Source organism: Amphiprion ocellaris, chromosome 5 (assembly GCF_022539595.1).
Source record: "Amphiprion ocellaris isolate individual 3 ecotype Okinawa chromosome 5, ASM2253959v1, whole genome shotgun sequence".
Classification (NCBI taxonomy): Eukaryota; Metazoa; Chordata; class Actinopteri; family Pomacentridae; genus Amphiprion; species Amphiprion ocellaris.
In genome coordinates, this window is record NC_072770.1 from 9,313,828 (window position 1) to 9,602,185 (window position 288,358).

The following is a 288,358-nucleotide window of genomic DNA, read 5'->3' on the forward strand; positions in this document are numbered from 1 at the left end:
CTCTGAACCAAAATGCTACTGTCCAGTATTTCTCCCCACACCTCTCACCGGGACCAGAGGTGTCCATGTAAACACAAGAACCCTCTTCCTCTTTACCTCTCCCTCCCACCGGAGGTCCCTCCTTAACTGACAGAGGTTTATCTAAGCAGAACCAGAGGTGTCCATGTGAACAAAATGCTGCTGTCCAGCTTTCCTCCCCACCCTCCCCTCCCTGTGTCCTCTGAACAAAAAAAAAATAAAAAATGCTACTGTCCAGTGTTTCTCCCCACACCTCTAATCACGACCAGACATGTCTGTCTCTCTCCCCTCCCTGCATCCAAAGACAGAGGTTTATCAGTCTAGATGGGAGAGGTGTCCGTCTGAATAAAAATGGTACTGTCTAGTGTGTCTCTCCCCCCATCCCCACACCTCTCACCAGACCAGATGTGCACCCGGGAAATTTGAACAAAAGGTACATTGGACAGCTTTTCTGTTGAGGGATGATATCTAACTGTGGCTGAAACTCTGAGGTGCTTTACAGGCCCTGAAGTAGGCCTCTTGTTTGTTTTTTTTTTATAGCAACTTTATAATTACTTGGGTGAGGCCCAACTTCAAGTACTCTGCTTCTCTTAAAACCCATGTGACAGAGCAGCTTCAACAAAGACATTTCACTGACTACAAACTCATGTTTTATTACCAGACGTATGTCTCAGTAACGGAAACAGACAATAATGTGATGTTTGGTCTCATCTGACAATTTTCATGAGGAAGATAAGAAGTATGCAAGAATCAGCGAAAATATCCAAGAATTAACTAATGACGAATCTGAGGACAGGACTCAAAATAAAACAAAGCAAAAAAAATTTTAAAAATAAAACAAACAGCACCGGTCTCTTGCTTTAGGTTAGCAACAGTGACTTGAATGCCTCTTGACTCATTATTCTCTAAAACTGGTCACAAATGATTCAATATGCAAGGCTTGAGCTAAACAACACATTGGAGGAACGACAGAAAATACATGTAGCATCACATCATTGCTAGAAACTGCTGCAGTGGTTTTATATTAGTACATGGCACTTGGCACTGCCACATATAGAGGGAAACAATGAAATGGGGATACTGACAGCAAAGTAGTTTTTTTAGTATACACAATAAATATTAAAATAAAGAATGCATAAAAACTTTTTGAAAAAATCTGTAATAATTAAAGGAGGAAGGAAAAGAAGGTTGTTGGATGGTACTGAATGATAAGAGTCTCCTCTTTGATGGCATAGAATGACATGAGCTTCCTCTTATAGATAGCATGGAGTGATGTTCACACTCCTGCATGTAAGGACAGAAGAGAATATACGACTGATCAGTGATTCAACTAAAAGATGTTTCACCATCATATTCAATGGAATAAGCCGGGACATTTCGAGATCCTAAGAGCGTTTCTTGTTTTTAACCTTTCTTTTAGTTTGAACTTTTTAATGAACTTGTAAATGCAAGTTGGCTGATCGACTTAAGTCTCAGGTGTTTTTTGAGGCAGATCAAAAATGTAAACTTCAACACACTTTGAGATGAGATGGTGTATTTGACGGGTTACTTATAGAATCAGTATCTTCAAACATAACTGGATTTCATGTTTTTGTACTAATATACTAAGGTTCAACTTCAGTGCATATTCCAACCATTTTCAAACTTTTATATCTGATTAAACGCTATTTAGGAGCAAATGGAATAAATATTTTTTGAGGAAAAATGCAATAAAACAGTAAAAAAAACCAACAAAAAAACAAAAAAAAAATGCACAACTACAGGATGTTCAGTGAACTCAAGTCAATGCTTATTTAAAGTGAAGCTGAGTCCACATACACTCCTAAACTGAAGGTTTGTCACTGCTTTTGCTGCACTCCTGACAACAGTAATGTTGTTTTTTTCTACATAATAAACCATCAAGACACTTCATCACATAAAAACACTTGTAAGGTCACTAAAAGAGTTGAGAGATGTAAGCATTTTTCACAATCTGGTTTGCCAGGGATCTTCATTTCCTTGAGGAATCTCTTAAAATGACAATCAGTGATGACCCTTTCTTTCTTGGACCAGAACCTTTTGGGTTTCCCTACAAGAAATGAATTAAGATTTTACTCAACTGAAAACACATTTTGTTGTGAGACCACAATCATTTCTTAAAAATAAATGTTGCAATGTTCCATGTCGGTAATATTCTTGTACTGTAAATATACGTTTTGGATTGAATGGCAATTTCTTGGTGTCTTCAATTTCAACTTCAACTCTTGAAAGAGTAGCCCTTTCTTCAGAATCCTCTGCGTACAAGTTTCTTGAAACCGCTTGTGTAGAAACAAACAAACAAAAAATCACTTATTTAAAGTAACTGAATGAATGAAAGCCACAGATTTTTTTTTTTTCTATTAAAATACTGCATGAAAAACTTACCATCCTCGTCTATGGAGGCAGCCTGGTCTCCAGACTGAATATCTTCTGTTTCTGAATCAGGGAAACCTGTGGTTCTATTTAATGAAATACAGAAAAAAGAGCAAGACAATGAGTGCTAAAAAATATCTTGCAACATTTTTATTGTAGTTTCTGCACATAGTTATAATTATTATTTACTAGTCCTGGCCAAAAAAAAAAACAACAAAAAAACAAAAAAGAATCCATAATTAGCATTTCAATGACAGATATATCATCTTCAGTGTGAGAAGATGATATATCCCAGACTCCTGGCTGATCACTGTCAGCACTGTGTTGATCTTTTTAAAAAATAGTTTTTGTGTAGAATAGTTTTTATAAAATGTTTTCTATAAAAATGTTTTTTTTTTTACAAAATATTGTTTTCTAAAAAAATGTTTTTGTGTAGAATAGGTTTTTTAAAATTTTGTTTGATTAGGTTTTACCGCTTGTTTTCAAAAATTATAAAATATTTTTGTGTAGAATAGTTTTTATAAAATGTTGTTTTCAAAAAAATTGTTTCTGTGTAGAAAAGTTTTTATAAAATGTTGTTAGTACTTGTTTTCTAAAAAGAAATTAAAAATAAAAAATGTTTTATTTTAAAACAAATAAATAAAATGTTTTTAGTACTTTTTCCCAAAAAATTTAAAAATGTTTTGCACTGAATAGTTTTTAGTACGTTTTCTTAAAAAAATAAATAAAAAATGTTTTTAGTACTTGTTTTATTTTTAAAAAGTAAATAAATAAAACGTATGGTGCAGAATAGTTTTTAGTACTTGTTTTATAAAATGTTTTACTACTTGTTTTCAAAAAATTATTAAACATTTTGTTTGAATCACAGTTTAAGGTATCGTGTTTCATGAATGGTAACTCTATGAATGTGTTGTTGCCCAATTGCAGGCTGGACTCTCAAGGCAAACTTGACATTTTCCTCCTCTATTGTTTCAGCTTAATTTATTTGATGGTAAGACACAGCAGGCAAAAGTGTAGATGTGTTGGCAAATTTACAGGCCTAATCACTGGAGGTAAAGCGAAAAAACTCTATTGCCTGTTTTTGGTCAGCACCCAAACCCTCGAGAGTTCATTTGAATCTCTGTGACAATTTGGCATACATTGTTGAACTTTTCTTTTCAGTTCTTGTTTGAAAGTGCATTTTATGTTATGGTTGATTATCTTATGATTCCTCTCCGCACTAGTTCCTCCCTACGACGTCTCCTATGCTGTCACCCTTAAAATGTTTAGATGGAAAGAGACAATCGGACCTCAAAGCTCTGCAGATACAAAAACATGACGACACCCAACCTTCCCCTATTTTTTCTTTCTTTTCTTCTTTTTTTATGTCAGTGTTCGGTGTGTGTTGTGTAGTGTGACTCCAATGAGTTGTCCTCCCTCCCCATGTGTAAACTGGCCTGTTGAATCCTGCTCTGCCCAAACAATCCCTGCTGTGAACTCAGCACAGGTTCTGTTCAGTGGTGGCTAGCCCTTCTTTCTTTGCCTTTTCTCACCAGAAGTTAGTAGCTCTTTACAAATTAGAATTTGTTTTTATTCAAGTGAAATTGTTAAAGGGCACAGTGGTGTTTACTCGGACATGATGTCACGAGTGCACATGTCCAGAGTGTGAATGTAAATTGTACATAAATTGTACAGTGAGTGTGTAATGTAGCACCGGGTGCGCTCGTCTCCTCCATGGGCTGTGTGATTGTGTAAAAATGATCAGTCGTGGCTTTTTCTGAAAGATCAGTGGGAGACATTTGATACTTTTCATCCTGCTCATCTTTATGTACATTACCTGTTTTGTTGTACACTGAATCTTGTACAATACATGCAGCTTCATGTTTAAAGAAAATCCTTAAAGGAAAATCTTTTGCATTTTTGATTCAAAAGGCATGTCATATCTACTTTTTAAATGTATTACAAATATCTGTACGTTTGGTTTACCGCCTTGTCACTGAATCGTTAAACTTAGCATGTAGAGAATACAGCTTGCTTTGTGGGAAAAGTCCTGCATTTAATTTTAATCATGACATTTTTTCTGCTGAAAAACAACAGTCGTGGTAGAAGCAGTGTTAAGCCATTTTACTTGCTATTTGTACCCAAGATATATTTAAAATGTTTAAGACATCTTTTGTTGTGTCAGGCTGTATGCTATTGTAAAGTGTACAGACAGTTACATTGAATTTTGGAAACAAAGTTTTAAAGTTAAAAACGTCTTGCATGCTCGTTTTTTTTTTATTCTTCTTTTCTGTCTGACATGATGCTGAAGATGTGAGACTAATCAGAGAACAGAGGAACGGCACAGTAAAATTACACTGAAATGTTAGGAGTGTACTAGGAATAGATTCACCTCAGTGATTGTAGTAGTATTTAAAGCAGACGTACAAACGCAGTACTTATTCTCTCTGTTAGAGTTGGAGCCGTGTAATGTTAATTCATTGTATTTTGTAATTTGTGAAAGAGTAGCTTGTTTTTTTTTTTTTGTCCTATAGCCCACAACTGATAACGGTTACGTTTTCTAAAATGAGATTTTACGTTGGATTGATTGCATTTGACGGCTCTCTGTAGGCTTTTAAAGGAAGAAAACATAAGCTTTAGAAACTTTATATTTAAATCACCCCTGAATTTATAACTTAGAGTATTTTCTCCATTTACCTTTATAAAAATGAAAGAGCAGCTAATGTATGAATATGCAGAAAACCATTAAACATGAGTTGTGTTGGCCCTTACTTTAGAGTCAATTGCTGACTGATAACTTACTGTAAGCCTCAGGTTAAACTTTTCACCTATTTTAGGTAAATCCCTTTACAAGATACAGCAATGACAAAAATTCTCTTCAGATGGTCCCATCTTTCTTTACTTCACAAATTAAGTGTGGGTGGGTTTTTTGGTTTGTTTGTTTGTTTGTTTTTTTAAGTTTTATTCCTACTTGCTGCAGAAATGCAGAGCAGCACATTTCTTTACAAAAACAAAATGGATCAATACTTGTTGGACAAGAACTTCTGTAAAAAGATTCCTTTCTATCACAGCTCTGTTTGTATGTTCTTCAGTCTTTGTAAATTTGCTAGATGAATTGAGCGTGTGAGTGTGTGTGTGTGTGTGTATGTAGATTCTTCTTCAGCCAAGTCCTTGTATTGCTAGTCCAAGTCACATCCACCGAAGTGTAACTCTTCGTGTGTCTACGTCTGGTCTGGCTGCACCGATTAGCATTTCCACGATTTTTTTCCTTCATTGGAGATTTATCTACCTGAATATTTATTTTATTTATGAATCTTTCTATCAATATGTAAAGCCATAATAGTTGTAAGTATATTGAAGAGGTACTGTGCAAGAAGAACATTTACCCTACCATCCTTCAAGTTTATTTTTTCTGCTCATGTGTTGCTGCATACCAGGCACACCCAACAGAAAATAGCTCTGCAGTTACATTATCTTTTTTCTTTTTTTTTTTGTCTGCATTTGTTCTCATTGTTTAACTCCACAAAAGAGGTGTCAACATTGTATGAGATTGATGCATATTTTAGTCTTGCAGCCAAATATTTTAATATTTAGTGCATGTGTGTGACCATCACCGGCCCTCCCTGAAAGCTAAGCAGATATTCTTTATTAGAATTCCCTATTATGAGCCAGGGAGGCCAGTGCTACACCTCAGTGATGTGTGGGGGAAACAAAGACTGGACAGGACGAACAGGACGAACAGGATGAACAGGGATAGAAAATAACAGGCGTTGCTATTGCAATTAAAGATTGTAAGGTGGTGTGTTATTCCCAACTACTAACTGTCCATCAATAAAAAAAAAAAAATATTTAAAAAAAAAATTTGAAAAAAGAAAAGAAAACCAAACCAACACAAAAGAAAAAGAGATTCAATAATAAATGAACAAACGGTACTGAGCACCATAATTGTGGATGTCTTGATAGTGTAGAATAGAATAGAATAGAATAGAATAGAATAGAATAGAACAGGCCAGAAGAGGATACTAGTGCAAGAGAGAATGAGTTTAGGGTAGAGACTCTGGAGAGATTCTCAGCACATTCTGGTGGGTCCCATCATTCGCTGAAATGAGACTCGGCAGTAGCTGGCGAGACCTGATCAAACATGCAAGTGTGAAGAACCCCGAAGCCCAGAACAGCAATCACGGCAAGGCAGGGCCAAGCCAACAGGGCACCCCTCCCCCCGGGCCGTAGGAGCCACAGGGCGGCGCCCCCAGAGAGCCATCGGGGCCACCGTGAACGACGCGAACTCGGAGAACAAGAGGGAGCAGCTACCGACACCCCCAGCGCGCCAAGACTGACCCAGGCGGCCAGGGGCACGAGGACCCACCCGCCACCCAAACCCCAACCCGGCCCACCCCAGTCCCCACCAAACCCCCCACCCCACCACCCGACCCGCCCACCCCACCACCCGACCCGCCCACCCCCACCCCCACCCCCTCCCCCTCCCCCGAGGGGGCCAACGGCCCCACACAGCCAGGAAGCCAGACACAGGGGCCGAGCGGCCCACCGAAGGGGCGGCAACCAGCCCATCACAAGGCAGGCCGCCACCGGGAGCCGGCCAGAGGAAATCAGAGCCGGGACCCGATGCGAGTCCAGAGGGTAAAAATGGACAGTGTGGTGGGGCCCGGCGACGCCGACAGGGAGGCACCCCGCATACCCCCCGCACCAGGCCCCAGGTGAGCGCAGTACACCCAGGGCCCCCACTCCCCGCAATGCGCCCTGACATTCACTCTGTTTCTTTCTGTGTCCTTTCTCCGAGTGTCCCTGGTCCCAGAGCTGGATGCTGGATGCTTCAGATGTGTGGCTGTGTTTTATGGTCCTTGTGTCCCACCCCCCCACCTCTCTATCTCTACCCCTCTATCTGTATCCCTCTATCTCTACCTCTACCCCTCTATCTCTACCTCTCTACTTCTTCTGTCCCTCTCAACCCGCCCGGCCAGCAGGCAGATGGGTCCCCCCACATTAGAGCCGGGTTCTGCTCGAGGTTTTTTTCCCTGTTAAAAGGGTGTTTTCCTTGCCACTGTCGCCTTTTGGCTTGCTCTGGGGGTCAGGCATATGGGTTCTGTAAAGCGTCTCGAGACAATTTGACTGTAATTGGCGCTATATAAATAAAATTGAATTGAATTGAACAACCCACCAGGACAGGGCCACCACATGCCACCAGCCCGCAGTACAGCCACAGCGCCCACCAGGATGGCCAATCCAGCCCCCGCAGCCCACCAAGAGCCATCGCACCAGCCCGGATCCGTCGGGCACGCAGGAGAACCCCCCCCGACCACAGCCCCCAGGTCCCGGGGACCCCCCAGCCACAGCAACACGGATGATGGTCCACCCCCGCCACCCCATAGCCATAAGGGGGCCGGGTCCCACCAGCGAGGCCATATTAGTGAGATCCCCCCATTACTCCCTGTTAATATGTCTCCCGATCCCAGACTGGAAACATTATCCCTGCACCGTGATAGTGTAACCCTGAGTGTCATGTGGTGCATTAAAAGTGGGGAGGCTGGGCGAGGTGTCCAGGGGGCAGGCCAGAGAATCACAGAGGATGGCTACTCTGCAGCCTACCCTGGCCCAAGTTCCCCGAGCCGTCCCAGACCTACCCCAAGGTGTGAGTGTGTGTGGTGCATTAAAAAGAAATTAGAGAGCAGGGGAGGCAAGCAAGAGGGTGATGGGGAAGAGACAAGGCCGTAGAGCCCTGCCATCCGCCCCACCACAGAGCCCATCACTCCTGCCCCCACCTGCTCTCAGGGCCCTAACTGTTGTGTCCCCATATGTGCCTAAGAGTAACTATATACAGTGATGTGTGAAGTATGTGAAGTGCACAGTAAGAGGCAGTCTGGTGTGGATCCGGCCCATGAGGACAGAGCAGCGGGGGAGACAGGTAGTAAGACCACCGGTACTAATGCAGAGGGCCCCCAGAGCCCAGAGGCAAGAGGCCAAGGTGGGCCCACACGAACCCGACCGGCCCGGCCAGCACCAAAACCCCCAGAAGTCGCAGCGCTAGAGTAGCGCCCCAGCAGATGCCGTAGCCCCACCACGGGCCAGCCGCACGCAGCGCCCTGCCCCGGAGGGAGGACCAGGCCGCACCATCAGGAAGCAAGGGCCATGAGCCCCCACGCCCACCCCGGAGCCAGCACGTCCAGGATGCAGGGCGCCCACCCCGCAGCACCACCAAGACCCCACCCACCCCACCACTCCCCAGGACAGCACCGGGCCCGGACAGAAGCCCCCAGCCAGCAGAAACTAATCTCCAGTGGCGGCACACAGGCAAGTACCAAGGCCTGTACGTGTGTGTGGATGAGCCAGAGCCAACCCCCAGAGAGACCACCCGGCCCCCATGCCAGACCCCCAGGCAGCGGAGGGCCCCCAGCCCCCCCAGGGGAGGGAGAGGGACGAGGACGAGCAGCCAGGCAGGAGAGGAGGGAGGAGGAGGGAAGCAGAGCAGGAAGGGACAGGGGAGCGACCGGAGGGCCGACCCACCCCAAACCCCAGGGCCAGCCAGGGCGCCCCAGAAGAGACCAGCCGCCACCACCCCCAAGGCCCCGGGAGAGCGCACAGACCCAGCAGACCCAGGACTCAAAGGGAGAGACACCGGGGACACCCACCCCCAGGCAGAGGGGCCCGAGCCACGCTGGCCCCGCAGAGCCAGAGAGCAACCCCAAGAGCAATAGGGAAGGGACACCATTAGTGCATGCACACAGCCTTGAAGTCCATGGTGCCATCCTACTTAAAAAGGTAGAGGGTTAATAAACTGAAATAAAGCAGAGAGAAGTCAGACCATACACACAGACAGAATAATAATAATTACAATTTTATGAGGGAAATGGCATACGCCCACATACAAGCGGAGGCTATAGATTAATATTTATTGATTTAATAAATGGAGACCATTTTTCTTTGAAGGAGTCCAATTGGTTTTTTCTGATAGCAGATATTCTCTCAAGTGAAATGTGTTCTGTGAGGAGGTTCAGCCAATGGATGATGTTGAGGGCTTTCTTATCTTTCCAGTTAACTAAAATAGTTTTTTTGGCAATGGCGATAGCTGCAAGTGTGAATTGGATATGAATGTCTGGAAGGGCTGTTTGCGTTAGATCACCAATTAGGCAAACGTTCGGGGAATGTGGAATCCCGCAGTCCAAAATATTGGAGAGTTTCTGCATGATTGTTACCCAGAATTGATAGACGGGTGTACAAAGCCACAGAGCGTGAAAGTAAGTGTCCGTCATGTTTTGGGTGCATTGCGTACATGTGTCTGAGCGCGAGAAGCCCATTTTATACAGTTTATATTGCGTTATATGCGTTCTGTGAAGCACCTTAAATTGGATCAATTGTAAGTTGGTGTTTTTAGTCATTTTAAATGTGTTTTCACAGATCTGGGTCCAAAAATCAGAGTCAAAAGATTTGTGTTATAACCTCAAGTAATAATGCACGCACACCGGATAACAGTTTCAGAACTTTTAGTAGCCGCTCATTCACTTACAACACATGCAGGCGGGAATCCACAGGAGCGTACCTCATCATAACAGTCCCGGGTGAGAACACCTAACCAATACCAAGGTTCCGGGGTACATTCCAAACCGTGACACAATCACTCTATCACACTTCTCCCCCCTAAAGTTGAAACATATAACATGGCTCAAATTGCACAAACGTATGGCATTTTAGTCTCTGTTTCAAAGTGCTAAATACAACTTTGTCACTTAGCTACAGTTTGACATTTCACCACAAACATGTATAGCCAGAACATATAGCACATAGCATTTAAACTGACCCTGTTGTATTCAACATTTTTTTTTTTTTTTAAAAACAGATGTCAAAGCCTTTAACAGTTCATAAACTCAGTCTATCAGGAGGCTTGTGCTGCCTCTTTGACCTTCTCAGTTCTGCAGTAGTGTTCACAGTTCCAGGAGCAGAGAGTGCTCCATTGGAAATATTTGTGGCTGGTGAAGGTGAACCAGTTTGCACTGATAGCTCATCAGTGTGCTCAGGGTCAACTGGTACCACCACAGAGTCCATAGAGCTGTCCACACTGTCCTCGTGTGAAACACTCTGAGGCCCCTTCCCCTCTTCACCAGTGCGGACACGCACGTGGTCGAGATGCCTGCGAATCAGTCTGCCATCCTGTAAGTCCACAATAACAGACACAGGACCAGAACAGCGGTGAATGACACCTGGCAGCCACGGCGAGCCACTGCCAAAGTTTTTGACATAAACACTGTCCCCTGGTTTAAACAACCGCTCTCTAGCATGCAGGTCTCGTCTAGCTTTCTGCTCATCTTGTGACCGGGCAACTCTGGCTCCCACATCTGGACGAAGCAGATCCAGATGAGATTTGGGTTTCCTCCCCATAAGCATCTCAGCCGGCGTCAATCCGGTGGTTGAGTGAGGAGTAATCTGGTACTGGAACAGGAAACGTGAAAGCTTCATTTCTAGTGAATGTCCTGACATCTTTCGCAGACCTGCTTTCAGTGTTTCAACTGCACGTTCTGCTAAGCCGTTGGAGGCGGGGTGATAAGGTGCAGTACGAATGTGACGGATCCCATTTTTCTCCATGAACACCTTGAAAACATCACTGGTGAAAGTAGGCCCATTGTCTGTGACAACAGTATCTGGCAGACCATGTGTAGCAAAGATGCTTCTGAGAGTATCAGCGGTGAGTGAAGCTGTGATGTTGGACATAATGTGTGCTTCGAGCCACTTGGAATGTGAGTCCACTAACACTAGGAACATGTGATCCATAAATGGAACTGCAAAATCCAGGTGTAGTCTGGACCATGGACGACTAGGCCACTCCCATGGGTGGAGTGGAGCTGCAGCTGGCATCTTTTGATTCGCCTGACATTGTGAACATGCTTTTACCTTTTCTTCGAAGGCAGTGTCCAACCCAGGCCACCACACAAAGGACCTGGCGAGGCTTTTCATGCGGGACACCCCTGGATGGGCTTCATGTAGTACTTCCATGATCTGAGCTCTACCTGGGGGTGGGACAATGACTCTGGATCCCCAGAGGACGCAGCCATCCTGAACACTGAGCTCTTGCTGACGTCTAGCATAAGGTTTAAGCTCTTCCTGCTCAACTGCTGCTGGCCAGCCCTGCATTAGCCAGCACTTAACCTGTGACAACACAGGGTCTCGGTCAGTCCACATTTTGATTTGCTTGGCTGTCACAAGGGAGGTAGATAGTCTCTCTAACAAAAACACAGTCTCTGGGGGTAGACTACACAGACTTGGAGTGTCAGGGAGGGGGAGACGGCTGAAAGCATCTGCATTTACATTTTCACTCCCTGCCTTGTATAATATGTGATACTGGTATGCTGATAATGTTAATGCCCAGCACTGTACACGAGCTGAAGCCATGGGTGAGATGCCTTTAGACTCACTAAACAGACCTAATAGGGGCTTATGGTCTGTAAAGATGGTAAAAGGGCGGCCATACAGGTACTGATGAAAAGGTTTTACAGCAAAAACTACAGCTAGCCCTTCCTTCTCGAGCTGTGAGTAGCCTTTTTCAGCTGCTGTAAGTGTACGTGACACATATCCAATAGGCTTTTCTGTGCCATCCTCCATGCGGTGAGAAAGGACAGCTCCTACACCATACGGTGAGGCATCACAGGATAAGATGACGTCCTTGTCTGGATCAAAGTGCACGAGCAGGGGTGCTAAGTGTAAGAGTTCTTTTACCTGTTGAAATGCTTTCTGTTGAGTTTGTCGCCATTGCCACGAACTGTCTTTGTGCAACAACTGATAGAGTGGTGCGAGAACAGTAGAGAGGTCAGGCAAAAACTTCCCATAGTAGTTCACTAAGCCCAGAAATGACCTGAGCTCTGCAACATTATTTGGACTTGGAGCTTCCTTTATCGCCCTCACTTTCTCTTCCAGTGGAGACAGGCCCTGAGCTGAAATCCGATGGCCCAGGTAGGTGACACTTGGAGCTTGAAAAACACACTTGCTGCGTTTCAGGCGCAGCCCGGCTTCTGCCATTCTGTTCAACACTCGATCGAGGTTTCGCAGATGCTCCTCTTCAGTTCTACCTGTCACCAAGATGTCGTCTAAGTAGACAGCTACATGGGGAATGTTTTGCAGGAGATTGTCCATGGTGCGTTGGAAAATAGCTGGACTGGAAGCGACGCCAAACACTAGGCGGTTGTACTTAAACAGTCCCTTATGTGTGTTGATAGTCACATATTTCTTAGACTCTTCGTCCAGCAGCAGTTGCTGGTATGCATGACTCATGTCCAGTTTTGTAAACGTTTGCCCACCTGCCAGCGTAGCAAACAGGTCCTCCACTCAGGGCAGTGGATAGGTATCAAGCTGAGAGGCTTGATTTATTGTCAGTTTGTAATCACCACATATGCGCGCCTCGCCGTCCCCTTTCAGCACTGGCACAATCGGGGCTGCCCAGTCAGAGAACTCAATAGGCTCGATGATGCCTAGCTGCTGCAGTCTCTCCAACTCTGCTTCCACTTTGGCCTTCATGGCATATAGCACTGCACGTGGTTTGAAAAAGCGTGGCTGTGCATTGGGATCCACACACAGCTTAACTGTTGTCCCCCGCAGGGTGCCTAGCTCATCCTTAAACACGTCTGCATACTTGGCAAGTATATCTCCTATCTCTGTAACGTACCTGATTTCTCTCCAGTTGAGGCAGATTTTCTGTAGGACGTCACATCCCAGCAAAGTAGGTCCCTCTCCTTCCACCACCAGTAGCCTCACTGTGGCCTCCTGGCCTTGATATGCCAGATTTACCTCTATAGCTCCCAGAAGTGGAATGCACTCACCAGTATACTGTCTCAGCCTGATATTAGTCTCTTTGAGTGCAGGCGCCCCTCCCTAGCGCCACAATCTGTGGTAGGTAGCTTGACTTGTCACTGAAGCTGAGGCTCCCGTGTCCACTTCCATTTGTAGCCCTTTGCCATTTACCTGTAGTGTTGCACAGATGGGCTCTGCCCGTGGCTCCTTGAGGTTGAACATGTTGAATGCACGCTCCTCCTCAGGTACCTCGCTCTGCAGGTGATGTGTGTCCCATTTGGGTTTCATTTTCCACTCCTTTTTCTGTTTATCTTTAGCCCTGCCTCTGCACTTTTTGGCTATGTGCCCCTTTTTCTTGCAGTTATGGCACATACTGTCTTTGAAACCACAGTCATTGGCAAAATGTGCTCCCCCACACCGGTAACATTCAACTGACTTTTGTGGCTTGTCTTTCTTTTCCTTGGACAAACGATGAACGGCGGTTGGCTGCACACTGTCATTAGCCTTTTGAATGTCTTTAGTATTATTAGCTGCTGTTTCCATGGCCTGAGCAATATCCAGCACCTTTTTGAAATTAAGCGCTGTTTCTCCTAACAAGCGGCGCTGCATGCAGTCGTCATTTATGCCACAGACCAACCTGTCGCGCAGCATGTCATCCAGCACACTTCCAAACTCACAGTGCTCGGACAATTGTCTTAGCTCAGCCACAAATGCAGCCACTGAAACTCCCAACTTACGTGAATGAGTGTGGAATTTGAAGCGTTGAACAATCACAGAGGGTTTCGGGCAGTGATGGTTCTGTACCAGCGTTACCAGTTCTTTGAAACTGAGATCTCTGGGCTTCCGAGGTGTTGCTAAATTACGTATCAACTTGTACGTCTTCGCTCCGCACACACTGAGAAGAATCGACCTCTTCTTCCCCTCGTTGTCAATGTCATTTGCCAGGAAAAAGTGCTCCAGCCTTTCGACATATTCAATCCAGTCGCCGTCTCTGTCGGCAAATTCAGTGAGTGAGCCGACTGTAGCCATGTTGCTAACTACGCGGAAACTTCTTCTTCGGCCCTAGCTACACGGTGAGACACAACTGTCGGTTTAATCCACATTGCCAAAAAGGTGTTATAACCTCAAGTAATAATGCACGCACACCGGATAACAGTTTCAGAACTTTTAGTAGCCGCTCATTCACTTACAACACATGCAGGCGGGAATCCACAGGAGCGTACCTCATCATAACAGTCCCGGGTGAGAACACCTAACCAATACCAAGGTTCCGGGGTACATTCCAAACCGTGACACAATCACTCTATCACAATTTGGATACGTCTTTTTCCCATTTTTGAGTTGGTAGGTGTATAGAGTGTGTCTTTGAAAGTGAACTATAAATTTTTGAGAGATTCTTCTTATTTCTTGGAGACAGTTTCACAATGTATTTGACAAATTCAGGTGGCTGTAAATCCGTTGGGTGTAAAGTAGTCTGAAGCAACGGAATTCTTCTTGTAATCATCTTCTTTACCTGTAGGTACCAGAGAAAATTTCCATTTCTTACTTCAAATGTTTGGAATAAGTTTATATATGTCCTAAATGTGTTATCATCAAGAAGGTGATGGAGGTGGGTGACTCCTCTCTCTGCCCATGTGCTGAAATAAAGAGCTCTTTTGTTGTTTGCAAAATTAGGGTTGTGCCAGATTGGGGAGAGTATACTGGGTTTTAATTGGGAGCCTGTGATTTCCAGTGCTTTCCACCAAGCAGACAAGGTGGAAGCGATCATAGGGTTCTTGAAGCAGGAGTGACGTTTAAGGGCAGAAGTGATAAAGGGAAGATCAGAGATTTTGATCTGGTTACAATCTAACTGTTCTAGTTCCAGCCAGGAGTTATATTCTTCATGTGGATGTATCCATTTGGTGAGTTATTGTATTTGGTTGGCTAAATAATAATACATGAAGTTGGGAGCCTCCAGTGCCCCTTCGGATTTATTCTTCTGGGGGGCATTGATTTCAATGGAGCCAAATTCAGGATCATCAATGTCTATTGTCCCTCTGAACTCCAAGATCGTTTAGTGACTTTACAGATTCTGCAACCTCGGATTTTTTGTGGACGGGAGGTCATAATTGGGGGAGATTTTAATTGTATAATTGACAAAAAGGATCGCTTGTCAACTTCTGTTACTAATGTTAGGCTGGATACTAGCTCTCATGTACTGGGTAATTTAATCAAAGACTACAACTTGACTGATACATTTATGTGCAAAAACAGCCTCACTCCAGGCTTTACGTGGACAAATGGCAGAACTTTCTCCCATATTGATTTCCTTTTTACTTCTTCAGGAGTGATTCCACTAGATTGCTTGGTAACACCAGTCCCCTTTTCAGACCATTCAAAACTCATCTGTTCTATAAACATTCCTGGGATGATTCGACCCTGTCCAGGTCCCTGGAAACTGAATACCAGCCTTTTAGAAAATGATGATGTAGTGTCAAAATTTAAAACCAAATTAGAACAGTGGAAGTCTTTGCGCTTCATGTATGAGTCTGTAGGGGACAGGTGGGAAGACATAAAACAGAGATCAAAGTCTTTCTTTATGTTGGAGGGTAAGAAGGCTGCTGCCAAGAGGTGTGTGTCCCAAGCTAGACTTCAGGGAAGGCTTCAACGCTTCTACCTTCTAGCCCTCTCTGGTTTTGATGTGGAGGAAGATATTGCTAAATTAAAAAAGGAAATGATGAAATTAGCCAACGAAAAAAGCAAGGGTCTTCTTACTCAAAGCCGGGTACAATATTTGGAGGAGAATGAAAAATGTACCCGCTATTTTTTTAAAAAACTGGTAAAGTCAAAACACTGTATGCAGTCAGTGCTAGACCAAGAAGGGAGGGAGGTCCGTGATACTCAACAGATCCCCGGCGTTGTTAGATCCTTTTTTTTCCAATCATTACCAAGAAAGACAGATTTCAGAAGACAAAGTTCATTTTTTTCTTTCCCAACAAACCAATAAACTTGATAATCCAATCAGAGACTTGTTAGAGGAGGACTTGACAACAGCTGAGCTAAGAAAAGCCATGCAGAGTATGGAGAATAACAAGACTCCAGGTGTAGATGGCCTACCTAAGGAATTCTATGCCACATTCTGGGATCAGCTGAAAGACCCCCTCTTGGAGGTGTTCAAAGAGAGCTTTTTTATAGGCACACTACCCCCATCTTTGCGAAAAGGTTCCATTTCTCTCCTGTTTGAGAAAGGGCCAAAAGAGGACCTGAGGAATTGGAGGCCATTGACGATGCTGGGGGTAGATGTCAAGATACTGTCAAAGGCTTCATTCTTTCGAATCCAGCCCATTGTAAATACCATAGTACATTTTGATCAGACATGTGGTGTACTGGGCAGGTCTATGTCTGATAGCTTAGCCCTGGTCAGAGACTCCTACCTTTACTGTCAAGAGCGTAGCCTCCCTCTATGTATTCTGGGTTTGGATTTGGAAAAAGCCTTTGACAGTATCAGCCATCACTATCTCAAGGCTATCCTCACTCATATGAATTTTGGCCAGGTTTTTAGACAATGGGTGGATTTGCTGTATACAGATTGTAACAGTGTAGTGATGGTGAATGGAGAGTGCACACACCCTTTGGACATACAATCGAACATTCGACAGGGATGTGCACTTTCTCCCATCCTGTTCATCTTAGCCATAGAGCCACTAGCCTGTGCTTTAAGGAACAACAGGAACATCAAAGGAATATCAGTTCCAGGAAGTACAGGGATACAGGCAAAATTGTCCCTTTACATGGATGACCTAACCCTGCTGTTGTCAGACAACAGGTCTGTCAGAGAAACTTTGGCCTTATGTGAGGATTTCACTCTGGCCTCAGGGACAAAAGTCAACAAGAACAAAAGTGAGACCCTTCTTCTCAATTGGCAGGAACCCATGGAAGAGCTGGGCTTGTCAGAAAGGAAGAACAGGTGCTAGGAGTCCAGTTAGGAAAAAACATGGAGACCTGTAACTGGGACTCCAGGCTGCCGAAATTGATAGGCAAACTGATGCAGTGGCAGGACAGGGAGCTCTCCTTTACAGGGAAAATTCTGGTTGTAAAAGCAGAAGTTCTGGCCTCTATAACACAGCTTGCTGCCATTTTCCCCATCCCACACAAGGACATGGTGTCCCTTAGAAATACCATTTTTCATTTCATTTGGGAAAGCCAACATGAGAAATTGAAAAGAGACATCATGTACAGGCCTGTGGAAAAAGGAGGTAAAGCAGTCCCAGAGATAGAAGTAAAGTTAAAAGCCATGTTTTTAAGCCCGATCTTGAAAGCCTGTCTGAGCACTGAAAAGGGCCCTACTTGGAATTATTTTGCAAAATTGTGGGTAGGGCGCAAAGTACTAAATGCCTGGGGTAAAAGACCATCCCTAAGTGTTCCATATGCAGACAGCTGCCCAATCTACAATACGGTAATCCAAAGTTTAAGAAATGGACTTTCAGTTATCCCACCAGGAAAAATTTCGAGAGCAAATATTGAGAAGTTATTGTCCCCTCAGTTGTCAAGACTGGCTCCTGTGGGTGCACTGACAGAGAAAAGATGCAAAAGAGTCTGGGCCAATGTTAACAACAGCAGTTTGACTAATACACACAAGGATTAAGCATGGCAAATTGCCCACCAGTGCTTACCTACAAGAGCCTTTCTTGAGCAGAGACACTGTGCTCGCAGCCCCAAATGTCCAAGACCAACTTGTGGAGATGACGAGTCTGTCCCCCACCTCTTCTGGTCTTGCCCTTTTGCAAAAGATATCTGGTTACTTGTACTCCCCTGGCTGCGGGACCTCTACAGGGCCCCGATGACCTATGACGACATTGCATATGGGTTTGTAAAAGACATACCGTCAGCAAATGAGAACAGATGGTGGGTAGTGATAAACTGTGTAAAGGAGAGTCTGTGGAAAGCCAGGAATGTATGGGTATTTAAAAAGTATGCTGTCCCAAAAGAGACTGTTATCCAAAGGATGTTGAGCATTTTCAGAGACTATATCCTGAAGGACAAATCATGCAAAGGAGAAAAACAAAAATTACAAGTGTGGAAAGTCCCTCTTGATTTTAAGTGTAAACTTATCAAAATGATCTTGCACAAAAAACTTAGGCTTGTATTGAATGATCCACCTAATATGTAACATTGCTTGGTTTTGAAATGTATGGGGGAAAAAATGAATTGACTTTTTTGTGTAGCATTGATGATGTACAGTTTTTAACTTTATTGTTATTTTGTTATTGTAAATGTTGTTGAAAGTTTTGATGCACATTAACTGGAAGAGATGTAGTAAATGCTGTTTTGTGTATTTGAAATGGACTTAATAAACATCTTAAAAAAGTAAAAAAGAAAGGCTCTCTTGGGGCGCCACCCTGTGGCTCCTACGGCCCGGGGGGAGGGGTGCCCTGTTGGCTTGGCCCTGCCTTGCCGTGATTGCTGTTCTGGGCTTCGGGGTCCTTCACACTTGCATGTTTGACCAGGTCTCACCAGCTGCTGCCGAGTCCCATTGTCAGCGAATGATGGGACCCACCAGAATGTACTGAGAATCTCTCCAGAGTCTCTACCCTAAACTCATTCTCTCTTTCACTAGTATCCTCTTTTGGCCTATTCTATTCTATTCTATTCTATTCTATTCTATTCTATTCTATTCTATTCTATTCTATTCTATTCTATTCTATTCTATACTGTCAAGACATCCACAATTATGGTGCTCAGTACCGTTTGTTTAATTATTTATTTATTGAATCTCTTTTTCTTTTGTGTTGGTTTTCTTTTTTTTCTGTTTTATTGATGTGAAGTTAGTAGTTGGGAATAACACACCACCTTACAATCTTTAATTGCAATAGCACCGCCTGTTAGTTTCTATCCCTGTTCATCCTGTTCGTCCTGTTCGTCCTGTCCAGTCTTTGTTTCCCCCACACATCACTGAGGTGTAGCACTGCCCTCCCTGTCTCATAATAGGGAATTCTAATAAAGAATATCTGCTTAGCTTTCAGGGAGGGCCGGTGATGGTCACACACATGCACTAAATATTAAAATATTTGGCTGCAAGACTAAAATATGCATCAATCTCATACAATGTTGACACCTCTTTTGTGGAGATAAACAATGAGAACAAATGCAGACAAAAATTTTTTTTTTTAAATTTAAAAAAAATAAAAATAAAATAAAATAAAAAATAAAAATAAAAAAATAAACACCTTCATGAATATCTTGTCTTCAGGTTACACCGTGTTCTTCTTTTGCTCATCAAGCCTCTCCTGTGCCTCCTCCTGTTTTTGCCTGTCAGAAACATACGTGAATATTCCCTTATGCAAAACAGCCATGTACTTGATGTAGGCTCGCATTTCATCTTCCAAAAGTGCCAAACTTGGACCCTTTCCACTTGTGCCCAAACAAGGTGTTGGCATCCGTCTTCCTGTAGCCAACTCATCAGGTGTCATACGCAAATCACAGAGCTCACTTGAACGACACACCATTAATGCTAATGGAAGCGCCGCTACCCAGTTCAAACCTGTGTGTTGACAAATTTTAACAATGCGATTTTTCAACACACCATTCATTTTTTCACAAATACCTTGGCTTTGCAGATGATAAACGGCACCCAGACACTGTTTAATTCCCAATTTTTGTAGGATTAACCTTACTGTTTTATCCACAAAGTCCTTCCTGTTGTCTGAGGATATTCGATCTGGAAGTCCCCACCTGCCTATGACCTCACGGCACAAGAACTTAGCAACAGACTGAGCATCCTTTCACTTGGTTGGACACGCCTCAGGCCAACGTGAGAATCTGTCAACCATGACTAGCATGTATCTCTTTCCTCCAACCGGTCTTATCATGTCAACAAAACCCACAACTAGCTCACACATTGGGCCTTACGGAGTTGGAATGTGCCCAGGAGGAATCATCACTCCCCTCCTAACATTATGTTTTAGGCAAATAGTACACCTGTCTATGACATAATCAATCTGCTCAAGCAAGTATGGTGCCCAAAAACCATACTCTTTTGTGATCTTTCTCCTAACTTGCAACATGGGCTGGCCCATGTGCTTCGTGAATCATCAGACCCAGCCGATCTGGGGGGTCAGATAAACTCCCACCATTGCTCTGTAACACAGCGGCAACCCCAATTCTGCTTCTGAATAGGCAGTAGAATAATAGGAAACAGGCTGAGGACTTGTCCCCGTACCCGTTGGTTGGCACAAAACTGCACATGCATATCTACCTCCAACAGAAGTAGACACATACAGCAAAAAATTCTTAGAGTAGTCTGGCAGCCCTAGCGCTGGAGCTTCCTGTAACCTCTGTTTAATCATCTCAAATGCCAAAAGACCCTCTTGTGTCCATGTGGACACCAAAGTGGATGATGTCCAATTCTTCTCGGATAGCAAGGTGGTACTCGGCTACATAGCCAATGGGTCAAGACGATTCTATGTGTATGTACATAATCGAGTCCAATGCATTAGGCAGTCCACACATGTGAGCTAATGGAATTATGTTCCTACTGACCAAAACCCAGCCGATATTGCTACGAGGGCTATTCCAGCCAATCAGCTTGCACTCTCCACTTGGTTAACTGGACCTGCTTTCCTCACTGACTCATCAGAAAGTCATCTGTCTATGGAAACCTTTGATCTCATCAATCCCGGAACAGACGTAGAGGTACGACCAGTAGTCACTACATGTGCTACTAAACTCTCAGTGGAGAAGCTTGGCACTGCATGCTTTGAGCGCTTTTCAAGTTGGACATCTCTCTTAAGAGCTGTGGTGAGGCTCTCACACATTGCACACTCTTTCACTGAAGCATCAAAGGACAGCACCTGTGTGGGGTGGCATGTGTGTGAAAAACCACTAACTAAAGAGCAGCTTGACCTCGTCAAGGTGAGAGTTATTCTCAGTGTGCAAAGACAAGTGTACAGTGAAGAGATGAACTGCATTGAGACTGGAAGGTCTGTTCCTCAGAGTTGGAGGACGTCTCTCAAAATCAGAACTGTCATCTGATGAAATCCATCCAATACTTGTTCCTGGCAAGCAACATATTGCTACATTGCTGATCAGGCACTTTCATGAGCAAGTTCACCATCAAGGTCGGCATTTCACGGAAGGCGCCATAAGAGCAGCCAGATATTGGTTAGTTGGACGAAAACGAGCTATTAGCAGTGGAATCTTCACTTGTGTGACTTGTCGCAAGCTACCTGGCAAGCAAGAAGAGCAGAAGATGGCAGACTTGCCTGCTGATCACCGGAGTATGGAGCCCCCCTTTACTTATGTAGGGCTAGATGTGTTTCGTCCTTGGCTCGTAACGTCACGACGGACCGGAGGAGGCCATGCAAACAGCAAGCGATGGGCCGTCATCTTCACATCTGTGAGCTTACGGGCAATACACATTGAAGTGGTGGAAGCAATGGATACCTCCTGCTTCATTAATGCTCTGAGGCACTTTTTTGGCTGGAGGATTAGATCAATATTGTTCCACTTACTACTGAGTTATTTCATGGCATCGCCACTAAGAGATTTCAAGTGAGGAAAGATTGTAAATTGTTAAATATTGTTAATAAATTCCATTTTGTATACTTTATTTGGAATCACGTCAGTTTCCGATGTTGCTCGTACCTGTGTGACCTTCTTTTTTGTCCGTGTTGGAGTGGTGGTCCTCTCTAAATAGATCTCCTGCACTGTAAGACCGAACAGTTAAAGCTCGCTAAAAAAATAGAGTTGTAATCACTCAAAAAAATAAAAAAGTTAATTCACCTCTATATTTCTGGGTTATATGTACTTGTTTTAAATTTTAAGTTTACAGTACTTAACCGTTTTAATTCATTTTTGTTAGTTTACTCACTTTTCACAGTAAATCCCATATCTGACACCACGGATGTAAGTACGTGCTCCTCCTTGACCGAGCGGGAGAAATCCGCCATGTTTCCTCAGCTTGCTTCCAAGGAGGAAAGATCACCACTCCTGGGCTAACTGGTGTTGTTACTACATTAAAATCAAAGAAGGACATTTATTTCAGCAAGAAAATTCATTGTGGGACTGCGTGGGACGAGTTTTTGAAGTGGAAGCATAGCGTAAAGCGGTGAATGTCGCTGTGGCATGAGACTTTCCCAATCTGCTCAGACGGCCTCCACCTTGACCGCACAGACCGCCATCATGTTGATTTTTGCTTTGGCTGTGCTAATCTGGTGAGTAAACGCTGATCATTTACTGTTATAGTTCACTGCAGTGCTACATGTATGTATACATCAAACGTATTTAATGATAAGTGGTAGTGAACTATTACCTTAAACTATGAATGTGTTTTGTATTTAAGAAGTCAGTGTGACTGTACTAAAGGTACATTTTTTTCTTTTCTTTTTTTTAAAAAAATAAGAGCGGTTAATTTTTCGACTGAGGCTGAATGTTCTTTAATACTTTGATGATTTCCGGGGCTCACTTACAGGGAATATCTCGGTAGTGCCGTCTGCATACACACACCGGAGCATCCATAGCATATTAGTGCGGGACGCACCGGACTGGAGCATATTTCCGTTAGCGCGCGCGCACACTGACACCAGCAACGTAACTTACAGAAGTACGGGAGCATGGCGGCGGCTCATAAACATTTATGCTTACGCAGTTTATTAAACTGCGGTTAAAACTGCTTTCTCGCGGCGACTGAACTACACACGTTAGCTGCGGTCTGTTGAACAGGCGCTCTCTGGCTTTCACAAACGGTCGCCTGTACTTAGAGCATTCAGGTGAGTTTTGCTCACATTCATGTAAAACTGCACACACGGCACACCTCTTCTCATTGCTCGCATTAAAGTGTATCCATGCAGCTGAGTCTTCAGCATTTTTGTCAACTGTTTACCTCGTGCTGTTGATATGCCTGCATTTGTATATGTAAAGTATGCTGCTGACAAACAATTGATTTTGTTCAGCATCTAAAATAGAACTATAAAAACTAACTTATCTTTTCAATTCTCTCCAGGCTAAAATTGAGATTGCTGGCTGCTGTACAGTCTTCTCTCTCTGGTATGTTGAAGGTCAACAGTCAACTTCAATACACACTTATTGCTCAACACATGAAAAAAATCTAATGGCTTGGAAATGCAAAATCTGTGCTGCTGTCTTTGATAAGAGGACACGTGTTTGAACACTATCGTTTGCCTCATAGTAATGTTTCCTCTGTCAGCCCATTGCCATGTCTCTATGATGACTGTGTCTGCACCTTTCAGTCAGTAAATGCTTTGAAAATTCACTTAACACGGCTACATACTCAGACTATTGTGCAAAGTGGAAATCACATGGAATGTGTATCATTTATCTGTCCAATGTGTGGATTCAAGCAGCCCTTTAATGAGAAAACTGCAATCAGTCATTTAAGAACACATTTGAAGCAGCATGAGATGGTGGATTGTCCATTCAAAAATTGTCACTACCGTACAAATGTGTATTCCTATTTTAACGGCCACAAAAGTAGGAATCATCCAGATGGCGATGTCTCAGATTTCAAGAATGAGATAGTCTCGACAGAAACTGCACACATTGACAGCTCAATGCAGAGTCAAATTGAATGGGACGATGCTGGCCCCTCTCAGAATTTCCCTGAATTGGATACTCCTGTCTGTAATCCTCATGAGTGTAGTTATGACATTGTTGAATTACAGGCTCAACTGAGAATGAACTTGGCTTCTTTGTTCTTGAAAAGGCACAGTGTTCTTCATGTATCAGAGATAGCAATACAAGACATAGTTGACAGTTTGGTACAAATATACTCATTGTCTAAACCTCTTGTAAGAGACTCAGTCATCATGGTACTGCAAGAGCATGATCAGTCTGTCAATGATGTTCTTCTTAATGAATTAGTGGAAGCCATCATGAAAAGTAATGTCTTGGTCAGTGCAACTGCAGAAGGTGCAGAGCTGTCCACCACTAAGCGGAGGAAAACATTTATTAGGAGCAACTACCCTCTGGTAATGCCAGTGCAATATATTGTAGATGTCAGTGGACACACAGCAGTCTACGTTCCAATACTACAGATGCTTCAAACAATGTTTAAAGAAACTGATCTTCTTGATAAAAATTCAAGAAGCTAAACCATCACCACCTGGAACATACATGTGCCATGAAGATGGGACATATTTCAAAGAAAATCAGTTATTGTCAGAAGAGGGAGAGCTTAAACTGTCACTGATTTTGTATGTGGATGACATTGAATTAGCAAATCCTTTAGGCACAGCTAGAAAGATCCACAAGCTTTGTGCAGTATATTGGTTGCTTGCCAATGTACCCAGTAAATATAGGTCCAGCCTGCATGTCATACAGCTAGCTCTGCTGTGCAAAGTACCTGACATACAGAAGTGTGGTTATGAAAGTGTCCTGTCACCTTTGTTGAAAGACTTACAGACTCTTGAGCAGGATGGCATTTTCATTGAAAGTCTTGGTCAGTGTATCAGGGGCAGTGTGATGTGTGTAGCAGCTGATAATTTGGCAGCTCATGGTCTTGCAGGTTTTGTGCAGTCTTTCCGGGGAAACTATGTGTGTAGATTCTGTTGCTGTACTACAGACCAAATTCAGACCAGTGAAGTATCTGAAGCAGTGTTTGCCATGAGGACCAAGGTCGACCATGATCTACATGTGCAAAATGTTGTGCAAGGAGAAAATGTAACCCATTATGGTGTTACTGTTGAGTGTGCTCTCAGCAAGGCATTGCAGCATTTTCATCCCATTACTGGTTTCCCACCCGATATACTGCATGATCTGTTTGAGGGTATTGTATCAGTTGAGCTGGCCTTGTGCATTCATCAAATGATTCGACTTAAATATTTTACTCTTGAGTATTTAAACACAAAAATTCGCACATTTCCATATCAGCACTCTGATAAGCTTGATAAACTGCAACTAATACCAAAGAATTTTGCAACAAAACGAAGCATTGGTGGGAATGGGCATGAAAATGCCACCTTGTTCAGGTTATTACCACTTATGGTAGGAAGTAAGGTTCCTGAAGGAGATGAAGCATGGGCTATATTGATGGACCTTAAAGAAATTGTGCAGCTAGTGTTGTCTCCATCTTTCACAGAGGAGAGGTAGTGTTGAACACTACCCAGACCTGACAAAGCATTTTGGTCCCTTAGTTCACCTATGGACCATGAGGTTTGAAGGAAAACATAGATTTTTCAAAAGGGTAATACATGATGCACAAAATTTCAAGAACATCTTGAAAACTCTTGCTACCAGACATCAGCACATGATGGCGTATTACCTCAATGCCCCCTCATTTTTCAAACCTCACACACAAGCCGAAAATGTCACTTCTGTCCAAGTTGCTACTCTGCCTCAAGTGGCGCAAGACTTCACAGAGACCAAGACTGATAGCCAAACCATATACAGTACATCAAAGGTCTCAATGAATGGCACGGAGTATGCAAATGGTATGTTTGTGTCTGCAGGCCAGAGAGGAGGACTTCTAAAATTCAGCAGAACTGAGCACATACTGCTTGTGAATAACTCTGTTTACTTTGTTTGCAGGAACTATGAGTGCTGGCATAGTGAGCATCTGAGATCATTTGAGCTGACATCATCAGACACTTGCTTTGTGCATCCGCTGACCGAACTAAATGACACAGTAAGTCTCGCGGCATACTCCATTGATGGACATTTACTGTTAACACAGAAAAGATTTATTATGGTCAGAGACGTGGAGGACTGAAATGCATTTAGAAATTGGGACTCTTACTACAGTAAGATCCGGCCAGAGCTTCATATGATAATCTTCTGAAGAAGAAATCACAATGTACAATCTGAATCACAGTTTTTCTCACCTCACTTTCTTGAAACACTGTTCAGAAAATTTTAATTCACACAAGTTAACAACAAATTAATGCATTCTCTCTTTTCTTTTTAAAAATAGGAGATGGCAGCACAAAATTTCCTACTACATGTCCATGTCTCCACAGACCTTGTGAGGAAGATGACGTTATCCTCACGTCCAGAATCTGTGGATGATTTAAAGATAAAAGAGAAATTTAAGCTTGACTTTGACTTCAGCCAGTCATACGAAGATCCAGACTTAGATATTGAGGAACTTCCACAGAAGGCTGTAGTAAAAGCTATAAGATTTGAGAGTGATGACAGCTCAGTAGCATCAAATGACACAATAATACTGCCCCATGCCATGACTCCAGAAAGAGCTGAGAAATGGCCTCAGGTTTTTCCAGTGCCTACTTTTTCCTATGAGGTAGAATTCATACTCAGTGAAGGGAATGCTACATATGTGAGAACAGGGAAAACTCTCAAGTTATCTAGAGGGCCAAAGCATGACATCCTTGAGACTCTCACTGCCAAAATGCATAGCTGTAAAGCATACCCCAGTGATAGGGAAGTTTCAGTGGTAGCAGAAGCTCTTGTAACTAAGCATCCTTGTCTAAAAGAACCAGGATCTCAGACAGGGTGGTACGGTTGGAAAAAATAGTCTGAAGTTTAAAATGGGGAACTACCACACTAAGTTAAGTTGGGCTGGATTTCAGGAGGTAGCTGTAAATTTGGGGAAGAGAAGTAGAAACAACCCAGAGAAACAATCTCCTCACAGTAACATCAAAAGACCCAAGAAGGCAGAAGTGAACTTCCTCCCTAATTACCCAAGGGGTGAAGATGCTGCAAGCCTTGAGCAACTGAGACTGCAAATTGTGGATGAAGTGAAGATGAGTGACAAAAATCTTGTCCATATTACAAAGTTAATGCAGACCACCTTTGCCCTGCGGCACAAAGAGGTTGTCAATGATGACCTACCTGTTGCTGAGATCCTGGAAAGGTGGCCTGCCCTCAAAATAGAGTCACAGGTGAATAGATTCTCCTTTGTACACCTGTTTTAACACATGTACTATGTCCTTTATGTATCTGTGTCAGTGATAACTGGGTCAAATTTATTCAGATTTACATGTGAAAACTGCATATTATCAATCTCAAATCATAGTTGAAAATGTTAAGCTGTTTTTCTTACAGGGCCACAGACAGCCAATAAACACATACTTAAACACAGACTTAAGCACTGATTTATATCTCTGCAGATCTGTGCTGAGTTTCACAGAATTACAAACATGAACCTGAAGAACCGCTTCTATGCTGTGTTGGATCAACATTCTCCCCATCTTCAGAACTTGTTCAGGAAGAAAGCTGCTCGCACTGGGAAAGTGGCTGAAGTTCTGGGTCAGCTCTTCGGGATGTATGACCTCCAGGTCAGTGGGTTACACTTCCTGATGCCTGAGAAAGATACTGCAGTGGATCTGAGATAGTTTATATTTGATCTGTGTTTGTAAAGATATGATATGACAATACATAGTATTGTGTGTCTGTGAATTTACAATACGTTCTCACATTTAAGGAACATGTTGACGTCCATGTAAGACGAGCTGCTGTCCTCCGTGCTCTCCCTGCCTATCTACATGAAGATGACTCTGGCTTTCTAAAGATGTGGCACATAAGTGAGCTTGTTGTTTAGAATGTATGACAGTACCGGTGTAAAAAGTAAGTTTGACTTAAAATGAGCTACTTCAGGCTACTTAATAAAGTATGTTCCCTAAACTTAAAATATGAGGTAGACTTACTTAAAAATTTCGATGTAACCAGTTTCAAAAAAATTTTTGAGTCACAATAACTCATCGGGTTTTACAGTGTGGGGGTGAAACTCCTCCAGGTGGCATTGTCGGACACGTGGTAAATAACAACAGTACATCTAACCCTCATAGCCTTGCCACATAAGCAGAGGAACTGTTGGCCTATTGGACTAGTTACAGACCCTTTTCCTAGTGATGATGGGAAAGTAAGGAAGATCGAATTGCCTCCACTTTCATATCAGACTTTCTGATAATGTCTTGAATTGGTTGATTAAAACACAGAAAAGCTGCAAATTCTCACATCAGAGACTCAGAAACCAGCAAATGTTTGGCACGTTTTTTTTTTAAGAAATCACTGACACAATCACGAACCAGCTCAGTTCTGTTGAATCTGTTATGCAACGTACACAAGCTGTCGCACATCATCGGTGTTTTTCCAGAACATCAGCTCCACCCCTGCTGGTATTTCCAACAATGGGATTGTGTAGAAATTCCATTTAATTTGCAATAACTGTACCATGAAAATTGAATAGCCATGATCAAAGTGCTCGGTTCTGATGACAAACTGGAGTTTTTAACTTTACCTCAAACCACAAAGAATCACTAAAATTCTTACCGAACAATGAACAAGACTACTGCAGGAGACTACGTCTATGTCACGGTTCAAACACAACAAATTAACATGTTTCACCGATTTTTTGTTACGACGGGGGAAGTAGGAGAACCCAAGCGCAGACACACAGAACTGGCCGACAGGAGAATAACAGAAAGAGATTTATTTAAACAACTGAACCAGTACATTAATGGGGAACTGAACTGGGGGAACAGAACTAAACCAACTACTAAAACTCTAACTCTAAGAATACAAAAAAACCCGGAAGTTTACAAAACCGAACTGAATTACAAAACTAAGCTGGGTAGGGGTACTCACGACATGGGGAAACTGAGAACCGAGGGGGAAAACAGGCTGGGGAAAATCCATGAACAGTTTGGAGCAAATGGAGTCCAAGAAGGGGAAATCCAGGAAGGGGGAGAGCAGCAGAGTCCATGGGGCTGAAGCAGTCCGGAGGTGGGGAGAAACAGAATCCAGGGGAGAAACAGAGTTGAAGAAAGAATGTGAATCTATGATCCAGCGGGGAGTGAATGAAAGGACAGAGCTTAAATAGATGGAGGTGAGGTGGAGAACAGGTGAATGGTGTGAACTGATTACTGCAGCTGAAACTCATTGTAGTAATCAGCAGGTAGCAGACTGCAGGCAGGTGAAGCAGGGAGAACAAGAGGACGAGTGAACGGAGAGAGACAGGAGGGAGAGATGACAGACAGAGGAAGCCAGAGAGAGACAGATCAAAACAAACAGATGAAGAACAATGGGAGAAAGAAGGAAAAAGAGAAAAGGAGGAAGAAGGGCAGAGGCTGGAGCAGGATCATAACATTTTTCTTGAGTCAGAAGCAGCAATTTATTTTATTTGGTGGGATGTGTAAGTTTGAATTATTCTGATCCATATTGTACCTAATAACTGCTGCCAGTGATTGTTTCCTTGATAAAAACACTTACCTCTGGTTGACCTCTAAATAATAAATAAATATAACAATGAGCCAGTCTTTTGAATGGCTCTTTGAAAGGAACAAGAAGATCCACAAGGTCAAATGATGAGATAACATTTTTGTATACATAATATCTCCAGTCCCGCCACTTTCCACACCAGCACAAATGACTGCAGGAAAACTATCAGGCCTGAGAACAGCATGACAGCTAAATTAACAAGTTATTAGTTAATTAAACTGTAATCCAAGTCAGCTATTCAACAGTTCTGGACTTACTTAAAAGAAAGTAGGATTATAACAAAACAATTTTAGATTTTATCGAGATCAAAATACAAAAACAACCTGTGAACACTTTCCTCATGCTCTGAATCAGTCGGTTTTTGTTTTGTTTTTTTCTTTGATCCTGTGACTTTTTACACCCTGGACTCATGTTTCACTGTAATTGTCATGGCCCCTCCCTCCTCTGTGTTACACCCTGGATCAGCTGACAGTCCTGGCCAATTGGACTCAGCTGTGCTCTCACCGCAGCTGAGCCCGATCAGTGATCAGCGGCAGTTAAAGCCTGACTCGCTCCACCAGTCTGTGCTGGATCATTGTCTCTGCTGGCTCCCCGCCAGCCACTTCGCCCAGGTCTGTGTTGGCTCTGGACTCTCCCCTGCCTGCTCAGTCCTGCCTGACTTGTTCCCGCAACTTCCCCCCTCTGTCCGCCTTCTGTGTGCCTGCACTCTGGGTTCAAACCCCCCCAATTTGTGACAGAATGATCCAGCCAAACTTGAGCCCAGCAGGCACACAGTCGACGCCTTCTGTTTCATCCATGGATGGTTTTTTTGATGACGAAGAATCATGTTTAACAGTTAAACAAAAGGTGGCTGCTCACTGCTATTACTCTACATTCTCCAAAATTAAACTGCTACTAGCAACGAAGTCTTCTGACGTGTGCCTTGGTTGGAAACAGGGTAGGATGTTTGCCCCGCTCTCTCACCCTCCGACCTGGAGACGACGTCACTATTCCACTTTTTTATCGCGGCCTTCCTGGTATCCTCAACCAATCCGGCCCCGACCCATCATCCTGGCGTCCAATCCTGGCGGTGATGCGGCGCAGGCCTATTTGTATATTTGAGTGGCAAATAAAAAGGACACACAAACAGAGCACAGGAAAACTACACATACGACCGCAGTCGTGACAAATACAAATGTGTCAAGTCCACATCACTAACTAAATAAAACTGGTGCCTCAAAACTCTTGTTTCTTAACAAGACAGCACACAAAGACTCAGGTCACAAGTAGATTTTCACCAAATTAACGAGCTACTAACAGGAGCTACAGTCTTCACCAAGACTGGTAGCTCCTCACCGAAATTGCAGCTGCTAACAGAAGCTATGTTCCAGGTAGCCACCCACCCCTGAGTGGCTACGGAACCTTTGGACCACACAGAACATGCACAAAACACAATATCTCAAGAGACACAGGGTGTAACTGGTCACGTTAAATCCCAGCCGCCCCAACTGAGGGTTTGGTGGCAGGATTTATCTTCTCCACGTGTAAGGATGGCTCCGACCAGTTAGCTGAAGGTGGAGGGAACTGGGTGGTCGCCCAATCGGACAAGTCTGGAGGCAGGGAGAACAAAGGCTGGAGTGCAGGTCTTCAAATCCAGACTCACTAGCTGAGATGACTGGCAGCTGCAGTTCTGGAGAGGCTCTCAAACCATCCACAGCTGTGCCTACACATGCCATCTTCCCACACAAAAGCTCAAAAGAAATCCACCCCAGAACAAGATGACACACAATCACCTGTGGCTATAAGAGTAGTTTAAAAAAAAAAAGTTTTGGAATGATCAGGTAAAACTGATCCACCTACAGTGTGTATTTGTAGCCAAAACTAATGAGGTGACTGTTGAAACATTTTCTCTGGAATTTAGAGTAACAGTGTGAAAGCCAGTCGTCCTCAGGGAAAACTGTTGGGTGGGCAAAGATTTGAGAAACGAGTTGGTGAAAGTGTGACAAATAATCTTATTTCTTCATCTTTTGGTTGACCTGATCAGGAAGGACTCAAGACTGCTTGTTCGTGTGGTAATTTTCAAAAATGTCAATATCCCTTTAGTGCATCCATGTGGACTATGCATGAAAAAGCATTTCGACATGGATTTCTACATGCACAAATACACGGTACAACTCGTGATTAAAAAGAAGCACTCATCTTTTTACTTGAACTCTGCTGCTACAAGAACCATCATCATACAGTCCTGCATACTTTGGCACGCCGTCAAGTTCATCTGACACTGACAATTACCTTTGGTTGCTTTCCAAATGTACTCCCTCATGAACAGCAACGCCATAGTGTGCCAAATGGGTTGTATGAAGCAAATATTTTGGTGGTAAGATTGAATAGAAAGGCAATCCTGGGCTTGATCCTGTTTTCTAAACTCACTCTGGTCCCACTGGTAATCCCAAAACAATAAATTCGGCACATGGGCCAAAACTTATTGATATTACTGTATGGAATATGGATTGCAGTTTTCTGGAGTTGAAGAAGAAAAAACAGTGAAAGTCCATGTCAGTTTTCTCTCAGGAGTAGAAATTTAGAAAACAGCACAAAAAGAGAGAAAACTTTGGCATTAGGTGATATTACTCCAAAAAATTATAATATTGCTGTATGTGTAAATAGGCAGCTTTTTGCTCAGTATATGAAAAATAAAGTCAGTGAACTTCATTAACCCCATTGCCCATTCGGAGATTCTCCAACCCAGGCTTGGTATGTAATTTGTGCGTCATCAGCTGATCAGGATGCTACGCCTTTCCATGTTTCTACTGCATTCTTTGCCAGTTTGCTTCATGTCTAATTGGTTCATCCACAACTTGTTTCCATTGCCCCTAAATGACCAAAAACACAAGTTGTAATAGGTTTAAACTTGCCTGGAACATGAAAAAAAAAAAGAATTTTAAAAAGTGCAAGTTAGATAAATTTCGAGACAAAGTGTGGTTAACTTGTTTGTCCAGTAGTTGGAGTTTCAGCAAATGCCTTCAAGCAGTAAGTTCCAGGTTTGATTCCTGGTTACCTCAGACCATTACTGCATGTCATTCCTGTGCTTTCTTTGACACATTCCTTATTTCTCTAAACCGTTTCTATCTAGACAAAGAAAATGCCCAAAAGCTTGTTCAAATTTCACCCACTGAGAGTTTAGTGCAGTTGTAGATGACCCAGTTCTGTTATAAAATTGTTTGTTTTGCCTCTTCCATTAGACTGTCAAACAGAGAACAATGCTTTTTATTGTGTTTGACTTTCAAAGACTTTCATAAACATCTGTGGCTGCATAAGAAGTTACTACCTGCTAACCTAATTTGAACTGAAGGAACACCTGAAATGCCATTAAGTTGTTTACATGCCAAGGCATCAGAACTTGTAGCACACAGGAGCCAGTATAGTCTTAAATGCAGTTGTGAAGGGTCCAAATAAACACCCACTATAGCTAACTCACTTCATGCAAATTCAGTGTAGCAGCAGCAAAGGGAATTTTTAGTCATAGACGTTCATAAGAGGCCTGTAGAAATAGTCACAACACTGAAACTTGCACAAAACAGTTAATCCATGTTGCAAAATGCATTCCACATTAGTATGGAAATTTATGTGGGTGTGACAGGTGTTTTAAATACTGCCGGGTTTGACTCATCTGTCAGTGTCCTGCTGAGTGCCAGAGACTGCTCGTTGCTGTACTTACACTGGAAGAGGAAAAACTTGGCAAGATGGCAGAAGAAAATAAACCCTCTAGTAAGTACCCCTGTTTTTACAAAGTTCATGATAGACCCTTATGTCATAACTTGTTCTGTGGGGATCTTTGTTCAACCGATTTAAGACACTGTTTGCCTGCTTGCATGCCTTGTATGAGTATGAATGGAGGCCTAATTGCAGTATTATTTATAGTATCAAGGTTTGACAAAAGCAGTCCGTCCTAGTCATCTGTCCAGTTTTCTAAGCTGTTGCAGAAAAATAATAAATAACTTTCTTTGTACAGCATAAATGGTAAGCCCAGTATCAGCCACTGCATAACTTTGGAGAAAGCTACAATGTGGGTAAGGGCCTGAGGAGGGGGTTGGGTTGGAAAGGGGTGTGAATATGTGAGGCAGGCGTTACTCAATGATGTCCTCAGGCCAGACACAAATGTACAGCAACACAGAATCTCAATGCAAGCGAGGCTCCTTTGAGGTGCAGGGATTTTCCTCTCCAGAATATCCAGAGCTGATATTGCTGGGACGGAGGGGTCATGGTGGTCCAAGCAGGTCCATCAGTTCAAGCTTTTGGTTCCAGCATGAAGCCGGAACTCTCAAAGACAAATTAATGTAGGTTTAAGAGAGGACGGAGGAGGCTCTGAGTGGTAATATAAAGCTAGAATGCAGGTAGATTGAGGGTCTGAAGGAAAGAACAGCAGTCCGGTTCTACCTGACCTTCTTTCCATTTTCTCTGTTTACTCGTGGGTCGGGTCTTGGTGGCAACAGACTGAGCAGGGCATCCCAGATATCTGTCTTCCCAGCTCATCCTGGATGATGTAATGCCTCTAGTAAGTTCTGGGTCTACTCTAAGCACTCCTAGATGTGCCCAAAAAAACCTTCAAAGGAAAGTGCCCTGAAGGCATCTCAAGCAGTTGCCCGAACCACCTCACCTGGGTCCCTCTGGGTACTCTTGAGCTATTTGCCTTATCTTTGAGGCCAGCCACACTACAGGGGAAACCCATTTCAACTGCTTGTATCTGCAACCAGTCTGTCACTACCCAGAGGTCATGACCATTGGTGAAGGTTATTATAACCTTAGACCAGTAGACCGTAGACCAGGTGGTAAATTCATAATTTTGCCTTTGACCACAGCTCCTCCTTTACCATGAATCGGGTACAATGAACAGATTACTGCTGCACTAATCCATCTCTCCATGTCATGCTCCATTTCTAAATAAGCTCTTAAGATACTTAAAACCCCTTCACTTGGTGCAGCAAGTCACACCCAACCTAGAGGAAGAAATCCACATCCTGTGAATGATAAGTCTTGATCAGCATGTAATTTGTTTACAGCCTCCAACTCAGAGGCGGATGCTGGGGCAGTTGTGTTGGTCCAAATCAATTTTATTGCAAAGTAGGTTTCCACAAACCATACATGAAGTAGTTGAGTCTATCATAGTCAACACAGTGTCAACACTGGACTTGCAAGGCTCAAGATGGTGAATGGGGTATTTTTCACCCATGAATTACTGTTTTTATAAATTCTGCAAGAAATGTTAACATTAACACCACAATTGATACGTCTAATCACAATATAGTGGTAGGGTTTTCTCAGAGGCTCAGATGCAGGAATGAAAACAAGATGAGCAGATGCAGCAATGAGTTTATTTACAACAAGATAATTTACAGAACTAAGTCTCAGCGCCACAAATTCCTAAAAAGGAAACACACAACAAAGGGAGGAAGGGGCCCTACCCAGAACCTGCAGGCCTGACATATAGTTAAATGTGTAAAAATTGTCATATTATGCTGAATTTCAGTCAAAAACAAAAAAAGATTTGCTGTCAATCTAGATCACGTGTGAGAAAAAATGGCCACCATTTTATGAAAATGTGCAGTATACCATCCTATAAGCGCAGTGACAACACTAATAAAATTATTTCTATAGCACAGTTCATGCCAAAAAATATGTAATAAAACACGCTTCACTAGAGATGTAAGACACGCCTCAGAAGACACATGTTAAAAAATAGGAACACTAAAAATAAAAGTAGAAAGGAAACAGAAGAGACAACAAAAGAAAGAACAAAGACAAGCAAACTATCTATTCGGATCTTCACCACCTCCTGTCAGAAGTATTTGGCTTCTCTCTGTTCACCTGTGAGATGATAAGACACAAGTGAAAGTTCTGAGATAACTAAAACCTTCAAGTCAGGGCGAAAGTTGCCCCACAGTTCCACAAAATGTTTTGTCTCTGCATCAAATTTCTGTGTTAAAACTCTCCAATTATGAAACAAAATACCTCATTTGTTTACTAAGAATAACAGTGTTTTCAACTCATTCAACTGAATCATAGAAGTCATTAATGGACGTCAAGTGGCTTGTTCCAACCTGCCCCACTACAAGGCTGAGTTGTAGCAGAGCGAAGTGGAGCTTAAAACAATTGGCGGAACTCCATAACATATGCACCTAATAATCTTTAACATGTTCCTGTGCTTCATGCAAAACAAGAAGAACTCGAAACTGACTTGTAATCTGACTTTAATCCATGAGTTGTTTTTCAAACATTTAAGAAACTTTCCTCTAAACATCCAATATGCAGATGAATAACGGTGTCACTGTGTTTGTCTTTGCCCTTGGAATGGTGCTAATCCTTTAAACTTCTCAAGAGCTTTCTTTGGGATCACTGGCAGAGAACAAAAATGTGTGTTTATTTAGTCAGAGTTGCAGTGCTGACAGATGTTTATAGGCCTGCCAGGGTTGCAGTCTCTGTTGGTGCAATTTGCCCATCTGATGCACTTTATTTGGAGTTTAGAATTTACAAAGGGCTCTGTGCACACAATATTCTTCATCAGACAGTTTTGAATCCTCATCCTTGTTCTTCTTGAATCTCCATTTTGGTGGAGTTTCTTTCCATAAAATGGCCTTTCCGTCATTGTTTTTACTGTTCTTCTCCTGCTTTTGTTACTACTTCAAGGTTTGCTTAACTGGTACATCTGTATAGACTCTGTTCTGGCTCTCTGTTACCCTTTCCTTGTGGTAGTTTGTGGTTTTTTTTATGGTGCTGCTTTGAGAAATGGTCTTACAGTCGACTGACTCAGTGCTTAAGGCATTTAAATCATTGCACCATCATATTGTGTCCTCACTGCAAACATTGTTGCTATTTATTCTGTGTAATTTGATCCAGTAAAAGGCCTTCCAATTGGTTAAAATCTGCCATAATAGGCAGATATAACCTGAAAATGGAACCAGGAGGAGGTGCAGGAGTCTAATTTTCCTTTAAATTACAGTTTGCTGAAAGGCTGGTATGGATTTTTTTTTTTTAGCCAGTGATGCCAAAAAAATAATATCCTGCCTACCTCAGCTCCTCAGGATGAGGACTCAGTAGATGTCTAGCAGGGTGGAGACTTCAAGGTCTGCAGAGGATGATTTAATTAGGGTAGAGGCTGTAGTGACTGCAGAGGATCTCTGAATCAGGAGGTGGTTGTGGTGGCTGTACAAGAGTCTCACTGGAAACCTGCAGAAGCCACTGAAGCTGGGTGTGACCAGTTAGTGATGCTCAAAAGTGCAGGGTACCCGTATAGCTCAACGCGTTGAGTGGGTGACCCATGTACAGGGGCTGGTCCCTGACGCAGCTGGCCCGGGTTCGATTCCCGCTCGCGGCCCTTTGCTGCATGTCTTCCCCCGACTCTTCTCCCCTGTTTCCTGTCTCTCTCTCTCTCACTGTGCCTATCTAATAAAAAAAAGGCCAAAAAAAAATAACTTAAAAAAAAAAAAAAAGTGCAAAGACATGCCCTAGATACCATCTTGGTGAAATGGTCAAACACCAGTGGATCTGCATCTGGCTGTTTATGCTTATAAATGGTCATTTTCTTTGCGGCATTCATCTCTAACTAGGCATCCAGTTCACCATCTCCTTCAGTTGTCCGTATACTGGCAATTGAAGTTTGTTTGCACTGGCCTCAGTTTGTTTGGCCAAAATAGACAAATAGGATGCCTTTTCATGAAGACCAAATCAGGGTCTCGTCCCATGACTTTAGCTTCAGGATTTTGCACTCCATTAAAAGTTCATACAAAATTCCAGACCTTGAAGAAAATGAAGATATTGCCTTAAGCATACCACGCCAATCAGTAGATCTGCCTCACATTAAGATGGTCCAAAGTCTGCAGCCTGAGTCGAGTAACCAGTGAACACATTCTCTTGATCGCCCACGGCTGTCCTGATCCTTGTTCTCTGAAGTTTCAGAATTTCTTGCAGTGCCTGTTCAGTGTGTTCTTTGGCAACAGACCATAGTGTCCTTACCTCACCTAATCTGACACCGATAGCACATTCCAGTCAGGCTTCCTCACTATGTTGACAAGAAAAGGTAGTAGAATAAAGTAGGACACAGATAATGAATTTCCCTGTTATTATGGGATTAGCTGTAACACATTTTTTTTTATAGTGCTGGAATCTTTCCCACCTGTCAGACAGGGTTCAGCATATAGCAGCATGACAGTTTGAAATTAGCAGAGATCAGATGCTTCAGATTTTACATAACACACAACTTTCTAATGTTGCACAAGTTACAGCGGGCCTATTCAATTGGCGGCCCGCGGGCCACATCCGGCCCGCGGGCCCCTCACAACTGGCCCACCCCCCAATGACCCCTTTCCAATCATCTAAAGCAGCCCTATTCAACTAGCGGCCCGCGGGCCACATGCGGCCCGAAAGCAACCCTCGAGATGGCCGAAAGCAACTGCCGAGTGACTGGGACTTGGGTCCGAGAAAAACAGAAAAACATCTTTTGGTAACACTGACAAGTTCTTGCAAAAATTCCAACATTATTGCCAACATTGAATGCAACACTTGCCGTAACCTAGCAACTAACCCACAATGCCTTGCGTTGAGGAGACGCGTTTGAAAAGTTAACATTAGCAGTTCTATACAGGCGAAAATAGTAGCATGTCTTTTTCTATCCTGAAACGACAAATCGGCGAGGAAAACCGTCGGTTTAATCCTGCGTGGACTGACAAGTATTTATTTATTTACCACCAAGTCCGAACGCCAAACCAATGCGTTTACTCTGCAACGAGTGCGTTGCAGCGCTGAAAGATTATAATGTCCGAAGACACCACATTGGAAAAACATGCCGCGTTTCGGACAAACTTTCCCGAGGGATGTCATAAGAGAGCGACTGTAATTCAAAGTTTGACTGCATCCTACAACCGGAGCTGTACTACAATGAACGGACCTGCACAGCTCAGGAAAGGGCCACAGCAGCTTCATGGCAAAGAAAAAGAGGCCGTTCACAGACTCAGAAACTGAAGGACTGCATGTTGGCTGTCGTGGATGAAGTTTTAACGGACGATAAAGTTAAGACGAGTGTGACATCTGCTATCAAACAGGTCTGACACGTCAAACATTCTCGCCACAGATGTCTTCGAGACATGGTAAGTGCAACAAAGCAGCGTGCTGTAGCAGACACTAAAGGTAGTTTTATGTATTTATGTGACTATTTTCTGGTCACTTATTAGAAGTTTAATATTTAAGAAAGACATTTTGTTTTGACAGTTATTTCACTTAGTTGCACTTTATTATGCACTTTGATGTCAGCTTTATTTCGTTTCAAAGGGATAGTAACTATCACTGTGCCTACTGTTTATTTTTTTGATTATATGCACTGAAGATGCGACTGTCTCAGATGAGACCAAATATGTACAGGGACAAACTCTGTTTTTTGTTATTTCAAAAGAAGAAAAATGTCTCAAGTTCTGAAAAGTTACTGTTAAGCAAGTTACTTTTTAATGCACTTTCAGATGTAACCAAAACAAAAGATGGTGTTTCTAATCTGCACTTAGTTTTTATGTTCATATGCACCTTAACATGTGCTTATATTTACCTATCAAAATGTGTTGAAGTTGTGTGTTTGAAATGTAAAATTTAAAGAAGCAGTATTTCAACACAGGTTTAGTTTAAGTACTGCTCTTCTATTGTGTTTATGTCCTGTTGGATGTGGCAATATGTTAATAAACATCCAGTGTCTTTGTTATCTTATCTGTTTATGTTTATTTTAAATGGTTAACTTTGCTCAGTGTCTGCTAAAAACGTCCGGCCCAGCTCGTGCTCTTAGTCTGAAAATCTGGCCCCAGTGAATTTTCAATTGAATAGCCCTGAGTTACAGTATCATTACTCATCAAAATATATGACTGGTCCAAAAATTTCCTCTGAAATTTCTTGTTTTGGCTGTAAAATCTGCATACTTTGTCATGCAGCTATGAAATTTCACATGCAGAGTGTGTAAGAAAGTGGTCATGCATGAAACTTACAGCTGATACTGTTACAATCAACTTGTTGTTACATCCACCTTCAGTCTTCAGGCAATAAGAGGAAAAGTTTAAAGCTAAATGCAGACAAATGCCGTAGATTTAAAATAAAATGTACACTTTATTATTTATTATTACTTTTGGCGTCTTGTTTGGTATCTATTGATTTTTAAATCAAGAGATATACAATATATAATATATATAATAATAACTACAACATAAACATGTTTTGGCGTATCACTGGAAAATGCAAATATGTGCCCCTCCCGCACACAAAAAACAAAAAAACTGAACACCCCAGCAATGAAGACAAGATCCAAGTGATTTCCCCTGTCATAGCTAAAGGTCACTGAGTTTGATTTCTATTTTGATGCTGCAGGATTACACTGGGATTGTCTGACTGACAATGTCTTGCCAGTATTACGTTTTGGCTTAATCTTTCTATGAAGGTCATTATTTTGGCAAAAACTACTCAAATTTACACACATTGTGTAGCTGCCTTCTACATTTAGTCGTTGTTGTTGACGGTCTAATGTTTGTTGCTGTCTAATTTGTGTAATCTGGGCTTTTAGAGCTTTCAGAGCACTGAACTAAGCCTGATGATAACTGTGCGACTGAAGGAAATCAACAAATATGCAGTGCAGAAACCCAAAATTAGCTGAAACACGGTAAAATGCTCTGAAATGGAACTGAGAGGTCATATGATAATTCTTTTTCAGTTCATCACAACGAGCAAAATTCTTTCACTTTCCACACCCTTATGATTTAATCTAGGTGGCTTTAAAGGCAACAATGGAGATACATGTGCAACTTAAGGCTTAAACCTGTAACTTTTCCTTGGAACAAAAATTTTTGTACAAGTTTCTAACTGAGTGATGTCCTTTTGTCATGGTAACGTCGCCCTCCCCTGTTGCACAAACACGGGTGGATCATCAGATAAGCTGGCTTCTTGCCACTTGAACCAGTTTTGCCAGTTTGTGTGTCACTGCGACGTTAACGCACACAGTCGAGGATTGGCAGAATTTTCCATGCAGCCGTTTGGAGATTTTAGACCATCATGTTTCCTTTTTCTCCCATTCTATCGTGGCATGTAACATTCACAAACACATTTCTTCACCATTTGACTCCACAACAGTGACATATTATACCCTGCTGTGAAGTTTTATATATTTTTTCCCCCACCCTGCCCTGCCCTGCCCTAGTTTCTGCCACCGTGCTACACAACATCACAGTGACATATCTGAGGCAGTTTGTTTGGTAATTTCATCATGCTCCACCTTCTTCTGTATGTCTATATAACATCACTCCATTATCAAGCCGTGGGGTTTAGACACGTTTATTCGTCATAAATCTATACAACAGCGTTTTTTAATCTCCACTTGGCCCTGCCCAGCCCTGCTTTCCGCTGCTATACATTAGACATCACAGTGGCTTTTAGCATATCTGAGTCAACTGCTGAGGTAAATCCAGGATGCTTAACTCTTTTTTCAGACTGTTTAGTCATTAAGTCATAGGGTTCTTGTAAAGGTAAGCAAGCTTATATGTATTTATCACTTTTCAAGCTCAACTGAAAGTGTCTCACATAAAACATCTACATGCAAAAGATACAACATATGAAAGATACAAAAGATGAAGTATTTATCCAACAGTTTTAAACAGGATTTATAGACAAATTAATTAAAGGCAATGGGACATAGAACACTCTTTAGTTTAATTTTAAAAACAGCTGAGGTATATCTAAGTTCCAGGGGAAATGACTGCATTGAAATTCCATCATATATGAGTTGAAATTTGGCCACCTTTAGCTGACCAGCAAGCAGATCTCTGATATATTTATGGTCCAAATAATTTAAAGACTTACAGTGGATAAGTAGGGCCGTAAGTTTCATTCTGTTATTGACTGGAAGCCAATGAACGGATGTCAGAATTGGAGTGACATGTTCTCTCTGCAAATGTCTACTGGTCTTATTTGGGAAACCAATTCGAAGTGCATTATGGGAGTCTAACTGTCAAAAATATAAGCATGAAACTGCAGTTTTTCATTTTTACTTGGCCATGACAGCAGCTGGCAGAATCACACAACTGCAAGGTGGTACTTCTTCACGTATTTAATTTTTTGAAGAAGGTTAAATGAAGATTTAGTTAGACTTTTAATGTGAAAATGGGCAACCTTACAAATAAATACGCCAAGATTCTTGATGAGAATGTAGTTTTGTTCATTGTTAAAAAAAAAATTCAGTTTTATCTTCCACAATTTACAGTATCATGACTGCAATTATTTAGTGATAATGCAAGACAGAACTCAGTGTCATCTGCATAACTATAATAAGCAACCCAATAGTTCTGGTGACTTTAAAAAATGGAAATGTGTCCAGGTCGAAGAAAAGGGATCCAAGAATCGATTCTTGTGGGACTCCATGCATCATTTGTCACAGTGCTGATAAGAGAATGAGCTGCAGCTGCAGGACTTGGGCAGCTGCAGCTAATCTCTCATCATCCTCCACTATATAGTCCGGCACTGCACTGCACGCCACGCCGGAACATTCTCCTCCATTTCCCGTCTCCATGCTGGAGACAGAAACAGAGCCGACAGCTCGCGTCCCAGACAGTGGACGCGGACCCTTGCCATTCTTGGCCACCGCAGCTGCACTCCCCCAGGAGTAGAGCGCCGGCGCACGCCTCCCTCCTCAACTGCCTCCCTCTTCCTCACGTGTTGTGAGTCCTGCCATAGTTGGCATTTTTTTTTGTTGTATTGTTTGAGAGTTTGTGAAATAAACCCTGTTGTCTTCCAGTCTGCCTCGTGTCTGCTCTGTGCGCCTCTCACATTTGGGTTTGTTTTCCCTACAAAACCGTAACATCATTCTTGCAATTCATGATCTGTAGTGTTAAATGCAGCACTAAGGTCTAAAATTACCACAACTGTTCGATTCCCAGAGTCATTATTCAGCTGAATGTCACTTAAAAACTTTGTGAGAACAGCTTTAGTGCTGTGAAATGAGAGGAAACCTGATGAAAAGGATGTCATCCAGTGGTAAGATATTATGGTGCAGGGTTTATGTGACCTGCAAAATCTGTTCATCCATGTTAGTCCTAGGAAAGTAAAGAGTGGAAACAAGCAAACAGTTGATGCCTATAAATAAAGATTACTAAACCAATTTTAGTAATTTCTATAATTTTTTTCAAGAAAAAGCAGATCAGTTACATGGAATAAGTAAATGTAGTCCCACATTTTTCTCCTTTGTCAGACGGCTGTAAGGAAAGTCCAGTCTTGGGTTTCTAGTGACTCCTGTAACTTAGAGTTTTCTGTGATGGAATGATTGGAACATGTGCATCTGTGGTTTTTTCATAGATTTAATTTTTGTCTTCTGGAAATATATCAAAAATATACATACAGCAATGCTAATATTTGGTTTAATGTCCTTTGGTCATTTGTACTTCAATGGGGAACTTAATATCATATTTCTCTTTGAAACTGAGAGGTTTGGTGTCTTCATGCCAAGATCTAAAGAGTGTCCGAGACCCTTCAGGAAAATAAAGTTATATCTACACTATATTGCCAAAAGTATTCGCTCACCTGTCTTGACTCGCATATGAACATAAGTGACATCCCATTCCTAATCCATAGGGTTCAATATGACGTCGGTCCACCCTTTGCAGCTATAACAGCTTCAACTCTTCTGGGAAGGCTGTCCACAAGGTTTAGGAGTGTGTTTATGGGAATTTTTGACCATTCTTCCAGAAGCGCATTTGTGAGGTCACACACTGATGCTGGACCAGAAGGCCTGGCTCTCAGTCTCTACTCTAATTCATCCCAAAGGTGTTCTGTGGGGTTGAGGTCAGGACTCTGTGCAGGCCAGTCAAGTTCATCCACACCAGACTCTGTCATCCATGTCTTTATGGACCTTGCTTTGTGCACTGGTGCACAGTCATGTTGGAAGAGGAAGGGGCCAGCTCCAAACTGTTCCCACAAAGTTGGGAGCATGGAATTGTCCAAAATGTCTTGGTATGCTGAAGCATTCAGAGTTCCTTTCACTGGAACTAAGGGGCCAAGCCCAGCTCTTGAAAAACAACCCCACACCATAATCCCCCCTCCACCAAACTTTACACTTGGCACAATGCAGCCCAACAAGTATCGTTCTCCTGGCAACCGCCAAACCCAGACTCGTCCATCAGATTGCCAGATAGAGAAGCGTGATTGGTCACTCCAGAGAACACATCTCCACTGCTCTAGAGTCCAGTGGCGGCTGCTTTACACCACTGCATCTGACGCTTTGCATTGCACTTGGTGACGTACGGCTTGGATGCAGCTGCTCGTCCTTGGAAACCCATTCCATGAAGCTCTCTGCTGAAGCACTGTTCTTGAGCTAATCTGAAGGCCACATGAAGTTTGAAGGTCTGTAGCGATTGACTCTGCAGAAAGTTGGCCACCTCTTGGCACTATGTGCCTCAGCATCCACTGACCCCGCTCCGTCAGTTTACGTGGTCTACCACTTCGTGGCTGAGTTGCTGTCGTTCCCACACACTTCCACTTTCTTATAATACAGCTGACAGTTGACTGTGGAATATTTAGGAGCGAGGAAATGTCACGACTGGATTTGTTGCACAGGTGGCATCCTATCACAGTTCCACGCTGGAATTCACTGAGCTCCTGAGAGCGACCCATTCTTTCACAAATGTTTGTAAAAGCAGTCTGCATGCCTAGGTGCTTGATTTTATACACTTGTGGCCATGGAAGTGATTGGAACACCTGATTCTGATTATTTGGATGGGTGAGCGAATACTTTTGGCAATATAGTGTACCTATGAGGCTCCAAAACATTCAGCTATAAGAAAAATCTTCTACAAGTGCTGTAGATTCCATATTTTACAGTAAAAATCTTATTTGTCTAGTGCAAATTACCAAAATGATGGCCACTATTTTCTTTTACTGTTGGCAATCAACAGGAACTTTCTCTTTCTTGTGTGTGAGAGTAATGCTGAGTTGGTAAGCTCAACTCAGTGACCTGATGTACAAATATTCACCGTCCAGTTCATGTTTGTAAGTTCTTTTTCCTTTTTCACTTTTTTAAATCAGTTTTTGGTGGTGTGGATTTCCACAGCGTCGACAACAACAAGGAACACCACACCGATGAAGTCTCGCAGGAGCGGCTGGTTGTGAGGCGTGGCCAAAACTTCAAAATGACCCTGACTCTGATGCAATCTTTTAACCCGGAACTTCAGCAGCTCGTCCTCACTGCAAAGACCGGTCAGTCGCTTTCAATTTCAGTTTTTTATCTTGAATAGTTTTCACACAAGATCTGTGCTGCCCTGACAATCAAAACAGCTGTATACATGCAATTACATATCTTTCCAAAACCACAAAAATAACATTTTTTTGTGCATATTTCTATGTTTCCTAGAATGTTGCTCTAATTTCTGTTGTGTTGTTGTGTTATCTATTTTTTAATTGTGTTTTCCAACATGTCTCTGGCTTTCCTGTGGGGTTTTGTCCACCAGATAGATAGATAGATAGATAGATAGATAGATAGATAGATAGATAGATAGATAGATAGATAGATAGATAGATAGATAGATAGATAGATAGATAAAATGCTTAACTCCCTGTGTGTCTTCTCTCAGGAGACCAACATGCCTCAGAGGACAGGGGGACGTTGTCTCGCTTCGGCTATCCAGACAGCATCAGACGTTCATCATCAGCTAAGGCGATGTGGAAGGTAGAGCCTCTGACAGGCTTCAGTCTTCCAAGCAACACAGTCGCTCTGTCCGTAACTCCCCCAGCCGATGCCCCTGTGGGGGAGTACGAACTGTTTGGGAAACTTCAGGAGGAGGAAAAGTCACTGGGAAAGCTGGTGGTGCTCTTCAACCCCTGGTGCTCCGGTAGGTTTCTGTTCATCCATCGGCAGTTTTTTATGTTTTGACACTTCAGGTGCATTTTGCTGATAAGGCAAGATTATCATCTGCACATACACTACCATTCACCCAGAAAATTTCATGTTTTCCATGAAAACTCACACTTTCATTCATGTGCTAACAAAATTGAACAAGGATTTTCTAATCATCAATGAGCCTTTCAACACCATTAGCTAACACAATGTAGCATTAGAACATAGGAGTGAAGGTTACTGGAAATGTTCCTCTGTACCTCTATGTAGATATTCTATTAAAAATCAGCTGTTTCCAGCTAGAATAGTCATTTACCACATTAACAATGTCTAGACTGTATTTCTGATTCATTTAATGTTGTCTTCATTGAAAAAACCTTGTCTTTCAAAAATAAGGACATTTCTAAGTGACCCCAAACTTTTGAACGGTAGTGTGTGTATATCCATATTCTAATTCTATATTTCAATCCATCTTCTCCATAGAGGATTCTGTGTATCTGTTTGATGACCGGACGAGACAGGAGTACGTCCTGAATGAACATGGAATCATTTTCAGAGGAAGCGCAAACTACATTTTTCCTGGAGAATGGGACTATGGGCAGGTATACAAACACATTACAAATTTTTTGCCAAGTGCTCTCCAAACAAAAAGGATGTGCACTCAATGAAGGACCTAGGATCCCTGACCCATCACTATACACAAAAGTGAGCAGTGATTCTTAACACATCTCTAGGAGTCATCAGATGGAAACCTCCCTTCAACGGTGTTTTGCCAGCAAAAAAATCTGAATTTATGAATCCTGAAAAACCTTTATGCCAAAAACATGCAATGTTCAAGAAACTCAGTCTGTTCTGATAGATGTTTTTCTATGTGCATAGACACAATCAAATTCCAAAATTGAATAATTAGTAGCAATCACCTGCTGCTCAGATACGGTATCTTACCACTTTTAACTTTCTTACCACAACATCTGCATGGTTTCTCTTCTTGTGTCTTCCTGTCCAGTTTGAGGAGAACATGGTGGACATTTGTTTAAAGATTTTGGACCGCAATCACAAACATGATGAGGACCCAGCTGATGATGTCGCTTCTCGCTCTGACCCCATCTACGTCAGTCGTGTGATCAGCGCCATGGTAGGACATGATTTCTCTGTTTTGTAGAGATTATTTAACCTTGTACAGCATGGGCTGACATATTTTGATTGCTATGTGCCAAAATCTAGGAATAATGTGATCCAGAGTGGTCACATGTTGGGGTTGTGAATGGAAAACTTTGAAACACTAAATGTTATTGTAAATTCATTTGCTGCAGAGGGACAGAGGGATAGTATGGGACCTTTAAATATAATCACACCGAGTTTGACTAATTCAGTTTGTGACCAAATACTGTCAAAAATACTTATATTTCTGTCAGAATCTGAAAGTTTAATCTTATTTGCAAATGCTGCTAACACACTAAACCAAGAAGGTGGTAAACATTGCCACATTAGAGCAACATATTAACTTGGTTATTATGGTCACAGTCTGACCCACCCATCACTATATTAAGGGGACACTGTTGCTGCACCCTTTGCTTATCAATCAATCAATCTTTATTAGTCACTGCACACTTTCATATACAACGAAATTTCATTTGAGCTGCCCTGCCAATGACAGCTTCGGCTGCCGCGCAGTGCTGCGCACACTTTTCTTGAGGAAAAAAGAAAAAGACATGTTGGGATCTGGGTAGGGATAGCAGAGGGTAAATGAAAAAAAAAGGCTTGTTGTACCAAATGAAACCTCCAATGTTGGGAAATTCAATTTGAGAAGGAACCTAAAAAAAAAAAAAAAAAAACCCGCAACAGGCAAAGCATGACATAAGACAAGGATAGTTGGGATAAGGATGTGGGATGGTGTAGGGGGGAGCACAGTCAGTTGCTGTGCAGCAATTTCTGCGCACAGATACCTGACCCCTGTGCATAGCGAGGGAAGCTTGTGGAGGTGGGGGGGAGGGGGGTATGGACATGTCTGTGCGAATGTTTAGCTCAGTCCTCAGTTCAATGAGTCCAATGTGTGTGTATGCGTGTAGCCCATCTTCTTCCGTCTCAGACCTCCAGTGTCTCGGTTCGCGAGGGTGGGAGCGCGACAACACAGCAGGTTGCTATGGAGACATCCTCGGTTGGCCCGGTCCAAAAGTCAACAGGTGTCCTTGGGAAAGTGGGGGGGGTTTAGGAGAGCTATCTCTTGGCCATGAAACTTCCAGAGGAGTTTGTTATTGTTCCAGGGGCGCCAGAATGTAATCAGTTTCCTTCATGTTTAGGCGAGGAGAGGAGCAATTTCACCTTCCCCCTACTGCTCTCAACAATTTTAGACCTCAGCTGTAGCGATTCTCATCCTGATGGCTTCCACTCTGCGACTCACATCAACAGTCACACCAAGCAAATTGTTCATGTTACGACTGAGTTCGTCATACCGAGCATCGGCAGCCGTGATCCGATCGTTTGCATAGACCAGCAGAGTTTGGACGTCGTTTCTGTCTGCAGTCTTCCTGATTTTCCAGAAGCTCAGGCCAGTGAACAAGCCAATTATCAGCAGGCCTGTCATCATAAATCCGAATATATAAACATCTTTCACGTACTCCAAGGATAGCTTAGCTTCACCCAATAGGATTGTGACCGGTTTAAAGAAATACTAACAGGCCAGAGTGACTTTTTACACTTTTGTACATACAAGAGACAATTAGGGGTACGACGGCATGCTGAAGTTGGCATTTAGATAAAGCTCTTTGTTTCTTGTGTTGTACCTAAATACAACACGACACAGCACATAGCATGGCTTTGGATTGGGGACAGTCTTGTTTCATTTTTGACTCTCTGGTAAGTTATAAATTAATGAATTACTGAAAAGGTTTCTAGAATGTGAGCTGGGTCCTTATGTGGAAAGCGGAGGGGTTGAGATAAACTAGGGTGCTACAACTACTGGATGTAGACACCAGCCAAACAACGCCACCCTGGGACTTTCACCCAGGGAATTATAACCACTAAGAATGAGAAGGCAACTCAGGTTCATTCTACTGATGAGGCAGGAGACGTGATTCCAGTGAAGGCAAAAAAATATATACAAAGTTTATTTAACAGTAGAAAAAATACTCACTTTAAAACCAATTTTAAAAAACAACCATTCACACAGGATGGTTAAATGAAGAGTTTTGGGGACTAATCAGAGCTGGGGGCTCTCTGGTGGAGGTTTGGGCCAATGGGGGTCACAAGGGAGCCCAGGAGAAATCACCCCACTCACGCGTGAACATGCGCACACATACATATACATATACACACACGCACGCGCGCGCGCACACACACACACACACACCAGAGTGAAGAAATTTTTAAAAAAAAAACAACCAGGGGATGAGCAGCACGCCACACAGGAAGGACTTCCCACCACCCAAAGACACCAGTCCTTGTACTGTTTTTGTTGTGGGTTCTCAATAACAAAGTCGTTACTTGAAGAAGAAGGTACTTTATATAGAGTTTGGCTTCATCACATGTACAGACAGGAACACTTAACCCTTTGATGCATAACCTGCGTCAAAAGTGACCCAAATCCAATGGAAAATGGGTATCTCCTGATGTGGTCTATGCATCAAAGGGTTAAACATGTCTAAGCTCTGCGGTTAATCTACTCACAGACACCGAACGCCCCCTACTGTCTGGAGGTATAAGCAGCATTCACATGAACCACTGATAATAGGCAAATATGCATTTGCTGTTTTCATTACATCTTCCTTTTTTTTTCATAAAAAGATTTTTCAGTTATAAACATAAAACCTTGCTGTCTTGACAAAAATAACGTTGTCTTCCCTTACGTATATACTTAAAGAATAATGATAATTCTCTTTTTACTTGTTAAGCTAAACTCAGTCAACTTAAAGTTAACAACAAAATCAGCTTGTACTAACCTCAGCCTGTACCACACAAGTACACAACTGTACTGAAAACTTAAAGAGATATTATGACATCATAACCTTACAACCAACATATAAACACATTTCTTGAAGACTTTCTGAGTTTTTGTTCTTGCATATGGGTAAGTGACTCAAGTGATGGAGTCTTGAGTGTGTGTTGAGGTTGTTCAGCAGCCTCAAACCTCTGTTCTCCAGTTGCAGGTTCCTTGAGAAGATCTCTGCGATTTCGTCTCAGGAGAGCTCCATCTTCTGTCTGAATGGTATATGACCTTGGTTGGACTTCACTCAGAACATTTGCTTTCTGTGTCCATGTGTTTGTTTTGTCTTTAAACCTCACTTGGTCCCCAGCATGCAGTTCAGGTTAGGTTCTTTGTTCCTTTGTCATAATAGAACTTCTGCTTTGCTTTTTGCTGCTCCTTGAACTTCTTCACACTGTTTTCCTCCTTCGTCTTAAGTAGGTCACTGGATGAGCAGGTTTGATCTCAGGTGTCGTCCCATAAGGAGCTGATCTGGCGACACACCACACTCAAATGCCGTTGTGCAGTATACCAGCAGGCTCTGGTAGAAGTCAGTTTCACTGTCTCGTGCCTTGCCCATCAGTCTTTTCACAGTTTGGACCGACTTTTCAACTAGCCTGTCAGACTGCGGGTAGTGAGGACTTGATGTTGTGTGAACAAAGTCCCATGCCATGGCAAACTGTCTGAACTTCATGTTGGCAAATTGCGGTCCATTGTCTGTAACAACTTCACTCGGCCCACCGTGTCTTGCGAATATGGCTTTCATGGATGTAATCACAGTCTCTGCAGTCGTAGTGTGCAATCTACAGACTTCTGGATACAGGGAATAATAGTCTGTGACCACAATGTACTCCTTTTCTCCAGAAACAAACAGGTCAGCACCCACCTTCTGATAAGGTTGGTCTGGCACAGGGTGTGGCTTAAGTGGCTCTGCAGGATTGCTTGCTTGGTATTTCAAACATGTTGAGCAGTTTGACACCTCATTTGTCACATCCTGATTAATCCGTGGCCAATACATCACCTCGCGTGCTCTCTTTTTGCATTTTTCAATGCCAAGATGTCCTGCATGTATCTTATGTATCTTCTTGAGCATGTCTCCTTGTAGACTCTTTGGAATGACTATTTTGCTTCCCTTGTAGATGATGCCTTCCACCACCGACAGTTCTGCTCTGCAATTCCAGTACTCTTGAATAACAGGTGGGCTGTCTTGCTTACAGTTGGGCCATCCATCTATAATAGTTTTGCACAGTGTTTCTAACATGTCATCTTTGCTTGTCTCTGTTCTTATGAGCTCCATTTTTCTTTCTGCGACAGGCAGTGCGCTCATGATCATGTTCACATATGCTTTTACATCATTGTCCATTTTGGTGTTTGGTGGCTCTTTTGGGTCAACAGCTCTGGATAAAGTGTCGGCTGTGTACATCAGCTTGCCAGGGGTGTACATCACGTTGAGTGTGTAGCGTTGCAGCCGGATCATCATTCTTTGGATTCTCAGTGGACAGTCATTGAGTGGCTTCTGGAACAATGCAATCAGTGGTTTATGGTCAGTTTCAACACTGATTGCTTGCCCTGACACAAACTGATGGAATCTTTCACAGGCATATGTTATGCTGAGCAGTTCTTTTTCGATTTGTGCATATCTTGTCTCTGCATCCGTCATGGATCGCGAAGCATATGCAACAGGCTGCCAGTCACCACACTTCTGCATAAGAACAGCTCCAAGCCCACTCTGTGATGCATCTGATGAGATCTTAAGAGGTCTCACCGGGTCATAAAACTTCAGAACTGGCTCTTCTGTGAGCAACTTCTTCAAGTCGCACCACGATTTCTCATGTTCATGATTCCACTCCCATTCAATTTTCTTTTCAGTAAGTTGTCTCAGTGGCACCATCTTTTCAGAGAGATTGGTTATGAATTTTCCCATGTAGTTGATCATGCCATTAAACCTCTGTACATCCTTCTTGCATTGTGGCCTTGGCATATTTTCAATTGCTGACACTTTTCTGGGATCCGGTCTGATGCCTTCGTTGCTCAGGATGTCCCCCACAAATGTCAGTTCCTTTAATCCAAGCTGGCATTTGTCTTTATTCAGCTTCAGATTTGCTTTTCTGGTTGCCTCAAGAACATTTCTCAGTCTCAGATCATGTTCTGTTTTTGTGCTTCCCCACACAATGATGTCATCCATTTATGTGTCCACTCGTTCCAGGTGCTCATAGATCATGTGTATTGTCTTGTGATACACCGCGGGTGCTGAAGCAATGCCGAAACGGAGTCACCGGAGTCTATGTCTGCCAAATGGACTGTTGAATGTGCATAGTTTTGAATTTGCATCGTCCAGCTTTAACTGCCAAAATCCTGATGATGCATCCAGTTTGCTAAAGCATTTCGCATTTGCAAACTGTGACATTATTTCTTCTCTCGTGGGGAGTTTGAAATGCTCTCTCTGCAAAGCAGCAGTGTCTCCTGCGTCTGTGACCCAGCGTAGCCAGCACAGCTCCAGATAAGCGTTGGCCACACCAAGCGGTGACTCGGTCCAGAATGACGGAACGGGGAGCAACCAGCGGCCACAGTTAGGGCCTATAATGACAAGCTGTTATATGCATGCAACATAAACACATTACGTGATAGCAAGAAGAGAGGACCTACCAGTAACGGCCCACAAGCGGCTCATGGCTCAGACTGGACACCACAGCCTGCGAGTGGCTCACCTCTCAGGCTACGGACGCACCACAGTGACTCTACAAGGGTAATAAATGGCTTCTAGTGTTGTTACGAGATGTGCCGAGGCTTCGAAGCGTGTGTCAAGTAATGGAGGGGGCGTTTCCACGAAGCGCGTATCGAGGCTTGCTTCATTTAGGGGAGGAGCAAAAAATGATGACGTTCGAAGCCTTGCGAGCCGGTCATACCACGTGACTGGTTCAGGAACTGGTTCGCGGGTTTGAACGTGCGATTCAAAATATAAGGGGCAGCGAAACGCAATGGATTCCCCGTTCACATTTGTTGGATTTTTACCTGCTGTATCTTTGCATTCAATTGGTTTGAGACTCTTTTTTTTATAGAACCAGCCAGAAAGAGAAGATTCTCCCCTGTCTGGGAACACTTTGACCTGATTTCTCCTAATAAAGTAGGCACATAACAAGTGAAGTGTAATGTGAGTAACTGTGACAACACCGCACATTGCCTGTTCTAATTTCTTTTTTTCCTGATATTTTAAAAGGTGTCTGTTGTGCTCCAAGGAGCTAGAGAAATATTGTCCAAAAAAAAAAAAGAAACCGCCTGAATCCCAGCACTGTGGAAAAATTTATATTTTTGAATAAAAACAAATAAAATGCTGTCCCTACTTTTATTTTTTGCTGGTACCACAAGCACAGTCACAAAACAACAAGTAGCACAAGCACAATAAATTTTATTTATATAGCCCTTATTACAATTAAAAGTATCTAAGCACTTTACAGAAAACCAGAACTTGACCCTGATCAAGCAGTCAAGCTACAAATCTCAAATCTCTCCCCAATTTGTTTCCACTTCCCCCTCTGTCTCTGCTATCAGGAAAAACAGACACTATATTAAGTATATTACTTGTTTCCTGGCATTATCATTTAAGCATAATTCAAAGCTTCACATAGCAAAACCAGTGTGTCATTATAGGCATTCTGCCTGTTTTACTTTTATTTGTCCACTTGATGGCGCAGTAGAGCAAATGAAGCACCATGAAGCTTCAACCCATGAGTGAACCAATTGGATGGAAAGCCTCAATGCTTCATGAAGCTTCATTTCGCCATCACTAATGGATACTATAACCACAACGCATGAAAACAGCCTTAAACAAAGGGCAAACAATGCAGCAACTGCAACTCTACCTGTCGGCAAAACATAAACAGGAAGTGAGGCGAACGGGGAGCGGGGCATGCCCCTGATGTCAAAGCAAGAGAATGGTGAGCAACCATTGCCCAGCTTTATAGTGCGTCCTCCTGCTGTGATTGATTAAAACAAGTCATGGTCATTATGTCACGGGAGCAAAATACCAGCCAACCCAAAGCGAGGATGCAGCACTCATTCTATTACACTTATAAATGAATCGTAGGGTCAAAATTGTGGCGACCCAGTAGAATGGTTCATTCTTTAGAGGAATCCGACATATAGGAACCACATGATCAGAATGTGAACTTTGTTTTTTTGTATTCCAGGTCAACTCTGAGGATGACTCTGGCGTCTTGGAGGGACGCTGGGAATCTCCGTATACAGGTGGGAGAAGACCCACTCACTGGAGTGGCAGCTATCCAATCCTTAAACAGTGGTACCAAAGTGGCTGCAAACCAGTCAAGTATGGACAGTGCTGGGTGTTCGCCGGAGTCATGTGCTCAGGTACCTTCTGACTGCAGCTCATCTCCTCACACCTCCATAGATTACACTTATAATAATAGTTACAGATGTAATAAAAAATAAACATTTACTGTCCATGAAACCAACATTAGAAAATGGTGCTAATTTGCCAGATTCATTCTCTTTAACTGTAAACACCACATTAAAATAGTCACAGTTTGACTGAACATGGAGCACTATAATGCCAAAACATTTTCACATGTAATTAAAGCATATAGAATAGAACAGAATATATTTATTTGTCATTGTCATCTTCATGTTTGGTTCCAGTGATGCGTCTGCTGGGCATCCCCTGCCGCGTGGTCAGTAACTTCGACTCAGCTCATGATGTCGACATGAATCTGATCATCGACACTTACATAGACTACTACGGAGTCAATGAGGACTATACCGAGGACAGTATTTGGTGAGACACAAAGGCTTTAGTTTCTTACTTTGACAACACCCACACATCAAGATCCAGATCAGTTTGAGCTTCAACTGAACACGCAGTGCTTCTCCACTACATGCTTTTTGACCATCTTTCTAGGAAAAATTCAGGGCCCATAAAAAGCAGGCTATTTGCTTGTTGTGGAAGTTTTACCCTTGTATTGCTTTTTAACACTGAATCGCGGTCAATATAGTTTGGCTTTTTTGAGAATTCACAAAGACTTTCATATCAAAGTGAAAACAGATTTCTACAAAGTAATGCCATTCAATGAAAAATATAAAAGGGAAAATAAATGATTGCGTATGCATTCTTCACCTTCAAGTCGGTATTTAGTAGATGCACCTTTGCCTGCAATTACAGCATTGAACCAACGTGAATAGGTCTCAATCAGCTTTGTACATCTGGAGTCTGCAATTATTACATCCTTCTTTGAAAAACTGTTCAAGCTCTGTCAGGTTACCCTGGGATCATGAGTCAACAGTCCTTTTCACGTCCAGGCACACCTCACCTTGTTGTCTTTAACCCATTTCTGTCTCGCTCTGGCTGTTTGCTTTGACTTACTGTCTTCCTGGACCACAAACCTTCTTCCAAGTTGCAATTGACTTGCAGACTTCCTCAGGTTGTCTAACAATTTCCCTGCTTTGTTGCATCCTCACACCATGATGCTGCCACCACCATGCTTCACAGTGGGTTTAGCGCATTTGTGATGATTGCCAGTGTTTGGTGTCCGCCAAATATAGTCTAGTCCAGGGGTGGGCAATTGTTTTTTCCATGGGGCCACTTAAGAAACAGAAAATACTGTGGAGGGCCGGGCCAAAAGGCTGAACTCAATTCTACATAATATTAATGGTATTTCTTTATAAAAAAGCAGTAAATAGCATTGTTTTGACAAGCTGGAAAGAGTATATGTTAATGTTAAGCAATAAAAAAGTGAGGTTGCCTTACAAAAAAATGTGCTTTATTCGCTCAAATTTCCCAAAACAATGGTAAACAAAATGTTAACATTTTTTACTATTTATGACTCATATTAGTGAACATTTTCAGTCACATTCACTCCAAAACACATTTTGAGTTTCATATACTGTTGAAAAGTTGTGTAAAGGTTCTGAGCATTTTAAAGACATCACAATATTGTTTTTGTGCTCCAAACATTAAGAAAGATGCATCATACTTAATTGTCACTGAACTGTGACTTTGAGAAAAAGGCTTCCAAATAAAGTGTCCCAGTTCCCTGCTGTCTGGCTTAACATGCCTGCATTTGTGGTCTAACTACCTCATTTGGTGTTTTTAAGTTCTTTTTTCTTGTTTAGTGAGAGAAATCTAATCTCTGCTGGGCATTAACGAGTTAATGAGTGCATCAAAGTCAGATGATCACCAGTGAGAGAGGATCCACACCTGGATTTTGTAAACTTCATCAGTGAAAACGTTTGTTCACAAATTCAGGTAGAGCCAAAGAGAACCAACATCTTCTGAGTATGTCTCCTAATGTTTGGAAAGTTCTCCTTGAGAGAAGAGTAGAAATCCAGCAGAGATCCTGATTTAAAGTGCTCTGCCAGTACTACATTAGCCTGCAGGTCAGTGAGTTCCAGCTGAACATCACTGGGTGCACTATCCACACTGCAGGTAAAGGGAGAGAAAATCATGTGCATTTCATCCTCCATTGTTCTGAGATCCTCAAATCGCCTTGAAAACTCACCATGCAATGCTCCTAACATGGATGAGTACCTGCAGAGGTGATCAGCTGATGGTGTGACTTCTTTCAGGGTTTGCATGTGAGTGAGAGTGTTGCTCTCCAGTTGGCTTGAAAGAAACTGTATCTTTCTCATGAAAGTCTTCACCAGACTGTGCATTTCATGAACAAAAAGGCCCTTGCCTTGCAGTTTGGTGTTCAGTTCATTCATCAGTGCAGTCACATTAATAGCAAATGCAAAATCTGCCATCCAGTCCTCATCTGAAAGCTCTGGGATGTCTTTGCCTTTCTTCTCACAAAACTCTCGAATCTGTACTTTCAGGTCCCAAACTCTTTTTAGCACTTTGCCCAGGCTGAGCCATCTGACAGAAGTGTGGTAGCAAATGTCACAATGCTCAGTCTCACGCTCCTCCAGAAGTGTGACAAACTGTCTGTGAGTCAGTGCCCGTGCCCTGATGAAGTTTACTATTTTAGTAACTGTAATATGTTTTGTAAGAAGTTGAGAGGCGTTTGGTGGCGTGAGGATGTTTATTCTCACGAGCAGGCATCAGGTACGTGCATTAGCATTGACAGTCAATAACATTAACATTGCGGCTCCCGTAGCTCTGGGCTTACTCGTGCTACCGTAATAGATATAGGAGATGCGCATACACTTTTTTAAAACTGCGCCAAGTATGAACATTAATGAATGCAAAACCAAACATATATCTGCATATATGACAGTAACAACATCAATAACGTGATTAATTTTTAGCACTGATTTGCACAACACATGTTGGTGTATAATACAATGCAAAAATACCAATTTCTGATTTGGGTCAATTTCAGTCATTTTATCTTGCATCCGTTTTAAAAGTCCGACATTTTTTCCTGTAAGATCTGGACAACCATCCGTGGTGACAGCTGCCAGTTTCTCCCATTACAGTCCCAACATGTCCATACACGCATTTACCTCCGTGAAGAGATTGCTCCCTATCGTTGTCCCTTTTAACGACCGTATTGCTGTCAGCTCCTCTGTAATCTTGAAGTCCGGTGTTATCCCACGGACAAATACGAGTAGCTGGGCTGTGTCGCGGACATCACAGCTCTCATCCAAAGCCAAGGAGAAAAACTCAAAACTTGGCACTTCACATTGCAGCTGTAGCTCCAGATTCCCCGGAATGTCCTCGATCCTTCTCGTCACGGTTCGCCTGGACAGCGGGACTTGCTCAAATGCTTCTTTTTTTCAGGGCATATTAGTGCTGCAGAGTCTACCGAGCACTCTGACAAACTCCCCCTCCGAGAATTTTGTGGGATATCACAAAGCTGGTATTTGTTGCTGCATCCCTGGATGTATGAAGCTTGGTAAAAAAGCCTTGCTGCTTTTGCAGCTTAGCTAGCAAAGCTTCCGATGTTCATGCTCTTTCAGCATCAGTCAAGTTTTTATATTTCTCTGCATGTTTCGTCTGGTAATGCCGACTCAAATTGTAATCTTTAAACATGGCGATCTGGTCCCCGCAAACTAAACACACGGTTTTACCTCCAACTTCAGTAAATAAATACTTAGCAGTCCAATTTTTGTTGAAAACCCTACATTCGGCATCTACCTTTCTTTTTTAAGCATGAGTGGACATTTTTGAGGGCTAAGGTTGTCTTGTGATAACAATTCAATCATGCGCATGTCTTTATATACGTATTACGTCATTATGTACGTGAATAAAAAAACAACTTCAGAATAAAAGCAGTGCAGCTTTAGTCCATTTATAAGGTGAAATTAGAAAATATGTTTATTTTGTAATTTCCAATTAATCCTACACGGCCGGTCAGAGTCAACCAAAGGGCTTTATGTGGCCCGGGGCCGTACAATGCCCAGGTCTGGTCTAGTCTGATGGCCAAAAAGTTCAACTTTGGCATTATAAAAGGCAAAAACTTCCAAGGAGGGTGAATACTTTAAATAGGCACTGTACATGCTGAAACAAAATTATTACATAATCTAACTTTGCATTCGATGATCAAGATGATTGGTTACGATTACTACAGAAACACTGCACATGCAGTGCTTTTTGATGCACCATCAAAAATACTTTCAGAGCAGATTTTAAGAGGAAAGATAACAATGACAGGCTAAGTAGCTAATATCTATACAACCTGGAGACTTGCCATACTTTCCGGACTATAAGCCGCTACTTTTTTCACACACTTTGAACCCTGCGGCTTATACAATTATGCGGTTAATGTATAGATTTTTTACGGGCAAGCTTCATGCCGTTAATACATTTAGTCTCGTCACATCAGACCAATAAAATTACCGAACAGGTCACAGTAAACAAATGAAACTATTCGAATTAAATCAAACACACTAAATTCTTCAGGTCGGTCATTTTGCGCTTCATGCACGCACCCTCATCATGGAAAACGAAGATATGCATATGATGCCGCTTAAGTTAAAGGCAATCGATCTGGCTGTTGAAGAAGGAAATATTGCTGCTGCACCTAAGTTTGGCATCAATGAATTGATGGTGAGACGTTGGGGTCGACAGCGTGAACTGACTCAGTTCGTTTTACTGCTGTGTTACTGCCGTGTTACAGGCACTGTACGGAAAAAGAGTTTCTTTAATTAAAAGTTAAAAAAATCTTTCTGGGTAAATTTCTCATGTTACAACGTGGACACCTGCGGCTTATAGACAGGTGCAGCTTATATATGTACAATATCTATTTTCTTTTTAAATTTAGTGGGTGCGGCTTATATTCAGGTGCCTTCAATAGTCCGGAAATTACGGTAAATGTGAACAATAAACAGTTGAGGCAACTGAACTTAAATAACAAGACAACAACCCCAACATCACACTTGTTGGTGTCTCTTGTCTAAAGATGTCCAATCCAATCAAATCCAGCTTTATTTGTGTAGCACTTTTAACAACCACCGATTGAACCAGTGATGTACACAGAACAAGGCAAATAAAATAAAAACAGATAAAATCTAAAAATACACAATCAGAGCACTAAAAACTAATAACATCAGAGATACATAATAAAAGCACTGAAAACAAATAGAATCTGAGACACATAATAAAAGCACTAAAAACAAATAGAATCACAAAATAAAAGGCACTAAAACATGAATAAAATCCGAAATACACAATAAACGCACTAAAAACAAATAAAATCAGTGGTTCATGCCAGATGGAAAGCCAGGGAATAAAAGTGTGTTTTAAGATGGGTCTCAAAAATGGACAGGGGAGGGGCCTGTCTAAGGTGCAAGGGCAATTTGTTCAATAAAATTGGGGCAACCATAGAGAAGGCTCTGTCCCCTCTTAGCTTCCGCTTAGATTTGGGTGTGCATAGGAGCAGCTGATCAGCTGATCTAAGCGACCGGGCAGGAGTGCAACGGTGAAGCAGCTCAGAGAGGTACGGCAGGGCAAGACCATTTAACGATTTAAGAACAAATAAAAGAATTTTAAAATGGACTCTGAAGTGTACAGGCAGCCAGTGGAGAGAGGCCAGAAGAGGTGTGATGTGTTCTCTTCTCCGTGCTCCAGTTAGAAGGCGTGCAGCAGCATTCTGAACTAGCTGGAGACGTGAGAGGTATGACTGGCTGACTCCAACATAAAGTGCATTACAATAGTCCAGGCGAGACGAAATAAAAGCATGGGCTACTGTCTCAAGGTGCTGCCCAGAGAGGAAAGATTTCACCTTTGCCAACCGCCTTAAATGAAAAAACTAGACTTCACGACTGACCGAATTTGACTGTCCAGTTTAAAATCCCTGTCCAATATAAAACCAAGAGTTGTAACTGTGGGCTTCACATACGTTGCCAAAGGGCCCAAGTCACCACAGAAGGACTCACAGGATCCAATGGGCCCAAACACCATCACTTCTGTTTTCTTTTCATTAAAATGTAAGAAATTTGAAGCCATCCAAGCTTTAATGTCATCAAGACAGACCAGGAGGGGTTTAACAGAGAAGGCAACCCTCTGCTTTAGAGGAACATATATCTGACTGTCATCAGCATAGCAATGAAAGGAGATACCATGCTTTCTAAGAATGGGTCCCAGAGGAAGTAAGTATAATTAAAAAAGCAAGTGTCCTAAAATTGAGCCCTGTGGGACCCCACATGACAGGGAAGCAGGGGAGGATTCAAAATCCTCAAGGCTTACACTAAAGCTTTTATCTGCCAGATAGGATCTAAACCATTTCCAGGCAGTGCCACAAATGCCCACTTGATGCTGCAACCGAGATATTAAAATGTGGTGGTCCACTGTGTCGAAGGCAGCAGTAAGATCAAGCAGGACAAGAATCACAGTCACCAGAATCACATGCCAAGAGGATTAAAAACCTTGAGCAATGCCGATTCTGTGCTGTGAAGAGTTTTGAAACCAGACTGAAAAACTTCCAGGATGTCATGATTGTCCAGGAAAGATTGCACCTGACCATAATCAATTTTCTCCAGAATTTTTGACATAAAAGGCAGTTTAGAAATAGGCCTAAAGTTTGACAACACAGTAGGATCAAGACCAGGTTTCTTAATCAAAGGTTGCACTACTGCAGCATGCTTAAGATTTGCAGGAACCACACGGAAGATAGACTGTTGTTAATAATGGCAAGAGCCCACTGCCCTATACAAGAGAAAACCTCTTTGAAAAATCGAGGAGGGAAAACATCATGGGGGAACCTGAAGGCTTAACATGGCGAACCACATCCTCTAAAAGCGACAGAGTCACCGGCTCAAACTGATTGAAAACAGCAGAACAGGGAACAGCAGAACAGAGGATAGAAGCAGAGTGGTCAAGGACAGGAGCTAAAATGAGAGCCCTTACAGTGGCCACCTTATCAATAAAAAAGTCTAAGAAGTTGTGACACATTTCAGGAGAGGCTTCAAAACAGGCAGCCTTAGGAGCACTTAGAATTGATGGTCTTAAATAACACACGTGGGTTATGACGGTTCAACATAATAATATTTGAAAAGTGTTCACTTTTAGCCTCTTTGACAGTGTTCTGGTAATGACGCCAGCAGTCTCTTAAGATTTGAGAAGACAACTGTAACTTATCCTATTTCCATCTGTGTTCAGCTCTGCGGCACTCCCATCTGACAGTGCGGGTCTTATCATTGAACCAGGGCTCAGGTTTGGCTTTAGGCTGTGTTGTTTTTAATGGAGCCACAAAGTCCAGGATGGTTTGGCAGGAGGACTGAAACCAGGAACTGAGTTTCTCTGTATCACAAGAAATTGAGTCAGGAGGGACACAGGACCGTCCAAAAGCAGCAGAAAACTGACCAGCAGTGAATGGATTAAAAATCCTACAGCACCGAGCAGGAATGCAGGTTTTAACAGCAGTACAGGGAAAGAGAGCTTCAAACAACACTGGCAGATGATCAGAAAACTCAGTGTCACAGACCTCCAGATTGATCACAGACAAACCGTAGGAAAGAAAATCTAATGTGTGTCCATGCTCATGTGTAGGACCAGACACAGACTGCACCAGATTAAAAGAGTCAATTATGCTGAGTAAGTCCTTCACCAGTGGCTTATCCGGACAACACACATGCAAGCTAAAATCTCGAACAATAAGAACATGATCGTAATTAGGCATAATTCCAGTTAAAAAATCAGAAAAGTCATTCACAAAGTCCTTATTGTATTTGGGGGGTCGGTAGATGACAACGCACAGCACTGGGTTTAGAGTGACCCACCTCAAAGAAAATCAGCTCAAAGCTGGAGAAGGAAGACGGTAGGAAGCGCTGCTTACATTTGTAGTTGTTTTTATAGACAGTCGCCGTTCCTCCCCCTTGCCCCATGTCCGCGGGGAGTTAAAATAACAGCAACCAGCAGCTAAAAGTCCAGACAGGGTGCTGGACTCACCCACATTCAGCCATGTCTCCGTCACAAAAAGGAAATCCAGATCACGGGAGTTGAAGAAATCTCTCAGGATAAAAGGTTTGTTCGCCAGTGATCTGGTGTTTACTGAAGTATCTGATCTGATATGAGTTCTGATAGTTGTTGACCATAAAGTGAACCTTTAACTAACAGGAGGTAGTGAGTATTGAGGAATGTCTTTTCGGCTCCAGAAATCCTATGTTATGTTGACCTTGGAGTCCACTGTTAACCTATTGCTGATTTGTAATCCTTAGGAATGCACAGAAGGGGAGTCTTGTCTGAGGAGTTATCATTCTTTAGTGGGGATGTAAACCAGATGCTGTAATTCTATACGTTTTCAGAAGGTATAAAAACTGACCGTTGGTCTTTGTTCGAGGAGGATCATTGGGCGACATCCTTCCAGACAACTTCTGTCTGTATGATACTGTTCTTTCTTTTAATAAAGTTCTTATTAAGAAAGTCAGTGTCAACGGGCGTTTCTTCTCCACCTGCACATCACGGACATCAGAGAAACAACGACAAATTTGTGGCGTCACGAACAGGATCAGATGCAGGATTCTTCGGCAGCTGGCAGCTCCCTTGGTCGCTCTTCACCGTCCTGATTCGACGCGTCAGGTGAGCTGGTTTCTCACTTTATTGGGACGCTGATTTGCTCATGGGGGCTGTGGGCTTTTGCTGATGTGCTGCACTGTTAGAAGTGTGTGCGCTGATGTCCTGTGATGTGTTGGTGTTTGGAGCGATGTTCCGTCTAAATTGGGGTTAATTGCGCATAAGTAGGTAAAGTGGGGATAGAATAGAGTAGACAGATAAATGTTGGGATAAGAGAAATAGAAGTTGAAGTGAGATATATAAATGTTGAAGTGAGACTGTAGGAAAACAGTATAGAAACCAAAGCAGTAGATTTTATCCCTGGCCAGGGTTAGTGATTGGCATAATAGAGAATAGGAAAAAAGAGTAGAGAAAAAATAGAGGGCTCGAGGAGCCTATGATTAGATGTGTTTTTTACGGAGTTGAAATGGTAAGCAGTTAAGGAAGGACAAGCCGCAGATTCGGATAAAGTCCTCAGGGAGGCAGTTGGCCATAAAAAAAAAAAAAGGAAACCTGTTTTTGTATGGGTCAGTTCATAGAACTGGGGGTGTAGATTTTAATTCAATTGTGGATAAGTTCCCACTCGATTTATAAGTAGACGTACTGTAAACGAAGCAGCTTTTCAATTGAGTATTTTACACCCCAGAGGCCTTATAAATTTAGATGATGAGAGAAAGAGTAAAAGTCAAAGAAGCGGCTCAAGCATGCTTTTAGGATATGTGTGAATGACTTGGTTCCGGGATCGAAGGTTGACTGTGTTTTTGGATGATGTTAAATAGGCCTATGTGTTTTATTTTGTGGATCTGATTTGTTGGCTTGTGGGTTGATTGGTTGCTTCTGGTTTGTGCTTGCGCCAGTAGCTGCGTCTGTGTCTTGTCAGCGCTCTGTCTTAGCTGCCCCCGCCTTGCGTGTGTGCGTGTGCTGCTGTAATGTGTGAAAGACTGGTATGTGCTGTAATATGTGAATGGAATATATAAGAGATTTCTTGTTAATGAATATATACATATAGGTTGGGATTTAACAATTTAGAAGGAAAGACATTGTCGTTTCTTTAGTGTTAAATTTATTAGTCTTTTTGTCTGCTAACACATATATGAGCCACATTGAGGACTTTCTGTAACATTGCTAATATAATAAAACAAATGAGCCTTATAAAGGACTATTGTGGACTAATAAAGTGTATGAGCCTCATGGTGGACGTTTATATATTTGATGAGATATATGAGCCTTGCTGAGTCCGAGAGACCAGTGAGGACATTCTGTTTGCATAAGCATAACTAAATATTTAAGGGGGGAAAACACACATAGGGAAAGAAAACCAATAAAGTTCCTCAGGGTCAGATGGTATATTTTGATTTTGTGGATGGTACTGGTGGATTGATTGGTTGATTGTGTGGTGTGTAATCTTTCCTTTCATGGATATCTGTTGCAAACCATCTGGTAGAACATATTTGTTTTTCTGTAAGTTGTTTAGCGTGGTGTTATGTTGTAAAGACCATGGGTGTGACCTGTAGTGTGTTTAATGTTTCCTGGCTGAATTCATTATATTGGTAATTTATTTGTGTTAAAAAATAAAAGTATCTGCTAGTTGCAAATTGTGGAAAAGGTGAATATTCCTTCTTTAGTGTTGGTTGTTCTGCGTAGTTCGCCACAATATATTTGAATTTGAACTCGAGTTTATAATAATAATAATAATTTATAATAATAATAATCTGTATTTTGGCTGTTGATGTGGATGTTGCTTTGGTCTTAGTGTGCACCTTTTTGACTCTGTGCCTGTGATATGGGGCCGAGGTGATTTAACGGGGAGCTGAAGCTTGATGTTCACTCTCTAGTGGTCAGGATAGACTGGAAGTGTTTGTTGATTTTGAGAGGTGGAGTTAGGAGTGCTGTTCTGTTTTAAGCTCACTCATCCTGAGGGGAGGGGTTCTCCCTCCCTCCTCTCCTTCTGGATGAGAGAAAAAGAGAACTGTGGTTGAGAACCTACAATTGGATTTGAGCGCACTTCAATACTCCCTCGTTTGATTTTAAATCAATAATACATAATATAAATATGATTATGATGTATGTTTAGAATGAATATAAAATGAAAGTAAGGGATTTCTTTGTAGAATAATATGATAGATACGATAGGTTTGTGCCTATTAATTGTTTATAGAGAGACTTTGTAGGGAACATTCCTATTGTGATAGAATGAAATAATATCAATGTTGGTGAATAATGTGAACGAATTCTGTTGAATTGTTTATTATATGATGATTTAAAGTGAATATAAGACATTAAACTTTTGTTCTGTTTCTCTTTCCTTTCTTTTATTTGATTGTGATGAATGTGAGTTGGGGAAGAGGATGGAGAACCACATGATTGTGTTCAGGAAGCAGAGAAATACTCAAGGCTCAGGTCAGATTTGCAAGCTTTTCCGTTGCATGAGCCAGACTTGGAGTACTGGACTGATGGATCCTGCTATCGAATGGGGGACAAATTGTGTGCTGGTTATGCAGTAGTGAAATTTCAGGGGAATGGATTTGTTGTTGAGGTAGCGGAGGTAATACCACAACCTGCCTCTGCACAGCTGGCTGAACTTGTGGGGCTGACTGAAGCATGTTTGTTGGCAGAAGACAAGCGGGTGACGATATACACAGATTCAGCCTATGCTCATAATGTGTGTCACTTGTTTGGAGCAGTGTGGAAGAATCGAGGATTCAAGAAGACAGACGGTTCTCCTATACAACATCACGCTCAGATTATGAAGTTGCTGCATGCAATGATGAGGCCTAAGGAAATAGCAATAGCTAAATGTGCGGCACATAAAAGTGACATTTCAAGGGTCACACAAGGTAATAAAGCGGCTGATGAAGCAGCCAGGACAGTTGTAGGAGCAGATAAGATGGGTAGAGTTCTTTTAGTTTCCCATGAAGTGGACTTGGAGGATAATGTTACGCTCAGAGATGTGATTTTGATGCAAGAAGCTGCATCTGCCATGGACAAACAACTTTGGTTGGACCGAGGTGCCACCCAGGATCCCACCGGTCTATGGAGAAATCATGAGGGGTTGATGGTGGCGCCGCCAGATCTGTTGGGTCTGATGATTCATGAAGCGCATGGGCCAGCTCATGTTGCAAGGGGGGAAGTTAGGAGAAAGATCACGAAAGAGTATGGGTTTTGGGCACCATACTTGCTTGAGCAGATTGATTATGTCATAGGCAGATGTATTATTTGTCTGAAACATAATGTTAGGAGGGGAGTGATGGTTCCTCCTGGGCACATTCCAACTCCAAAGGGCCCAATGCGTGAGCTAGTTGTGGACTTTGTTGACATGATAAGACCGGTGGGAGGAAAGAGATACATGCTAGTCGTGGTTGACAGGTTTTCACGTTGGCCTGAGGCGTGTCCAACCAAGCGAAAGGATGCTCAGTCTGTTGCTAAGTTCTTGTGCCGTGAGGTCATAAGTAGGTGGGGACTTCCAGATCGAATATCTTCAGACAATGGGAAGGAGTTTGTGGATAAAACGGTGAGACTAATCCTACAAAAATTGGGAATTAAACAACGTCTGGGTGCTGTTTATCATCCGCAAAGCCAAGGTATTTGTGAGAAAATGAATGGTGTGTTGAAAAATCGCATTGTTAAAATCTGTCAACACACAGGTTTGAACTGGGTAGCAGCGCTTCCATTAGCATTAATGGTGTGTCGTTCAAGCGAGCTCCGTGATTTGCGTATGACACCTCATGAGTTGGCTACGGGAAGACGGATGCCAACACCTTGTTTGCGCACAAGCGGAAAGGGTCCAAGTTTGGAACTTTTGGAAGATGAAATGCGAGCGTACGTTAAGTACATGGCTGCTTTGCATAAGCGAATATCCACGTATGTTTCTGACAGGCAAAAACAGGAGGAGGCGCAAGAGAAGCTCGATGAGCAAAAGAAGGACGTGGTGCAGCCTGGAGACAAGGTATTCGTGAAGGTGTTTAGGAGGAAGTGGTTTAACGAACGCCGTGAGGGACCATTTGAAGTTGTTCGCAGCACTGGAACTGCGGTACAGGTTAAAGGGTCCCCGACGTGGTATCACTTGTCGCATTGTGTTAAAGCACCAAAGGGAGAGGAACCACGATTACAGAGCAGAGAAGATGAGGACTCAGGAGTACCAGGAGAATCTGCTGAAGAAGCAGTGGTACATGAGGACCTCCAAGGTCACACTCCAGAAGGAGAAGTGGATGTTTTTGATGATTTTGAGCATACTTTTGATGATGCCGGAGATGACTTTTCAGTCAATGGACAGGAAAGGAGATTTGAGGACGTTGACTTACAACACGTCCCAGAAACAGCAGAATCTGTTTCTCAAGAATGTGAGTCAAAGACTCCAGAGGGCTGTGTCGCCTCTCCAGGAGGGTCAGCGGAACCACTTGGATCGAGGAGCCCAAGGCCAGTCCGGAGAAAGGTTAGACCAAGACGTTATGAGGACTAGGATTGAAGCGACCCTGAGGAAGTCTGTTCGGCTTCCATGTCAGTGTATTGAGGGATATCAAGTTCAGTGGGAAGATAATCATGGTAAAATTCTTGATTTGTCAGATACATCACCCTCAGGAAAGTTTGTGTTCAATAATGACCCCAAGAGGTTGAAGATGGGAGGAGACTGTAGTATTTATCTACGTAGATTTCAGTTAGAGGATCAAGGTGATTATAGATGTTCTCACCATGAATCACAGGAACATGGTGTGCAGTTAAAGTTGGGGGCTAGTGTGGTGACTTTAGTGGAGATAAATGAGAGTAGGAATAAAGAATCCCAAGTTGTTAAAGAACCACAAATGGTACCAACTCTTTTGCCAAAAGTTAACAAAGTAAAGCAGACATCTACTTCTTTGGTTCCGAAGGTTGCTGATGCATTACATTTAACCACAGTTGTGTCTACTCCAGTTACTACTTTGGTTACTACTATGGTAGGGGAGAGTGTGACAAAACTGAAGGTAACAACATCTACATTGCGTTTAGAGCCCGCAAAGATGACACCGATACCTGTTGCTATATCTATGACGCCCACGACATTGAAGGATGTAGTGGATGTGAAGCAAAAGTCCCAGATAGAGTTGAAGGATGAATTGTCTCATACTAGTAAGCAAGTGGACAGTCGAGAGCCAATTGTTGAGAACGCTGATGTAGATTTATTGCAGACAGTTCAGATGAACGTATCAGAGGTACATAATGATGGTTGGACATCGGTAGATGGGACTGAGGCTTTGCGTACATTACGGAAGAGAGACACTAACTGGAAGGCGTATGGTTTTGACTCCTCAGTGATGAAAATTGCAGACCCATGGGCAAGTAGGAATTTGTGGTTTCAGCAGGTGACCCACTCTGTGAGATCTATTAGTAGGCTAAATTGTCCATGTCTGGTGAAAATTCCATCTCCAGGCACATGGCCTTCGATTTTGGAGACGGTGCCGAATCCGTTGGCGGCTCCATGTCAATCGAATGCATTAATATGGTTGTCTTATCAACAGGGGTCACCGGCAGCTGCCCTGAAGGCTTTGTGGGGGACTTTATTTCAGCCAGGTTCTATTTGTTCTTGGCTGAGGACATTGCCATATGTGAATTTGATGGACCAACATGAGAATGTACTGACGGTACTCCCTGATGCATTAGATGTGAAACCTGTGAGAGCTTTTGGTTGTTTCTGTTCCAATACGACATATATGGGATCTGGAATGTTTATGGGAATATCTCGCTGTAATGAATATAGGATGCATTTGGGTAAGGGTAAACTTATAAATCCTCATGAATTGTTTCCTGTAACTTTCCGTTTGCCCTATAACCAAAATAAGACTGTGTGGGTGCTGGATCGTCCTTTGCCTGCGAACGTTACTGTAGGAAATTTTAAGGATATTTGGTGGGTTTGTGGTGACAAGGCGTATTTGTTTTTGCCAAATGGATGGACAGGGTGTTGTTATATGGCAACATTGAAACTCCCGTATGAGGTTTTGGCTGTCAAGGACACTAATGCAACTGACAAAGTTCAGTCTAATGTTGCTCCTACGAATAGGAAGAGAAGAGAGTTGGCGCAGTTTCATAGTTTGGAGTCCTACCATTGGAGGATAAGTTTGGGTGAAAAATGGGGTATAGGACTCCTTCCGTGGTATGGCGTTACGTTTTTGGCTGGTCATATTGATAATATCACTTATACCCTGCAGGGTTTTGCGAATGAGACTATAAGAGGGTTTGGTTATTTGTCGAATGCTCAGAGGAGTCATAGACTGACATTGTTGAAACATGATATGGCTCTGGACTATATTTTGGCCAGACAGGGTGGTTTATGTGTGGCTTTGAATTTAACTGGGGATGCTTGTTACACGTTGGTTCCTGATACTTCTGATAATATCACTAGTGTGATAGATGCGTTGCAAGCCATTAGGGATGCGTTTGGTCCTTCGGAAGGTGCTGGATGGTCTGCTAATGCTTGGCTGGAGGACCAATTGGGTCCAGTGGGTGCTGTTTTAATCCAAATTTTGATAGCGGTTCTTTTGTCATTGTGTGTGATGTTTTGTTTCTGTACGTTGTTGTTGACCTTTGCGAAGGCTATGATATTGAGATGGGTTGGTGTTGTGATGCCGGGTGACAACGTTCAGATGCCATTATTGAATGGGGCTTCCTTGAGTGAAGATGTGGCGGATGTCATGGAGAGTCGGATGGTGGATATATATCCCTTTTGACTGTCTCTTTTGGTGTGGTTCTACTTTTTCTTTTTGTAGTTCCTTACAGGGGGTAATGGGTACTTATGGTTGATTTTCGAATTTTGAATTTTTTATTTTTTACTTTTTATCCTTTAGTATATTGCAATATATTATACTGTGTTTGATGTGTTTGTTGTTGCAAGATACTGGTTGGTGTGTTTTGTCTTCTTCCCAGGAGACTATCTGGGAAATCGAGTAAAGAGCGGCTGTCGTTCAGAGATCTCTACAGCCAAATGGACTCATATGCTTGAATATGGACAATGCAATGGAGGAAGAATCCGGAGTGAGGACATTACAGTGATGGCATACTACGACTGGAACTGTTGATGGACGACAGTTTGATATATTCATGTTTTCATGTATGCCTATTGTATGGATTCTGTTTTCATATATAATCTGTTTTATTATTGGATGCTTATTCTTGTTTACACTATTATATTATGAGTTAGTGATACTATTAATATGTTAGTTTTTGAATTTTATGCCTATATGACTGATATGAGGTGTTTATGACAGGGGGTTCATTACTTGGATGTTTTCTCTTAGGAGGTGAGTATGTTGGGATCTCAGGTGTTTTCTTTTTTTCGATTGTTTAGGGGCAGTGATGCTAGGCAGGGTCAGGTCCATTGAAGGGTACGATGGGTCGACCAGCCTGACATTGGATATTTTTGATTTTATTTCTGGGATTCCCATGTGTATTCGCTTCTACTTGTTTACATACTTGTTTGGACCTCTTGTCTAATTGGCTTGGAGTACTATATGTGGTCGCCTAGGGCAGAGGGACCGTGAGAGAATTTTCCTGTCTTGTTTGTTCGATGGATGGTTTGGAAAGATGGCTGCCGGGCAGGTTTTTCGCTCTCACACTCCGTTAAATTGTTATACTGTTGAGTTTATGCTGTGATTAGCACGGCTAAATAGGAATTGTCATGTATACTATGTAATCGATACTATAGTGATGTTTTCGACGCTTTTTCAGCGCCGAAGGGGGGAAATATGAAGTATCTGATCTGATATGAGTTCTGATAGTTGTTGACCATAAAGTGAACCTTTAACTAACAGGAGGTAGTGAGTATTGAGGAATGTCTTTTCGGCTCCAGAAATCCTATGTTATGTTGACCTTGGAGTCCACTGTTAACCTATTGCTGATTTGTAATCCTTAGGAATGCACAGAAGGGGAGTCTTGTCTGAGGAGTTATCATTCTTTAGTGGGGATGTAAACCAGATGCTGTAATTCTATACGTTTTCAGAAGGTATAAAAACTGACCGTTGGTCTTTGTTCGAGGAGGATCATTGGGCGACATCCTTCCAGACAACTTCTGTCTGTATGATACTGTTCTTTCTTTTAATAAAGTTCTTATTAAGAAAGTCAGTGTCAACGGGCGTTTCTTCTCCACCTGCACATCACGGACATCAGAGAAACAACGACATTACCAAGCCGATCCTAGCTGGAGCTGAGGCCTGGGCCCCGGCAGATCGTGGAGCCCGACACAGCGGCCTCAGGTTCCCAGGAATCTCCCCGCGCAAGCTGATCCGGGGTTGGCGAGGCTGGAACACTTCATCCGAGTCAACCACAGGTACCAGGCAGGCACTCACAGGATCCAGGAAATGCCGGGAAATGAAGACAGGAGGAGACAGCCCACGCAGCGTCCGGGAAACAGCGGAAGAGTGCATCAGGAAAATCCTCAACTTCACCAGACGACCGCCGCGTCTACCGGTGACGGCGACGTTTTTGCGGGGAGAGTGGAGCCGAAACCCGGCACAGGTGAGCGGGGATCCCTGACAGAAGCGGAGGCAGGAAATTCTGTCTAAGATAATCAGACGTAACTAGAACTTTGGTAGGGAAACGAAGATCCAGCAGTGTTTGGCGATCATACATGAGCAGTGACTTGATTTGTTGAGTGCCGAGGGTTAACAACAATAAAATCATAAACAAAACTGGCAATGAGAGATGGGCTGTGAGCTGTGGTCTCTGAAGATCTTTCATCCTCTCGAGAGCATAAACTTTACATCATTCTGACAACTGGGATGTCAAATTTGAACCGCATCTGGTCTGTTTCGGGTCTTTTCCCTGTGGAATGACTGTTGATCAAAGTGGACACTGGTGCCAGTTTGAGGTCCTTGTTGTCTTAATCCCAGGTCCAGAGCAGGAGTAGAACAACCTGCTGTTTCTTTGTTTTAATGGTTGCAAAACTGTCATCAGGGTGGCATCTGATGATGTTTTCACCTACTGCATATCACCTACTGTGTCAAGTTCAACTGTTTTAGTATTATGATAGTCCTAACTAACTTCAGGAGACACAGGTTCCATATGATGCACTGAGGATCTAAAACTCCCTGATTTAAATGTGTTTTATTATTTATAAAAACAGACCATTGACCATTTACCATTTTGTAGGCATTTTTTTTGGTTCTTTTCCACACTTTCCATTGCAAAACGCAACCTAATCCCAAAAAACGAACCAAGCACAGATCAAACAATCAAAAGACATGACATCTGAGTATTTGTCTTTTAATCTGGTGTAAATTTCATATAATTTATTAGTTAATGAGTTAGTGATGTCCACAGATCAACAGAAAAAAATAAATTATCCAGAGTTAAACTGCAAGGGAAATGGTTGTTTCCAGTCAAATGTTTCTCCTACTCTACCACCACCCTGACCTTTATATGTCAGATCAGAACAAAGACGTGTGATGAGACACAACATAAAGCCAAAAAGTACACCACCATGTCTGATCTTGCTAAGTGCAGCTTAATAAAGAGCCTGAAAAGCCCTAAGGTTTATTGTTAACTGTGGTTTTTCAAAGTATTTGATTTGTAAGTTACTGTCTGGCACTGTTTCGGTGTGGAGCTTTTGATCCACCAATGAAGAATGCCATTATGGTGTACTGGTGTGGGGCGTTTAGGTGCTCTTTCTGAGGCCTGGTGAAATGAAGCACATTTCTGCCAAGCACCAAACAATGCCATTTCTTCACAAATGTTTTAGGATGAAGGGAATTTGTAATTTCAAAGCATTTTGGGGGCTACACTGAATGTTAAATGTGTTCTTCTTATTGCTCTTTTACTTTATTGTTTGATTTGGGTTTCGATGTGCAGATTTTGACTCATGAAGAATGTTTCTATTTGGCTAAAAACTGATCTGGTGGGATTTTTAATGTGTATTCAAGAATACTATCATTCAGTAGAATTGTACTGTGGGTTAAATGTGGGCTGTTTATAAACCAGAATTGTCCAGGAGCTTGACGAGTAGTAACAGTAGTCTACAGTGAGACCATGAAGGTGCTAAAGTGCTTCAGAACATACTGGTCCCTTTAAATTGGTTCTCCAGTGTTCCGTTTGCATACTTGCAGACTTTGAATGTTGTGTTGTGTTGAAGGAACTTCCATGTCTGGACGGAGGGGTGGATGAAGCGACCAGACCTGGGAAGCGATGGGGAATACGACGGCTGGCAAGTTGTGGATCCGACGCCACAGGAGTTGAGCGATGGTACAGACCGCCCTGTCTCTTGCTCCCATGCACTTTAAAGAGCCTATGTTATGCACATTTAGAGGTTTATCATGTTATCTTGAGGGTCTGATATATCGTATTACATTCTGTTTTTATCAGCACTGTCATGCCTTTAAGTTGCATTAGAGCAAAAGATTTTCTGCGAGGAAAAACACTATAATGGCTTATTGGTGGTACCTGTGTGATGGTTTTCATTGTTTCTCCTCCTACAGGTGTGTTCTGCTGTGGCCCAGCCTCAGTCAAAGGCATCCTAAATGGACAAACAGGGTTTAAATATGATGCTCCATTTATCTTTGCTGAGGTCAATGCTGACTGCGTTTACTATATGGTAAGTAGGAGCAAAGCATATATCTCCATCAAGCTCCAACTTCATAAATACAGGGGCCATTAATGATAACAGAATGCCAGCTGTGGAGAAATGGAACCTTGATCCAATTTTATCTCTAGTTTTGTTTCATGAATTCTTGCTTTGTGTTGTGTGTATTTCTATCAGATCACAGAGAGTGGTGAAATGTTGAAAGTCGACTCTGACACCAAGAGAGTCGGGAAGTACATCTCCACCAAGGCTGTTGGTTCCAGGGAGAGGGAGGACATCACCAACACCTACAAGCATGCCGAAGGTATGTCACACTCTGTTGTTCATGCTGTACCACGATGGAAGTAACAGGTAGGAAATCACAGCAGACAACAGGACTCTGAACTTTCTTGTGATTCAGAACCATTAAGTCACATTGATACACACTTAAGGTAATAACATTAATCTAAATCATCCACCTTACAGGAACATACATGGAGAGGCTGTTCTTTTTCTATGCCACCACCAGAGACTATTCCAAACTTGATGACGAATTTGATGAAGACCTAGACGAGGACGATGAGGATGAAGGAAGCCATGGGGGAGCTGGAAGTGGAGGAACTGATGGGGGAACTGCAAGTGGAGGAACTGATGGGGGAGCTGGAAGTGGAGTAACTGATGGGGGAGCTGGAAGTGGAGTAACTGATGGGGGAACTGCAAGTGGAGGAACTGATGGGGGAGCTGGAAGTGGAGGAACTGATTGGGGAGCTGGAAGTGGAGGAACTGATTGGGGAGCTGGAAGTGGAGGAACTGATGGGGGAACTGGAAGTGGAGGAACTGATGGGGGAGATGGAAATGGAGGGATGGAAGGGGAAACCATCTCACAACCTCCATCACCAGTGACTATTCGATTTAAAGAGGTACATTGTAGCCACTACACTTTCCCGTTCTTTTTAGAGTTATATATTGGGATGTCATGAATCATAGTGTTTGTTAATTTTATATGTTTTTTGTGACTATATTCTGCCTATTCAAGTAATCGTCACTTCAGTTGCCTCAGCTGTTCTTCTGCAGAGGCTGGATCTGACTGACTGATATCCCTACATGTCAGATTCGTGTGTCATTGTCCTCGTTGTGTGTTGCTGCAGGTGTCCAGGCTGATCAATGGTAAGGATGTGAACCTGAACCTGGTGCTGAAGAGTAAGGACAGCGACGCCAGGCCATTGTCCATCCACATCTCCGTCCAGGCCATGAACTACAATGGCAGACCAACTGGGAAAATCCTTGCCGAGGACAAGGAGGAGACGCTGCTGCCTGGGAAAGGTGACTCATCTTCTGGAGAAATGTTGGCTTTTAGAAGCAAACATCTCAGAGTGTGGCCTAAACTATCTGCATGTCTAGATTCAGTGAATCTTCATCACTTCCCTGTCTCCTCCAGCTCTGTCTGTCCCCATCCTGGTCCCGTTCTTGACCTACCATAAACCCATGGTGGAGAGTGAGAGCATGAAGATTTCAGTCGTGATCACAGACAAAAATAACGGAGACCACAAATACCTGGCTACGCATGACGTTGTGCTGCTGAACCCTCAACTCTCCGTCACTGTCAGTAAAAACCTCCAGCTTTCTTTCCATCTGTCTCTAAAATCACTTGTCAAACAGCTTTGTTGACAGAAAATCTGCCACATTAGTTGAGTGATTTCTGCTTTCTGAATAAAACTCTAAAGTACGTTTTACATGAGTCTATGAAGCTGTACATTGAGCTAAAAGCTAAAATTAGCATGCATACTTGCTCACAATGACATACTGATAAAAGACATGGATAACTTTACCATCTTATAGTGTGTCATCCTGCAAAATCAGTTAATTGACACCAAACACAAAATACAGTAAAGAAAGCCTAGTAATTTCTGTGTATTTGACCTGATGCTGACACTAAATGAAAAGTCAGAGAATCACCAAAGTTATTACAGTTCATGAAATGTCTACTCTGTGGGTCTTCGTACTGTTAGAAGGACTTGGTGGTTTCTTGTTTTTCTGAAGGCTCTCAGCAAAACTGCACATGCAGAAGTTTTCTATATGGTTGTACTGGAATAAACTGTTTAAATGTGTGTGTTCCAGGCTCCTGCTCAGGCCAGCCTGAATACACTGAACAGTGGGGAAGTGGTTTTCATGAACCCCGTCAATGAAATTCTGACAAGCTGCACTCTGACACTCTCCGGTGGCGGCCTGATCAAAGAGGAGGTTGATGTCCAGTAAGAAATATTAATGTGATTTCATTTACAAAGCAGATACATGACATTGCCTGAATAAAATTGTCTAAAATGTTTGTTTAAACCACAAATTACTGATCAAAGCCAACACAATTATAACTTTGCAGGCTTGATTTTAACTTTCGATACTTCACATTGGGACATCTTCTGCTTCGGAGACACTTCAATAGATACCAAAAAAAGTACTAAGCTTTGACAAACAACTGGCTGCAATACTGAGAACTTTTTTTAACTGTCCGTAATATAAATAACGAACTAGAAAAGCACTCAGAGAGTGCAGTACTCCGCCAAGGCTGCTCAGTTGACGTATCATTTCCGACGGATGGAATCTTTAATAAGAAATGACCTTGTGCTGAACACAGGCATGTGTTATGCATGTGCATGTTATGTATGGATACCGAATTTCATGTAAATTACTCTTATAAAGGTCTTTTGATCAGTTCATCACTTTTGGCAAGCCTTTGTTTTGCTAGTGTTAAAATATAACCGTTCCCTCCGTGCTTTTATTTTGAAGGCATATTTTTAAATGTTACGGGCTTTTATTTTGTCACCATTCCAGCGACACAGGAAGTGTTTATCTAAGAAGCAGTTTCTTGACATGACGAAGACGCTGCCGAAAAGTCCGAAAATTCACGTAAAGATGAAATAAAACGGTTCCACGCTGTTGCTGTCTAGAAAAGGATGTGTCTAAACTTAGAAGCACTTAGCTGGAATGGGGACAAGCTCTTACGGTGTTTCCTGAAGAAAGGAGTGAAGACAGAAAGGTGAATTTGTGTTCAAAATAAGGCTGATGGCTGAACGTAAATAAAGGCTTTGTGAAACATCAGGAACTTTACCATTGTCTGGCTGGGGTTTGCTACATTGCGCGACCTAAATATGTAGCAGGAGGCAGGAAATGATGGGACTCAGAAACACCTTCACAGTTTAATCATTTGTTCCTTGTATGATTTCCATCTGATAACTCATGGTCATTTTGTAGTAGGATCGCAATCATGTGATCGTCAGCAGGTAACTGACACAGTGTTCACGTCATGGTTACAGCGACAACGTGCCATGAGCTATATTTGGCAATGGGAAATCCTTAACAAAGCCCTGGATCCATCACTGCCAAAATCTAATCAGTTGGTCATTTCTGACTTTCCCTGAAAATTTCATCCAAATCCGTTAGTCCGTTTTTGAATAATGTTTCACACAGACAGACAGATAGACAGACAGATTCACAGATTCACAGACAAACATACGCCGATCGTCACATAACTCCGCCATTCCTTGGCGGAGTAATAAGACACTCTGCAATGAAAATGTAGAATTTACCCCCAAACTAAACCTTAACTAAACAGCTTATTATAACTGTTTGTCTCACCTGCAGGATTCCAGATCTGAAGCCGAAAAACAGGCTGCGTGTCAAATTCTACTTTGTTCCCTACAAGAAAGGAGAGAAGACTCTCACTGCCGACTTTGACTGCGACACCTTCAGGGACATCAAGGCCATCTGCACTGTCAACGTCTTCTAATAAATTCTCAGAATTGCAGTTATGTGCTCAGAAATGAAAAGCTAGATGCAATTATTGTGTTTCTTCACAGTTATTTACATGCAATGATATTTTTGTTGGCTTTAGAGATCTGTTGGTTTTAGAGGCTGTTGCAAGATTTGAGATATCATTTAGGGTTTGAATAGGTTCCTGACATACATTAGTGCTGGTGGTATACTTGAAAAAACACAAAGAAAACAGCTAACCAAACGCCCACCAACTATAAACTTACAGCAGTGCATCAGTATTTACTGCTACTGTCTATGTACTTCATTTATGAGGCTTTTTTTCTTTTTTTTTCTTTTTTTTTTTTTTTTTTACTGTTTTCTGGTTTCCGAGAAGGCTGTAAAACTACTGCTGCCTACACTTCACTCCTGACGGTTTAGGATTTGAGCTTGCATTTATTTTTAATGAAGGAAATTCAAAAACTCACTCAAATCTCAATAAAAGTTATGGTGCTTTCATGGTTAATCTGCTTGGTTTATTTAAAATGAACTCCGGTGTGGTGTTTTGGTGTGGAATCAACCACAGTAGCTTTTGATATGTGTGTAAGTCTGATTGTAAAAGATAAACTACTACTAAAGCCACCACTCAATTTTGAACTGTTCCCAAAGTGACCTTAAGCTACCAAAAAGACTAAAACCTTCAAATCATTTATTAGTTTGATTCTTACAGTCAAGACAGTGTAGACCACTGAAAAGCCCAACCAGGGATGGGAGTTGAAAATTAGCTCAATGACATAAACTCTATATGTAATACATTAGATGTGTTCTATGTTAATTGCATGGTCCATGATCAAATAAATGAATAAAAAACAGATAAAGCACATATGCTTGGGTCCATAGAGGTGAGAGAAAATTATTCATTTACATGTATATATAGTCTGTTTAATAAACTGTAAATAATGTCCACATGAATAATCTTTTTTTTATAATTACTTCAGCCTAAAAGTACACACTTTTTACTGTATTTAAATCACAAAAAAATCTTTGTTTTTCTTTTTACAAAGAAATTGAAAGAAGACTTATGCATGTTTGGTGGCTGGTTTGATATCAGCAATTCTGAACGGAGAGGCCACGGCTGTTGGGTTTAGGTGATACGTCCTTCCAGTAAATATCAAGTTAGTACATAAACAAGCAGTAAAGATTTATTGCACAGTTTACAGCTTGCCTATTCTTGTTCCAGTATTTGTGAAAAGCTTTCTTTTCAAATATTCAACAGGGACACAAAGAAAGGCTGGAGCAGATTCAAAGTCTGTACACTTCTCACACTTCTGCAGAACTAATTATTTTGATCACTTTTAATACATCGACATCTCAGAAAGAGGATGCTGCACCTGGTGGATGCAGGTAGCAACACAAAAACACACGTACACGCAGTAATTAAAATGATTTCAACACCTCAATGATTATAAATATCCAGCTGTATTATTTCTACAGTGTTAGTTATGCAGATGCTCACAACATCCATTTACTTCATTCAAATGGGAGAATACAATATTTAATATGGAGCAAATCAAAACATGGAAACCATTTTCTCCATAAAATCATGACATTGCTTTTTAAGTGTAGATTTGTTGTATTAATTCTTAAATCTTAATCTCAAGAATAGATTAATCCATCTCCACGTTGGTGTTTAATTTTTCAATCAATTTCATGTAAATATTGTTCTGCATATCTTTTCAGTCATTACTCATGTTTCACTTTAGATTTACACATTGCATTACACAAACACCTAATCAAGAAGAAAGTAGATAGAAACACGAGCAGCACAGCTCCTCCCAGGAACAGAACTACGTCTACAGAGTGGTAGGAATACCAGGACATACTGAGGGACGCTGGTTTCAGGTGAGCTGCACCTTTGTGTCTCATGACAAACTCGATCCAGAAGAGGGCGTTATCCATCGGTCTTATTGGCTGATCTCTGTGCAGCCTGGAGAGTCTCTGCATGTTCATCCTGTAGGAGGGTTCATTCAGGACTTCCTGGATAGCTTTTAGGAAGTTGTTGTCTTTATCCACTGTAGATAATGTAAGAATCTTAGCAGCTCCTCTGTATTCTAGTCGGAGCAGGTTGTCATATTGGTCAAAAAACACTGGGAGACCCACAACTGGGACTCCATGATAAAGAGCTTCTTGGACTCCGTTTGTTCCTCCATGAGCCACAAACAGTTTTATTTTCGGATGTCCTAAAAGGTCGTTCTGAGGCATCCAGTCCACTATTAAAGTGTTGTTGCCCACAGTGTCTGGTCTGCTGCCTTTATAACGCCAGATGACTTTCTGAGGAAGTTTAGCAAAAGCTGCAGCGATCTCATTTGCCATGTCAGCAGGTAGTTCACTCACAAAAGTCCCCAGAGACATGATGATGATTCCATGCTCTCCAGAACTCTGCACAAACTCCTCCAGATGTTGAGGCAGAGGTTTTGCAGGTTTACACTGGAACCCTCCCATGTACACAACATTAGGCATTGTAGGGCGTGGATAATCAAACACAAAGTCCACTCTCATCAGCCAAATGTCTGCATCAATCATTAACTGGTAGAAGTCCTCATCAGGCCCCAGATACTTTTCACATATTTTCTGATATACTTGCTTTGCCGCTACATGCGCTTGTATTTGTGATACTACATAGAAAATCATGTTTTTAACTCTCTGAAAAAAGGACATCTTATCAGTTAAACCAGAACCAGCTACAGGAATATAAGATATGGGTGAAGGGGCAATGGCAAAATGAGCTTCTTCAGGTATGAGCCAGCGAACATTATAAACCAACGGAAGGTTCAAATATTTGGCCAAAATGGGTCCACTTCCCCAGCAGGGGTCAGTGAGGACCACGTCAAACTTGGTGTCCTTCAACGTTCTAATCAACTCTCTGTCATCTATAATCGCTGATACATATTCACCCACAGCTGTGTGAGCTTCAATAACTGTGTCAAGCAAGCCAACAGAAGAATGGAGAAAACTCATCAAGGGAAGAGCTCCCCGTTCAAAATCTATAATGCTCGACATTATTCTTGTGATGATCTCCTTATCTATGCTCCTCTCTACTGGAACTGTGTAGGTACTGTAATAAGTGGAATTGTCCTTGATGTACCAGCTTTTGCTGGAACGAATAATAGTTAGATTGTGTCCTCTGGAGTGCAGAGCTTGAAGTAGGATATCCATGTTTATCCAGTGGCTGCCTTCAGTAGGAATGACCAAGATGTTGCCGCCTTGACAGGTTCTAGGCAGAAGGACGAGCAGCAGCAAAGCACTGCAGCAACAGATCAGCCTCATCTGGAAGAACAACAATTAGCAATCAGTTGACTAAACTGTAAAATGTTATTACATTGTAACTCAGGGATCAACAGATTGACCTGGCTAACTATTGATTCTGATATTTGTCATTTTTCTCACTATCAGTATTGTAGTTGTTATTAACCAAATACTGATGAAATAAATTAAAAGTGTTACTTTGACTCTGATGCAGCTGCCTCTCTCTGTCTGTAGTCACCCTGAGGCCTGAAGCAATGATCTGCCCACAGCACTGTGTTATTAATTACATGTCATGACTATCAACACTAAAAGCTACTGTTTACAGAAAGGGACAGATTAGTTCTTTGGAAGAGCAGAGCAGCTCTGGTGAGGTGGTGGAGCCGTGTTTCCAGACTGAGGTAGTGGGTGTTGCTGAAACACTCACATCTTCTACACACTTGACCAGTTTCCTTATTTTGCAAACAGTGCTGTGCTAAGGCTACTACTATGATGATTGCTGTGCCTCTTAGCCTGTGGCTAACGCTATCAGGTGCACCTGTAAATCCGTCTGAAGCAAGAATAACTTTCGCAGTCTTTCTAACCGACAGACACATCTCAAAGACACAAGCCACAAAAACTGGAAAAGAACCACAACCATCACCACAAGTCAAGAAACGGGTTACTTTCACACTGGCTAATCCTAGCGGCTAAGTTGGACGCAGCCACAGATGACCCTGAAACAGTATCTAGAGAACAGCAACAAGCAATACATTAAGATTTGGATTTAAGTGGGCAATGAAAGTGATAGAAAAGTGAAAGATTAACAAAACAGAGATGAGCAGGAGACATAGCTGCAAGCGAGAAACTGTTCTGTCTCAGTCAGTATCACAGTAAATAGAGAGCGTCTTAACATCACGTGATGCTCTGTCATCATCACTGCTGTCTCTATTGCACATATTCAGTCACAGCAATCACTACTAATGAAGTAACCGAGTTATGAATGACAGATTCCCTTCTATCACATGCTTTTAATAAATAGCATTTAAGGTGTATCTGCTCCAAATATTGGTCAGCAGTGTTTGTTGATTATGAATGATCACCATCTCAGTGTCAGCCTTGAAAAAAACACATCAGTTGATCTCTACTGTAACTGTACTGTGATCATATTAAATGCTCTTTTTAAAACTTAGTTAACGCAAAATGGTAACAATGATACCTTCCTCATTATCCATAACTGTCTTTTCCTCTTTCCCATAATAGACAGTTATGCTGCTTTTCTTTAAAGTCAGTTCTTTTGACTTAAAATGCTTTAATCTTTTAAACTGCACAGCACCACTTTTAGTATAACAAGGCAATTTGCATTGTTTATGCTGCTCTACACACTCTGTAAGTCAACAAAGCATCAAAACCTTCATTACTGAAAAAATATGACACTGCTGTGTAGCAGCAAACTCGCTTTATGGTCTTGCTGAATTTATTGAAAGATGGCTGTGTTCAACAGTGTAATTTGACAATGACTTGTCAATGATTTTATGTTGATAGGGGGCAGACTTTATAAGTTTTTTACTTCATTCTGCCACCCTTTCAATCAAATATATTTTTTTGTATATGTATTTATGTTGTATTTGTTTTTGGTGAATGAATGGAATAAACAAAGAAAAAGAAAGCCAATTTGTACCGAATTATTACTTTTTTAAATGTACTACAGCAAGTTTAAAAGTGATTTACAAACTGCCCGCTGCATTTTGACAATCTCTTCTCTGCTGACCACGCTGCAAAATTACCTTGTACATTTCTTTTGCATTCATTAGAATGTATTTTCACAATGTGTGTGTGGAAAAGTGTCTACTTACTGTTGTCTGTATTGTTTCTCCACACAGGAAGAATCACGGAAATAGAAAACTGCTTGGTACAGCACCAGTACGGAAGACCAGTCTGTATTTATACGTTCCAGAAGGGAGGAGCTAAAGCATGACTCAGAATGCACTGTGACCCAGTGGGGCTCTAGACAGAGAAAGATAATAGCTGCTCAATGTAAGAGCAAAGAGCCACAATAAAGAGATTACAGATTGATAGGATTAGTACCTGGGATGTTTTTGATTGCCGTGTATTGCAAATAATCATAAATTCAGGTCTTCAAGGTGCACTATGAACAGTAATAAATGCTCATACAGCTGCTTTGGTACCACTGTTTTTCTAATTATCATTTATTTAACAATAATCCGAATCTCTCAAGGCCAGCTTAACACAAGACGACAGATGATGATTTTGGACACAGTCTGAGAATGAACAATGGACTACTTATGAAATGTAATTTAAATTGTGCCAATATCAGTCTGCTGTGGATTTCTTCTACTGAAAACATAAAAACTGACTTGTCAATGTGTTTGGCAGCATGACAGGATTTGGATGTTTATATCTTGTGTTGACTCACTGCAGCTATAGCAACTCTGCTGTGGTAATGACAACAAAGAATAATTGCCATTACTGACAAATTCATGTTGGAATTGTCAAACTCAAGAACTGTGGTTAGAAGGTGTTTAAGAACGAGCAAATCAGAATCATGCAGCTCACATAACAATCAGTCTGAAGGTAGATTTTAGAGACAGCACTGGTCAAAGTGTTAAATGGCATTAGGTTGAATATTGATTCTGGTCAAGTATCACACCTGGTTCTGCTGGATCTGAGTGCTGCATTTGATACTGTAAATCAGAACATCCTGTTGCACAGGCTGGAAAACTGGGCAGGACTTTCTGGAACGGTCCTAAACTGGTTCGGGTCCTATTTAGAAGGCCGGAGTTGTTGTGGACCGCAGGGGTCAGTACTTGGACCTCTTATGTTCAACTTGTATATGCTCCCTTTGGGTCAAATAATACAGAAATTTAACATTAATTATCACAGTTATGCAGACGATACACAACTTTATGTGTCTCTGTCACCAGACGACTGCAGCCCAACAGGCTTAGTGTGCCAGTGTCTGGAGCAAATAAACACCTGGATCAGAGAGAATTTTATACAATTAAATGAAGATAAAACTGAGATTATTCTGTTTGGTAGCAAAGAGAAGAGGGTCAGCATTTGTAAACATCTTGAGTCTTGGGCTCTAAAAACCATCGACCAAGTTCGTAACCTTGGAGTGTTAATAGACTCAGATTTGACTTTTAACCATATCAAAGCTGTCACCAAAGCAGCTTTTTACCAACTGAAAAACATCAACAGGATTAAAAGTTTTGTCTCCCAGAAAGACCAAGAGAAACTCATCCATGCGTTCATCTCTAGTAGACTGGATTACTGTAATGGTATTTTAACAGAACTTCCCAAAAAGAGCATTAAACAGCTTCAGCTAGAGTTTTAACCAGGACTAAGACATCTAACACATCACACCACTTCTAAAATCTCTACACTGGCTTCCAGTCAGTCACAGAATAGATTTTAAAACCCTACTGATCGCTTACAAATCCCAGAATGGTTTAGCCAAAACTGTAAATAATGTCCATATCAAAAATCAGTTAAAAGTATACACTTTTTTTTTACTGTATTTAAATCAGAAAAAAATTTATTTTACAAATAACTGCCATCATTTGAAAGAAAAATTATGTAGATAAAGGACAGAAAAATGATGAATCATTATAACAGTATTTTTAAAAACATTTTTCTTGTTTTGTTAAACTGCAAATAATATCTAGTAAAATCAAAGAGAAACATATTAATTTACATATTGACTGTTTTAAAAAATGCCCAAAACTGTAAATAATGTCCACATCAAAAATTTGTCTTTTTTTTTTACAAATGGGAATGTGTTTTTTTTACATTGCTTCCACATAAAATTACACTTTTTTTTTACTGTATTTAAGTCTGAAAAAATAAATCTTTTTTTAATAACAAATAATTGCCATCACTTAACAAACAATTATGTATATAAAGGACTGAAAAATTATGAATCATTTAAAGAATTTTTAAACATATTTTCCCTGTTTTCTTAAACTGCAGATAATTCTAGTAGAATCACAGAAAAACATATTATTTCACATGTCGACTGTAAAAACAAAAATGCCAAAACTATACGTAATGTCAAGATAAAAAATCTATTTGTATTTTTTTACTAATAGCAATTTGTTCATTTTCAATGTGTGCTCATAAAGTTAAACAGTTTTCAAAAATATTTTTAGTTTACAGATATTTTAAACATTTTTGCAGTTTTATAAACATTTTTTAAACATATTGGTACCCTTGCTGCTGTAGTGGTAAAATCCCAATAATCATTATGTGTGATCTGAACAAGTATCATCAATGTCATTGATCTATAATATTTAATCACCAATCAGTTATAATAATAGTAGGTAGCTTTTGAGCATTAAGCACACGAACACCTGTGTACACAGATGTACAGGTCACTGTGACCTGTGCCAGTTTGGTATGTGTTGTTTTCATCACCTAAGTGCTTAGCAGGTGCTGTGCTCATTACGGTGCCTGGCGCTACCTGCTCCAGTATACACGTTTCTACTTTTTGTCATTAAAATGGTATGATGATGAGACTGTGACCAAGAGATGCCCTGATGAAGGTCTGATGCACTCTGATGATGCGCTCCTGGGTCAATGTGACCTGGGGGGGGGGGCTACCTCCACCTGGCGAAACTGTCCATCCCTCATTATTTTTTGGAAAGTACCAAACAGCCCAGACACCATTAGAATCGAAACCAATGATATAATGGTGTCAAACGTAGGAGGCCTGTCACAAAAAGAAGGATGAGCCTGGGGCGTGGAAAGCCCCAGGGCCAAATAGTATAAAAGCCAGTGCATCAGGTAGGGTCTTCAGACATACCCCGGGGTATCTCTCAGTGTGTTTGACCTGTACGTGGAGGAATAAAACACATCTTCTTTAAATCTGAAGATTGACTCTTAGACTCTTTCCTGCCTTTATTGGAGAGACTTAGGCAGTTATTATTTTTGGACTTGTACACTCTTTTGACAATTGGAACTTAGAGCCAGACCTGAAGAAGCCTCAAGTTGTGAAGACATTTTTCCACAACACTGCCAGATATTATTTTTTATAAATTTCATTTTAATTTAAGATTTTTTTTTTACAATGAAGCATTAAAAGACAGCATGCATATTTTTTCCTCTCCGTCCAGATCAAATTAATCAAAAATACAAATGTCCAAGTGTCTTAAGAATCAATTTGTAATAAAACAAACAGAAAACAATTTCCAGATGACTACATTTAATTTCCTATCACAAGTTATTTTTTCCCTCATGTGTCCTGATATAAAAACATGTGATCAGCTGCTACCAGCTTGCCTACAGTACATGCACTGACTAACTCTTTCCATGCCAAAGTGAAAGCTACACAACAGAAGAAAGCAGCTCAGCCTGACCTGCAGACAGACAACAGACACACCTGTTCTGTCAGAGCGTTTATGAATCTATCTAAACCTTCAGCTTTACCTGCACAAAAGATATCGATCCAGAGAAACAGCCGATAATAACCTTTAAAGTCATATGTAGCTACATATTTCTCATGATCACAGACACAAATAGAATTCTTTGCTTTTACATAAATCCAGCTTCTGTAACTGTGACCGGATCAGTATCAGAGCGCCCCCTTGTGGTTAAAAAGAAAGCTGGGCTTTATCTCATCACTTGGGTTTGCACTGAATTTTCCTGAATCGACATGTAAATCACAAATTAGAAATATTTATTGGGAGCCATGTGCCATTTCTATCTTTATCTAGGGGCCACCATATAAAAAACTAAACAGGAAATTAAAACAATACTCTAGTTACAGAAAATTATGTAATTTTTGTATAACTTGACCTTTATAAATCCTTTGAATTTAACAACTGAAAAAGGAAAAACTGAGTTGCTCATGTAGGGCTATAACTGTAATGAAGGACTGTAAGTAGGCAGTGTTTAAGCATTAGAGCATGAACGATTAAAAAAAAACACTGAATATAATCCACTTTCAGTAACTTTTCTGATCTAATGACAGAAACCAAAGCTCAGTGGAAATTGGAGAAGAAAAGAGTTTTTCATTCAGCTCTCAAAGGGACAGACTGTAACGACGCGGGATTTGCCTCTAAGTAGCTTTTGCTTTCTAAAATCTAAAATTGAAACCAAACTGCTGCTCTCTGCCTCGTGATGCGTTCAATGCTCGGATAAAGATGGTAGAAACCAGCTTCCACCTCCACAGTAAAGCAGATTAACACAGCTCAGCAGACAGATGCAAAAGCACCCAGTGATTGATTGATTAAAAATGTTTTTTGTTTTTTTTAAATCACTTGTCTGATTTTACAGTCAGAACAGTTTGGAAAAAAAAACTACATTTCATGTGTTGTACAGTGACTGTTGTGTTAAAACTGAGGGTGAATTATGTTAAAGTTTCTTTGTAGTTTGCTCCAAACTGAAAATTTGCTCCATTTATAAATGTGACCCTTTTTATTAAATTGATTCATAGTTATTACTTACTTTCCTTGAGTGCATTTTTTTTCCATTTCTTTCTACTTTATATTTCTGCTCCAGCTTATTTCATTTTGCAGTTGGTTTCTAATTACTTTGCATATTACTGGATTTACTAGTATGGAACAGTAAGTATGGAACAGCATATAAGAGTCAATGAAAAAATGAAGACTTGCTACAAAACAAATCCGTGGATCCAGACTATAAGCTGCATCACTGCCAAAATCTAATGAGGTGGTCCTTGTGTCATTTCTGACCTTCCCTGAAAATTTCATCCAAATCCACTGGTCTGTTTTTTAGTAATGTTGCAGACGGACAGACAGATTCACAGACAAACGTACGCTGATTGTCACATAACTCTGTTCCTTGGCGGAGTAATAAACAAATCAACACCAACAGGAAAGTCGCCCTGCACATGTTGACTATGTTTGGCTCAACATACAGCTGTAAGCCAGCTTCTCAACTATGAATATAACCCAAACTAAATATGGTTCCAGACTCACCAATGATCTCCAAATGTGTTTGAGAACAACCCTGACACCATTCAGACCACGATTCAGAATATTGGCAGCTCAGTTCTCCTGTTAAGCAGCAGGGGTATAAGGGGAGTGATAGAAGACAGAAAAAAACGTAAAAGTGTTCCTGTTTAAATTGTCTGAGATTTAGGTATTGTTAAATATGTATATAAGTTGGTTCATGTTGTTCAGTCATTGTTTTTCACTTTATTTTCAGATGTACAGTTATATTACAAGTTATTTATTAATAAATGTTGTCAAAATGTTTCTGAACCGTATTGAATTTATTTGATTTGACGGTCAGTCATTGATTACATGGAGACACTAATAAAAGTACTGAGTTACATCAACATATATCACACTAATTCAAGTTAGACGTTAAGATTTTCTGGACCTTTGCTTTAATACATTTTCTCTGACACTGGATCTCTTTGAATTTTAGTTGAATACCCCTGTGCTAAACAGCACGTTGGCCTGCTTTTTGAAAACAAAAAAAACTCCAAAGATGGAACAGTCCACCAACTTACAGTAATAGGCACACTCTGCAGGAAAGAGTTTTTTTCACCGAAGCACAGGTGTTTAATAAACATGTTAAGTGCATATATTCCCTTCTTTCTTGAATCTGTTTCCTCATGCAAAATTAAACGCGATTAGTATAGATTAAAAATGAATGATATTTAATCGTGATCAATCGAAATTACTCCACAGCAACCCTGTGATTAATCTGATTAAACATTTTAACACACACATACACACACATACACACACACACACACACACACACATATATGAGCCTATAATAATGATAATGATAATAATAAAAAATAACATTAATAATTATAATAATAAAAAATAACAACGACAGTAATAATATACATAGAATATTAATATAATATAAATATAATAAAATCTAATAGATAAGTAAGATTAAGATTATTATATTTATTGGTTACTCCTTATCCCATATAACTAGAAGAAATCTAAAATGCAAGCCCAACCAAAGCTCGGGTCTTAACAGGCTAATTGTACAAGGTTATTACTAAAATTGCTAGTGCTTCTTCCACTTTTGGGATTGACCTTCCAACAGATTAGCTATCCGCGCTATTCGCTTGGAATTCCCACACTGTTCTGAGCACCTGAACGCAGCGTTTACACTGAAGCGAAACCGATACAGTCCAGCGGCTCCCCCCTCCCCCCTCCTCCCCCCAAACTAGCAAACTGAGAAGTTGCTAGATCCAGCCAGCAAGTTCTTTCACCCCCCCCACCCGCCACTCAAACCTCCGCACCGAGGCAGAGCAGGACCTCGTGGACGACACCGGAGCGCAGAGGAATGTCAGTGTTACCGGCGCTCACCAGCTGAACACGCAGTCTCAGGTGCCGGTAGCCGTTTAGTCGCTTTCGTGTCGCGGAGAGCGGGGACTTCCTTCTCCGCGTTGCTAATCCCTCACGCCGAGCAGCCGGTAAGGAGATGCTAACATTGCTAACTGTAGCCTAGCTAGCTGGCTAGCTAGCTTAGCGGCGCCTGCTAACGGCAAACACCATTCGAGTTAGCGCAACTTAGCTAGCGAGCTAACTTAGCTAGTAAGCGACCAAAAAAAAAAAAAAAGAGTGGAGAAAAGGCAGGTATAAACTAAACACAACTTTGGAGTCCAGAAGTGCCTCTTTTTAAAAAATACAACTTTTCGAGTTAGTTTCAAACTGTCACAAAATAGAATCTACCTGAGTCACCATTAGCAGTGAGACTAGCACACAACTAGTTAGGCTAACGTATAATTTGGGTAAACTGATATATGGGCACAGTTTGTAACCCGAGCTTCTGCTAAACAATGTCACCGTTAGCTAACATTTACTGGTGGTTTTAGGTTTAACAGCTCCAGGTAGCTGAAACTAAGGCATCTTAAATAATTGAAAATAATTATAATTCTAATTATGATTTATCCAGCACATTTACAGTATGCTGTATACAATGTGGAATATTAGACACTCCTCTGACACAACACATGTCAACAACAGTACAAAATGCAGGTTTTAAATAAGTGGCGAAGGCAGAAACAGTTTCAATAACAAGTGATCATAACCTTTAGATATTTTTATCTAATAACCTGCCACACCATGATAACTGCACATTTAATGAGGACTCCATGTTGTCGTTCTTGCCATCTGTGTTAACTTAGAAAGTCAGAATTGCTAATAAATATAGTCGATATGTGATGACGGAGCAGGTATGGGTTCAGTATATAGCCCTAAAGTACATAGTGTATTTGATGGACACAACATTTGGCACAGCTCATGTGGGTGCAAAGCCTGTGGCCTTTGAATGACATGACAGCTAATGTACCTCACTGCTGCAGAAAGACCAGGACAGTACTTCCACTGAGAACATTAGCATGGTGATGCAGATTTATAAAGTAAATGTTATTGTCCCGATGCTTTTATGCTTTGCTGGGAAACTATTTTGCCAAATCAGGTTCATTTAGGGCTGGAACTAGTGATTGTTTCTGATGAATGCATCAGTCATGTTGATTTTGAAAATGCTTTTCATAATTTTGCAGAGCCAAAGATGACATCTGAAAATTTCTTTATTTTGGTAACAATTCAAAACTTAATGGTATTCAGTTTCACCACGATAGAGAAAAGCAGCATATTGCCTTTAACCCTTAGATCCACGAGTGATTGGATCCACTCTTCCATAAGTGGGTCAAAAATGACCCGTATAAGAATCAATGTGTTTTAATGCCATTTTTGTCATTTTGGGTAAGGATAATAATTTTGTATTATTGTTTGTATTATATTTTTGTCCACACAAGAATGATTTCATGTTTAAATTATGTTTGTTTTTCTCTTTGTAGCAGATTTTCAACATTTTGAAAATTGAAAAATAAAATTATTACATAGAATAGCAATAGAAGAATGTCAGCGTCCATTTTTGTTGATATTTTCCCACTCTTTTCCTCCAGCTGTTGCTGCTCTCCGTCCCTCCAAGTTTGTGCATCACCTCTTGTATGATATTATCCGTGATAAAGAGCTTGGTTTAGTAACACAAATATTACAATTTCTTTAAAAGTATAAAAGGTAACTTAAAAATTTAAATAGAATGATATCAAAAACATGTTTTTTGAGGAATAGCTGGAATATGGCATGATAACTTTTCATTACCAAGATTTTGCTAGAAAACTACCACTCCTGGTCATTTTTGACCCACCTATGCATCTAAGGGTTTAGAAGCTGGAACTAAAAATGTATTTTAATGTGCATGTTTTCTAGTTCTGGTTCAAATGCTGGAAAAAAAATGTCAGTTATCAGAATTGTTGCCGATTATGTCAGATTAATCAACTAATTGCTCCAGATTGAACCTTTAAACAATGATGGAATGTTTCCACCTTTGGTTGTAGTTACACCTGTTTTTTTAACCTAATCTAAGTACAGTCCCAGTGAATTTCATATATTCAAGCAGCTGTATACACATTTTAAATATGTTAAAAGGACATCAGTGTTATAACTGCATGGGGATTGTCGGAGTTCAGGTGTCTGAATCTGTGTCAGGAGAGAAAAGGCTAAATTTGTGGTTTCCTAATGATTTAACAACTCTTGGGATGCCGCTGACAACCTTTCAAGCACGGCTAGCTTGGGCCTGTGGTTCCAAAAATGTAGGATAGTGAGGACTAGTGCCGTGCCTGTTCAAAATGAACTGATTGCTTGGCCTCTGGTATTGCAGCTTTCCCAGTATCAGCTGTCAAGATAATTTTTATTGCTCAATCCATATGGCAATATCTAAAATCAATGTTTTATTCAGCCATCATCACCTAAATTCCACCTCAGTGCTGTGTTATTTTTTAAATAATTAATAGATCCTAACTGTGAAATGCTGATCAGAAAAAAAATCATCTTTTTCTGAACTGGGCAAACAGTATTTTTACTGACGTAATTGGTTATGACTTGGACTCATCTTAACAGTAGAGGACTGTATACAGTTAAGGTAATCACTGGCAAGTATATTTTTGAAGTAGTATGCGTCAAGAAAAATAGCGGAAACTCTCTACGCAGTCTGTAATATTAATTTGTACCATTTTCTCTGTCAAAGGTGGTCATTACAGTAAACATGAAACATGAAATGGCCAAATAAAAGAGTCAGCATAGTGCACTGTTACTACGTTACCATAGCAGCAGTGGTGCAAAAATTTCTTCAGACATGGGGGCAATGAAGGAACATTCAAAATCAATCTACTAACAGAAGAGGTTGATAATCCAAACCGTTAGTGGAGGAAACACTTGTGTGTGTGTGTGTGTGTGTGTGTGTGTGTGTGTGTGTGTGTGTGTGTCTTTAGTTTACAAAAAGGCATATAAAGTTTCTTCTGTTTAAAAATCTGACACCATTTAACTCTGATCAGCTGCTATTTTCATGCACAGATGTTGAGACGTATTTTCTGTTTTCAGGTAACAGTTAAAAAGAAGACATGCCTCAGAAACAGAAGTTGAAGTCGTGGTCTGACCTGAAACAGGCTGGTAATGAACGCTTCAAGACGGGCCAGTATGGAGAGGCCACAACTCTTTACAGCCAGGCAATCAAGGAGCTGGAGAAGTCCAGTAAGTATAACTTAACTATAGCCTGAAGATATATGTAATCCACCTGGAGAAATGATAAATGTAGAGTGTGTTTGATCATTATGGCACCTGAACCTTGTATAGTATATTTTTCCGAACAATATTCTAGTTTGCAGAAGATGCCTGTCGGTGCATTTTGTTTACCGCAGAAATGGCATCAGTGATAAAGTAATGCCTGTACATTGATTTAATCTCTCAAAAAATTAAAATATACTGCGATTTGACTCAAATTGGATCTTCAGCAGTCTGTTCTGATCCTTCAGTATTTTTTCAACCAGTAAAAGGTCTCCATATTTCGTTCATACTGACAGTTCAGATGGTCTGCTGTGTTTGGGTCTTCTGACGGACAGAGCAGATTGATTTTAGTTTGAAACGCTGCTCCTAAAGAGAAAATTTCCCTCCTTTTTAAGGTAAAAAGAACCCAGAGGATTTGGGCATTTTGTACTCAAACCGTGCAGCCAGCTACCTGAAGGATGGTAACTGTGCAGAATGTGTCAAAGACTGCAACATGTAAGTGTTGTTTTTATTGGATGTATCTTACTTTTCTATCATTCTAAACCCAATTTTGTTATTCTGAGTATTTCATTTTGTACAGCTTTCTTAATTTTTGTCATTTTTCTTTTGCTATTTGGAGTTCACTTTCTCCCCATTGAGGGTTTTAGTATTTCTGGCTTCTCCAACGTGGGTTTTCTTTACAAATGTTTCCGATGTTCAAGAATATCCAGAGGCCTTATGTTACAATACAGCTTAATTTCCCTTAAATGTTTTAAAAGGACCTTTTTAAAAGACACATGTCAGGTGTTTATCGTCTGTTGCAGGTTTTGGCCTTCAGTCAAACAACAGTACAACAATATAATTCCATTCTTCTTACTCAGCTTGAAGAAAATACCAGCCTTGTAACATGTACATGTTTTTTCGCAGGTCTCTAGATTTGTTCCCCTTCAATGTGAAGTCTCTGCTTCGTCGCGCTGCTGCCTACGAAGCTCTGGAGCGTTACAGACAGGCTTACATAGACTACAAAACCGCTCTACAGATCGACTGCAACATAGCAGCAGCTCATGACGGCACCAACAGGTAGACTGGAGATGTTTTATTTATCATAAAGGATTGCTTACATCAGTGTCAGGTGTGTTTGTGTCAGAAATATTCTCTCCTTTAGGCCAGAAGCGTGAAATGAAAGCTGGAATACTCAGTTGAGATTTATAGTGACAGAAAAAACATTAACTTTCAGTTGCATTTCTGTGTAAAAGACAACTGAAACTTTTATTTCAGATGTCACGTGGCTGTGATATTCTCTGCATCTGAGTTATACTGATCTAATTTTGTCCATTTGGTTTACAGTTAAAGGTTGACAAACACAATGAATTATTCAGTGTGAAAGCTATCCAGATATTCCTGATATTTTTGGTAATAACCCATTGTCCAGCTATTCTGAGCTTTAACACAGCTGACTAGCATTATTTAAAAATTGCCTTCAGTACCAGAAGCTTTCATCCTTTATCATTTTCTGCGCAGCATACAAGCTGCATCTGTTTTTTTTATAAAGCACTAAACAAGGTATTTGTTTTGTTTTTGTCCTGTTTTGCCTATTTTTCAGGATGACAAAGGCGCTCACAGAGGCAGACGGTCCATCATGGAGAGAAAAGCTTCCTCCCATCCCCACAGTTCCTCTGTCTGTGAAGGAGAAACTTGCCCAACAAAATGCAGCCAAGACCACACAGCAGAACCCCACACCACAGCAGAACCCCACACCACAGCAGAACCCCAAACCACAGCAGAACCCCACACCACAGCAGAACCCCACACCACAGCAGAACCCCAAACCACAGCAGAACCCCAAACCACAGCAGAACCCCACACCACAACAGAATGGCACCAAGCAAACAAACAAATCTGGTATGTAAATTTATGTTTTCTACAGAGAAACCCTTTAAATTTAGTTGTCACAAACTGGATTTGTTATTTTTATTTACAGTTCAAAAATGGCATCTCCCAGTCAATTTCATGTTTTTCATGAAAACTCACACTTTCATTCATGTGCTAACATAACTGCACAAGGGTTTTCTAATCATCAATTAGCCTTTCAACACCATTAGCTAACACAATGTAGCATTAGAACACAGGAGTGATGGTTGCTGGAAATGTTCCTCTGTACCTCTATGGAGATATTCCATTAAAAATCAGCCGTTTCCAGCTAGAATAGTCATTTACCACATTAACAATGTCTAGACTGGATTTATGATTTAATGTTATCTTCATTGGAAAAAAAAATGCTTTTCTTTCAAAAAATGAGGACATTTTTAAGTGATCCCAAATTTTTGAACAGTAGTGTATGTTTGAAGAATAAAAAGAGCAGCATTTGAAGAATCTTGCCAACAGAACAACAATCTGAAACAAACCTCAACATCTACCATGAAACACTTGAAGAAACACAGACTGAAGCTTCAGAAGTTTCCCTCGCAGTCCGCTGATTGAAACATCATTAAAATATGTGATTAGATTTCAATTTCAATTCAATTTTATTTATATAGCGCCAATTACAGTCAAATTGTCTCGAGACGCTTTAGAGAACCCATATGCTTGACCCCCAGAGCAAGCCAAAAGGTGACAGTGGCAAGGAAAACACCCTTTTAACAGGGAAAAAAACCTCGAGCAGAACCCGGCTCTTTATGTGGGGGGACTCATCTGCCTGCTGGTCGGGCGGATTTCAAACATGATGAACCTGCAAGATGTCTGAAACAAATCTGCAGGGAAAAAATCTGCTGACAATTCCTAAATGACATCAGAAGGACTCTTACTGGAAATGAAAAGCTGTGCAAGCTGTGGCTACTAAGTATGGAATTAGCTCAAATACGTATACTACCGTTCAAAAGTTTGTGGTCACCCAGACGATTTTCCATGAAAACTCACTTTTATTCATGTGCTAACATACCTGCACAAGGGTTTTCTAATCATCAATTAGCCTTTCAACACTATTAGCTAACACAATGTAGCATTAGAACACAGGAGTGATGGTTGCTGGAAATGTTCCTCTGTACCCCTCATCTTCATTGGAAAAAAACTGCTTTTCTTTAAAAAATCAGGACATTTCTAAGTGACCCCAAACTTTTGAATGGTCGTGTATATAATGCAACTTTAGCTCTATATATATGAAACAGACGTGTGAAAACATTCTTTGAAAATTGCAGTAAAACCAGCAAAACATCTGAGTCCTGCAGCATGTGAACGCATTCTTTGATTTATTTTTTCCATCATACTTTATTAAATCCTCATCAGCTCCCAGTGACAAAGACAAAAAGAAAGGCCAGGCCCTGAAAGACGAAGGCAACGCCCTGGTGAAGAAAGGAGAGCATAAGAAGGCCATAGAGAAGTACACCCAGAGCCTCAAACTCAACCCCACTGAGGTCACAACCTACACCAACCGGTGAGCCACATGTTCTTCTGTACATCTGCAGGTTTATTGTGGACAGAATCTGTTTTTAAAAATATTTTTACCTACAATCCAAAAACTATTTTCTGTGGCATGCTGAATATTAATCAAGATTTAGTAAACTGTGATAATAATGCTGTGACTGCAATTACAATATCAGCTTTTGAAACAGGAATTTCAGGAGTGTTAAGGTGTTTTTAGTGTTTGTTTTCAGAGTGGAGACTTCTTATTGTTGCATTACACAAAATTCATCTACGTCTGAGTATTTTATGAGTCAGTCAGATTAAAACCTACCAGATGCATCCGGTGTAGCACATGGTAGCCACTGATGTCTTAAATACAAGTATTTTCACTCCATTACCACTGTTTGTTTTTGTTTTTTTTTTAAGTGTTAACGCTGTGTTTATGGTCTTATTTTTCTCATTTTGTCTTTTGCTCATTTCTTTGTTTTGCGTCTTTTTTTGTCTTGCTTGTGTTGTCTATTTTTTGTTGTTTTGTTTCTTGCTTCTGTCGTTTTTTCTCATTTGTGTAATTTTTTTTGTCAAATTTCTTGTCTCTGTTTTGTTTTGTGTCGTTTCTCATTTTCTTGATGTTTTGTTTCTTGTTTTTGTCGTTTGTGTCTCTTTTTGTAATATTTTGTCTTGCTGTTTTTTGTCTGACTTTTGTTGTTTTGATCATAAAGTAAAACACTGTATCGTTCAGTTCCAGATACTTGTAATTAAATGTTTTGTGTCTTTTTGTAAATAAACTGTGATCTGTAAGTTGTAATGATAAACTGAGGTATAATATTGCTGAAAATTTCAGATTGTTCATAATGTTTTGTAAAAAGATAATTCATTAAATGTGAGTATTTTCAGAACATACTTTTTTTGCACTAAAACAAAGGAAACATTTGGAATTGTCGTTATTTATAGGTTTTATGCTCTGATTTTACTGGCCCAGCCCACTCGAAATCAAAATGGGCTGAATGTGGCCCCTGAGCTAGAATGAGTTTGACACCCCAAGTTTAGATTGTTGTGAGCAAGAAGTTGCCCAAAAAAAAAAGAATTTTCTGGCTATTTCTTCATGGGTCAGGCTTTACGGGGTTTTAAGAAAAAATGCAAGCAAATCCTAAACTGTCCAGAGTGAAGTGTAGGCTGCAGTAATTTTACAGCCTTCTTGGAAACCAGCAAACAGCGAAAAAAAAGAGCACTCCCTGTCTGAGAAACGTTATTAACTGTAACGCTCACATGTATTCACAAACATTTTATGTATTAAGTGACTATGAGTTCAAGGTCAAAACAGGCCTTCCTGTGTTTGGCTTGAATTTGTTTTCAGGTGTTTAATTGTGCTTTACTGTGTTTGTGCGATCAGGGCGCTGTGCTACCTGTCAGTGAAGCAGTACAAAGACGCTGTCAGGGATTGTGACGAGGCCCTGATGATTGACGGCGGCAACGTCAAGGCTCTCTACAGGAGGGCTCAGGCTCGCAAGGAGCTCAAGGTAAGACCCTCAATCTTCATCACTGCGCTTCAGTTTCTGATTCCCACACAGAGCAATCAGGTGTTTTTTTTAAAAGCGTCTTGAGGATTTGAGGGTGAGCGACAAAAAAGTATCTCCTGCCTCGATAATTGTTGACGTTTCCCCCCGGCAGCCTCTCCTCATCAGTATTCCACACACAGATGGGACACGGTGAGCTCGGCACTCACAGCTCCATGCAGCACAACTCTCAACTCTGTGCTTGGAGGTTTGAGTTGTGAAAAAATGGCAAGAAGAGAAATGTTTGTGCTGGCACAGCAGACACAGATCTCCAGTCTGCTGTTTTTTATAGATCATTTCCACTTGTACAGAGGTATGTTTCTTGTTTAGACATCTAATTTAAATAAGGAACACAGCGTGATGATGAATGCACTGCGGTTGTGACCAGATCTCAGCCAGGATTAAATAAATTAGCATAATTAGTTTTTAATCATTAAATCCGACAGATCACTTGAACAGGTGCTTCAGTCCAGGAAGTTCAGTGTGGGTTATATAGTCAGGAGTTGGTTTATCATTTGGGATGTAAAAAGTCTGTGAAATCCTTTTTTTTTTCTATCTTTACAAAGATCACAAGTTAAAGACAGCACATAATAATGTACTTATGACTGCCCGTCCAAAAAAAAAGTCGCACTCTAATTTTTCATTGGACCACCTTTAGCTCTGAGAACGACATATTCACTGTGACATCGTTTCAGTAAACTTCTGCAATGTCACAGCATTTATTTCTGTCCAGAGCTGCATTAATTTTCTACCACGATTTTATATTGATGATGGGAGAGTCGGACAAAGTCTTCTCCAGAACATCCCAAAGATTCTCAATGGGGCTGAGGTCTGGACTCTGTGGAGGACAATCCATGTGTGAAAATGATGTCTCATGCTCCCTGATCCACTCATTCACAATATGAGCCCCATGAATCCTGGCATCGCCATCTTGGAACATGTCCATGCTATCAGAGAAGAAAAACTTCACTGATGGAAAGACCTGGTCATTCAGTATATTCAGGTAGTCAGCTGATCTCATTCTTTGGGAACATAACGTTGCTGAACCTGACCAACCCCAGATCATAACCCAAACCCCCACAGACTGGTAGGTACTAACCATGATGAGTGCATCAGTTCATACGCCTCTCTTCTTGCCCTGATGCGCCCATCACTTTGGAACAGGGTAAATCTGGACTCATCAGATCACATGACCTTCTTCCATTGCTCCAAAGTCCAATCTTTATACTACATAGCAAACTGAAGCCTATTTTTCCAATTGGCCTCACTGATCAGTGGTGTTTTTAGGGATACAGCTGTTTTGTCCCAATCCCTGGAGTTCCCTTCATGTGGAAATGCTCTTACTTTCACTTATTTTCTCTCCACCTCTCTGCCTCTTCTGTCCCTCTCAACCCGCTGGCCAGCAGCAGATGGGTCCCCCCACCTAAAGAGCCGGGTTCTGCTCAAGGTTTCTTCCCTGTTACAAGGGTGTTTTTCTTGCCACTTTCGCCTTAGGACTGCTCTGGGCCTTCAGGCATATGGGTTCTGTAAAGCATCTTGAGACAATTTGACCTGTAATTGGCGCTACATAAATAAAATTGAATTGAATATTAAACATAGCTGTGAGTTCTACTGTTGGTTTCCTCCGATCATCTAAGAGTTTGTTCCCACCACATTTGATCCTCTAAGATGATGGTTCTCCACTATCCTTCAGGTTTTAATACAGTTTTTCTCAATTGATAAGACACTGTTCCTGAAAAATAGCACACATTTCCTAACACATGGCACACTATCTTTTTTATTTGAACACAATTCACAAAGCACTGCACACTTGTGTCAAAAGCGCACTTTATTGTCAAAATTTGAACTTCGTTTTCAAAATTAAGATGCACAAAGCAAAACTAGGACACTGCACTGCTAAATACAAAACACTCTTCTCTCACTGTGTTTTCACATGAAGTGTAAAAAATGATACAGTCCTCAAAAATGACAACTTAAACACAAATGCATCCTATAAATAACTCAGAGGGGTCATTGCAGTGCCTGACTGTACATTATAAAATAAAAATAATGTTAGACAAAAAAAAAAATACAGCACTGTATTGTACACAGTACAATACAAGTATCACCCCTCAGAACTGCATTAATCCTTTCATGAGGGAGGACCCTAAATAACTCTCTGTACCACTGTGTAACAGTTGGTGGTTTATCCTTAATCCAGTTTATCAAAATGCATTTTCTAGCCAATAACAACAGTTTGTCACATAGTTTGAAATGTGGTCGCGTCAAAGCAACTGATTTTGATGGAAGGCCAAGTATGAACAGGCCTGGGTCACTCCTGATGTTGGCCCGAAAAATACCCTCAGCTCTTTAGAAATTGCACCCCAGAATCTTCTTATCAGTTTGCACTGCCAGAAATAGTGGTAGTAGGTTCCAACCTCTCTTCCACATTTATTACATAGGGAAGAGGTCTGGCGATCCATCTTATTTAGTATGTAAGCGGTGTAGTATTTTATACTGTCTCTCTGAGTCTACTACATGTGAATGTTGATCTAATTACCTTAATGGCTTCCTGCCAGTCATCCTCGATATAGACTGTGTCAAGGTTCCCCTCCCATTTCTGTGCAATGTTTCTGATATCACCTGGGCTAAGAGAGCAAAGTAATGTATAGAAGGCGGAGATAAAATGCATGATGTTTTTACGGTTGACAAGGAATTTCTCTCTCATTGTACAAGACCGAACCAGAGGGAGAGAAATTTCTAGAGCCAACAAAGTGGCGGATCTGAAGAAAACCATAAAAGTGTTCTTTGGGGATACAGAATTTTGATTGTAGATGTTGGAATGTCATGAGTACATTTTCTGTATACAAATCTCCCACCACTCTCACTCCCCTACTATGCCATAGGTCAAAAATGCTGGTTTCTTATAAGAGGGGTCAGGAGCGAGTTGCAGGGCCCCCTTCCCAGGTACTTACAGATTCCCTGCCACACCCTAATTGTGTTGTATATAATTGGGTTATTTTTTATGTCCCTTGGTAACTTCTTCCCATCACCTGTGACCAGGCTCCACAGAGAGGAAGTTTGGGAGGCCCAAGAGTCCAAACAGGGCTCCAAGTTAAGATGAGCATGTAACCACTCCCATAGAGAGTGAGCATGGCAAGCCCAGTTGTAATAATAGATGTTTGGTAGAGCTAGGCCTCCTCTATCAGCAGGTAACTGTAGGGTTTTGATTTTCTGTCGCGGCCTCTTGCCATGCCAGATGAATCTAGAGAATGCTCTATCTATATCAGCTATTACTTTTTTGGGTAACCATAGAGGCAACATTTGAAGAGGATATAAGAGCCAAGGAAAAATGTTCATTTTAATTAGACTTATACGTCCCATGAATGATAGAGGAAGATCGTGCCACCTCTCTAAGTCCCTCTTTGTTTCACTAAGAATTGGAGAGAAGTTAAGCTTCCATAGCTCTGCCAGGTTTGGGGAAACATTGATCCCAAGGTAAGTGAAGCCACTTGGGGAACATTTCAGGGGACAGCTGGGGGGCAAATCTCGGACAGTAGTTACCCAGAGGCATCGCTTCTGATTTTTCAAAATTTATCTTACAGCCCGAAAAGGAGCCAAATTCACGCATAGTGGACAGGGTAGCTGGTATTGATATGTCGGGTCTCGTTAAGAACAACAAAATATCATCTGCGTAGAGAGCTATTTTGTGGATTTTACCTCCAATCATCACCCCGTGCATGTCTTGTTGTGACCTAATAACCTCAGCTAGGGGCTCGAGTGCAAGGGCAAATAGTAGTGGGGACAGAGGACAACCCTGTCGGGTCCCCCTTTGCACCTTGAAGGACGAGGATTGAACACCATTAGTCATAACACAAGCTACTGGGGAGTTATAGAGTGTCTTGATCCATTTCAGAAAATTCCCTCCAATCCCAAACCTCTCCAGAATGTTAAATAAATACTTCCATTCAATCCTGTCAAATGCCTTTTCCGCATCCAGGGATATGGCAAAGGTTCTGCTATTTGTTTGATATGAGAATTAGATTACATTGAGTAATCTTCTCACATTAGCAAAGGAGAATCGGTTTTGTATGAATCCCGTCTGATCTGGATTTATTAAGAATGTCAAAAGCTTCTTCAGTCTCGTTGCAAGTAATTTTGAGAGTAATTTACTGTCTACTCCAATAAGACTAATAGGTCTATATGAGCCACAGATATCTGATGGTTTATCTTTCTTAAGGATGAGGTTGATATTTGCCAGGTTTAGTGTTGGGGGGAAATGACCACACCCAAATGAGTGTACAAACATGTCTGTAAGTGGTCCAGCTACTAGATGGCTTAATTTCTTATAGAATTCTGGGCAGAAGCCGTGAGGTCCGGGTGCTTTGCCACCCTTAAGGGAGGCTATGGCTCCTTGGACCTCCTTCTGAGTTATAGGTGCATTTAATGTTTCTTCTTGTTCCTCTGATAGACACAGGAGAGTCACTCCGCTTAAAAATTTGGATATTTTAGCATCAGTGGGGTCGCATTCGGATGAGTAAAGTTGCTGATAAAATTGCCTCATGATCCTGTTAATGTCTTTGGTTTTGTAGTGTTTGTCTCGTTTATCGTCTAGGAGTGATGATATTGTGTTCGGTTCTACTCTGCCTTTTGCTAATCTTGCTAATAGTCGGCCTGGTTTATTCCCTGATTCATATAACCTATGTTTAGCAAAGAAAATGGCTGCTTCTGCCTTTTTTGTAAGCAACTGATTTAAAGCTGAGTGAGCTGCTTCCAGTTTTTTAGAGAGAGTTCTAGTGGGTGTGTTCCTAAATTGCAGCTGTAACTGTTGTACTGTCCTTTCTAAATTTTGTTGTTCTTTAATGGCAGCTTTTTTCTGAGCTGTGGTATAAGATATAATACTTCCCCTAACATAGGCTTTAGCTGTCTCCCAGAGCAAAGAGGGATTGATGTCTGGCGTCTTATTAGCATCCATAAAGATATTCCACTGATCTGTAATATAGTCGATAAAAGATGGGTCACTCAATAGAGAGGGGTTCAGCCTCCAGTGACGAGAAGCAGGGTCAGCATAAGGAGGACTAATACACAAGCTTACATGAGAGTGGTCAGAGATTGTACATATGCCAATTGAACATTCCTTTACCCGATCCAGCACCGTTCCCGATGATAAGAAGAAATCAATTCTAGAGAATGTCTGATGAGGCTGGGAGAAGAAGGTGTAATCTCTCTCTCTAGGGTTGGTAATTCTCCAAGTGTCAAACAGCTCTAAGTCATGGCAAAACTCCTTAAGCCTCAGACTCTTTCTGGAAGTTGAGTTGAGTCTAGGGGGAGACTGGTCAACACACGGGTCATGTACACAATTAAAATCCCCTCCCAGTACGGTGTATGGGGTATGTATTGATGTGATATCCGACAGAAGTTTTGGGAGAAAGGTAGCCTCATATTTATTAGGGCCATATATGCAGCCTATTAAGATTTGTTCCCCATAGAGATAACCTGAGATAAGAACATATCGGCCATCATTATCACTTATGGTTTTCTCCAGAGTGAAAGGAAGACTGCGGTGGATCAGTATGGCAACCCCTCTACTCTTTGAGTTATGGGATGAGTAGAACACCTGACCCACCCAGGCCCTCCTCAGTTTCAGATGCTCTAAGTCAGATAGATGGGTTTCAGATAGTAAAGCTATTTTTGTATTCTCCTTTCTCAGAAATGTTAGGATCTTTTGCCTTTTTATCACATTGTTTATTCCCTTAACATTAAGGGACACTATCTTGAGATCACTCATAGTACGACTAATACTGATTTGACAGCCTGTAGGGAGGGGTTCAAGGGGCAGCAGCAGGCCCCAGTGTATTTATGGCAGCTAGAAAAAAGGATTGGCAATTGTGCAACATGGAAAATGAGTGGCTTACAATAGAAAATGGCATGTACAATAACAAATGACATAACATCATGAACGAGAAAACAGCCATCCCCAAACGATGGATCCCCAACTAACTCCCATCCCACCCCCCACCCCCCCTTCCTGAGCGACCCTGAAATGTGGTCTGCAATGGAAAATGCGGGGCACATGAAACTGAGAAGAGTCGCCGCCAAAAAGAGAAGATCTAACATCCTCTCTAGCCTATTTACTCCCGCTTAGCCCAAGCCAAAATAATTTCAACCCTTAAGCTATAAATCCTAACAACCGTCATGCATTTATCATTTCCAGTTTACTGCTATGAAGAGGTAGATGTAAATTAGTGTTCAAATACCTATTGCATTGACACAGTTAATATCTCCACATACCTTTGCGTCAAGCGTCTACCCAGGAGAGAAAGAGAAAAAATAAAATAAAAATAAGACTGTGTCCTCAGGGTAACAATGACTTTATCCCTCTAGTACGTAAGGTCAGCTCAGTCCAGTTCGTCCAGAAAAGCAAGCGCGTCCTTGGGTGACCGAAATGAGCAGGTTTTTCCTCCGTGTGTGAAGGTCAGGGTAGCTGGATAGTGCATGGAGAATCTCACGTCCCTCTTGATGAGTCGTTCACACACCCCGTTAAACCCGCGGTGCATCTCTTTGACTGGAGCCGTTATGTCCTGTCTGATGAAGACCGTTTGACCCTCATAGGTGAGCGGAGCCTATTTCCTGGCCGTGGTGAGGATCCTGGACTTGTCTCCAGAGTTATGCAGCTTGATAATCACAGTGCGTGGCCGGTCCGGTCTCGGCGGACCGAGGCTCCGGTGAGCTCGGTCAATCTTGATAATGCCCCGCTTGGTCTCCAAGTTGAGTAGAGTTGGGAGCCAGCGCTCAAAAAAAGCAACTGGTTGTCGGCCCTCCGTTTCTTCTTTGAGATTGTAGATTAAGATATTGTCCCTGCAGCTCCGTCCCTCCATATCAGAACACTTCTCTGTCAGAATGCGCACTTTTGCCTCCAGCTCGGCCAGCCTGGGTGTCACAGCCGACATGCTATCCTCCGCCGCTGAGATACGATGCTCTGCTTCTGTGATGCGCTCAATGTTAGCTTCCACTTTGGCAGCAATGTTGTTCAATGTAGCGGATAACTCCTCAATCTTCTTGTCCATCAGCGCTGATATCTTCTCAATAACATTTTGGGAGATATCTGTACCCAGGGTTTCAGCGTCGATAGCAGGTGGTACATGCAGCTGCGTTTCTTGGCTAGCTTCTTTGCTAGTTAGCATACTCATCCTCGTGTTTTGCTCCTCGGCTGGCTTATTGGTGGCAGATTTAGCTGTCTTGGCGTTGGGCATGTTGTCGAGTTGTTAGAAGGTAAATCTACGGTTTTAATTTTGGTAACGGTAAGATAACTAAATTTGGCTCGGGAGGCACGGGAGCTCAGCGACCAAACGTCTGCTCAGGGTGACTGCATCACGTGACCCCAGAACATTTCTGACTGCTTGTATTGTTCCAAAGTGACAAACAACATTTACATACATGTAAAGTAAACCACAGTAAACCTGAAAGCATTGACTTTATGCACCATCCTTACCATCTGCTGACCTCAACAACAGATTGCATTCTGAACAGCTAATGCTGTTTCCCAGCAGGTTTTATAGTGTGCAGTTCATTGGCAAAAGTGTTTTCATTTTTGACCTGTTGTGTCTTAATTGTGACAGCAGTGTTGGAACAGTGTCCCAATTCTGCTTCCAAGTGTTCACTTTTTGAAAAATGTGTGATATGAGTGAAAAAATGTGTTCAAATGAGCAAAAAACGTGTTCAGTCTTTTGCAAAAAGAGTGCAAGAGTTTTGGAAACTGTGCAAACCATGAATAGTGTCCAAAATTTGGACAGCAGAGCCCCTTTTTTTGAGAAATGTGTGCAGTCAGTTGATGGCTGTGTGCAGTGAATGGAATTTAGTGTCTTATCAATTGAGAAAAACTGTAATGCGTTGGACGGTTCTTAACTTGATTTTAGTAGTTTCAGAAATCTCCTTAATTGTTTTCTTTGCTTGATGCAGGCCAATAATTTGACACTGCTGAGACAGATTAACATCTTTTCTGTGACCAGAGGATATGTTTTCCAACATGGTTGTTTAAGAAATAAGAAGCTCCTCACTGCACCAGCGAGAGTTAAATAAGTTGTTGCAGCTGAAACATTCATCACTGCAGGAATTATCCAATGGAAGGCTCGTACCTGTTCGCTTAGTTAAATCCAAGTGGTGACTTTTTTTTTTTTTTTTTTTTTTTGGACGGACAGTGTGTAATATATATAATGTTAATAGTAATCTACTATTAATATGTTCTTGGTAACTGCAGTCTTCTGTTGGGAGTCTTTTTGTTGTAGCCAAAATTGAGTGAAGGAGAACGGTGCACTGTTTTTCTTCTAATTATCTAAAATGAATACAGTAATAATTTGATTTAAATCAACATTCTTTAACATTAAAACGCCCAGGTTTTTTGTCTTCTTGAACGTTTTGTGTCCGGGATGTTAAACACAGTGAAAATGGAGAAATTAAGAACAGATGTGTTTACGGCTGAACAATTAATCAATTTTAAATCAGTGTCACAGTTTGAAACAATGCAGCTAGTAGCTATTCAGAATGTACAAGGTGTTATTAAATACTGAGACTAATGCTGGAATTAAATTATATTTAATTTGAAGTTTTCATGGGTGATTAGCCAGTCATGCTTTTGATGGTATCTTGTGTTCTGATGCTCTGTCAAGCTTTAAATACTGAATCTGTCAGAAAATCACAATTAGATATTTTCCCTGAATTTTACAATGTTCCTACAGTGTGATCAAGAATGGAATTTGCCACCTTTGTTCATAAAATTTTAGTTTTTCCAGTGAAGTGGTCTTGGAGCACGACTGTAATCCCTTTAGTGTCAGATTTTGTACAGGAGGAAAGAAGTCCAGATATCCTAATTGTCTGCTATATTCTGAAGCATGTGGTCACTTCAAGTTATTTCAGGAAAAGACAGAAGTCAAGTAAGAATCAACTGAAATTTAAGAAGGCAAACTTCCAGCTAGAATAGTCATTTACCAGATTAACAATATCTAGACTGGATTTCTGATTCATTTATTGTTATCTTCATTGAAAAAAAAATGCTTTTCTTTCAAAAATAAGGACATTTCTAAATGACCCCAAACTTTTGAATGGTAGTGTATAATGTAGTGCTTGAATTGATAACAGAAAATTAAACTAATCAAGTTCATCCAGATCTTAGGCAGTAATATGAATTCAATTCAACTGGGTTATAGTTAGATGCACTCTTGATTCCTTTTAAATGAACAGTTTGCACCACTGTAACTTCATTTTAAGGAAACCAGAATTTTGTGTTTTTTCCAATTGAATTATTTACTGAACAAAAATTTTTGGGTTTTTTTTGTGTGATTTTGTCACTTTGCTCTGTAATGCTACTTGGAACAAAACTTTGAGTTGCAGCTTAAAATTTTGAAGAAACTTGGATGTTGTAATGCTGAAGGAGCAGTAAACCTCATTTTAGCACTTTGGCTGGAGTTAGAATATCAGTTTAAAAGTAGAATTTGGTTGGTTGGTAGAATCCACAGAAGTAAACTGAAGTACTTTACTTTAACTGCAGCTCAAATGCAGTTTTTACAGTGTATCGGATTTATATGCACTACTGTTCAAAAGTTTGGGGTCACCCAATTTCATGTTTTCCATGAAAACTCTCACTTTTATTCACGTGTTAACATAATTGCAAAAGGGTTTTCTGATCATCAATTAGCCTTTCAACACCATTAGCTAACACGATGTAGCATTAGAACACAGGAGTGATGGTTTCTGGAAATGTTCCTATGTAGATATTCCATTAAAAATCAGCCGGTTGTTCACTGAAAAAAAACTGCTTTTCTTTCAAAAATAAGGACATTTCTAAATGACCCCAAACTTTTGAATGGTAGTGTATATTTATATCAACTATGGATTCAGTAACTCTAATGAGAAAAGATGTTTTTCTGCACAGATTTTCAGCTCACTGTTTAGGTTTTACAGCTTGAAAGTCAGCTGTTTTACTTCACTTCTTCCTTTCTGCTCAGCCTCAGTTAGTTTTTAACTGTACATTCTTGTCGTGATCCCCACAGGATGTCGAGGCCTGCGTGCAAGATCTCAACAGTCTGCTCAAAGTGGAACCAAAAAACACGGCTGCTCTGAAGCTGCTGCAGGAGGTGCAGAAGAAGTAGTGGGAACACATCAGGGACTCTGGAGGCAGCGGTAAGGATCTGTCACTGCACTGAGCACATAAAGGAAAGAGCCAGACGAAATCGCTGATGTTTTTGTAAAAAAACAAAGGTGACAAAAAACAGCCAAAGCAGTGACATGATTCAACCCGCTTTAAATCAAAGACCGGGCCTGTGTTTCCCAAAAGCTCCTTTGACCTGAACACGTTTGATCCGTTTACTCTCGTCGAACAAACACCGAGCTCAGTCTCAGGATGCTTCTGGAAAACGTAGCTCTGATTGGTTGGTAGGAACTGAGGCGCTGCCATTATGAGCCTGACAGAAGTCCAGAGAACAAGGTACTCGCTTAAGAAACATATGTCCAAATATCAATGGAGCTTCACTGTTGCAAAATAAAGTGAAGTAATGTCGACTTCTGTCCACATTTAAAGCCACTTCAGAGCTAAATCAAGCAGAAATTCAAAACGTAATTATTATTTTTTTTAATCATTCTGCCATTTTCACGTTGTACATTACATATTTATCTTGTGTTTGGTTTTGTGAAAGTTTGTCTCTCAGTGGATTTCTATTCTTTAAGATGATGGCATACAGCATAGAAACTTCAATGTAAAGCTTGATTCATACTCCTGGGTTTAACAGACACAGAGCCTTCACTAATGTGAGCATTTCACCTGCACTTACACCACAAAAGCTGTACGGTTTCTGTGCCACTGCGTTGAGTTTCTTCGTGCTCTTCGATTGAAACAAAGCAGACCGTGTTGTAGATGAAGATATAATAGATAATGCACATTTACTAAAAATACGGCATTGCAGAAGAGAGCGAAGATGTCTGAAGACGATTTGTAGAGCTATGAAAATGAGAAAATGGAAAACTAATGGGGGTTGTGTTTGCATTGTGAGCTAACCAGATGCAGTTACATTTTGTTTTATGGCAGTCAAAAAGCCGTGCAAACACAGCACATTGCTACCAAACAGGCTGTAAATTCAACATAGAAGTATAAATCACACTTTTAAGAATCGCTGATTGATTACAGAGCTGGTCATGTGAGGGTTAAATATCCTGGCATTGGGTTCTGACAAATAGACGTCAAGTTTGGGTTTAATTACCTCCAATTAACTGACATGAAACAGCCACATTTTCTGTCCACTTCTTGCACTTTTGGTTTATTTTGGAGTTTGAGTCACAGTGACATCTTGGTCTTGATTCGAACCCTATTAGAGGTAAAATATTTTTCTTTTTGTTCACACCAAAGCAACATTGTTCGAGTCTTTTGAATGTTTTATCACCGTCCTCCAACTAGAGCTTGTTGGATCAAACTCCAAGTACCTTCTTTCAAGCCTCGACATTTGCGTCACTCTGACTTTTATTTGCAACTTTTAGGATCAAAGCACGAGTGTTTCTTCTCTGAAAGACAAATAAGTAAACCAAGTAATACTATCCCCACACGGGTCCTCGTACACAAAGTACCGCTTCATTCTGTGAGCTCATTTACTTCCTGTTACTGTTTTAGATGAAGTGGAATGTCCAGTTATTGAATCTGCTGTAGCTTGGCATGTCCATCTTCCCTAAAGTGCCTGTTTTCATTTTTCATCTGACTTAGTTTCGCTAAAACCGCCGGTTTGAAAAGGAAGCGCTTCCAGATGTGTGCATCAGGTCATTCATTCAGGGAAGTTTTGTTAGACGCAGCTATGCTTATTCATGTTTGCACAGTCCGACCCTACTGGCACCCCCGAGATCCTCCCATTTATTTCACTTTCATTGTGTCTGTTGTATTTGTAATTTGTTATATTGGTTTTGTCACCTGCTTCTGTTTTAACTCCAAATAAAATTAAGAAAGAAACAAACACGCTCGCAGTGACCGTGTCTTCTTGAAGTTTGGAAAATTGCGGAGAGCTAATTAGCTTAGCATAAAGACTGTAACTGGAGGGAACATGTCTCCTAACTACACCTCTACCAACCCCAGTTAAGCTCACTAAATAACCTGTTATCTTGTATGTTTAACTGTATAAACAACTGTTACACTCAGCGAATATGTACCAGACTGTTTTGTGGCTCTGAGCAGTTGCCAGGCAACCAACGGAGGCTCCAGGAAGCTGGTGTTCCTGGCCAAGAAATGGTGCAGAACATTTCCCTCTGTTCCAACAGGGAGATATAAAAACACATTTCTGGACTAGTTTTGCCTTCATTAAATGAACAAGACGAAACATGATTTCTCTTTGGCTCCAGACTTCATTCTGAGCTAACGAGCTGCTGGATATAGCTTCATATTTAGCAAATATAAGGTAAATTTCGGTGGTATTTAATCATTTTATGTAATATATTTAAAGATGTATTTATTTGCAGCTTTCAGCACCCGACACTTAACACATTTAGCTTAATTAAAAAAAAAAAAAAAAAAAAGAAGGATCCAGCCCCAAAATAACATATTTAAAGGAAATGTATCAAATGTTCTGAAATGCATGGTGTAAATTTGAATAGGATGTTGTACTCGAGGACACATCTACCCTTACAGATGCCTGAATCCTCCGGCTGAACTTGATAGATTGTCAGGCTTATTTTGGAAAACGTTTCATGATTTGTGGCCCCAAAATCGCTCAATAAAAACGTCCAGTGTTTGTTGCTCTATTGACAATCCATTGAAATATTTGAACTTCTTTCCCTCCTCAGTTGCACAGACTCAAAGCGAAAGTGCAACTAAGAAACTGAGATAAGGGATGCTTGTGTTGGCAGCAAACTCAGACATGACTCTTTGCAGATTCGGGCCAATTCAAACAAGTGCGGAAGTCAACGAGTTCATTTTAAAAGCAGAAATCACTCAGAACATGGGCACAGTTACGGAAGTTTACCTTCCCTCTAGACAACAGCTCAGTTGTTGCACAGTAAAGATTTTGTAGTTACACAGATTTAAATGCAAATGAAATAGAGCCCAACCTAGTTTTCACACCAGATTCAGACTGCATGGGTGCTAAAATAACCTTTACCTAAACCATTCATCCATTATCTGTACACCTCTTACTCCTCATTAGGGTCTATCCCAGCTGACATAGGGTGAAGCTACATGACACCCTAGACAGGTCACCAGTCTATCACAGGACTACATAAACAGACAATCATACCTATGGACAGTTTAGAGTTACTAATTAACCTCAGCATGTCTTTGGACTGTGGGAGGAAGCCGGAGTACCCAGAGAAAACCCACGCAGGAAGGTGGGGAATCAAACTAGGGATCGTCTAGATGCAAGACGAAAGTGCTAACCACCGAGCCACTGTGCAACCCTTTACCTAAACCAACATGTCCTCACACCCAACCCAATCAATGTCACTCTAAAAACAAAACCACAGTTTTAATCTCTCCTGTACAACACTCAGACACAAATGCCGCATAGACTGGCCACATCTTAAATTAAAACCTATGAAATTCCAACATCTCTGTGCATCCCATAAATTTACAAAAGACAAAACATCAAAGTTGACTCACCAGTCAGTCTTGATCTGAGAAGAGTCCAGTGAGGAGTTCGAGCGGCTAAAATATACGAAGACCAGATTCAGGAGTTTGAAAGTTATATTCACGCTCAAGTTTCTGTTAATTGGACGGTAACAGAACACATCGGCTTCATGTCTGAATAAGTTTCAGAACAAGTCACGACTGCAGTCTTGCTACTTGAGAAACATTTCTGTATGACTTCCAACTCGGCACACGCGATGTACTTGGAGTTGTGTGAAGTAATCTGGGGGAGTCTTCTTCCACATTTTGGAAAACACTCATGATTACTTTTTCATCCACGTTGCTCTACAATTTCACATCTATTACAGACATGTCCATAGGAATAAAACAGAGGCTAAAACAGGTCAGACAAATAAGTCATCAATAATGAATGTAATTTCAGTTTTGACAAAATGTTTAGTTTGATGTTGCTAGTTTGTAATGAACTCAGAGGAAAGACTCCTACAAACAGCCGGAGGAAACAGGCAGTAATGGGATCCATCAATTTTTTTAGAAGTTTCCACTATGCCACCTTTTGATTTGAATTTTATAGCATAAAATATGAATGTTTAGAAAGATATTTGTGAAATTTTTTGGCTTGACTGAATTACTTTCCAGGGTATATTTTTAAAAAACTTGACTGTCGTTGCCCAGTTTCGGCTCATTTTATCACACATTTGAGGCTATTTCAACTACAGTATCTGAGGAACTACTGAAGATGGAAAACATTTTCCCAGCTAGTTCCCATCATTGGCCTCAAATTTCAATGTGTGAAACTACATACAGAAAGGAAAGTCCTCACTAGATTAAGCTATAATTTCACAGATAACATTTTAAATCTCTATAGTTGACACCCTCAAAACATTGGCCTGGTATTTTATCCCAAAAACACAAAAAACTGAACCACACCACATTGAACCTTGATCTAGGCCATTATACTACAGGCGTAGAATCGCATGATCTGTTCAGCTGAGGATGTAGGTGATTTTACCAGAGGTGGCTGGCATCATGAGACGATTTAGGCAAAACAATAACGTTTTGTCAAAAAAATGACTTAAGCCATCAGTTTAGGAAGGTGATGAATTATTAAAGTTTCATTCCAATCAGAGATGGTGGAGCAGAAGGACCCTGATGATTTGAGATTAAAAAACCCATGTGATCATTTTCAAAGCAAGAGTTACGTATTTTTACGCATATTTCATTAATTAAAAATTATCTGTCAGGACCTAATCTCCACAATATTTACCTCTGACAGGTGAGTTGTCACACAGAGACCATCATTAGTACATCCTCACTTTGAGTCCTAAGCTCCATTACAGCTGTCAGGATTATTATGTGAAGATCAGCGTTGGTTTGTCTGTTAGCAACATTACTCAAAAATGGATTTGGATGAAATTTTCAGAGAATGTCAGAAATGCTAAAGGACCAAGTGATTAGATTTTGGCAGTGATGTGACTTATAGTCTGGATCCACGGATTTGTTAAAGGTTTCTGTATCATTATGAGATAGCGGCACAGCGTCACTGTAATTATGACTACAAGTGTGAACACTACACCTGCTGGCGATCACGATTGCGATCTGACTACAAATTGACTGCTGCGGACCACGATTTGTTTCTGTCGGAAATGGATACGACGATTGAGCAGCCTTGGCGGAGTACTGCACTCTCCGACTGCTTTTCTAGTTAGTTATTTGGACGTTTTGATGAGCTTAGTTGGGTCTTTTGCATTTTCTCAGTGTATTATGTACTTTCACTTGATGTTCTGTCCAGTCTTGTGTGTTCACAAACCACTAACTTGAATGTAACGCTAATACTCGAGGCACTAAATAAGGCCAGATCCCCTCAATCACAATCCGATGATTCCACTTCTGACTTCACTAAACTACCTTCTCCAAGCTGGGAACTTTTATACAAGTGAGTCACTGATACTGGACACATTCCATGGACATTTAAATGTTGGCTTTACTTAATAAGCATTATATGCATCATAATCCTTCGTTTGGCATTTATAACCATTGCCCAACCTATGACTCCCATGTCAAGTATACTGTGGCTTTCTATGCCACTGTGGCCAGAATAGCTGAACAAAACCGTGAAAAACATTAATGTCTGAATGCCGCCTCTTAAACAGGTTTACAATCGATCAATGTGCCCGCTGCTCCCTGCCTCAGCAGAACCTTATTTACCTTTATCTAAACCAGATTAGACCCATTTATCTAACACTCTTGGGATAAAATGCCTTTCTGCAAGGGTCAAACTTCCAATTACATCTGGACATCGACGTACAGTTGGTGGCGCAAATTCTAAATATAAAAAGATGCAAAACTCAGAGTGTCAGTGACGTGATAAGGTAAGGTCGTTTCAGGTAATTTATTCGACACAAATCTCGAAGTTTTTAGTGACACAGTCATGCGCTTTGTGTACATTATGATTTATTCTGTTTGCAAGCCATGTTGTCATATTTTTTAGACCAATAAAGCATAAAATATATTCCAATATTTGACTTTTTGCCTCAAATTTTTAGCTGCAGATTTAAAAGACAGTTTAAAAACAGGCATCTCCAGGGGGTTGGTGGGTTATTTAAACGGGGATAAAGGGGGCGCACACAGTCTTCCTCAAAGACAATCGTGGTATTACAGCCGACACATATAAAAAGTGACAAATGGTTAGAATGAAGAATGAAATTTTAAAAAAAACAAGAGCAACAAAACACCAAAGCCGGGAAGTGTCCGACCACAGCCGTCGATAAACATCTGATTTCTCCTCGTGTTGGTTCTTCTCCTTTTATGTACATTACATTTTCATTTTGTCCTCTGTGAAAACCAAATAAAAGAATTTGCATCTGGCTGCATTTGTATACCAGGAGAACCCAGCAGCGTTCCGTTATCCTGTCAAGTATTTGCATTTTTGTCTAAGTTTCCCGCTCCGCCAGTGCTTTTAGATTTCTGGTTGTCTAAACTTCCCACATGCCATGCAAGATGTTCAATCAGAAAATATAAATTTAAAAAAAACAAACAAAACATGCGGACTAGTGGTGGTAATAAACAGAGCAGGGCTGATTTGGAACTGATAAAACCTTTATTTCACTTTAAATTGTCTTTTACATTTTGTCCTGTTTATAACATGTAAGGTGAAACTAGAGTTGGAATTACTTTTTTTTTTTTTTAAAAGACATACACAAATCTAGTATTACGTCAATAACCAGGGTGGGGTGGGGGCGGGGTATCCAAGGGGTTGTCTTCTTTTTTTTGGTCATTTTCTCATTTTTGTTGGTGTCCTTAAGCTAACTCTAAATTTTCACAACCACGTGCGCGCTAAGCAATAAAACCGTCACAGAAGCAAACTTTTTTTGTTTTTTTTTGTTGTTATTTTTGGGTTATTTTTTTTTTCTTTTTATTTTAAGCAGAATACTGGTCAGTAAAAACAAAATGATTTCAGATACCAGATATACAGACAGGCTCGGTGCCACATTCACTACTGCATGGGATCATTTTTTTCCTTAGAAAGCGTAGAATAACTGCCTTTTTTTTGTTCGGCTAATGAGAAAAAGAGCGGCAGGGGAGAAAAATTATTTTTTTTAACCTTTTTCAAATGTCAGTGCATGAAAACATTTGTCCCCAGCAAATGAAGAAAAAAAAAAAAAACACTGAGACACATGACTTCTACACCTACAGAGTGGAATGTCGAGATGGTTAATGACAAGGTTATTGTGACACTGAGTGGAGAAGAAAATAAGTTTGAAGAAAAAATAACTGCTTCGGACACCGGTTGGGATGTGCATCGGGTTTGAAAATGTGCACGGTATCTCGGTTTCGGTAGGGCAGTTTTTTTGCTGCTAGGAAAGATCTGAAAACGAGCTGGAAAATGTACCGTTAATTGCCAATCGAGTGTTCACTCCTCCTTTTGTTCTTTGACGCAGTTGAGAGGTAATTTGTTTTTCACGAAAAGCGTGATTGTAAATTACAGGTTCTCACTTCCACGATTGGCTGCGATTCGGCTCTTATGATGCACATACCTGTTGTGGACTCCCAACTGCGCCAAAGGTGACACTTAAACCCACCGCTTCCTTTCTTTAAAGCTTGTAATTGTGTTTAATTTTAGCTTTAAAACTACTTTTCTTGCAGTTATTGTACCAAAAAAGCAGATTAGTATCACATTTTAGCATCTTTCTGTCGTTAACTCATTCATTTTTGAGTTGAATCCTGATTTGCTAACATGATCCGATCGACGCCTACTTTCATTATATTGGGAAAGAGGAAGCAGTGCGTCTGTCGATCCACAGACTGTACAATTCCCCACTCGATGCTGCGGTACATTAACATGGCGGTAAATGAAGGCATGCATTCTTGCTGGCAGATCTCCTCATTTAGCAGTGAGTGGAAACTTTAGGACTAGTCCAAACTCGTCCAGAAAAATAAGCATTAAGGGGGTGTTAATGAGGAAAAAGTACCACAAAAAAAAAAAGCCAAAAGGATGAAACAGCAGCTGACTGTAACGGCTTCAAGGTTTTTCTCTGCAAGCAGGTGTTAACGAACAACATCGAACCGTTTTTGTTTTTTCCAAAAAGACACATTTACAGTTAAGCTCTAAAAATGTTTTACAATTTTACAGTTTTCAAAAACCAGAAAGAAGCGATTTCGATTTGTTATACAAACACACACACACAAAAGAAATATTTAAAATTAAACAAAAAAAAAAAAAAAGCAACCGCAAAGGGAAATGAACATGTGGTTTAAGGGACAGTAGTACTGATGGTCAACAGCACCTGACAGGAGGTGGATTCGGGGAAGTGGGCATTCAAGGTCCCATTTGTTTGTGTGGAGATGGAATGTATGCATTAAATTTCCAATCTTAATTGATCTATTTTTTTAGCTCCGAATTTGAAATATGTAGAATGGTGTTGCGTAAAACTTTGGGTCCCGGTTAGAGAAAAACAAAAGCGGTGAGTGTTTGATTACACAGCGGGTGAAACACTTTTTGTTTTTAGATTTGTCAGTGTCACAATACAGCCTTGTAGGATAACCCTTCTGTATAAACCTCAGCAGAATTTGCACTGCTGTTCAAACACCCCCCCTCCCAAGCTCCATATTGGGTTGTTTGGTTTTTTTCCATGGTGGAGGAAAAACTAAGCATCACAGTGTTTGTTGAAAATAAACGGACAGTTTAATAATCTTTTTTTTCGTCGTCATCGTTTTGTTTAAAGTGGAATAAAACCAGCCATGTTTTGCCAGTTACACTAAGAAAAGCCAAAAAGAGAAGGAGGGATGGACAACTATATAAATGCATTAAACTCACTAGAGAGAGGTGGTGAGAGGGAGGTAGGGGGAAGGAGGAGGGTGAGAGAACGTACTGAGATGTTAGGAAGAAGGGAGGAGGGGAAGAATGGAAGGAATGGAAGAGAAAGATTTAAAACAAAGAGGGTCAAAAACAAAAAAAATAACAGGAGAACGTGGGCTCTAGAAGTTGAATTTGTGGTTACAAACCCTCCCTGCGTGCTCTAAGACTAGACTGGCCAGTGGGTTTTAGTCTGCTGGCCTGCATTGGAGTGCCAGGATCGAGGGAGGGAGGGCGGGAGGGAAGGAGGCAGTAATGGTCAGGGCGATGGAATAGTTTCGCTTTATTCTTTTTTCTCCCCCCTCGTTTATTTTTCTCTTAAATATCGGCCTGTGAAGGTTCAGGTACTATTCATGCTGTTGGTTATACAGAAGGGAAGTCGGGAGGCTTGGCTTGAAAAAAGTGGGACAAGGGAATGAACGGGCCGTTTTATGTGTACGAAGAGAGGAGGAAGAGAAGAAACAGGAAGAGAGATAAAAGGAGGAGGAAGAGGAGGAGGAAGAGTGTGGGGATGGGTTAACAGTGAAGTGCGCTCTAGTTCTCTCCGTCGCCGGTTTCACCCTCGTCTCCCTGGTTTTCTGATGTCCACAGCTGCAGAGAAAGAAGAGAAAAACGCCTCAGCTCAAAATTTGGCTTTTATTTTGAAAAACACTTCATACAAGTCACTCCTGCTTTATGTTTCTTTGAGGGCCGTATTGAGCTTTATTCAAAAATGTCATGAAAAATCCCACTATGTGTCTGTCTTAGTCTATAAAGCTCTGCAGTTTGGTGAAAAAACTCACCAAAAACACGCATCATTTAAAAATATTGCTGTTATTCTGCATCTACATCAGGGGTGTCAAACATGCGGCACGCGGGCCAAAACTGGCCCGCCAGAGGGTCCAATTTGGACCGTGGCACGACTTTGTAAAGAGTAAAAATTACAGAGAAGACATTAACTGCAGAGTGTAAATTTGTAAAACTATAGATTTAAAATAATTTTTAGACCCTGATAAGTTGTTTTGATCATAAAGTAAAATATGTTGTTCTTTGTTCTTTTGTCGTTTTGACTCGTTTCTCTAATATTTTGTCTTGTTTTTGTTATTTTTTGTCTGACTTGTCGTTTGTCATGTTTTTGTCATTTTGTGTTTCCTTTTTGTCTCGCTTGTGTTTTTTGTCTTATTTTTGTCATTTTGTGTTTTGCTGTGTTCATTGTGAGCATCGTTTTTGTTGTTTGTTTTTTCTCACTTGTGTTGTTTGTCTATTTTTTGTTGTTTTGTTTCTCGCGTTTGTCATTTTTTTGTCCCTGTGTTTTTTATGCAATTTTTTGTCTCATTTTTGTCGTTTGTCCATTTTTTTTGTTGGTTTGTAACTTTTTTGTCTAATTTTTTGTCTTTTTTTCTTTTGTTTCATGTTGTTCGTCTCATTTTTGGTCATTTTGTTTCTTGCTTTTGTCATTTTGTGTGTCATTTTTATAATATTTTGTCTTGTTTTTGTTGTTTTTTGTCTGTTTTGTCATTTGTCTCATGCTTTTGTCGTTTTGTTTCCTTTTTGTCTCACTTGTCTTATTTTTGTCATTTTGTGTTTTGCTTTGTCCGTTGTTTTGTTACTTGTTTTTGTCGTTTTGTTTTTTTGTCTTGTGTTGTCCATTTTTTTGTTGTTGCTCGTTTTTATCATTTTTTTGTCTCATTTGCGTCATGCATGTATTTTTGTCGTTTGCCCATTTTGTTGTCTGTAACTTTTTTGTCTATTTTTTGTTTCTTTTGTGTCGTTTCATGTCGTTTGTCTCATTTTTGCTCATTTTGTTTCTTGCTTTTGTCATTTTGTGTCTCCTTTCTCTAATATTTTGTCTTGTTTTTGTTGTTTTGTCTGACTTTTGTCGTTTTGCTCATGAAGTAAAACTATATTATTCAGTTCCAGGACACTGTCACTAAATGTTTTGTTCTGTTGTAGATAAACTGATCTGTAAATTGTAATGTGTAAATGATCAACTGAGGCTGAATGTTGTTGAAAATGAACTTAGTTTTCTTAAGAAATTACAGGTTGTTCATAATGTTTTGTAAAAGATAATTCCTTAAATGTGAACATTTTTGCACTACAACAAAGGGAACATTTGGAGTTGTGGTTATTATAGGTTATTATGCTGTGATTTTACTGGTCTGGCCCACTGGAGATCAAATTGGGCTGAATGTGGCCCCTGAACTAAAATGAGTTAGGTGTCTATGAAAAATATTGTTTTTCCTGCATCTACATCACTGATTATGCCGACTAATTAATGGAATTAGTTGGAGATGGTATGTACGAGGCGGATCTGAGACATAAAGGATATTATGTACACTCATAAATGATGACGCCCTAAAACAACTTCCTTCCTCGTTTATTTTCCTCAAACTGAATCAGAATTTATAAAACGACCACCGTGTTCTGTTAAAGGAGACTTGAAACTAGCAATGGAGACCATAAAGTGTTTACTGAGGTAACAAATCAAGTGAGAAGTCAGGTCAGTTTATGTACACTTCTATACATTGGAATTCTTTTTGCAACTAAGAACTCGCCCCCTGCTGGCTGTTTTAAGGCATTGGTTTCCATATACAGTCTATGATTTCCAGTCAATCACTTAAACACTGCACCAGAGCCATAAATGTCTACTAATATGCAAAAATACTTTCAAAATACTTTAAACAGCAGCATCAGCAGTGTTAAGAAGTGACTGTCTTTTTTTTTTTTTTTTTAATTTAACTTTACATTCAAGAACGTTTTGTGAAGAATTAAAGCTGCGGTTGGCAGAAATGTGGAAACAGAAACACACCAACATGCTCTCCAAAGCTAAACACTCCTTTGTGGTTTCACCCAAGATTCAAACTCTGACCCCTGAGTGAAAGTCCTCCATCTAAGCCGTTGCACCACCACATCCTGCTTTCACTGCTGCTAGTCAGACTATCTCATCTGATCAGCCATTGCCTACCGGCTCCATTGGTTAGATTTTCTGAAGTCATGAGGAAGTGCACGAGTGTAGTTTCCTCTTAGACTACTTGAATTACAGCATGTTAAATGTTCAGAATGGAATTTTTGCCCTTCATGGCAAAAAATACAGCTTTAGTTTAGAAACTGGGGATTTATTTTTTTCCAATTGTGCTTAGGGGGAATACAAGGGCAGGTGCTGCAACAGGTGCACAGCAGGAGTTGAGCTTGAACATATTTTGCGTTTCTGTCAAATAATTCAGCAATAATAACAATTACAGATGACTAAGAGGCTGAAACCAAACTGTGTCAGAGAGCACTTTTAAAATCTAAGTACCTAAAAGACAGAAAACACATAAATCATGACCTAGGATCTGTAGTATGAAGATAAACTTTTCTATTTCTGACCTCTGAGCCTATAAATGACACTGTGTGAAACCACAAGGAACTTTTAAATGTTTCAGTCCTGTCAAGTTAACAACAAAGTTATTTACTAGCAATTTCTGTGTGATGTGATCGTGTAAGCTGTTAAACACAGAAAGAAAAAAAGAAAAGCACTCAGTGTGCAGTACTCCACCAAGACTGCTCAGTCGTATCATTTCCGGCAGCTGAAATCTTGAAAAAATTTGTGGCAGAAATCATGGCACCATAGAATGTGGCCATTTAATATAGATGTACCCACAAACAAAATGACCTTGCGCTGAGCACAGGCATGTGTTATGTATGTGTGCATTATGTATGGATACCGAATCACATGACCTAAATGTGTAGCGGGTGGCGTGAATTGATGGGACTCAGAAACACCCCCACAATTTAATCAGTTGCTCCTTGTATGATTTCCGACAGATAAGTCCCGATAAGTCCAGTGGTGGATTTGTAGTAGGATCGCAATGGTATGATCGTCAGCAGGCAGCTGATGTGGTGTTCACTTGTCATAGTTACAGTGACACCATGCTGCAATCTTGCAATTGAACAGAAATTTTTAACAAATCCATGGATCCAGACTATAAGCCTCATCACTGTCAAAATCTAATCACTTTTTCCTTGTGTCATTTCTGACCTTCCCTGAAAATTTTGTCCAAATCCGTTGGTCTGTTTGTGAGTAAAGTTGGCAACAGACAGACAAACCACTGCCGATTGTCACGTAACTCCACCGCCTTCCTTCGAGTAATAATAGATCTCGAATTGCTTCATGAAATGGAAAATAACCCCAGTCCACATATTTACTCTGTCAAGGAATGCGGAGGAGTTATGTGACATTCGCGATACGTTTGTCCGTCTGTTAGTAACATTACTCATAAACAGACTAATGGATTTGGATGAACTTTTCAGGGAAGGTCAGAAATGACACAAAGACCAAGTGATTATATTTTGGCAGTGATGCGACTTATAGTGTGGATCCACGGATTTGTTAAAGATTTCTGTATCATTGACAGCCTCACTGTAACTATGACAAGTGAACACTACGTCAGCTGCTTGCGGGGGATCAGATGGCTGCGATCCTACTACAAATCCCCCACTGTGGACCATGAATTGTTGAAAGATTTCATCTGCAGGAAATCATATGATTCAGCAGCCTTGGTGGAGGTCTACGGTCTCCGAGTGCTTTTCTTGTTTAATATTTAACAGCGTCATGACACTATTATATTTATGCTGCATGTTTATCTTATGATAATGTGACTAAAAATTTATGAGATTTGCACAGAGGAAACAGGAAAGAGGAAAACCTTGCCAAGTGTTCGACAAATATTCTGAGAGGAAATGGGATTTAAGTCGAGCGCACGACAGAGACAGCCTGAAGTTATTACTGATATGAACTAATTTGCATTCTTACGTTTTAGCACCCATCCTCAATGGGAATTCAAATAAACATGGCTTTGTGCCTCTGTGTAGCTCCATGCAGTCAAAGGAATCATTACTTATAACCGCTATGAAATATCCTCTAAATTTTCTAGCTATTTTTGGCTGCGCTTTAGGATACAAGACGGCAAATACAGATGTTTCTGGGTACTTTTTAATGATACAAAACAGTGTTTGACAGTGCATACTCACAGTGAGGTTGTCCCTTAGTAGCTGCATGATCAGCGTGCTGTCTTTGTAGGAGTCCTCGTTCAAGGTGTCAAGCTCGGCAATTGCCTCGTCGAAAGCCTGCAAGGAGAAATTCACCAATAAAAATCCTTATCAAAGCGGATTCACGCGACCACGAGGTTGGTCTCAGCTAAAATCCATTTCTAGGTTTGCTCTTCTGTACACTCAGAAATAAGAGAAAGCAACATGTACTTGTCTTTTAAGCTTATTCTTGCTAAATAAATGGCTCTTTTTAAAAACCAGCTTTTCTCCAAAATGCCTCCAGTTTCTGGCAATGTCTGGATCTTATGTTTTTAACAGTCAAGTCCAGAAAATGGCTGTTAGATGCATTAGGACATCAGAAGTGAGAGCTCAGGATGATGCCACCCGTCTCTAACTCATATTACCAAAGATCATTCAAATTCAGTCTTCGTACACGAGTAAACAAAGTTCATGTGCACCCACCGCCTTGGCCAGAGTGCAGGCTTGCTCGGGCGAGTTGAGGATTTCATAGTAGAAGACGGAGAAGTTGAGGGCCAGGCCCAGCCGGATGGGGTGTGTTGGCTGCATGTCCTTCTTGCTGATGTCGAAGGCTTGCTGGTAGGCCTCCTGAGAGTTCTCCACCGTGGCTTTAACACACAAACAACCACCAGTCATTTACAGTCACACTAGTCCCAGCATGCTAGTTTGTTAGCATGTTTCCAATAGCCGTCAGCTTCTGGTATCTGGTTAGAAAACACCAGGGCTGAAAGGATTTCTCGAGTTTTTCCGAGTAATTCGATTACTAAAATTCCTTGACGCAAAATTGTCTGAATTGACGCTCGGTTTAATCCACTGCATTTTAGACCCCAGGTCACTAACTGGTGGACCCAAGCTTCATCCTATACAGACCAGGGACGCTTCTATTTTAACCGGCGCAACTTTTCTAGCGTTTAACAGATCACAGGCTGAACTACAAAGGCAGTTTGACAGTCAGACTTTCTTTGATTGGAGTTGGAGGCGTTTTCCACAATCGTCGGTGCCATGCCATGTCTCCATACTAGCAGTGGTGGGAGTGTGTGTCTGTGGGCGTGTGTGTGTCTGTGTATGTATGGGTGTGTGTGTGTATGTATGTGTGTGTGGACATGTGTACGTGTGCATGCTCCTGCAGTTGTGTGCATATATGTATATATGGAGGGAGGGAGGGAGGGACGGGTTTTCTTGTTTTTAATGTTTTTAATGTTGTAAAGCACTTTGCGTTGCATTTTTAACTGTATGAAAAGTGCTATATAAATAAAGTTTGATTTGATTTGATTTGATTTGATTTGATTTGATTTGATTTGATTTGATTTGATTTGAGCGAGTCGGTTCGACAACAACTAAAACCTCAGAGTTAACAGGTATGAAGGTGGTGTTCAACTTTCTTTGTTAACTCAGACTTTCTGCTTCAAACTCGTCACATAAACAGGAGTATTTAATCATCATTTGACTCGTTTTCTGCACAAAACAAACCAATACGAACAGGTTGTTTCAATGGAGAACAATGAGGAACATAAGAAGTTAGGATGGCCTAAAGCTTCTACTGGAAATGATGTAAGACAGAAATGCTGCTAGAGAAACTGTTAGACGTGCGTTAATGTATTTATTTTACCGATCAATGCAGCTGATTATTGATAACATACAGCTGCACAATAAAACTATTAAATATTCAAACATATTGTATTAAGATAAGATAAGATAAGATAAAGTTCTTTATTTCTCCCCACTCCAGGGGAAATTTACATTGTTACAGCAGTTTTATTTACAATATATACAAGTAGAAGTAGAAGTACACAGAGGTCTGACACTGTCTCATAATGAAGGAAATCACTTTAATTTGTGAAATTAAAGTTATTGACTGAATATTCTCTGTAATCAATACTAATGAACTGATCGGTTTTCTTAATTATCAGCTGCAGTACCAGCAGTTTAAACGGACTTAACATAAAAACAGATTTCTGTATCATCAACTAAATGCATGATGGGTTCCCATCACTTTAGTTTTACTTGAATACCCCTGTACTATACTATATAACTACAATATCCCTGTACTAAACTATACGTACAATACCCCTGTACTATACTATATATGTACAATACCCCTGTACTAAACTATATGTACTATACCCCTGTACTATATATGCACTATACCCCTGTACTATACTATATATGTACAATACCCCTGTACTAAACTATATGTACAATACCCCTGTACTATACTATATATGTACAATACCCCTGTACTAAACTATATGTACTATACCCCTGTACTATACTACTTTTGTACAGTACACCACAGATGTCTGCCTGTGTTCCGCCAGGGCGGTTATTTCTGTTGCACAGCATGCTCACTTCCGCTTTTGATGCTGCAACGCCAAGCACGGAATCTGATTACTTGATTAATTGCCAGAATAATCAATAGAATACTCGATTAATAAAAAAAATCGATATAGCTGCAGTCCCGGAAAACACCATTAAACAAATTGAATTTTAGGCCTGAAGGTAATAACAACTCCTCTGTAAGGAACATGTGAATGCAAGAACCACATTTAGTGCTCTGTAAATGTCAGAACTTTTGTCTAGAGGTCAAGAAATGTTTTTAAACATCATTGCAATCAGTGGAATTATTTTCTGAATTATTTATAGCCTGGATCAAAGTCGTGGTCTACAGCGCTGGTACTAAGGAGGCTTTTTTAAAAAATCCATTGGTAATTATAGACTTCGGTGTACAAGTCAGAGTCAGCCTGCCAACAGTAAACCCCATAGAGGACAGTTAGTCCTTTCATAAGTTTCTCATTATCTCTTCACAATTTCCTATTCAATGACTGCTCTGGCTTATCGCCATGACGATCAGTCAGACGATTGATTGCGTTGCCAACAAGGTCTACTGTCTCTTGGCAACGGTCCGAATAACTCGGTCGCACCATTGACAGCGGGAGCTTAAGCAAAAGATAAAGAATCAAAGACCTGCACAATTAAATGACGTCTGACACTGGATGGTTTCTACATGAACCTTTAAAGGTGTTCAAAGTCTACACTTTTAATATAAGGTCAACGACTTGTGACGCCTTAGTAATAGGAAATGTGAGACTGATCCCACGAACTCCTTTCTGCCATATTTGTCTTAACTTTAACTACTTCTCCGTTTCTTTCTTTAAGCATCAATTCCAACCCGTTGACACAAAGCAAAAGCAACACAATTTTTTAATTGTCGCAAATACACCACCGCCGCATGTCTCCACCTTCACAGCAGAGTTCTGCACTGGGTCGGGTACTCGTGAGTACTAAGGTAAACTACAAATAACTATCTGTCTCAGTATCTATTCTTTGGGAGGTTAATACGACATTAATTAGTTGCGAGAAAGTTGAAAGTGATGTCACATCAAGCACCCAGACACCAGGTCTGAGAGTCAGAGGAGTGTCGTCTTGGAAAATAGGGCAGCGACTTACCGGAGAAAAGTTCTTAGCTTAAGATAACTCATAATAGATTTTACAAGTTAAACATACATTCGCAAAATATTGATGTCCAGCTAATGTTACGTAGCATATCGGGAGCTTAAGTTAATTGGGACCAGTGCCAACTCAGTGTCGCTAACATGAGTAAACTAATAGATAGCATTAAGCTAATATCTATGCCATGATGTAACTGCTGACTGCATTTTCAGATGAGCTTGTTCAAATATTTATTTTTAATTATTACATTCAGCCTTTAAAATGCTATTTTCAACTGGCCATTCAATAAATAGGTTATACAAGTAAAATCTGCAGTCAAGTAGCCTGTTTAAAAAACAACTCCACAAGAACCTCTGGTTTCGAAGGATGTTTTTAATTTAAGTATCTACTAGGGTTGGCGTTGATTGGTTGGTCGATGTGCTTGGTCATCTGACCAAATTGTCACCAGTCTTACTTTTGTAAGGAGTAAAGTTCTACATCAGCAGCCTTTGAGGTGTAGCTGTGAAAAATGTGGTGTTCTAAAAGCACCCCACATCTTCAGAAATTTGAATCAACGTAATAGAGAGCGCTAGTTACTGAACATTTACTCTGAGTGGGCTTAAAATAACTGACATTGTGTCAAAGAAGTGGTCGATGTGGCTGGATTCTCTCAAACTGATGGCCAAAAAGACATCCAAAGAAGAGTCAACAGCTTGGCATGATCTAAAAAAATATTATTCCCAAATAGTTCTTGGGACCACCAACAGATATAATTTTATTTTCACAAATCAGAAATATGGACAGATCTGCTCTGATTTCAGTTTAAAATAAACAGATTGTAATGATTGATACTCCAGAGACTTAGAATTCATTGAGGCTAATAAGGCTCGCAGTTAGACTGCACTGTGGCTGATTTAGATCATCTAGAGATCAGGTGTGATTATATTTCCACCGCAACCAATGGTTTGGTTGAAAAGTAGGTGTGATTTCTGACAACCAAGATTTCCTTTGGTTGACTACAGACTCAGTTTCAACCACTAGTTATCTGTATTATTACTGACACACTAAATCAAAGGAAGCTTCTACTTCTTTGAGTAATAAAAAACAGTCTTAACTGAAGTTCTGTGAATTAAAGAGGAATATTTGCCTCAAACAGCAACTGACTTTTGCTTGAGCAATGAAAAGGTTAACACTCAGATTACGTGGGTCATTTCTAGATCATCAAAATCACTGAGCAGAGCAAGACAAGAGTATCAAAAATGATGAGACACAATGTAGTTTCTCCTGCATTGATAACAGAATAACAACAAGATGAGGATAAAAAGCTGAATGAGAAAAGTTTAGAGGCTCGAACACAGATACTCACTCTTCTTTGAGTCCCCACAGGCCACCTCTGACAGGTATCTAAAGTAGTCTCCTTTCATTTTGAGGTAGAACACCTTGCTCTCCGCCTGAGATGCATTGGGAATGAGATATTTGTCGAGCAGACCCTGAAACAGACAGAAGACCAGAAGGGTTTACAAACAGAAAACAAGAGGCAGGACAGCAGATTTTGTATTTGTATTTATACATAAAGAAACCTGTCAGCGGAGAAGGAAACTGACACCTTGATTATGCATGCTTTTACTAATATTTGTGCTGCAGCCTTTGCCAACGCCAAACCTGTGATAAATACAAACACCACTGCCAAAAGCTGAAACACCTAAACCTCAATCACTCTCGTACAACTGACTCTCCCATTCTGCACACTTAAGATGATACAACAGAGATGAGAGGATCAACGGTTATAAGAGGCATACAATGCAGGCTCCCTGTTGTGTGACAATGTGGGGATTCGGTGTGTACTTAGCAACATGTATGACCGTGCTGCTGGTATTCAGAGCTAACCAGTGGTAGGCTTCAAACTCTAGAGCTGGGGTGTCAAGCATGCGGCCCATGGGCCAAAACCGGCCCACCAGAGGGTGAAATTTGGCCCGTGGGACAACTCTGTAAAGTGTAAAAATGACAGAGAAGACATTAACTGCAAATTGTACACTTGTATAACATAAATTTAAATTATTTCTACATCATTACACATTGTTTTGATCATAAAGTAAAATACTAGATTGCGCATTGTTGTTTTGTGTCTCATTTTTGGAATTTTTTTTTTTTTGCCTTTGTCTGACTTTTGACAATTGTGTACTGTTTTTGTCGTTGTGTTTTTTTGTCTTGTATGTGCAAATTTTTTCTTGTTTTTGTCGTTTGTCCATTTTTTGTCGCTTTCTAAATTTTTTGTCTATTTTTTTGCCTGTTTTGTTTTGTCTCATTTTTTGTCGTTTTGTTATTCGCTTTTGTCATTTTGTGTCTCGTTTTCAGAATTTTTGTTTTTTCCTTGTTTTGATCAAAAAGTAAAATACTAGATCATTCAGTTCCAGATATGTGTGACTAAAAGTTCTGTGCCTTTTTGTAGATAAACTGTGATCTGAAAGTTGTAATGTGTAACTGATGAACTGAAGCCTAATGTTGTTGAAATTGAATTTATTTTTCTTCAAAAATATCAGGTTGTTCATAATGTTTTGTGAAAAGGTAATTCCTTAAATGTGAAAATTTTCAGAATGTACTTTTTTGCACTAAAACAAAGGCAAGATTTGGAGTTGTGGTTATTTATCAGCTATTATGCTGTGATTTAACTGGTCTGGCCCATTGGAGATCAAATTGGAACTAAAATGAGTTTGACATCCCTGTAAAGGCATGGAGGGAGGCAGCCTTTTGACAGTCGCTAAAAGTATTTAGATGCCAGTTTTCTCCTTCTTCAGCCCTTGTAAGATGGTTGAAAAGCTTTGGGAATCATCTACACCCACACGTCCTTAACATCAGTTCAGAGAAAGTGTTGTGACCATTTCTTAACTTTCTTTGACCCTTTCTAGTAAAGTCAGTAGAGCCTCTTTCAGTATGTTTGAAAAGACCAATATATAGATATAGCTTTGCTGTTTCAAGTGGTTAACGTTGCTGTTCATCAACACATCTAGAGCCTCCAATAAACTTATATCTTCTGATTATGAAAGTTAAGGTCAGCAACTGCCGTGTTTGACGTCCATCAGAGTGTAAAGCCAATTAAACCTTTGTATACCATCCGTCACATTTTGCCTCAATGTGGGCTCATTTGCAACTGCAGTACAAAGTCCTACATGAATATGGAAACAGCCCAACCACGGTTAGAAGTAGAGAAAACTGTAACAATACCATCAATCACAAAAAAGAAATTAAAAATTACAAAATTTGAAGAAAGTCAACGCATACAGCGTTTTTCTAAGTAAACAAGGTCTACAGTTCAGCCGAGACTCAAACGGCTGTACCCCAGGAAACAGATTTTATGATATTTTTTGCTTTTGCACAAATGATCAATATTTTAAGGGTTGTTGGAATCCAACAATACTTTGTTTATACAGTTTCTGGTTTTGATGAATGGTGGAGTTTTGATTTTTTAAAATAAGATAACATGCTTTTCAAATCTGCCGGTGGGTTGTTGGGTTCATGCGCTGATTTATGACATTTCTGTGAAACAAGCCTGCTGTAGAAAAAGACCTGACAGTAACAGAGGCTTTTCAGTTGGATGCCGTTATGGCCAAATGATTAATGTGCTCTTAACTAGGTTTTTATTCAAAAAGGAGATAAGTAGGGTTTTGCCGACAGGGGTGTCACTAACTTAGAGCATGTGTATCAGTCTTGTTCCTACTGCTGAGGTTGACCTCATCTGATCATTTAAAGAGAGGGTTTAACCAGATCATGTGATCAGCTCCGACTTTCCCCCTGAGCATCTCCTCACTGAGACCGGCTTTGTTTCGGTGATTACATTTAGACCTCGGAGAAGCCTGCTGTAATCTGCTGACTCCTGTAACGCGTCTTAGGAATGTCATGCATTTACAGTAGCAGTAGCTGCTTAGGTTCACAGTCACTGAATCTTGTGCTCAGTGTTTGTGTGTTAATGCACCGAATGTCGCCTTTAAACTGTGTTGGTGATTTAATCTCTAGGTAATTAACTCTCCTGTTATGTTGCAGGTCAAATTAATCCATTTTTAAGTAAGAAAGTCTGGTTAGTCATGCAAAGGAATATGAGGATTTCCAAAGCTGACTAGCACCACGGCAGACAGTTATTCAACTCAACCACCACTCTGCAACTTAGCTATGGGTTTTCTTTTTCTTGCTGTGCACTTCATTGTCTTTATTTCCAGTAAATGCAGAAGAATCTCAAGGCTGGCCAACTTAAAACAGTATATTAGCCTTTTTTTGTGTGGCAAGTTCTGTCATCTACAGTTCATTTTGTTCCATCTACCAGAAGTATTTCAACTTGGTGTAGTTGTGCAGCTTCTGTTCCAGTTTTTATTATGAAAAATGTTATTTATTTTACTCCACGGGGCAGTTATATTTGTTAAGCTCTAAGTTGTTCCCAATATTTAAGCGTAGGCTGCTGTGTTTTCATTTGTGTCTCGAAGAAAGAGAGAAAGGAATATGCTACACATGCTGTCTGCCAATAAACAAACAGTTGTCAAATTATGATTTAATATTTGAGAATGACTTCAACACAAAGCTGAAAGATAAACCTGACATCAATTTTAGGATATTTCTTATTCTTAGTTGGATTTTTGAAAGGCTAAACATGAAAGAAAAGTCTGAAAAATGTTGATTTTCCTTTCAAATTTATAGGAGCAGCTGTACACAATACTGTTAAACAATGAGCAGCACTAATTTATATCAGTATTGGACCGACTGCACATGTATTTAAGTCACTGGATTAGACAAAAACAAGCATCGCATCTATTTCTGGCAAACCCAGTCAGACTTTCAAGACTTAAAATCTCAGTTTTTTCAGCTGTTACTTGGGACCGACTGATTATCTGCCTGGCTGATTTTCAGCATTTTTCTTATCTCTGTATTTCTTCATTCCCAATAATGAACACTGGCCCTGAAAAATCCATCTGAGTCGATTTGTAGCTGTTACAGTGACCTCTTTTGACGCAGTAGCCAATCAGAGGCCAAGCAGCACCTCTTACCAATCAACAGAGCTGTAAACTTAAGGAAAAAAAAAAGACACCATCCACTAACATTTCCCTCATTTCTTATTGCCATGTACTAGTCGGTACCAGATGGTTAAATGTTTGCAGCACCATTCTGGTTGTCTTTCATTTCAAGCTAGCAGCAGATCTTTCCAGCCAACACAGCAGTTGCTAACGCACGCTTCCCCTGTAGTATCTTGGCAGCAAATACGCCTCATTTTCAGCTTTTATTTTTGCTTAGGGAGCGAATATAATTCACACTGGGGAAGCGAACGAATGTAACTTCACTGCTGCTCTGATCAGTCGGTAAGCCCTTCTAGGTCAAGGTCTCGGACGCTTCTGTCCTGTGGATGCACCACAGCTTTTTCCCTTCCAACCTTCCTGCTGCTTTAAGGACAGCATGTCTCCACCCATCCTTTCCTCCCTTCATTCCTACAGCACCACATCACTGCAGAGGCTTCCAGTTTGACCTTGAAGATATTATTAGAAGTCTGGTCATGCGCGAAAAAATTTGAGTCTGGTTTGACCTTGAGCAATTTCTGCTCTGCACTCTTCAGGTCCTGACAGTGTTGAGGGTTGCTCATGAGGTCTGAATTCTATTTGTTTAAAAACTACATTGTTATTGGACCGCGACACTTGAACAGCTTCTCTTCAGTCCACATTGGAGCAGATGAGTAAGACTCTAAACTGAGCCTGTGCTTCACTCGCTGTTGATCTGATGCTGTTACGGATTCAGTGCTCTGCAAAACAAATCACTCTGCTGTGCTACGATTAACTAACAGTGTTTTCTTGTTCTTCTTTGAGTCCCAGCAGTTCTGCTCACTGTGCTTCTCTTTCTCCCACCATGTCCAGCTTTAGCAGCACTAAATCCTCACATCCAGCCATCAGTGTCCTCGTTGGCTCTGTTAAAGTTACGTTCTGTCGCCAATTTAAAAGTTTCTCAAAACAAAATGCAATCTTAAACTTGAATTTGTAAATTGCAAAATGAACTCTAGCTCAACAACACTATGCAACACCAACAAGCAAGGCACGTGACTTACAGTAACATTTGTTTAACTCTGCATCAGGACAGTGGCTACAAATGAAACTACTGGATGCTGCACCTATAACAACACGCCCATCTAAACATGGGACTATTTTTGGTCTGAACCCTTTCTTAGGCCTCAACTGACAGATACCACCTCAAAAGAAAAAAAATTGTAACATTTTTAATCTACATACTCTCAGTTCACCTTCCCCCCTCAGAGCACTGGTGATCGCATAACTTGTGGCCTTTCCAGTAAAGCGCTCCTTTGCCTCTGCACCAAGCAAATACCAGATATGAAGCAGAGAGAGGGGTAACGAGGTGAAAAATAGAGGAAAATTAAAGCTTTGTTTGACAGCTCTTTCAACAGCTGCCAGCAGCCTTAATACAGTCTCCCCAAGTGCGACCATGTGACGGTTATTCTTTCCTCAGCCAGGAGGGATCGGCTACAGAGCACTTTCTGCCACCATCTTTCTCTCTTTTCTCTTTATACCTTCTGTCCCACCCATCCCAACCATCCATGTTCTTCTTTCTCACTCTCTCTCTCTCTTTCTTCACACCTCCTCACTCCCTGCCTGCCCTTCCCCATCCCTGTCCGTACCAGCACGTCTTTGCAGATATCTTCGAGTTCGGTCTCGATCTTCTTGCGGTATTCACAGGCCATCTGCTGTTTCTTCTCGTTCCCCTCCGTCTTCTGCTCGATGCTGGAGATGACGCGCCAGGATGAACGGCGGGCCCCCACCTAAATGATAATCAAGCAAAGGAAAACCGACATTAAAAGACAGCCTCTTACATACACAGCTGAAAGAAGAGACATCAAATGTATCTCATTTGGTGTCAATTTTAGACCTGCACAGCTGATCAAATTTAAATTTCATTGCATGCATGATGAAATATTATAGATTTCCTTCATTATAACGGAAAACTTGATCATACTGAAATGTTAATGAGCAATTGAAATAATAAAAAAATCATCCACAAATAAAAAATTTTTAATAGCTAATATTTCCTTGATCTTACATTTTAATCTACCATCAACCTTGTATTTAAACCAAACATAGAACCTATATTAGCACCAAAACATCTGACAATGCAATGAAAGTCTTGTCATGAGAGCCAAGCGTGATCTATTTCTGGTATCTAAACTAAACATAAGCAAGGATTGATTTTTTTTCCATCCTGCTGGTTGCGGCTCATATTGAAGCAAACAACGAAATAAAAAAAACACTGAGTAGTACTCAATGCTGGCAAGCTTTAAAAAAAAAAAAACCCTCAATGATAAATAGAGCAGCAGTGCTGGAAAACCTGAGGCTGCTCTTACATAATTTCTGCTTCACAGACTATAAAACCTTCATGGAAATAAACAGAAAAACAGAAAAATCGAACAGCCCAGCTAGCGACAGTCTCTGCATTACATGAGACGGCGTTTTAGCATGCCGAGCTGGGATAATCTACAGTGAGCTGTTAAATGTTACGGCCTACACATTGTGTCCTGTTGCCCCGAACTTCCACAGTAAATGTTTCCCCTGAAAAATTTGGCAGTCGTTTGAGAAAGAACAGAGGCTTTAGCTTCCGAAGGAGATGTTCCACACAGCCACAGGTGTGAAAAACGGAGCAAGATATAAATGCTGTTGCTATCAATGGGCGGTGGAAAGTGAGAGTGAAGCATGATGGTGAATTTTCATATCACTTTGACTGTTGGACTGGTCTGCCTGTTCTTAGATCATGAAGAGTAAATGGTTGCCTTCCTCCAGTGACATTTGTTGTGACGACAAATGGCGACTAAATATGAGAACACAGATTTTCTAAACTTACCACGAACTGAATTCTCTTAATCTCTTAATTTTGGGGAAACTCTCTGTCCTTTGCTAGGTGTGTATTCAGTCATAACACTCAGAGAGGATATGTCGCCTCTTTTTAATTTTGCTTCCTATTTAGCAATACATTTCAGATTTTTTTCACATTTTCATGTATGCTTTCACAGAGTTGAACACTCAGAATTGTCTTGCTCCTTTTTGGCAGTTTCCTATTGAGCATTCAAGTCCTTTCATGAATTTTTTTTTTTTTTTGCGCTGTAAAATCCATCAGTATTATCCACATTTACATTTAAACTGAGCTATTTATTCAGATTATTGATTTTTTGGATTTTTTTGTAAGTTCATTTTGAACAGTTCAACAACAAAAATAAGCAAACAGCAAAAGACAATGATTTGCTCAAAAAGGAGAAGTCAAAACTAATCTAATCCCACCCCTTCTCCTTACACAAATGAAGGTAAATGTATTCTTCCTGTTTCTTCAAAATACTACTATTTATAAACAATAATAACAATATAATAACAAACCCTAACCCTACATTTATACAAAAGGACAAAGACAAGAGGACCTAAGAATAGCAAAACACAACAGAACTAATAATATGAATGAATAAATGTAAAAAACAAATCATTAAAGGAAGAAATAATTAATAACAAGAACCAGTGCACAGGTTATTGTTATTAATAACATCCTGACAGAGATTTCCTCTCAAAGAAAGTCGAGCGACTTTTTAATGTTGTCCACTTCCGAAGAGCCTTTTTTGGTCCCATGATCAGCTGTTAGCTTAGCAGCTAGTTTGATTGCCGGCCTTTAGTTACACTACCATTCAAAAGTTTGGGGTCACCCAGACAATTTCATGTTTTCAATGAAAATTCACACTTTGATTCATGTGCTAACATAATTTCACAAGGGTTTTCTAATCATCAATTAGCATTTCAACACCATTAGCTAACACAATGTAGCATTAGAACACAGGAGTGATGGTTGCTGGAAATGTTCCTCTGTACCCTTAGGGAGATATTCCAATAAAAAGCAGCCGTTTCCAGCTAGAATAGTCATTTACCACATTAACAATGTCTAGACTCGATTTATGATTATTAAATGCTTTTCTTTCAAAAATGAGTACATTTCTAAGTGACCCCAAACTTTTGAACAGTAGTGTAAATGTAAACTAAAATAAGGTCTTAAATGTATTATCTTCATGAAAACACAGTTCTACGGAGAAAATTTGCATGTTAAAATTAGTTTGTCTTAAAACTCTACTCTTTACATGTGGTAGCAACACATATGGGAAACTAGAAGTAAAAACCAAAGAATGGTCAAAGCTTTGCTACACATTTTGTGCTATTTTCAGCCCAACAAAAAGTCAACATATTGAACCATGAGTTCTACACTCAACTGAACCAAAGGTACACTCTACAGTCAGCTGTACCAGAGCCTCTGCAGATGATCTGTGCAGGGCAGAAGAAAAAAAAAAAAACAGGAAAACCTGACTCATTAGATGGATTTCGTACCACGTTCTTGTAGGCAACAGAGAGCAGGTTGCGTTCCTCATTGCTGAGCTCCACGCCCTGCTCCGTCACGGACTTCATGGCAGCCGCCATGTCATCGTAGCGCTCAGCCTGCTCTGCCAGCTTGGCTTTCTGCACCAGTTCGCACTTATCCATCTTTTAGTCTGTACGGTGAAGAAGAACAGGAGCACAGAGAAGACCGAGTGAGTATTTAAACATCAGCACCGAGGCTTTCCATCCACCAGCTAGAACAGGCAAAAAAAAAACAAAAAAAAGATAGAAAAGGCAGGCAGCAGAACAATACAGGGACAATAAACATGATAGAAAGACAAGTGTGAGTGTGTGAAATAGAGGAGTGGAAATCTCTAGGGCCAATGATATAAGTAGACCACGTTGAAGAAAGGAATAACAGGAAGAAGAGCCACTAGAGTGCGTGTGAGTGCCTTCCTTGTAACATGCATAATGATGATGATAAACCTTTTCTGCTTAGGCAAAAACCTAATCAAAAGGTAAAAGAAAGCGCCAAATGTGCTGGCATACACTTAACAGCACTTAATAAAATGTCAAAAACCTGATTCCAGTGAAATGGCTGCTCTCCGTTATTTCATCCCTGAGGGCTTCCTGCTCTCCAGATGAATCTGTAGGTTTAAGTAGGCCACAGCCTTGCTTCTCTCTCTCTCTCATGTCTACACATCGCACTACAAACTCCTCACAATCGGCTACGTTTTCAGTCTGTACAACTGTTAAATCCCATTTTTATACATTTAAACGGTTAAACTAAAAAAAAAAAAAAAAAAAAAAAAAACACCATTACACCATAGGAGAAATGTTCATACATACACACCAGACACCAGTTTTACCCTCCATGATGCAAGTTTAATACCTTTCCAGTTTAGCCACCCTTCCACCACAGGGAAATCCAAATACCACCCTGCTGAGTGCGAGCATCATTGCAACTTACCTGACCTTCGACCTTCCTGTGGAAGCAAGGGGTGACAAGAGTGTTTCCCTATGGAGGGCAAAAGAGCTAGGATAAATACTACAAGCAGAGTATGTTTTTTTTTTTTTTTCCCTTGGTCAAATGCATCAGGGTCACTAGATTCAATTTAGTGGCAACTTTCAGTAGATTTAACTCTGAACACTTTTTTTTTTTTTTTTTTTTTAATAGAACTGTGGCAATTAATTGATTAACTGTCAATTACGGTAATCGGCAGCCATTTTCCACAAAAATTAAACTCCAGGTTCTTAAATTTCATTACTTTCTAGTTTCCTTTCTCCTCTGTGACAACAAAATGAATATCTTTGGGGAGTGGATGAAACACGACACTTCAAGAAGGCATCTTGGGCTTTGGGAAACACAGATTCACATTTTTTGACATTTTATAGGCCTAAACATAAAATGAATTAATCGAAAAATGAATTAATCAAAACTGAAAGTAATCATTAATTGTAGTCCTAGTCTCCATTCTTGGTGGGGTTATTTCAGACAGAATTCTAATCCAATTCAAAAAGCATTACTGAATATTCTATCTATGTCTATCTATCTATCCATCCATCCAATTCAAAAAGCATTATTGAATATTATTATATTGCTGGTATATTAAGAATGAAACCTAAAAAACAAGCTCACATATCTGAATAAACTCCATTTAGTCTACCAAATCTATTTTTATCGTTCGCTGAAGAGAAAAGAGCAAAGTAGTAGACAAGCTGCCTAAAAACACATTCTTCCTTCTGAATCTTTGCATGTTTTTTTTTTTTTTTTTAGCAATGACTTCCAGCAGATGCAATTAGACTTAGATGACAAATCGAACATCTGCATTGGACCTCTTTGAGTAAATTTATAGCAGACAAACCTTCGGCAGCAACAACAGCACATAGAAACGTCAAGTAGCTTTTTGAATCAGATCTCTGCTTCATGGGGAGAGACGCAATTTAATTCATTTTAAATTTACTGCCATAAATTCCTGATAACTACTCCTGGCCACGTACAACCATTTCTTGAAGTTCTTCCACTGCTTAACGATATATCTACCCAGTCATTTAAGCCCTTGGAGTAAAAAATCCACACTTTTGGTAATTATTCTTCCAGTTAGACGATGTAATGTGTGATTTTGTTTCCCCAGCAGTGGCTGATTTCTGTAGGCCAACTCTGCTCTTAAGTTGCAACTGGAAAAGCACCTGACAAGAATCACCATATGCAGAGGGATTTTCCTGGCTCCGAATGGGTCTTAAAGAGGGTGACGCCGCCTGACAGTGAGCGTGATCAGTCTCCCTACAGTTAAGGTTATTAATTATCTGTAAATGAAATGCCAATTAACAAAACTTTGAATTGAAATTTTCTTTTCAATTCTCAACGATTTCACCGCAGGCATTAATGCAGCTCAAATCCTGCACCGTATCTTTTCATCTTGGCAATGGAAGCTTCTTTATGATTGTTCTGACCTCATTGCCAAGGCTACCTGAAGTGTTGGAGAATTTATTGCACTCTTCACCTGACTGAAGAAACACTGTGGCCCAGAAATGACCCATTCAATGTTTAAAGGTGTTATTTTTTCTTTCCTCCTTAGTTGGAAAACACTGGATGTGTTATGAATATAAAATGCACATAATGGAGTTTATCTCAAGACCACCAGATGGCACCAAGGCTTTCAAGGCAATGAATACCCCTCCCCATTTAATGGTGGTGTACTCAGGAAGTCAGGAAGTACTCTTTACATGTACAAGTGGCTGTTCAGTTGAGAATTGGCTGTTATCTTTTACTTTGTGTCTGCAGATTTCATTGTTTACTTGTTTATGGTTGTGAGTTACTAATAAATGCTGATAAATCAATAACTAGTTCTAACCTAAATTCACTCGGGCTGGGCAATATGACAACATTTGAAGTATTTAAGTTTGCCAAACCCCTGACACTTTGCCGTACTGTGTAGTTTTGTCTGGTTATAATATGTCATTGCGGGTGATTCAGTAAATCCATAAGCAGGACTACTTTTGAATTGTATGAATTTTGCATCAGTGTCATGAAGGTATCTGATTTGCTAGACTGCATTAAAGTCAATTCAGATGTTTTAACCACTGAAACATATTGCATATTCCATTATAGATCAGTTTGTCAAGTTCAATTAGCTCAACCTCCACTAATTTCATTGCCAAGAAAAAGGTGATTTAAAAACATCCAAAAAAAATGCAGTATTCAAATAGTGAATACCTTTTTATAGGCATTAAAAAAAAGTTATTATACAAACAGACCTACAATAAATCTATATTTATTTATGTATGTATATATATATATATATATATATATATATATATATATATATATATATATATATATATATATATATATATATATATATATATATATATATCCGTGATCGCAGTGTAGTTTCTAGATTTGTCACGTGTTTTTTCACTCAGGTGTGAGGTCCGCTGTCATACTTTATCTTCACACATTTTCCAACACAGTCGTTTATTAAATATATATCACAAGTTACGATAAAGATGCACAGTTTGGTTATGATGGCATTGTTTTCATTATATATATTTGTAAAATCTTTCAGAACATTCACATATATTTAATAAATGACTGTGTTGGAATATGTGTGAAGATAAAGTATGACAGCGGACCTCACACCTGAGTGAAAAAACACGTGACAAATCTAGAAACTACACTGCGATCACGCTGCCACTCTTATGCGCCTCCTATGGTTCTACAGAGTAATTAATAGCCTCTCAGCTGGGAGTGCACCAATACCGCACATCGAGTGCTGATTCAAGGGCTGAAAAGTAAAAATCAATTATCTGCTGATACTGAGTGTGGTTCCATTAGTTTTCCAAAAAACAAAATGGTGAAAGCATTAGGCAATGAAAGCATTATAAATTCAGAAACCCATTCTGTCCATTATCAAGACACTAATTGAAGGAAAAAAAAGACATCATTGTTTTGTTGAGTTGGATGTTGACATAAGGGAAATCTGATTGTTTCGTATTGTCCAAATCCCCACCACCAGCATCAAAACATAGTCAAATAATATTTGTTTTAAGAGGGAATTCAATAAAAAGCTGTAATACACTATACAATATAGCTTGCTAATCAAGCATATTACATCAACAGACTGATTTTGCTGTAAAACACCCCAATAGTTATACAAATAATGAAACTAATATATGAAACGTGACATTTATGTGAGCAATTCCTTAGCTCAAACAAATATTTTAAATAAGCTAAGCCAACCATTACTGTATTTGTCTAATTTAACACTTAATCACTGATCAACCATCAGGAAATCCAGTAACTTGTTGGACAACTAATAATTTCAACAGAACAATGCCAAATGTTTAGTTTATGTAGGTCTCTTCAATGCAATGATTTGCTGACATGACAGCATAGTGAAGATCTGAATATTTGGACATGGCTAAACGAAACTAGCAATATCGATAAATGTATCCAATTAGCTACCATTTTTCTAACATTTCACACACTGGATGATTAATCAATTAAATAAAAATGTGATACTAACAGAAATGTTTTTAAATTGGTATAAGTAAGGGCTTTTTCTTAGCAGCCTCTTTCAATCAGATTGAATTATTGTAGTAAACAGTCAGGTATTGGTGCAAGGAGATTTATGTTAGGTGATATTATTATATTACACCTAACTACATGATATTCGTACATCTTAACCTAGAAATATAGTGTATGCTGCTGCGGAACTATGTTACAGTTTATATTAAATCAATCATCTAAACATGTGGCAATGATTTAACGGGTTTCACTTCCGACGAGCAGCTTTTTTCAACTTTAATTTGGTTTAAAGGAGAGCGGCTGTGCGTTATTTTATTATCGAATCGTTTGTGTATATTTTGTATTTTTACAGCCGCGCTATGAGTGGAATATTAGCATCCCCGGGTTAGCATTTAGCATGAGGCAAAATGCCGCTCATCGCGGCTACAAGCGCTTTAATGACGCGTTAGTTAGCCGCCATAACGACCCACACATCGGTTAAAATTGATCCAACTCGGCCCAGTCGATCGGCTACAACCACCTCTCACGCCACCGACACACTACATTTGCAAAGCTCTTCTCTTATTCAACCGCCAAGCTAACTATTAAGGTTAACAGGCTTATTCGCATCGTTTAAAAAAAGAGAAAAAAAAACGGGGGGCTCCATCTTCCACAGCAGAACGACATACACCCGACAGCTTAAAAACCGTCGCCTCTGCAACCGCTTGTTTGACACACACGTCGAAGAAAATACGAAAAAAACAACAACCCGAGGGGAGGAATATTGAGGTTGCAGCACTGAGTCGGCCTGCTAACAGCTACGCCCTCCTTGTCGCATTCCCCTGCGGAATTTTAAGATGGAGAGATAGATTACCAGCAGCTAGCATGCATGCTAACGGACCGTCACAGCACGGCCGCTAGCCGTTAGCTTTAGCGGCTAACGGGACATGACCCAGTTCAGTCCTAATGGCGGTGAGCCGACACCGAACCGACAGCAGAATTACCTAGAGTCTTAAATGCGGCTTCTGCTCTGAGTCACTGTTGTCTGTCACCCGTGAGTTCAGCTACACCGACGGGAAAACGTTTTTTAATAGCGAAGTCGCATTTGTGGGGGAAACTCCCGGGAAATATGGAGGGTGTGTTAGCTTCCATGTCGCTTCACTACGCCATGACAGAGCTCCGCTAAAGACAATCCACCATCGCGCTACTTCTGTCGACAGTCTATTCGGGGAAATAATGAAGCCACGTATTTGTCCCGTTACATCCAGCAGCTAAGTACTAGTCTTATGTCATTCGCCATGCCGCGTACCTAGCGCTAGCTGCTAAAAATGTCTGGGCTGCTATCGTGACGGTCGGGGCTCGGCTGCTAAGCTGTCAAAATGGCCAAACTTTGGGGCTGCTTCTCCCTCCCAACACGGCCACCACCGCACCACGCATGTATCGACCGGAGACCGAGCCGTGAAAATTAAAAAATCTATGCCGCACCGCCTGCACTGAACGCACCGCCAACCCTCCGCCTGGACAATCTGCGGGTTATTTCTCGATATCTGGCCGCATTCTCGGCCTAAATCCCTCGCACCCAGCCCCAAACCACAATAGGCACCTTCCGCCGCAGCGGCAGGCAATGGGGCCACCGCTAGGGCTGCTGTTCCCCCCGAAACCCTCAGCTAACAGTGTGCATAAGGCAATAATCGAGTGATATGCAAGCGAACTCACATTTTGAGCGTACAGGGAATCCCGATTTTATTCTGTGAACGATGGGAGTTTGTCAGCCGTCCTCCGCTCGCTGTTCAGGGTATTCAGGGCAGTACCACTTCCGCCTGCTCTGACACTTCCGCTTCCTCTAAGCCCCACCCCTCCCCCCGCCAGTATCCAGGGCAACCGCGCCAGGGGGTTTCCTAAGCATCTTGCGAGGGGCTTTGACGTCAGGAGGACCATGGCAACCGCTACAGGATGACGTGCGCCGGTCTCCGTGGCAACTGTCTCCACGAGGCCGCTGCTGCCGTATCTTAGTTCACCATCGTGTCAGCTGACACAGCGCTGTGTGGGTTGCACTGATTTTTATACTTTATAACAAGCAGGTCTGTTTCTCCCACCACACCACCTACACGGCCACTGCAAACCATGAAGCACACAATGAAGTCACTTCTTCTCCACGATGCATTTTAGATTTCCTGATAGATTTAGGGGTCTAATCAGACAAAATTCATTTTAAAAAGCCACAATAAACATAAATTACAACAACTGTTGAGAATCTCTTATTTATACACCAAATTCATTGCTTGATATAACATTTTTTTTGAACAACCTCTAAACTAGGGGCAAAGGAACCCAGGTTTGTCCAGAAAGAAAAGCTGAAGAAGACCACCCACATTAGTAAACACTGAGACCATTTTACACGCTTTTATTTCTTTATGGTTGGATTATTTAAACAAGCTTTTTACTTGCTTAAACTAGAACCAAGAAATATTGTTTTACACTGGCTCTCAATATGTTTTAGGATAAATGTAAAGATTGTATTACTTTTAAGGCCCTTCGTGCTCCCGTTTCCAGCTATATCTGACCTTCTATGTTATATTTTTAATATTTCAAATATATTTCGCTTTTAAGCAACTTTTCTTGTTTGTTGTTTTTATTTTTACGCAGTGGTATGTGTTAATTTTACCCTTTCATTTTGATGGTTTTATACTTGTATGTTTTATTTTCCTGCCTTTGGAAACACTTTGAAAGGTCCTCCATAATAATACTAATACTAATACAACAATTACTGGTACTACTTCTACTAGCACTACTACTACTTCTAATAATAATAATAATAATAATAATAATAATAATAATAATCATCACAATAGTTCTTCTTATTATTATATGATCCTCTTAAAGTCTCTCGTCAGTTATTGATTAGATGCCTACAATTACTTATTATTATTATTTTTACTATTTATTTATTTATTTGTTTGTTTGTTTATTATTTATTGACACATGCAGTCAACCACATCCCACTCCAATATCTTTTGATTAGTCATTAAATTTTCTAAATTGTGCTTTTCTTTTTTAAAGGCCCCACAAGGTGAAAACACATTTTTCTGTGTTTTGATGCCTTAAAATAAAAGCTGTGAGATATGAAGATGCTCACGACTGTCCTTCCCGTTGTACCCCCACTCAACTAAATATCCTCCTACACTACACTGCACTGCACCTAGTCAGAATTTCTGAATCAGAAGCTGAGGAACCAATAGCCGTTGAACTAAAAAAAACATTTACCAAATCCTGCACCCTCGCTGTCCTCTGCATCCAGGTGAGTCATTCAGAATAAGCAGCGGCCCCACGGTTCACCAGGTTTATTTAGTTTTTAGAGCTGCTTCAAATGACGAACACACTAGCAAAGCACAAGTGTTCTGCTGCTGCTGGCTATTAGAGTGAACACAAGAGTCTTCATGCTATTTCAGCATCTGGGGAACAGAAAATGGAGCAAATTACTGCTATTATTAATGGCAATGCCACTGCAACAGTAGGAAATTCCTTATAGTTAGCATGCTGTGTGACTTATGTGGCTAACAGTACCATTAGCTTTGACTGTACACCACATACAAAAGTTTGGGGTCACCCAGACAATTTCATGTTTCCATGAAAACTCTTTCTATTCATCAATTAGCCTTTCAACACAATGTACCGTCAGAACACAGGAATAATGGTTGCTGGAAATGTTCCTCTGTACCCCTATGTAGATATTCCATTAAAAATAAGCCGTTTTACAGATAAAATAGTCATTTACCACATTAACAATGTCTGGAGTGTATTTCTGATTAATTTAATGTTGTCTTTATTGAAAAAACTGCTTTTCTTTCAAAAATAAGGTCATTTGTAAGTGACCCCAAACCTTTGAACCGTAGTGTATAAACATTGAAATGCCACCAATAAGGAGTGATACACTGAGCAGCTGATCAAACTCCGAATTGAGCATGAGTCCAAATTCACTGTTTTTCAGTGGTAACAAGTTTTGTTTCCCCAACCTGAGCTGTCATAGTAGGATTCATTCAAGCCTTTCTGAACTCTCAAGCACTGCAGCTCTGACATCAATTAAGTCAATGTTGGTTTAATGCTGGCTGCACTTTTGCCTTGCAGCTAGAAGATCCCCAGTTCACATCCCAGCCTTCCCGGGATCTTTCTGCATGGAGTTTGCATGTTCTCCCTGTGCATGCGTGGGTTTTCTCTGGGTTCCGTGGCTTCCTCCCACAGTCCAAAAATATAGAGGTTAATTGGTGACTCTAAATTGCTCGTAGGTGTGAATGTGAGTGTGATTGTTTGTCTCTGTATGTAATTCTGTGATAGACTGGTGACCTGTCCAGGATGTCCACTGCCTTCAGTCTATGTCAGCTGGGATAGACTCCAGCCCCCCGTGACCCTAATGAGGATTAAGGGGTGTATAGATAATGGATGGATGGATGGATGGTTTAATGCTCAGTCTTTAGGCTGGAGGTTGGGATTGGGCCTTAGATGGAACTCTGTACTAGTGTTTCTTTTAGGATGAGCAGATCTATGAAGATTCCACCTTTTGCTCCAATTACCTTTCAGCTCCAGCACACCAGCTCACCAAGGATTCTGCTCAAACACTGTAAAACTACTGTACAATGGTGCTTTGGACTGAATATCACAATTTTAAGCTTTTAGATTTGGTTCATTTTCCTGATGTAACCATGCATTGCAGTTGCATTCAAGGACCTTTGAAAAGCTAAACAATTTGTTCCGTTTTAACAGTTTTTAGCTCGAATAAGTGGTGTCATTTTTGGCAATTTTTTTCAAAGCCGACATACATTTATAACTACATGCCGAGGGTTGGTAGAAGACACTGACTTCGTCATTTCTGGGATTAAATTTCACATTTTAGGGTCAGCAAAGGGCCAATTGCCTCTTTTCACAAGAAAACGTTTAGGAACAGTTGGACGGTTCCTGCCATAAGATCTTAAATAGAGTTAAAAGATCACAAATGGATATTTCTGCGTAAGGCTTTAAAAGCAAGAAAAAACTATATCTTACATTCTGCACAGGACTACACTATTTCTATCTGATACAGGCACATTCTGCTGGGCGCAAACTTTGTCTTTGTTTCAGGTAAACTTTGCCTGAAAAACCAGTCTCCTTCAGGAACTTTATAGGTTGTAAATGTAATATTGGAATAATTCAGCCGAACTGGATGCTGATTCTTAAGAAGGATAATGGTACAGAAAGTACCTCCTTGCTAGTTGACAGGATTGGTTCTTTTAGCTTTGTTACATATGAAACCCCACAAGTCTGAATGTGTGCTGTTGAGACTGTCATTGGACAGTTTCGAAGTGGAAACACTGCAGATTTTGTTCACGATCTGTTATCAGGCAGATAAAATATCACCATGTAGACATGTACCAAAGTAACCAAAAAATAAAATTTAAAAAAACAAATTGATTGTCACTAAAAGAGATTTTTTTTCTATAAATAGCTTTTGCATGAAAAAAAGAGTGACAGCATAGTAGAGTGCTCACATGTCCCCACTTTATTTGAGACTCACTATTTAGTCAGCAGTAAACTGATATTTCACTTGTGAATTGTCAGTATTTTGTACCACTACTGACAATTACAGTGTTGACATGCACAGTGCTAATTTTTGCATATATAAAATGTAATTATTTACTGATTTTGAAGAAAAAGCACAGAACCTAGACAAGCTAAGAAGCATAATGCCTTGAGGACAAGTGAGTAGCTAATGGATGGTGGATGGATGAATGTTGGACGTCACCTAAAATCATGATTAGCTGAGTATTGAAGATGACATTTAGGAATGTCTATACCAAATTTAACAGCAGTCCATTTTAAATTTGTCCTCATATTTCACTCTGAGCCCAAACCCTTGACCTGGTGGTGCCGCCACTTAAAAGTTAGGAAATGGTGAAAGTTTACCGAGATTCATCTTCTAGGAATTGCAAAAAAAAATATGTACCAGTCAGGGAATATTTTGACAAAAGGTCAAGAGGTCACCAAAGCTGGGCTCCTTTATCTCTCATAAAACTTCACCATCTGTACAAAAAAATCACTTCATAAGTTGTTGGGATGCTTGTTGCTGGGAAGACAATCTGGATGACCAACACCAGGAGGAAGATGACGTCCAGGAGGACATATCTGGACAGCAGAAGAGAGAGGAGGTGGAAGAGGAAGGAGAGGAAAGGAAGGAAATGGCATGAACAATAATGAGGAAGAGAATTATGAGGAGGAAGAAGAGCTGTTCGAGACAAGCGAACCAATCGGAGGGCAGAAATGTGGGACGGCCTTGAACATTGACCATTTACAATGTCTTTTTTGGCTGCCTGTAGAGCCAGTCAGGTCTTCCTTTCTCTTGATCCCTAAAGGAATAAAACCAGCCTTCCATTCAGAATTCCAATTAGGAAAATTGGGATATCATGCTTGGAAGATGGGGATGCTATTCCAAACACTCTGGGATTAGAAGAGATGAACTAACACTGTGGAAAGGACAGAGCTTGTGGGCCACAAAGGGGATATTTTCTGTGTATTTTGAACCAAAGATACTGAAATCTTCCTGCCAGCATTGCTAATACAGACCAAGTTGAATACAAAATGCCTAGAATTAAGTGAGTTATTTAAAATAAGTTTATTGCTTCGGCTGCTTTAATAGGTCAGTCCACAGTCCTTTTGAGCAACAAACTAATTATGACTACAGAGTGCTCTATGAACTAAATCAGCTGATAGTCAGACAGTTTTTGTCACGTTGTTAATGATTTGTTTAGAATTTCAAACTAATTACTCATGTCAATGTGTTTAATTTGTTTTGTCAGCTTGCTGAGTTTGGTAGAGCTATTAAAACTCCGTCCATCCACCCACACAGCTGCCAGTAGTTCTATAAGCAGCCAGAAAATAAATTTAATTAATTTACTTTTTATGTTTCTCCAAGCAACAAGTTGTGTGCAGTCAGGTTCATGCAGCTAAAGTTGTATGAGCATAGATGGACTAGTGAACAGATCTAAGAGATGGACCAAGAGACACAAAAGAACTACACATTGAAAAGTAAACTAATAAAGTGTACAAGTAGGACTCCTTCAGGAAAATCGGATTGAAGGATTGGTCTTACTTTTATGTACATCAGACAATGGCTATGCGTCTCAGTATGAACAGGGAGAAAGAACATGATGACTGTTTGAACTTGACACTCAGACTGAAGTTTGTCACCTCACTCAAATTCATTTGTTGAAAGAATCAGAATTCAGAAGTTTAGAACCAGGTTTCTAAATTTACCCAGAAAGCAAAGAGTAAACACCCCCCCCAGGAATCTCCGTTCCTCCCACACAAACCTCCTTTCCATCCCGCACAGGACCAGCCGGCGACATTGGGGGGACAGAGCCTTCGCCATTGCCGCCCCCACACTCTGGAACTCACTCCCCCATGCCCTCCGTGACTGCACCAACCTCACCACATTTAAATCCCTTTTAAAGACTCACCTTTTTAGATCTGCTTTCCTTAAGTGATTCTGTATTTTATCTTGAACTTGTTTACTATCTACTGATTTTATCTGTTTTGTTCTATCTTATTGTATTTTATGTACAGCGTCTTTGAGCTTTTGGAAAAGCGCTTTATAAATAAAATTTATTATTATTAAACCAGCTCACATACACTACCGTTCAAAAGTTTGGGGTCACTTAGAAATGTCCTTATGTTTTGAAAGAATAGCAGTTTTTTTCAATGAATAAACATACGTGTTGCTACCACATGGAAAGAGTAGAGTTTTAAAACAAACTAATTTTAACATGCAAATCTTCTTCATGGAACTGAGATGAAGAAAAAAAAACATGTTTTCATAAAGATAATACATTTAAGACCTTTTTTGGGTTTATATTTAACCTACTGTTCAAAGGTTTGGGGTTACTTACAAATGACCTTATTTTTGAAAGAAAAGCAGTTTTTTTTAAATGAAGATAACATTAAATTAATCAGAAATCCAGTTTAGACATTGTTAATGTGGTAAATAACCATTCTAGCTGGAAACGGCTGATTTTTAATGGAATATCTCCATAGGGATACAGAGGAACATTTCCAGCAACCATCACTCCTGTGTTCTAATGCTACATTGTGTTAGCTAATGGTGCTGAAAGGCTAATTGATGATTAGAAAATCCTTGTGCAGTTATGTTAGCACATGAATAAAAATGTGAGTTTTCATGCAAAATTTCATGGAAATTGTCTGGGTGACCCCAAACTTTTGAACGGTGGTGTATTTGTAGATATCTACAGTAAGTGGAACCCATTTTGATGCAAAAAACAGTTTTGGTGAAACAGTTTCCTCCATAATATCTCCATAATGAGTGAGCAGTTAAAAGCACAGCAGCAGAGGATCAGCACAGCCCTCAGACGATCAATAATCAGGTCAATAACTTATCTAACTATATAAAGTCAAACATGTTGTTCTGCATTTGGATTGTTTGGTTGTGATTATTGTTACTCATCCTCTTTGGGTGTTGCTATTTCTGTTGCTGCCAGGGTTGTGCATTCATGTTTTTCTCGAGCATTTGCACCGTGGACGTGTTGTTTTTGTGGCTTCCGGCCGTGTTTGGATGAACTACATAATTACTGAGCAGAAGGCAGCTGTTGCTGAACACCATCAGGGTGGAGGAAATAATTTGACATGGCTAGCATGGATATGTCACATTTCCTTAAACAAGGGTACAAATTCTTTATCAAAAACCATCAAAAAATGTTATATCACTGGCTATTTTTTTATTTTATTTGAAGAAAGAGGCAAGGAATATCAGATTTTTTCTTTGCATTTAATGCTTTTTTGTAATCAAGGCTGTGCATTAATTTGCTAGAAACTGTTGCATAAGGGCAATATGTGCATGCTGAAGTCATAATTTGTTAAGGAATCTTATTATAATTGACCTCTTGTACAGTGCATGATGGGGCAGTCTGCTAGCTCCCATGTCTGTCTGTATGTGAGAATGACAAAATTAAAATAAAATCAAACAAAAACAACTGGATGAGGTAAAACAAATCACTTTTTTTCACTTATATTTCAAGGCTGAACAAAACCTGCAATGTCTCTGTTGTACCTCACAACAGTAGCCACTAGATGGCAGGAAAGACTGATGGTGGACTCAATGTGGTTCAGTCTGACCTGTGGTGGCTGCTTTCTATGCCCAATAAACTACAGCGAATAAACAACTCGTTAAAAAGAATATAGGTTCTGAAAATCAAAATAACGAATTTATAGTCTATTCAATTCTATCTATGTTTGCAGATCCAGGGCAGTATATTCAATATACAGTGGAATGCAAAAGTTTGGGGGGGAAAAAGTCTGATTTCCAAAAGGCATAAAGCCGACTAGTCTCTTTAACATTTTAGGCAAAATGAGAGTTTCATGTCCATAATTTACACTACGGCTCAAAAGTTTGGGGTCACTTAGAAATGCCCTTCGTTCTGAAAGAAAAGCATTTTTTTTCAATGAAATTAACATTAAATAAATCAGAAATACAGTCTGGACAGTCTAGATAATTTGAAAGAAAGAAATCAGCATGGCAGAACAAGAAGTACTGTCTTTCTAATTCCACACATTTTTATTCCTTGTCAGAGTCTGGCTCTTAGGTTACCCACAATTCTTGACCGCTGAGAGTTAATTCTCAGATTCAGTTGCTTTATAGCAGAAGCAGCTAATGTAGCCTCAAACTGCTCAAAGTAGAAGTAAGAGGCAAACTGTACAGACATCGGTGAAACTTCTTTCTAACCTATTCAGACATACTACCATTCAAAAGTTTGGGGTCACTTAGAAATGTCCGTATTTTTGAAAGAAAAGCAGTTTTCTTTTTCAATGACGATAACATTGAATTAATCATAAAACCAGTCTAGACACTGGTAATGTGGTAAATGACTATTCTAGCTGGAAATTTTTTAACAGAATATCTACATAGAGGTACAGAGGAACATTTCCAGCAACCATCACTCCTGTGTTCTAATGCTACATTGTGTTAGCTAATGGTGTTGAAAGGCTAATTGATGATTAGAAAACCCTTGTGCAGTTATGTTAGCACATGAATAAAAGTGGGAGTTTTCATGCAAAATTTCATGGAAATTGCTTGGGTGTCCCCAAACTTTTGAATGGTAGTGTACATTTCCAATATAGCAAAAAAGGAAAAAGGCCTGAAGCATGGTCAGTACGTAGTAACACCCCCTTTGGCACGTATCACAGCTTGCAAATGGTGTTTGTTGCAGCCAAGAGTTACTTCTTGTTTTGGAGATTATTTTTGTTCATTCCACAGGCTTCTATATCTGTAAGATACTTCAACAGTCTTGGATGTACTGCTCTTTTGAGGTCTATGTACAGATAGATGGAGTTCATGTTGGGAGACTGTGAGGGTTGCGGCAAAACATTCAGCATACTCTACTGAGGCCGTCCGTTGAGGAATTTAAGGTGTGTTTAGGATCATAATCCTGTTGTAGCAGCCATTCCTTTTCAACTAACAGTGCAATGTTTGCTTCCACAGTATGTTGCTTTTTAATTAAATCCATTCTTCCCTCCACCAGTAAAATGCCTCCGGTGCCACTAGCTGCAACACAAGATGGATTCACATCCTCAGAAAGATTTCTTGGTCTTCCAGTGTTCCTAGTTCCTATTTTCCATTTCTTTATTACATTACAAAACTAAGGAAATGGCTACTTTGCTGTCTAATATTGTTTTTCTCATTCTTTTGGCCATCAATTATTTTGTTTTTCAGAGTTCCTGGCAGTTTTTCAGGGGAGCCCTGGACTGTTGGGACGAGGTTTAAGGAGTATTTATGAAACTTTGCATCCTAACAGCCTTTCCTAACAATGACTGTGAACAAGTGTTAACCCTACAAAGCCAATTGAGTTCTAAGATGTTGGCAAAAGTTATCTGAGAGCTCAAATCTCTTGGGGTGCCCGAACTTTTTTTTTTATTTAATATGGTGCAGAACACCACTGATACACTAATTTGTTTAAACTGTTGAACAAAATGTTTCAACTTCAATTTATGCCTTTTGAGGAGCAGTTCATCTTCCATTCATTAACTATTCTCAGAAACATACGTTTTCACCAGGGATGCTCAGACATTTGTTCCTTTCTCACTCTATGTGAGTGATCCGCATTACCTTTTGTACAACAAACAATATTCAGAAAATGATTTTAAAAAGATAAGAATGAAGGGAGAACAAATATGCACATATACTCCAGCAATACTTGCTATCATTCCCTCTTTTCTTTAAGTTAACAATGAGACCAGAAATGTCTGGCAGTTAAAGCATAACAACAAGATAAAATGCAGAGTTTAAATAATTAAATTGCTTCAAGATAAGCACATAAGATATACAGGAGCTGGATAAATAAAAACTTGTGGGCGTAACGAGCTTGAGAAAGTTCTACAGAAGTCAAGTTGGACTATTTCTGTTAGTTTTATTTGTAGTACCATACAATGATCCCCCGTTTCTCTGTAAATGTACATAGAATTAAACTTCCTGGGCTGTTGATACTTAAAGGGTGAGTGTCTTTGGATAAATTATAGTTTTTTTCACAACACAACTTCGCTTTCAAGATATTTTGGAATTTAACAGTGGCTGACGATCGTCCCTTTTGTCGAAACTGATGTTAAAGATATGTCCTGGTTGTCATTTCTCAGACAGCTTAACCAGTTTCCTGTGAGCTAGAAGTGTATTAAATTTAGATCATCGTCGTCCTCTGCAGGAAGTGTTTAATCTCAACATGTTCTACATCTATTTTGAAAAGGCCGGTCTGACTGAAATTCATTCATCAGCTGCCTATTTGGAAATGAAGCACTTCCTGCTCTTAAACATATTTCAGCTTTGTCAGCGATGGTTGTTTAATGACTCATAACTTCAACCAAGAGTGAAACTTTTGTTTCAACTTTGTGGGGAGAGTTGTGAGGCATGCTGCAAAGACTTTACTGTTATTGAGATATGTATGATTCACTGTTTAACTATATGTAGTCCTTTGACACTGAATGCAACTTATTACAGCATCAATCAAGACGTTAAACAATCTAATATCACCGGTGAAAATAGTTAAATTTCACTTTCATTTTGAGTTTATTAGCAAATTTTGGCCCAGACACAGTGGCTCGCTGGTTAGCACGGTTACCTTGCAGTTAGAAGATTCCTGGTTCGTTTCCCGGCCTGGGATCTTTCTGCATGGAGTTTGCATGTTCTCCCTGTGCATCTGTGGGTTTTCTCAGGGTACTCCGGCTTCCTCCCACAGGCCAAAAAATTCCATCCATTATCTATACACCACTTAATCCTCATTAGGGGCTGGAGTCTATCCCAGCTGACTTGGGGCGAAGGCAGGGGACACCCTGGACAGGTCACCAGTCTATCACAGGGCTACACGTACGGACAAACAATAACACTCACATTCACACCTACGGACAATTTAGAGTTACCAATTCACCTCAGCATGTTTTTGGACTGTGGGAGGAAGCCGGAGTACCCGGAAAGTACCCATGTATGCACAGGGAGAACATACAAATTCCATGCAGAAAGATCCCAGAAAGGCTGGGATTCAAAACTAAGGATGTTATAGCTACAAGACAAAAATGCTAACCACTACATCACTGTGCAACCCAGTCCAAAAACATTTAGTTAACATGGTCACTGCCACATTTCTGCCTCAGGTTGATAACCTTGAAATAGAGCAGAGTCTAAATTATTTCTTTGTTAATTTCATATATCAGACTTGCTTTTGTTTTTAAAGTTTTTTAACCCTCCTGTTCGTTTCTCAGAAACAGCAATAATGTTCCTGGGACAGTTTGACCTAGGGCACGCTTAATTACCAAAAAAAGTCAGAAACCCAAAAAAATAAACCAATAAACATTGTTTATATCTCATTATTTACTCCAATACTAACAATTTCAATCAATATTTAGTGCAGTGGTGACCTTTACTTCTCACAGATCGCAGTTCAAGGAGGATGATTCACTCGTTTTTCACAAAAAAATGCATGTTAAAACTTTTTTGAATGTACATTGGAAAGACCTACATATAAAATACTATAGTTTTACATGACACTGATTTTTAGATTTTACATTTTAAATTTTTTTTCTTTTTAGGGAATTGATAAATGAACACGAGACACTTCTTCTGTTCAGGGTGGGTTTGCAAATATGTGAAATGAACCATTTTCATTTTATATGTTGATTGCACTGTATTTATATTCTTGATTACACAAGAAGTTTCAAACTGAAAAAATACTTTTAACCTTTTTTTTTTTTTTTTTTTTTTAAATTTTGAAATGGATCAGTTTGACCCGCAACATAACGTGGATTCCAGTCAGCTTCATTTTCACTCTTAACCTCAGTCTAGAAAGCAATGTGAATACAGTAGTAGTCACATAGTCTCTAAACAGCAACTGAGACGCTGTAAACACGGTCACTGCTGTCATTGTACTTCATTACTGATTGCATGTGACCCCTGTAGTGTTTTGGTGGCACTGTTAACCGGTGAAATACGACACTGAACTAGAAATCAAAACCCACTTTATAGGTAGTTATAACTACACTTTAATTAACCATTTACATCAAGTGTAAATCCATCTCTGTTTCGTAGACAAAGTGCTGAGGTTATCATGTAGTAGACACCTGATGAGAGTTAACTGAGAAGAACAAACAGTTCAGATTTATGTATGAGAAATTAGCTGAATTTCATGCCAACAACCATTTTCTAAAAGGACGTTTAGCTTTAATTTAGTCAAATGGCGGGTATCTCATTCTGCAATGACTCTCTTTTCTATATCTCACGTTTACACTAAAAGCAGACGGTTTGTGTGTGTGTTGCTCACAAAGACCTGAAGCCAGACTCCTCTTCAGATAACCTTGGAGACATGAAATAAGGACAGCTATGCTTAGCTTTCTTTTCAGGTCAGTTAAGTACTTCAATCATCACCAACAGAACCACTTCAGTAACTGAACTCAGAGACGGCACCATAAAGGAGGGAACAGACTGGAGTGATATAATCAAAGCTTAGTGCATTAAAAACACCTCACAGAAACGGCACTTCACTTCTATTGCAGAGAGACAATGGAAGACATAGAAACTAGGGTAAGCAATATGGACAACAAAAGAGCAGAATATGTGTTCTAGCAAGCACTGAACAGACATTTTCTACTGCCACCGCACCTGTTGCTGCTTTGACCCAGTCTTTACCAACAGATACATAAAAGATGCCTCAACCTCCTTTAGTTGCATTGGCCTACATGATTAATACACAAAATCTTGCTACTTAACACTAATCCATCCACGTGGACACGTTATCATCATCATCACCTGCTGTGTAACTGATCGTTCAGTCACACACATGTAGGCTACAATTCTACAATTTTATTTAGCAGACGCTTTTATCTAAAGCATCTGAGAGTAGATACAACACAATTGAGGATCTAGTCAGGAGAAAACAACCTGGATAAGAGCCATAAAGCAAGTTCATGTGTGATAATAGGATCGTGTTATCTAGATGCAGTGCAGACGTACTAGGGGTTTTTTTTTTTTTCAGTCAAGTGCAAAGGTGTTCAGTGAAGAGCTCGGTTTTAAAGACTGAGAGAACCTCTGCGGATTGAACAGAGTTTGGTAACTCGTTCCACCACCGGGGAACCACAGAGGAGAAGAGTCTAGCTATGGACTGGCCTTGTTGGGGTGGTTGGATCAGGCGCCTTCTGTTGGCCGAGTGTAGTGAGCAGGAGGGAGCATAGACCTGAATGAGAGAGTTCAGGTAGGAGGGAGCTGTTTTCATTGTAGTTTTGTAGGCAAATGTCAGAGTTTTGAATTTTATGCGGGCAGCAACTGGAAGCTAGTGAAGCAATCTGAACAACAGTGTGACGTGCTGTTTTTGGCGGCTTGAAAACCACATTTACTGCTGCATTCTGGATCATCTGCAGAGGTTTGACCGTGCATGTGGGGAGGCCTGCTAGTAAGGCGTTGCAGTTGTTGATATTACCATGGCCTGAACCAGGAGTTGTGCTGCATGTTCAGACAGGAAACGTCTGATCTTCCTGATGTTGTACAGGGCGAATCGACACGACCGAGCAACAGAGGCCACATGAGCCTTGAAGGTTAGCTGGTCATGGATCATGACACCCAAGTTTCTGGCAGACTTTGTGGGTTTGAGTTGGGTTGATTCAAGGTGGATGTGGTTTCTTGTTGTATAGAGGGACTGGCTGGGATGACAAGGAGCTCAGTCTTGGAGAGGTAGAGCTGATGGTGGCAGTTTTCATCCATGCTGAGATATCTGCAAGGCGTGATGAGATCTGGGTAGCTATCGTGTAGTCATCTGTGGCTACCTTACTTTTGTCTGTATGATGGGATACTCAATGAAAACAATGCAAAAACAATGAAATAACTCAGTATATTCAGCCTTTAAGAGGAACAACTGCCGATTCCAGTGGTTGGACATTCTCACATTCAATGCTTTGTCACTTATTAAAAAACTAATTAAACTTGAATTCTTGCATTTTGCTTGTTTCGACACTACACTGAGAATATATGGTGTTGTTAAAGGTCCTACAAGTGAAGTTTTAAAAAAATACCTTCAGTAAACCAAAGAAAGTTGTGAACACTTTTTCAAGGTACCTGGCCAGAAGGATTTTCCAGGCATCTAAGAAAAACTTGCTATATATGTAATCCTTGAAGCGACTAGATGATGTTGAGATCAGGACTCTGCAGGTGTCAAACCATCTGCTGCAACAGTCATTGTCTCATTATTGCTCGAGATAGTTGTTATGACTCAGCACAAATATTTGTGGTCATTTCCTGCTGCAGAATTATTTTTGAAGTTGACTAGATGCTTCCTTTACAATACTGCATGACTGATAATAATCTTAAAATGAGAGAAGTCAGTCCACTCCTGTGCAATATTAATTAAATGCCAACAGATTTGACATTCCTGCTGAGTCATAACAAACTATCTTGAGCATTGTGTTGATTAGCAATTCGACTATTTTACATACACTACCGTTCAAAAGTTTGGGGTCACCCAGCCAATTTCATGTTTTCCATGAAAATTCACACTTTTACTCATGTGCTAACATAACTGCACAAGAGTTTTCTACTCATCAATTATCCTTTCAACACCATTAGCTAACACAATGTAGCATTAGAACACAGGAGTGATGGTTGCTGGAAATGTTCCTCTGTACCCCTATGTAGATATTCCATTAAAAATCAGCCATTTCCAGCTAGAATAGTCATTTACCACATTAACAATGTCTAGACTGTATTTCTGATTCATTTAATGCCATCTTCATTGAAAAAAGACTGATTTTCTTTCAAATATAAGGACATTTCTAAGTGATCCCAAACTTTCGAACAGTAGTGTATGTTTTAGCATATATTTGTCATCTCTAGATGTATTTTTTTGTTGATATGGACACAACTATAATTAATTAAAATATTTAAAACCACGCTCTGCAGTCTGCATCTGATCAAAATGTGTTTATAACAATGAACTGACCCACACGTGGATCTTCCGGTGCTAAAAAGGTAATATTAAGAAGGTGAATAGCACAAAAAGCATCATGTTGAGGTTTTCTCCAGCTGCCTCTGATTTGGTCGTCATCCAAGAAAAGTGACTGAGAGCTGCCTCGCACTGATGCAGGAATCCCGTCTCTCCAGTCTTCAATCAATCTGACAGAGTTTTAATCAATACGTTATGAAGTCCTATAACTCAGGACCTGCTGTGGGGCTCCAAGCAGAAGAAAGATCTACTGAAAATCAATGGAGTCACCATTTCCCATCACAGCCGTTTGGTCTGAAGGTGACAGCTCTTGAAACAAGATTAGTGTTTGTGGAAGAGAGTTGAAAGAAAGACGGCATTAAAAGAACAGAGACAAGACTAGAAGACATGAAGACGGGCTGACAGTTATTCATTTATTCAATACCCAGTGCACAGAGGACAATAAAACGATAAAGACATACACTACCCAACACAAAAATTTAGGAAAAAAGGGTCAGAAAAAGTCAAATCACAGATAACATGAAGTAAATGCTAATTAACCCCTAAAGGGCTCCACTCATTACATCAGCATTGACTGTACCTACAGGGAAGGGTATAATCAATGTTACTGGGTTGAAGAGGAATCTATGGTGCCCCTTAAAGACATTTTAGCAGCACTAAGGAAAAATCACCAAAGGGTTAAAAACTGAGAATAAAAACTAAAAATATTCAACATGTTTGCAAACTACAAACTCTATGTGTAGTTTGTAGACATGTAGAATAATAGGAATGTATTCCACATGTCTACAAACTGAGAATAAAAACGGAAAATATTCTACATGTCCAGGATTTGTCATTAATTAAATAATATCTTGGGAAAGAAACTGCTTAGAAAGAACATTTTTGAGCAGTTTTCTTAATTGAGCCTTTATTCACTGAAGCATAATAAACATTTTTGTTAATCAAATGGCCTGGAAAAACTGAGAAAATAAAATAACACATGCTCATTGCCTTTATTTTATGAGGAGCAGTCATGCTTACTGTCCTGTGTCGTTGCTCCCCAAAGGCCCATTCTGAGCCAGGAAAAACCCTGATTATACATGTATGGCTTAACAATCAGCTAAAGAAACGACAAACTGAGTTTCTGAGCCAGCTTTAGGTTATTTAAATCAAAATATTTAAAGAAATAGTTCAACATCATGGGTGCTACCCTCTATGTGAGATTTGGTTATTAGTGTAGCTTAGCATAAAACACATGAGCCCATCTATACTTTTAAAGGTAGCCATGCTAAATCTGATTTCTTTTACTTCTCTACAAACAGTCAGAGCAATTTGTGATTTTAGAGGGAGCTTTGTGCTGGAACTGCTAGCATTTCTTAACAAACAACAGCAGGATGTGGCACTAATTCTAATTAAAAAGAGACTTGCGCTTTGGTCACATCTACATAGATTTTAAAACAAAAGCTTGCCTTGTGTGTGTACTTACACTGCATGTGTGTTTGTGAACATAATCTACTGTTTTTGTTGTGCAGCTGCAAACTGAATTCCAATCACATGTTGTGGTAAATCCCAGGAGAGCACAGGTTCAATTCTTCACTACAGCCTTTTGTCGGCACATCATTCACTCTGCGAGGGATGGATGAGGGATGTGTGCTTCGTCAGGACCCAGTTGTGCGGACGGATGTGGATTTTTTGAATGTTTCTTTACGGGAGAGAACATCCGTCTCTTCGTTTGAGCTGTGAAAGGTCTCCCAAACCATCATAACCTAGAGTAGTTACACAAAAGTGCACTGTGTCCCAGATCCCTGCTTCACTTTGACATAGGAAAGGTTAGTTATGCTAACAATTCCACACAAAAACTATTTTTCAAGCCTATGGTTGATGCACAAAGTTGTCTCACACCTCCTTATGTAAAGGAAACAGGGGTTTGGCATCGCAAGAAATAAAAAAAATACAATAAAACCTTAACTTCCTAGCACAAATTTCACTTGGTAGCTAAAAGAACTACAACAGCTATTTCTGTACCACTGACTTCTGTATCATAGCTGTCTGTAAGACACTTCTTATGGAGATTTAAGGCCAATTCCTCCTTTCTGCGCCTGTGTGGACATATCTGTGCATTCTGCAGATTGCACATGTGCCAGGTTAGCAAATGGTGCTCAGAACATATCTTGCTATGCTGATGAATGACTTCCTGTCATTCCCCCCAGATGACCACCACGACCTCTGCCCGGATCTCATCATGCCTTGCAGATATCTCTGCATGGATGAAAAAAAAAACTCCACCTTCAACTCAACCTCTCCAAGACTGAGCTCCTTGTCATCCCAGCCAGTCCCACCATACAACAAGAACTCAACACCCAACTTGAATCAACCCAACTCAAACCCACAAAGTCTGCCAGAAACTTGGGTGTCATGATCCATGACCAAGGCCTTCAAGGCTCATGTGGCCTCTGTTGCTCAGTCATGTCGATTTGCCCTGTACAACATCAGAAAGATCAGACGTTTCCTGTCTGAACATGCAGCACAACTCCTGGTCCAGGTTCTCGTAATATCACACATCGACTACTGTAACTCCTTACTGACAGGCCTCCCCTCATGCACGGTCAAACCTCTGCAGATGATCCAGGATGCAGCATCACGTCTGGTTTCCAACCACTCAAAAAACTGCTCATGTCACCCTGCTGTTGAGATCACTTCACTGGCTTCCAGTTGCTGCCCGGATAAAATTCAAAACTCTGACACTTGCATTCAAAACTACAACGAAAACAGCTCCCTCCTACCTGAACTCTCTCATTCAGGTCTATGCTCCCTCCTGCTCTCTACGCTCGGCCAACAAAAGGTGACTGATCCAACCACCTCAACAAGGCCGGTCGATAGCTAGACTCTTCTCCTCTGTGGTTCCCCGGTGGTGGAACCAGCTACCAAACTCTGTTCAATCTGCAGAGTCTCCTTCAGTCTTTTAGAAAGGACTGAAACCCCAGCTCTATAGGCACCATGGTCCTATTATCACTCTTGAACTTGTTTTATAAACAAAATTGTAGAATTGTAGAAACTACGCGAGGAGATTCTCCATCATCCACAGAATTTAAAGTCATCATTAAAAGAGCTGTAATTGAAGTAGTCACTGCTGGAGGTGCTCTTTCACCCAGGCACAGTGACAGGTTCTAAATTCTCCAGATATTCTGTGCTTCGTCCTCCTGCTGTGTTGCCATAATCACATTTACACACTGCTATGGCTCCAAGTAGCTGCAATGTCCTGTAAAATAGCACAAAATCACAGCCAGCCTTTCAGAAACATTCATGGGAGCCCTGTGTGTTTATCTGTGTTCGATAAGAGGGTCAATGCAGCTGTCTGAAAAGCAGACTGACGCACACCTGCTGCTGTATGAATAGCACTGCATGAACTGGCCTTTAGAGGAGGTGCGGCTGCAATAATGTCATCAGAAAAGGAAGAGCTGCAGAATGTTTACACATGAAGCAGACGTATTTGGAGAAGTTACTTTATATGACTGTGTTGGATCAGATAATTTTGTGTTGGCCTGGTCATTTGGAAATTCTGTCTGTTTATTGGTTTTATCCTTTAGAGTAGGGGTGTCAAACTCATTTTATTTCAGGTTCCACATTCAACCCAATTCGATCTCAAGTGGGCAGGACCAGTAAAATCACAGCATTAAAACTTATAAATAACAAATCAAATCCAAATCCAAATTTTTCCTTTGCTTTCATGCAAAAATGTTCCCATCTAAGGAATTTTATTTTTACAAAACATCATGAACAACCTGAAATCTCTTAAGAAAAACAAATTCAATTTCAACAACATTATGCTTCAGTTTATCATTTACATGCTAAATCCTACAGATCACACAGTCTACAAAGGAACGAAACATGTAGTCGCGGGTATCTGGAACTGAACAATATAGTATTTTACTTTATGATCAAAATGACAAAAGTCAAGACAACAAAAGACAAAAAAACAACGAAAACAAGACAAAAATATTACCAAAATGAGACACAAAACAACAGAAGCGAGAGACAAAATGACAAAAAATTTGAAAAACGACATGAAACAAAACATAAAAGAAACAAAAAATTACATAAATGACACAAACGAGACAAAAAATGACAAAAGTGAGAAACAAAACAACAAATGAATAGGCAAACAACACAAGCAAGGCAAAAAAATACAAAACGACAAAAATGACACATAAAACAGTGAATAAAGCAAAACACAAAATAACAAAAATGAGACAAAAAACACAAGAGAGACAAAGAGGAAAGAACAAGACGATAAAAACCTGAGACGGCAAAAGTCAGAAAAAAGAAAAAAAAACAACAAAAACAAGACAAAATATTACAAAAATTAGAAACAAAATAACAAAAGCGAGAAACAAAATGCCAAAATGAGACAATCAACATGGAAAAAACAAAAAAGAGACAATAAAATTAGACAAAAATGTTTCAAAGCGACAAAAATGACAAAAAATGAGACAAAAAATAACAAAAGCAACAAAAAATAAACAAACACAAATGAGACATAAAACCCCACAAAACGACAAAAAACAATGCTCAAAGCAGCGAATAAAACAATACACAAAGTGACAAATAAGACCATAAGCAGATGCGAGACAAAAAGGAAACACCAAATAGCAAAAATGATGCTCAAACGACAAAAAATGCGAGATAAATGACAAAAGTCAGACAAAAAAAGACAAAAAAATCCAACAAAAACAAGACAAGTAAAAATGAGACACAAAATGACAAAATAACGAGTGATCTAATATTTTACTTTATTGTCAAAACAACCTGTCAAGGTCTCAAAATTATATTAAATTTATAATTTTGCAAATTTACAATTTGCAGTTAACGTCTTCTCTGTAATTTTTGCACTACACCACAATAAAAAGAGGAATTACAGAAAATCCTGCTGTTGACTCAGCCGAAGAAGTCATATCGCTACCAGCAGCGGCATTCAGGAACTAAAACAATTGCAAAACATCCATTTGGCACATAGAGCACCAGTGCTTCGTTTAATATTATATTTGTTGTTTGAATTAGTTGAATTTAGAGAGCATATATATCAGGTCTTTACATGCCACATTATCCTGATTTCTACTTCATTACTGCACTCATCATCTTCTGGTTTGTGGCTCATCCATGCGCCTAAAACACAAACATGATGTTCACATGTGCAAAACACAAAACTGGGATCCAGAAACCCAGATCATACAGAGGGCCGTGCGCTGATGTGAAGCATTTAAGGAATGTATGAGATGAGCCAAAGCTCCAGCGAAGCAGGAAGTGTCCTTTGAGCAGCCTGTTTTCATGGCTCCCGCTTGATTCCTCGGATTAACAAGAACAGAACAGTTATTTATAGAGCATGGAGAACAGGGGATTAGAGCTATTCCTGTTGTGTTTTGGATGCTCATTACTTCTTTGATGACTCAAGGTGCGAGACTGTGTGCTTGTGCAAATGCTGTGTGTCTATGTGCACAACAAACCCTCTCTTTTTCAAACGCTACTCCCCACACGGCCACGCTGTCCATAAGAGAGCGTTGTTTGCGCTTACCTTCCTGTGTGTAGAGTCTTTATGTATGAGTATGTTTGTCTTTTTACAAGAGCATTTACATCGTTCTGCACATATACTGCATGTGTAATTAAGTGCAGGCTCGCATGTTCATTTGGATTAGATGCATGCATTCTACATGTATGTAAATAAGCAAACAAAAGGCAAACAATTGATGTTTGAATTTCCCTTCAGTGTCAAGGCAAAGCAGCTTTTATTTCCTGGTGGATAAGTTGAACAAACAGCAGGTTCCTGGCTATGTACAGAAACAGGATGGGATATTAAAGCACACACAGTAGGGTAGTTTTGGTGGTGATATATGTGCATGTGTGCATGCAGTAGGGTGTTTTTCTCTAAAAATAAAATGGATGTAATGACATATGACGGTGGGAACAATTCATGATGATCCAGCACTCTTCTCTTTCCAACACACATAAAAAAACCCCCCACAAATATAGATGGACGCAAAATTGCAATTACCGCTTCACATAAAGCACAAAAACAATGAGATAGTTAAAAAAATATAACAACCCAAATTAACAGCATTAAATATATTAAATATGTGCTAATGTGAACAATGACCCAAAGTACAGAAGGTTGGATTCACTTGTCGAGATGATCTATTGGAGGTTTTATTGTCTCCCATCCAAGCTACACTTCAACAACTTGGTCTCCAGGATTTAAACAACAACATGTCCAATGGTAATGTGTTTCAAGATGCACCCTGTTATGTGTTTTTATGAAACTGAGATGAAAAGTTACTAAATGTTCACAATCTATCTCTAAATATGTTGACCGTTCTTCATCTGTTTCCTACAACTTTACGCTGTAGTCAAGATTAGTATGATTTGTTTGTAAAGAGAACACTCCACTCCAATTTGGATTAATGTGGGATTCATGGCAGATAATTTGAAAGAAAGAAATCAGCACTGCAGAACCAGACGTACTGTCTTTCTAATTCCACACATTTTTGTCTTTGCCAGAGTTTGGTACTTACCCACAATTCTTGACTGCTGACAGTTAATTCTCAGATTCAGGTGAGTTATAGCAGATCAGCTCATGTAGCCTCAAGCTGCTCAAACTAGAAGTAAGAGGCAAACTGTACAGACATCGGCTAAACTTCTTTCTAACCTATTCAGATGTACACTACCCTACCCTAAAAGTTTGGGGTCACTTAGAAATGTTCTTATTTTTGAAAGAAAACATTTTTTAAAAATGAAGATAACATTAAATTAATCAGAAATCCAGTCTAGACATTGTTCATGTGGTAAATGACTATTCTAGCTGGAAACAGCTGATTTTTAATGGAATATCTCCATAGAGGTACAGAGGAACATTTCCAGCAACCATCACTCCTGTGTTCTAATGCTACATTGTGTTAGCTAATGGTATTGAAAGGCTCATTGATGATTAGAAAACCCTTATGTAATGATGTTAACACATGAATAAAAGTGTGAATTTTCATGGAAACATAAAATTGCCTGGGTGACCCCAAACTTTTGAACGGTACTGTAGATATATTTTAATTTTCAAAGTTTAGCCTGTAGCTTGGACAAAAAGTGAAAGAGTCCTTTAAACACTGTGCACACATTTCCAGTGGGTGCTGGACTCCATTTAAGCTGCTCCTTGTGTCCAATCCTGTTTGTGATATTCATGGACAGGATCTCAAAGTACAGCCAAACTTAATAGGGTGTCCAGTTTGGGAGCCTCAGAGTCACATTTCTGTATTCTGCAGATGACATGGTTCTGTTAGCTTCATCAAACCTTTAACTTTAAACTAGGGTGGTTTTTGGCCAAATGTACAGTGGCTTTGATATAAGTCAGCACCTCCAAGTCTGAGGTCATGGTTCTCTGCCAGAAACTAGTGGCAATCCACTGTAAACCACCTGCTCTGGGTTGGGGGTGATCTGCTGCCCCAAGTGAAGGAGTTTAAGTGTTGCGGCATCTTGTTTGTAAGTAAATAGCCTTAGCCCTCAAGTCATAGACACGAGGTCCAGGTAGTGACTGAAAGAATGTGATTGAGGATACAAGCAGTCAAAATAAGTTTCCTCCATATAGTGGCTGGAATCAGACTTAGAGATTGGTTGAGGTGTTTGGACATCTGGAGCCAGCTGGGAGTGGATTCACTGCCCGCTGAGGTTTGGGCATTGGATTAGGACGCCTTCCTTTACAGATTTTTGTGTCTCCTCCAAGTGGGAGGAGACACAAGGAAGACACAGAACTTCCTGAAGTTATCCACATATCAGATCTCTCCTAGGAAAGCATTGGGATCCTCCAGTAGGAGCTGGAAGACATTGCTGAGGAGATGGATGACCAAAGTGGAAGAAAATGAATGAACTGAAGGGATGCATTTCTTTTATTATCAACTGAGCTTGCAATAGTTTTTTTCAAGAACCTTTAAATTTTGTTGCTTCTTTGGGAGCCAAGCTGACAATAATTTGAGCATTACCTGCTAACAGACTTTGGTGTAAAAAATAAAAATAAAAATAGCACCGTACCTTAGAATTTGCATACACTGGAATACAATTGTACTTCCTGGAAGTGGAAAAACTCTAAAAAAAAAAAAAATCTAGTGAATGTACTTGACACTGCACCTGCCTTTCTTCGAGAATATAATTTGTAGGACAAATTAGCAGTAAATAAAAAGGCCTTCAAGAGTGCTGTTGCTAATAGCAAACCACATGTTGCCCATGCAATTATAGGTTGCCAAGGAAACAGTTTTTTCAATGGCAACATGTACATTGTTGATGAGTACTTCATATCATGTATGACAGAAGACTGATTAGATCAATAAAACCATGACATATGGCTACTGCAAATTTAATTTTGTTAGAAAGCTGTGGAGGCCACCTAGGCTCATCATGTAACCACAGTAAATAAAGATATGTTTTGTTAGTCCACCAATTTTCAAACCTTGGCACAATTTTAAGAATGCTTTCTTAGAGAAACTCGTTACAAAATCCAGCTTTTTGGTCCCAATGTTTACAGAAATCTCCTCAGCATCCTTTCATAGAGACTGAGAAAAAAAGCAATAACTGCTCCTGGTTGTGTTACCACTTCTCCACCCTCAAAGAGAAGCCGGGCCTCATGGGAGAGCTTCTTAATCTCACAACGGTGTCAGTGGCCTTCTGGGAAATCTGCGATGACAGAATACAGAGCTGGCGTCCTGTTGAGTCAGCAGAAAACACAATGAGCTCCTGGAGAGGAGGAGCAGATGGAGCAGCAGGACAATCATCTGAAGGACTGTGTGTGCTGGTATGACCACACTGTTTACTGCTCTCCAAGAAAAAGCATTTACCATACCATTAATCAGTAGGTCATAACTAATAAGTACCGGCAGTGCAGCATGTGTATCAGTAAAATACACTTTATAGGTTAACAGTGAAGCCCATAAAGAAGAAAGCCTTCCAACATTTGCAAGATACACAGTAATTCTTTTGATACTATCAGTGGATCACTTGTCAAACAGCTGACTCAATTAAATTGGTACATTAGTTTATGCACCACTCAAGATCTTCTTTTCATGTATTTCCCTATATGTTCAACCTGTTTATCAGTGCATTGCTTTGAAAAACTAATGATATCCCCATCAGCCTTGACTATACCTTGTGTTATATGCTAATTAGGGTGCTAATCTCAGGCAGCGAACACAGCAAACATCAGCATATTTGCATCAGATGTTTTGAAGCAAACAACAGCACCCCTGCACAGAAGACCACACCTCCTCCCAGTGACCAGGTGCCGTCACTGTCCCCGGAGAGTGTGGAGAGCCCTCAGCAGGATCAACGTACGTAAAGCTCTGGGTCCTGACAACATTCCTGGTCGTGTACTGAGAGACTGTGCTGGGGAACTCACGGATGTCTTCACAGACATTTTTAACATCTCTCTGAGGCAGGCTGTTGTCCCCACGTGCCTCAAAACAGCCACCATCATCCCGGTACCTAAGAAGTCATCCCCCTCCTCCTTCAATGACTACCGGCCGGTTGCACTCACCCCCATCCTGATGAAGTGCTTTGAACGGCTAGTCATGCACCACATCAAATCCCTCCTCCCACCCACCCTGGAGCCCTACCAGTTTGCATATCGGACCAACCGCTCAACCGATGATGCAATCTCCACTGCACTCCACTCACCCCTCACACACCTGGAAAACAAGGACTCTTATTGTAAAGTATGGATAGGTTATAGGGTGGTTTAGGGTTGGGAACACTACAGATGAACTCCGGTCAGAGAATCCTTTAAACAGCTTTATTTCCGCAGCACAGGATGGTGATTGATTGAGGATGAGTTGGTTACATTGATGTGGGTGTGTGTGTGTGTGTGTGTATATGTGTGTGTGTGTGTGTGTGTGTGTATGTGTGTGTGTGTGTGTGTGTGTGTGTGTGTGTGTGTGTGTGGGTGTGGTCTAAACAGGAAAAAACAGAAAGAAATAATATACAATTAGAATAGTGGTTTCAAAATAAACCATGAAATAATAAGCTAAGAACTGTAAGATAACATAATAATGTCTATTGTCATCGTAGCAATAGTGGGAAATGATACAGAACAAATATATTATGTAAATAGTGCTACAAACTGAACACCATATGTGCCCTTTAATATCTGTGGCTAAACATGTCTGGGCATAGAGCGGCATCACATTGGCCTATCAATTAGTGCAGCAATCAATGAAACTGAACAACGAATGCACAAAGCGCATGTACAAAAGCCCACAATCATAAATATAAACATAAATAGGGCCAAACTTAATATTCTTAGGCTAATAATTGCATACGAAGTACAGACCAGGCATGACATAAGGACATAAAGAGCACGAACAACTGATCATCGCGCTGCCTCTCTTCATGCAGGCACAGTTCACGTGAGATGAGCATGAGAGGCATTCAAGTGCATCTCGGAAATCCCAGCACTGTCCAAATAGGCTTTCAGACAGTTATGTTAGAATGCTGTTCATAGACAGCATTAGTTCAGCATTTAACACCATCATCCCCCAGCAGCTCATCCACAAACTAGACCAGCTTGGGCTCAACACCTCACTGTGTAACTGGCTACTGGACTTCCTGACAGGGAGACCACAGGCAGTACAGGTCGGCAGCAAGACATCGAGCACCATCATCCTGAACACGGGGGCCCCCCAAGGATGTGTGCTGAGCCCCCTACTCTTCACCCTGCTGACCCATGACTGCACTCCAGCTCACAGCTCCAATCTTTTTATAAAGTTTGCAGATGACACAACTGTGGTGGGTCTCATCAGTAACAGCGATGAGACACAATACAGGAGTGAGGTGAGCAACCTGACCAGGTGTTGCAGCACCAACAACCTCTCTCTGAACGTGGAGAAGACAAAGGAGATGGTTGTTGACTTCAGGAGAGGACATACCCAGCATGCTCCTCTCGACATCAACGGTGCGGCTGTGGAGAGGGTGAGCAGCACCAAGTTCCTGGGTGTGTAAGTCTCAGAAAATCTCTCCTGAACCAGAAACACAACATCACTGGTCAGGAAGGCACAACAACGTCTCTACTTCCTGCGTAAGCTGAGAAGAGCCAGTGCCCCGGCCCCCATCATATCAACCTTCTATAGAGGCACCATGGAGAGCATCCTGTCCAGCAGCATCACAGCGTGGTACGACTCCTGCACCTCCTCCTGCCGCAGGACCCTCCAGCGCATCGTGAAAGCAGCAGAAAGGCTTGTCGGAGTCTCTCTCCCCTCACTCCAGGACATCTACGGCACCCGCCTCACTTGCAAAGCACTAAGCATTGCAGGTGACCCCACACACCCGTCCCACAACCTCTTCAGCCTGCTGCCATCAGGGAGGAGACTGAAGAGTCTGAGGGCCAGGACCAGCCGACTGAGCAACAGCTTCATCCACCAGGCTGTCAGGAAGCTGAACTCTCTCCCCTCTCTGCCCTCTCTACCATCCCCTTCCCCCACATACACAAACTCTGGTCAATAACCTCTGATCTGCACTGAAATAGCACATTCAACCGTCAAGCATATTTGCACTTCTTGGACTGTTGTTACTTATTTGCACTGTTCTGAGTATTCTGCACTAAATCCGTCACTTTATCTCATGGTCATGTTTACATTTCACTCAGTTCTGCTTTTCTTAGTTCTTAGTTGTTGCTCGGCTCTAATTTTGCTTCCTTTGTTCTTTTTTGCCCTTTAATATCTTATTTTCTAAGTCTTTATTTAAAGTCTACTGTTGCCCAAAGAGAGAGTAATGAAATTTCGATTCTTGGTATGTCATGTACATATTGAAGAATTGGCAATAAAGCTGACTTTGACTTTGATCAGCATGAGCATGTTAGCATTTAGCTCAATGCACCGAGCTGTGCTCACATACAGCCGCACAGAGTTGCTGGGTGTCTGAGGCTTGTTTAAAACATGACCCAGTTCTTCATGCATAAAAAGCTTCTAACAGCACCATGTTTCAGATAATAGGTATATAATTAGAACTCTTTTATTTCTTTATGTCACAGTAGGAACTTCTGTTTGAAAATCAAGGCCAAGGTTCCATATTTTTAAGTTTTTCCATTACAATAACCCCTTTTCACCTTAAAGTGGCATAGATGAAACTCTGTCCTTCCTCTAGAATGTGCAGATCTACAAAGCCCCTGCTTGTCTTCACCCCTTTTTCCACGCTCCCTGCAGCCCGAGTGCACCAGCTCACCTACGACTCTGCTCAAACACTGTAAAACCACTCTATGCTACACAATAGCAAGCTGTAATATGTATGGGCATAATTCAGTCATACATGTTAGAAAAGGAAACAAATTCTGATGAAGAATAATGATACAGAAAGGTCCTCCCTTCAGGTTCTCAAGCTTGGTTCTTTAAATTTTTTTCGTACGAAACCGCAGAGTCTGAATCCGAGACTTTGAGACTGTTGTCGGTACGCTGATGTTTCAAGGTGTAAATGCTAAGGTATGGTGTTGACTGTCTATCTCGCTCATGATGTGTCTTCCAGCATTAAAAAAAAAAAAAAAAAACAGCACATGGACATTTTTACAGTGTAAAAACTTGACTTTCATCAAGGGGGTCTTTATATTATCTCTCACAGCCTTCAGCAAAACCTCAGCAATGCTATGCCATGTTTGTTGTACACTTTGTAAATAATCCAGTTATGAAGGTTCTCTTGAGAATCTACTGTAACGCTCATCCAAGAGGTATTTTCTCTTGCAAAAGTATATTAACTAGTTCCATCAAAACAGAACACACTCTCCTCTCAGGCTCCTAAAGTGGTCGAAACTGATTTCTGAAAGTTATCTGTTTTCCACTGTTGCATAGATAATCTTGTTTTATGACAACCAAACTAGATTCAGAAGATGCTTTCAGGACTCTTCACGGAAAAAGAACATCTGGTGCCATTGTACATTATTCACATTGACTATTATAGGAAATGTTTTACAAGAACACATATGACAAAAAAAAACCTAAAAAAAAAACATTACAAACACCAGCTTTAATGATTAATCCATGAATGATCATGTAAGTACTAGTTAAAAACTGTACTTTATGTAGAAACAATGGAAAAGATGGATAAAGATGTAAAATACAGTCTAACTCTATGGGCGAGTAGCTGCCTGACCAGACGAGAAAAGATGAAGACAAGATGAGAAGAGTTTGAGCAGGAGAGGAGGTGGTAATGGTGAGTCTGAGCTCTAGTTTCTAGTTTCTATATAAGCTGTCTGTCTGAGGCCATGGCCCACTTTCTCTAAAACTAGGCTGAAGTGTCCTGGAAGGAACTGACTGCTACACTTCAGACAGAAGAGCAAAGTTCTCAGGGTTAGCTAAACACATGTTTGGAATGCTGTATTTCCAAGAAACCTCAATTAAAATTCAGTTGTCATGAACCGTAACTTTCGCCATCGCAGTCAATTCCCAACATTTAAAGCTATGCAGAGGTTTGTTTACTTTAAATGGAGTGTTTTGTTCCTTTGTAGTGCAGAGTTGCCTCATTTTAATTCAGCTGGGGCAGAACACCCTCTTCTTGCTGAAATGATCATCTTGATCTTGATGCACCTCAAACAGCTACGCCATTAAATGTCATCCATCCATTTTTTTCCTGCTTATTCCAGGTTGGGTCACAATGTTGACAGGCTAGGACAGCAGGACATTCCAAACGCCACTCTCCCCAGCAATGTTTTCCATCTCATCCTGGGGGATCCTGAGATGTTCCCAGGTCAGATGAGATATATAATCCCTCTAGTGACTAGTTGTGATGGTTAATCCCTCTAGTGAGTTGTTGGTGATGATTAGGCAGCTTTGTCAAACATGTAGACAAAAAAATCACTTCTGGATGATCTATTGGGGTCTTCAGGAAAAAGGTTCTCCAAAGAAGAATCTTCAGAGTCTGATGTGAATAATGTTCATTCAATACAGAGGCTGTAAGAACAAACATGAGCAAAATCTGAAGATTTTAACTGACTACATCATCTTATATACTTCTGTAAACTTCTAAACTCTCCCACTTTGTCTGGAAAACCACAACCCATCTGTCTTAAAAACCAATCAGGATGTTTCAATCACCATTATGTTTGAATCTTTTCGCATCTGGGGGTTTATGATGTCATCGTATCAAAAGCTTGACCACCTCCCTTTATTTCTCCTAGGTTGGCATGAGCTTGGTTTCAACTCACGAGTGCAGAGAAAGAGAGAGAGGGAGAGAGCTTGTACGTCAGAGTTTGTTGTATGGTATAGGTTTGCAGTCTAGGTTGTTCAGTGTGGACTAGATGGTCAATCTCCCATGAACCCATCAGGAACTCGCTAAGGGTAAAGAACTACCCTGATAATCATGGTATTAGTGTATTTATACCTCTAATTCGGTCAAACTTTTTGCTTTTGACAGTGTTCTTACAGTTGCTATTGTCACTGAAGTCAAGGATACACATTCTTCTTCCTCCAGTGGCTCACACATATATACACAATCATAGAGTGAGGATAGTAATAAAAACCTGCATAACCCCACATCCAGTCTTAGCCTTTTTTCATGCTGAAATGATCTAGGAGTCCCCCGTCCACCAAGTCTCACTCATCAGTCTGTTCCTGTAATCTTCGATTTGTCCTCTCTTTATTGCCCGTCTGCCTTTACTGGAGGAGGAATCTCTCCTCATATGAACTGAGGGTCTAAGGACAGAGGGGTCATACGCCTCTTGAGGCAAATTGATGAAATGTGATATGAGGTTGTAGAGATGAAAATGGATTTCAGTGACATCCCTTTAACTTTCACAAAAGCATCACTGGGATTATTTTCTAGCACCATCATTAAATGCAAAAGGTTCATTTCACCAACTTTGCCTTTGCATGTGTGTGTACAGTCCTCACTTACTGACAAGGTAATAATCAGAGACAGGTTGAAACTATTAAACGTTTGAGTACACTTCCAAAATCCTTTCTGCAGTGGACCAAAGGCTGCAGCATCACACAGTCTGCAACCCTCTCAGAAAGGAGCAACCTTCAGACAAAAAAAGATTTTATTGGGGTACAGTGGCATTTGTCAGAATTCCTCACCTGATTAAAATACACAAGGAGCACTTCATAATACAGCTTTTTCATGAATGAACTGCACTTATTAAAATAATAAATATATCGAATCTGCATGGGTGGTATTTTAGTAATTTTAACAGCGACGTGTGCAGAAGCTCCTACATAGAATCTACTATGTACAAGTCAAATAGTTCAAGGGGTGGAAGGTAATTAAGTGTACTTACACAGTTTTGAGATAGTTGTACTTTTTTTTGCTGATTTACACCCCACTTTACAACTGCACTACATCTAACAAATATAAATACATAATAAGCAAATTTACTTTGTTTTGGAGTTTTTCACACTTCAACTTACATTAAGGATTTAAATACTTGTCCCATCACTGTGTATGTATTTTGTGAGCAATTCATTTTTTTCAAACAAACCTTTATCGGGACCAAGACTGGCCTATATTTAAATTTTTCTCTATTTGTTTAGATGTACACTACCACTCAAAAGTTTGGGGTCGCATAGAAATGTCCTTATTTTTGAAAGAAAAGCAGTTTTTTTTTCAATAATGATAACATTAAATTAATCGGAAATCCAGTCTAGACATTGTTAATGTGGTAAATGACTATTCTAGCTGGAAACAGCTGATTTTTAATGGAATATCTCCATAGGGGTACAGAGGAACATTTCCAGCAACCATCACTCCTGTGTTCTAATGCTACGTTTTGTTAGCTAATGGTGTTGAAAGGCTCATTGATGATTAGGAAACCTTTGTTCAATTCTGTTAGCACATGAATGAAAGTATGAATTTTCATGGAAAACATGAATTTGCCTGGCTGACCTCAAATTTTTGACTGGTAGTGTATTTTTTCATGGTTTAGTAAGAAATTTCCCTACTTTCTCACATGCTCCTGTTCTAATTTTAACTGCAGATGCAAACACAAAACATCTTGCATGTTCATGTCTTCATCAATTTATTATACTAACGTCCATGTCCACAACATCTGTTTCATAAATACAGTCATAGGTATGTCACACTCAAAAGAAATGTGGTTTTATGTAAGCATGTATTTAAAGATATTTTTCTTTGCTGGAAAGCTGTTTAGCTTTTTCTGGAGAAGCTGAGACTGACAGCACTCCAAAGCAAAGTAGAAGAAAGAAAATCTCTGCGATGCCGTGATAAGTGTGACCTGGTTCCACTGTTGCACTGATGGAATTAGCACAAAGAACATGTACAGGTCTATGTAAATATTTAAGGCAGTGGAATTAAAGCAAGGATGCCTTCAAAAGAACGACGCCATGAATAGGTTTCAGTTATTAAGTTAATTAAAAAGTGCAGTAAAATCTAAACTGGGTCAGTCATTACGAGTTGTTGCGACCATTTCTGTACACTTTCACAGTTTCTTAGGTGTTTTTTGGAAATCTTGCCTCATTTCTGCAGATTTTGGCCATATTGGTATCTTCTTGCTTTTAATATAATCCTAGTCTGACTCCATAATGTTGAGCTCTTGTTCTTCTTGTCACTGAAGATAGCTTTTTATGATTCTGGTTTAATGTTTTAGCTCATTGTTATGCTGCCAAATTAATCTAAATCCGATCAGATGCCTCCTTATTGACAATGCATGCAGGATAAGAATCCTAAAATGCTTCCACAATGTTGTTTAATATGTTGAAATTACTCCTGTATGTTATTTGAACAGATATTTGAATAGTACCTGAAAGATACAGTTGAAAAAAACAGCATTTATAGACGCTATTGTTCAAAAGTTTGGGGTCACCCAGGTAATTCCATGTTTTCCATGAAAACTCCCACTTTTATTCATGTGCTAACATAACTACACAAGGGTTTTCTAATCATCAGTTAGCCTTTCAACCCCATTAGCTAACACAATGTAGCATTAGAACACAGGAGTGATAGTTGCTGGAAATGTTCCTTAAAAATCTGCCGTTTCCAGCTAGAATAGTCATTGACCACATTAACAATGTCTAGACTGGATTTATGATTAATTTAATGTCATTTTCATTGAGAAAAAACAGCTTTTCTTTCAAAAATGACACTTCTAAGTGACCCCAAACTTTTGAACTTTTGGTGCAATTGTATTTGTGTCCTCTTTTGGGATACATGCTATAAAAATGAAAGACTACAGTCCCACATTTTCTTCTGACATATCTCATCTAGTCACAACTGGACATGTTATGCAACAGGTATGAAAAGCCAAAAATGGTCTGTTCCACCCTGTGCATTGTCTGGAGGACTTACATTTACGTAGACATGACAGCGAAGTAAAGACAGTTCAAGATCAGCAAAAAGTAATGCAGATGCTGATGGAAACAATCACAGCAGCAACATGAGACTCAATTCCAAGCCACACAGAGACATGATTTCTGTCTCATCTTCAGAATCAGATCAAAGAAATCCCACTAAAATAGCAAGCAGAACCACAGGCGGTGAGACACAACACTGAGGCGCGACGGACCTCAGCTATGATAGGAATGTGTATTGCAACATCTGCAGCATCTAACCTTTACGATGAAAATGTCACACCAGCAAACGACAACGGCCTGCCAGCTATTTATGGTGCGCCACTGAAACCACCTGCATTGTTTCCCCCAGCAGGGGATGATCCTCATGTGTGAAGAAGATATTTGTGCTCATAAAGAAATGCTGATATTAAGGAGCTGTGGAGCTACAGAGCAGCTTGAATGTGGTATTAAATAATGAGCTCAGTGCTTTAAAGAAATTAAAACTCTTATCCCCTACCATTACAAGGATTATGTGAGGAGACACAGGCAGGGAACAGTTGAATAACATAGTAGAAAGTAAATTTTAGTGAGTCCAGGTCAGCTTCATTAGGCAATTTGGACCAATCTTAAGTTACACAATGTTAATGAACTGGACTTTTATTTGTGGTACTTGAGATTGAAAAATGTATATTTCTACCTATTATTACTACCTAATGATGCAAATTCTTTGAAGTAGGCAGAGTATCAAGGACACTGGAAAAGATGGATCATTCAAATGTAAACTTTCTATAGTGGAGTGGAGGTAGTGGTCTCAAAAATGAACATCCCACAACTTGGACATCATCTATTTTCTTCCATTTATCCAGGGTCGGGTCACAACAACCCCAAGGTTCCCAGGCCAGATCAGATTTGTAATCCCTCCAGTGAGTTCTGGGTCTAGCAGGGGTCGCCTCCCTGTTGGGCATACCTTGAAAACCTCAAAAGGAAGGCACCCAGGAGTCATCCTAATCTCATGACCGAACCACCAGCTGTCCTCTGAACTCCCTCTAGATGTCTGGTCTCCTCACCCTGTGAAGGAGGATCATTCATGATCCATGAATTCTGTAGTGTGTGGTGTCTGAAGATTGGTGACTCTGAGTGTGGCATATGACTGTTTCTGGAGGTGAAAGTGGTCATCATTGTCTGAAAAAGTGAGGTTTGGTCAGAGGAGTAAGCTGGTGAGTAGACAAAGACTTGGACCTGAGGCACAAAGAAATCGCTGGTTAGAGAATGAACCACACAAGTAAGCATATACAACTAAGAGAGTTGGCCAGACATACTACCATGGGAGCAGGCAGAACAATCTGGCAAGGAACAGACTGAGCCAGTGTTTCAAAACTGCATCAGGCGAATAGTGGGTAAGTCTTGCGTGATTTCCCACAAAGAGCAATGGTAACCACCCTCAAACATGAGACAAAAGGGAGAAGGAGAAACAGAAGGAACACAAGAGATGGTGAACAGAATGATATTGTCATGATAACTGTATTACAAAAAGACTTATGGAGATTTATCCGGACAAGATGGGCTTTGTTCAGGGGAGAGTCAAAACCCAAGAGCAACAAGCTTTTAAACAAAGCTATGTCAACAATCTGAGGATAGCTGACTGACCTCAAGAACAAGAGGATTTCTCATCATTCTTTCAAGGACACTGATAAATGTTTGTAGGAGCCTAAATGCATCTATGTTGGAATGATTAGAACTCCAACAAACAAATGAGGCCAGAGGAAACATCAGATGCTCACCACAGTTAAGATATGTAGTATCGACTTGCAGTTATAAGATTTACACTACCATTCGAAAGTTGGTGGGGCTGTCCTGGTAGCTCAACTGGTTGAGCGGACAACCCTTAAACAGGGGCTATAGTCACTGACACAGTAGTCATGGGTTCAAGTTCAACCCATGGCCCGTTGCTGCAGGTCCTCCCACTTTCCTGTCTCACTACACTGTCCTTTATAATAAAGGCTAAAAGGCGGGGATAAAAAAAGAAGAAATAAGATCAGTGTCGCAAATTTAGCCAACAAGTTTAAATATTAAAGTTAAGATCAAGATTAAGACCCTTCTATGTACACTACCATTTAAAAGTTTGGGGTCATCAAGACAATTTCATGTTTTCCATGAAAACTCACACTTTCATTCATGTGTTGACATAATTGCACAAGGGTTTTCTAATCATCAATTAGCCTTTCAATACCATTAGCTAACACAATGTAGCATTAGAACACAGGAGTGATGGTTGCTGGAAATGTTCCTCTGTACCCCTATGGAGATATTCCATTACAAATCAACTGTTTCCATCTAGAATACTCATTTACCACATTAACAACATCTAGATTGTATTTCTGATTAATTTAATGTTATCTTCATTGAAAAAAACAGTTTTTCTTTCAAAAATAAGGACATTTCTAAGTGACCCCAAACTTTTGAATGCTTGTATATATACAAAAAAACACAGAGGATCACCAATCCCAGCCGACCCGGAATGCAAAATCTAATAGCAATCCATTTAATAGTTGCTGAGATACTGCAGCCTTTAAAGCCCTGCTGCTAGCACAGCTAAAATCAGACAGGCGTTAAGCAGTTAAAAGTGAACAAAGGTTGGAACTGCATGAATGTACCACAAACAATCTGGCAAAGGATGAGTTACGTGTGCAAGTATTTATACTCAGTCATTTACGAGGTGAATGAGGGGCAGGTGGGTTGGCAGGTGGACATCAAGTGAAAGGGGGAAGGTTGGTGAAAACAGACCACTGCTGGACAGAATAACAGAGTTTGAAATTAACGGAACCATTAGAAAACTGGCAAGCATGGTAAACAGAGCGAAAAAATGTCAAAATGTTATTTTGCGGCAGGTCGCCATGACAATGCGTCATGTCCTCAGCTCTCCTCTTGCTCCCTCATATTTACTACCTGAATTACACATCAACACAGCTCAACACAGTGAGGGCCTGAGCCTCTATAAGCTCCCAGGGATCATCAGTCATCTGCTGCCCAACCTGCACACTCCACGCCTCATACAGATTCATCCCGCAGCCCTCAGTCACTCTTGTGTGTGAAACACATTAAGCCCAAACCAGCGCCACGGATTTATGTAGTTTTAGGGACAGTAGATCACGGTAATGCTGCTTACATACACACAAATCACACCGTTCTAGGTCTTTCGCTGCTTTCTCCCCTCTGTTTATGGTTTCCTATTCATCAGCAACACCTGTTCTCAGTCCACCCTGGATCAGATCACTTCACAGACTTTCAAATACATTTCACTTAAAGCTGCCGCCAGCAATTCTGGAGAAAGATTGCCGATATTTCAACTGAATGGCTAACAAATACACCCGTCTTTCTGGAGCTCCTTCGGAGGCAAACAAACATTATTCAACATCATACAAACACAAGAATGCAGCATCCAAAACAGTTTTAACAAAGCCACAGTCACCAGAGAGGACCATAGTTTCGTACCTGAGCTAATAAGAAAGGTGTTATTTTGGATTTGCGCATTAGCTCAAATGTGCTTGCAAAGTTTTTAAAGTCTTCATGGCTATAAAACCCGTTGCAAACATTGTGCCGACAATAATGTAGAGGGAATGACACAGTAAGTAATGTAGCTAATGTTGGTTAGGTTGTGGATTACAGTTGCTGCCTTAAAGCTGACATGCAGAGACGACGATCATACCAACAACTCTACTGCTACTGATTTTGTGAGTCTTTTCTGTTAAGTGAATCACCTTGTAACCTCGAAGACTTATTGTGGGGGGTTCTCTTGGAAGTCCTGACCTCATGGTTTGAAACTACTGCAACTACAGTGAGTTTAGTCTACAACAAAATGCACACAAAAGCACTCGACAAACATTGCAATCAAATATAGAAGTTCTTACAACTTGATTTTATAACTTCTGTTGTCATGTCAGTCTGCATCTCCTGTCGATACAGTTTCTTTTTCACACAGGTTTGCCTTCTTCAGTTATTTTGTGTAACTGCAGTTAAAATAAGGTCCATACAAGTTCTTCTTTTCACTCCTAAACAAAGCCTTTCACAGTGTGATAACAGCCATCTCGCAGGTTCATCACACGTCAAGCTGTGAGATAGATCTACTGAAATACAATTACAATATGAATTTGCAGTGTCCTTGCATCACCTCACTTTTTCACTTCAAAGATCTCTCAAATTTTTGATCTTGCTTGTTCTTTCTTTCTTTCTTTCTTTCTTTCTTTCTTTCTTTCTTTCTCATATATGTTCATGGTGTTATGTGCATCATCTTGAAATTCCTTTTGTGTATGTAGGTAATCTAAATTACTGTAGATTCTTCAATTCACAATGAAAAAGACAGCACACTCATTGACATAGGCGCACTGTGTTTGTTGCTGCAAAGCAATGTAATGCTTTCCATCAAGACTCTGCAAGACTCTTGGAACATCAAGTAACAGCAAGCACATATTCCCGTAAGATTACTTTGTAATGTAAACACTGTATGTAGTTTACTTTGCACATATTGCAACAAAAAATGAAGTGGCTGTCATTCCGCTAACTTTCCAGACTTGTTAAATTGTGTCTCGAAAGCTGTGCAGTGTTGTAGTTCCTGATAGAATTTTAAGATCATGGAAATGTTAGTCTGACTGTCTTAGTTGTTTTGCAAGCAGCACCCTTCCACAAGAATTCAAAGTATTTTTCAGTCTGAATGCACGTGTAGGTTCCCTGTATTTCTGGAAGGAACAAAGCATTTGTCAGTTTTTTACAGTAGCTAATCCAGCCTGAAATCGAAGGAACCTGAGTAACTTGTTCTGCCCCTGCTATTAACAAAGAGTGAAAGTACTTCATCTGGAAGGCTGAAAAAGCTGCATTGCGCTCTACAGTAAATATGTATGATTCACAAAAAGTTAGGAATATTTGGCTTTCTGGTGAAATTTCAGGATGAACCTAAAATGCACTGTAACCTTTACAGGTGAACTTAAAGTGACCGTCTCTAAACTTTTGAATTCACATGTCCAACAGTGGGCTGCACAGTGGTGTAGTGGTTAGCACTTTCCCCTTGCAGCTAGAAGATCCCCAGTTTGCATCCCAGCCTACCCGGGATCTTTCTGCATGGAGTTTGCATGTTCTCCCTGTGCATGTGTGGGTTTTCTCCGGGTACTCCGGCTTCCTCCCACAGTCCAAAAATATGCTGAGGTTAATTGATTATTCTAAATTGTCCCTAGGTGTGAATGCAAGTGTGATTGTTTGTCTCTATATGGAACCCTGTGATAGACTGGCGACTGTAATGAGGAGTGAACGGTGTATAGATAATGGATGGATGGATGGATGTCCAACAGTTCAACGTTTCAGTTCTTTCCGCACAATTTGCTGTCCTCTAACGAGGAGCTTAATGGCAAAATTCACAACAGGTGTTGGATCCATGAATCGACCAATAAACTTCCTGATTCAATTCGAAATGGTATTTAAACAGTCCTCCTCATCATCCTGTTCACATTTTGACATAATGGGACCAAAACAACACTAACAATTGATCAACAGTAGCCATTGCAAGGCTTCGAACAGGATGTTCTCTGACAGAAGTGGCCACTGAGCTTACAGTGTCATCAGCAGGTTGCAACAGAGATACAGAGAGACTGGAAGAGTCACAGAAAGGCATAGAAGTGGATGTCCTTTGGCCACATCCCACACTGATGACCACTTCATTGTGAACAGTGCCCTGCAGAATTGGATGACGAATGCCACCGCTCAACTCCAAGCACATTTAAGGGAGGTGTACCTAAGCGTCACGTCAGACCATTTGAAACTGTTTACAACAGCACGGTCTGCATGATAAACGACCTGCAAGGCTACCTGACCATACCACCAGCCACAGGAATCATCATCTTGCATGGGCCAGGGAGCATTTATTCTGGACGAGGGACTAGTGGGCCTCAGTGCTATTCTCTGATGAAAGTCAATTCACTTCGAGCAGAAATGATGGCCGCCAATGATGTTGGAGACATCAAGGAGAGTGCTATGCATAAGCCACTGTTGTCACCAGACGAGCCTTTGGTGGTGGTGTTACAGTGTGGGCAGGTGTGTCTAGTCAGTACGGAACTGCCCTACACTTTGTGAATGGTGCAGAGACTAGCCCATACTACCTGAAAACCATCATTAATCTAGTCATTGTGCCTCTTCATGAACAACACAGGCCTAATTTCATCTTCATGGACGACAATGCTCAAACTCATTGAGTTCACATCATTAGGGAACAGCTGCTGCAGACAGGGGTATCTCAAATGGAATGGCCTGCACTTTCTCCAGACCTGAATCCCATAGAAAACCTATGGGATCAACTGAGTCGCCATGTAGAGGCTCATAAATCTGGACCCCAGAACCTCAATGACCTGAGTGCTGCCCTTCAAGAAGAGGGGATGCCATGCCTCAGCAGACAACAAGTCGACTTATGAACAGCATGAGACGTCGCTGTCAAGCTGTAATTGATGCTCAAGGGCACATGACAAGTTATTGAGACAGTGACATTTTTTGTTGTGATATACCCCTCACTGTTGTTGGCTTCGTTTCAATACATTGTTTGAGATGAGGAAATCACCATTGCATGCTTCTGCGTAACCCTTTGATGCTCAGTGTGGGTCAGGAGATACCCATCCTCCATTGGATTTGGGTCACTTTTGACTCATGTTGCATATCAAAGGGTTAAATGCCCTACTTTCATGATTTAATACCACTGTAGCATGAACTTTTTGCATTTTCCATAAATTTCACCAAATATCCCTAACTTTTTGTGAATAGTGTATGTACTGGATGTTGCCCTTATCTCACTCATCTCAGGTTGTATCAACCGTAATGGAGGAAATCATGTTTCTGCTGCTTTTTTCCCCCCATCACTGTGAATCCCAAAGACCTTCAGATTTTCAGCATTCTTCAGTTGATGAATGGATTTGCTTCAGTTACTGTCATGGGCCAAGCAGTCAAGCACAAAATAACACAGGTTTAAAGCTCAAAAAAAGAAGGATTTATTTTCCAAAAGTAACTTTTACAAAAGAAATGACTAAAGGTAATTAAATCACAGCTGTAGAGCCCTTAAAAGAGGTCAACAAAATATAACTCTACTGAAAATAAGACTGACAGAACCTAAACACCAACTCAAATAACAGACCTGCCAGAATGAGACACTGGGGCAACATATATAGTGATGGATCAGACCACATTTAACACACAGGAGGAAACTACATACACAATAAATAAAACTAGCTAAACAAAACCCTGATCCCCCCCGTGATGTAAAAGCTCTTGGTTTAGTCCATGAGAGGGCCTTCAGCATAAAGCTCTGCTCCGCCCTCAGCCCCATCTTTTGTTCATCCAAGCCAGAAATGCCATGCGGCAGCCAGGTAACTCAAACAAAGGAGAAATGAATTACTACAAACAAACTGCAAAATGATGAAATATGTAAACTAAACATGCATGCTAATAAATCGATGTTATAATTTAAGTGAGTGCAACTCAAAATAACTAAACATATGACAGTGGTGTTTGTGGGTGAGTGAATGCTGCAACCTTTTGTGTGTCTGTCTGTCTGTGTCTGTCTAAAATAATGGCTACTGGTCACATCCAGCTCTAAATTAGAATTTGGCATTGATACATCTGTAGAATGAGCATCTGACCAGCGCTACTGTGATTGACGAGCAAAAAGAAGTAAAGAAAGAGGAGAAAAATAAAGAGTGGAGTTGACAAAGTGATGCATATAGTGTGTGTGTGTGTGTGTGTGTGTGGGTGTGTTTCTGTTTGTGTATGTGAGTGATCTAGTGTAAGTGGAACAGTTGGGCAGCATCTGTGTCCTTGACAGGATGGTATGTTCCCTCTGCCCCGACAGGACCTGCTGTCCCTTTGTACCTGCAGTACAGTACACGCACTCATTAACTGAACAAGAGGACAGGGACACAAACACACACACACACACACACACACACACACACACACACAAACACAAGGACACACACATTGCCGTCCACCCAGACTGTCTGTTCTTTGGAGATCTGTTCATTAATGACAGTTGCACTCTCATACGAGCAGATCAGATCTGAAATGTGTGTGTTATTGCACATTTCCGTGCATCAGTTCAATGGATTTTCATATGTACTGCAAGTTAATTTAGTGCAAAGCATTTTTATCATGGCTGGGTTGCAGTGGTTGCCATCTTCTTCACAAAATAAATGCAATGTGATGTGATTATTATTTTTTTTTTAGTCTCTTTGCATCTTTGTGCAACAGTGGCTTAAATGTCTGTGTTGTGGATCCAGTTTGTGTTTTCTGCATTCGGGAGTGAAAATCTGTTTGCATCCTTTGCCAGCTGCAGAATTAGACCAATAGACAATGCGTATAAGTCTGCCAAAGCATCAGAGTGGCTGTCACAATATTATGATTTGTTTCTTTACATCCAGGGACTCTATACAGACAGTGTTTCTTTTCACTTATAGAATGAATAATGACAAATACACTTTGGTGGTCTGGTGGCTGTTAATCTCAGACAGTGTCAGGGGCTTTTGATCCTGAATGAAATTTCTCAAAAACGTTTGACTGGGTTTATGCATGACTCCCTTCAGACCTTCAGTCTGGTAGAAGCGCCAGACCAGCATGGCGGCTCGGTTGCAAACTTTCTCTTTTATGATGAAAACAATTCAGCAAAAAGTATTTCTGAAAGCATTTGAGGCGAGAAATAAGCTGCTGAATCTGTCCTTGTTTTAGTTCAGTAATGGCTAGTTTAGACATTTGACAAAAATTTCGCGATGCGTCAGACCTCCGCTTCCCCCGTTGCATTTGCATAAAGTAGAAATGAAACTATTTTATGCAAATGAGCTCCGGGATGATGCATCAGAACGCAGCCAGCATGCAATGCGGTGTGTTTCACATAGACAATGAATGGGATGTGAGAAACTGACGGACTCTGAGGACACGTACAAAGTGTTTGAGTTTACAAAAAGTCTTAAAATGTTGAATATAATCACTATATTTGCATTTTGAATTTGCAGTAATCTGTGAGTGTAGTAGACAGATCAAAAATGCAGATAAATATAAATGAAAGAAACATTTTTTATTGTTTAAGGTCATGTATATGTCTATTCATCGATTCAGTCTTCAACCAAAATTTATTTGAAATGAAAAATTTTGCTAATTGTTTCAAATTTTGCTATTTGAAAAGATTGTGATTAATTGTGATTAATTAATTACAAAGCCTGTAATTAGTTAAATTAATTTTTTACATAACGTCCCAACACTAATGTCAACTAACTGGTAAATGAAGATGCAAATGTCGGACACTCCTTGTTAAAAAAAAAAAAAAAAGTGATAATCTCCTTTTTAAACGTCATTAATCCACCAAGAGACAAGATGGAGTTATGTGACGATCGGCGTTGGTTTGTCTGTCTGTCAGTCTGTTCGCAACATTACTCAAAAAGGGACCAACAGACTTGGATGAAAAAACATAGTCACACCTTTGTGACTATGTTTGCACCGCACTTCATCATGCTGCCTGGTGTCAGTAAACAAACACACATAGGAGGCAGGTGGAAGTGTCAGTACGGTTTGGCGAGTGTCCTTGTACACTATTTTCACAAATTTTACAATGATAAAAAGAAATTATAACGACAAATGAATGCATCTTTGGAATAAAAAAGATATTTGTGCATCATTTTATTATTCCGCCAACTTTATTATTCTGCCAATAACTGTGGCGTTAGTGACGGTTTGTCTGTCTGTCTGTCTGTCTGTTAGCAACATTACTCAAAAAATAACAAACTGATTTGAATGAAATTTTCAGGGAAGGTCAGAAATGACAAAAGGTCCAAGTGATTAGATTTTGACCGTGATGCGGCTTACAGTCTGGATCCACAGATTTGTTAAAGATTTCTGTATCATTGCAAGATAGTGGCATGGTGGCACTCTAACTATGACAACAGCTGCCTGCTGATGATCACGTGATTGCGATCCCACTACAAATCCATTGCTGCGGACCACAAATTTTTTTAAAGATTTCATCCGTCGCAAATGACACAACAACTGAGCAGCCTTGGCGGAGTACTGTGCTCTGAGTGCTTTTCTTGTTTGCTAATGCCATCCTTCTAGTTAGCATTCCCTGCAGCCACCTACAAAATAAAAAAAACATCCTCTCCCATGAGATTTGCATTGGATCCTGCAGCATCCCAGTCCCACTGCAGTCATCTACTATGAAGGAAAAAACTGCCCCAGTAAGTCCACTGTTTAAACATGACTACCACTGTCTAGTTGTTGGGTTATACCAGGTGTAGACTCACTTCATCACTGTCCTGCTTGCTGTTGCACACTTGGCTCATGAGGTAGAATTCACAGCTCCGATGAAGTCTGTTAGTATTTAAATTCTGCCAAAAAAAAAAGAAAAAGGCCTCTCTCATACGCAAACAAAGCAAACAAACACTCTGGTCTGGTTCTGTGCTCCATCTGTGCCTGTGTCTCTTCCTTCTCCCTCCTGACTGTAAACGAGGCCACACACTCTCTTTCAGTCACTCTAAATATCTCTCTCACACATAAACAGCCACGACCGTACATCATAGCCCGGGATGGCGTCTCAGTGATGTCATACATGCGATGCGTGGGCTGTGACAAGCTGCTACATCCGGTGTGTCACATTTGTGTGCAGTTAGTTTCATTTTTTTTGAAAAACAAATGACCTCAGAGTGAGATAAAAACAACAAAAAATCTCCAAAGAGACATTTTATCGCATCTATAAAATAATCATTTTGCTTGTACGATAATACTGACGTGTTAAATTTACCATCTGCAGGATGGAGAAGACTAAAAAACAGTTGAGAAAAGATAAACACAACCTGTATATACTGATGCCACAGCAGAAGACAGTTTCTGGGCACATCAGCCTTCCAGCTGAGCTACCAGTTTGGATACAAATACATTTTTGTGCATTTAAGTTAAAGTGTGCAGCAAGCTGACAGGTGTAGCCCAAATATATGCAACTTATAGCATCCCTGGACTCCTGCAGAGTTTATGATGTTGCAACTACAGCAAAGTTTTGTTTTTTATATATATATATATATATATATATATATATATATATATATATATATATATATATATATATATATATATATATATATATATATATGTATGTTATCAGTATTCTTTCGGAATGAAATTTCTTCCATTTGGCTTAACAAGTGTAATCAGCATAAAAAATTAAAATGGTTCATTTTACCTATTGGTGAACTCATCCTGAACAGAAGAGACTTCTTGTGTTAATTTATCATTTCAATTCAAAATGTAAAATAAAATAATAATAATAAAAAACCTTGTGTTGTATCTGCTCTCAGATGTACGTCGATTTGGATAAAAGTGTCTGCTAAATGAAATTGTAGAATTGTAGAATTGAAAAAACCAGTCATGCAAAACTATTACTTTATATGTAGGTATTTCCAATACACATTAAAAAGAGTTTTAACGTGCATTTTTAAAATGAAACACGACTGAATTATCATCATTAAATCATGATGTGTGAGAGAAAAAGAACACCATTGCACTAAATACTAATAGAAATGATCAGAAATGGAGTTAACAATGAGATATAAACAATGTTTATTGGGATTTTTTTATTTCTGACACTTTTGGATAATAAATCATGACCCAGGAACAGTTTTGCTGTTCCTGAAAAATGAACCTAACCGGAGGGTTAATCAGTAGATGTGGCGCATCTTTAAAGCCATGAGTGCAAAAGATGTACAGATGTCAAATAGAGTGGCCAACAGAACCACATCATCTACAAAAAACAGAGATGCCATCCTGAGGTCCCCAAACCGGACACCTTCCTCACTACATTCTTTCACTATTTCAAGTCACTGTACTCCTCATCCAGTCACATGGCCCTAAAAATCATTATTTACCTGCTTTCTAAGACACACACGAATGCACACAGACACTTGCAGAGTGAGTAGATGAAGGCTCGGATGAGGAATTGAACCTGCAGACTCCTGGGACTTTCCTAGCATGTGATTGGGATTCAGTCTGCAGCACAGTGAGGCCAGGCCCATTAAATAACACGTCCCAATACACACCCACATAAACCGTCTCCTGCATTGTTTATAAGGAACTAGGGAACGCAGACGAACAACAAAGATAATTCTGTGTGTGTGTGAGTTTAACAAAAAGACATTAGAGATGCTGAAAGGCCGCTTCTCCACTTCCTCAGTTTCTGGGTCAGAGAGAGGAGACACAGGAAGGAAGTGGTGAATATTTAAATGCACATTTTTAAATAATATAGCACCAAACAAAAGCGTTACATTTTGGGTGATCGCTTGATATGTTCTGGTCGAAGTAACCTGCTCGCCTGTCGTTGCTCTGTCAATCAAATCACTGTCGGATTTCTCCTGTAAGCTGATTTTTAAAGTGTCATGTACACAAGAAGCCTATTTTCCAGAATCAGAATCCTGGATTAGACACCTGATTTACCAGATATTCACAAAAAATGTGAAGTTTGTTGGCCATGCTGATACATAACATATGTGCATGACAAAAGGGAGGTGTCACTGTTACAGCAACGTCACAGAATGAACGAAAACGTAATAAATGATGCTTCAAGATACATGCTTGTATTAGAAACACTTGCAGGCAAAGTCTGAGGGCTGCAGCACGAAGCAAGTTTCACATAAACAGGCGTTTAATGAGTCGTGTGAGTCTTCATCTGCACAAAACAGACTGACTGTGTGCTGCCTATTTTGGTCAACAGGTGGTTATAATGGAGAGCAATGAGGAAGATCCACATTTACCGAGTTGAAAAGCGCTGATGCAAGAGAGGAATGCTCTTAGATAACTGTTAAACGTGTCTGAACATATTTATTTTCCCGCTAAACGACTCTCAGTGTAGCTGCTCATTTCTAATATGGCAGCTGCACATTAGAGCACTTTAAACTTCATTAATTTAAACATGATATTGCAGAAGTGCACTCTGGTTTGACACTGTCCCAAAACAAAGGGTATCACTGTAGTAGATGTGAGTGAGTAAACAGGTCTTTCTTATTCAGCTTACACAAAAGATTCATGAGTGCCCATTAATGTGTCTATTATTAAAATGGTGTCAGATTGGGACTTGATTTGGTGGGCATTAAAACCCCAAACCATTCCTAACAACTAAACAGTATTCTCATGTACAGTCGGAAAGAGGCACAGTTTCGCTTTGAGGTAGGAGCAGTTGGAAAAGGTTTCAGATTGGAAAATCTGCATAAGAAGATCATACAGGAGGATGGAGGTAGACGTAGGTCAGTGACTGGACTTTCACCCAAGAGGCTCCAAGCTTGCATCCTGCTTGGGACCATTGTTCTTCATTTTCAGTTAATTTTTTCCAGTTGTTTACTTTTGGTTTTCACTTGCTGTTTGGTTTCCTTCAGACACTGCAACTCTGTAGTTAAGTCTAGGTAACCAAAATGAGATGTGCCCTATAGAATACATGATTGATTGGTTGAACAGTTGCAACAGAATTTCCCAAAGTTTTTAAAAAAAAAGTATTCAGGATACTTCACAAACTGCCAGAAAAGCATGTTAACCTAGAAATGTAATTGACACTGGGAGACTGGGTTGTCACAAGATCACCAAAGTTATTACAATTCATCCTTAGAGGGACATGAATGCACTCAACCAACTTCATGCCAATCAATCATACACTTCTTGAGATATTTCACAAAAAAAACATAAAGCCGATGGATGTATTGTGGTATTTTAAGATTGAACAAATGTTGAAACTGGGAAAATAGGATGTTTAAATCAGACTCAAGTATAAACAAAAATGAAACTGGAAAACATGGCATGTCAACTGAATTCATGTACATGACTGTTTAAAAGTTTGGGGTCACCCAGACAATTTCATGTTTTCCATGAAAACTCACTCTTATATTCATGTGCTAACATAATTGCACAAGGGTTTTCTAATCAACAATGAGCCTTTCAACACCATTAGCTAACACAATGTAGCATTAGAACACAGGAGTGATGGTTGCTGGAAATGTTCCTCTGTACCCCTATGGAGATATTCCATTGAAAATCAGCTGTTTTCAGTTGGAATTGTCATGTACCACATTAACAATGTCTAAACTGTATTTCTGATTCATTTAATGCTATCTACATTAAAAAAAATGCATTTCTTTTAATTAAAATAAGGACATTTCTAAGTGATCCTACACTTTTGAACGGCAGTGTAGACACTGAACGGTCTTGTGTAAACTGCAACCCAACAGAAACCCATATGAGACGACAAACTATGAGCTCTCTCTCTTTCTTTCTCTGCACTCATGAGGTGAAACCAAGTTCATGCTGCCCTAGAAGCATAGAAAGGGAGGTGGTCAAACTTTTAATTAGATTACATCATACACCCTGCATCTCCTGATTGGTTCTTAGCACGAATGGGTTGTGGTTTTCCAGACAAAGGAGGAGAGTTTAGTATAAGTTTGCAGAAGTATATAACACGATGGAACACTTGGTGTAGTCAGTTAAAATCTCGAGCTTTTTTCAATCTTCTCATTGCATATATGTTTGTTCTTACAGCCTCTGTATTGAAGAAATGTCATTTGCATCAGACCCTGAAGACTGTTTGAAGATTCTGTCTTGAAGACTCCAACATTTGATCCAGAAGTGATTTTTTGACTACATGTTTGACAAAACTACCTGGTCATCACTGGCCTTTAGTGGGCAGACTGAGTCACAACAGAAGTTTTAAAGGAAGTCAGGGAACGACTGTTCATACCTGGCAACCACAAATTCATCTATCCATTACCAATGCTACATAATCCTCTGTAGGATCCTGGAGTCTATCCCAGCTGACTTAGGGTGAAGGCAGGGGGCACCTTGGACAGGTCCCAAAATCTATCACAGGGTTACATATAGAGACAAACAAGCACACTCACATTTACACCTACAGACAATTTAGAGTTACCAATTAACCTCAACATGTTTTTGGACTGTGGGAGGAAGCCAGAGTACCCGGAGAAAACCCACGCATGCACAGGGAGAACATGCAAACTCCATGCAGAAAGATCCCAGGAAGGTGGGGAAGCAAACTGGGAATCTTCTAGCTGAAAGGTGAAAGTGCTAACCACCGAACCACAGTGCAGCCTAGACCCACAAATGTCTTCCAAATTTTGTTCCCCATCCATAAGTTGAGACAAATCACACAGTGAGTGAAAATTTTGACATGACACTTGAGGAAAGTATTTGAAATTACCAATCTTGATTGAGATATTTCACCAAAAACCAATAATGTCAACCTCATGGTGACACAAGAGAAAAAGTAGCGTCATTCATCCTCTGGGCATCATGAATGTCTGAACAAAATGTGACAAGAATCCATCCTGTAGTTGGAGTTGGTGGACTGACAGACCAACATGGTTGCGGTTATTACCATCTGCCTCCATTTTCCTTGTAAACTGGACAGTAAAAAGTCAATTAAAATCAATTTTTACAGCATTATCCCATTTCTCTTCCTTCCTTGGAAGCAAATCAATACACTAATCACATGTTTCTGAACAGTCTTGTCCCTCTGCCTCAGCCATTAACACAACAACATCCCTCCCCTGACTGATGAAAGATTTATTTACCCCTCCTGCTGCTTCCATGTCACGTGTCAATCTCCCGTTTCAAAGGGAAAACGCATCACATCCGGGAGGTTTTATTAGCATGTAAAGCAAATTACTCATCTTGCATTTTAGTGAGATTAAACGCACCTCCTTTGTTGGGATGAGGGATGAGAAGAAGTGAGGATGAAGGGAATGACGGAGGGGGGATTAGGAGGTAGGATAGAGGAGAAAAGATGGGCCGGTTTGAAGATCGTCAATACGAGAAGGGAAAAGGAGCGGGAAGGGGAGAGTAAAAAAAAACAGGAGAGGAGGAAGTTAAAGGTTAGAGATAGAGGGGTGAGAAATAAAAGAGACTGAGCCACGTGGGGAGAAGCGCCTCATCCTCAAAGACAAATCAATGTCACCTCCAAATTTGCACACCCACCGGGACACACACACACACACACACACACACACACACACACACACACACACACACACACACACACACACCGACAAACAGCTGCACATATCACATGCTGGTACAAAGCTGCTCACCTCCCATGATTCAATCCTCCATCAGACACAAACACAATTTTCTCCATATCTCAGTCACATTTCTGTTTTTTTCTTATTCCTGTGTGTTCATTATGTCCATGTTTGTGGTCACTGTTATGTAAGAGTCCATGTGTGGAGATGATATAAACAGTCTGTGTTTGACTGCTGTAGCCTATAAAATATATACATGACTGTGTGACAAATACCTGGATGCCAGATCCGTTTTATTATCTGGTCTGCTTTATGTTTTAAAGATAAAGATACTTTATTAATCCCTACAGGGGAAATTCAGTCGGCAATTATTTAATGCAATTGTTGATATGTGTGTAACTTTTCATGGTCTCACTGTATCGTGGATTTTTCAATTGTATATATCAAATTTTGTATCGTGGGATTTTGTGGTATATAGGTATTTTTATAGAGCGATGGGCGCTGATTGGCTCAGCGACCGTAGCATTAGTCTCCATCTCCCGTGTATAGCATGCGTTCCATTTCACATCAATGTCTGATCGCTGTACATAGTGCTGCTCTGCGATGCTGTATGTCTGTGAAATTTTCGTAAAAAATTGAATTTATTTCAAGCACTACGATGTCGATCAAATGTTCTGGGCCTTCTAAGGCTTCTGGCACCAAACCGAAGCGCTTTTCATTGCAGAAAATTAGAAAATTACATCTATTTAAGAGTGTAGAAAGTGTTTCAGAGTGTAAGAAAGGTTTATAAGAGTATGGGGAGGGTTTATAAAGCCTTAAAATATATGTAAATAACAAAATAAATATAAGGTCGCTACTGGCGGATTTTCACCAATCATGGCCTACCCCCATGGTAGACTTTCTATAAACTCAAGCACTTTCAATGTCTTGAAAAGTAGTCTATTATGGGATGGCTACACCGTTTGCCGTCAATTTCTCGTGTCCTTCATTCAATGCATGCCGGTTGCGTTGTGGCATGTCTCCCCGGAGCTTCCTGCATCTCATTTGCATAAAGTAGACTTGACTTCTACTTTATGCAAATTCAGCGCAGCGTCCAACGCATCGCAAAACTGTTGTTAAACGTCTAAACTAGGTATTGTTGAACTAAGATGAGGACAGATTCAGCAGATCATTTCTCGCCTCAAATGCTTTCAGAAATATTTTTTCTGAACTGTTTTCGTAATAAGAGAAAATGAATTGTAGAATTGTAGAATCTGCTTCAGAAGTGAGAAAAAATACAATAAAGCTGCTGATCACACTTTAGACCATCAAGAATCCGTCAAACTTTGAATAAAACTACGGAGTTAAAGTCTTAATTTGATTATTGAGTAACTTCCAAAGAAAATATAGAGGAGTCCTGCAATGTTTAACAACTAAAAATAAGGTTCACTATGCTTTCTGATGCAATAGAGGAGAGGTTTATGCCATTACTTTGTGTGTGTGTGTAGATATATTTGCTCTGACACACAGCGCAGGTCTACCTGATGATCCATCATGACATGGTTATATAACGTCTTTATCTGCCCTCCCCCCTCCTGTCTGCACATGAACACACAAAGAAAAGCTCGGTGTCACAGAAAGACATAAAGCATAAATAAAGCCTTCTGTGGGCCTTCATCTCACGAACACGAATTCTCATGATTGCAGACGCACACACACTCGCTGTGGTTGCCCAGCAGAGGTCTTTACCTCTGGCTGCTCGGCCTTCTGTCTCTTCCTGGATGGACCCCAGAGACACAGCAAGACTGGCAGACTGACGTCATTTGGTGTGTGAAGCACAAGATTTACAACGTATGTGTGATATGAAAAACTCACTGTTAGCTGGCCGGGAAATATAAAGGCTTCATCAAACAGTTGTGGTAGAATATCTTGTTTTATCAGGAAAGTACTGAGTATTGGTGATAAACTGAGTGTCAGTTATGGTCATCAATATTTGGCATTTTCCTCATTATTGGTATCAGTACTTTAATTGACTGATTAGTCATAGATTAAATGCGCTACTTCAGGTCTGATGCAGCCTCCTCTCCATGTCTGTCATCACGCTGCGGTCTCAGAAATGTCTCTCAAGCAGGAAAAACTGAATAAAAACACAAGCCGTTGCCACAAACCAGAACATTAGCTTCTCTCACAATAGCTAAGGCTACGCTAACGGCTAGTGGCTAAGTTAGAAAGCTAAGAAAATGTTAACCTGAAACAAAGTCTGAGAAACAATAAGTAAACTAGAAAAGCACTCAGAGAGCGCAGTACTCCGCTCATTTCCGAGGGATGAAATCTTTAATAAAAAATGACCTTGCGCTGAGCACAGGCATGTGTTGTGCATGTGCATGTCATGTATGGATACCGAATTGCATCTAAATATAAATATAATATAAAGGCCTGTTGATCGGTTCATCACTTTTGGCAAGCCTTTGTTTTGCTAGTGTTAAAATAACCGTTCCCTCCATGCTTTTATTTTGAAGGCATATTTTTAATGTTACAGGCTTTTATTTTGTCACCATTCCTGCAGCACAGGAAGTGTTGATCTAAGAAGCGGTTTCATGACATGATGAAGACGCTGCTGAAATGTCCAAAAATTCATCCAAAGATGAAATAAAACGGTTCCACGCTGTTGCTGTCTAGCAAAGCATGTGACTAAACTTAGAAGCACTGAGCTGCAATGGGGACAAGCTCTTACGGTGTTTCCTGAAGAAAGAAGTGAAGGACAGAAAGGTGAGTTTGTGTTCAAAATAAGGCTGATGGCTGAACGTAAATAAAGGCTTTGTGAAACATCAGGAGCTTCACCATTGTCTGGCTGGGGTTTGCTACATTGCATGACCTAAAAATGTAGCAGGAGGCAGGAATTGATGGGACTCAGAAACACCCCACAGTTTAATCATTTGTTCCTTGTATGATTTCCAACTGATAAATCACAGTCAGTTTGTAGTAGGATCGCAATCATGTGATCATCAGCAGGTAACTGACACAGTGTTCACGTCATGGTTACAGCAATGCCGTGCCGGCAGCTATATCTCGCAATGGGAAATACTTAACAAAGCCGTGGATCCAGACTATAAGCCGCATCACTGCCAAAATCTAGTCACTTCGTCCTTGTGTCACTTCTGACCTCCACTGAAAATTTCATCCAAATCTGTTGGTCCATTTTTGAGTAATGTTTCACACAGACAGACAGACAGATTCACAGATTCACAGACAAATGAACGCCGATCGTCACCTAACCCCACCGTTACTTGGTGGAGTAATAATGGACGTTAGTGGGAAAATGAAAGTGACAGAACAGTGAAATCTTAATAGAGAAGAACAGCGGATGTAACTGCAGGAGACAAACTGATCAACCTCAGTCGATTCACATAAACAGAGGAGAGCATCCTAATTTCATCATTCCTATTAACCTTTTACATATTCAGTTTTAGTCACCCTTATTAATGAAGAAACCTGGTTATAAATCACATGCTTTAAAACATTATGCCTACTGTATATCGGTTACTGGCCTTTCACGATCATCGGTAACTGCCAACGGTTGATTCCTACTTGTTCCATTTTCCTTTCATCCATTTCATATTGCTTTTTCTTCATAGTGTCTGTTGAGATGGATTATGATCAGGTGTATAATGGTGGTGTAGAAGAAAGTTAAAACATACCAGATATGTCATTAGTGCAAAAACCATTTCAAGAACCAATTCAGAGCCACTGGACCACCAAGCAGTCATGGGAATAGGAAAAAACTCACACAAAAGTAAATCAGACACACACCCCAACTTCGGCTTGTTACACAAAATGCTTGGACTGTTTCTAGAGGAATCTGTGGTATCTCATGCATACAAACACTTCAACATTCCCTGATCAGAAGTTGAACCCAAGCTGCTGCCATTAGAGGCCAGAATACCACCAGAGAAGCTCAGTGCTCCTGCAGCAGGATGTAAAAACGAGTAAAACAAATCTCAATGGCTTAAATCTGTTATACGCAACCGTTTCATCTCATATTTAACTCGCCTGCTACTAGTGTAATCAAGAATCATGACTCATAACACCAATGGTGTATAGGACCCTCTTGACACCCATGGGTTTCTGCTTTTTTTCTCCCATTTTTTTCATTGCAATTTGAAAGCCTAAAAATACTTGAAATGTGAAAATTTATGGTATTTGCACAGGTGTGAGGCAAAATAGCTCAATAGCACCACCTGGAAAATTACAATTAGGAACTACAGCCAATACGTATCACCTACAGCTATGAAATTTGGTAGACATATGGTTAAACAGTTCATTCTTAGGTTAAACAGTAAAGATCCATTGGTTCTGGTCGTAGATTAATACACCAGAAGGGTTTATGTTGCATGAAGTGTCAGGTTAAATGCAAACATGTATGACATATATGGTTTTGTAAAATGTAATTCCATGAATTGTTGCATGATTTGAATGTTGAGGAGTTAAAAAAAAGTGCACAAATCTTTTCCCGGCCTGCATGATACCCTAAAATGAAACCAGAGAAGCTGACAGACAAAATAAATAGAAATACAGAAGAATTGGGTGTAATTGTGTATTTGTGTGTGTAACAAAGAAGGACAGAATTGGAAGCAGTGACAGAGAGGCGATGAAGAAAATGAGAAAGAGAATAAGGGAGCACTTTGGTCCTGCTCTACTCTACTTATAAAAGTTTGAATGTTAATACCCAGTGAAGCGGGATTATGATGGAATAACACGCATTCAGTTGCGTAATCTCAGTGGACTACATGGCTGTGTGTGTGAGCTGAGAGCTGGAGTGATTTCAAAAATAACCAGTTTGAACGCTGACAAGACCCCTTCCTTTGCTGCTCTGTATCTCCAGCGTTCATCTTTTTCCATCGGTTTTTGTCTCGTCACTTTAAAGACGTCTTTGTGTCCTTGGTCTGCTTCTTAATTTCTCTCCCTTTCTCATTCACCCAGTCTTCCTCTCTGGGTGGTCTTGTCATCTCGCATCAGTGTCAGCTGATCCAGACGTTGCCGCTGCTACATGCAGTTGCCTTGGCAACGGTAGGGTTTGGTTCGGGCACTCAGCCAAGCAGCGAGGCTGGACGTGACCTTCATCCCCTGCGCTGATCACACTGTCCAGGTCAAGGTTCGGTCAAGCTGAGCCTCAACTCCTAAGTGGCTCCTGGTGTCAGAAATCTCTTTATTTTGATTAAGTGTATCTGGAATATGAAAAGTCTGACATGTTCTGTGGCAGATGCTGATGCAAAGACAGAAAAACAGACAGGTGGCTAGACAAATGGGAAGAAACTATTTTTAAAAGTGCAATTATGCAAGCACAGGATATGGCCTTTTAAAGCGGAACGACACATCAAAGTCTGTTTACAGGTCTGGAAGTACTATTGCATATGTGAAAAAAAGCCGAATACAGTCTTCAGTGGCTCCACAGGGAGATGCGGGGAAGTTAGGAAAAGAATTAAAAGAAACTCCACACAGTGCAATGAATACGTCCAATTCTGACTGAACGGATGAATTTCCTTCATTGGAGGGAAAGCTGCTCAGTGGTGCATATGTGGTACATGCAGTGTGTCGATATGATTTTCTAGCTTCTGCACACTTCTGCAACCTATAGAGCAATACTAATTCTCAGTTAAGTCAGTACAGAGCATGCAGGTCAGAGACTCATGCCAAGAGAGTCGACTGACTTCCTGTTAACTCACTGCACATCCAATCGAAATAAAATAACATAAGCACTGTTATGAAAGTTATTGTATTTTATGATTAAATGTTCTTATTCATTGGAATACTATATAACTGTGTGGTGTGTAACTCATATGAAGCTGTGCTCAGTAATTTTCCATGAAGCGCTTGTGACAAAGTGGGTGAGAACTCTCATTTCACCTCACCACTTGTCCCTCAATACTTTCATCTTACACATTACACAACACAAACCATCCTTCTGTGTATTTTGCTTTAATTTAACCATGCTAGTGTAACATTGTAGCACTTACTATCCTGGGTTTGTTTGTGTTAATAATTTGTTACAGTTTACATCCATGGGTTAAAGGAAAACACACAGCCATAATTAGTTTCAGTTTTCCTTTATTAAGTTACAGGTTAAATGTTGTTGAACTGTTTGTTCCTTTGTTCATACATACCTTTCTTTGTTCCTTTGTTCTGGTTCACCATGCAGGCCTAGTGTTTGGGAGGAGGCCGGCCCAGCACTTCCTGAATTTATGGTGTTGCTGATGTCAGCATGACATCACTGGACCAGACCAAATGGAGAGTTTTTTTCCTTTGGATTAATGTTTCTTTTGTATTAAAAAGCATCAAGCAGTAACACTTTTACACATAAATTTTCAGGAAGACATTTATAAATTCCTATAGGTTTGTAGTGTGTATGGTTATGCTGTTCACTGAGTTGCTTGCATCTAGGTTAAACAGTAGATCACCGTGCTGCATCATGGTAGAACTCAAGTGAAAAGGTGTGAATTTAAAGCCCTACATAAGGAGTAAAGGGTTTGCTGCCGAGAGAGAGGTGAGGCCGTGCTGCCACAATGTGATTTTTTTTTCTGTTAAGTAGCTATGAGATTAATTATGAAATTATTTTTCTTTGTAAATTCTTTTGTATTGTTTTGTAACTTTAAATTTCACATCAATGGAGAAGCACTGTAAAATATAATATGCACCTCTTTGGCACTCAAGAAGTCTGCTGAGTCTGTCTGCCTACCACCTTCCTTGACCATTCTGGCCAGGCTACACTACAGCGCTGCAAAAAAGAACCAAGGCCTAACCAGCAGCAAACTACAGATAACACATAATTATGCTTAAGTGCCTGTATAAAAGTTATGATATTTTCCACCTTCGCCAGTCACTTGCTCAGACTGTGTTCTGTGCATGTTGACTCCTTGCGCAAGTAAAACTTTGCTTTGACTTGAGAGACGACTCTGAGTGTTTATTTGAAGAAGTCAGGACTCCACTGTAGAATTTTCCTGACATTTTTGGTCTTTCAAGCCAGATTCCAATATCTCTCCTTTGAAAAGGTTTGGGCACTGAAACCATGCACGGAGGAGTCTGGGACTCCTGAATAAAGACCTCCATCTGAATTAATGTCATAGAGGCCAGTTGTCGCTGAACAGGGGAGAGTGACAGGGATCCAGAAAAGAAGGAGTGTCTTCAAGTCAAAGGCAGGCCGAGTTTCATTTGTCTCTTTCCAAGATACAATATTAGGAAACTGAAGTCCCTAGTTCTAGGTCGGCAGAACTTAAAATCTTAGAGTCTGGGAAGAACTATAACCACAAAGTCGGAGACTCTGAGACTTTCCATGTTTTATTTGATGGAATGATCAAATTCTTATAATAAAAACAGACATTTTGTGAGCTTTTAACACCTTTTACTCTGCCAAGGAATGTGGCGGAGCTATGTGATGAACGGCGTTGGTTTGTCTGTGTTTGTTCGCAACACTGCTCAAAAACGAACTAACAGATTTCAATGACATTTTCAGGGAAGGTCAGGACCAAATCATTAGATGTTGGCAGTGATGTGGCTGATAGTCTGGATCCACGGATTTGTAAAAGATTTCTGTATCATTACGAGATAGCGGCATGGCGTCACTGTAACTATGACAACAAGTAAACGCTACGTCAGCTGCCTGCTGATGATCACATGATTGTGATCCTACTACAAATCCACCGTTGCAGAGTTATCGGGACTTATCTGTCAGAAATGATATAAGGAACAATTTATTAAATTGTGGGGGTGTTTCTGAGTCCCATCAATTCCCGCGTCCCTACATATTTAGGTGATGCGATTCGGTATCTGTACATAACTTACACATGCATAGCACATGCCTGTGCCTAGCGCAAGGTCATTTTGTTTGTGGGTTCATCTATATTAAATGGCCACATTCTATGTTGCCTTGATTTCTGACCATCAATAACTAATAAACAAATGCTACATTTCTAAAAAAAAAATTCAGCATTTCTGACAATGCCATATGGGGGAATGAACAGTCTTGTTGGAGTGCTGTACTCTCTGAGTGCTTTTCTATTTTTTTTTCACTGTTTTGTAGCTTCTTTTCCAATGATTGAGGGTGGAACAAGTACCGTTTTCGGGATAAACTTGGAAGTCGTAGTAGTTATTGTTTGGCCACTATGCCCTGAGTGATTGAGGTTCAGCAACCCTGCAACCTTCTGCAACCCCAACTCCCAAAAACTACTTTTCCATGCAACAAAACTGCAATCCCAGGTATGTTTTAAGAGAATTGTACTTTATTGTCGCTCATTGTCAGCCAACCAATCCCATATTAAATATGATGGGACTCATCACCTTGTCAAGCCAGAAAATTGAGTAAAATATTCAAACATATTGCAAAAAAGTTGTATTTTAACCCCCCAGAAAATGATATTTTCCTAAGTCTAACCATGCAGCTCTGGTGCCTTAAGCTAATCTAGCAGTAAATAAAAGCGGAAAGTAAATAAATGGCGATGAAACTTAAGAATAATGGATCCATATGAGACACAAACCCTGGTCTCCTGAGTAAAAGTCTTTCTCCAACTGGAGACCTTTCCTCCTACCTCACAGGTGCAAAGACAAATTTGAACAAAATTACATGTCTTTCAAAACATAATGTAGAATGCAGTTTAGGTGTATAGAAACACAACACTTTTGGGAGACAGGGTTGGTTGCTGGGTGCTGGATGAACTACTGGGGACTGTGTTGCATTGTGGGAACTGTAGGCACCAGTATTTAGCATGAAATAATGCATGATTCACTGTTAGCTTCTGTAAAGACAGTCAGTGTTGTTTTAGCCATTGTCATGTCCTGACTTCAACCATGCAATTGTTGTAACCATGGCAACAGAAGCCTCTTTAACCTTATCAGAGTAATAATTTCAACCCAAGCAACAATCTTTCCCCGAACCGAGTTGTTTTTGCATATAATCGGCTGCTCATGTGTTGTGACATGAGCTCAGAAGACAAGTTTGTTTTTTGGCTGGTTATTTGACAGACGGTGTTCTCTCAATAGAGGCATCAATTAAGAAAAAATGTTTCTATCAACAAACATTGTATTTTTTCATTTAACCCAGAGGACTCGCTTAATTTAGATTGACAGCTTCAGGGGTTGGAAGTCTGTTCCCTTATTTAATTTAGTAAAATCTGCCTGGAGAAGCTCTTATCTTACCTGTAGTATTAATGCGACATTTTCATGTAAATAAATGTCAGTTTTGGTCCAGTTTATGAAACAGAACAGCTGTTTTTTTTTTTTTTCTTTTACAACCCAGAGTTACGTGTTTTGGATTCCATGCAAAAACATATTTATCCCAAAAGAAATGCTGCTTCTGTTTTGGTCTTGATTTCATGTAATAACTGCAAATTGTTTCCCCATCAGTACACGTCCAGGAAGGATCGAGCTTTACCAGGTTCAACAGTAAGAGTAACTGTTATGTCACATGATGATTGCCGACAAAGACTCCAAGTCCAACGAATACAGAACCTCAGGACAAACGTGTCACGTCATGTTGTTTGATAGATGGTGTCTGGGAGCTGTAGCACAAAGCAAACAAAAACAAATCATCAACTTGCTCCTGGGCTGCAAAGATGGAGATAAAATTAGTAATAAATAAGTTTCCATCTAGTTCAGGCTGGTGCTGTGGCAGAAGTGTCAGAGTTGCTTCTTTTTGATGATGGTGCCCTTTTCTGTGACACAAACAAATGCGTGATAGACTCAAAGGTCCTGTATTGTTTCTTTTCAGCAAATTACTGAAAGTCTCTCACATCCCCAGAATGTGTCTTGATTGTTTTGATTCTTCAGTTCAAAAAACTGCAAAGATTTCACCATGACTGGAACTACTGGTGTTAGTTCTGTTCTAAATGGACTATTTTAATGCAGTTAAGCTGCTGCTGTCCCTGCCCCCTTCAGGAAGAAGACTCTCTCTGCATCTGTGATTGACAGAAAAACAGAATTTTACAGGTAATTATCACAAATTTTACAGCAGATTGACCATTTTTTGACTTGTACATATGATGATTTTGTCAGACAACATTGCAATTAGCATATTAGTGTTGCCATTTGATTGTCTGACAACAGAAACAGAAAAATATTAGTGGTGGGATGCGACTAAAAAAATGAGTCTAATTATTTAGAGGTTTTGTATTTAATTAATCGCATTTTTGTCAAATACCAATATTTCACACAAGCAAATTTTTTCAGTTCAAATAAATTTTGGTTGACGACTGAATTGATGAATAGACATATACGTGAACTTAAACAACAAAAATGTTTGTTTCATTTATATTTATCTGCATTTTTCCTCTTCCTACTACATTCACAGACTACTGCAAAATCAAAGTGCAATTATAGTGATTATATTCAACATTTTAAGACTTTTTATTAACATAAGCACTTTCAGTGTCTTGAAAAGCACTATATTGTGGACTGGCCACACTGTTTGTCAGTACCAGGACTGTTGTAGCTACGTGTCCACAGGATCGTCAATTTCTTGCATCCCATTTATTGTCTATGTGAAATGCACTGTGTTGCATGCTGGTTGCATTGCGATGCGTCTCCCTGGAACCCATTTGCATAAAGTAGAAGTTGAGTCTTCTTTATGCAAATGCGGTGCGGCGAGCAGAATTCCAATGCATCGCAAGACGTTCGTTAAATGTCTAGTTGTTGTTGAACTAAAACGAGGACAGATTCAGCAGCTTATTCCTTGCCTCAAATGCTTTCAAAAATACTTTCTCCTGAACTGTTTTCGTAATAAAAGAGGAAATTTGTGACCGAGTCGCCATGTTCGTCCGACGTTTCTACCAGACTGTAGGGCTGAAGGCTGTCATGTGACCACCTAGTGGCACACTACTGACCCGCCCACCAAGCAAGTAATATTCAGATATGGCGTCTTTCCATGTGAGAAAAAGCAGGCTTGTGGATACATAGCTCCATGCTCACAGCAACATGTTTTGCATTGAGGTGATACCATCGGCTTGAAGTGCTGCAGTGATCAGAAAACTCTTTGTTGCACAATTTGAACACAACCAGGCTTTTATCCACGCTGACATCAGGAAGATTTTTAAAAGAAAACTTTCTGCCCAACAAGCCAAGAAATGAAGTCTGGTATTCCTTCACTGTTCACCAAACTTTCTTGTGAGCTGAATGTGCATCAGCGTTACCAGTGTGCCAGAAATTAGGGAACTGAGAAAAGCGCAATTAAATGCCTTGTTTTTTGTTGTTGTTTTTTTAATGTAATTAATCGAATTTAAGGTGTTAAAGTCTCAGCCCTAATTTGGATATATAGATGAAACTTGTAAAACCAAGAAATCAAATTCAGACAAAGGCACAAAACAAGTGTTAACGGATGGAAAATCAGAGAAAAATGAGTGGAAACGGTAAAAGAACGGACAGGTGGACAAACAAACTCATAAGGAGAAACAAGCAGATGAGTAAAGACCGCAGAAGATAGCAGCAAGGAGACAAATGGAAATGCAGGAAAAGCAAGACAGGGGAGCAGATGTGGGGAAAAGGCAGGGAGGCTGAGAGACAGGCGGTGACATGGAAAAGGTGGAGACAGAAGCTGAGGCAGGTAGTCGTAGTAAAAGGTCAATGCTCCTGTGATAAGGTGTGCTTGGACAGCATGCTCACAGCGAGCGGCCGAGTGCTTGTCAACACAATACCAGTGCACTTCACTGGTCACAGTACACTCAGCTGAGCATAGAAGGACGGAGGCATCGTGGTGTAAAGAGCCTTTTAGACACTGAAAAGCCACTGAAAATAACAAACATGAATGAGGAGCTGGGGGAAAATGACAGTGAGTAAAAGCTTGTACTCTCCCAAAGAAAAAAGACAAGAAAAAACAAAATTACAGTTGTTGATAACCAAGAGAAATAATTTGTTTACCATTTTCTTCTGGGTGAAGTTATAATAGAGGGAAGATTGTTAAAGTCTGCAAGGCGCCTCAAGAATGAAGCACTGTGCATCACAGCTGACACCAAAAGCATAAATAAAGTCAGATAAACTGACAAGGCTGGATTATTGTGATCATATATAACGTGCAAATGCTGAAGGCAGAGTACAGTGAAGTACAATTACACTTTATACACTCAGCAAGAACAAATGCGGATCTAAAGCAAATATTTCACCTATATTTGAAAGACAAAATAAATGACTTCAAAGAAAAAGGCAAAAAAAAATCAATGCAACTTTATAAGAAAATCCTCACATTTAATGCTTTTGCTTTCCTAATGAAAGTCAAGCAGAGGAGTGTACATACATCCTGGTCGTAGTTTAGCTCTTGCACATCACAGCTGCTAACATTCATCACGGGGCTGAGCGTACAGCAGCAGCAGCCAGGAGAAACAAGTTGTGCCACCTTGCATCATGCAGCCCTCAGTTTCTATCACACTTCTCCGTTTTCCAATCCCAGTCAGGGTTGTGTTGAGGTGATTTTGAGGCAAAACACGTCTTTGATAACCTACAATTCTATGACGAAGCTAAATGAACGGCCAGCGATTTGACTGATAAAAACGAGTCATCGGTGATCTTGATGATGATGAACTATGGTGAAGAAGATAAATCACGCTCATATTTTTTTGGAATCTGTAATCAGAAGAGTAAATTTACACGGCTAGAAAGAACCTACACACATGCAGAATGCAGTCCTTAAATTGTCAAAGTGCCATCATTTCAACCATGTTTGAAGGGCTCTTATGTGTGTCATTCAGCAACGATTAAGTCCAGAATGTGTACTGTAAGTGTAGTTGTGTGAGTTAAGTGCATAGCTTAAAGTATCTGCACAAGGCTTGTTATTGCTATGGTTTGCGAGTATGTCAGCATGCAGCCCAAAATTTATGACTTACCCGTATTATTGCACTGCACATGCTGATTTCTAGTGTGGAAAATAGCCATATATAGACTCACAATGGAGTGTATCAGGATGCACTAAAGTGGGCCAAAATGCAGGATTCAGTTTGGAGGCAGGTTGCAAAAAACACAAGCTAAAAAGAAAAAAAAAAGCTTTCATTGCTTAAACTAACAAAAACATATATTGAGGCAGATTTCTGGGTGCAACTTGAAGGCACAAAAAAGATAGAAAGGAAATAAACTTAACCAACTGGAGGGCATGACACGAAGAACAATGACAATGGAAAGACAGTGGACTATACTTACCCAAAGGTCTGATTATCTAATGGAACACACAGAACAACAAAACCAAACCCAAAAAGCTAACAAGGAAGCAAGCGAGCATGGACACACAAGGAAAGTAATTTTAAATCTAAAACCGTAAACAGGTGTTGTACCGGACCATCATGGGGAAGAAGGAGGTAATCCAGAAGACAAATCTTTTGATCAATGTCCCAACCTTCACCTGTGGTTAGGAACTCTGGGTAGTGACTGAAAGAACGAGATCGCAAGGGGCTGAAATGGGTTTAGAGATAGAGGGAGAAGCATGATCTGAAGGAGTTAGCCAAGGTGGTTTGAGCATCTCATTAGGAAGCCTCCTGGGTGTCTGTGGAGGTTTTGTGGCCATTTCCAACTGGAAGCAGATGCAGAGGTAGATCCAAAACTTAATGGAGGGATCATATATCTTAGCTGGCCTGTGAACAGCTTGGGATCCCCAAGTTGTTTACAGGCCACTGGAACTGGAAAATATTGATGAAGAGAGGGATGTTCCCGGATAAGCAGAGGAAAACAGATGGTTGGAGGGGACAACTTAAACATAAAACACAGCTACAAAATATACACAAAATATACGGCAATAAGGCGCAAACACCGGGATCACTGTTTTATGCAGTCTGTTTAATCCCAATCTTAGCTAAAGTATCACAGTGAAAAAACATCAGCAATAAACTTTACCAGTGCTCGCCTCTCCTTCATAACAATGTGCCTGTCCCAAAGACAGATGGAGATCACTTTAATTTTACCACACCTCTTAGAAAAACATCACTGAAGGCCCTAAAATTTATGTTTTTAATTTTCATGGCACATAAATTTATTTTATTACCTCTCACAACTAGGGCTTCATTACTTTCTGTTTGTCTGTCTGCCAGCAGGATTATGATGTAACTACCAGAATAATATATATAATAATAACATAGTTAGCATATCATAACCATGTCATTATTACATATCCAGATCATGACTTTTAACACACTGCATTACCACTAAAGCCCTTTTCAGACATGGGATACGTAACATGGGTGAGTAAATGAAAATGTCAAAATTAGGGTTGGGACTTTAAAAAAAATGCATTTAATCACACCTTTCTCAGTTTGATAATTTCTAGCCCACCGGTAATACTGATGCACACTCCAGCCCAGTAGGTGGCGGTAATGAACCTAAAGTCTGTTTGCCAGCCACAAAGAAGACACACAGGACGCACTGAGTGATGTCGGCACACAAGAAAGTTTGATGAACAGTGAAGGAAGACGAGACCGCATTGAGTTTGTTGGGCGAAAAGTTTTCTTTTGAAAATCTTCCTGATGTCAGCTTGGATACAAGCGTGGTTGTGTGCAAATTGTGCTACAAAGAGTTTTCTGATCACCGCAGCACTTCAAGCTGACAGCATCACCTCAATGCAAAACATGTTGCTGCGAGCATGGACGCCAGATCCAAAGCTACGTGTCCACAGGGCCGTTTTTTCTTGCATGGAAACGTACCGCATCTGAATATCGCCCGTTTGGTGGGCGGGTCACTAGTGGACCACTAGATGGTCACATGACAGCCTTCAGACCTTCAGTCTGGTAGAAACGTCAGAGTAACATGGCGGCTCAGTCACAAACTTTCTCTTTTATTATGAAAACAGTTCAGGAAAAAGTATTCCTGAAAGCATTTGAGGCAAGAAATAAACTGCTGAATCTGTCCTTGTTCTAGTTCAACAACGGCTAGTTTAGATTTTTAATGAAAGTTTCGCAATGTGTTGGACCTCTGCTCCCCGAGCCGCGTTTTTAGAAATGAAACTATGCAAATCAGCTCATATATATATATATATATACACACACACACACACATATGTATATAAATAAACTTAAGCCCACACCTAACCAATCGCAAGTTTGTTGTTTGTGTCGAAATAGAGGAAAATTTACTAAGAAGTGAACTTTCTTTAAGAGCAAGCACTTCTATTGATGGCAGATGGTGGAAGCAGTGGAGGGCGGAGGGAAAAAAATTACTTTTTCTAATCAAATTGTCGAGGAAAAATGTCTGAACAAAGAGAAAAGGATTGTTCTCGGCTGGCAAAAAAACAAGGTTGAAGAACACTGTCAGCTTGAAACATTTATTGTACTTCATCATATCCCTTGATGGAGGCTGCTAATTACAAAGTTTACCTATAACATTAATTAACTATGTGAAACTCACTTTTTAGTGAAGGTCCGCCTCTCCAGAAGGCTGGTGTTTTTCTTTAATCAGTGTGTTTACAGGAGCTGCTCTGATCAGAGTTCCCACTTGTGACATTTTCATAAATGCAACGTGATATATTAGTAACCCATTGTTCTCTGACCAGTCATTTGTCTGTGTGACATTGTGGAATGAACTCTGGTGTTTAACACATAAACAACTTGATCATTTCTGTGTGTGTGTGTGTGTGTGTGTGTGTGTGTGTGTGTGTGTGTGTGCATGTGTAGTATATTTAGTTTATCCACCAGTGTGTTGTGGTTACACATAAAAAAATAAAATAAAAACATGAAATGATTCACATTTTTGTCTGTGCAGTTGTGTATTTGTATGTCTTGGCTTTGCGCAGCATGTCAGTGTTTGTTTGTTCTCATTTAGTGTGTAAGTACGAGTGTGTCTATACGTCCCCTATGGCTTCTATCTATGGAAGCAGAGAGATGAATGGAACCCTGTGAAGCAGCGTTGATTACACAGTGTATCTGCTCCCTCCATCGCTCTCTGCTGCACAGACAGAAAGACAAACAGAGGGAGGGAGTGAACGCTGTGGAGTCAAAGACAGTCGGACTCACAGGAAGGGAAGAAGAGGTGAGAAAGATGGAGGAGTAATTGCAGCGGGAAGAGAACTCAGAGGGAGACTAATAAATACTAACAGGGGAGAATGTTATAATTAAAAAGTATTCTTCAGAGGAGGGGGCATTTTCAACAGTCAAAACTGAATGCTCACCTCTGACTTTATTGGTCCTGCATTTGCTGGCTTTACTGAATGTTAATTTAAAGTGACATCACAGTAACACAAATGTGTTTCCGAGATTAGCGAGAGCTCTCTGTTAGTTTGCAGTATCTTTGTCTGCGCAACAAGATATGGGCATGCTCTGTTTTCTACTTTACTGGTCCTGTAAAGGGGAATTCTCTTTTTGCATTTCCCAGCTTGCTAAGAAGCTGGAATCAGAGTGGTGTGTCATCAACTCTAAGTTGCCCCTGGAGAAGAAAGGGCCCTACAGTAGCACTAATTGCAACATCCAGAAGGTTAAGGAACTGGAGTGGACCTTGAGCAATAGATTAACATCAAGTTCTTCATGAATTTGGGAAAAACTCTAGCAGAAATCCTTGCCGTGCTGAAGGATGTGTACGGGGAGCAAACAATGTCCCGTACACATTTATACGAGTGGCACAAGAGGTTCAGAATGGGGCAGAATGACCCAAAACAGGATGCCCCTCAGCAGCAAGAACTGATGGCAACATCCAGGTCAAGCAGCTGGTGTGGCGTGACCATAGTCTGATGATCACAATGCTGGCTGAACAACTGGGATTGAAGAGGGAGTCATGTAGGACCATCTTACAGGATGATTTGCGGGAAGTTGGTGCCCAACGCCCTTTCAAAGACCAAAAGACCTGCTGTGTGGATGTGTCCTGGGATGTTCATCACTGTAGATGAGATCTTCTAGTATGAACCCAAGATCAGGCAGAGGAGCTGCTGGTGGGAAATGCCATTTTCTCCGACCAAAGAAAACTTTCATTCACCAGTTGTCCAAAAAAGATGGTCCTGACCAACTCTCTAGTAAATCCCAGTGAGTCCACCATTGTTCTGTCGGTCAGTCAATCACTTCACTCTAAGTCTTCAACCTTCTGGATGTTGCTATAACTTCTTCTTGTTGAGGGACGTCCTGGTTTTGGGTCTTCAGTTCTGAAAGGGCAACTAGAAACTCGCATGTGAACAGAAAGATAATGGGCCAACTGAAGTGTTACTTGTTGTATAAAGTGTTGAGATGTTGGGTAACACTATGATGAATTTCTTGATTGTGTGGCTGCTGATCAGCAACCAATGTCCTGTTTCTTTTTTGTTACATCCAGATGATTTTGGTTGGACCACAGTCACATGACAAATCCTCCTCCAAAATGACTTATGTCACATGAAATGGATGACTTGTCTGATTCAGATACCAGTCAGAAGCTTGTAGTAATTTATCATCATGCACTTTAGCTTGCTCTTTGACTTGATACATTTTAAAACCAAAGTTTATATTGAATTACATAAACTAAGAAATAGGGTGTGTTCCAATATCTATACTACCATTTTAAATTAGTGTGTCATACCAGAAAAAGATTTGGTGTGACCCAATGCATAATCTGTGAAAAGTCGCATGCAAGAAATACCTACTACAACCAGTTGGATTTTGAAATGTTCAAGTCGGCATGCTTTTCTCGCCATTCTGACCCACAGTCCTCTGCACAGCTGTACCACAGTGTCTCGTGTGAGGATAAACAAGCTTGAGCCGCCATGAGAGCACAGACAGATGACAGCTCATTTCACACCACAGACTGCAATGATCAAAGCTTAAGGTGCAATATTAAGATGAGGTCGTATGTCCTAATCTTATGCATACTTCATGAACCACAACGTACTCTGTGACAGCAGCTGTAGTACGTACTTTAAGTAAAAAGAACAAGTGTGATTTGGAGAGCAGCCATTCGGTCCTGCGTTCAAGCATTGTGATGCATTTTCAGCTGTTCCAACGAATTTTGAATGGTTTATTTGCATAAGAAGCAAAAGCACTTCAGACTTACGCTCTTTAGAAAGTTGAAAATCAGTAATTTAGGCGATATGTGATGTAGCAGGTTATTCTCAGTGCACACACACACAGATGGTGAAATCTGAAGCAGGTGTTACTGCTGCCAAGACTGAACATAACTCAGTTTCTCCTTGGAACAAAACGACCCTCTTCTAGGAGTGCTACCTGGGTCTCATGGTCTGATTGGACTCAGAATGGCAGACCCAGATTCCAGCAAGCTACTGCATAAACTGATTAGCCAAAGCACCACAGATGTGCCAATTAACGGACCCTGACACTACTCCCTGAACCAACCTGCTCCAGTTCTATTCTGTACCTGAGCAAAGCCACAATGCCACTGCCATGCATGATGTTCGTGGGACAGTGATGAAATGGAATAGTCCACAGTGACCCTCTTCTCCTGTTGTTTATACACTGTGAATTTTCTCACTAATGATCTACACTACCGTTCAACAGTTTGGGGTCCCTTAGAAATGTCCTTATTTTTGAAAGAAATGCAGATTTTTCAATGAAGATAACATTAAATTATTCATAAACCCAGTCTAGACATTGTTAATGTGGTAAATGATTATTCTAGCTGGAAACGGCTGATTTTTAATGGAGTATCTCCATAGGGGTACAGAGGAACATTTCCAGTAACCATCACTCCTGTGTTCTAATGCTACATTGTGTTAGCTAATGGTGTTGAAAGGCTAATTTTTCATTAGAAAACTTTTGTGCAGTTATGTTAACACATGAATAAAAGTTTGAGTTTTCATGGAAAACATGAAATTGTCTTGATGACCCCAAACTTTGAAATGGTAGTGCACATGGAAGAGTCTTAACTTAATCTTGATCTTAACTTTAATATTTAACTTGTTGGCTAAATTTACGATGCTGACCGTATTTCTTCTTTTTTCCCCGCCTTTTAGCCTTTATTATAAAGGACAGTGTAGTGAGACAGGAAAGTGGGAGGACCTGCAGCAACGGGCCATGGGTTGAACTTGAACCCATGACTACTGTGTCAGTGACTATAGCCCATGTTTAAGGGTTGTCCGCTCAACCAGTTGAGCTACCAGGACAGCCCCATCAATCCTATTTCTATGTTGCAAACCACTGTGGAGCAACAGCTGTTGTATTAATTGTGCTATATAAACTACAGTGACTTGACTTGTGGCATCAGTGTTGGAAAGACAACATAACTTTATTTTGGTTTCTCATGATGACCCCAAAGAATGAAACACAATCATCATCTTATTGGGCATTTTAAGTTGTGTCTTTGTGGAAGAAGGTTATCTGAATGCACCTCACTGAAAATCCTTAAAGAAATCAGATATTCTGGCTCTTATCTTCCTGGATTTCTGATGATTTGGGACACACAAGAACTTGCGCTGCCCTGCATCGCCTCGACTGTCCCACGAGCCCCGCCCATATTCCTTCATCTGCATTTTGATTGGTCGGTCTGTCAGCAACAGTCTGCTCTCCCTCCCCTCCTCCATGTCTCCCTGCTCTCTCCCCTTTACATCCTCCCTCCCTTTCCCCTCCCGCTGTGCCTTTCTCTCCATGCAGCTTCGCCGGTGAATGAGTCCAGTCAGACACAAGCTGTTAAACAGTGCAGCCTTCCTTCCTTCCTCTCTCTCTCTCTCTCTCTCCCTCTGTCACACCATCTCTTGCGCTCTCTCTCGGTCCTTTCCCCATCTTTCGGTGCAGACAGTCAGTGGAGCATCGGCATCAGAGCGACACAGGACTGACGGAGGAGGCAAGAAGTCGACAGACCTTCGCTGACAGCAACACAGCACTGAGATTATTGCAACAGCTGCAGCAGAACATTGACTGTAACACCACTAAAACAGAAGCAACAGATTGCCCTCAGTTGCAAATTGTTGCTACAAACTGATGTTCCCCCAGCTGATTTGCGTGTGGAAACAAAGCAGATTGGCTCCCACAGCTGGCATCTCCTGGGTTTTTGAAAGTCAGTCACTCTGCATGAAAGAAAAGCCTCTGCTCTGTCCAAAGCTGGAGGAAATAACAGCGCTGAGCGACAGGAGCCAGAAGCTTTGATTCAGTCGGAGAGCAACACGTTTCACGCTGGGCATCAGCATCACCTCTACCACCAGCATCTCCTCCCATCTTCCTTCCATCATCTGGATCTAAAAAAGACGAGGCATCCAGGCTCTGAATGCACAAACAGGAGGAGGACTTGTAGACTGACATGCAGAGTGCAGAGTTCAGAGAGTTTCGCCGTGAAACAGAAAGAGCGAGATCAGGTTTTATCAGTGTGAAGACGCAGGTAAGATCCAGCGACAGACACCAGTGAGTCTCACCTCTGAGGACTTCTGAGGACAAGAAAGGGATGAAGAGGAGGATGTGCACGAGTGTCAACAAACAAGAGGCCAAACACTAGAGGAGAGATGACAGGAAAAGAGAGATTCAATGCTGCAGCACACAGTCACAGATAGAGAAGAAATACATCATTTATTAGAATCCACATCAGAAGTGAGAAACTTACTCTGTCTTGCAACACAATTTTGTTCTTTCTAGGATGTTTTTGCGCCAGTGGAGGTTGCATCTTGTCTGACATACAGAGAAAGAGGAACATCAGAGTCTTTCTTTCAACCTGCGCTGCTGGTAGCTGCAAGTAAAGTTGTCCGTGCCGATCTCGGTCGGTGTGAGCGTCTCGGAGGTTCCTTGCTTGACTCTTCTTTTCGGGGTGAGGTGGATCTGCCGTGGGGGGCAGCTGACAGCCATCCAAGACGCCGCGAGCCGTACTCCGCGTGAAGAATGCCCAGCCGCGCTTGGCCAAGCCGGCCGACCCGGGCCCAACGGCGGGCCTCTACATGGAGAGATCGCAGAGCCGCATCAGTCTGTCGGCGTCTTTTGAGGCCCTCGCCATCTACTTCCCCTGTATGAACTCCTTCGACGAGGACGATGGAGGTAAGTGGGAGCGAATGCATACTCTCAGCCAAAACAAGATTGAAAACATGGACCACAAGGCACATTATTTTTTCTCGTCTGCTGGAAAACTGATGCCACAAGTCAGAAATTATGTAAATCTGACATGACTTTTCAGACAGACTCATTTCAACTCATGCACATCATATGTTGCTTATTCCTATCTTTTTTTAAATAGAGATTCCAACACCCAAAAGGCACATTTTTAGCTGACAACATCTTAAATGTTAGATCCAATGTGACTTGCCAACATTTAGCACTGAAAGAATTAGCTGATTAATGGATTAATCAACCCAACAGAAAATGAACCGCCAGTGGTCTCGATAAGAGATGGAAGTCATTTATCAAGCAGAAATGCCAAAAAGACACGGGGAGAGATTTGAAAATACCATGCTGGACTTTGAGAATATGTGAGGGGCATTTTCAAGTATTCTGACATTTTATGGAGCGAAAACACTGAAAAGATAAAATGACGTGAATCACTGATACTGATTTCCCCTTTAGGAAATGCCACCATTGGATAAATGGATATCTCAGCAGACACTGTTGGCATTTAACAAAGTTAAAGACACCTCTGTATGTCTAATACGCACTTTATGTGTTGCATGCCTTCATATAGTTGTTGTACTTTCATGTTTGCTACATGGTTCATGGTTCTGTGTGATCATATCAGGTTCTCACTCAGGTTCTCAGACTGTTATTGCAGGGATGACTGTACATACAATAACTGTTCATATATATAAAAACACATATAGAACTGACGGAAGGTGATTAAATCCTCTTAAATATCACTATGTGTTGAAGCCGATATGATAGAATATTCCACATCTCTAGTGATCAAAGTCTTAGATGTGGTCTTATCATTATTTCCTTTACGACACATAAAAACTCTGGTGTATTTGCAGACATAAGGTTGTCTCACTTTGACTGATACATGCTTCTGATGATGCATTGTGTGTGTGCGTGGACGCAGCCTGTGCACACCTGTGCGGTTATGTCTGCTTTCTGTGATGAGATAGGATCAAGTTTTCCCATAAAATTGGATGCATCAGATGATGTAATGCTTTTTGCTCCCGACCGGTATTATTGCTACATTGCATTTCTCCTGATTTCCTGTCACACTAATCCGGTCTGGAAAACTGCAACACGGGATTATCTGTCCTATAGAAATTGACTTAAAGGATAAAGGTATGCTGTATGTGTATTAAAACATAATTGGATGAATGTGTGGCTTTAACTGTAAATGCGTGCATAAGCTTATGCTCATTTAACACAATGTCAAATATTACGTCCTAAATTTTCACCTGGCGTCTCGACATTTAGACATTTGAGCTGCACATTTTAACATGACAAATTCTACAGCGAGCAGTAGAGATAACACTATTGCAGAATGAATTAGCGGCTTCTTTTCTTAACTCGAGAGGTTTAACTTCTTCCTGATATTGACGTTAACTTAAAGGTGTGTCAGTCCACTGGAGGTCTTCGTGGGTCAAAGAATTTGTACCCAAAACAAAAAAGACCTGGAGGTGTAGCACTTGGAAGGAACCGTATTATTGTTTAAAAGCTGGGATCAGTTCCGAACCACTGGACTGGAAGCCAGACAATGTCAGAGCTGATTGCATGAACAGATTTCAGAGACACCCAAAACCTTTTGTCTTACCTAATTTGATGTTAGTAGCCTTCTCTCTTCGCCATAATAGAATTCAACCCCCTGGTTAAGAAAGTTGGTAAAATACATCTATGTTTCTGGTTATTCCCCTCCCCCTAAACCACACATTAGTTCAGCTTTAAACTCCACTTTCTGTCATGGTGACACACGACAAACTTGTTTAGTATCAGCTTTGCTATTTTGTTGCATAATAAAACAATGTTTGCCCTTTTGAGCTATAATAATGATTGCTTATTGACTGCAACATGGCTGCCAACATGATGTTGTTCCAGTGCACACACACAGCATTTCCATCACGATAAGCTGTCTGATCATGGTCATCCCCTCAAGTCTTACACATAACCCAACTAATCATATAAAACATGGATTATGAAGCTGTGAAGGGTTGTGGGTGGGTGTCAGATCTCAGGGTTTGAGTGGATCCTCTAAAACCTCTACAGTAAACCATGGCGTCACCATTAGAATTGGGTTACAGGATAAAATCACAGTGCAGCGGGATTGAAATGACAACCGGAGGTAGTCACTATACGTTAGACTTTTAAAACACAAAGATGCACACTGAGAACATTTGGCTTCCCAGAGTCTGGGTGCAAGAGAATTATTACAAACTGGGAAAAGTGGTCAACTGTACCTTCACTGCATGTCAATACATTCTGTCGATTCTCTTATTTGCACCACTGGAGCACAAGGTCACCTATGTTGGGCTTTATTATTAGCTAAATTTGTGGGTATGTTTCTTCAACAGACCTGAACTTCACGAGCAATATCATTTGAGTTTATTTGAAGGCATCGTATCAGCATAGAAGTACTGCTTACAATGGACTTGATGCAAAATTGGGAACCTATACCATTCAATAGTTTGGGGAAAACCAGATACAAACCAATTTCATGTTTTCCATGAAAACTCACGCTTTTATTCATGTGCTAACATAATTTACAAGGGTTTTCTAATCATCAATTAGCCTTTCAACACCATTAGCTAACACAATGTAGCATTAGAACACAGGAGTGATGGTTGCTGGAAATGTTCTTCTGTACCTCTATGGAGATATTCCATTAAAAATCAGCTGTTTCCAGCTAGTATAGTCATTTACCACATTAACAATGCCTAGACTGTATTTGTGATTAATTTAATGTTATCTTTATTGAAAAAAAACTGTTTTCCTTTCAAAAATAAGGACATTTCTATGTGACCCAAACTTTTGAATGGTAGTGTATGTTGCACAGAGACCATTAGATGCAAGTGTTTGCCCACCTGAGAGATAAAGTCTATTGTGTCATCTAGATGCTCTTCATTCTGAATATCTTAATATCTTTACATTGATTTTGCAGAGCTTAAAGTCCTGCTATTGTATCACCAACATTTCTATAATAATGGAATATAAAAATATGTGAAAATAAAGACATGATCAACATCTTTTTGTGATTTTTAACACAGGTGTTTCTTGGCTAAAAGAATTAGTTGTAATTATTTACATGTTAAATCACAGTAATTTCCAATTTTCCAAGACATGCAGCAGCTCGGTCTAACCAAACCATTCACTCAAAGCTGTGAGAGAATATAGAAACATCATGCACACCACTTCCACCTGCTGCTTCTCAACAACACACAACTAATTACTTTTGTTCAGTTCGATTCCCAGTGAGACACAACGCTGGTAAATGGAAGAATTTGAAAAGACAAACTGAAACACACTAATGAGAGCACCCAACGTTAAGACACAGTCATCAAGTAAAATACATTTTTTAAAGTGTTTGAAATCAATTTTTTATAACAGTTCATCAAATGACAGTGTGGAAACTGTGGCGAGAGGCTGATTACAGTGACAAGCATCACAATAAAATCTCACCTGAAACCGCAGCTCGTCTCACAGCTTTGTTTTCAGCTGCAGCAGGCAGCTGTTTTCAGAGCAAAAAAGGCCTAAAAACCAACTATAACAGTATTAACCAGCAGACAGGGACTATCTGGTGGACATACTGGAACATTTAGAAGCTGAAGAACCACATATTTCCCCCAGGAGTTTGTAGAGGCCAAAAATAGAGATGAAAGACAGTGAATATTGGTTTTACATTCACCAGGTGGACAGAAACACGACTCCAAATGATTGATGTTGCTCTGGAACGGCTGAGTTAATACAGGCTTAAATATTAGTTTTACGTGGACATTCCTCAGTAAATTTCGTTCCACAGAGACATGAGCTGCTCCTGCAGAAATAGAATGTAAAGATAATACAGCAACACTCTGGACATTAGTAAACTGCTGGGAATGTGGTGGACAGTGACAGTACCTCCCCATGAGCAAAATTTATTAGTTAGATTTCTGCAGCATTCGGTGTTGCTGAGAAATGCAGCGAACACTGACTGGTTTCTGAGCTACCAAATAAACACACAACATAACTAGAAAAGCACTCAGTACTGCACCAAGGCTGCTCAGTTGTTGTATGATTTCCGACAGCTGAAATCTTTAAAAAATTTGTGGATCCATACGATAAGCCGCATCACTGCCAAAATCTAATCACTTGGTCCTTGTGTCATTTCTGTACTTCCCTGAAAAGTTCATTCAAATCCATGAATCTGTTTTTGAGTAATGTTGCTAACAGACAGACTAACCAATGCCAATTGTCACATAACTCCGCCGAGGCTCAGCCTGATTGGTGGAGTAACTATGATGTTTTTATGATATTTTAGACGACATATTAAACTAGAAAAGCACTCAGAGAGCGCAGTACTCTGCCCATATGGCATTTCCAGAAATGCAGAATTTGTTTATTAGTTATTGTTGATCAGAAATCACAGCAACATAGCATGTGTCCATTAATTATAGATGTACCCACAAACAAAATGACCTTGCGCCGAGCACAGGCGTGTATTATGTATGTGCATATTATGTACAGATACCGAATCGCGTGACCTAAATATGTAGCAGGCGGCAGGAATTGATGGGACTCAGAAACACCCCCACAATTGAATCAATTGTTCCTTTTGTCATTTCTGACAGATAAGTCCCGATAAGTCCGCAGTGGTGCATTTGTAGTAAGATCACAATCATGTGATCGTCAGCAGGCAGCTAACGTAGTGTTTACTTGTTGTCATGGTTACAGTGACGCCATGCCGCTATCTCGTAATGACATGAAAAACCTTAACAAATCTGTGGATCCAGACTATCAGCCTCATCACTGCCAAAATCTATTCAGTTGGTCCTTGTGTCATTTCTGACCTTCCCTGAAAATTTCATTCAAATCCGATTGTCTGTTTTTGAGCAGTGTTGCTAACAGACAGACAGACAGACAGACAGACAAATGCTGACACATAACTCCACTGAGGTGCCGCCTCCTTGGCAGAATAATAAAGTGATGCACAAATGTCCTTTTTATTCCACAGACACATTCATATATTGTTATAATTTCTTTTTATCATTGTAAAATTTGTGAAACTAGTGTATAAGGACACTCGCCAAACCGTACTGACACTTCCACCTGCCTCCAAAGTGTGTGTTTGTTTACTGACACCAGGCAGCATGGTGAAGCGCGGCATCACCCGTACAAAGGTGTGACTGTTTTTTCAACGCTCGGGACAGATTACAACTTGTCAATGCTCTTTTATTCCTTCGGGTGACTCCGTCAACACAAAACTGACGCATCAAACATTTAGAAAAACCACCTCACGATCTGTCATTGGTATGAGCACCGCGCAGGAACGCTCAATCTCGCACTGAAACACCGGTTTGATCGCTCATGCATTCACAAATACAGGTATTCCCGCATCTAGACAGATAAATTTAAACACCATTTGTGGTTGTATTTGCACACAAATACACAGGTAAGTCTCCACACACACACACACACAGATATGAAAGCAGTGTATGAGGTAATCAGAGCGGAGCGGCAGGCCGTGGTTTGCGGCTCTCAGTCTAATTAAATGCTAATATGGCTCCTGATTGTGGCTGACTGCAGCTAAATAGAGGCCTGATTGCAGGTTAATTCTCTCTCTCCTCCTCTCAGACTCATTGTCTCTCTCTCTCCAGCTCTCCCTCTCTCTCAGACCCATTTTTACTCCGCGGTTTGAAAATCCTGTTTGCAGGTTAACTCCGTCTTTCCACCTCAGATTGGCTTTTAATTGCTTTACCTCTTGTTTTCCCTTTCTTTCTTTCCACACCATCCCCTGCTGTCCTTGTTTCATCTGTCTTCTCCTTTCATTTCAGTTTAATTTAAATGTATTTCACCGACAAGACAGGCAGGAACACTGTTCTAACAGCAGTAAAGAATCGCGTAAGCCAATAAAAATACCAGGTAGATGCAAGTCTTGTTGTAGATTAGAATTTATTCAAGATTAGCCATTACAGACACAGGATTTTATAACTCATAACACTTACTCAATCACAAAGCAAAGAGTAGAAGTGAGTTTAAGTGGGCACAATAGTGATTTGTAATAGAAGCTGAGTCATGTGATTTGAGATATTTTGCAGGAGCTCTTGATGGAAAATTATGGTATACAATATACCAATATACCTGAGTACCAATTGTACACACATAAAGCAAATTTAATCTTTAATTTTCAGGGCCAGATAAACTGACAAGTGACATAACTTTTCAGTTTCAGCCTCATAAAATAGCAGCCCCATCACAAACTGGCTTTCACTTGTGGATCTAACATGGACGAAGCTCAGAAGTTGGTAAAATAGTGACATCTTATAGAACTAATTCAACCCAGGTTCTGCAAAATGGCATTTTTATCAACCTCACCTCACCTTTTACTTGATTGTGTTTGTTTGTGACGTATCCCAAATCCTTTTCTAACCAACATGTCTTTGCCATTTTTAAAATCCCTTTATGCTACTCCTGTTCAGCTAATCAATCAAATATAAAATAGGGCGGGATTTGTCACCTTGGCAACCTAGAAAATGGAGGCGAGGCTTGAAGTATGTTGTAAAAGGGTCATATTTTAACCCAAACCATGACATCTTTCCCAACCTAAATGAGTATTTATTTATTAACCTTTATTTAACCAGGAGAAATCCCATTGAGATTAAGAATCTCTTTTTCAAGGGAGACCTGGCCAAGAAGGACAGCAGCAAATACAAAACACTGTTACAAAATTACACAGTTAAAACACCAGTAAGTAGAAAGATTAAATTTACAAGCAAATTATGAAAAACAAGTGCATGTTGTGGAATTGGTCTCAAGATCTTGCAGTTTGGATTTAAAAGCGTTTAATAGGATTAACTCAATTTTTAGTCTTTCTGTAACATATTCCATGAAAAAGGTGCAAAATAAAGACTTTTTTACCCAATTCAGTGTGGGCCTGTGGAACAGAAAGCAACAAATGATCTTGTGAACTTTAAGTGACTTTGGTGGAAAAACTTAACCAAGTTTCTACAGATATACTTACCCTTGTGAAAGTGAATAACAAATTATGATGTTTCCTAAACACAAACCAAAACCTTATAAGCTACAACACAGTAGAATCCCTTTGGACCCCATCACTGTCAAGATAGCATCAAAGCATTCCCAATTCTGAAGTCAATGCAAAATATTAGTGCAATTCAGTATCAGGTCCCCTCATTACTGCACTGCAAGTCTTACCTGCTACTGTTTCATCTTTGTGTCCACTGTATAATAAGTAGAGCTATTAAAACATGGAAAGGCATTCAGTATTATCTACTCACCTGTTCATAGATCACCTGTAATATGTGCAACATGGCTGAAGCTATTGTTTTTGTCTTTATAGAGTACTTCTTCCTTGGCGCACTTACATTTTTTAGATTGTAATTTTTATTAGGTGCTTAGACTTAGATTTCATATTTAGAATTTATATATATTACTTACCAACCCTTTTGCTATCTTCTCGTCTAACTAACTCTTCATGAGTACTATAAGTTTCAGTTACCAAAACAAATTCCTTGAGTGTGCGAGCTCACTTGGCAATAAAGCTTGTTCTGGCAAGTAAACACTTGTCTACATATCTAAAGACAAAGGTAGATTAAAGCTGATCGCTTGGAAGTGCCTTGAATAAATTAAATAATTAACTAGCATAAAATGTTTTTTTTTGGTTGCGTTTGCTGTGAATAACAATGAATTTACATCACAGTGGTTAATGCCAGGTTTCAAAGATGAGTAAACTCTAAATCAAAACGTAGGTTTTTAACTGGTTTTGCCCTTTACTGTCCCTTGATTGTAAATATAAGCAAATGAGACATAAATTCAAACCTGTCCTCATGTCTCCTAGATGATCACACTCACACAGCCGGAGGTTTGTGTTATCTAGCAGCTCAGGTGTCGCTGTTGAAGGTGACAAACTGACAGCTGAGGTGATCGTTACAGCACTGAATGTGAAATATGTTAAAGTGAATGTTTAATCAGCCACTCATTAAAAGAGAAATGACTCAAAAAGTTATGGCGTTTGCATGAATGGAGTTTGATTCCAGAAGTTACTTTTGGCTGCAAAAATTCCTTCATCTACCACTTGTGGTTGCGATTTTCCACACTTCCTTGTAAAATGCACACTTGTTGGAGTCAGCTGTGGTTTTCACCTAACAGTTGAGTGAAAATGACAGTAACAAGTGTTTCAGGTGCAGAAGTTTTGCAAAAGTTATCGCTGCATATTATGGCGAGTTGTTTCAGAAATCAGTGCAGAAATATTTACAATATTAAAAATGCCCATGAATTTGATTATTATTCCATTAAAAGCATTCAAAATGAGACTAAAGGAGTGAGTCTGCAGCTTTGAAAATCCCCTATGACTTTCCTACCTTGCATGAAACTCATCATTTTTCAAACTTTCTGAAACGGATGTTCTACTACTTCTGCGCACAAGGTAGCAAAGGGCAGTTTAACGTCTCTTTCTACTTGTCTTTCTCATTTACTAAGCCAAAATTTGTGTCATTTTTCATGTGAACAAGTGAGTGAAGTCAGCACTGAACGTCTTCCAGGAAAGACTCTCTAAAAATATACACTATTATCTTCGTTTTTGAAGCGAAACCTCTGAACATAATCGAGCCATCAATTACTTTTGCCACCGCGATGCAAATGGGTAAAGAATTTAGTGGTATATGAACATTATTTATGGTTGAACTGCTAGATAGAGTATCGTATTCACCAGAATTGACAGGTTCTGACTCACAGAGCAGTGTAGGGAAATGGTAAGGAAGTAAAAACTTGATGGAAACATCGATTTTTCTGAACTTTTCTTTCATGTATCATCATAGTCTGAAAAACAGAGAAAAATCGAAGCATTTTCATTAAAAATCATACCTCTTTAGTACATTTTCTGATATACTTACATGTAACATAGGAACCTGTAGTTGCTGTAGCTTACATTTTTGTATGGTACATTTTCAGCAATCAGATTCTAAAAAAGCTTGTTCCAAAGCAATTTCAAAGGAACATGGCCAGCAAAAGCAATACATTTCCAACAGGTTGGCCATTTTTCAAAAGAAAATTAAAATAAGTGTTTTAGGGAGGATTTTTCCCCTCTCAGGCTTGTTCTTGTTAATTCTGATCTCCCCATTAATCAGCTGGAGAAAAAAAAACAAAAAAAAGCTCTATTACAGAAACAGAACAGGTACTCCCGGTGCTGCTCTGGGATACAAATGGACTTCTTTGTGCCGTGGTAAATCTTTGCTAGTAGGAACCAAATGTTCTCACGAAAGAAAAATCTTTTAAAGTTTTTAGCGAGGATTTTTGCTCCTTTAATTGTTAATGTGAGGTGATGGTGCACATTATAACAGATTGATCGTCTGGATTCTTATGTGACGCGAACAAGTTTGTACAGGTTCAAAGACACCTTTCTTTCCAGTTAAAGAAGTTGAAGTTAAAGAAGTGGGTGAAATATGAGCGTGCATCAGGTATTATGGCATCATAAAGCAGTCAAGGTAATGAGATGTTGCTTATTGAGGGAGGATCTGGGACATTAGCCATCAGCGAATTGGAGGGGAAGTAGAAGGAATGAAGGAGCAACGAAATGAAAGGAAGTATAGAAGAATAAGACAAGGACACAGGAGACAAATATAAGCAAAGCTGCAACTGACGGATGAGTGGATGAGGAAAGAAAGGAAGGAGGATGAAGGGAAATGGCGCAGAGAAGGAGGATATTAATCATACATCAACCAGGAGGACACATCCATGGAGGGATGGGAGGGAAGGTGGACGACCAGAGAGAGGAAGTTAGAATTAAAAAATGAAAACAACTCAGCGGGTCTCTTCCTTCCTCTTGTATCGCTTGTTTTTTCCTCCTGCTGTCAAGTCACATGGAGGCCATGCAGGGAAGTATATAAAGCATAGATTTCCAAGTCAAAATAAATCATGTCACGCTGTGTATGCTGTATTTAAATGAAAATGATGTAGTGGAAAAAGACGCAGGAGTTTGGCAAATGTGCGTAATAATGTGTAGATCCAAAAAATAGAAACACAAGGCTGAGAGATGCATGGAGCTGTTGTCAAAGATATGAGAAAGAATGGAGGAGAAATAGGGGAGAACAAGGAGGAGAGAGGTCTCTGGTGTGCTTCTGAGCTGGAGAGACGACCCAGAAAAGTCAGGAGTAAAAAATGGACTGCCAGGAAAGGAGGTCTATTCTATAGGGAGGAGGAAAAGGAGGGAGAGAGGGAGGGAGGGGAGGTGAAGGCTGCAGGTGTTCATTTGTTAAACTGAGCAATATGGCAGCAGAGGGGAGGAGGAGGAGGAGGAGGAGGGGTTCTTTGGTGTGTTATAGTTTGACGTTGGGACAATGGCTTTGGTTGTTGCTTTAATGCACAATTTCTCAGTGTACAAAAGCAGCTTCAGGCGCGTCGGCGAGGGTGCAAGAGGTTTGATGAATTACAATTTCTTTCGCTGAGATTATAATGCAAATGACGTCCTCTTTACCGAACCAGCAGCTCGGCCTCCCGTCACACCGAAAGAGCTGTGAGAAGCTCTGATGTTGGAAAATCTGGGGGGGCGAATGTTGCTCACTGCTTTGCGAGAGGCAGCTTGAGTTTCACTCTGAGATCCTGTTGAGATTGAACACAAAGCAAATCTTGTGTGTTTGTGTGTGTTTGTTTGCGGCGAAAGTCAATATCCTGACTGGGCCAAATACATAGTGATACACAGTGAAAGAAGAGACTCAAAGTGGAGCCAAGATCCAAACCAAAGACAACAGGAGAATTATTCCTGGCTCAAAATGGGTTAAGATGGTGACGTCTGGAGACACAGTGGATTTACGCTCTCTGTATAGAAGAAATGCCATGAAAATGTCATTGTACTTGAGTATAATGACCATAAAGATCAAATATCGATCATTCTCATTGTCATTCTGTGTAAAGCATATGCAGATGTATGTTTTTGTCCAGCCACGTCTTCTAAAAAATACCAAAAAGGAAACTGCAACGGCAAAGATGTTTTCAAGTAATGACAAATGGATTATGGTTTCTATTTAAGAGCTACCATTGTGCAACTCCGTCAGGACATATTCTTACATTTTTACAAACTGTAGTGAAATCTTTTGGAGTATTTTTATTTGCTTTACATCAATATAACCCTTATTTCCCAAGTTTTAATAATATGTACTGACTTATGTCTTAACTACTACAATAAATTGCTTTAAAGTGCAATAAACCTGAAAAAAATCGTTTTTGTTTTTTTCACATATATTTCAAAATACAGAAATTGCACAGCTGTATCCTATTTGTTTAATTTGTGTTTTTACAAACCCGTAACTGCAACGGAAAAGTGCTCTGAGACATGGTGAATGTGTGAAATGTTAATGTAACTCCCCAGATTTTATATGCAAAAAGAATGATCGCTCTATCTTATCTGGTTTCAAATCTACCGCCAGTCAAAAAATATTATGCAAATCGTAGCGCCAGTGCTACGCTGGGCTCTTGTAACAATGGTCTTTAAAGTATTTGGCAAGTCAGTAATTCCTTGACACTTAACATATTAGTAATATGTTCTCTAACAATTAGTTTTTTTTTCTGGTACAACATCCAATCTTGCACTACAAGATCCACTTGTAGTGGCTAGAACATGAGCAAAAGAGCAGCAGTTCCCCCAGTGGCCCAAGATCCCCCACCAACCCAAGATCCTCCAGCCACACCAGGTGCTACTGGTGGCTATGCTGGTTCCAGCAACCCCAGGCACCCAAGTATTGGATCCAGCGACCTCAAATGGTACACTATCCATTCAAGAATCCAGGCTACCAGCCTAAGGTGCTATGCCAGAATCCCTATTAGACCAGTCACAAACCTTAGCAAGTTATTTTATTTGGACGGATCGACACAATACAGTGGTCAAGCATCTTCAGATCATGTTTTGGCACTCAGAGCACTTACTTAAAGAAAGATTGTAGTGTTTATTAAAATCAGACCGTGATCTTTTGTTACTCAAAAGTACTTTTCATGATGCAAATCCCCTTCTCTGGTGGGAAAGGTGAGTGCTTTCTACACCCACCATCCACCCCAACCACCTGTCCTGCCAATTCTGATGTAGTTTAGAAATATAGAGATTCATTCATTCACAAAACCCAACAAAAACTGAATCTGACTGCGATTTAGCCATCAGTTTTGCTGCATCTAAATGCAGTCGAGGAAATAATAATGTTACAAATGGTCTGTGCCTATGCACACCAATGGCTGCAATGCATAGTTACCTGAGCCACAATCGCTTTATTGTGTGGAACCATGTATTAGAACAGATTTTTCATGATAGTTAAAGAGCAGGTCGGATTTTGCAGATTTTCTGCTCTTCGTACCATAAAATGCAGTCCAGAAAGCCACCTTGGATGTAATGCAGTTGGACTTTAAAGCGAGCAGAGACTCAATGAGGCATAGATGGAGCATGAGTGAGTCGCTGATATTGAAATAACATTCTCTCATTGTAGAAGGTTTGCAAATGAATCGGCAGCTTGCTGACAGACAGCGAACTCGTCCCATCTGGCACCCTAAAGCCTCCCTATTTTCAGTGATAGATAAGCGACGTGGTGCAGAACCTCCAGTGAACGAGCTATCCTCTGCATATGCCATTTACATTAGCAATCAACTCGTTTACAGCTGTTAAACGACTAATGTCCTTTTAAATGCCAATTCAGATTCGAGGCTGTCAGATTGCTGCGAGAAAAACCTTGAGAACAAACGGAGATCTGAACAGAAGTTGCAAAGAGTGAAGGACGGATGTGGAAATTGAAAAAAAAATACTAGCAAAGAAAGGAAAAGCAGTGCAAAGAATGGAAGAGACGGATGTTTAAATGATGCACTTCCAACAGGCTCCAGTGTCCTGACAGGCTGCATTGTGACAGCATGCGAGCAGGAAGTCAAGTTGACGTGGGCTTCAAGTGGAGACAAAGCCAGACGAGACAAGCGCTGCATGGCCTCTTCAAACATAGCGTTACATAATGAATGAGAGTGTGATTTCATTCTTAATGCCACAGCCGGTTAACAGCCGTGCTTTGTGCGGTAATGACAGGAAATCACCGAGAGGCAATTTGAATGTGTTGATCCGAGCAGCTATGACAGCCACCTCCCATTGTCTCTGATGACAGGTTAAATCCTCCCGTTCCTGATTGGGCAGCTTGTAAAGTGCTCTGATACGAGTGTCTTTTAGTGGAAACAAGACCCTGTTTTTGTCATTTCCTCCCATGTCTTTGTCAACACTGGCTATGTCCCTCTTTATTCTCTCGCCGTTTGTTTTTTTAATGACCTTGCTTAACCTTTACTCCAAGTTCCTTCCCGGTTGGATGAACTTCTCACTTTGTGACAGGGTGAGAAGTTCACTCATCCAGGAGGAAGTCCATGTAGAGTCGCTTCAGCTCCATCGACAGGAGCCCTGTCGGAGGTCTACCAGTTAAAAACTGGGACCCCGAGTTCAGCCCAGGACCTGCTTGAGAGATTTCATCTCCGGCTGGGCTGAGCTGGAGGATGTTGCAGGGATGTCTGGGCATCTCTGCTTTCCTGTAGCGAACCCTGATTGGATTAAGGCGTTTGAGAAGACGGACGGATGGATGGATCAGCCTGTTTTCACTCTCCTCTTCAGTCTTCACACCTCATCACCTCTAATTTTCTGCCAACTCCTTCACCTCCTGCTCAACCTTGTGCTCACATTTCCTGTGTTATCTCTCTTTTCTCACTCCTTACTTATCCTGCGGTGACCTCGCACTTCACCTCTGTATTTCTGTTTTCCGGACTCCCTTTGCTTTTTAAGCCCTGTGCTGTCAAAAATGCCAAAGCCTAAAACAAAAACGATGGTTTATAGCAACTCGGTCATCATCTTTATGAGTAAAGTGACGTTGAACTCACCACAGTTAGTGCTGAGATCAAACAGACCAGCAGCATCATGACTATATTCAATTAATTTTTTCTACTACATCCACTTTTATAATTTAAAACATAATCAAGGGTTTAATACTTATGTCTAAGGTTATATTTTGGGAAATATGCAGTATATTTAAGATGCAAATGTTTAGTGTAATTTTTAGTCATAACTGCCCTACTTCTCTAACCTTAAAGAAACTGTTTAACATGTTGGGAAATGTTTTGCAGGAGAACATTAGCTTAGCTTAGCACAAAAACTGGAAACAGCTATTCCAGCTAGATTTTTTTTCAGTTGTAAAAATGTTCTGAGAAAGTTCTGCAAAATTATCGTAAAGTTTTCAATGTGAAGCTCAATTTTAGTTCCAAGCATCTCTAAAGACATCTTTAGACCATTTAGCACTAATATTCTGAAATCGTTTTCCCGAGTGTTGCATTGAGAGCATTCTTACTTTCTTATCACATAACAATGGGTAACATTGTGGTAGTGTTTTATCTAGGAATGTTCTATAATGTGGTACCTCAGAAACATCACAGAAACATCCTTTAGAACACCGCAGGCAAAGAGTTTTACCTTTGTTAATATATCACAATACAGGGACATTTAACAAGACGTTCCGTCATTGAAGGGCTTAGGAACATCTTTTGAATATTGGTTTGAGAACATTCTTTTGACGCTACCCTGTCACATAATCTGTGATACTGACAGCGTCCTCCAAACATCCTCTGAATGTTGCTGTCCGTACCTTCTTTTAAACATTATTAGAGTTTATAGGTATTGTTATAGTTATGTTATATAGGTAATGTATGATAAATAATACTTCAGTTAAGGAGCTGGTTCACAATATAAAGTGGCTTTCCACTGCATTATCTCAGAGCACTTCTAGGAACAGCCCCCTTATCGGCCCCTATCAGACTAAAGCTTGAATAATTCAGTAATTCGTTAAGTTTCAATACCTAAGTAGCATAAACATGTATCCAACACATTAGCATTGATGAGCTCTTGATAAAATTATTTTCACTACAAAGGCCAGTCTTTTGGCTTCCATGTCCTGTGTCTGCCTTTTTTTTTCTACTTGGGAGAGATGACTGGACAGTTTTACTGTGTTGCTGCAGGGGAAATAAATCACTTTAAGGGCGACCAATTTTGTTGGTGCTTCCAGTGAAATAAATTAACATGATTTTGGCTCGATCTTTGATGAAGAACTCACGCAGACACACAAAAAGCACTTGTGTTAGCACTTACTCACACATACACACATCAGAATCCTCTATCCTCTATTACAGCTGGCACCGGGCTGATTTGTTCCCGCCAAGGTCTGTATTGAGACTGCAGGGCAGTGGAGAGGAATAACCGGTCCAGAATGGAAGAAGACGCTCCAACAAGGACTTTTTAAAATGAGGAAAATGCCTGAGCAAGGACTTCTGGAAATGAACAGGCTCCTCTGAAGACTTAAGCACAACAAAGACTTGATGAAATTAGAAAATGTCTCCATAAGAGTTTCAAAAGCCAAGTAAATCCATAATGAAAGGGTTTTATATTGGCTCTACAGGGCAGTTTTAAGGACACCTTCTCCACAATATATTACTTAGACAGTGTTCCGTAAGTTGCACACAGCAAAACTTGACCTAAAAACCCCATTTTATTTCAACTATCACTAGAAGTTCTTGCTCAGAGGGTTTCGTATTTGATCCACCTCATCCCACCTCCTCTTGAGTGCTTTATACACTCTGGTGGCACAACAGCTGTTAAGGTTTGAAAAATTTAGCGTATCGGATGACAACTTGTCTTGGCTTTGCTGTGATTGTTGATACTTCACTGTGCGCTTCACTGGAAGACTCGCTCTGAATTATCCCTCACTGTTTTGAAAAATAGGACAGTGCTAAATGATGGAGGTACAGTCAGAACTTCAGGACATGGACACAGAGTTGTCACAATGTGCAAACAACTGCTAAAAAAACTGAATGATGCAACTGGCACAAAATCCACAGATTGGCTGGGTTTGTGACAAATCTGAAATATTATGCACCTCTAAAAGTACCTGTAGAAGAAATTCAATTGCATACTTCACTGTGAGATTCACTGCTGACAATCCGAGCAGCCCAAAAATCTCAGTTATTTCCTCTCTTTTAGGTCTTTCAGGGTCCTATTGCAGAAAATGGAAGTGCAAAACAGTTACACAGTATTGAGGATTTGCTTTGACAAACCTATTGGTGTAATTTAAAAGTGAAGCACGCTATGTTCTCAAGGTGCAATTGCAAGGGAAAGATTGCAGATGCTGGTGAACCTCACAGTCTCAAACATCCACACTCGGTTGAGAACAAAAACAAAATCAGTCAGCGTGACCGTAAACAAAGTAATGGCAGCAAATTTTGCAGTCTCTCAAAGGTTCACAAGCGATACGAGCAACAAACAAACATCTTTTTGCTGCATAAACTGCTGTGCTTGTGGCCGTAAAAACATTGCGTTGTGTTTTGTTTTACTGCTCACCCGTCGGTTCAGCTTTACGCTTCACCATAAACACACCTTTACAGTGATGCCTCACATTCATTTAAATAACACATTCGAGTCGAGGGAATTGTTATTTGTGGCACGCAGCTGTCAGAGATTTTACAAATCCACTGCAAGTACTAATGAACATCTCTACATGAGAGTCACATCAGCGTAATTCCACAGAAAATTAAATTAGAGCTAATGTGCATCTTTACATTCAATTACTTACTGCAGCACAGAAAACCGAGATAAGAAACATCTGGTGAAGTTTGTCGAAAGGTGTCTGACGTGTGATGTAAGTCAATTATAACACTGTTGGATTTGATTCTCTATTAAGACCTGATAATCAGATAATTAGCTAAGCTTTTCACTTTTTCTCACTTGATCCAATTAGCAACACAACACCAATAATAAGAGCGTTTATTAGTATCAATCCTATACAAACATTGCTGTTTATGACATAATAAAACAAAAGGTGTGCTTGTGAGCCATTGGGCAATTTATTAGATGCTGTCACAGCTTTCAGCATAAATGAACACATCAAAATGTGTATGCAAAGACACAATTCGTACCAATTTGTGTAATACAGCATCTAAAATTCACCTCTGTCTTCTACAGATTACATATACACTACCATTTAAAAGTTTGGGGTCACCTAGGCAATTAATTTTATTGTCATCATCTTTGAAAAAAAAGACAGATTTTCTTTCAAAAACAAGGACATTTTCTAAGTGACCCCAAACTTTTGTACATATTTTAATGAGCCCATTGTTTCAAACAATACACCAAAACAGAAGAGTCAGACAACAGATCCTCTGAATGCTACAATAAAACAAGAGAATAGGCAACAAAACTAGCAATATGCACAATAAGTGGCCTAAAGAAAACAAAACCATCAGATACAACAGCAAACAACACCAAGATTACCTCCTATGAATCACAGAAACGACAGTCACAGCCATCCTGAATGAATCCTGTTATGATGACTAGCCACGAAAGAAGAGGGAGTGTAGCTGCAAACAATTTAGAAATAAAAATGCATTCTTCTTGTCTGTGCATTGGAAATAGTACCTAACTGAAAGGTTTTGGGTGTGGTGTGCGTCAGAGATGAGTCTGCCCTTTATACAAAAATCTTTGTATGGAATAATGTGGCAATTAGCTTGCTAAAAAGACTGATGTACATTTCACTATTTGAGCAGCTGTTGGAAGCTGCATGTATCATATCATATCATATTTGTCAGAGTTTCTTGTTCTAAAAGGACAGTTTTTCCTCCCGACTGTAACAGGAAGTTGTTGGGTTTCTCTATGGTCTTGACCTCTATGTATAAAGTGCTTTGAAGTGACAAAAGTCAACTGGAGCAACATAAATAAAAGTGAAGTGAACTGAAAGAAAATGTAATACGTTTCTGATTCGTGTGGATTCAAAATGTGGCCTGGATATACACCACTGTTCAAAAGTTTGGGATCACTTAGAAATATCCTTATTTTTGAAAGAAAAGCATTTTTGTTCAATGAAGATAACATTAAATTAATCAGAAATACAGTCTAGACATTGTTAATGTGGTAAATGACTATTCTAGCAGGAAACAGCTGATTTTTAATGGAATATCTATATAGAGGTACAGAGGAACATTTCCAGCAACCATCACTCCTGTGTTCTAATGCTACATTGTGTTAGCTAATGGTGTTGAAAGGCTAATTGATGATTAGACCTCAAACTTTTGAACAATAGTGTATCTCTGTACCAGATGTAGCATGGAGAGATGAATTCTTACTCTAGCAGACACACAAGCATATTATGTATTAAAAAAAATGCATTTACATAAACAGGTAAAATATAATAAGTGTCATAAACATCAGGTGATTCATTTTGAATTTCATTAAATAGGTAATTGTATTTGCCTTCTTTTGAATACAGATTTTACCATTGTGGCCACCCAAATAAACCAAACGAAAGGTAGAAAACATTCTGATTTTCAATATCAAACATTTTATTTCTTCACTCCTATTTTACTGAAGTTTTCACAGAGAGCACCTCAAATTGACTTTACTTTCCGGCTGTATTACTTTGGAATAAACTACTCATTTATGACTTTTTGGTTTATGGGGGTTCTGTCTCACAATGAAGATAAATATCAGCTGTGTAATTCTCTGGGAAACCGTTTATCAGTTTGCTGTATTGCTTCGGCAACACAGTACTTAATGTTTGGAGGAGCACAAATATGTCATCTTTCTTTTTTCCTCTCTTTTATAACCACTCTTCCCTGTTGCTGCCAACCTTTTTAACTCTGTTTTTAATCTGTCTTCCTCTCACTCTGTCTTGTTCTTTTTCATTTGGGCTTCTACTTTTCTTTTATGCCTTGCCATCTTTGACAGATTCTTTTTCCATGAGTCCCTCCTTCTCTTTCTTCTTCACTGCATCTTCTTCTCTTTGTCTTCCCATCAGCAAATCACCATCCCTTTTGCCGAATCTCTCTGAGTTAGTTCTTCTAACACAATAAAACACACCATACATCATGACACAGTCTTCCGGTATGCTTAAATCAGAGCACTAAAAAAACAGCAATTTGTATGGAAATGATATGCACTGGAGAAATTTAAGCTTGTGTGAGTAAATAATGTATAAATATCCTGACGTCAGTGTCCTCATATTCTCCCTGCTGCCACCACACTGAACATTTCCCAAAGGAGACCTCAGGGATGGAAAGAGACTGATTGAGGCTTAGCCAATGTACTTACAGCGCTACAAAGTCGTGGCAGACTCACAACTTGTGGTTTCATTTTGATTTTTACCCTCTGAGTGTTTAGCTGACCTAACACAGACTGACTGAACCACTATGGTAAACATGTGTCATTGTATTAAGTCTCTGGCACCACATTCTCATTAGTCTTTATCTTGATTTAAATAATGCAGATCCATAGTCTGCAACATGGATCAATGGACTGGCCCATACATCAACAGATGTTAGGTGAATTGTCTTGGAATGGCCAAGTCAAAAAGTATGACTTTGTGCTAAGTTTTGTGTGTTGAAAGATTGGACCAAAATGTAGAACAGGATGAAAATGTTAATGGAAGGAAGGAACATGTAGAGATCGGATTTGAAGTCATGGAGAGCACTGGAGGTTGAGGCAAAGTTGGCAGAATGAGGAAGGGCAGCAGAGAGTTAGAAGTTAGGTGAGGAGCTCAGAGAGAAGTGTGGTTGAGAGCCTGACTTGTTAGTTGGCGAGTGGAACAAGTTGGCCGGCGCACAAGGAAGTATTCTCTGAACAAAGAGAACAGCAGCATAGAACTAAACTAGAACTGAGAGTTGGCCTGAGAGCTACCAGAATAGAGTGGTGGAGCGGTGGAGAAGCCAGAATTTGATAGACTGCATGAGTTGGTAGCCAAAAGACGCACAAAAACAAACAAGTAACACAAGGAGAAAGACACTGGCAGCATGACGAGAGCCTTGACTCAATGATGACCCCCTAACTTCATCCTCATCACCAACCACTACTTTCAAACCAATGTTTTTATTTAAAAAAAACAAAAATAATGACAATCTCATCAACGTTCCTAATGTACTTTGTGTTCCCTGCCACATAAGTTTGAATGCAAACTAGCTAAACAGGTGAATGTGGTGGACAACTGGAAATATGACAAAATCTGTTGAGTCAAAAATACAGATACAGCAATTTTAAAGTTTAGTTTAATCTTCTTTGCCCATTTTCACTTCCACTGGGCACTTTTGGTTTCCATCCACAAGCTTCTGGTTGTATCTTTAACCACTCCTCCGGACAGATTTAGTGCAATTTAACTAAATTTATTGTCTTTCTGACACAGATTTGTTTCTTCAGCCTAGTCCACAGGTTCATGATGGGGTGTAAGTCAGAACTTGTCTAAAACCTTAATTATAGCCTGATTCAGACCATTTCTTTACCATTTTTGATTTTTGACTTTTAATTTTCGTTGACAACATCCAATTGTGTCCAAGACACAATTTTCTGGCTGACGATTTTAGGTCTTCCTCAAGAATGCCAAGGTAATTTTCCTTCTTCATGAGACCTTGTACGTTGTGTAAAGCACCAGTTCCCCTGGCAGCAAAACAGTCCCAGAGCATAATACTACTCCCTCCATGCTTTACAGAAGGTATAGTGTTCTTGGGGTTAAAGGCCTCACTTTCTCTCCTTCAAACATATTTCTGGTCACTGTGACGAAATAGCTCAATTTTGGGTTCATCTGACTACAGCTGTATGTTTTGCATAGCCCTGCTCATGACAACTGTGGTCAGTTTAGAGAATGCATTCAAGCCAGAGCTTTTTCCCTATAGTAGAATGATAGCCGGACCATTATGTACTACAGAACCATTTAGCAAAGCCAGACTAGAGTAAGTTTGACAATGAGTGGCTGGTTATCGCCAGCTGACTGGGTTGGATCATTTCTAAGATGGCGAAGCTTGTGTAGCTCTTCCAGTCAGCAGTGATGAGCATCTACCAACAGTGATCATGAAAGGGAAAAACCACAAACCACAAACAAATGGTTGGGGGATGTAACAGTCAATAGACAAGCTTAATCCATCTGGCCCAACTTATGCAAACAGAGAAAAGATTGAAGCAGTATAACATTGATTGATGCCAGAAGCTTGGTTCATAAGAGAGTTTGAGAAGTTTCAACTTAATTTATTTCATCTTTATGCATAAAGCGGCTCGTAAACTTTACTATCTTTGCGAGTCCATTAATCTTAATGTGTCCCTAAGCAAGGCATTCAAACCCCGGCTTCTCCTGGTGAACCATATAAGATGGACTGCACTCAGTACAGTTGCTCCCAGGTGTTCAAAAATAGCATAGTGCACTCAGCAAAAACCCTTCATTTTGAGAAAGGTTAAAAAATGCTTATCTACCAATTAAGTAATTAGCTCCGACTCTGTCTTCCGGCCTGCAACGTTCTGCTTTGCCCATCGCCTGTGATGCCAAGGGGTTTCAAAAAGCAGCTTCCTATTCATCTCCAGCCTTAGTCATCACTCGTCATCGTCTTTAGCACCTCCACCGGGAAAGTCATTTTTTAAGTAAATGCAACTCTTTCAGTGCCTCCCAGGATCCTCTCTCTCTGACAAGCACCTCATGCCAGATTGTCTCTTTCTGTAATGAATAGCCTGACGGTGACAGAGCAGTTTCACTCACTGGATATTGCAGTACATCCATTTTATTTTATTTAACCGCTTACTCATCCACAGACGGCTCAGATGTGCAGCATCGCCTGTCCCTTTTACCAGACCTTGTTGCTTTACACAGCAGAGGATGGAGGAAATATTTGACGATACAAGGACTGACATGATGACTTTCTGCATAAAGAAATGACAGATAAATAATGTTCAAAGCTTATCTGCAGAGCTGATAGATTGAAGCAGGCAAATGCGAGCCAAGTCCCTATAATGTGCTCCGTGCTATTTAAGAAGAAGAACTTCTACAAAGTATTCCAAGAAGTATTTTAAGATGTCTACTTCTTCTACCAAGGAGTGGGAGTGAGAAATTAGGCCAAGCTAAGGCCAGAGGAGGAGATGCACCCCGACTGTCTTCATTAGCTTTTGTGTGGATGTAGAGGAGGGCAGGTGAATGAAGGGATACGTCACAAGTGTAGAGCCTCAGATGTGAGCGCAGTTAAGAGTTTTGAAACTTTTTTCAAAGATTTTCTCAGGGAAAAAAGCTTCCTGACAAGAGAGCAGGGAGCTTGTATGATGCTACAGTTCACCATATAGACTGACAGGGCTTGGAGTTGCTTGATTCCTGCTATGAAACACCCCCACTGTGCTGGAAAGTATTTGCGATGCTGTCAACAGAGTTGGACAAAAACCTGCACTGAATGTTGGTTGGAGTCACTGTTGCAGCATCTCAATCTGCTTGTTTTTCTCAACACATGAAGTTCAGTTTCATGATATTTTCCCTCCTGTTCCTCTCTTTAGTAGGTCTATCTCAGATAACTGACAAATTACGAAACACTGCAGAATTATGTTTTTATACAACTAAACTGCATTCTCAACTATGTTCTGATGGTAACTTATTTTCTGCCAGGTTACATTTTTGCCTGAGGATTGCCATTTTATTGCCTTACAGTTACTCTTTTTCATCCAACCAATCATATATTAGATGGGATGGGACTCAAAACCCAGAAAATGGAGGAAAAACTTCAAACATCTTGTGAAAGAGTCGTATTTTAACCCAAACCATGATACTTTCCACCACAGTTTTGGCACCTAAACCTAACTTTTGGCTAGACTTCGTGGCTCTTTCAAACTGGAGGCCATTGGTACAACATCACAGGTGAAAAAATATGTCCATCTCATGTTTCTTTTAAGACGAGGACAGAGTTTAGTGGTACAGGAATGTAATTTTGTGGAGGCAGGGTTGACAGGGTAATGTGACTAAGGTGTGAGTCATGAATTGACTGATTCAAATGTAGCCAAGTGGCAACATAGATCAGAGGAGTCAAAGGTTTCCTACCATTTTTATGAAGTGTCTTACTGTTTAATCACGGTCTTTTATATCTGCCAAAATCTTTTATGGCTTTTTGCATGGAAATTTTAGAAGTCACGAAAATCTGGGACCTTGGACAATCAAATAAAAGTAAACTTAACAAAGTCTGTATGTCTGAAAAGCTTCCACCACTTTCCCATCAAGGCTCACTGCTTTGTTGCTTAAACTGTTTCGGTTAGTTTTAAAAGCCACACTAGATCCACACATCAAATAAAAACAACTCAAACTTCAAGAAATATTTCTGCAGTTACATTTTTAGACATTTTTAGACATTTAGCAAGAGTTACATTCTCTTGTGGACACGGATGGCATGACTGAAACTGGATTTCTGTTAAAGTCTTTTGAGAAATTAGGCCACAAGGTATGACCTACCTTGTCTAACAGTCTCCGTGTCTGTCTGTCTGTCTGTCTGTCGGTGTGTTGGCCAGATAAGTTGGCTGAATGGGGAGTGGCTATTTTTGTATCTGTTCTGCTTTCATTAATATCTCTCTGCTGGGAGACAAACTAATGAGTCCTGGCTCTGATTGCTACATCACAACTTTTGTGCGTCACTTCAGACACTTTTTGTGCTACATCACAGTGGGTGCTCTACATCACACGCTGTGAACTACATTCACCACGAAAGCAGGAGGCTATTTTAGATTGGAGTGAGATTTCACTTAAATTATTTTTTCTTTCTTTTCTGGAGGCACAGTGCAGAGAGGAGAACAGATAGGGAGAGATGCCCTTGCTGATATTTAGATACATTTGACATTTAGGATTTTAGAAAAAAATCGTGTTTACCTTTCAGCATCACCTGATAAATCTTATATCCGGTAGGAGTGATGCCCCAAAATATGAATTTAAGTCTTTGTAAAAACATAAACATGTTTTTTGTGCAGATGCTTGACTACTTTTTAACCTTCAAGAGGACACAGTAACATGGCTTGGACCAGAGCTCTGGCTGTGGTGAATGAAAGGGGATAAAATCGAGTCGACAGAGAGGCTAGAGGAAAACTTTGCAGTGAGCAACCAGATGTCACATGACTGCTCCGGACTTAAGACCTAAAACATCTGGAAACAAATAAACAACAACAGCTTGTCACAGAGGGGAAAGTGGTCTGATTTGGCTTTCCAAGCAGATGCTGGCTGACCAACATCTGTCTCTTTATGCCCCTGAACAGTTCTTCAGGGTCATTACCTGCAGTTGGTATTCACTGTGAATGCACTACTTCATCTCAACCAGTTTTCAAAGGGACTCATATAATTTATAAGCTACGATGATTAAAATCAAAGTGTGAATGAATGAATGAATAGCCTAAATTCATTGCATAACTTTCAAGAAATGCCTCTAAACATACTAGATTAACACTATTTGAAGGTCCAATCAATAATTTTTTCCTTTGAATACATGAACACAGACCAGCATTAACATTAAAAATACCTGCCTAACACTGTATACATCCCTTTGCGTCCCTAAAACACCTCTGACCCATTGAGGTATGGACTCTACAAGACTTCTAAAGATGTTCGGTGGACCTTCCCTGGATCTGTCTTGTTTGCTCTATCGGACTGTGAGTATCTGCAGGCTGAGTCAACACCCTAAATTGTTTGTTAGGTTCCTCAGACCATTCCTAAACAATGTTTGCAGTGGTGCAGGGAGCGCTATTCTGCTGTTAGAGATCACTATCTCTGGGGAATTTAATGAAGACGGGTTGACGGTGTGCAGCAATGTTTAGTTACATGTCAAAGTGAGAGTTAAATGAATGCAATGTTTGTTCTGACACCCTTCAGTCACTTAGAACTGACTCTTGTATGAGAGGTGAAACATCTTCAAAAACCTAAAAGAGAATTCAGTTGCCCTCTATTGAAGCTCGCTTCTATCACAGCTAGCATTGAGGTGTTGAATAATTTGTGCTAAAATAGTTATTCTGTGAGATTGGACCACACCAATCAGCTTACACTCCCAATGTGCATCAACGACCTTGTTGCTGGTTCACCGGTTGTCCTTCCTCGGACCCCATCTGCTAGCTACTATCCACTGCATACCCGAAACACCATCTCGTAGATGTCCTGATCTAGTTATTCAACCATCACAATCTGGCCTGCCAGTCACTTTAATCCTCACGCTGCTCATTTTTCCTGCTTCCAACACATCAGCTTCAAGAACTGACTGCTCACGTGCTGCCTATTATATTCCACTCCTTGACAGGTGCAAATGTAACAAGACAATCAATGTGATTCACTTCACAGGTCAATGATTTTAATGCTGCGGCTGATTGGTGCATGATTGGAGTCATATGATAATCCATAGCAATGGACTGCACATTTCTTTGTCCTCTCAGGTCTCCGAGTGCAAGAAGAAACTCTCCGTTGGCAATGTGAGTTTTCTGTACAAGGTGACATATATGAGTCATACAGTCGATTCTGTCTCTAAGACACGATTATTTCTCAAGTGAGAGAGAAAAGAGGCCGAGGCAGACTGCTCTGATGTGGGGTAAAAGACAGAGGAAATGCCATCAGAGAGTAGCAGCCAAAAAAAAAAAAAAACATCAAAGCAGAAAGAAAATGATGAATGATGTATAAAAGTAGGTCCACTGCAGTGCAAATCCAGTTTGAACAGGTGTGTAACTGTTGACTATCCACAACCTGTAATCCATCGTTAATGAGAATGAATGATGTTGGATTCGTCCTGATATCTGATTTGCACCCACTCTCAGTGTAATCTGTTTACTAAACCGTGTCCAGTTAAGTTGTGCAGTTTTACGACTTACTGGGTGGGAAAACAACTAATTCTAGACGTGACTGCAACTTAACCCCTTAAACTTGGAGTTATACTTTGAAATTTCCACCTGAACAAACACACAGCAGCTGCAGATTGAAATAAGGTTAAAAAAGGGATGCGTCTGTCATCGGTGACTCATAGCGGGGTCTGAGCTGGGTGGCATGAAATTGCAAATGTCCCCTGCAAGGACCTGTCTGCCACAACTATTTTATATGTCTGTATCAATCCACAACTGTCCTCCGGAGGCAGCGCTAAAAGCAGAAGTAGAAGAGGCCAGGCGGAGGGGAAGCTGGTGCACAAAAAAGGGCATCGGATACATCACAAACACTCGAAAACCTCCCTCGCCGACTAAATTACAGCCACCTGGACCTTTGCAGTGGCCTGTACTGACAGCAGCGTTAATGTGTGACAGCGCTTCTGTGGACTAACACGTCAGATCATATGGAACCAGTCGGGAAGCAGAAACAGTAACCCAAATCTGCCAACGTCCCGTCCCACATGAACGCGATAGAAATAGCACCATTCTAGGTCGCTCTTTAATAACTGCAGAACTAACTTCATACAGTAGCTCTGCACTCGTGTGTGTGTGTGTGTGTGTGTGTGTGTGTGTGTGTGTGTGTGTGTGTGTGGATGTGCTCCGCTTCCTAAAGCATTTCCTTTTAGCCATTCCGGTGCATTTTATTTGATTGATTTTGCACTTTATCCACTCATTTCATCGGTTTTATTCAATCAGGAAAAAAAGACAAACACTGTAAGCGTGCTTATGAAAATTACTAGCATTACAATTTCACAGAAAAAACACCGTCACATGGGTTTGGTTCTGCTTTTGTGTGCGTTTGCCTTTGTGTGTGTTCCTGTGGGTGCCCTCACTGTTAAAAGGAAAACATCTTTCCTGTCCTGTCCTAAAAACAAGGGCAACGACCTCCTGCTCGAGCACTTCATTATAAACTTCACCGCCATCAACACGCACACACACACACACACACACTCAGGACACCTTGAAGCCAGAGATAGGTCCCATAAAGTGCGCCGTGCATCGATTTTGTGGTCTGTTTTGCAACAAGATGTATGTCCCTGCTCTAAGGAGGAATCGAGTGCTTTTGTCCTTGGCCTTGTTAAAGTGATTTCTCATCTTGGTGTTCGTCCTTCTTCTGATACTGATGGGGTCACAGCGGGACAAACACGTAAACAGATGAGAGGAAATGGTGCAGATGCAAAATAAAGGTCCTCTTCTTTTTTGGTGTTTCCAGGCAAAAAGCAAAAAGATGATTTAGTTGAATTACTGCAACTGAAACTAGAAGAAAATCATATTACCAAAATGCCAATCACAAACCAACAGCAGTCATTTTATAGTTTATTTCCGGACACGTGTTAAACACAGCATGTTGTTTTTTCTTGTCACTATCTTTGTCCAAGCAGTGCCCTGTCAGATGTGAGACACAATAAGGTACATTTGGCTTTTTGCGTTGGTGCTTTTGTGCAGATTTACCACGAAAATAATGTCTGTGAACATGTGCAACAACACTACTATTGCTGTATGTGCAGTACTGATCCAGGAAAGGCATTTTGCAGATGTAGGAAAAGAGATCCCTATCTTAAATTTTCTTCAATGTGAAAAGAAAGATATATTTTTTTTTTACATTTTCACTAGAAAAATTAAAGCAATTCTGCAAAAAAAATAGAAAAAGTCTTATAGCAATCAAAAGAAAGTTTATTTGCACACACTTGTACAGATACAGAAGACGAGATCCTTTCTCATTTTCACGTTATTAAGACAAAATGTGGATTATTGTTAAATTTCTGCTATAAAATTAACTTAGCTAACTTAGCTAATCTACGCTAAAAAGGTCAGACAAAATGTGCAAAAAAGAAAGAAAAGAAAATCATTTAATTAAAATACAAACTGCGCTTATTTTATAGCTTATTTTCAGATTGTTGTAAGAGATTTGCAGAACAACCAGAATCAAAAGTATTATGCTTCTTATTTTCAGTGTTTTTCTGCATATCTGGTGCCATCCTTAGCACAAAGTGATCCAACTGAGAACAGTGTCCTGTTGTGGCAGTGTTGGGATATAACATATCCATTTAACATGGTTTGTGTTGTTGGCTTTTAACGTTTGTTTTGTGTTTTTATGCTGATTTTGTCAATAAATATCTGTAACTGAGCTGAACTGGCTAACAGTAGCAGTACAAACAGTACATATCCAGGCACCCAGACAACTATGATCAATGAAAGGCTCGTCCAACACTTTCCAAATCTTTTGCAGGCTCTGTACTGTGTTCAGTTGAATTCAGGATCTATTTGTGTGTGTTTCCCTGCAGTGGATACAGATGGCAGGAAGCTGAAGGGAGGCATCCAGAGGAGCACGGAGACGGGCCTGGCTGTGGAGATGCCCAGTCGGACCGTCCGCCAGGCCAGCCACGAGTCCATAGAGGACAGCATGAACAGCTACGGCTCAGAGGGGAAGTGAGTACCAAACCCTGCTCCAGTTTAACACAAATACTGTTCGGCCCCGATTCAAAATCAAGTAGTTAATCGCATTCTGGGCAAAGTTTTGCAAAGTTCCTCAACACATTCTGCTTATGAATGCCAGTCTAAGCAGGGTATTGTTTTGATACTTATGTAAATGCAAAGAAAAAAAACACAGAAAAACAACCACACGAACAAATATCACCATAAACATCATCATGCTATCAAATACCAGTTATGTGTTTGTCTTGTTGAAATACACTACCATTCAAAAGTTTGGGGTCACCCAGGCAATTTCATGTTTTCCATGAAAACTCACACTTTTATTCAGATAGATAGATAGATAGATAGATAGATAGACAGACAGACAGACAGACAGACAGACAGACAGACAGGTAGATAGATAGATAGATAGATAGATAGATAGATAGATAGATAGATAGATAGATAGATAGATAGATAGATAGATAGATAGATAGATACTTTATTAATCCTGAGGGAAATTTAAGTGTTCAGCAGCTTACATACAATACATATTAATAAGACTGTATTTCTGATTAATTTAATGTCATCTTCATTGAAAAAATTGCTTTTCTTTGAAAAATAAGGAAATTTCTAAGTGACCTCAAACTTTTGAGTGGTAGTGCAGGTTGCCACATCAAATACATATATAATATATTATACATAAAGACTGTTTCTGTCTCAAATTTAACAAAATCTGTTTTGTGCTAACAAGGTCTAGTATGTCAGACATTCTGAATCAATTTAGTGAAATAGTTCAAAATGGGCTGCACAGTAGCTTGGTGGTTAGCACTTTTGCCTTGCAGCTGGAAGATTCCCGGTTTGCGTCCCGGCTTTCCTGGGATCTTTCTGCATGGAGTTTGCATTTTCTCCCTGTGCATGCGTGGGTTTTCTCCAGATACTCCAGCTTCCTCCCACAGTCTGAAAACATGCTGAGGTTAACTGGTAACTCTAAATTGTCCGTAGGTGTGAATGTGAGAGTGATTGTTTGTCACTATGTGTAGCTCTGTGATAGACTGGTGACCTGTCCAGGGTGTCCCCTGCCTTCACCCTAAGTCAGCTGGGATAGACTCCAGCCCCATATGACCCTAATGAGGATTAAGTGGTGTACAGATAATGGATGGATAGTTCAAAATGTTCAAAACTTGTGGTAATGAAGCTAATTCCTGTTACATCAACTGCAGGATGAATTTATTATTGGAAACAAATGGCAGTGTTTCATATTTTTATGGGTGCAGCCTGTGTAATATCTTGAACCGCAGCAATCCATGTCTGGTACAAACAGTTCTTGGGCTTTTCTCCGCTGATCTTCCATCATATCCATCCCAGATCCTCCCGCCAGGCATCTCTTAGTTTGCCCAATGTGATTGTGTAGTCTATCTGTGCCAGTGCATCACCAATTTCAGCTATAGCTCCTTTAAAGCTACGTTAAAAGGAGGGTTTTCAAATGCAACGCATCCGCTTGTTGAGATGGAATCTGGATTTTTCAAATGGTTACAGTATTTCGGATGTTCTGTATTTATGTTTGTTGGGCCTGCATGAACGTTTACCTGCTTCTTTGCAGCACATTTAAAGTGATAATTGGCTTTTTGAATTAATCTTTGATGCGTGGCATTAGTCTGTTTATGCTTTAAACTATAAATTCACCACAGACTTGATTTAAATACCAAAGAGCAACCTTAGCAAGGAAGCAAATTCAGTTTGTCTCATAACAGAAGCGACAGGAGTGATATTTGGAGAGTTGCTTGGCATTAGTGGAGGTTAACACACTAGCTGCTCTCTTTCCTTTTCATTTCCACATCATTTTCTACCTTACATGCCTCATGTTAGTGTTTCTATCATCCATCTAACAGCAGGGTTTTTTCATGCAGGACAGAGAACATACAGTCAGTGGAAAAGCACCTATGACATCAGCAATAATACTGTAGTACTACTGAACACTCGCACACGGACACATGCAGATCAGTGCCAACCTGGCTACCAGCTCGAATTCCAACAGTTACGTAACGAGACACGGCAGACAGACAGACTGATGTGTGCTGGGAGGGTTTAAAGAGGAACAGAGGAGGGAGGAACACAAGCAGAGGTAGAGCCTGGGAGAGAGGAGATGATTGCATCATTGAGTGTGTTTGCATGCATATTAATTTTCCACTTACATTTGGAATATGCAGATATTTTGTTTATGAGCTGCTGCAGGAAAACACGGGTTAGTTTGCATCGAATACGAAAGAAAGAGAAAGGTAGCTGAAATATGATGACGATAGCTTATTTATTTTGTAGCAGCAACACCACATGCTTTTTTATGTTGGAGAGGTTCCATAGAGAATCTACATACACTGTCATTCAAAAGTTTGGGGTCACTTATAAATGTCCTTATTTTTTGAAAGAAAGGCATTTTTTTCAATGAAGATAACATTAAATGAATGATAAATCCAGTCTAGACATTGCTAATGTGGTAAATGACTATTCTAGATGGAAACAGCTGATTTTTAATGGAATATCACCATAGAGGTACAGAGGAACATTTCCAGCAACCATCACTCCTGTGATTTAATGCTACATTGTGTTAGCTAATGGTGTTGAAAGGCTAATTGATGATTAGAAAACCATGGTGCAATTATGTTAGTACATGAATGAAAGTGTGAGTTTTCATGGAAAACATGAAATTGCCTGGGTGACCCCAAACTTTTGACTGGTGGCGTACCGTTCATTTCCATTAAAAATCAGCCGTTTCCAGCTAGAATAGTCATTTCCCACATTAACAATGTCTAGACTGTATTTCTGATTCATTTAATGTTATCTTCATTTAAAAAAAAATGCTTTTCTTTAAAAAAATAAGGACATTTCTAAGTGACCCCAAACTTTTGAATGGTACATACAGCTGTGTACACCACATCTGGACTGAGGTCTTCATCGGAACGAAGTTCATTTTCAGAATATGAATGCACATGTAAACAAACTAAGGGAAAATTAATGAGGAGGCATCAGAGGCACAGATATTAAAAAAATAAGAACAAGAAAGAAGAGGAAAAATGAAACTTATTTAAACACTCCAGTATTTACTCCTCTCACTTTTAAAACGCAGATATTTTTTTGTTTAGTCATTGCGTCTCTGTCTTTTAACGTCTATATGATACTAATTTGAAAATGCAAACGTGCTTTGAAGCAAACTTAATGCCTCCTGGCTTCGAAGCATTGCTAATTAATAACACATCTGTTTATTTCTAAGTGTCTGCCAGGATGTTGGTGTCTACAACAACCACTATGAGCAATAAGAGTTGACTTGTGGTTGCATTCAAACAATCACATCATAATGTTAAGGTTCAGGAAGGACTGTGGTCTTGGGTGAATATTATTTTTGTTGCCTCAGATGCATACACAAGACACAGGACATGAATTATGGTTTCAGACACTGATTATAAAGATCGATGACATGACATGAAAACAACTAGATCACCCTGGTGATGCTGATGCTACAAGAACCAAACTAAAAATATATACATTTATGTGGACTTCAGTTAAATTTCTTCTCATATTAATGTTGCATTTGTCCAACAAATGTGTTTCTAAGTGATGCTTTAAAAGGGGTAAACTGTATTTCACTATGATTGACAGCAGCAGTGGACTGTTTCTTTCCTTAACCGTGAGATTTATTGTTGTGTTTCAACCCACTACATGAGTTGTTGTGCAGTACACTGCACTAGCTGAGGTATCTGGGGGGATGTTTGCAGCTGTTTTGGTACATTAAGTTTGAATTTTGAAGGTTTATTCTAATTATCAAATTAATTAATCATAGCTAGCAAGCTAACAGCATCCACAGACCATGGGTAAAAGTAGCTGATATGTGACCAGCTAGATTAAAAAAACATATGAATTACTTAATTATGCAAGAAGAAAAAAAGATGTTTCACAACAGTCCAGCTAGGCCTCTGGTTGCAAATAAGGATACTAGTGCAAGATGTCATCGCCCATTTCTGAGATATTTTGGTTTTACTGTTTTACATTGGGAGAGCGGTGTTGGTCCATCCATTCATTTGACAGTAGAAGCTTCATATTCAAGAAAAAAAAAAACACTGCAAGTGCATGTAACCCCATTTCAGTTTGTTGCAAACCACTAAAATAGCTTGTAAGTTCAACATGTGTCAGATCTCTTGTTGCTGCTCCAGGGAATACAACTCCATTTAATTACTTTGGATCACAGCTATGGAGCAAATTGTCAGAGATTAAAAGGTGCAACTCAACTCTGACAGACTTAATGCACTCATGTACATTACCATTCAAAAGTTTGGGGTCACCCAGACAATTTCATGTTTTCCATGAAAACTCACACTTTTATTCATGTGCTAACTTAACTGCACAAGGGTTTTCTAATCATCAGTTAGCATTTCAACACCATGAGCTAACACAATGTAGCATTAGAACACAGGAGTGATGGTTGCTGGAAATGTTCCTCTGTACCTCTATGGAGATATTCCATTAAAAATCAGTCGTTTCCAACTAGAATAGTCCTTTACCACATTAACAATGTCTAGACTGTATGTTTGATTAGTTTAATGTCATATTCATTGAAAAAAATTGTTCTTTAAAAATAAGGACATTTCTAAGCGACCCCAAACTTTTGAACAGTAATGTATCTCTCTTCCCTTTAGTTGCACTTTTTATTTTACATCCTCTTTGAGTTTGCCCCAACTGTGCAATATAAAATATAGATTTTGCCAGAAAGACGAGCTAAGTGGTTAAAATCTGTGCATGCTTCCAGCTACGAGCGTCGCTCCACAGAGGGGAGCTACAGTTGAATCATTAAACCAGCTGCACCACTGCATCACTTAAATCATCAGCAGCAAACTGCTGCTTGTCTTCCTGTCTGTCTCCGTTTCCGTTTTTCCGTTAACTGTTTGGCTCCGGCTGCTGATTGAAAAGCTCCGTGCCTGCGTTTGCACAGCCATGAATAAGCACTTTGTTAGCTAACACCATCCAATCACACTTATGAGCTTATTGATTTATGGTCGGAGCAATTCTGGATCCAACAAACGTGTGTGTGTGTGTGTGTGGTGATGGTGGTGATGGAGCTAAATGATTTTTTTTGTGTTTGTGTTACTGTTAGCATTATTACATTATGTGAATCTCTCTTTTAAAGAAGGCTTGTTGGTTTGAAATTATTGAATTGAACAGAGTTTCAAGTAGTAAAATATTAATTGATTCCCATTTCTCCCACTAATTATTCGTTAAGGCCTTCGATTAGCTTGCTGCTTCATCTGCACTGTGAGGCTTTAAATTCTTTTGCAGCACGTCTGAAGTTTACATTAATGATAATGGCAGATATTCAAGCTTCGAAAATGTATGTAGTACTGTTTTAAAGCAGCAAATATCACCAAATTGACCCATTTTAAAGTAAAAAAATAAATAAAATCCAAAAAATATGAAAAGTATTTTTTCCAATTTAAATTTCTTCTGCTTGTCTTAACAAATGTAACCAACATATAAAATGAAAATGCCTTGTTTTATATATTTTCAAACCCACCCTGAGCAGACAGAAGAGTGCCTTGTTAATTTATCAACTCCATGAAATAAAAAAAAAATTCTAAATGTAAAATAAAATTTTAAAAAAAATCAATGGCCTGTAAAACTATTGTATTTTATATGTAGGTCTTTCAAATACACATTTTTAAAAAAGTTTTTAACATGCATTTTTAAAATGAAAAACGAGTGAATTATCCTCATTGAACCATGACCTGTGAGAGGTAAAGAACACCACTGCACTAAATATTGTTAAAATGGTTACTAATGGTTACTAATGGTTACTAATGATAATAATGAGATATAAACAATGTTTATTGGGATTTTTTTTTTTTTTTTTTTTTTTTTTTTTTTGGTTCCTGACACTTTTGGATAATTTAAACGTGACCCAGGAGCATTTTTCCTGAGAAATGAACCTAAGAGGAGTTTTAAAAGGAAGGTAATGCTATCTAAATTATACAGTCAGGGCCATACACAATTTTCAGCATTTCGGCTCTGTACACCACCACAATGGGTTTGAAATGAAACCAACTGAGCATGTATTTCACTTCCTGAAGACAAAACGGAGGGGAAAATGCCCCAAGAACAAGCAGGAAGTAGAGCAGCAGTAGAAGCCTGGAGCATCACCAGGGACCAAACCCAGCATCTGGTGACATCTGTGGGTTCCAAACAACCAAATATTAAAAGTGACAATTTGATTTATGCTTATGTTAGTTTGTCCAGTTACTTTTGGTCCCTTAAAAAGGGGGAGGGCAGATATAAAATGTGTTGTTATTCTCCACCGTTCACCTAATCTGGATGTAAATAGCTTCAAATTAAAGCTGCAAATCTGCACTTAAAGACATCTTGTTTCATTTCAAGTCCATTGCGGCGGTGAAAAGAGATGCAATTGTAAGAATTGGGTCAATGTCCAAATATTTATGGACCTGACTGTGTATTATCAGCATAATGAGGAAATGTTTTTGTGTCTGTGTGTCTTTACTGGAAGCATTTTTGGTCGTAATCTGAGAAATTTAACTGAGAATACAATTTTATGCTCAGACCGCTGGCATTATGTCTGTTTATTTGTTCGATTGTCATGACTATAATATCTCTGGCAAAAATATTTACCTGAACCCATAGATGAAACGATTATGTTTTGGCCAAAAGGCAAAGGTCACTGTGACCACACAAAACACATTTTTTGGCCACAATGTGAAAATTCATTCACTAACTATGACAGAATTGTCTGCATGGCGGTGACAGGTGTCCGTGGCAAGTTTGATATGTTTGTTTGTGATTGAATTTAACGGACAGTTGCAAGAATTTTTAAAAAAAGACAATAAATGGAACTAACAAATTAGGATAAAATTATGAAATGATGGCATTTTATATTCAAATGATAAAATGTCAAGTCTGGACAGAAACTCATAAAAAAGCCCAAAGTAGCCTTTTTTACGAAAACACTAAACTGTGAGGCCGTTATGTTTGTGTTTAGGTACTCGAAGGACTTAAAATTATACTTAAAAAAATATCTGCAAACAGGTTTACATCTTTGCTATTTACTCAAACAACAACCTTTTCCTCAGCTTAGACCAAAGCTCAGGTCAGTCCTGTTAGATGCACATAATTCAGACTGCAGCTACATTTAATGAATAATCACATCTGAGAAATTCATGCATAAGCTTCATTTTTATGCTGGTTGAGCTTTACCACTCAAAACTATCTTTATAATTTCATAAAGAGTTTCGTGTTTTCAAATGGATATAGAAAAAAAGTATTTTTAGTGGTAAAGGTGCACTTTCAATGCCTAAAGTCTCCATATTTGTGAAAAATAATCTCCAGTATATATTTAAATGGTATAGATAACATGTTAATAGATGGACTGATGGAAGAAGGACAGAATACAACTCTCATTGTGCTGTTTGTGGTTAAGGAGCAGCACTGTTTATGTACTGCAGCTGGAGAGTTCTTGTATTAGACTGCATTCAACCGCCTATTAACAAGATGAAAAATTCAATTCAGCTGATTATTCTTTTAGCTCTGGAGGCCTCCTATAACAAATCATACAGACAAGACATATTTTTCAGTTTCATTGCTTTATTTAATAAAAATCAACTAAAATGCAGGACTAATCTTTACCTTCGCTGATTTATATTTCCATAATTCTAAACTTTTCATCTTCATCCATCATGATGAACAATCTTGTCGTTCTGAGTTATAGCTCATCACAAAATAATCATAAAAACTGAAACGTATGCAATCTTAAACCTGTATAATATATCCAGCATGTCCTCTGACTACGGCATGCAGTTTACATCGAGCGTCATATTTCTGTGAAACAGCAGCGTAATCCTCCGATGTGCCCTGCACACTAACATTATAATCTAAAGCTCAGGATTTTATCACCCAGTAATACCCACTCGGCTAATGTTGCCTGACTTATTGCATGTCAGCGCTCGCTGCGTGTGCACATGCACGCACATGCATCGCTCACAAAAGGCTTTTACCTCATTAGAATGTCTCCAACATGTTGATTTATTAATTACATGTATCATAATGTTCTCACTGCTATATATCTGTGCATTAATATCTGCTGACATCTGCATGAATGCACTAATCTAAGATAAGTGATTGTGTTCATCGTACAGGAAGACCACCTTATAAATGATTTTGTAGCGACTAATGAGTGTTTTACTGCTCACTCTGGAGTTAATGTTAAATATTTATACACTGTCCGTCCAAAAAAAGTAGGCACTTGGATTTAACTAAGCAAATAGGTAAGAGCCTTCCACTGATAATCACTGCAGTGATGAATATATTTCAGCACAACAACAACTTCTTTAACCCTAGCTGATGCAGTGAGAAGCTTCTCATTAATTAAACAACCATGTTGGAAGACATATCCTGTGGTCATGGAAAAGATGCTAATCTTTCTCAGAAGGGTCAAATTATTGGCCTGGATCAAGCAAAGAAAACAACTAAGGAGATGAAACTACTAAAATCAGGTTAAGAACCGTCCAACACATTATTAAAACCTGAAGGATAGTGGTGAACCTTCATGTTCAAGGAACAAATGTGGTCAGAACAAACTCTTAGATGATTGTAGAACATCAACAGTAGAACTCACGGTTCACAAATTACGGTTCACTACGAGGTGAACTCCGGGGATTGAGACTAAACAGCTGTAGCTCTAAGAAAACCACTGATCAGTAAGGCTAATCAGAAAAAAAAAGGCTTCAGTTTGCTAGGTAGCATAAAGATTGGACTCTGGAGCAATGAAAGAAGGTCATGTGATCTGATGAGTCCAGATTTACCCTGTTCCAAAGTGATGGGGGCATCAGAGTAAGAAGAGAGGATGATGAAGTGATGCACCTATCATGGTTAGTACCTACAAGTCTGTGGGGGTTAGGGTTATGATCTGGGGCTGGTCAGGTTCAGCAACATTATGTTCCCAAAGAATGAGGTCAGCTGACTACCTGAATATACTGAATGACCAGGTCTTTCCATCAATGGAGTTTTTCTTCCATGATGTCATGGGCATGTTTCAAGATGACGATGCCAGGATTCATGGGGCTCACATTGTGACTGAGTGGATCAGGGAGCATGAGACGTCATTTTCACACATGGATTGTCCTCCACAGAGTCCAGACCTCAGCCCCATTGAGAATCTTTGGGATGATTTGGAGAAGACTTTGTCCGACTCTCCCATCATTAATACAAGATCTTAGTAGAAAATTACTCTGGACATTAAATGCTGTGACATTGCAGTAGCTTATTGAAACGATGCTACAGTGAACATGTGTCGTTCTCAGAGCTAAAGGTGATTCAATGAAATATTAGAGTGTGCAACTTTTTTTTTGGACGGTAGTGCACCTTTGTTGGAATAATAGTTATAATAATAACTATAACTATAATAGTTACTAAATATTTTAAAGTTCCCCCCCCCTCCATTTCACTTTGAAGACAACGTTGCTGGGTAATTTAGGTTGCAGTCCATCTGGAAAGGTTTAAAAAATAATACACCTGTTTCCTTAAATGTGCAGCTAAGTAGTCTCATCAGAGCAGGGATGAATAAAGATCAAACACACACTTGGTTATAGCACCTGGCAGTGGGCCACCAAAGCACTCCATGCTGATTCCTTTGCACACAAACACAGAAAATAAGGACATACAGGGTCAAACTTCAGAGCCAACACCCTGAGTAGTTTTTCAGTTTCAGGGAGCCAATTTGAATTTTGGGAGTTGAACTAAGCCGAAACCGAAGTGATAAATGACTTCCAGTTATCTGTCCTTTTTTTATTCTTGTTTTTTTTCTCTCTCTCTCTTCCACTATCTCCTAACTTCCCCTAGACTGTTTTTGTCTGGAGTCTGTTTCCCTTCTCTTGCATTGTGTAATTATCTTCCAGTGTCTGACTCACTTTCTCCCACTAATTGAACTGCTTTGAGAACTGTCTGGTCATGTTTAACCATCCGTCACTTCGTCTCCGCAGCCTGAACTACAGCGGCATGTGTCTGGCGTCGGACGCCCAGTTCAGCGACTTCCTGGATGGGATGGGACCGGCGCAGTTTGTCGGGCGACAGACGCTGGCGACGACGTCCATGGGTGAGAGACGACAGAAATTTACTCCCTGCAGCTCAGCTATTGCCTCCAAAGACTCTACTTAAAAGTCACATTCGCTTTCTTCCATATTTATATATCTGGAGATTAAAAACTTAAATCATCCCAGGAAATCCTCTAATAAAACCGGGCCCACACACTGCTGAAATCATTTCACATCGGCAAATAACTTCCTCATAAGTCAGAGCGGTGTCTTACTGTTTTTCTTATTGCCCCCCTTTTGCATTCATTCATTTCCAGGCTGTATATGGTGGATATACTGTATGTAGTCCATCCTCTGCAGCAGTGATCTACTGTAAGTGGGTCAGTTTCCTTGCTGGCAGTCAGACGCTGTCCTTGGCCTGACAACAGTGACACTGACTGGACCAGCTCCACTCCAAACCTGCTGTCCAGTCCAACGTTATATAATTTCAGAGAACCCAGAATAACTTGGCTGTCATCTGTGCTCTGTCACTTTCAGAGGAATGTATGTGTCATTTTTGGTGGGCATTTAGCTGAAACTATTATTCAATAAGTGAAATGAAGAAGATCTTTCATTTTCTACATGATAAATGCAGTAATGTTAAGTTGGGGATGAACAGATTGAAGTTAATGACAGTGCTGAGACTGCACCAAAAAAACTAAAATAGTTAGTTAAAGAGGCTAGACAGCTGATTGTATATTGATTGCTTCATCTACTGCTTGATGTAGCGGAAGGAGGTCAAAGCTGGGAGTCTGTCAGGATGTTTCTTTATCCATTAAATTATTATGATAGAGAAGTAAGAAAGACCCATTTTCATCATGTCATTTATTGGTAGACTGAATGAATAGAAACTGAAAATGCACAAAATGCTCTGACATCTATGGGGTGTGTCGATTTGCAAGTTGGTTTGGACGAAAACCTCTTTGACAACGCAATGAAATATCTTGGTCTTGAATAAACCTAATTTTTGATCTGGTTCTCACGTTCACCAACCTAATCCTGTCTAGAAACTGACTTGGAGCTACATGAGGTGATCCTAAACACTCTCCATGTACTGTACATAAGTGCCACCTTCTCTTATTACTCATCCAATGAACGCAACGGATTCCTGTGTTGATCAGCATTGGTTTGTCTGTCTGTTTGCCTGTCTGTTAACAGCATTATTCAAAAACGGACCAACGGATTTGGATGAAATTTTCAGGGAAGGCCAGAAATGACACAAGGACCAAGTGATTCGATTTTGGTAGTGATGTGACTTATAGTCTGGATCCACAGATTTATTAAAGATTTCTGTATCATTGTGAGATAGAGGCACAGGATCACTGTAACTATGACAACAAGTGACCACTATGTCAATTGCCTGCTGATGATCACATGATTGAGATCCTACTACAAATCGATCGCTGCGGACTTACCAGGACTTATCCGTTGGAAATGATACAAGGGACAACTGATTAAATTGAAAACCTTCGTGACAACCCACAGTGGTTCATTATTGCACAACTTTTATAAATTTATTCACCTCCTTCATCCTCATTGCTCAGTGTACCTGTTTTTCCTCCACCCAGGTGACGTAGAGATCGGTCTGATGGAGCGGAATGGAGGTCTGGAAGTGGAGGTCGTCCAGGCCAGAGGACTCACTATGAAACCAGGTTCAAAGGGACCTCCAGGTCTGTAGCACTCCAGTCTGTGGAGAAAAAGAATCAAAGCTGTTTTCAACGGGATGCCATTTTAAACCAGAAAACACCAGATGTTCAGAATTGAAACATATTAGGATTGTTATTTTTCTTCAATTTACAATGCTGCTTTACTTCTGTGCATTAAACAGCTGCCATGTCTCGGAACATGGTGGTTCCCACTGCACACGAATGCATCACGATCCGGCAATTAGTATCAGCTGCGCACACAACAGCCTGCAGGGTACATTTTAGACCTAATGGGATAGAGCTTCCAAAATCACAGTTATGGCACTTGAGGATATAAAAAATGCAAGAATGAAGACAGGGGAATGGTGCTTTCATTGTTCAGGGAGTTAACACACACACAGAGTACGGTGAGGTGATACACTGAATAAGTAAGAAGAGCATTTGTTTCTGTTCATACCGTCGTGAAACATGTACTTTGTTGTTGTGACTTTTAATATCGCTGCACATCAACTCTGGTCAGGACGCTTCACTAAAAACTGATTGTACTTCCCCTCCGTTGTGTAATATTAAACCAATCATTGATCCTAATTGCATAAGAATTAAACAGTGTCAGCAATATGGGAAACAAAAAAAAAACTATGATGGGAAGATAAGAGAAGAGAGGAAATTAAACAGAGCAAAGTGCAAACAAGAGTCAGAGTGTGAATGAAAGGAAAGCATGCTGGCGACAACAGAGGGGATCGAAAGATGAAAGGAACTCCATATATAGTGGAAAGAAAAAAGAGATTCTTGCCTCACATTTCAGTGTGCCAAAGTCTAATCTTTAATCTTGTCATCTGACATACTGGACAAAACACTTTAGAGTGTGTGTGTTTGTGTATGCTCCAGTGTGTAATACTGTTTCTGCTTATGTTACCTAGCAACGCAGTTTGACTCCAGGGCATGAAATTACAACTAGAAGACTGATATGCGGTGTGTTATTATTAGGCTATATATCACCTTTAATATGGTTTTAACTTTGAAATGTGAAAGAGAAAAAAACAACACATCACAATACCAGCACATGAAATGAGCTAGCAACTCTTTAAGTTATTCAAATTATAATTATTATGCCTAAATTATTAGACATTTTCAACCAGGAGGTGTCAGATTTATCTTTAAAACTGTATTGCATAGCTTTTGCTGCTACATTTACTTTACTTAACATCACAGAGAAATCATTTTGGGATAAATTTTATCTCAGTTTCTGGTAGGGAGCAGATTTATAGTCAAAAAAACAAACAAACAAAAAGCCTGACTGGCATATCCATACTTACAGTGTATACGTTTCAGTCAAGAATGGAAAATACTTTCTTGTTCTCTAGAATGAACAGTTTCCTCTTTATTTTCTGCTGTTGTTGCACATTGTGCACAGAATTGATATCTGTCTGTTTGCTGTCTGACAGGGACAGTTTAAAGGAAAAATCTGAATAATCATGAAGCCATAATCTCAAATTAAGCTCAGGTGATAGAGCAAGTTTTGACTGATCACAAGGGTGACAAGGGTTTGATCTTTGGCTACTCTACAGGCTGAAGTATCCTTGGGCAACACCTTGAAACCCAAATTTTCTCAGATTATAAAGTGTATTTTGCAACCAAGCTATATGGCTAAAAGTTACTACATAAGCGCAGACTATATTCCATTTACATTTTGGCATGTAGAAGCCTCTACAGAACACAAGTGCACCAAAATGGAGAATCCAAAAGTTTTTTGAGACATTATCTGGTCCACCACCTCAGATTTGTCTGAAATTTTTATAGCATAACATATCATCAACTTCCAGCCTGTTTTTTTCTTTTTTGATTTATAAAAAACTTAATTTTACAACCCTACATATACCATGTTAAATATCCACAGTTTATGATAAAACAGTTTCAGGCAAATCAGTGATGTTCGAGCAGAGGGACCCTGATGATTGCAGACGGAATAACCCAAAAGGCAATTTTGTAACAACAAAGACAGTGGTTGTATGATGCATGGCGCATCCCTTCCCTGGAAAACCCAATCGTCTACTTTGTCCAAGTCGATCCGGGAAACATCCAACCAATCGTGCTGACACTGTTAAAACAAATGCATGTGTTTTCATTAAGGTTGTTTTTAAGCAAATTTCACTGGTTATACTATACAAGCAGTTTTTATTTCCTCGTGGACACTCAAATTGCAGCTATGACTCTTTTACTGTTAATTTAGCTATGGGCTTGGTCTTGTTAGTCTGAAGTAACTGGCCAAGATGGCTGCTTAATCTCTGAAGTCTAAGGACTTTGCTTCTACCCAAAACATACCAATTCTAAATCATTGCATATTACCAGACTAAACCTCCAAAGTCACCCAAAATTTGGATTTAAAGCAGAGTTACAGAGTTCAGGTTTAATTCTTTCTGTCTTTTGTCATTGCAGCGGCCTACATCAAAGTTTACCTCCTGGAGAACGGGATCTGTGTGGCCAAGAAGAAGACCAAGTCAGTGAGGAAGTCTCTGGATCCCCTCTACAACCAGGTCCTGGTCTTCTCTGAAAGCCCTCAGGGGAAAGTGGTGCAGGTAAGATCACTACCTTCAAGGCACCAAACAGACATGGAATTTGTTGTGGAAGTTCAGCAAGGTTGAGAGAGTATGAGGAGGCAGACACAGAGAGACACACTGGAGATGACTTTGGTTGCGAGTAAGGTTTACTGATGTCAGGAAAACTGACACCAACAGAGCAGCAGTTCATGCAAGCAACGCCAGCTTCGGTTCTGAGGATTCTCTCTGATCTTTGGGTATATATTGTAGTTAGGAGAAGGTCAGATTTAGATTACAGACCAATTTGAAGACAACTTATCTACTCAGTCACATCAGAATATATATCTAGCCTAGATATATGAACTTTAAAACAAAGTTTGCGTCATGATATTTGCTTTGAAAAGAAGCAAGAGGAAGATCAAACTGCAAATATTTTCATGTGGTAAAAGATTGTAGTGTCGTAAATCCAACATGCCCCAGTCATGATGAGAAATAACTCTGTCTTTTAATAGTTTGGTCGAAATGTTCAGGCTTTTTGGAGGAGACGCAGCAGAGAAAGCTGAAAACCAGAGTTTGACATTTAGAGTGAGAATCTGACCTGAGGGACCCGTGGGCTGTTTTGAGCTGATTTTGTTCTTTCATTTGTTTGAGCTTCAGCTGGTTTCAGGATCAAAAATGTCACCAAAGACCAGTTGTGAGAGGCTGATTATCGCCACACATTTCTCGCTTTCCATCCTTGACCATTTGCCTGCTTTGTAGTCTTTCCCTGTCACACTTTTCCTACATTTTCCACTCAGTCACTCTTTTCTTTTCAACCATATTCTTCTCATTTGTTCTTCCTACATTTACATCTCTCATTTCATTCTTTGCTTCAGTAGTTTTCTACCCAATTCCCTCTACTACTTTCTTGCTTCGTCCTTTTATTATTTTTCCCTTCCCGACTATCCTGCCGGCTTCATGTCTCGTCCTGTATTTTTTCCTTTTCAGTCAGTAATCACTTCGTCTTTCTTATGTGTTGCTGTAGTTTTCCTTCTTTCTTGCCTTGTTTCCTTCTTGCTGCAGTCCATTTACAGTCATGTTTCATCTCGGCTGTATAATGGTTAAATACAGCAGCGTTTTTAACCTGATGTCTGTTGGGTTTCCTCTGGAATCAGCAGGTGGAAACGTTGGTTTGTGCAGCGGAGAGCTCTGCAGCTCTGCCTCTGGCTGCTCTGCTGCTCCTGTCGCTGTGTAATTAGCCACTAAACGCCTCCCTCTTAATTATCTGCTGTCTGTGTCGCTGTCCTCTGAGTTTCATCAAACTCATTCACGCTGGATAATGAAAATCGCTGAAATCAGCAGCACTTTTCAATTTGTCACTTCCTGATTTAGCAAAGCAGAGAGCCGCTTAAGTCTACACGGAAAATTCATTCACAAACCTTCCTCAACTGACTTTTTTTCCCCCCAGCCTTTACAAAACATGTCGCACGAGAAAAACAATTTGCGGTGCTGTAAATGATTTTGGGCATCTGTTAATTTAAACATCTTTTTTTTGGTAACAGCACATAAATACTCAGAGGAAAGAGTTTTTTCCCCAAATGTTAAACAGCTGTTCTTGCATTCAGTTTGAGGTAAAAAGGGTAATTACTTTTACATGCAGGCGATTTGTCTTAATTGCTAGTGCATGACACCGGTACATATGGCATAAGAAATTACATTTATATATTAAAACTATTTTCGTCAAAGTAAATTTTTATTATATAGGACAAGAGATGAGTGGAATTTGTCAGATATAAATACTGTAACTTCACATCGGCTGCACATTGGCTATGATTTTATTCGTTATATATGTATATTTTAATATTTTATGTGTAATAATGCACAATAATTTAATGCATCTAATAGAGAGCTAGTTAATATGTGCATGTTGTGAGTGCATTGGTTATGTAATATATGAAATGGAAAAATGTATAAGCCAAGCAGACATATACAGGACACACTGATACTGACAACTGATCATTTACATTGAAGCGATTGTTCATAAATCTAGATGTTTAAGTTAAAGTAATATTTTCCTCTTATTTTGTCAGTTATGAGTAACACAGACATGTTGTAGGGCCATATGTGTGGTACTCTGAGATCAGGTCAACGGGTTCTGAACCTATATGTTCAGTAATAAAGGTCTTCAGAACAGTCTTCGGCTGCCGTTTCCGCTTAATTAGCCACTAAACGCCTCCTTTCTAATTATCGGGTGTCCATCCTCCTCCTCCTCCTCGTCTCCTCCACTCTGCATTCTCTGCTCCTGCTCTCCAATAATCCCATTTTCTCGTATATCTCACGCTTGTCTATTATTTACATGTAATCTTATATTTTGTTCTGAGCAGTTGTTTCCATGTGCAACTGGTTTGTGTTTTCTGGAGTACAAGCTAAATGTTTGCTCCTCTGCAATTCCAGGGCTGTGATTTGAGTGTATTTAGGTGCTAAATGTCCCTATTGGGTCGTCTTTCTGGATAAAAATTCATTGTGAAATGAAGCACATAACAGAGGATTAAAGTTTTAGTCGACGTGGACCCACAATAATAACATTAAAACATAAAGCTCATAACATCTACAATATTTTCCTTTATTTTCCTCCACATTTAAGATAAAATAAAACCTTATTAATCCCAATGGAAATTCTTCTGCCAAATATTGAGCAAAAAATGAAAAACAAAATTACATAAGAAATGCCGTGCCTAGCAGAAAAGCAATAAGATTATAAGTATGTTGGAAATCAAAGTAAGTTATTTAAGACTAGAATAGAAAAAGTAATACTGGCAAAGCTACTGAGGTAGTAAAGTGATAATGAAACACTGCACATTTTCCTTCATGTGTGATACCAAGTGGTGTTTTTTTAAACTAATGCTGCAAGGTTTTCCCCTTTTATTTGAATTTTCAAAGTAGCAAATCCAAGATTTTTTTTTTGTGTCTCTTTTATCTCACTCTTTTTCCATTATTCCTTGTTAATCCATCTCTTCTAAACATTTTGTGGTTTTAAAACTGCGAGTGGCTCAGATGAAATTATTTTCCCTCTGTGACTTTTCATTTGTGGGCCACCCCAGCATTTTAACAGCAAATATTCTTGCAATAAGGTGAAATAAATCAGTGCTTTTGTGATCTTTGACATACAAATTTGCGTTCTGCAGCACCAACCTCCAATAGTCATGAAGCCACCAAACTCCTAGCGCCGAATACATTCGATAGATTTATGGACACCCGAGCAGCGTCGCACAAATCTGTGATCATCAAACAGGTTATTCCGGCATTAATCTGCTTCTTACTCAGCTTCTAGGAAAGCTTTCGCTGCAGGGATTTGCTTCCGCTCAGCTGCAAAACTATTACTGAGGTCCAACAGAGACTCTGGGCGAAAAAGGTTTTGCCTTATTGACTTCCCCAGTATGTTGTCGCAAGGTTGGGAGGACTCTATGATGCAGAATATCACTGTGAAATACACAAGACTTCAAAGAAATTCTTCAAAGATGCTGTTGCTGTTTTTCCTATTTGCTCCTTTCTTTCTAGTGAGTGGAACAGTTGAGGATCCTATATTTAGGACACCATATTTTCACCCTCCTTACTAAGCACCCAGCCTTTCTGCTGTTCTGCCCATCTTCCTCACCTCTCACACTGTCTCTATTTTCTAATTTGTATAATTTGTAGCGGTTGAGGTCAGGACCTTGTCTGGAGAAGTGGCTGCAGGCAGACAGAAAGAGAGATACATTCCCTGTTTTTTTGTTGTTGTTTTTTTTAAAAGAAAGAACGAACAGATTGAAGCAGATTTGGCCTGTGAGTCTCTGTGGAAATCACTTGCACAGTGACATGCATGGACACACAAGACCACCACACGAAAGGACACATGCGCTGATGGATATTGATTATTTCGTCCGCTGCCTGGCAAGATGTGTGGCCGTCTGAGATGAGCCCTGATGTTATCAGGATGTCAGGAGACAGAGGACACCTAACGTACGAACTCGCACAGCATCCTAAGCACTGCCATCATCTCCTCCTCTCTCCTCACACACAAACACACACACATGATACCGCTTCATTTACTTTAATTGACACCTCAACCAGCAGAGGGAGAAGATGTCAAGATCAGGTATTGCTTTAGAACAGATTTCCAAACCAAATCTAGATTAATGTCGATTAACCCCGCGCTCTACAGCAGCCTCGGCAAACATGCATGTATGATCACAAACCTGCAGACCCAGTGTGACGCTCTTAAAATCTAAAATGTAAAGATCTGCTAGCCTCACATCAATCGTCAGCCATCCTTATCGAGGATTGCCTCAGGGTTCAGTTGTAATTATAAAATGTTAGCACACTAAACCAACACGGTGAACATTGTAAACATGGATCCCGAGCAATTTCTATGTGTTTTCTTCTCCAGTCACACTGTGGACTCATTTTTTTCTGCAGTGTAAACCTCTATGGGAACAGCTCAATCATGGCTAGAATCTCAAAAATGTCTCCTGTGCAGTGTGACCAAGTTAAGGCAAATCATAAAAAAAAAAAAAAAATCTAAAGTTCTTTGTTTGATTGTTTTCCAAAAATAAAAGAACCTTGAATCCAAATACCCATATGTGTTACTAATACTGGCAAACAAATTGGGCCTCTACATATTATAGATATTTTACATTTTTTAAGTTGCTTTCATTCCTGCCTCTTACTTGCTTTGTGTAAACACAGCCTGCAGTTCAGTCTAGTTCAGACAAAATATCCAAGAATTTTTGTCAGATGACTGTAGGTGTAAGGTGAGACACTGATGACTTCTTAGTTGTGCCAAGAAATCCAGAATTGTTAGAATAGCACTTCATACATTAGTAGTTCAAAAAGTGTCGGAAAGTTCAAAATCCAACAATTTTCTCTCTGTTTTTGCAGTTTCTGTCTCTGTTACATGTTGTAATTTTGTTTTGGTGTTCAATCGGTAAACATGCGAGTTTTATTTATGTACGTGTGGTTGCAGCTGCTAGCATGGAATAGTAAAAACATCGAAAACAGGTTGCAGTTACAGTATTTTTCCTCCAAAAGCATCAACAAAGGAAATTATTATTGCACAGATGTATTTTCCAGAGGAACAGGTTGTTTTCCAAAGTTGTGGTTTCAACCGTGACACAGAGCTGAACGTAGAAACCTCCAATTCCTGGTTTAGACTTTCATGTGCATTAATGTTTCAGTATGATAGTGTTACATTTCAAGTACACAATCATTTTTGGGCTGGATATTATAAATGGGATATTGTATCTGTCACTGCTATAATATTTGCGATTTTGTAGTACACTTGTCTCTATTTTTGTTCGGACTAATTTGATTAGTGTGGTGCAAATATATAAGTTTTTCTCTTAAGTCTTTGCTCTGTCCTTCTCTTCTTTAGGTTATCGTTTGGGGCAACTATGGCCGGATGGACCGCAAATGTTTCATGGGCGTAGCTCGAATCCTATTGGAGGAGCTGGACCTCAGCTCGATGGTGATTGGCTGGTACAAGCTCTTCCCTACCTCCTCCATGGTGGATCCAACGATGGCTCCACTGATCCGCCATTCCTCCCAGATGTCCCTGGAGAGCACGATCGGTCCTTGTTGTGAGCGATCTTAAGACTCACTCTAAAGTGTATAGTTTTCGATGTTGCGGCTAAGATTTCATCGTTTAACCAAGTCCTAAGACATGTTTTTATACCCTGTAGCCTTGCACCCAGGTCGACCGGGCGGTACTGCCCCTGGTGCAGGTAGGTGTTAAGTATCTCACTCAAGGGCACTTTGACAGGTCCAACCACACTGGGGGAATGAAACACTCCCCGATTAGGAAATGACTCAATGACCCAGTAGGTCATCCTCATCGGAAATGTATTATAATTCTTTTGATTTTGTACCAGACTGTTTCCTGAGACTCACGGGAAGCACATTTCTTTTGTTGTTGCAACCGACCGCCTCTCAGACTCACAAGAAAATTTTGCTCTCCTCAGATCTCTTTGATGGAAATAACAAAAAAACCCTACTTAATGAGGATACTTCAAAGACGGGCTCGGTTTGCCGACATTGATCACATCCATTGGGACCACGATACACACTGCGGGCTCAGCTTTACTTCAGCTACGGGCCTCCTCTCACAGCCTATATTCAATTCTCACTCCCAGGACTGCTTGTTGTCTTTCCGTCTCCTCATTAAGGGGCTGGACAGCTCCTGAGTGTTATCTGTCTATCCACGGGTCCAGAGAAAATGTGTCCTCATATAGAAACCAGCCTCCCATTTTGCAGGAGCGTTGCTGGAGAAGGGATGAAACAGGACTAAGGAGGGCTTTGAGAGGAAATATTAAAGTTATTTGTCGTGACTAACCAAGACTTCTTGGTTTTGGACATTCTGACGACTTTTTTTTCTTGTGTCACTCATTTAGCTCATCCTTGTTCGGTTCATTTGGTGATATTTATAGGATCTGAGTGGAGTTGACATGAATGAAAGCCCCTTTTATATTCTGGAAGGATCCTGATCTTGACCTGATCTTGGGGATCCAGGGGCTTACTGCTGGCTTTCCATCCTCCCAGGTTGTTAAGACTGCAGTTAATTGCATTTACTTGCAGTCGTAGGTTTAAATTGATTCATGAGTGGATTTAAACGGCTTCAATAATGAGTTCCCAAAGACCATGTGCCATTATGTACATTCCCATTGCACTCAAACGCAGTATTAGCTGATTTTACTGATGTGCTTGTCATCTTTTCTTGAAGGTGCTTTTCAATCAAATCAGCTAGTGTTGTGTTTGAATGGAAACATGCATCCTCTGGGCTTTTTTTTTTTTTTTTTTTAATAACAAGACCTCATTTTAGCTGGCTGTTTCTTGAATCAATAGCACATTGGATTATGTCCAATTAGAGATTCCCAGCTTATGCGACCAGGAATAATTGCAACCAAAGCGCTTCAAGAAAAGTTTGAATCACTTCAGGAGTGCGAGAGGCATAAAAGCATTTGTCTGTCCAAATAACGTGTCACCCTGAATCCTTCCTGGCGCATAGCATAAAAATAGCAGATAGCATCGTAGCCGAGCTAAATTGGATTTCATGCATGCAATATATTGTATTAGATTCTGATTAGAATTCAAAGCAGCTAAATGCATGCAGTGTTGTTCATCAGGATACGGTCCGACATGAAACAGCCAGACGCAAAAGGGGGTTTTGAAGCGTTGAGGGTTTTTTGTCCTCATTGGGTTCTAAATTTTCACATTCCACCTTCTAGTGCAGGTCAAATCAAGTGCAGGTGCCTGAGCTGTAGCACTGACACACAACGAGCTAATACAAAAACAAAAGAAAAAAAATTGTGGCTCGTAGCCTGGCTGACAGCTGGACACCTCGCTGTATATCCCAGTCTAATTGTAGTTTGGAATGCTCCTTAGCTAACACTCTAGAAGTAGATTTTTAAGATTCCTCCTCTCTTTTTTTAAATAATAAATGAAAAAAAGCTTTGGCTAACGGTTGTCTAATAACAGTTTCTACTGTGCCAATTTCTACCAGCAAGTGTCTTCTCCTTCGTCTTCTTCAATTTTCCGTGCGGCATGTGCCATTGTGAGGGAGGGAACAGGAACGAGCCCATCACAGCATCTGACAGCAGCATTCCCCTTTTATTCTAAATTACAGCCCTAATCCACAGAGCGCCGCGGCACCTGGTGATTAGCCATGCTAGGAGGCAGCATGGAGGGAGGAGGAGAGGGAGGATGAGGAAAGAGAGAGGAAGGAAGCGTGAAATGTACTTTGCATCATCCAAACAAAAGGATCTGTCTGGACTGACGTCAGGTTTTTACGGACTTCAAGAAAAAAAAAATAGGATGAATTTAAAGGGAACACAATGTGCACACTGTAGAGAAATTTGTAGTTTATTAAAAAACAAAAACAAGTCTATGTGTTTTATTTGGGCACTTTATGATTCTTAATGTCTTTTTATGTGTAAATATTATGGTTGTTAGTGTCTTTTTGGAGTGAGCCAAAGTTAATCTATAACGACTTAGTAGATTAATGTTAAAAACTCTGAGGGAGGGAAGTGGTATCCTTGCTAGTTATCGTAAGACTGTAGCATTAGCTGGTAGCATCCGCATGACTGATTAAAACTTCTAATTAATTAGCACACAACTTGATAAGGCTAAGCATGAGCTAATATGCTACACAGAAGGACGAGAAACGAAACACAGTATGTTGAGATCAATTAAGGAACACATACATATGTAGCAGTTTAATTCAGATTTTTGAGCTTTTTTTTCTTTAACAGAAAACGTAAGAAATCAAGAAAACATATCTCAATTTCAGTCGGTTAATTCTTCATTTTTACTACGAGGCAAGATTTCAGAATAAAATAAAGTTTTACTTACACTGATCCGCTAGTATTTTAATGAAATCACCCAGTTTCGGAGTAATTTTACTCTACCAGACTTTGCAAAATTGGCCTCTGTTGTGCCAGTAGCAGTGTTGCAGGGATATTAATGCTATATCTGTTTCCAAAAATATTAGCTACATTCTGTAAAGCAATAATCAGAAAACATCCAGTCATCGCAGTCGTTCAGTCACTTAATAGATACTGTAGAAAATGACACGTATTGCTGGTGATTTTCAATGCACTCGGATGAAACGATTCTAATATTGGCAAAACAAATCAGCATCAATATGTCATTCCAAAAGCATGAGCTATCTTTGGAACAAGTCATAATATAATGATTAGGATTTTAAACACCCTGAAAATAGTTTGAAAGCGCAGAAACAGAAAATCGCCTGTTAATAAAGTGTCATTTTTACATCAGTGCATTCATATTTTTTTTCCATAATTTATTCCAGGGAGAGTTTCATGTTGTCTCTGAGGATCGCTGTTAAAATTCAGAAGGAGCTGAAATTTAAAACCCCATCAACCATGAGAATATCTGACTTGGAAAAATGCAGGATCATTTTTCACAACCTCTAAATGTATTTTAATACAATGATAACAATGAGTTAAAACAAAAGGGACTATTTATTTAAAAAGAGCAGATGTTAGAGCAGTTAAACAAATCAAATATATAACTATATATGAAAAATTAACTCCTCTTACTGTGACCCAAGGAATGTGTTTTTGTCTGTGTTTTTTGTGCCAAAATGTTTATATATTGTGAGGGCTGACTTCCCCAGTTAAGGACCAATGAAGGAGCAACGTTTACACATTTGACGTTCAAATCTTCTTTCAGCTTGTCATGAGCCGGGCACATTCTGGTGCAAAGAAACCAAGAAGAGTGGCTCCTGTGGCTAAAAACAAAAGCAATGTTGCATGATGAGCTAGATTTAGAACATAATAAGGGTTAGAAACGCTGCAGCCGTAGCCAGTGTAGAAGCTTCCCATCTTCCTCCATCGAACCTGCAGCAGCTGCCTGTGCAAACAAGGTCCTAAACATAGCTTAGAGTAGCATGACAGCAGCAGTAGTATAGCATGCATGCAGTAAATGATGGGCTTTCTGTGATGGCTACAGCTGCAGGTGACCCTTGCAAGACACTTTCCTTCTGTAATTGTTTAAGAGAGTCAAAACATATGCCGACATTGGGGATTAAGAGTAACTATTGTTTGCTGGAACTGATTGTGTATTTTCACTCATCTGCAGCTTTTTGTTCACCACTTTGTTTGGGACATTTTGTAACTTTCAAGGCAAATGAATGAGCTAACGAACTATGTAAATGTTACAGTCGACATATTCAGCACCAAAAATGTACATTTTCTTTTGCATTCCCCCACATATTTCTGATTGTGTCTGCCACTTGGATGTTAACGATGTAACTTCTATCAATTGTAATGTAAGTAGAGGCCTTAAACACACCATAGACATTTTTGTCAGGGCTAAGGACTAAGAATTGTCATGTTAAGTAATCAAAATGATGCAAAAAAAAAAGTTTTACAGTGTCACCATTTCAACCCATCACCTAAAGGAATTTAAGTGTCATCTATGGAAACAATTATATTTGCGTGATGTTCTTAATGAATTTCTGATATACTGATATTTCAACTGACTATTTGTGTAACCTTCCACACTTGTTGGTGTGAGCTTAAATGAACAAACTAAGCAAAAAAAGCATTTTTGCAGCATAGTTATTCAAACATTTGGACCTGTTTCTTATAAGGCTTGTTTTCTAAAACTTAGGTAAATGATGCTATTGTTTCTTGGTTACGGCTGGATGCACATCATGGTACTTTGTGGTTTCAAATGAGTAAAATGCCATCGAGCTATCTGTGAGAGTTGTTCTGGCGTCCTGTTGAGGTCCTTTCATTCACTTTTTGGGTTGTAATTCTGCAAAACTAGACACTTCTCCTTACACTTTACTGGTATTTAATTCTACATGTGGCAACTTTAGTGACCACAGACCAATAAAAAACACAGTCGTGTCACGTACACGAAGGAGTTTATGTATTTAGGTAATAATTTTTAGAGGTGAAACAAACATAGCAGTCAACACAACTGCTTTTCTTGAGAACATCTGTAACCATGGTTAATATCAGCATGCTAGGCCTCCTTTTGCCACTGGCTTCATATTTACATGCATATATGAATGTAAGTAGAATTTACATGATTTAGTCACACAGTAGTACAGAAAATAGAACCTATTGGTTTCTGAGGTGTTTTTACTCACTGTACTTTATTAACTTTTCCACTGAAGTACCATATTATTACGTTTCTCAAAGACGGTGTCCCCATTATTCTAATCAGTGCTGCTCACTTTGCATTAAAAAAAAAACTAGAAAAGCACTCAGCGAGTGCAGTCTTCCGCCAAGGCTGTCCATTCCCCTATATGGTATTGACAGAAATGGCAGCTTTTGTTTATTAGTTATTGATGATCAGAAATCAGAGCAACATAGAATGAGGCCATTTATTATAGATGTAGCCACAAACAAAATGAGGACTCAGAAACACCCCCACAATTTAATCAATTGTTTCTTGTATCGTGTCTGACGCATAAGTCCCGGTAAGTTGATTTGTAGTAGGATCTCAATCATGTGATCATCAGCAGGCAGCTGACATAGTGTTCACTTGTTGTCATAGTTACAGTGACTCCGTGCCACTATCTCGCAATGATACAGAAATCTTTGAGAAATCTGTGGATCCAGACTATAAGTTGCATCACTGCCAAAATCTAGTCACATGGTCTTTATGTCATTTCTGACCTTTCCTGAAAATTTAATTCAAATATGTTGGTCCGTTTTTGAGTAATGTTGTTAACAGACAGACAGACAGATGGACAGATAAACCAATGCCGATCGTCACCTAACTTCGCCGCGTTCATTGGCAGAGTAAAAACGATTTCTTGGTGGGGGGGGGGAACCTTTTGCTACAAAAAAAACAAAACACATGCAGACTCAAAGTTGTAGCTGTAGCTTATTGAAGCTGAGCTAAAAGGCAGTTTGTATTCTTTGAGTTTAACTCAGTGAATATATTTGAGTCTGTATGTGTAAACAGAGATAACAAACGTACTCTGCTGCTTTTCCTGACGGCAATACAATGGTTTTCTGTGCACGTGTTTCACTGCGATGCTCCAAGATAACCTCAATCTGCAGACAGAGCCATGAAATCTGTCTGTTTTTGCAGAAGATCAACCTAAAAGTGAAACTAGGTAGAATTCCCGTTGAAGTTCTTTATAAAAAAAAAAAGACCAAAAGAAAAAAAAACCTCTTGTTACCTGAGCTGAAATCATCCCTATCCCCCCCCCCCCCCCCCCCCCCCCCCCCCGGAGTACATGGGTTTTACTCATTAGAAAGAAAGACAGCACTGTTTGTGTCCTTTCCTTTTCAGAGCGACAGTGTGTATGTTTCTAGACATATCATATCATGTTCTCCCGGGGAAGAAGGTGGAGGTGTGGGTGGATGAAAGGGTAGACGCAGCTCCTCAGTGGGTGTTACGAAACGGCGGCTGGTGTTTCCCAAAAGCAACACATCTCCTCCTGTGCTGCAGAGGCAGAGCTTCTCAAACTTTCTTCTTTTTTTTTTCTCCTCAGAGCCCCTCTAGCTCCCTAAAAGTGTTCCCCCACACACCATCTGTTAGATCCTCTCATCCACAGCATCCCACATTACCATGAGTGAATACATTTTTAGGTTGGGTGACCCCAGCGAGAAGCAAAGTGCCATCGAATTTCATAACTTCTGTGTTTTCCAGCACATATTTGTCGCTCACCTTCCTGCTTCTTTTGTTTCTCCAGCGACACAAAGCCATTATATCTAAAACATTCACAGCCTTAAATTCTCCTCCCTGAATTGAGGCCTTTTGAGGACACCTGACAATTTTCCAAACGTGACATTTTCCTGAGGCCCCAATGCGAAGGTGATGTTTTGGTTTTGGGATACGAGTCAGTTTTACAGGCCTTCACAATCTTTCAGGGTGATATGGGCAACTTTTGTAAGCAACGTCGATGAAGTGTCTGTTTTTTCCTCAGCGATGAGCATTTATCCAGGGAAGGTTTACTAAGCATATATTCTTTCATGCTCATTTGGTTCAACACCTGTCCTTTAGTTTTCTGGGAACAGCTTCTTTAGAGCATTTTTTTCTCAACAACAGCAAAATAAAGAAAAGCCTCCGACTATTTTTCATTTGCAGGTATAGTGTATTTTTTTTAAACTGTCTTCCCATTCATAGATTAGCATCAGCAGAAGTTAGCATAAACTGAGCAAAAAGCCCATCTGCGTTGCTTCCCATTCGTTGCTCGTGTTTTACTGCCTTGAAGACCTGAATGTTATCAGACAAGTGACAAAATGGTGTAACTTTAGTTTTACTCACTGCACTGTCATTTAAAAACACAAGTATATTTGCAGATTCTTTGGCAAACTGTTATATTGTTGAGTAAATGCACAATTTGGTGTATTGTTATTCTATTCCAGCTGTCAATAAAATAGTTAACTCCACTGAAAGGTGTTTAACTTTTTGCTTTTCTGTATGTATTTAGGGCTGCACGGTGCCTTGGTGGTTAGCACTTTCGCCTTGCAGCTAGAAGATCCCGTCCCTGTCTTCCTGGGATCTTTTTGCATGGAGTTTGCATGTTCTCCCTGTGCATGTATGGGTTTTCTCCAGGTTCTTCAGCTTCCTCCCACAGTCCAAAACATGCTGAGGTTAATAGGTGATTCTAAATTGTCCCGTAGGTGTGATGTGAGTGTGATTGCTAGTAACCCTGCAATAGACTGGTGACCTGTCCAGGATGTCACTGGCCTTCACCCTAAGTCTGTTGGGATAGACTCCAGCCCCCCAGCAATCCTAATGAGGATTAAGCAGTGTACAGATAATGGATGCAGAAGCAGGGACTGCATTCTCAGGTTTATATTCTATATATAATCAATGTTGAAGAATTTAATTGTGAGCAGTGGGTGGGGACTCCTAAGTGTATTGAACAGTTACTCTATCATCCAAAACTGTGTAAAATGCCAATAAAGACTGCACAGGTCTGGAGGACAGTGGGTGGTGGATGCTGCTGAAAAGAAAGAAAGAAATTGAAACAAACTTACTAGAAATTATAATCACACTTATCTAGCGTGCTTTAACAGAATTAAAGTCCCGGTCACTCTGGCCTCCACTCAATATCCAAGACAAAGTTACAATCGATAATAGCGTCTCTACTCCCAAACCAAAAGTCCCTAAATCCACCCAAAGCCCTGGAACAAAACAAGTTTCAGAAAATTTGCAGACCACAAAAAAGAGATTCTGAGTGGTAGTTTTACAGAACGTTTTGCAGGTGCAATGATTCGTGCTGCAGCTGGATTGGAGGTTTTTGATCTAATCAAATAGGCCAGAGAACCGTTCCAATCTGGGACTGGGACTTGCAAATGCACATACACTGATCAACCACAACATCAATCATCTTGTTATAATGCAACGTTCTGCTGGGAATCCTTGAGTCCTGACATTCATGTGGATGTCTGACATGTACCACCCACCTAAACATTGCAGGTCAAGCAACCCCTCAACCCCCATGGCAACAGCAGTCCTTGATGCCAGTTGCCACCCTAAGCAGGACAATGCACCTCGACACACCGCAAAAACTGCTGTGAAATTAGAGCTGAGGTGTTTCACATTCCCCAGATCCAAATCTTATTGAGCATCTGTGGGATGTGCCAGGATAAGCCTGATCTAGGTAGATCCCACCCTGCCACCCACAGGACCCACAGAATTCACTGCCACCATTCCAATAGCACAGGAAATCCCCAGAGGATTCCAAATCACATGCTTTTCCTCTTTACTCTAAGTACATGTTACAGCTGCCCTCACCAAGTACTTAATACTTTATGTAGTGTGCATGCAACTGGGACATACTATTTTGTCATAATTATGTAAACACTGACCGTTGCAGTCTGTAGTGTGAAATAAGCTATCATCTGTTTGTGGGCTTTTAAAAGTTCCAGCTTGTTTATCCCTGTGATGTAGCCAACTCACCTGGGCAAAGGATTATGGGTCAGAATGACCAGAAAAGAATGATGGCTAACCTATTGCAAATCCAAGTAGTAGGACATCTGTGTGTTTCTGGCATACATTTGGCATGCTATGTAGTGGTGTGGATACTGGAATGCACCCATGATTAAACGCATGAACAGGTGAATGGACTGCAGTGGTTCAGGGCATATTGTCCAGCTATCGTTACATGGATAGAAAAAAATGGCCAAATTTGAACACCAGCAGCAAAACGATCTCCACAGACGCAGACACAAAGACAGATCTGGGAGAAAACAGTAACATTACCGGCAGCAAAGGTACCAGCCAAAGTTAGCACAGGTTTCTCAATTTGAGTGTCTGCTACCACCCAAACTTCAACAAGTGCCAGAAGACCTCGGTGAAGAAGAGTCTGTGCAATGTCTAATACCCAAGTTATCAATACAGTACGCTAAATTGTGCATTTTCTAACAAATTATTTAAAAGTTAGGTAGTTAGGATAAGAAACCAGAAGCATATTAAACATACAGAATATACAGAAATAAGAGTTAAGAGCAGTGCACATAGTAGATATAGAGATATAAAAATACATAAAGGCATAATTATGTACAAAATGTATATATGAAAGCTAAAAACTGTGTAGATAGTGTGCAAGTAGGCGGAAGAACATACATCAAATAAAAACTGTGCAATTGGTAATGCACAAAAAACCAGAGATGTCCATTTTTATACATGAAAACAGACAATGGTGGATGCATTCCTGTATTAAATTATAACACATTTTGTAGAAATTTCAGGTGAAATGTCAAACAGATGTGTGCAGATTTCACAAAGCCTTACCTTTACGATTACCATATAGACATAAAGTTATATTGCAATGTTAATGTTAAGTTTGATCCAGATAAAAGCATTTGTAGACGTATATACACTGGGTAACCATCAGTTTTGTTTTCTAGGTGTTTGCACTTGTGTATCCCCACTAAGCTGTTTTCTTCTGGAACTAGGCCTGGGTGTTAATATCTTGTGAGATGCAGCAGAGACTACAGCTCCCATGTGGCTTTGCTTGCGGGATTTGCTGATGAATGTTAACAAAATAATTGTCACTTTAACTCAGGATGAAATGGTGAGCTGTTCATTTTTACAGCAGAAGGAAGAAAACCCTTCTAATTAATGGAACAGCAGGACAGTTGGAGAACCTGAGCTTTGGCTTTAGATAATAACATAACAGCAGCATACAGGTTTAGATTTTAGGCTGGAGTTGGCATCTCAAAGATGACGCTAACACAATTAATGGTACAAACTGCTTTAACTAAATGCATACTTGATTTTAAATTATCCAATATTACATCTAATTTTTACTTGATTTGCATCCTTAAAGGCCTTGGCATGGCAAACAAACCAAAAACACTGGGAATTCTTCTTTTCATGGTTAGTAAACCAATTTAAAGACTGTTGAAGCCAGCAACAGACAGTACATTATTCACTGGCATGGGGTATAAGTCCTGATTTAGCTGCTAGATCAATTGCTGCATTGTAATACAAGTTTAATTTATATAGATTTTTCAAAAAACGTTACGAATTGTTTGACTAGGATATGAAGTACCAGAGATAGCGACAAAAACCAGAGAAAATACAGAGATAATAACATAATAAAGTTAGAATTGAAGGTTAAAGTAAACTTACAGCAGAATATACTGTCTCTTACGTATCCCGTCTCATTAGGCCTTACCTGTGCATGTTTTAGCCACCATTGTTTTTTTTGTTTTTTTTTTTTTATAGAAGTTTTAAAGCACGTTCTACTATGTTTCGATGCTGAGAGCAATTTTCCATCCATCCATTAGCTATATAGGGGCTGGAGCCTCTCCCAGCTGACTCTGGGCGAAAGGAGCACCACGGTCAGATCGCCAGTTGATGGATTGGTAAACAACCATGCACACTTACAGCAAATTTAGAATCACCAATTAGCCTGCCATTCACGTCTTTGGACTGTGGGAGGAAGCACCCTGAAAAACCGGAAACTCCGCAAAGAAATCTGGCCACCGGGTTTGAACCCACAACCTTCTTGAAGTGAAGCAACGGTGTATTTTTAATGGCAGAAACACAACTACCGCCCAGCCTCCTGCCACAAAACAAGGGACAATTTGCAGATCACAAACAAAAAGACACAAAGCGAGCAGCTCATGCAGTGATTAGTGAGGTACAGATAGGAGGTTTTCAGTCCAGTCAGAAAGGTCGAAGGAGCAGCAATCCAGGGCAAGGACTTGTAAATCACATATAAAACCAGGACAGGGGCTACTTTCCCATTCACATGCTTTTTCTTTTTGCTTGCACTGCAGCTGCCCTCACAAAGTATGTACTGTTTCAAGCAGTATACACACAACTAGAAAATACTTCATCATAACAATACGCCATAAACGTTGACCATCCCAGTGTGTAGTGGTAAACGACCTGTCATATGTTTTTGCTGTCTGATTAGCTCAATCTTGTTTGTACACATGCAAGATGCAGTGATGTAACCACACAGATTTTACTCAGAGTTTTGGAGAGAGCTGTATTTTTCAAATGCAAACATTTTTAGATGATTTTAGTATTTCTGAAAAGTTTCAGTCTGGTTTTAAGGCCCGTCACAGTACTGAAACGGCCCTTCCAAGAGTTTTTAATGATCTTCTCTTAACTGTTATTTCGGGACATTCATCTGTTTTAGTGCTTTTACATTTGACTGCTGCCTTTGACACAGTTAACCACACTATTCTGCTATTCTTTCTCGAACAGTGTGGGTATTGAAGGCACGGCTCTTAAATGGTTCAAGTCTTATCTGACAGACAGGAGTTTTTCAGTTCACCACAATGGATCAGCAATCCCTCTCACCTGCGGGGTCCCCCAAGGGTCCATTTTAGGCCCCTTACTATTTTCTTTGTACATGCTACCCCTGAAGTCGGTTTTTAACGAATACAACATTTCCTTATTTTGCAGATGATGTGCAGATTTACCTCCCCATTAGACACAAAACTGCAGTTTATTGCAGCCATTGCTAAACTGCCTGGATGATCTGAAATCATGGTTGGATATTAACTTTCTTTGTCTCAATGAAACCAAGACAAAGATTGTTGTTTTTAGCCGATCAGATCAGTTAGCTGACTGCGCACTGAGTGACCTTGGTCCTCTGGATGTCTATTATCGACCGTCTTCCAAAATTCTGAGTATGATTTTTGGCAGTGATTTTAAATTTGACAAACATCAGTTCTGTTGTCAAAACCGGGTTCTTTCAGTTGAGGCTGTTGTCCGAAGTGAAGCCCTATCTGTCCCACAACGACTCAGAGAGTCATGCATGCCTTCATCACATCTAGGTTAGACTACTGCAACTCTGTATGTCAGTCTTGATCAGATGTCTCTTCATCGGCTCTAACTAGTACAAAATGCTGCTGCCTGGCTTCTAACTCGGACAAAGAAGCTGGAGCACATCACTCCAGTTTTAGCCTCACTCCATTGGCTTCCTGTCTGCATCAGAATTGCTTTTAAGATTTTATTGCTTGTTTTTAAAGGTTTTAAATGGGTTGGCACCTTCTCCTCTGCTCCTGTTTTAGCTCTGAGGTCACCCAATCAGATGGTCCCTAAAGTTCCCAGATCCAGACTCAGAAACAAAGGCGACTGAGCCTTTTCTGTGGCTGCACCCAGTCTGTGGAACTACTTACCTGTTCAAATTAGACCTGCTCGGTCTCTTGATACCTTCAAGAGACTGAGCACTTGTGTATCCCCACTAATTTGATCCTACTGAAAATGCATGTACTCTCTGGCTTTTAATTGAAGTTGAGTGTTGACACCTTGGTAAGTGTCATTGTTTGTCTTGCCCTGAATATTTCCTCACAGATTATGTTTTGTATCTATTTGAGCCTATAAAGCACTTTGGTCAACTTTGGTTGTTTTTAAATGTGATATATAAATAAAGTTGACTTGACTTGACACAGAGGGTCAGAATGGCCCCCCAAAAAAGTGCTTGTCTGCAAACTGCAAAATCCAGCCAGAATAGCAAAACATAAGGTGATTTTCGGCATGCTACATCCGACGTACTATTTATTGGGAGGCATTAAATCTTTTCTGGCATACTCTGTGGTGATATTAACACATACCTATTGTTGAACACACATTAATGGGGGAAATAATAATAAAAAGCGTCCCTATATCATTGCATAGATAGTCGTAAATGGATGCTAAGGCCAAAGTTGACGACCAACAGCAAAACGACCTCAGAAACAACGGACCCAGGAGAAAACAGTAAAACAGTAACATTACCAGCAGCAAAGTTAATATAAATGCTCCCATCAAAGTTAGCCAAGCACAAGATCATTCCTGCTACCTGAGCAATAAAACAGCAGCAATGATGAGCTATTTTGGTTTTCTGTCCAGAATTTCTGATCATTGTTGTCCTGAAAATGTGTAGCTAAATGCAAATATTCGACACCAGCACTGTAGTCTGACTAGCAAATTTCCTAAAAACCCCCCTGCAAACATCCTGTGGGAAAAGATGAGAAGAGAAAGAAGAGAAACGGAGAAAAAGACACTGGGGAAGAAGAGGAGAAAAGCGTAATAATCAGAGAGGTGGAGGCAGAGAATGAGATTGGGAGCTGGAGAGAACAACACAGGAGAGGAGAGATTCATTTTGTTTGAATGTCAGCAGCTAAGGATGACCAAGTCTGAAGCTCCTCTTACCTCCCTCTCCTCTGTTTTCTACCTTTTTTGTTCTCTTACAGCATCTCTCATGCTCTCTTTTCATCTTTTCCCCCATCATCACTGTTTCTCTCTCCCTCCCTCTCTCTCTGGCAGATGTCCAGACTCCCTGGCGACCAAACTGATCAGCTTGTATTAAGGTTTTTCTCTCTCTCTCTTTCTGTCTGTCACGCACACACAAAGCAGTTGCGTGACAGCGAAGGCAGGTCACACTCGGCAGACGCACACACAGACACACACATTCGACGGCATGACTTGCATGCACATGCGCAGACTGACAGACATCACATCACACGCACACACACACACATATATATGTACAAGTGCGAGCGTGACTTGCATACACAGGAAGACACGTTGGAGGCTAAAATTGGATGAACCAGCAGGAGGCCCTCTGATGGTGCACATGCAGATTGAGACATAAATCATTTTGTCGGCGGGGGAAATTACGGTTCCAAACAATGCTGTGTTTCACCTCAGTTAAACACCACACAGGAAAGAGTTGGACACAGATGCCACGCCGTCTCTCTCTAGCACCCCCTGCTGCACCGCTGGGCTGTAACGTGTCATTCACAGGTTACATTAAACTGTGTATAAAAGGTGAAAATGAAGGCACGCCGCGGAACGATTCCACCCCTTTGCTTCTCATTTTCTTCTCCTTTTCTCATGCGTCTTTCCCCTGCTGCATTGCTTTGTGGTGAGACATTTTCAGGTTACTTTAAATTGTATATCATCAAAGTGGTGCAAATAAAGGTACTTTGGGCAGGGATTCTACTGCTTTACTCCCCATTGATTCCCATGAAAGAATCTGGGCGATACCACTGATATGTGCAATCCTGTTATTTCTAGAACTAGTACTTATGTACACTATCGTTCAAAAGTTTGGGGTCACTTAGAAATGTCCTTATTTTTCAAAGAAAAGCAATTTTTTCAATGAAGATGACATTAAATGAATCAGAAATCCAATCAAGAAATTGTTAATGTGGTAAATGACTATTCTAGGTGGAAACGGCTGATTTTTAATGGAATATCTCCATAGGGGTACAGAGGAACATTTCCAGCAACCATCACTCCTGTGTTCTAATGCTACATTGTGTTAGCTAATGGTGTTGAAAGGCTAATTGATGATTAGAACCTTTGTGCAGTTTTGTTAACACATGAATAAAAGCGTGAGTTTTCAAGGAAAACATAAAATTATGTGGGTGACCCCAGACTTTTGAACAGTAGCATATATTTAGGGTCTGAGCACGAACGATGCAAGGAATCTTTTGTAATCCATGGGTTTATTATTTTTATTTCTATGTCTTCATTTTGAATTGGCTTTTTGAGGGCCTTAGGATATTTGAAAACGCGTGAAAACACATCAAAACCGACGAAAAAATGTATGTTTTGGGAGACTTGCAAAGATGTGTGCCAATATGGCGTAAAAGTGCCACCTGAAAATTTCAAACAGAGACTACGGCCAGTATGTGTCACCGACAGCTATAAAATTTGGTATGCATATGAAACTCATCAAACCACAAAAATGTATTTGACAACCATACCAAAAACCCAACAGGAAGTGAGAATTTGAATTATGTGTCATATTTTGGACGATTTTTTACATATTTTCAAAAACTACAAACTAAAACAGGGTAACCCCGACAGAGCTCAAATTTGGCCAGGATGTACAGTAGGCACGGGTGATCAAAAGTTACCAAAATGCTCAGTAAAAATCTGAGGGTGTGGAAATGGTGGCTGGCGGAATTTCGACAATTTGCCCTGACACAAGAATGCTGTATAACTAGCCTGTACTTGCTCCAGTCTGCCTGAAACTTTACACGTGTGATCAGAATCTAGCCCTCATCACATCCATAGGCCGATATACATTGACAGTGATAGCACCACCTGGTGGACAGTTTGATGGCTTGCCATCAAATAGGCGAAAGGCTGAAATACACTCTAAGTCGCATCGCCACCTGGTGGACATGCTTGGATTCACTGACCAGCAAGGATGCAAGGACCTGACCAATGCTGCCTACAGCTTTAATTTCGTTGATTTTTTTGCAATTTTTTCTGCTGTTATTCCTTAAATGTTTGCACCTATTCTCTTTACTGTTGTAACAATGCAAATTTCCCCACAGTGAGATTAATGATGGCTTACCTTATCTTGCTCTCTTCTCTCTTTTGTGCATCTTTCTTTTCTATTCTTTAATTTTTTTTACCGCCATTATCATTTTTTTCTCCTTTCTGCTTCTTTGCTCTGATTACTTAGCTCACATAATCCACTTTCTCCTTCTCTTTTCCTTCAGCACCTCCACTCTCCTCTACATCCAACTCTTTCTCAATCTTTTTGTTTCCTCCAGTGTCTCTCACTTCCCTGACTCCCACCCCAGGGATGATTTAGCAGTTTCTGTAGGGGATTAACTTTATCCAAACTGCAGCAACCAAAAAAACTAAATACAATCCCTTCATAAAGGTCACGATAACAGCTCATCGGCTTTGGAGTTGATGGTATGAAGTTTAAAAGATAAAGGGGATCTTTTAGCTTCTGAGCTTCAGCTACTCCATGTACAGAACAGTTGAGTGGACATTCATGGTGCATGGTGTGTCATTACTGTGGAATGAATGAATGACCGGAAACGGGGTTTAAGGAGAGCTCATTCTTCAGATGTTGAAATCTATCATTCTTTGTGTGTTTAACAATGCATTTTGTGGCGAGACAGTTCCACAACATTGTACTCAGGGATTGTTCAGGTGTACAAAGTTGAGAAAAGAGGCCCATATGTGTCCCCAGACTGCAGACTTTGCTGCATAAACCAGCTGTAAACATTTAACATCTTTTGTAGTCAGATGGCAGATTGTACCAACCTGTTCTTATTCCCACAGCATCAGATACTGTCATTTTGCCAAAGCTGGCTGTAGACATGAATAGGATGTCCTTTGGCGTAAGTCCCACCTTGATCAGTATTCGATGCCGATAGATATATAGAAGTTTTTTAAAGTTCAAAAAGACTTTTAAAGAAGGTTGGAGAGGTTGGTGGCAGCATAGAAGGAGGTCCATAGTTTAGATTTTTTTGTGTTTGCTTTAAATTAGGCACCAAAACAACTTGGTTAGTTTCAAGAAAAGACTCTACTGTGGGTTAAAATACAGCCTTTCGCAAAGTGAAAAGGCAAGTTTGTTCTTATTGCCTAAAAAGGAGCAGCTCCCGCTCTTAGATCAGGTTTCACTTACTTCCTATTTTAGTTTGACATTTTCTGCTGTGTGTTTGTACTCACCTTTGTCTCGTTACAGACGTCTTTGCTTTCCCACCTGTGTGATTACCTGCCCTAATTGGCTCCACCTGTGTTTGACTGTCTTCCCTGCTCCAGTGGGTACATATTCACCATTTTCCTCATGTCCCTTTACCACTTTGTCTTGATCTTTGTAGAGTTACCTGTGTGATTTTGTGACCCAGCCTGCTTTGAGGTTATTTTTGTTGTGATCTTGTATGTGATGGCCACACTTGCAACCATCCAACCATTAATGCTGGCTTAAGTTGAAACACTTTACACTCATATTGCACAGACAAAAACAGAAATAACACATGTATCATTCTCACTTATTTAGCCTTTGTTATAGTATTTAGGTTCTGCCTGCAGGTTGCACATTTAGTTAACTTTTTTTGTGTTCAGCATTGTTTTTAAAATCTTTTCTTTGTCTTTGGTATCCAGGCTTCTGTTGCTGTCTTCATCTGGATTGGTTTGGGCAAAAGGTGTCACCAGGGAAGCCCCAGGTTTTTATACCAGAGCTGCCAATCAAACCACACCAAGTGGCTGCTGCATTAAGGGGTGGCCCTGATTTATTAGTTTGTTGGTGTTTTATGTCTCCCCTAGTTTGTGTAATTAATCTGATCAGCCAGTATGTATTTCCTGTTTTGTTCAGTCTTTTTTAGGTCAGTTGGAAGATTTGTTTGATCAATGCCGTTGTTTTATAGGGTTGTTTTGTTTCTTATAGACTTCGTTAAGTTCTGTTCTTCTGGTCTGTTTTATGGGCCGACATTTAGTGTTGGTTTTTGTAACGTTGTTTGAATTCAACTACAAGTCCTCGTGCTTTGCAGCTTGGTCCCTCACACTATACAACAAATATCTAGATGTTTTGTGACCCTCTGGAGCTGCACATTGTAAGTTCATTCCCCTTTTTGTGTATATTTGTGATATCAATGCCATTGGCAGCAGTACAGAATATTTGGTTGCCGACTCATGGTGTCTATTTCTAATGTTTATAGATTTTTATACATCAAACTACTCTACACATTGAAAATTGGTGCTAAAGGATACCCAATGTGATACCAAGGAGTCCTGACAAATGACACTGCACTCATTCCACAAATTACATCACATCATATCTCTGCCTTAAGTGCTGCTATAGCAAGCTGTTTTAATGTTAAGTACCTCGACTGGACATGTATTGGAAATGTTCACAATTCAGAAGGGACATTTCAGTATCCATGACTTTCTTTCCATCAACAATTGACATTTTTGACGTCCATATTCCTCAGATAAGTGATGTCATTTTTAGCATACTGGGTTTCTCATTATCTACAGTCCAGCTGCAGATATTCACAATTCATCGTGTGAATCTTGGCAAATGAATTCATATTATTTGTAGTTTCAGAAATCTACAGTTTAATCCACTAGGTCAAGCTATCTTTAATTGCCCCCCATTTCAAGATAACTATTTTGCCCTTTGTAGACATCTTCATTTAGGTTTGACCTATCCCAAATGATGTCATGAATATCTTGAACTGAACAAATACCTTGAATTCAACTTTTGACTGCGAAATGACATCGCAGATATCAGTAGTTCAGTCAGACACTACGGCAAGCAGATCACTTTGTGGTTCTACAGTCACAGCCTCACATGACAAGTCATTTCATCACCATGTCAGAGCAGTTTTCTAGTTACTTTCAACAATAAGTCTTGAATGAACAAAGCTCTGGTTCTCTACAAATTTGTTGCTGAAAAGCTTTTCCTCTTTCGAGACTTTAGAAATGATTTTGTCCACAAATGCTGTCTTAAAATGCTTTGCTGGACCAAAATATAATGGGAATTCACAATAATGTTTAAGATATCTTCAACAATTATCTCTAACTATCATTTTGACTTGTCAGAATGGCGTTGTAGGAAACTGAGAAATAAGATTTGGACAAGTCACAGTATAGTTACAACTTGTCACAATAATACTTTTGATATCTGTAATCTTAATTTTGGAGAATATAACTCCGCGCTACTCTACGTCCACTCGTCTCCTTCCTGGTAGCAGAAAGGAGAGCAGTGAGGGCAGAAAGTGAAGAAGCTCAGAGATCTGCCAACAGCATCCACAAGGGGCTTAAGAGTGTCTCACTGCCGCATCAGCAAGCGCTTAAGGGCTCTGGCATGAACTTCTACAGATTTCCCCGAGGATTTTTTTTGCAACTGTGTACAGGGAGTAGTCCATAATTCATCGCACCAGTGACATTAGTAAATGAAGACTCCGGGGCAGCATCCAGGAAACCAAAGCATTAAGACTGCTGGTAAGAAAGGTAAAGTTACAGCGACAGTGCTGTACCTTTTATTACTCATTTGCATATAATTGTATCTTCAGACATTAGGTAGTAGACTCTGGAGAGCTCCCAGTGTTTTATAAAAGCAGGAATTCTTAAAACTGAGTGTTGCTCCATAGCTCAAAGTCTTGCATTATCTGGTTGAGGAAAGGAAAACACAATATCAGCTGTCAAATGTCAGTCTTTATTGACCTCTGCATAGCTTGTGTCAACACTTTACCCACACCAAAAATAACAAAACACTGATACAACATGACCACAACCCTTCGCAATGTTCATGACACAACTATAAAATTGCCCTTCTGTAAGAAGACTCGCGGACTTTCACTTTGAAAGACAAAAATGTTCAGTTTTATTTCCTTTCATTCCTACAGCAGATGTTCTAAATGCTAAAATGAGGTAAAGCAGAATTCACTATACTATCATTTTACTCTACATTACTCTAACATTACAAAGGCACCCATTAGATGAGAGGTTTTTCAAACATAAACTTTAATATAAACAGTTAAGAGTCGCATCGCTGCGCTTAAGCGTTCTGCTATTCCACTTCTCCCATCAAATATGTAAGTTATTGGCACACAATTTTGCAAGATTTTGTAAATTAACCTGTCATGTAGTCGAAGAATAGTTCACAGATGATTTATGTGGTCCAGAAACATAATAAAGAATGGCTCAATGTGCTTTTAACAGACTTTTTTTCCGCATCAGACAGGTTAGCTTGTCATAGCAGGAACAGTACCGATGGAATTAATGTGTTTATATATTCACGTCATGAGTTTTTCCTGCTTTGAGTGTGTAGTCACAGCTAGACATTCAATGAAGGTACATTTTTAATGTACATATATAAAACAAATACTGCAACAAAAACATATTTTAGATTAAAAAAAACATTGTTAATTGAACTCTCTTTTAGCATTCCGATTGGCTGCCTCAATAATTTGCTTCAAGCTCTGCTACCAAAAGACCAAACAGTGAATCAGAAGAGGGCAAAAAAACTTTGTTCTCATTGCTGTGAGCTTTTCTACTGGGAGTGTTTGTCCTGTTATTTTTTCCATCCCGTTGCTATCAGGCTACATATATTTACCAGCACAAACTCTTGATATTCCACAGCAAATTGCTTTCAGTCCTTATTTACTTGTTCGTAACAAAAGTAGCTTAAAGAACTAAACATAGACTATTTAAAGTTTTGTCGTGAGTTATGGGGTGAACTCATCTGAGTGACGCCTCAGAGCATGTTTGGCGTTAGAGTGGATTCTCAAGGCTTCTAGCATTTAGCATAGTTAGCAAGGCGAGCATGTTTAGCATGCTAAAGATAGCTTCCCTTCATTCTCAGGTATATGAGAAGAAGTAATGACTCTGGTGTGTGTGTGTGTGTAGCCTCCTTGTGTACACTCACATGCTTATAAATAATTTATGTATTCCAAAAAACCAAAAAATAAAGAATATATATATATATATATATATATATATATATATATATATATATATATATATATATATTATTGTTATTATTATTATTATTTATTCATTTTTTTTTTTTTTAAGATTTTGTCTTTGTGCATATTGTGTATATAATTGGCATGGTGTGTACACTGTAAAAAATAAACTACAAAAAAAGTAATGTTCCTGCAGCTGAAGTGCCAAAAATACTATAAAAAGCACAAAATATTACCATCTTGCAAAATAATTTTTTTAAAGTTTTAAAGTTTATGTAGAATTGCAATTTTCCTGTTAATTGTGTCAATTATTTAAAAAATTTAAATTTTATTGATGTTTGTATGTACTTCAAAATATTGGGGGAAAAATCTGTAAAATCCAGTGAAGTTTTTTGTTTTTACAGTGTATACAGTGTGTTTTATCTTTGAACTTTAATAATACTGTATAATTGCTTGCAACCATTCTTTAATTTTTCTTGTGTTTGATGCAGCATTGGTTAGTACTGTTTCTCTAGAAGAACCGATGTGTCAGATACGTAGTTTCATTTGCAGGCGTGTGAATGTTCATGAGACATTACGTCAGTCTTCAGTCTCTCAGTGTGATAATAACATTATCGTCCTGTCCTTTCCACAGCATCTCCCCCTCAAAGTCCAACATCTTGTGTTTGCGACAGCGCAGCAGAATTCCTACCACTTTGTCCGAGATCTTCACGTAGCGGTCGAAGAGGCGGCCGAAGCTAATGATGGTCCTCCCCTCTTTGTCCTTGAAGCCCATGTCTCTGATAATCCACACCATCTCCTCCATCTCCCTGTGGATGTGCTTCTGAGCCCGGTCGCCCCTTTCCGCCGTCTTGGATCCGTCTTTGGGTCGACCATAGCCGGAGTCACCCTTGCGGAGGCGCTGGGCCATGGCAAAGTCGTAGTCGAACTCCTCGCTGAAGGGGTTGAGCTTCTGGCCCTCCATGTGCTGCTCGGACCACTGCTGCCAGCGGCTTTTGATGTCGCCCATAGTGGCGATCTTAATCTGCAAGTAAACAGGCAAATTTAACATCAGAGTAACTTTCATTAAAACAAATGAGCCAAGCAAAACATCATATGTAAAGATTTGTATGTACTTAACTTACACTACCGTTCAAAAGTTTGAGGTCATCCAGACAATTTCATGTTTTCCATGAAAACTCACACTTTTATTCATGTGCTAACATAATTGCGCAAGTATTTACTTTATTTAAGTGTTGGTCAATAAGGCTCAGATTTTACAGACTTTTAACAAGAATCGTGCATTAAAACCAGGAGGAATTCTAGGACCCACAGTATTTAGAGATGAACCCAGACAACCAAACTCTCTCCTGGAAAAAGTTTTCTAATATATCCTCATCTGTGTTGTCAAACCGTATTTAATAGTTGGAATGTGTTGATTAAATAAAGAGCTACATTTCCATATTGCACGAGTTTGTTGGGGTAGAGGGTGGGTGGACAAAGCGTTGGACTTTATAGCGGTGGTTATTAGAAAGTTTGGGTCTAGAGACTCCGGAGGTCGGTTCTGAGCTGATTTTTTAAAAATCAACAAAACTTTAAACACAATTAGTTAATTTTATCCATTATAATTAGAAAATATAATGAAACCCGTGAGTCTGCTGCTTCCACATCCTGTAGTTTACTTAGTACTACAGTTTCTACATAGAGATCTCTTTGATTGACATATTCTGCTACTAATCTATATCACATTATCCTAAAATAATATTATTGGCTGATACTGATTGATGTTGGTTGGGAGGCTGTTGTGTGTTTTGTTGTCAACTGTCGACAGCATGCAATGTTTGTATGCTTCAGCGCTTAGCCATAGATAGTTGCTTTGTGCGTAGGTGGCACCGTTATTTTGGGCTCAAGAACTTAGGAATCCATGTTTGTAGAATTTCTCCTGAAACCAGTGTGTGGTTGGTTTAGGCTACAAATGCATTTCGAAAAAGTGTGAATAAACATGTTCTGTCACTGTCAGGTCACTGTGGACTTTTAAAAGTATTAGACCTGAGGACTTTAGGCAAGTAATCCGAGTGCCGGAAACATAATCTGGTTCAATTATGGTTCCTTAAAAAACACAAATAGTAATGTCTAGAAGTGAGCTCTTTTTAAAATTTCTAAACTTGGCCATCTTTCTCATATTTCCAGCTACTTTTTCCAGATTGCATGAATTCTCTGTCTTGACTCAACCGATATGTGTTTATGCTGATTAGTAACCCACAATCTTTAAATAAACTCCGTTCCAGTTGGTGAACTTGATCCCCAGCTTGGCCTTTGCTTTGCACTCAGACATACTAAAGGGAATATGTTCGCCCAAATAAAGCAACATGCTCAAAAAACATATTTTACAACCTTCCAGAAATAGGTTTTAAAACCAAAGCAGATGGTCTGCTGGTGCCTCCTGAGAGCTTTCCAAGGCTTCATGCTGTTTGTTGTGCATTTATTATAGCAAATGCACCAAAATTTGCATCCACATAGGTTGTGCTACAGTTTTAAGTTTGACATTTTTGTGGAAGCAGTACTACTAATTACTAATTTAAGTTTTAATTTAACCTTTCTCCTTCCTATTCTTCTTTCTCTGGTCTATCTATTTCATTTATCCCTTTCTTCCCAGTATTTCCTCCTACCCCATGTCTTCTCCTCTCTCTTTCCTTCCTCTTCTGTCAGTATTTTCCTCAGCTTGCCAGGCCTTCAGATTGGTGTCATCAGATCTCTTTGGTATTTGTTCTATGAAAAGTAAAGACTTGTCACCAAGAGACCTTCCATGAACCTCTGTCAACCTTTAAATGTGATGACACCTCTGATCCTCCATTTTTCTGTGTTTTCTTTGGTTCTTTTCATATGCCCATTTGTACTTTTGATATTTTACTTTAGGTTGCTGCAAATATTTTTATGCACTTGTGAAGTGAAATTACTGACACAGTTGGAGCAATGAATTGCCTTTCAGCTTTTTTGCTACCCTTGCAGAAGTCATGGTGAATGTTGGTTCACCACTTTGTTTCACACTGAGGTGGGTATTTATATTTGTCTCTCTTGCATTTTCAGTTGATCTTTGCCTTAAAGGTGCAAAATGTGGTTTGCAAGTGTTAGCGTGCTAACATGCTAAAATTGGATTGTAGACATGGTAAACGTTATACCTGCTAAAGCTTGTTGCTATGGGCATATTAGCCTGATGGTAGCATTTGGCACGATTGCTGCTTGATAACGCCACTTACAAGGCTGTAGGCTCTTGGTATTATTTCTACAAAACCTCTACCTCCATCTGTTTTAAATATAGCACAATTAGAGTACGGTGCAAATTTTCAAAGCACCGGTGCAGCCTCACAAAGCAGCTTTCATGGCTGCGGACGTGTTTGACTTGATGGTGCACGGCTTTAATGTTTTGATTTGTTTTTGCTGCATCAACAGCTGCAGCAGGGATCTGATTTTAGCTAAACGAAAGTCCATCGAATGCTATTTGTGTGACAGCAAACTGCAGAGAGAGAAAGTGACAAACTGTGACGGAAAGCAGAATATCTAATGAGTCCAATCTGTTTCCAAGGAGTTGTTGGAGACGAAAGCAGAGCTGTTGCTTGTTTGCATGCGGCCAAAATTTTTTAAAGACTGACGGCCGGGTTGCCAAGAAATCAGCTGCACTCTTAAATCAAAATCTCAGCTTTCAAATAATCCAAGATACCTTAGTCAGACAAACACAGTGTTCTTCTGCACTTGAGGCAAAGCGTCGATCAGACAAACATTAGCGTCATTTCCACATCATTTGCATGTTATTTAAGACGTGCAATACATTTATCAAACCAGTTTAATTCAGATGACATTTGCAGTACATTATATGAACTAATTTGAATATATATGAATAAAATTAGTAAAAAATTAAATGCCAGTTCCTCATATTTCGTCTTGCAGTATCTATGTGTCTCTGCGGGTCTTGTTACCATGTTCCTCCCTGCCCCCTCTCCTTTCACCCGGTGTTCCTCCCGCTGACTGTTCCACCTGAAGGTCAGGTTGAAGAACACGTTGCAGAGTGTGACTATATTTATTTACATATATTCCATTGCGCTGCGGGCCAGAATGTGCTTTTATGAGCTGGACTTTCTCTCCTGTGACCCATCTCGCCACGTCCAGTCAACCGGCCGGCTTCTTTTGCCTTTTATAGGAGAGATTTTAGCGTCGGAGTTATGCAACTGTTGCGCTGTTTGGTGTCCACAGGGGAGTTGGATTTCTTCAGGTGACATCAAAGGCACTTCTGTTTAAACTTGTTTATTCACGCTGTGTGACTTGAGTGGGAACATTTATGCTCTATTTTAGGGCATTTATCCTCCGCTGTGAGTTTGATTCAGGGACATAAGAAGCTTTTAATGTAGATGTAGGAACCAGACAGAAAGTCAAAATGTCTTGTGAAAAATTGCATAGAATGTGCCGTCTCGTGTTTCCAAAAAAAAACCTAATTTAAGGGCAGTTACGCAAGGTCATATTAGCTCTTCCATGAGGCTGTCGCCAACAACACTCAAACACACAAAGCACCAATTACAAATGACCTCTACCACAAAATAGTAGGTTTGGGTGTTAGCCAAAGAAACAAGAGCCAAGTGTTTGGCCTTTTGTGCCTTCACTTGTCTTTTCATATTTTATAAGGACAAATTACAAAAAGTAGCCCCAAGCGGCTTTTCCCCTCTGCATTACTTAAATTATTTGATGGCTTGTAAAGGACATTTCCTATGGAGTGTAGAAATATTTTTGATATAGGGCTGTTAAAGGTATGAATGCCAGTATTTTGTAACAGATTCTATGATTTATTTGCCTTTTATTTACTAACTCAATTGGTATTTCATGGATTTTAAGCTCAGGTTTAGTTCTGCATGACAAATTTTTTTTAGCCATTTAAGTGCAGCAGACATGGATATGTCATCTCCTTGTAAAGTCCATTTACATGTTCAGCAGTCATTGGACAAAATTGTCATTCATTCAGAGATGTAAGGCCACCTGATGAATATTAGTCCAATATTTAGCAGCTACAGCCTCCACTATGTTCACCAGATATTGGCTAACTTTCCTTCGATTGTAAACTTAATTGATAAGTGTTTGAGAGAAAGAGAACTGGTCAACAAGTGAATTATCCCATTTAACCAACTCATTGAAAGTGAGGAGTCAAAAAAGGTCAGGGAAGCTGAAAAATTATGATAAATCTCGTAATAGGTAATTCAAGCAACAGTGATCCATTGTTAACATAAAAGTATTGATTTGACTAGTGTTGTAATTAGATTAAACTGAAATTGTTTTACAAAATGTCATATGATCAAGTTTAAATACTTTATTTGGTTCGTTGACTCTACCTTGGGCATGTTGGTCTGTTTTTTGTGCTGGACGTCATTCTGTTCGGTTTTCGATTCGCTGTTGTCGCTGAGCCCACCATCCTCTCCCAGCCCGCTGTCCTCCGTGTCCACGCTGCTGCTTCTTGATCCCAGCTTCTTCTCCTGGAGCATGTGCTTCCTGTCCTGGATTACTCCTCCTCCTCCTGCGTTGTGTAGCGCCCTCATCTGGCGGCGTCTTGTCGGTGACTCGTTGCCCAGGAACGGTTTGCTCTCCTCAGGACCCGACTCCATCTTGCCCCGGATGGCGTTCACCAAATCGCTGCTGCTGACCTCGCTGCGTTTGGGCTGGATTGTCTTGGTCACGGAGCAGGTCCGGATCTTATTCCCATCGGCCTCGTTGGCATCCGTTGCGATCACTCGTGGGGTGACGGTGAGTTTGACCACATGGTTACGCTCTCTTTTGTCTTCCTCCTCCACAGATGAAGGCATCCAACCGCTGGGGATGCAGTCTTGCTTGTCGGAGTGCTCGTTAGCCCAACCCTGCCAACTCTTTGCCAAACTGGCCACCATGGCAGCACATTTTATCTTCCGTACCGCCCGTTTGAAAGCCTGCGGCTCCTGTGGTGAAACAGTGGAGGTCCCACAGCTGCTCATGGTGATGATTCCAGATAATGTTTTTCCAAAAAAATTGTTTTTGTGTTTAACTTTTCCCCAATCTGGCTCTATCTGCAAGAAAGCCGAAGTATTTCCAAAAAAATTAGAAGTTATCTCAATGCAAAAGGCTTTACAACTCTTTAAATCTTAATATTTGCTGCTGCCTATCTTGGCCAGGACTCCCTTGAAAAAGAGGTTCTTAATCTCAAAGGGATCTCTCCTGGTTAAATAAAGGTTAAAAAAATAAATAAATAAAAAATCTCTCAAAAAAAGTTCTCATCTACTGGCGAAAAAACTGACATGATCTGCTTCGGTCTGAGCGAATATTCGGCTTCTTCTGGTTGCAGATTCTGACGAAAATGCTCAAAACCTCCCCGCTTGCAAAGTGAAACTCTCCAAATCATCACACGCGCACCTCAACCTTTATAGCCGCGGTGGATCTTCACGGAGACATCCGGAGCTTTCCAGACCATCAGTCGGTCAGTGGGTGAAGCCGCTGGTGTGAAGAGTGCGAGGACTTTGGCTTTAATCCTCTTGAAGCCCCTCTGGCTCCACACTGGCCCTTAAATAGGGGAGGGTCGTAAAGGAAGTGATGTTGCAGCGCGTCCACGTGAGACAGGAAAGTCGAGTGTCAACATTCTTGTCACTGACACACACACTCATGCACACACAGCGGAGTGGAATTTCCCCCGGTGGGATCCAGGGAACAGGTGCCCAGTGTTTTTAGCAACTCTGTGGATTCAGTTCATACACATAAACAGGCCGAAACAAACAGGCCTTCGTTCTGAGTCAGTCTGCGGCATGACTTTATTGTTTATATATAGAGACATTTTTATTCAAATATGCAACTTTCCTTTATTGCAATACAGTAGATCACTTAGATGTGCGTGGCTGCATAAGTGTGAAATCCTAAAGTGGAGCTCATACAAAGCAACAGGAGAGTTTGTCTACATGTCTGTGCATGTGTAGCTGCAGCTATTTTAGTCTCTGTGTATATTTGTGAATATGTGAGTGTGTGAGACTCTGGATTATGGATGATGTGGGCTGCAAACGTTTTCGGCTATAAAACTAAAGCCAAGACGCAGTGATGAGTTTTTACTGATCAGTTGACTTGAGGCAGAGTGCAGTAACGAGAAGAGGTCACGCCAAATGGATCATTTAGATGTAACCAGGTTTTTTTTTTTGCTTGTTGTTCCAAGTATCTCTGAACATTAGCCACAGTTCCTCTGTGGATTTATGTTGCATCAGTGTCTTCTGTCTCTTCATGTAATCCCGGTCTGACTCCATGATGTTGAGATCAGGACTTTGCGGAGGCTTCACCATCTGTTATAGGACTCCTTGTTCTTCCTGTTGCTCAGGATAGTTCATTATTGGAATTGTTGCCATGCTGATGAATGAATCACAGCGTGTTGCATGGCAGATTACTTTCAAGACATTCAAGAGACTGAAACATAGTATATTTATTATATATTCCACTGTATATTTATTTATTATTGTTACTGATTGTTGACTCATTAACTGTTTGTCGTTTACTATGATATTATACTTTTTCATTTGCATGTGTGACCTTTCAAATTAGACAGAAATGCAACTTTCATCAGACTGACTAGTTTAAATCTGAAAACTCAGTCTACATGAATCATAATTTGTTTATATCTGATTAAATAAAGAAGAAGTTCACATAGAAACACAAACAGGAGAATAGAATACAGAATAGAACCCATTTTCTATAAAAGGGAAATAGTGAAATGACATACTTTTTAACATTTAGTGGTAAAATGCCAGATCTTAGCTGCAGGCAAGAAGATCTTAGGTCTGGATGCTGAATTCAGAAGTTGCATAAAGCTTGTGATTTGTTTTTGGAGGAACAAGACAAGCAAAAACATTTAAAAAGTTAGGTTCTGAATAAATATTAATTAAAATGGATTTGCTGCCTGTCTCTTAAATCTGTCTTGGGATGTTTCACAATATGATAGTGACCCGACTTCCCTAGGTCCCAAACAGCCACAGAGGCAGACTGTTAAGGTTTCATAATAGGCATATTTTATAATCAACATACATTGCCGGTCAAAAGTTTTAGAATGCCACAATTTTTTCACTTTTTAAAATTAAAATTCAAGTAGTTCAAGTCCAATGAATAGCTTGAAATGGTGCAAAGATAAGTGGTGAACTGCCAGAGGTTAAAAAAAAAAGGTAGGGTTGCCCAACACTGAAAAATAATGTACATTTCAGAATTATACAAAAAGATCTTTTTCAGGGAACAAGAAATGGGTTAACAACTTTAAGCTGTTCTGCAGCAATGGAGGTTGATCAAGCCTTGAAAGTTGGTGCTACCAAATCCTACAGGTGTCCCAACTTTTCTTGATTACTTCCAACCCCCTCTGTCTGCATAGAAGTAATGTGGGAACACAATGTGGCACTATACCCTCCAGAGCATTATTTGAACAGTGTGGTCCTGCAGAAAGTAGTCTGTGGCTATAAAAATGGTGAGGAAAAGGCAATTAACAATGGAAGAGGGACAGACCATCATAACACTGAAAAATGTAGGTCTTTCCTACAGAGAAATTGCGAAGAAAATCAAGATTTCCGTGAATACAGTTTTCTTGACTCAGAAACAGGAGGAAACTCTGACAGGAAGAGGTCTGGAAGACCCAAAGCCACAACAGAATAAGAAGACAAGTTTGTGAGAGTCAACAGCTTGGTGATAGGAGCTCACAGGACAACAGCTTCAAGCACAGCTTCATAGTGGTCGTAGTAAGAAGTCTCAGTTTCAACTGTGAAGAGAAGACTTGGAGTTGCAGCAAGAAAACCATTGCCAAGACATCAGAATAAGAAAAAGAGGCTTGACTGTGCCATGAAACACCACCAATGGACTACTGAAGACTGGAAGAAGGTATTATGGACTGATGGATCAAAATTTTGTACGCCGTCGAGTAGGAGAAAGGATGGTTCCTCGGTGTGTGACATCAACTGTCAAACATAGAGGAGGAAGCATGATGGTCTGGGTCTGTTTTGCTGGATCCAGGGTTAGTAACTTGTACAGAGTGAGAGGAACCCTGAACCAAAATGTAATATTTTATGATCTAGATTTTAGTGGCAAAATCATCTAACTCACAATCCAAATGTAGTATTACAGTGAATGTTAGACCATTCTATGAAAACACAAAACCTTGAACCCATTTTTCTCAAAAACTACAGAAAGTGCGTTCGACCACTCTGCTTCCAAACCCTTCATTTAAATCTTGAGCATTTCCTACATTGGATGCAGGAAAACTAAAACTATAGGCACCTTCCGTACACACCTACACTACTGTTCAAAAGTCTGGGGTCATCATCATTTCATGTTTTCCATGAAAACTCACACTCCTATTCATGTCCTAACATAACTGCACAAAGGTTTTCTAATCATCAATGAGCCTTTCAACACCATTAGCTAACACAATGTAGCATTAGAACACAGGAGTGATGGTTGCTGGAAATGTTCTTCTGTACTCCTGTGTAGATATTCCATTAAAAATCAGCTGTTTCCAGCTAGAATAGTCATTTACCACATTAACAATATCTAGACTGTATTTCTGATTCATTTAATGTTATCTTCATTGAAAAAAAATGCTTTTCTTTCAAAAATAAGGACATTTCTAAGTAATCCCAAACTTTTGAACAGTAGTGTAAGTGTATCGTTAACACACAAGTACAAATTAAGCAATGAGAAATTGCAATAAAAAAGTATATCACAAAGTGTGTTGTCTTTTAAGTGTACTGTATCTATAAAAAGATGTATTCCTCTTCTTTACTGAGTTAATTTTGCTGGTTTCGCATAAATTGGTTGGAAAACAAAGTAATTATCTGATTTAATAACTTAAAGCACACAGTGTCTTTTAAATTACCAACTTCTGCCAAGTACAAAGGAACCTGTTTATTTTTCTGCACATATTCCCCAGAGATTCACTCTAAATGTGTCTGCTTACATAATATGGAGAGTCTTGTTGCTCATTAGTGCGAGTTATTACAGTCAACACTGGAGAAAGTAGATTAAAAACTAGCATAGGTGCTGTAGATTGAGTGACAGACTTTTTTATTAGATGATTAACCTGCAGTATCCAGTTATTAGTTTCCAACAGCATCGACTGGGACAACCTGATAAACAAACATGATGTTAATTTACTAATAAGTTTTCATCCTTGTTTTAATTTCTTTTTTTTATCGCTGCTACATTTCCTTATGCCTCTTTAAAAATGGAATTAATGACGTTGATATCTGTTTGTGAATCCCCCCAAAAACTTTTATTTGTATTCAGTGTCGATCGTGGCATTTATTTGAACTTTGTTGCATCTAACATAAACTCGGATGGAAAACAGCCTGCGTAGGTGGCTTTGATTTACATGATAAACCGAAGCATGGTTATTTATTAGCGAGGGTGAGTCGGATACTCTATCTGTGAATTAGGAATACTTTTCAGTCCTGCTAACACATTTCTACGTGTGTTTGAAACCCGGCCAGACAAAGCAGAATGTGTCTTCTGAACGTCTGTGGACCAAAATAACCGCATGAGGAGCCAAGCTCAGGTTTCCAGCATATGTGAACGTGTGCTTCAGGTCCTCGTCCCGGCAGCTGCTTCACGTGCACGCTCCCGCCGCCTGCTGTGCACGGCAGGCCTGCACAGAAATAGCTCTGGCACTGGGAAGCTACACGAAAGGTGTGAGAGCCATGTGTAATGATTCAAGTATTTCTGCGTGGCTTAATCAGAGGAGAAGCTTTTTATACTGTATGAGAGCCGTGACTCACCGCCTGAATAATGATGTGATGTATTTTGTCCATTGCTGTGGGAAAAACTCATCTCCTCACCTGCAGCACAGAGGAGCTACAGCGGCGGGTTGGTTATCTGGTGTTTTGCTTAAGGGCACTTTAGTAAGCTTTAGGCTCACTGAAATTCAAACTTGGCAGGACTCATATATATATATATATATATATATATATATATATATATATATATATATATATATATACATACCAAAAAATTTTTTTAAAAAAAGAAATATTTATGCGCATCTAGCTTTATTAAAGTGCACACTTTAGCAAAACCTTTTCCAATTTATATTTTCAAACTAGTGGTGGGATGTAATTTTTAAAATAATGTGATTAATTAGAGGATTTATAATTACTTAACTAATCACATTTTTATCAAATAGAAATATTCGACACAATAAGCAAAGTTTTCCACTTCAAATAAATTTTGGTTGACGACTGAATCGATACGTGAACTTAAACAACACAAATATTTGTTTCATTGATATTTATCTGCATTTTTCATCTGTCTACAGCAGCAAGACAGCTGCTATTGAAGGTACAGACTCTGAAACACTCTGTTTAGTACAGAACTGAAACCAAGGATTATGCAGTCATGGTGAAATGACCCATCTTTGTGGTATTTAGAACTGGAAAATTGAAAGAGACATTGTAGTATCATGTAAGACTTTATTTGCTGAAAAAGGGGCACAATATGGGACCTGTGAAAGAACCAAAATGCATGATGGTTTTGTTGGGACTAAGATGCAAGACTTTCAGGGATTCCATTATTGAACATAAGA

The 288,358-nt window shown here is 40.2% G+C and overlaps 7 protein-coding genes across 8 annotated transcripts; 3 read left to right on the forward strand and 4 right to left on the reverse strand.

Annotated features, from left to right (window-relative positions):
• Positions 1 to 9,898: 9,898 nt before the first annotated feature.
• Positions 9,899 to 14,205, reverse strand: LOC129348935 (uncharacterized protein K02A2.6-like). Its single transcript, XM_055010624.1, is given in 1 exon segment — positions 9,899 to 14,205. A coding segment is annotated over 1 exon segment (3,948 nt). The 3' UTR covers positions 9,899 to 10,257.
• Positions 14,206 to 32,968: 18,763 nt separating this feature from the next.
• Positions 32,969 to 76,916, forward strand: LOC111572368 (protein-glutamine gamma-glutamyltransferase E-like). 2 transcript variants are annotated; one of them, XM_023276025.3, is made up of 15 exons: positions 32,969 to 33,093; positions 44,413 to 44,583; positions 44,958 to 45,215; positions 45,704 to 45,822; positions 46,227 to 46,355; positions 53,369 to 53,546; positions 53,835 to 53,970; positions 72,218 to 72,327; positions 72,561 to 72,676; positions 72,842 to 72,968; positions 73,130 to 73,563; positions 73,792 to 73,966; positions 74,082 to 74,245; positions 74,762 to 74,895; positions 76,283 to 76,916. In XM_023276025.3, exons 1-15 carry the CDS (start codon positions 33,069 to 33,071, stop codon positions 76,425 to 76,427), a joined length of 2,421 nt encoding a protein of 806 aa, XP_023131793.2. In that variant the 5' UTR covers positions 32,969 to 33,068; the 3' UTR covers positions 76,428 to 76,916. The 2 variants fall into 2 exon arrangements, with proteins under 2 accessions (XP_023131793.2, XP_023131794.2); XM_023276026.3 differs by having other exon boundaries at positions 33,004 to 33,093; positions 44,438 to 44,583.
• A 654-nt stretch (positions 76,917 to 77,570) lies between these two features.
• Positions 77,571 to 81,603, reverse strand: LOC111572364 (UDP-glucuronosyltransferase 2A2-like). The gene is made up of 2 exons (XM_035950836.2): positions 81,529 to 81,603; positions 77,571 to 79,717 (listed from the first exon to the last, which is right to left on the reverse strand). The coding sequence occupies exon 2, from the start codon at positions 79,715 to 79,717 to the stop codon at positions 78,134 to 78,136; it is 1,584 nt and encodes a 527-aa protein (XP_035806729.1). The 5' UTR covers positions 81,529 to 81,603; the 3' UTR covers positions 77,571 to 78,133.
• A 6,280-nt stretch (positions 81,604 to 87,883) lies between these two features.
• tomm34 (translocase of outer mitochondrial membrane 34) lies at positions 87,884 to 114,385 on the forward strand. Its single transcript, XM_023276029.3, has 8 exons — positions 87,884 to 88,106; positions 91,081 to 91,230; positions 91,659 to 91,758; positions 92,170 to 92,322; positions 92,846 to 93,144; positions 94,525 to 94,672; positions 96,032 to 96,158; positions 106,220 to 114,385. Exons 2-8 carry the CDS (start codon positions 91,101 to 91,103, stop codon positions 106,316 to 106,318), a joined length of 1,056 nt encoding a protein of 351 aa, XP_023131797.2. The 5' UTR covers positions 87,884 to 88,106; positions 91,081 to 91,100; the 3' UTR covers positions 106,319 to 114,385.
• ywhaba (tyrosine 3-monooxygenase/tryptophan 5-monooxygenase activation protein, beta polypeptide a) lies at positions 112,858 to 139,350 on the reverse strand. The gene is made up of 7 exons (XM_023276027.3): positions 139,193 to 139,350; positions 132,979 to 133,139; positions 130,251 to 130,391; positions 124,959 to 125,082; positions 120,608 to 120,771; positions 120,128 to 120,223; positions 112,858 to 115,726 (listed from the first exon to the last, which is right to left on the reverse strand). The coding sequence occupies exons 2-7, from the start codon at positions 133,129 to 133,131 to the stop codon at positions 115,670 to 115,672; spliced, it is 735 nt and encodes a 244-aa protein (XP_023131795.1). The 5' UTR covers positions 133,132 to 133,139; positions 139,193 to 139,350; the 3' UTR covers positions 112,858 to 115,669.
• Positions 139,351 to 206,851: 67,501 nt separating this feature from the next.
• rims4 (regulating synaptic membrane exocytosis 4) lies at positions 206,852 to 263,547 on the forward strand. The gene is made up of 6 exons (XM_023276023.3): positions 206,852 to 208,170; positions 236,224 to 236,368; positions 246,382 to 246,494; positions 248,040 to 248,141; positions 250,554 to 250,693; positions 256,044 to 263,547. The coding sequence occupies exons 1-6, from the start codon at positions 208,074 to 208,076 to the stop codon at positions 256,260 to 256,262; spliced, it is 816 nt and encodes a 271-aa protein (XP_023131791.1). The 5' UTR covers positions 206,852 to 208,073; the 3' UTR covers positions 256,263 to 263,547.
• A 13,652-nt stretch (positions 263,548 to 277,199) lies between these two features.
• abraa (actin binding Rho activating protein a) lies at positions 277,200 to 283,311 on the reverse strand. Its single transcript, XM_023287514.3, has 2 exons — positions 282,138 to 283,311; positions 277,200 to 277,810 (listed from the first exon to the last, which is right to left on the reverse strand). The coding sequence occupies exons 1-2, from the start codon at positions 282,768 to 282,770 to the stop codon at positions 277,373 to 277,375; spliced, it is 1,071 nt and encodes a 356-aa protein (XP_023143282.1). The 5' UTR covers positions 282,771 to 283,311; the 3' UTR covers positions 277,200 to 277,372.
• Between the last annotated feature and the right edge of the window lie 5,047 nt (positions 283,312 to 288,358).

What these genes read in the sequence shown, in the direction of transcription:
- LOC111572364 (XM_035950836.2), bottom strand. Translation starts at nt 79,717, where the DNA reads ATGAGGCTGATCTGTTGCTGCAGTGCTTTGCTGCTGCTCGTCCTTCTG.
- abraa (XM_023287514.3), bottom strand. Translation starts at nt 282,770, where the DNA reads ATGAGCAGCTGTGGGACCTCCACTGTTTCACCACAGGAGCCGCAGGCT. An exon ending in AACAGACCAACATGCCCAAG is followed by an intron (nt 277,811 to 282,137) that starts GTAGAGTCAACG and finishes GTTTACTTGCAG; the next exon opens with ATTAAGATCGCCACTATGGG.
- ywhaba (XM_023276027.3), bottom strand. Translation starts at nt 133,131, where the DNA reads ATGGATAAGTGCGAACTGGTGCAGAAAGCCAAGCTGGCAGAGCAGGCT. An exon ending in ATATCTGCAAAGACGTGCTG is followed by an intron (nt 125,083 to 130,250) that starts GTACGGACAGGG and finishes TGTCTGTTTCAG; the next exon opens with GGTCTGCTCGACAAATATCT. An exon ending in CTGTGGGGACTCAAAGAAGA is followed by an intron (nt 120,772 to 124,958) that starts GTGAGTATCTGT and finishes TGTGTGTTAAAG; the next exon opens with CCACGGTGGAGAACTCTCAG.
- rims4 (XM_023276023.3), top strand. Translation starts at nt 208,074, where the DNA reads ATGGAGAGATCGCAGAGCCGCATCAGTCTGTCGGCGTCTTTTGAGGCC. An exon ending in GCTGGCGACGACGTCCATGG is followed by an intron (nt 246,495 to 248,039) that starts GTGAGAGACGAC and finishes TCCTCCACCCAG; the next exon opens with GTGACGTAGAGATCGGTCTG. An exon ending in AGGTTCAAAGGGACCTCCAG is followed by an intron (nt 248,142 to 250,553) that starts GTCTGTAGCACT and finishes TTGTCATTGCAG; the next exon opens with CGGCCTACATCAAAGTTTAC.
- LOC111572368 (XM_023276025.3), top strand. Translation starts at nt 33,069, where the DNA reads ATGGCAGAAGAAAATAAACCCTCTA. An exon ending in CGCCGGAGTCATGTGCTCAG is followed by an intron (nt 53,547 to 53,834) that starts GTACCTTCTGAC and finishes GTTTGGTTCCAG; the next exon opens with TGATGCGTCTGCTGGGCATC. An exon ending in TATACCGAGGACAGTATTTG is followed by an intron (nt 53,971 to 72,217) that starts GTGAGACACAAA and finishes GTTGTGTTGAAG; the next exon opens with GAACTTCCATGTCTGGACGG.
- tomm34 (XM_023276029.3), top strand. Translation starts at nt 91,101, where the DNA reads ATGCCTCAGAAACAGAAGTTGAAGTCGTGGTCTGACCTGAAACAGGCT. An exon ending in TGTGTCAAAGACTGCAACAT is followed by an intron (nt 91,759 to 92,169) that starts GTAAGTGTTGTT and finishes GTTTTTTCGCAG; the next exon opens with GTCTCTAGATTTGTTCCCCT. An exon ending in CAAGCAAACAAACAAATCTG is followed by an intron (nt 93,145 to 94,524) that starts GTATGTAAATTT and finishes AATCCTCATCAG; the next exon opens with CTCCCAGTGACAAAGACAAA.